Below are 271,782 nucleotides of genomic sequence, written 5' to 3' on the forward strand. Positions count from 1 at the left end.
CATACACGCCCGTGCTTTAAAGAGTGGAATTCTCGCGCAGGTTTGTTAAAACGAGCAGTGACATTGTCACCCCACAATTTCTCCCTTCCCAGAGGCGGCGCCTCTTTTGCTGCCTTTAAGCTAAATTAGGTTGACATTCACTTCCGCGTCTCCAAATGACGCTGTCTGACCACTTCTGGAGATTTTTCGGTTTGACTATTGACTTCCCGCCGGGAGAGATGCAGAATCGACCCTGAAGCTGATTTTTGTTTTGTTTTTTAATTTTCTCCGTTTGCAGGTTCCTTATCCCTGATCCGCCCCCCCAGCCTTTCTCCAGTTGTCTGAGCCGGTGGTTCTCAAGCTCTTCAGGCATCCAAATTGCCTTAGGGGGGCTCATTGAAACCCGGATTGGGGGTCCCCACCCCGGGGGGTTTCTGATGCGGGACGTTTGGGGTGGGGCCACGAGAATCTTCATTTCTAACAAGCTTCCAAGTGGTTCTGAGGCTGCTGGGCCAGGGCCCACGCTTTGAGAACCACTGGTCTAAGTCTTCGCTCTCAAGACAATTCAGGAGTTCTATCTGGGGACATGCCGGAAAAACTCCTCCTGGAGCCTTTGTTTGTCTTAGATGGTGGTAAAAAGCAAATGACGTAAAATTTACCATCTTACCATTTTAAGTGCACAGCTCAGCGGCATGAAGCACATTCACACTGTCGTGCAACCGTCCCCACCATCCGTCTCCAGAACTTTCCATCTTCCCAAACTGAGACTCTGTCCCCATGAAACACTGACCCCCCTCCCCTCTCCCAGCCCCTGGCCCCACCATCCACTTTCTGTCTCTGTGGATGTGACTCCTCTAGGGGCCTCCTGTGAGGGGATCACACAGTGTCTGTCCTTCTGTGTCTGGCTCATGTCACTGAGCATCATGTCCTCGGGGTCCATCCATGTTGGAGCAGGTGTCAGAATCTCCTTCCTTTTCATGGCTGAGTAATATTCCACACCGTGGGCGGACTGTGTTGTGTTTATCCACCATCCGTCGATTCCCTGGTGCCTTTCGACTCCTGCACTCTGCTCACCTGGGGGTTCTCTTTGCCCAATCCCGGGCCCTATTCTCCATCTCTTCCCTTTCTTTGATTTGTCTCCTTGTTTTGCTGGAGAACATTTCAGGCGTACCTTTCCACACCCTGGGTCTGTCGGCGACCTGCTCCGTCTTCCTGTTCCCCATTGTTCCATTGCCAAGCACCCCAAAGCCCAGCCTAGTTGGCCTCCACTGCCCTAGCCAGCCCCCCAGACAGTGACAAGGGGCCACGTCTCTGGAGTCACCCAGGCCTGGGTGAAAATGTCCCTCACTTGCTGGGTGCCCTGACTCCCCCACCTGCCCCCAGCAGAAATCATTAATAATGAATAAAACTACTAACAGCGGCATTTATTACTTCCCAAATCATGACCTCAGAATTAACAACCGCCTAGCCATATCATTAATAAATTCACCATTAGACTTTAATGATGATATTAATACAACGATTCTTAATACAATACAAATATATGCTGATTCTCAGTGTGTTTCTTTGTGTGCTTCTGGGAAAGTGGCTTCTGCTCTCTGAGATCCTGTTTGCTCGTGTGTAAAATGGGGATGGTAATAGTTCCCATCTGGTCGATCAATGTTATCAAATATTTATTGTCTTCTAGGTGTTAGATTCTGTGTTAGGTACCGGGAATATATGACTGGCAAAAAAAAAAAAGGAAAAAAAAAGGAAACAAAAAAACAGGTCCCTAACTTACGGAGATATTGCGTGCAAACGCTTTAGCGCCGAGCCTGGCATTTCATAATATTATTATTACTTATAACTTATTTACTATTACATTATGTATAATGTTATATATTATACATAATATTTCTATGTTACATATTAATATCATTTATATAATAATATCATGTTAGTTTTTGTTTAATATAACATTATGTCTATCATAATTTCATATATAATTTGTGTTGTGCATAATAATAAAGTTTATTATTGTGTTATAATTATTTATATTTAAACATATAAATAGCACAAATGTCATTTGTAATATGGTGATAAATAGCTTGTTAATTGTAAATATTCTTTATGTTGATTATGTATGGTGGTATTACTACTGTAGCGATATTAAGCGACGGGAACGGCGCGGCCTTTCCACCCCCTGGGCGCGCGGGGGCGCTCGAGGCTCTCCGGAGGCCCGGGGCGCACGCAGGCCCCGCCCCCGAGCCCCGATTGGCGGCGCGCGGTGCGCGATGACGCACTGGCCCCGCCCCGCCCGCCCGGACCCGCCCCCCTCCGCCCTGCGCCGGCGGCGGTTGTTGTTCGGCGGCGGCCGCAGCTCGGGTCGCAGCCTCGGGTGGCCGGCGCTGCCGGTCCGCGCGGGGCCATGGAGCTGGAGGTGCCGGACGAGGCGGAGAGCGGCGAGGCGGGGGCCGTGCCCTCGGAGGCGGCCTGGGCCGCGGAGAGCGGGGCGGCGGCAGGTAACGGGTCCGGACCCCGCGCCCGAATGGACCGGTCGGCCCCCCCCGCGGCGCGCAGTGGACGCGCCCGAGCGAGCGCCCGGGGGCGCGGGACCCGCGGCGGGCGGCCGGCACGTTCCACTCCGGCGCCCGCGGGGGGGGGGACGGAGCGCCCCACCCGGGCCGGGCGGTGGGGGGACGGAGCGCCCGCCGGGGGCTGGGGCGCCGCCCATCCTGGGGTCGTGGGGGGCGCCGCGCCGCATCCTGCAGGCTGTGGGTGAAGCAGCCCCCTTTGCCGGCATGCGGAAAGACGGGCCTCACCTTTGGGGGGTGACACCCGCATTTAGGACGCGCGGTGGGAGGGCGCTCGGGGCGACATCCCGCCGGGTCCCGTGGGCTGGGGCTGCTCCGCGTGGGTGGGTGGATGGTGCAGCCCCCGCTCCGTGGCAGGGAGGTGACACTGCCCCAGCTGCGCGTCCCTGCCTGGATCCGGTCCCCTGGGCCGCCCACCTTGCTGGGGTCGGCTTCCGGGCCTCGCCCCTTCCCCCCTCGAGCCGTCACCCCGGTGGGCCCATCTTATTGGTCGGGGCGACCGGGGTGGAGGCGGGGGGTCTTTGAGGCCATGTGGGTCAGCCTGCTGGCTGTCTCGTCTCTCTTTGGGGAAGTCGCCAGCCCCGGTTTCGAGTGCGCTGGTCTTAGTTTACCTTTCTGGGCCTCAGTTTACCTGCTTATAACAGGAGGGGGCTCGGGGCGTGATGTCCAGAAGGGACCTTCAGTGCGGGGGCTCGGCAAGCAGATGGCAGAGGAGGGCCCCCCCATAGCCTTCTCCCTGGGTGCTGGGGGCTGTCATAGCTGTGTGGGGACACTGCATCCTGTGCCTCCCTCTTGGGCGTGCTGCCCTCACCCCCAGCAGAGCAGGTGGGGAGCAAGGCGGCCTTGCCCAGCCCAGCGGGCTCCGGGCCTGCCTTTCCCCAGGGCGGTGTGCAGAGCCGAGCCGCTGCCCGGAGGAACGGTTCCTTCTCGGTCGAGGTCGCAAGCTCCCTAATAGGAAGCTTCCGGATCCGCAGAGTTTTCTGCTGCCCCCCAGCAGCCCTGGCCCTGGACGGCAGAGTCCCTCCAGACACCCACATGGGCATCCAGCCTCCTTCTCCCCCGGGCCTCCCGAAGCTTCCTTGGCAGGTGGGGGGATGCTGTGCTGCCTGGGAGTTGGGAGAAATGTCTGGAGAGAGAGAGAGAGAGAGAGAGAGAGAGAGAGAGAGAGAGAGAGAGAGAGAGGCAGAGCGCCAGAGCGCCAGAGCGAGCTTCCCCCGGGCTCTGCGAGACTCCCACCGCCTCCCTTCCCTCTGCCATCTGGAACCGCCTGTAGGTGACCCGGTTCATCCCCACCATCCGGTCGCCCCGCCCTCGTTCTGGGCCGGCGGCCGGTGCCCTGGTGGAGGGACGCAGCCCAGGTCCTTTCTCAGCCCCGTGGCCTCTGCCCTCAGCCGTCAGCCTGGGCTGGTCAGAGAGAAAATAACCCAGACCCGGTGACCACAAGAAAGCCACACAGCAAACATCTGTCTTATCAGGGGCTCATGAGCTGATCAGGGGCAAATAAGAGGCCCCGGCCCTGCTGTGGCTGGGTCTGAGCACAGGGACCTGAGAGATATGGGGCGGCCCACCCTGCCTGTCACTGAAATCTGCAGAAATGTGACTCCCGGCTAGTCCTGTATTTCACTCACTTAAGTTAGAGCTGCCTCTTCCCCTCCTAACCCGTTTCTCCTGCTGGGAGTCAAGTCTGGTGGGAGCTGACCAGCTCTTTCCTCTGCTCATGCAGATAGATAAACACAGCAGCGGGTCTGCTGCCTCCTCACCAGGGTGCCTCCACCTGGGTCTCCCCTGGCTTGAGTGACACTGGGGGCCGGAACATTCTTTGATTTGGGGGCACCGTCCTGGGCGCTGTGGGGTGTCGAGCAGCTTCCCTGGCCCCACCCACGCGATGCCAGGAGCGCCCCCAGTGTGACGACCACAGATGTCCCCAGACATGGCCCCATGTCCCTGGAGACAGTCACCTGGGCGAGAACCGCCGTCCTGTACCTCTTATGCTGTAAGTTGCCTGCTTTTTGTCTGTAATAATCTGGGGTTTTTTCCCCACGTCAGTATCAGTTGTTTTTTTTGGGGAGAGAGAACGCGGTGCTGTGCTTAGGAGGGTGGGAGCCCCAGACTTACGCTGCCTGGGTTCCCCCAGATGCTGTGACGCCCAAGGCCAAATGCCTTGATCTCTCTGAGCCTCAGTATCTCTGTCTGTATAATGGGGCGATGGTGTTGCCGGTCAGAGTCCCCGCCTTGGGATGGCTGGTCCGGGGCAGGCAGATTGCAAAATGACTATCTGATGGCCGGTGGCTTTCCGGAAAGGTCCGACAGGGCCCGAGAGAGACTGTCTGTGTCCCCACAGCCTTGCCAGCTCCTTTTGGCCCGTCCGATGGGAGGTGAGACATATGTCGGGCTCCTCGCTCCTGAGCCTGGTCTGGAGAAGGCTGGGCGGGGTTTTCCGAGGGCCGTGTGGGGCGCCTGGTTCCCCGGGGGTGATCTGGGGGCCCGACTCCTGGGGCCCAGGAGCTGCCTGTGGGCGCCTGGCCTGAGCTGGGTCCGCTGTTGCTGAGCCGTCTCCCTCCCTCCTTCCTGCTTCCGCGATGTGGCAGAGCCGCCCCCCACCCCCTCCCACAGCTAATCTGGGGGCAGTGATGTTGGCTCTGCCTTCAGAATGGACCCGAAGCCGCCCACTGTCCCCCATCCTCGGCCTCCGCCTGGTCCGGCCCATCACCCGCCGATGGCCTGGTGCCGTCTCTGCCGGCGCTCCCCACAGCTCCCTGCAGAGGCTCCCGCGAAAAACTGAGTCAGGCCCCCTCCTCTGCCCACAGCCCTCCAGGGCTCCCCCTCCCTCGGGGGAGAAGCCCGAGTCCTCCCCGCTGTCCCCCAGGCCCTGCACGACCTGCCTCCTCCCCTCTCTCCCCCTCCTCCCTCTGCTCCAGCGACACACTCCTAGCTGTTCCTCCAACATGCCAGGCCCAGTCTTGCCCCAGGGCCTTTGCATGGGCTTTTCCCTCTGCTTGGAACACTCGTCCTCCACACCTGTGTTGTTTGCTTCCTTAGCTCTTTCAAGTTTTTGCTCAAGTATCTCCTCCTTGGAGAGGGTTCCCCTGAGGTTCAGGGGAGCCTGGAAGGGGACGGGAGGACAGCGTGGCCCAGGCGGAGGCCTGTGTGCCTGAGGGACAGCAAGGGGCAGCCTGGCTGGGGCGGGGCGGGGTGTGATCGCCGGAGGCCTCCTCTGTAGCCGTGGGCGCATGGTAACCGGGGGGCCCTCGTCCCCTGTTGGGAGTCAGCTGTGGCCCTCGGAGGCAGAAGGCTCCCGGTTGGAATTCCGCACTGCGCGCTTGCTAGCGCTGCGACATCGGGCACTTGGACTGGCAGCCTCGGGCCACTCCGTGGACAGCCTGACCGCCTGGGTCACACCCCGGGTGCATCCTTTACCAGCCGGGGACGCTCTGCCTCAGTGGCTCCGACTGTGAAATGGGCACGGGCTGAGCGCCAGGTGGGGTTGTAGGTGCCTGGCTCACGTCGGTGACCAGGGGAACCTCTCGCGCTCAGATTGGTGGCGGGGTCAGGATGCGGACGGCGGAGAGGTAAACAGATGAGACTGGGGGCAGCAGACGGTGGCCCCGGGCCGAATCCCGCCTCGGCCAGATTTTGTCAGTGATGTTTTATTGGAACCCGGCCACGCCCATGCGAGCACGTGTTGTCACGTGGCTTTCCCGCTGCAATGGCAGAGCCCAGTCTTGGGACAGAGACCTTGTGGGCTGCAAAGTCGAGAATATTCGCTGCCTGCTCCTTTACGGAACGTGTTGGCTGAGCCCTGAACGAGACCACGCTGGGTGCTGGGGAGCGTGCAGAGGCGAACGAAACAGGTGTGGTGGCGATAGCGAGCGCCGGGGCCTGCTGTAGCCGAGGTGGTCGGGGAGGAAGTGACCAAGAAGTAGCAGCCGTGGGTGGAGCGTTCAGACAAAGGGAACAGCGCGTGCAAAGGCCCTGTGGTAGGAATGAGCGTGGTTCTCGTGAGCCACAGAAGCAAGGTCAGCGTGTGGGGGCCTGACGGGCAGGGCCAGCCACGAGGGGCCACGGAGGCCCTGGCCCTGTCTCGGGCTTTGTTCTGAGCTCGGTGGGTAGCACTGGCGGGTTGAGGTGGGGCCGAGCGCTGCTCGGTGGGAAGGGCCGCCAGGGGCAGGCGTCCAGGCAGGTGGTGCTGGGGGCCTGGATGGGCCCCGGTGGGGGAGGGAGGAGAGGGGACAGGAGCCCAGGGCGGGATGGCCTGTGCCCTGGGGTTGGGGGCGGGACTGGCAGGGCCGAGAGCGGGCAGGTCTGGGGGCTGGGTCCTGGGAGGCTCGTGCTGATGGGGGAGGAGCAGGCAGGGGGCCGAGGGGGCCCCCAAGGCGGGTGGAGCCCCATGGACCCCGGGCGGGGTGGCCTGGGGCTGGAGCTGGTTCCCACCCGCCTCGGCCACAGACAGCGTGCCTCTAGGCTAGTGGCTTCCCTGCACTCTGCCTCAATTTCTCCTTCCAGACCGGGACAGCAGGGGCCCAAGATTCGGGGGGGCAGGAGCACTGAGGCCCGCGGCCCCCAGCGATCTCATCAGATGACAGCCCTGTGATCCGGGCCTTCACAGACGGGGTGGCCCCGGTTCCTAAGAGGGTCCCGGGCCCCAGGCCTCCTGCGCCCGCAGCCGCCGCGAGCCGCATGTCACTTCCCTGTGACAGTGCAGGTCGGGACCCTGCCGGGGATTTCCTGCCGCCAGCTGGCCGGGGGGGCCCGAGTGGGGGCCGCCCGCCTGTGGGATTACTGCCCTCGGATTAGCGCGGGCCCCACACCGGGGGCTGGGGGCTGGGGGCCAGCCCAGGGCCCAGGTGCCTGAGCTGGTGTGAAGGTGTTTTGGGGACCCAGCCTCTGGCCTTGATCAAAGAGCAGCCAACATTTTGTCACGGTTGTTGTCCCTGCTCAGTCACAAGCGCATCTGCACGTGGTTCACGCCTTGATCCTGGCGGCTTCATGGGGTCGGAGCGCAGTGGGGCATTCGTGTACACGGCATACACAGGTGGCCTCGGGCCAGGCCTGGGGGCCAGCTGGAAGGAGGCGGGCGGGGTGCCTGCGTGTATTCCAGGGGGCGGGGGGGGGAACGCGTGTGGACGGTAGACAGAGGAGGAAGGAAAATGGGTAACACGGCAGATCAGACGGGTGCCTGGAGGAGAGCAGAGCAGAGGAGCAGAGGAAGAACCAGGCGTGGGAGAGCCAGTGAGGCCAGGTGCTCAGGAGGGGGTGATGTTCCAGTGGAGACCACAGCAAACGAGGCGATGTGCGTTGTGGAGATGAGGGGAGAGGGTTCCAGGCAGCGGGCATAGCCCGTGCAAAGGCCCTGGGGCAGGACCACACCTGGTGTGTTGGAGGAACAGTGAGGAGCCCGTGTGGCTGGAGCAGAGGGAGGACGGGGAGGGAGGGAGGAGGGAGAGCAGGGAGGGGACGGGGCAGGTTGTGCAGGGGCTGGGGGGCCGCGGGGAGGACGTGGGCTTCTCCCCTGAGGGAGGGCTGTGGGCTGTGGGCAGAGGAGGGGGGACCTGACTCGGGCTCACTGGCTGCTTCCGGCCACTGTGGGGGTACAGACTGTGGGGATGAGAGTGGGAAACGGGGACCAGGGGGGTGGGGACTGAGTGGTCCAGGCGGGTGAGGATGGGGGACCAGGTGGAGACAGAGAAGAGATGAGTGACTCAGATTAGATTTTAGCAGCAGAGCTGACAGTATGTGTTGAAGGGTTGAGTGTGGGGGGAGAGAGGGGTTGGGACGGCTCCAGGACTATGGCCTGTGTCCCCAGAAGGGGCTGCCCTCAGCCGAGGTGGGGGAGGCGGGAGGAGTGGGTTGGGGTATGGTCGGGCATGGCGTGTCCTTGTTGAGTTTGAGCCGCCCGTGAGCCCCTGCGTGGAGACGCCTGGGGCAGCGAGACCCCGAGTGTGGAGCGGGAGGAGGGACGGAGAGGCTGTGGGCAGCGGGAGGGTGGACCAGGGCGTTGGGAGTTCTGTGGGTGTGTCCCTGCACGTGGAGCCACGATGTCTCTGTCCCCCCCCGTTAGCTGGAGGCCGATTGGGTACTGTGGGCAGGAGCATGTGACTGGGCAGGGCGGCCAGGGGGCGGGCATGGATGGAGGGGAGGGGAGACGCAGTGGGAGAGCGGAGAAGTGGGGACCCAGCAGCTACGGGGTCAATTGTTCAGGCGCCCCGTGCCTCAGGTTCCTCGTTTGTAAAGCGGGATCACAGGTGCGCCTTCTTCTCAGGTTCACGTGAGGATTAGACGAGTCAGCCCGCGTGAAATGCTCAGAACAGGGCCCAGCACGCGGCCTGGGGCTGGCTGCGTGCCCCCATCTGGAGAGGGCAGCCGAGACCGCGGGGGCGGCGCTGGGGGAGGAAGGGGCCTCTGCCGTCCCTGTAGGCAGCGCAGGCAGCCTGGGGTCTGAGCGGCTGTGCCCGGGCCCCTCTGCCTGCTGGTCCAGTGTGTACCCATCAGCGTGGCCCAGGACCTGCTGCGTGACAAGCATCCCTACGTCTCAGCAGCCCCTCCCAGAAGCTTGTTGTCACTTGTGCCACATGTCCGTGTGGGGTCGGCAGGGAGGGTGTGCTCATGTGATGGCTCAGAGACCAGGGGACGGGCTGCTGTCGCCTCAGATGTGCCCAGTCACCGGCAGAGGAAAAAGAGTTGGCTGGGGGTTGGCTAACGCTTGAGGGACAGTCCCCCGCTCTGCACAGCCCAAGGTGTCACAGCCTCACAGACACAGAAACCAGCGCCCGAGACCCGCCCGCGCCAGGTGAGCCGCTGCGTCCCTGCAGCAGTGGGGACAGCACTGTGCCTCGTCCAGGCTTCCGTCTCTGCCCGGCTCATGGTGACGTCTGGGCGTCGTTGAAATTTGTCTCTGTCTTAGCATGAATCAAAGGAATGGCTCTTCATGTAGCGCTTCGTTTTTAGTGTTTCCCCTTTGTTTTGTTAAATATATGCTCCAGCGAAGGGAGCAGAGACGAGTCTGCAGTACAGGGACTTCCCACCCAGCTCACATGGGCAGCGGCTGGACTGCGGGGGGCTCTCCTCTGCTCGCCTCCGACAGTGCTCTGTGTTTTACTCAGAGCTGGGAAATGGGGCGTCACCTGCTGGGAGTCAGGGCGGTCGCCGAGGCTAACTGCATGTTGCCTGTGCTGAAGCAAGCTCTGTGGGTGCCTCCGTCAGTGCTGCCCCACTCGCTGACCCCCACGCCTCTATTTGACCACAGGCACCTCAGAACTCCTACTTCGTTTCCTGGGAACCTATACTTGTCTCTTTCCCATATTCAGCTGGGTGATCAGGCTTTTTCTTATTGATTTGCAGGAGCTCTTTATATATTATGGACGGCTTTTTTTTAACCCATGATATAAGTGCAAGTAGTTTTTTTCCATTTTCTCTCATGATGGTTATTAATGCCAGGCAGATATTTTCGTTTTATGTGGTCACATTTATCAGTCTCTCATGGTTTCCCAGTTTGGTGTCATGGGTGGAAAAGTCTTCCCCGTTCTGAGGTCATCATTGAATTCTTCTAGTACTTCTACAGCTCCAGTTTTTTAAGCATTTAGATTCTTGCTGTGTTTGGAATTTGTCCAGGCATAAGGTGGACGAGGGTTTAGTTGAACTAAGTTTTTCCAGGTGGCTCGGAGTTGTCTCAGCACCACTTTCTGGATAATCTCCTTTCCTCGCCAATTTGAGACGCTGCCTTTGTTCCAGACCAATTTCCTGCCTGCGGCTGGTCTGTTCCTGGCCCCTCTCTTCTGTTCCGTTCACCCGCCGGCGTCTTCCTGCACCAGGCGTGTCTTCAACTACAAGTAATGACAAGCTTTCTGTGCAGAAGCAGCAGTCAGGCCCGCAGTCAGCAGAGGGTGGGCATTTCCATCTCGCCCTCTCCATTTCTACGGGTAATGACTGTCATTGAAGACGTTTTCTGTGCCCATACATCCCTGTCTCCGTATATGTTAGTCTTTTTTTAACATTTTATTTCGAGAACTTTCAAGCCTGCAGAAAAAATTGCAAGAATACCACGCATTGCCCTTCCCTGAGGTTCCCCAGCTGGTAACGCACTGCGTCCTCTCTCTGTTTCTCTGAGTGTGTGGTATCCCGCGTGTGCGTGTGTGTGTGCGTGTGAGAGATTCTGCTGGGCCACTGGAGAGTTGGCTGCAGACACAGTGCCCCTTGTCCCTGAATACGTAAGGACAGTCGATTCTCGTTCGCAGCAGTTCTGTCCCATAAAGTCATCGCGAACGCTGAATTAGCGAATACGGAAGCGCTGCTCCTGGGGGAGGTGGGGGGAGGCAGGGGAGGCTCCTGGGGAGGCGGCGGGGAGGCTCCTGGGGGAGGTGGGGGAGGCGGGGAGGCTCCGGGGAGGCAGGGAGGCTCCTGGGGAGGCGGCGAGGGGGAGGCTCCTGGGGAGGTGGGGGAGGCGGGGAGGCTCCTGGGGAGGCGGGGGAGGCAGGGAGGCTCCTGGGGAGGCGGCGAGGGGGAGGCTCCTGGGGGAGGCGGGGGGAGGCAGGGGAGGCTCCTGGGGGAGGCGGCGGGGGCGGGGAGGCTCCTGGGGGAGGCGGCAGGGGGGGGAGGCTCCTGCGGGCCTCTGCTCACAGCGCCGGCTTCAGCTGATCGACATGTGACCTTGTGTTCCGAACAAGCTCACCTCACACGCGCGTGTTCTCCGTGAGGCTGCAGCTCGACGCCTGGGGGTCACTCGAAACAGCAGAGTCGCCCACAAAAAAACAAAAATGCAAAAAGCCAAGCACTAGAGAGAGCGCGTGTAGGACGCTTGTCTCCAGGCGGAGCTGGACGCAAAGGCGGGCGTCGCCGTGTCCCCCGGCTGGGCGCGCGTGGGGGTGACTGGGTTCTCGCCGCCCCGCGGGTGCCCGGGAAGACCCCGAGCGTGGATGCGGGTTACAGGTGAGCCTTCGCCGGGGGCTGAACGTGCGGATCTGGAACCCGTGCGTGAGGAGCGTCCACGGTCCGTGTTCTCGGCTCCGTCAGTTAACCCCACTGTCCTGTGTGGTTCCCTCCCTGGGGAGGTGTCCGCTGTCACGTGACACAGGGCGTTTGGTGACCTGGGGGCAGCGGGGCCTCCGGGGCCCGAGACTGGATGAGCTTCCCTCTGGGGCTGGTGGTCCCTCTGTGGACCTGGACTCCTCCGGCCGAACCCTTCCACCTGCGGAGCCGTGGAGGACGCGCTGCCCCCGCCTCGTCCCTTCTCCACCCCATGCAGCCCTGCTCCTCCAGGAAGCCCACCTGATTCCCCCTGGCTGCCCCACGGAGGCCTTCCCGCAGCCTCGAGGGACCTCCTGGAGTGGAGGTTGTCCACCGCCCCGTGGGCTGGCTCTGGTGGCAGGGCCTGTGCCCAGCACGGACAGGTGTGCAGTGGTTTTTGTGGCACAGGTGGTGAAGATTCTGGAACCTTCTTTCTCTTAGGGCCTGTGGGTTCTGGATTAATCCGTCGTCCTCCCCGCCCCCTCCCATCCTTTGCAAGGCTTCCTGTTTACCACTCTGGAGACACATTTACTCTGACAGTGAGATCGATTGGTGGGGCAGAAAGAGTGAGGGCAGATCTCGGTGAGGGGGGCAGGGCAGGCTTCCGGTCAGAGCTGTGCCCCCCAGACTGCCCCCTGCCTCCATTCTCGCCCCCCAGCTGTGCCCTCCCCTGTCTCCACACCAAACCCTGACTTGGCTGTTCTCAGAAAGCCTCGTGTCCTGTCACCACAGGGCCTTTGCATGTGCTGCCCCTCCAACTTAGAATTCAGCTGTCTCGTGACTTTCCCTTTCCCTCACATGCCCCAAAGCGCGTCTGTCATCAGCTTCTTGTCCCTTTGTGAGGTACTTGGCCATACACAAGTGCCCTGCTCACACCTCCTACCGTTGTGTGCGTGAGTATACCTCATCCTGCTCTTTGACTTTTTTCTCAACTCTTGTTTTTGGTAACAGCTTTATTGAGATATATATAATTCACATGCCACACATTTTGCCTAAAGTGTACAGTTCATCAGTTTTTTTACCTTATTCACAGAGTTGTGCAGTCATCACCAGTTAATTCCAGAACATTCTTATCCACCCAAAAGAAGCCCCACCCCATCAGCAGTCATCCCCCCCACCCCCTCCCCCAGCCCCTGACAACCACAAACCCACGTTCTGTCTGTGGATGGGCCTGTTCTGGACGTTTCACATCAATGGACTCACACACCGTGTGGCCTTCTGTGTCTGGTGCTCTCACTGAGCGTCGTGTGTTCAGGGTCCGTCCACGTGTGTCAGTGTTTCGCTCCTTTTCACGGCTGCGTCGTACTCCAGTGTGTGGATGGACACGTTGTGTGGATCCGTCATCCATCGATGGACACGTGGGGCGTTTCCACCTTTCGGCTGTTGTGAGTGACGCTGCTGTGAATCCTCATGAAGGACTTTCTTTGTGGACAGATGTCCTTGTTCCTCTTGGGTGCACACCCGGGAGTGGAGCTGCCGGCTCAGCTGGAAACGCCACGTGTCGCCTTCTGAGGACCCGCAGACCGTCTCTGCAGCGGCTGCCCCGTTTCCGTGCCCCCGCCGTGCACGGGGCTCCCGCGTCTCCACGTCCTCGCCGACGCTGGCTATTGTCCGTCTTGCTGCTTCTCGCCGTCCCCGTGGGTGTGGGGTCGTGTCTCGCTGTGGTGCTGACGTGCACGTGCCTGACGCTTAGTGATGTGGAGCGTCTTTCATGAGCTTCTTGGCCACTCGTGTATCCTCTGCGGAAGTGTCTGTTCACGGCTTCTACTCATTTTCCGGTTGAGTTCTTTTTTTTTTATTATTGAACTGTAAGTGTTCTTTATATATTCTAGATCCAGTCCCCTTCTCAGGTAGTGATGCACGGGTATCCTCTCCCGTTCTGTGGGCTGACTTTTCCCTTTCTCCATGGGGCCCTTTGAAGCACCACCGTTTTAATTCTGATCAAGTCCACTGTCTCTGTTTTTTCTTTGGTTGCTTATGTGTTAATTGTCACGTCTGAGAACCCACTTCATGAACCCAAAGTCGTGAAGATTTGCCCCTGTTTTCTCCTAAGAGTTTTACAGTTTCAGCCCTTACGTTCATTTGGGTTTCTGATGCGTTGTGAGTTTACCTTGTGTGTGGTGTGAGGTAGGGCCCGGCCTCGTTCTTCGCCTGTGAACGTCCACTTGTCCCAGCGCCCTTTGCCAAAGAGACCATGTTTTCCCCCTTTGCGTTGTCTTGGCGCCCTTGTCAAAATCAGCTCACCATGAACGTGCAGGTTCAGTCCTGGATCCGCAGCTGATCCATTCTGGACTGTTCCGTTGGTCTCTGTCTGTCTTTATGCCGGTACCACAGTGTCCGGGTGACTGTAAATCTCGCCGTGGGGGAATGTGAGGCCTCAGCTCTGTTGTGCGTCTGCCTCTTCTTGGGTGAAGTCTGGCTTGGCTGTTGGTCCCCGTCGGTGTGGCTCTGAGCTGCCGCGTCCCGTGAACGGCTGTATAATATCCCGTTGTGTGCGTGCTGGCCGTTGGTCTCGTCTGCTCATCAGCTCTTTTTTGAGCGCCTGCTGTGTGCCAGGCCTGGAGGGAAGAGTGTAAGCGGAGGAGCTGGAGGGGGGGAAGGCAGAGGCCAGCCCCTGCCACGGGATTCCCGCTTTGTCCCGCTCTCCTGAGCAGCATGGGTGACACAGATATTCGTTCCATAGCCGGATCAAGCACCAGCCCTGGCCTGGCCTCCGGGCACAGCAGAGACCAAGACAGGCCCCGGCCCTGCCTCCGGGAAGCCCCCAGTCTGAGAACGGCTGGAGATGGACCCTAATCACCAGCCACACGTGGGCCCTCCCCGTGACAGCAAGGCCGTCCCCTCCCTGCCCTCACCTCTCCTCGCTCACTCTGCTCCGGCCACACGGGCCTCTGTGCTGATCCCCCAACTCTGCAGGCCCAGTCCTGCCCCAGGGCCTTTGCACGGGCTCTTCTCTCTGCCTGGGAGGCTCTGCTGGCCCCTGCACCACTGCTTCTTTCCCGTCTGCTTCCCTCGATGTGGCTGTGGCTCAGACTGGAGCCTGACTGCCCAGAATCAAGTCCATCCACCCCCACTTTTCCCAGGGTGACCTCAGGCAGGTGACCTGGCTCTCTGAGCCTCAGTGTCCACCTCTGTTAGTGGAGGGAGTCATAGGACTTAGCTCCCGGGGCTGCAGGGAGAGTTACGTGAATACGTGGGCGATTGTACAAATGTAACAAACGTTAGCTCTTGGTCACGGTTGGTCCCTGGAGCTGACGGGGTGTCGGGGTGGGCGGGTCACACACACAGGCTGTGCCCCCGGGCTCACCGCCCATTTGCCTCCTGAGCCAAGCCCTCTGTGCCCTGGCCCCAGACTTTGTGACCCTTGGGGCCACCGCCAGGGAGAAGGGAGCGGGTGCTGGTGCCAGGCATGTGCCCCCCGGCCTAGAGCAGTGAAGAAAGACGGGGCTCGTGTCTGCTGATGGAGCAGCCATTGGGGGAGCAGAGGTATTAAACCAAGCAGGGGTGGGACTTACGACAAGGGCCAGGGAGCAGGAGGGAACCAGCTTCAGCTGGTCGTCAGGGAGGGCCTCTCTGAGGAGGTAACGTTTGATCCAGGCCCGAGTGGTGAGATGGGGAAGAGTGTTCCAGGCAGAGGAGAAGGCTGTGCAAAGGCCCTGGGGTGGGACTGTGCCGGCACGTGTGAGGAGCAGTGAGGAGGCCGTGTGGTGGAGCGCAGTGTGTGAGGGCAGAGAGGGTCTTCTACCTGGTCACCTCCCCACCCCCCTCGTCGTTTGTGCCCTCAGGGCCATGGTGATACCCGGGTGCATCAGTCAGCTATCGCTGCGAAACAAATCGCCCCCAAAAGCAGTGGTTTTAAGCAATAATAAACACGTATTGTCTCACGACGGTTTCTGTGGCTCAAGACCCTGAGGGGGCTTAGCCCCAGACCTCGTGGCTCGGGGTCTCGTGAGGTTGCAGTCAAGCTGTCGGCCAGGGTGGCCTCGTGTGAGGGCTCGACCGGGGCTGGAGGAGCTGCTCCCTCACGCGGCCGTTGGCGGGAGGCCTCAGTCCTGCAGACCACGTGCATGTCCTCACAGCATGGCAGCCGCTTCCCCTCCGTGAGTGACCGTGAAGGCGGCGGTGTCTTTTGTGACCCAGCCTCAGGAGTCGCCGGCTACCCCCTCAGCCGGGCTCTGTTGGCCACACCCGCCGGCCGTCCCCCAGGATGTGGAGACGGGCCTCACGTCGGGCTGGCTCGGAGCCTCCCTTTTCTCGTCTGCGAGGTGGGCCGAGTGTAGCCCTTGCCTCCTGGGGCAGGGCGAGGCGTGAGTTGGGCGGTCAGCACGGGCTGGCACAGAGGGACCCGCGCCTGCCGGAGCTCCTGGAACGTCCCCAGAGCCGGGCTGGCGTCGGGGCCTGTCCCGGCCCGGCTCGGCGGCCAGCTTGCTGTGGGACTGTGGGCAGGACATGCCCCTCAGCTCCAGCCCCCAGGACTCCGGAGGCCTGGGCCCGCCCTGGTGGGGAGGCTGGCCCGCCTGGGACGTGGGGACAATTATTGGCATGTCGAGAGACTGTCCGGCCGCAGGCTGCCACCGTTGGCCTGTATCCTGACCGGCGGACCCCCTCTCCAGAGCGACAAGGGCCGGGCCAAGGGGGGCCTCCAGCTGAGGCCCAGCCTGCCTCGGTGGCCCTTGGCGTTCTAGAATCCAGGTGCAGTGTCTGCGGCCCAGGCCGGGCCGCTGGAGAGTAAAAATGTATCCGGGAGGAAAGCCGCGCCAAGACACCTGCATGTGGGTCCTAAGACAGCGCGTGACCCTCCGTCGGCCTGCGGGCGGGCCTCCCTCCCCGGGGGCGCTCTGTCCCCATACACGGGGCTGGCTCCAGCCTCCGGCCTGTCCCGAGTGCAGTCTGTGGTTCACGTCCAGTGTCCCCTCGGGGAGCCCCCGTCCCCCCAGCCCACCGCAGAGTGATGCTGGCTCCCGGGATGGGCGGGGACCCAGGCCTGGCGGTCAGAGCTTTGCACACCCCGGGCACGTGACCCGCGGGGCCCTGCCCTGGGACTTCGTGGGGGACAATCAGGCGCCTGCCTGGGGGGCCAGTGCGGGGGGGCAGCAGCCCTGAGAGGTGAGAGGACCGAGTCTGCAGGCCCCAGGTCCACCCAGGCTTGAAACCCATCTCCCCTGACCTCAGTTTTGTCGGGGGTCGGGCAGCTTTTCCTCAGAATGGCCGGATGGTCTCTGATCATTTGTTCATTTCTGCCCTTGTAGCCTGAACACCGCTGCGGAGATCTGGAAGTGAGTGGGCGTGGCTGTGTGCCAATAACACTTTATTTATAAAACGGGGCGGGTGGCTTTGGTCCGCAGGGCACAGATGGCTGGCCCCTGAGTGGTGTTAACCAATCTCTCCCCACACACACCTTGTTTTCTTCCAGTGAGTCGGGTTTCTGTCTCAACACAAAGCATCCTAATGCCCCTTCTCTGAGCCTCAGTTTCCCCCTCTGAGAAGAGAGGAGACGGGCATTGCTGGAAAGCACCGCGGGCCATGGTCGTGCTGGGACTGAGTGTGAGACGAGTGCGGGAGCTCCATTCCCTCCACTCTTCCCTGTGGCTCCTGGCGGTGCTCGCTGTCTGCCTCCTCCAGGCAGCCCTCCAGGCTTCTCACCAGTGGATGCTCACTGAGGCCTGCCCGTGCCCAGCCCTGGGCAGGTGCGGGTAACCCAAGGGCACGGGGAGGAGGCCTGCCCGTGGAGCTCTCTAGAACCGTGACACCACTGCAGGCAGACTGCTGTGCTGGAGAGAGAGACGGCCAGGAGAGGCTGGAGCTGGGGCTCCCAAGGTCCCAGGATGGGCACGGGGCAGGGGTTCACCGAGCGGAGGGGAGGGGTGCCGCCAGTGCCAGGGCCCAGGGCTTCCCGGGAACAGAGAGAAGACCACGGGCTGAGCACAGAGAGCAGGAGGGGTTGCCAGGCTGCAGGGGCGGGTGGGGGCAGGGGCTGGGGGTGGTGAGCCAGGCTCGGGTGTGAACTGGCTGTGGCGCCCCTCGCCCCGGTGCCGGGGTCCATGAGAGAGGAGCAGGGCCCTCCCCCCGATGGCGATGGTGACAGTGCGGGCGACACCGGGCAGAGCGCGTGGGCACCGGGGGCTCGGCGGAGGTTGCCTTGGCTCAGAGATAGTGCACGACCAGGCGCGTCTGCCCAGGGCAGAGCAGAAGTCAGCATCCACCGCGGGGTGAGCCCGCGCTCCGTGCCAGGCCCATGCAGGGCCCGGCAGGGACTCTGTCCTTGAGCCCAGGCGGGGGGACAGGACCAGATGGCTGTGGGACGCAGGGCCAGGCGCGGTCGGGAGCAGCGACTCCACCTCGAGGTCGGGGAAGGCCACAGAAGTGCTTCTGGAGGAAGATTCTAGATGCTCCAGAGGACGGGCCCCGGGGCAGGCCTGAGCACACCCGACAGGCTCGGTGGGTCTGCAGGCCCCCCGTGCACGCAGGGTCTCGGGGACCCCTGCCGCTCCACGGCCTTGAAGGCGCCCAGACCTCTGTGCCTCGGTCTCCCCAGCCGCAGAGTGGGCCCCGTGACACTTAACCCCCTGGGGGTGTCGAGAGGGCTGGCGACGCGGCCTGCGGGGCCCCGCCCAGCGTGGGGGCCGTGCGTGTGCTGTGGCCTTCCATCGTGGGGACTTCAGAAAGAAGACAGAGGTGGACAGGACAGCCCACTCAGACTTTCCTCATGATGTGTTTGAAACACCCAGAGAATGCGGTAATCAGCGCCCACGTACCACCCGGCCGCGTCGTCCCGCACACGGCTGACACGGGCCCGGTCACTCTCTGGGGGCCATCCCAGCGCTGTGGGGGCTGAGCCGCATCCCTGGCCCACCCACGCGATGCCAGGAGCACCCCCAGTGTGACAGCCACAGGTGTCCCCAGACGTGGCCCCGTGTCCCCTGGGGGCAGGACTGCCCAGGTGAGACCCCCTCCACCCGGGCCACCTGTCCTGGCTGCTGGGTCTCCTCTGACCCTCACAGAAAAGGTTTGCTGACCCCTGACTCGAGGGATAAACAAAGAAAGATTCGTTTAACCACATAGACATACGAAGTCTTCTGTGTTATTCGGTGCTTTTCTGGGTGCTTAAAATCTTTTCTTATTAAACATTGTAGTTAGACAAAGAGCCAGGCCCCTCTGTACCATTTTATCCCGCAAACAGGGCCCAGCACCCAGGAAACACTCACTGAGGTTGGAGTGAATGAATGAATGAGTGAATGAGTGAACGACCAGAATATCGTTTGGGAAGTGGGTTACTGGGGAAGATTTTTAATTCCTCCCCTGACACTGTTCACGGTTCTGGGTGGTTCCGTGTGGTAAACGCAAACTCATAAGAGAAACGTGTCCAAGAGGAAGAAAACGGTTCATGTTAACCCCAAACACTCCGAGACCTGCCCTCTCCTGTGCGGTTGTGGTCGGTTGCCCAAGTCCTCCCCGATGAGGCTGGGCCGGGGTGGTGGGGACGCGGAGCTGCCCCTGTGATGGGGGTTTCCTCCTGGGCTGTGGGGTCACACCGGGACGTGACCTCTCCCATGGGTTTGGGAGGCTGGGGTCCAGCCATGCCCCGCTTTGGCTGTTTCTTCATTCCTTGATGGAGAATATTTATTGAGCACCTACTGTGTGCTGGGCAGTGTCCCAGGCTTCAGGTGCCCCCTCCACACGCCGTCTTGCATGCGCCCAGCCCTGAGCGTCCAGCCACGTCGGGTGTCCCTCCCTCCGGCCCCGCCTTGGTGGTGGCCCCACTGTGCGCCTGGCCGGGCTCGACTTTGTGTCCTCCCTGGCTCCTCCCCTCCACAGTGGGATGTCCTCGTCCTGGCCCTTCCCCCTCTGGGATCTCTGCAGATCCCTCCCCGCCTCTCCCTGCCAGCCTCCCCTGCCCAGCTCCATTTGAGCTGTAGTTATTGTGCTCCTGCTGTGTGCCACGGGTCGGGCTGGGTGGTGGGGAAGCGGCCGTGAACGAGACAGTCCTGGTCCCTGCTCTCCCGGGAAGGAGCAAGCGATGAAGTTCACTTCAGACAGTCATGTGTAGCATGGGGAAATAAAACAGGCGCGGAAGAGGGTGCAAGGGGGCAGGGGTGGGAGGGGACCTATGTGGTCAGGGCAGGTCCCTCTAGGAGGTGACATTCAAGCCGAGTCCCGAGTGAGGGAGGACAGGAGCCAGCCAAGTGGAGATGTCAGGAGAGTGCGATCCAGGCAGTGGGCACAGCAAGTGCAAAGGCTCTGAGACAGGAACATGCCTTCTCAAAGGTTTGATGAGCGAATATGTGTGAACCCTGTGGCACAGAGCCTGGCACACTGGTGCTCCGTAGTGTCGGCTACTAGCCGTGTGACCGCTCACATTCCTTGGGCAGAACCCGCTCAAAATGTGTGTTTCTCCAAAGCTTGCAAACCTGGCATCGAGGGTCAAAATTCACCTTTAACCTGGAGGAAAAGGATTTGTTAAGAAAACTTTCACCTGTACTGAAGAGCTGAGAGAATTGGACAGCAGACACTCCTGTGTCTGCTCTGCCCCACCCCCATCAGTCCATCCCTCTGGTTTTCTGGTTGCATTTCAGAGTCGCAGGCATGAGCACCCTCCACCTGTGAACACTCAGACGTGTGTATCATTAACCAGAGTTTGCTATTTTTCAACGTGTTCTTTGCAGCATTAACTACTCTGATCAGCTATTAACTAGAACTGTTAGCCTTCCCCGCCCTCACGCTGGCGGTAACAGTCCGAGATAACGCAAACACAGGAAAGTTCTTTATTTCTCTTGACCCCCAGATTCCCACCTGGTCCGTATCACGGCAGGTGTGAACCTGGCGAAGGAGGGGTCCGCAGCCCCCAGGGTTTTCACGCCCTGGGAGTCTTCCCGCCGTCTGTCTGTTACCCGGAGAAGGCCGTCTGCATGTGCCGGGTAAAAACTAACCCAAGCGTGGAGCCAGCAGAGAGCAGGTGGTGGGTGCAAAGGGCAGAAACCCCCAGTTCCACCTCGTCTCTTCTCCATGCACTTGCCGTGTGACCGAGGGTGCGTCCCTGGCCACCTCGCTCCGCTCCATCCATCTCTGACAGTTGGTCAGCGGGTTCTCTCGGATTTTGTACAATTCTGTCTTTTTCTTTCCCATCTTGGTTCCTTTTCTTTTTTCTTGTCATATTGCATTGGCCAGCGCCCCCGCTGGTAGCTCCCGGCCGTGCCTGTCTCACGGTTGGTATTGACGTTGGCATGAGTTTGTGCTTCATGCTTGTTTTCAAGAGAAGGCAGTTCCCGCCCCACACCCCACCCCCACTTTTTCTTTTCTGTCTCTAGTTTCTCGATAGTGTTGTGGATGTGACGTTCATGGTGAATTTTGTTGAACGCTTTTCTAGATTGTGAGAGGTGATCATGGGGTTTTTCGCCGTCAACTTTGGGTCACGTCCTGCGTTTCTCCAGACCCGTGCTTCCCCTCCTGTGAAGTGGAGGTGATGGAATGAGGTCGTTAAGTCAGGTGGGGTCTGGCTCAGGCGCTCACGGGCGCCCTCTGGCCGCTGCGGGGGGTGAGGGCGGAGGAGCTGGCCGCAGGGTCTAGGCAAGTGAGGCTGCAGGCCCTGTATTTCTAGATCTGCTTGTGTTGCAAGAAACCCGGGCTTTTCTCCAAAACACGGTGAGTTTTGAAGTTGACTCAACTTACCCTGAGGCTGTGGGGCCAGAAGGAAGCCCAGGCAGGGCGTTCCGGTGGCACAAACTGGGGGTGTCCTCACCGAGCAGGGGGCCGTGGGGTCCTAGAGTGCCTGCGTTCACTCCTCTGCTTGTCACCTCCCATGGGGACATTGACCTCAGGTCCCCATCGTCTCGCGCTCACTGTGGAGCCAGAGACGACCTGAGGGGGCTGGGATCAGGCGCGTTCCCAGCAGCAGTGTCTGAGGCCCCCCCTCTACGCCTCAGTCTCCCCATCTGTGAAATGAAGCTTCCAGGAGTGGCCACCTCTCTGGGCTGGGGGGAGTCTGAGTGGGAAGGGGACACTGGTGACGTCTGGGGACATCTGTGGCTGTCACACTGGGGGAGCTCCTGCATTGAGCGGGTGGGGCCGGGGATGCTACCCAGCCCCCGCAGGGCCCAGGACGGCCCCCCAGAGAGTGACCCGGCCCCCGTGTCCCTCAGGGGACCCTGAGTGAGTGAATGGGCTTTGGGGGTGCCTGGAGCCCCCAGACTGTCTGCATACCGAGCCCGTCTCTCCGGCGAGGAGAGGCCTGTGGCAGGCAGGCTTCTCGGTCACGGCAGGCCCGGCCGTTGGTCCCCGATGAGATACGACCAGAGGTTGAGGGTCCCCGTTCGCAACCTTTGTCCAGGTGGACAGCAGTCTCGTGTTCGCTGCGTCAGATCACCACGACCTCGGCCTTGACTGTGTCTGTATTTCGCTTCCCCGGTGGTGGGTGTTCACCGCATTTGGTGAAAGTCTCCGTGCAGGGTGGGCGGGAAGGCAGGTGAGCTGGGCCTTCCCCACGGAAGGTCGGAGAAGCGCCGGCTGGGGGTGCCGCCTTCCTGAGCCCAGCCGTCTCCGTCTAGTCATGGCCTCGTTCCAGAGACGACGAGGCCGAGGCCCCGTGCTCCCGCACTCTGCAGCATCACTGACGCCAGAGGACAGAGCCTGGAGAAGGTTCCGGATGGTGCATGGCATTGGGCAGTGTGTTTGTAACTAAAGGGAGACACTTTTTTGTTTTGAGATGCAGTTCGCACACCATAAAATTCACCACTTTCAAGTGCACAGTTCGTTGGCGTTTAATGTATTCACTATGTTGTGCTGCCATTATCACTGTAGTTCTAGAACATTCCATCAGCCCAAAAAGAAGCCCCATCCCCATCAGCAGTCACTCCTAATCCCCTCCCCAGGCCCTGACAACCACGAACCCACTTTCTGTCTGTGGATGTGCCTGTTCTGGACATTTCACATCAATGGAATCACACACCGTGTGTCCCTCTGTGTCTGGTTCTCGCTGAGCGTCGTGTGTTCAGGGTCCATCCACGGTGCGGCTGTGTCAGGGCCTCGCTCCTTCTCATGGCCGAGGAGTCTGCCGTCTGGATATACTTGCTGCTTTGTGAGAGATCCAGGTTGGACCGAGGAGGTGGAGCTCTCGCTCCTTCCTCCCTGTCCCTGAGAAGTCCCGGGGACAGACCGGCTGTTTCCTTTAGAAATGCTCTCGGCCTCTGATGGGATGCCTGCTTCGGTCAGCCGCCACTGCGTGACAAACCGCCCCAGAGCCTGGTGGCTGCAGACAGTGACTCCTCTGGTGGCCCTGCACCCGGGGGCCGGCCCTCCCCCGTGCTCTCCTCCGGGTCGGTCACGCGGCCGTGGCCCTCGGGTGGCATGAAATCCAGGAGCTTCCGCACTCGGGTACGGCGCCTCGGCTGGGGGCTGCCGCCCCTCTGCCGCGGTCTCTCCAGCAGGGACTCCGCCAGGGACCTTGTGCCTCAGTGTGTCTCAGCGGGCGGGTCAGAAGCGGCCAGCCTTCCTCAAGCCGCCTGGCCCTTCGTCGTGGTCTGTAGCGCAGACCAGGTCACGTGGCTGCAGAGCACTGGCTGCAGGAGTCCGCCCTGCGGTGCAGAAGAGTACGTCCAGGGTGGCTTGTGAGCGTCCTGCCCGCCCGGCTCCTGGAGGGTGGGCACTGCCCTCGGAGGGTCCCCAGCTCCCTGCCCTGACCCCCTGCAGGGCTCTGCTCCCGGGGTCAGAAGTCTGCACAGCGGGAGGCCAGACCATCCCAGCTGCTCAGGGAGGTGAGCGTCCCTGGGCCTGCACCGCTTCCCGTCTGCCCCATCCTCGTACTCGCTGGTTTGCTCCGAGTCACGGGAGCCAGGCCCCGGCGTGGGCACCAGGTGGTCGATGCTCTGGGCAGTGGCCCCACGTCCTGGGGGCACAGCCCCTTCTGCCCCTTTCCAGAGCTCTGCAGGTGGCTGTCACGGTGACACAGCAGACCTGGGCGCCTGTAGTGGGGAAGATGCAACACATAAGCACCAGGGAGGTAGGGAGAGTGATCTCAGAGGGACTGTTTTGGGCCAAGTGGTGGGGGGATGGCCTCTCAGAGGGGGTGACGTTTGAGCCAGGTCCTGGGTGAAACAGAGGAGCAAACCCAGCAGGGATCTTGGGAAGGGCGTTTCAGGTGGTGGGGGTGGGGGAGGAGGACAGCCTGTGCAAAGGCCCTGGGGCAGGACCGGGCCTGGCGTGTTGGAGGAACAGCAAGGAGGTCCGTGTGGCTGGAGCAGAGGGAGCGAGGGGGAGAGAGGGAGGAGGGAGGGTAGGGAGGGGATGGGGCAGGTTGTGCGGGGCCTGGGGGGTGGCGGGGAGGATGTGGGGTTTTCCGCCCAGGGAGGCGGGAGCCCTGGAGGGCTGTGAGCAGAGGAGGGAGACCTGACTCGGGGGCTCACGGGTGCCCTCTGGTGGGGGCTGCGGGGAGGACGGACTGTGGGGGCGAGGATGGGAGCCGGGGACCAGGGTAGAGGAGACTGGGCCGGTCCAGGGGGGCGACGATGGGGCTGAGAGGAGCAGGGAGCAGTGGACAGGTTCTGGACAGACTCTGAAGGTCGAGCCGGATGATTGTGCTGCAGGACAGACGGTAAGGCCCCCTCCCTGGGTCCTGGGGGCCCACATCTTTCAGGAGCCTCCCCTGCCTCAGTTTCCTCATCAGACAAACGTGGAGAAGACGCTGCTGTTGAGGCTTGTCTGTGTGCGGAGGGGCGAGGACCGGGTGTGTGTGTCCATCCGTCAGTCAGTCAACAAGTGCGTGTAGGCGTCTGCTAAGGGCAGGCCCGCAGCACAGCTGTGCCTGGGGCGGGTCTGGCCTGATGGATGACTCGGCTGCGTGGGGCCTGCCCTCCCTGCTCTGCAGCGTCACACTCCCCCTCCCCGGGCTATTTTTAACACTTAATTTCCTCGAAACCCTGCTGGCTCATTCAGAAGGTGACTGCTCACGTCTGGGCTGGGAGGACTCCACATCTTGGCGTGGTCTCTGGGGGGCACAGTGCAGGGATGCGCCCGCCACCTGCTGCAGCCCGTGACCTCGTGCAGCACACTCGCCCCTGAGTGGCCATCCGTCCTCTGAAGACGCGAGAAGGCCCAGGGCCCCGGGTTTGGCGAGGGCAACAGGGTGGCTGCCCCCACGGGCGTTCCTCTGCGGTGGTGCAGACGGAGGAGGTTCAAAGGGGAACTTCAGAGAGTGATCAGGGCATGCAGAACCGGGGGACATGACAGGACGGGGAGGTGACCAGGGAGGCCCCTCGGAGGGGACGCTGGGCTGAGACTCAGGTTGAGGAGTCGCCTCGGGGAGATCTGTGGAGGGTGTTCCGGGCAGAGCGAACGGCACGTGCCAAGGCCCTGAGGCAGGACCGCACCTTCCCAGTGTGCGCATCTGTGCCCTGCGCCACTCACTGTGAGCGCGTCACTCACTGTGAGCTGTCCCCACGGCCCCAGGCCCTGCCCTCCCCTCCTCCCGTGCTCTGCTCCGGCCACAGGCCTGGGAGCCACCGTGCCCCCGCCACCCCCGCCCTGTGTCCCTGGGCCTGTGGAGCCTTCCTGCGCCCCGTCCAGGGATGACCCCGCGGCAGGGCGGGGGCTGCCCCTCATCAGCCAGCGTGTGAGTCAGGCAGGAGCCGGGGACTGAGATCGGGCCGAGGCCCAGCGGGGTGGCCCTGCGGGGTCTGGTGTGGTCAGTGCACCTGGTGTCCAGGAGGCTGCAGACGCCTCGAGAGGAGCAGGAGCAGGGGCCGCACGGGGGCAGTGTGTGTGGGGGGTCAGGACCCGGGTGCTGGACCCGCTCTGGCAGAAAGCCCTGGAATGAAGGGCTGGGGGCACAGAGGACGCAGGTGGGCACAGCCGGGTGGGCTCTGGGCCCTAGGGACCCAGGCGGCCGAGGAGGAGGACACCCTGGGCAGCCGACACAAGTCTCCGACTCCAGGGCCCCCAAATGAGGTCTAGAATGTTCCGCCCTGGTCTACCGCCGGCTTCCTGCCTTCACTCCTCTTCCTTCCCCAACACCCCACACCCCACACCATGAATTGTTCTGCTGTTGGGCGGCCAACGAAAATATTATGTCAGCCTTCCAGCACCTTCCGCCACCGGCTTGCTATCGGCCGGGCTTTGGGATGGGCTGAAGCCCAAGTTCGCCTGCAGCCAGGGTGCCCGGGCCGGGAGCCCCCACGTCTGCCGTGGGCACACGTGGCCCCGCGTGACCCCCCTGTGGCTGGTGTGGCTCATCAGCGGCCTTCCCGGGCCCCGGGCAGGTGACCTGGCCTCGGGCTGTCCTCTGGGCTGTGGTCCCTCTGGTGGCCCTGTGGCTGTGACCGTGGCCTCGGGCGGCCACCCCCAGCCTCAGTTTCCCTATCTGGACCATCTCCTGGGGGTCTGGCCAGCGGTGCCTGCACAGGTGGACGCTCGGGGCGGCGGTTAGGGCAGAGAAGATGGGTCCCTGCCGCCTGGCCACACCCGCGCTCAGGGTCGTCTGCGTTTGTGTTTGTTTTTTTATTGAGAAATAATTCATACTGTGTAAAATCCACACTTTGAGGTGTGCAATTCAGTGTTTTTCGTATCTTCACAATGTTGTGTGCTTGTCGCCACTGATTCCAGAACATTCTCATCCCCCCAAAGGAAAGCCTGTCGCATTAGCAGTCCCTCCCCGTCCCACAGCCCTGGGGGAGCATGTCCGGGAGATTGACCCCTGACCCCTCACCCGGGCTTGCGGCTCTCAGGACCCTCGGTCCCCCTCCTCCCTCCCCCACCCGCACCCCACCCTCGGAGCTGGAACCCCGTCTACGCCCGGCGACGCCCACAGTCCTGACTCCAGCCCGGGCCTCCCCTGAGCCCCAGACTCGGGGTCCAGCTGCCCCTCAACGTCCCCCCGCGGGGGGCTCACGGGGGTCTCGCTCAACACAGCCACGCCGCCCCGCTGCTCCCCGTCCCCCTTCTCCTGAGGCCCAGTCCTTCCGCTGCCTGCTCCCGTCGCAATCCTGAGTCATTCTCCACTCCTCGCGTTTCCTCTCTCCGCCTCCAGTGCGCACAGCCTGTCTGTCCTGACTTCAGATCCTTCCAGAACCGCCCACTTCTCCCTCCTGTGTCTCCTGCTGCCCAGCCCCACTGACCCCCTGGACCAGCTCAGTCCCCGGCTCCCATCCTCGCCCCCACGGTCTGTCCTCCCCGCAGCCCCCACCAGAGGGCGCCCGTGAGCCCCTGAGTCAGGCCCCCCTCTGCCCGCAGCCCTCTGGGGTGCCCCCTCCCTGGGGGGAGAAGCCTGCGTGCTCGCCTGCTGATCTGCACCCCACCTGCCACCCCAAGTCGTCTCCAGGCTCTCACCCCATTTCCCAGACCATTCCCTGCTCCCCGTCCTCGACTGTGAGCCCTTTAGGACGGGGTCTGGTCTGTCCTGGTTCCCACTTGCCACCCAGGCTGACATCTGGTGTGTGAGTTTCCTGTTGCAGCTGGAACAAATCACCAGAGATTGGGCCTAAAACTACACACATTCATCATCTCACGTTCTGGGGTCAGGAGTCCTGAATCCACGTGTGAGCAGGGCTGTCCTCCGGAGGCTCCGGGGAGAAGCGTCTCCTGCCTTTTCCAGCTTCTAGAGGCCGTGTCCTGGGCTCGGGGCCCCTTCCTCCGTCTGCACAGCCCGCAGCGCAGCGTCTCCCGTCTCTCTCTGCCTCTCACCCTCCTCCTCCCTCTGATGAGGACCCTCTGATGTCCCTGGGCCCCGGGAATCCAGGGTCATCCCCATCTCAGGGGCATTAACTCAACCCGTTTGCAAAGCCCGTTCGGGGATCAGGACATGGACGTCTCTGGGGGACGTATCTGCCCACCTCACTCGTGCCCAGATCCGGGCGAGGTTCCAAGGCTGGGGGAGGCCGGCGCCGGCCCAGAGCTTCCCGCGGGGCGCAGGACTGGAGGGAGGGTCCTGCGAGACCACGCTGGCCGCCTCTCGCCTCTGTCCACAGCAGGAAGCTCTCGGGAGCTGGGGCCCCGGCCCTGCCTGGGGGTGCAGACAGGAGCTGGGGGCTGTCCTCGGCGGGGCCCCTGGCCACCTGCCGCTGACCCAGCCGCCCCGGCCCTGCCCACGATGTGAACCGCCCTTGCCCGGCGGCCCTCCGCGTGGGCTGTGCTGCTCCCCCTCACTGGGTGCCCTGATTTCTCTGGGACCCGGGTCTCCTGGTGAAGCTGTCCCCCTGCCCGCGAGGAACACGGCCCTGTGTCCTTCAGGGTCCCTCAGTCGTCTGTGACCAAGGCCCTGATGTCTTTGGGGTAAACAGCGGCTCAGAGTCGGGGGGCAGTCGCTCCCCGCTGCTGCTCCCCCTCTGCCGGGCAGCTCCAGGCCCCAGGCCGTGGCCTTGGGGGGCACCTAGTGTCCAGCCCCCTGCCGTCTCGGCCCGTCCCGTCTCCGTGACCCTGGTTCCCACGAGAGGCCCCGCCCCTCCCCAGGGGCCCAGGGTGCCGAGTGGGGCTGTGGGGGCTGCACCTGTGTGTGAAGGAGGCGGGGCGCTGGCCCGTGCATCCTCGGAGCCCCCGGCACCAGCGGGCAGGGCCCTGCAGCCTGGGCCCCTGCTGCCCCAGGTCTGAAGTCTCTCCCTTCTCTCCCTCAGGTTTGGCCCAGAAAAAGGCGGCCCCGACGGAGGTGAGTGTCCCCTGGCCCCCACCCTGACCCACCTCCTCCCAGAAGATGATGGGAGGATGTCCAGGCCGCAGGGCAGTGGGGAGCCAGCGAGGGCTGCGGAGCAGGGGCGGCACCACCTGTTTCCTGGGGAGAGCCTGCCCCCTGGTGGCCCCTGGGCAGAACAGACAGGGGCCAGGCTGAGCCGCAGGGCAGGTGGGGGCATTGGGGGGGCTGCCTGGAGCCCCGAGTGCGGGCAGCATGGGTCGGGCGGGTCTGACCCACGGGGGCCTTTTGCATGTTGGCGGGTGCACAGCGGGTGGCTCTTCAGTGTCAGGACGGTAGAGCCCCAGGGGGCACCCGGCTCCTGTCTGCTCGGCCTGCTCTCCGAGCCCCACGCCCTTCCCCCAGCCTCCCCTGCACACTCGCCACGGCTGGTGGCTCCCACGCGGGTCTGCTGGGATGGCCTGTGTCACACCCGCCACTGCTGTGCCGTTAGAGCCGGGCCTGCTCCCCAGCCCCTGGGACCTTGTCCCTCGAGGAGGAGACCTTGTTCCAGCCCAGGGGGTCTCACCCGTGGGGTCCTGCCCCCAGGGGATGCTGGGCACGTCTGGGGACATCTGTGATTGTCACACTGGGGGAGCTCCTGCATCAAGTGGGTGGGGCCAGGGATGCTGCCCTGCCCCCACAGCGCCCAGGATGGTCCCCCACAGTGATGGCCTGGCCCCGATGTCCACAGGGCAGGGGGGACCCTGAAATGAGGGCTGTGCTCCCCACGGGCAGGTGGGCCGCGGCCGCCCGTCTTCCGCCTTCCTCGAGGAGCCGGAGTCCTGTCTGGGGTGGGCCCCTCTGGATGTGGGTGCTGCCCCCCAGGGGAGGCCCGGGCGCCCCAGAGCCCACCTGCACCAGCCCCAGGCTCTGGGTGGGCGCGGTGACTGAGCCCCTCTCTGGCTGGGGTTTCCAGAGCCTTCCGGCCCTGGTGTGGCGCCTCCCGCTGACGTGCCACCTCCTGTCCCCTCTCCTCCAGGCCCCGCTGGTGACCGGACAGCCGGGCCCCGGCCATGGCAAGAAGCTCGGCCACCGCGGTGTGGACGCGTCCGGCGAGACCACCTACAAGAAGGTCCTCCTCTGCCCTGAGCCGCTGGGGGCGAGTTGGGGGGGGCGCCCAGCGGTTTCGGGGGCCCATCTGCCCCCCGATGGGGTCCACTGAAGGTCGGGCGTGGACCGTGGTCACGTGGTGGAGGCAGACGCTCTAGTTACGGGCTCTCCGTGCAGGACTCGGTCCCTGCAGCCGGTCATCCCCGTGGGCAGCCAGGCGACCTGCTCCAGGAGGGGCCTCTAGCGCCCTAGAGAGAGGGGCGACTGCAGCCCCTCCCCTCCCCTCCCGAGGGAAGCGGGGCTGAGCTGAGGCGGTGACAGGGCACCCTGAGGCCAGCGCAGTGGCAGGGAGCCCAGGCCCCCCCCCGCTGGCGGCCCGCCCGGCCTCGGATGCTCCTTCCTGGTCTGACAGCTCTGCTGAGAGGTGGGGCGCACGTGAGAGTCAGCCCTCTGAAGTGTGTGGTTGGATGGTTACTAGTGTGTTCACAGGGTTGTGCAGCCATCACCACGGTTTAATTCCAGAACATTCCACCTCCCTAAAAAGCAACCCCTCCCCGTCAGCAGTCACCCCATCCCCTCCCCAGCCCCTGACAACCACGAACCCACTCTCTGTGGATCTGCCTGTTCTGGACATTTCACATCAATGGGATCACACACCGTGTGGCCTTCTGTGTCTGGTTCTCTCACTGAGCATCGTGTGTTCAGGGTCCATCCACGGTGTGGCTGTGTCAGGGCCTCACTCCTCTTCATGGCTGCGTCATACTCCAGTGGGTGGGTGGACACGTGTGGATCCATCATCCGCTAACGGGCACTTTAGTTGTCTCCACCTTTGGCGACTATGAATCCTGCTGTATGCACGTTCATGTACAAGCTTTTGTGTGGACACATGTTTTGATTTCTCTTGGGCACACACCTAGGAGTGGATGTGTGGGTCAGAGGGAAACTCCATGTTTAACCATCTGAGGACCCTCTAGACTGTTTCTACAGCAGCTGCACCATTTCATTCCCAGCAGCCGTCACGGGGGTTCCATTTTCTCCCCGTCCTCGCCGACACTTGTCACGTCTGTCTTTCCGATCATTTCCATCCTCGTGGCTGTGAGGCGTCTCTCTGGTTTTGATTTGCGTTTTCCGGGTGACTGCTGGTGTCGAGCACCTTCTCCCATGCTCGCTGGCCGTCTGTGTGTCTCCCTGGGGAACGTGTGTCCAGTCGTGGCCTCTGGAAGGAGCTGATCACCGAGGGCAGAACCGGCCCTCCCGGGGGGTCCCGGAGGAGAGGCCAGGGACCTGGGGGCCTATGCACACAGCCCCAGGAGGGCCAGTGCTGTCGTCCTGTCTGTAGGTGGGGAAACCGAGGCACGGAGAGCCTGTATCACTCGCCCATTGTGACAGTGCGATCACCTAGAGAGCAGGTAGAAGAACCTGGGTCTGTGGAAGTGAAGTTCGGGTGTCACTCTATAAATTGTGCCTCCTCCTCCCCCCAAAAGGAACCCTAGATAGAGCCCTGCCGAGTTGGGCAGTTTTGAGATGTTGGAACCTTCTAGAACCTTGATGAAAACAGGCCTGGGGCCACACCAGGTGGTGTTGGAGTCTCAGCCTGGCCACCTGCTTGCCGCGAGGTCCTGCAGGCTGGGTGCCGAGCGGAGGCCAGCGGGGCTGTGACAGCTGCTGGACAGGCGCCCCGCAGCCAGGCGGCGGCGGTGGGAGCCAGGTCAAGCTGCGGGCTGGATGTCCACCACTGTCCGCCCTGTGCCAGGGGCTTCTCCTTCTGCCTCCCCCTGGGGGCCAACGGGTGGGGCGGGGGTCCGCCCAGGGGTCCTGATGCGGCTGGGTTTCCCGCAGACCACGTCTTCCACCCTGAAGGGGGCCATCCAGCTGGGCATCGGCTACACCGTGGGCAACCTGAGCTCCAAGCCGGAGCGCGATGTGCTCATGCAGGACTTCTACGTCGTGGAGAGCATCTTCTTCCCCAGGTGGGCCTGGGGCCCTGCTCGCAGAGCAGCCCCGACGCCTTTGACAGCTCGCCCCACAGACACACTGTCAGGATACCAGAGAGCCTTGTCTGCTCCCTGAGCTCCCTTCTCTGCTGAAAATCACTCGGGGCCTCAGACCCTGTATCAGTCAGGATGTTAGTTTGGGAGTGGATCAGAGAGACGCAATATAAAAGTGGTTTAAAAAAACAGAGAAAGAAAAGATAGTAGTTTGTCTTTCTCTCTCACACAGAAAACTAATGGGCAATCCGTGGTCAGGTGGCTCCACAATGTTGGGGTCCCGGGTTGTTTCTGGTTTCTCTGCCATCCTCGATGTGCAGGATGGCTGCCCGAGCTCCTGCCATCATGCCTACATTCCAACAGCAGGAAGGAGGAGGAGAAAGGGAGCACATGCTCCTTTCCTTTAAGGGCACAGCCAGGAAATGACACTCAGCGTTTCTGGTCCACTCACAGCTCATTGGCCGAGTGCAATCATGGTCTGGCTGCAGGGGAGCCCGCGCAGTGTGGTCTTATTCTGGGCGGCCATGTGCCCGGCCGACACTGCAGCCTCTGTTGCTAATGAAGGAAGAGAGAGTGGATGCTGGCGGGCAGCCCGAGACTGGCCGTGACCCCTTTGTCCTGTCAGGAGCCCCGTGTGGGGGGCTGTTTTGGGAAGCCTTGGCGCTCGGCAGCTGGGCGCACCGTCATGGGCCTGGGGCGGGGGAGCCATCGGGGTCGTGGGGAACGGGGAGGGCGCCCGCAGAGCCGCCGTCCCTCACCGGCGTGCCCTCCCTCCGCAGTGAAGGCAGCAACCTCACGCCCGCCCACCACTTCCAGGACTTCCGCTTCAAGACCTACGCGCCCGTCGCCTTCCGCTACTTCCGGGAGCTCTTTGGGATCCGGCCCGACGACTACTTGGTGAGTGCGCCAGTCGGCCGCTGCCACGTGACAGGTCACCGCGGGCGTAGCGGCTAAGAACACCGCCCGGCTGTCACTGCGCGGGCCCCTGGGTCGGGAGTCGGGCTGCGGCTGAGTGGGTTCCTGGCGCAGGTGGTGGGTGAGGGGTGGGCTGCGGTCTCACGTGAGGCTGGACCGGGGCCGGGCAGCTCCCGCGCTCACGTCCCTGGAGGACGCGGTCCCTTGCTGGCTGTCGGCCGGGCTGTTCCTTCCAGGCCGGGGGAGAGGCTGCCAGCAGGGCCACTGTGTCCCGCAAGCTCGTCACGGAGGGGACTGTCCCGTCACCCGGGCCACGTTTGTGGTTAGAAGCGCTTCACGGGTCACATGTAATCGATAGATCTGGACGTGACGGTCCCACCGTCTGCCGTCCCGGGGTCCTGCTGGCTCCCCGTGTGGTTGGGGGTCCTAGACTGTAGGCTCCAAGTCCCCCTTCTTGCTCGGCGGGAAGCCTGTGCCCTCGGCCGGGGCCGCGTCTGCATCCTTCCGGAGAGAACCGGTGTTCGCTCCAGCCAGGGCGTGGGTGACCCCAGGTTCTCAGCTCTGTTCGGTGCCCAGAAGTCACGGCGCCCCCTGCCAAGGCCACACCTGGGCCTCGGACCGTGGCGTCCGTGTCGCACCGTCCAGCGCGTGGCTGTCCCCCTCCTGTCCCATCGAAGCCCCGAGCAGACGTCCCCTTTGGTCCCACAGGCCCCGCAGAGCAGGGACGAGGGTTGTGCGCAGCCCGGTGGTTTTGCGGTGGAAACGGCCCCTGGTCCCCAGGTTCCAGGCCGTCGTGTTCCCCCCACGGTGTGTGTACAGTTGCAGGAAGACGGCCTCGGCGTCCGTCAGTGGGGAGTGGACAGATGAGATGTGCGTCCATGGAGTGGGCACGTGGGGACGGCTGGGGTCTCGTCTCGAACCTGATGAGAGCAAGTGCGGGGACCCCAGGGGTGTGGGGCGACCCCATGGTGTCTGGACAGCTGGCCCCGCCTTGGTGACCTTCGCCCTTCGTCGTCTCTGCTCGTCCCGAGGGGGACAGTTCCCGTTCGTCCCCAGGGCGAGTGGGCAGCAGCCCTTTGGCCTCCGACACAGGCCGCGGGGCCGGACGTGGACCCCATCCGGGGACCCCATGGCCCCCTTCCCGCTGTCTGTCGGGGGGCGTTGGCATAGGCCGCCGGGCGCTCTGGCTGACCGAAAACTCGTTGGAAGGTTCTGGGGCATTCCTGCGTGGGAGGGGGCAGAGGAGCAGACCTGGGCATGGGAGGGGGCCGCAGACAGGGCCTCGGGGAGCCCGGGGGCCGCACTGAGGAAATGGGGTGCCCAGACGCTGTGAACCGCAGAACAGAGCCCAGCCGGGCTGCTGCCGGCTCCCCGAATCCAGGGTGGGCACCCGTGCCCTATCCCTGTGGGGTCTGCCTCTCCTGCGGCCACGTGGCCACAACGTGCTGTTGTCACGTCCGCGTCTGCCTGTCTGTCTGTCTCCCTCCTCTCTGGTCGCTTGTTCCAGCCCCTGTCTCAGCTGGGGTACGGTTAAGCCAAGTGGCCTTAAGCTAGTTGCCTCAAGTCCCCGTGCCTCAGTTTCCCCCTCTGTAAAGAGTACAAACCCTCACAGGCTGACCGAACGAGGCCCCGTGAAACCGAGAGGCCCTCATGCAGTGTGGCAGGGGTAGGGGGGGGCTCAGGCACGGCGGGATCAGGCGCCCGGATGGCGTCACCAGCCCCCACTTCTCGGCTCTGCTCCCTCGGGGCTCCTCTCTCTCCAGCGGGGTCCCTGTGGGCCACAGTCACGGCCCGGCCCCTGGCCCCACCTCGTCATGGGAAAGTGCCCCCCCGGCACCAGCCTGGGCCTGAGTTACGAAGGGCTCCTTCCCTCTGCCGTCGGTGAGACCCCTGGGCCGTCCTGCCGCGAAGTGTCATTTAACTTCGGCTCAGGACGGCAGTGCGTGAGGAGGGAGATGGGGGCCCGTTCCTGAATCGGGGCGCTTGTGTGCAGACTCGGGCCACAGGCAGCCCCCCCGGGCTCTGGCGGAGAAGGGGGCACCCCAGGGGTCGTGTGCCGTGACCCCGTCCTGGCTCAGAAATCCCTGCGTGTCGCCCGCCTCCCTCTCGAGTTGCTCAGTCCCCACCACGCCGTTCCTGGAAGACAGCTGCTGTTAGCCATTTGGTTCCAGAACTTTCTCTGCTCCTAGATTTATTTGTACAAAGCTGAGCACACATCTTATGCTGTGTTCTTTTTTTTTTTTTTTTTAAAGATTTTATTTATTTATTTTTTCCCCAAAGCCCCAGTAGATAGTTGTATGTCATAGCTGCACATCCTTCTAGTTGCTGTATGTGGGACGCGGCCTCAGCATGGCCAGAGAAGCGGTGCCTTGGTGCGTGCCCGGGATCCGAACCCGGGCCGCCAGCAGCGGAGTGCACGCGCTTAACCGCCAAGCCACGGGGCCAGCCCTCTGCTGTGTTCTTCACTGAGAACATCCCTCCTCTTAGCAGCTTGGATTTGCTGTTGTTTGTGCCTGTTGGGGGGACGTTTAGGCTGTTTGCGGTCTCCCTGTTCGAGGTGACCAATGGTGGCCGTGGGCTCTGCGGGGCCGGGGCTGCCTGCCTGGCGGCCCAGAAGGGTCCCTCTGTGCCCTGCCCTGCTGTCCGTCTCCGGGAGAGGGAGACGGCAGTGGGGGGAGCTGGGCGTGGGCCCGTTTCTGTGGATATTTGTGGCTCGTGGCTGTGGGCGAGCGGGGATGGACGGATGGCTGTGTTGGCGACGGCTGCAGCGTGGACCGTCTTGCCTTCTGCTTACACCCCGAGCCAGGCCCCCACCACCAGGTGCCCCAGGCAGCCTCCCAGCCTCGCCCCACAGTCCAGAGGGTGCCTCTTAAGGCACAGATGGCATGGCGTCCCTCCCTGGTGCAAACCTCCTCGTGGCGTGTCCTTAGCCTGGCCCACGGGCCTCTGTGATGTGACCTCCACCTTTCCTGAGCTCAGTGGCCGGCCTGTTCCCCCCTTGCTCAGTCCCCTCCAGCCGCCCCGGCCTCCTCCCTGTCCTCCAGCCAGGCACGCCCCTGCCCCAGGGCCTTTGTATGGGCCCTTCACATTCCTTTGCCTGGGTGTCAGCTCCTCAGAGGGCACGTCCTTCCCTGGTCTCTGTCACTGTGGCCGCCTCCTTCACGCCCTGCCCTTTGACCCTTTCCTTCGCATCCTCCATCACACCTGACACGCTGTGTGTTTCCCTTTGGCCTCAACTAGAAGGTCAGCCGCACGACCAGGGATCCAGCCCGTTCTGTTGCTGCTGTGTCCCCAGTGCCCGGAACGGGCCGGGGCTGTCCAGGTGCCCGGGCCCATGGCGGGCAGGACTGACTGGGTCCCGCCACGGCTCCTGGGAAGTGCCTGAAGCGTCCATGCGGGTCACTCGGGTGGCAGCACTTGGGGGTTGTTAGCCAGCGTAACCGGCCCCCTCCGTGGGTGGGGGCAATCACACCGCTGGTTCGGGCCCCCCCATGGCCGAGGTCAGGTGCCCGCAGACCAGGGGGTGCATGCGAACGTGCCTGGGTGTCAGGTGGCACCAGGGACGTGTCAGGGCTGTTGGCCAAGGACCCAGGAGGGGTCCCGTCCTCCCTTGGGCTGAGCCCGCCCTGTGGTGTCCTGGAGAAGTAACACGGGAGTGGAGGCGGCGGGGAGCGTGACGGTGATTATCCGTATCGGTCAGCACAGGCCAGGTTATGCCACGTGACAAACATCCCCGGCATCGAGCGGCTTAAAACAACGGCTTGGTTTTGCTCACACTTTGCGTCCACCGTGGGCTGGATGTCACTGTCACCAGGGACCCAGGCTGACAGAGTCGCTCCCTGCACAGTGTTGCCAGTCTCCTGGCAGAGGGAGCATTCTGGATGGTCTCACAGCAGCATTTAAATTCTCCAGCCTGGAGATGACCCGTCCATTCTGCTCACTGGCCTGCTCACTGCTCACTGCTTGTCACACGGCCCCACCCAGCCCCAAAGAGGCTGGCAGTGCACGGCCTGGAAGATGCAGAGCTGGGATCCAGGGCTGGCAGTTGACGGGCTCTGAGGATCCCTGGGAGTGGGCTCTAGCCTGTGAGCCTGGCTTCTAGTGCCTTGTGGACAGAGGATAGCTTTTGGCTCAGGAGACTGGACGTCCGGGGCCGCTCTGGCTTCAGGCATAGCTGGATCCAGGAGCTGAGCCAAGGGCAACAGAGTTCTATATGTGCCTCTGTTTTTCTCTGCGGGTTGGAGAGATGGCCCCTGGGGGCCTGTGCTCCCAGCTCTGCCTCCTGGCATCCACGGTCTCATCATTGAAGGGTCCAGTTCAGCCCTGCTCAGGACACGTTTCTGAGCCAGTCGCTGTGTGGGGGAACGCAGTCCTCCATGTGGCCGGGCCTGTAGCTTCTTGAGTCCTGCCAGCCTGGGAGGCCATGAGCTCCACTCCCCTGGGGCACAGGTGGGGGCCCTCCTGCCCGAGGTCACCGGCTGGTCGGCACCAGGGCGCGGCAGATGCAGGTGCTGTTGTCCCGTGGTCAGCGCTGTCACGGGCGTCTGGGCAGCAGCCGTGTCACACGTTTTTGCCCTTCAAGAAGGTGCCTGTGGTCCCTGGAGGGGTCACGCTTCTGTCGGGGGCCTGCCCACCCACAGGCCCCTGACGACACGGGCAGGCTCCGGAATCCCCACGGCACCACGACCTGCCAGGCCTGTTCATTCAGCAGATGTGTGCTCAGCGTTCACCCTGCTGGGGGCCTGACGCTCGGCCCCCTGTGGCCTCGTCCACGTATACCAGTGGTACTCAGTTAGAATTTGGGGGTGCAAGGGACAGAAAGCTTGACCCAAACAGCCTTAACCCCAAAAGGTATCCCATTGGCTTGTGAGCTGAAGAGGCCCAGGGAGAGCGGCCTGCAGTCCTCGGTTTTCACTCATTTCCTTAACAAACTGAGCACCTACTGTGTGCTGAGCATTGTCGTAGCTGCCGGAGACCCCTCAGTGAACAAAGTCACGTAAAAATCCCTGCCTCCGTGGAACTTACCGTCTAATGGCGGGAGGGAACGTGTGGGATAATGGGCAGCAAACATGGAGGTGAAACAGATGTCAGTGGGAAGAGCCAGGGGCTGGGCTGTGCCAGGAGCCGGAGTGCGGGCTGCCCATCAGGGGTGCAGCTTTCATCTCTCTTTCTCATCTTGGTGCATGGCTTCCATCCCGAAGGTCACCTCATGGTCCAAGGTGGCTGCTGGGGTTCCAGCCATCACATCAGCATTCCAGATGGGAAATAGGCGGGAAGGAGAAGGGCACAAACAGAAGGTGCACCAGCTTCTGTCACATAGTTAGGGAGCCTTTCCCCAAGTCCCACTCAGCAGCTTCTGCTTACAGCTCCCTGGCCAGAGCAGACTGTCGTGGCCATGCCTAGCTGCAAGGGAGGCTGGGCAGTGAGTCTTGGCCAGGCGCGTCGGCGCCCTGCTGCCACAGGAGAGGGAGTACACCGCGGTAGACCAGCACTCAGGCTGCGGGGTTAGTCTGGGTTCGAATCCTTGCTGTGTGGCCTCAGGCAAGTCAGTCCCCCTCTCTGAGCCGCAGTTTCCTCCTCTGTAAAATGGAGCTGTCAGTGAGCAGTTCCGGGTTGTCCCCTGGCTCCTGGGCCTCTGGGGGTCGGTGAGCTGCCCATCCACTGACCACGCCCGCCTTCCAGTACTCGCTGTGCAACGAGCCACTGATCGAGCTGTCCAACCCCGGTGCCAGCGGCTCCCTCTTCTACGTCACCAGCGACGACGAGTTCATCATCAAGACGGTGATGCACAAGGAGGCCGAGTTCCTACAGAAGCTGCTGCCCGGCTACTACATGGTAGGGAGCGTGGCTTTCCAGAAGGTTCCGTGGGGTGGGGGGGGCACTGCCCCAGGCTTCCCTCCAGCCGCATCCCGCCTCCCAAACCTCACGCCCTCCTCCCCTGCCTCCGGCCCCCCGCGCAGCAATCCGCTCTGCCCCAGCCCCTGTGCCTGACGCAGGAGCCAGCAGCTGCAGGGCTTGGCTGATGGGGCCCGAGTCCCCAGGGCAGCACCACCGTGACGAGCCTCCCTGGGTCACTGTGCCCCACCCTCTGGTCCCCCTCAGGCGGCCCCCCGCATGAGGCGAGCGGGAATTACACTCTGGGCCCTGCAGGCCACCCCGGGCTGTGTGGGAGCCCCGGTTCCGCCTGACTCCCCAGCCCCCGCCCTACCGCTGCCCCCAAGTCGCAGGTCCCAGAGTGGTGGCTCGTGAGCCGCGTGTCTCCGCGGCCGTGACTCAGGCGCCAGGGAGGAGGGGCCGGGCCACCAGCTGGCTCCTCACGAAGGACCGGCTGCTGGGGACACTCCCCCTTCTGCGTGTGACTCAGCCCCGAGAGGGCACATCGGGCCTGGGCAGTGGCGGGGGGGCAGCAGGAGCCTCAGGCGTCCGTCCCCCAGCCGGGGGTCCCCATGCGCAGACGGGTTGGGCTCCCCGAGTGCTGCCCACTGTCCAGAGCCAACCTGGCGGGTGTGGGGACGGCCCCCGGGGCCCTGCGCAGGCGTGACCCGCCTCCCCTGGGCGTCCTTCATCCGCTGCAGAGGGTGCCTGGGTGGGGCCCCGGCTCCCCAGATGGGGGGGGCAGACTCTCCGTGAAGAGCCCGGTAGTGTTTTCAGCTTTGTGAGCCGCCAGCCTGTCTACACAGCTCGGCTCTGCCGGTGTGGCGGGAAAGCCGTGTAGACGGCGCGTGAGTGGCCGGGCACCAGCAAAACCTCATTTACTGACACGGAAGAGTGAATTTTGTGTAATTTTCACGTGTCACAAAATGCTGCTGTTCTGTTTGGTGTTTTTCAACTTTTTAACGTAGAGCTGCCCTTAGCTGGCGGCTGTGTGAGAACGCTGCCCTGGATCGGGCCCTGGGCCGGAGTTTGCTGACCCCCCACCCTCCACCCTGGGTGCGCCTGGAGGCCGTGCCCCCTGTGCCCCCTGGGTCTGACCTGGCCGGGCGCTGGCCCGGCCCCCTGGGAGCGTCCCTCGGGGTCTTCACTGGGAGGCGGGCTCTCGCTGGGCCAGGCCCCAGTCCGGGGACGGAGAATTAAACAGGCCGGTGTGACCCGTGTGAAGTCGGGGTGCTGGGGCGCAGAGTCAGGGGCAGCCCGGGAGCGAGGTGGTCAGGGAGGGCTTCCTGAGGAGGCGGCTGCAGAGGCCTGCGGGCGGGAAGGCCCCCCCCACCGGGCGCTCGCCACCCCCTCCCCCCAGAACCTCAACCAGAACCCGCGGACGCTGCTGCCCAAGTTCTACGGGCTGTACTGCGTGCAGTCGGGGGGCAAGAACATCCGCGTGGTGGTGATGAACAACGTGCTGCCGCGTGTCGTCAAGATGCACCTCAAGTTCGACCTCAAGGGCTCCACCTACAAGCGGCGGGCCAGCAAGAAAGAGAAGGAGAAGAGCATCCCCACCTACAAGGACCTGGACTTCATCCAGGACATGCCCGAGGGGCTCCTGCTCGACGCCGACACCTTCTCCGCTCTCGTCAAGACGCTGCAGCGGGACTGCCTGGTGAGGCCGCGCCCCGACCCCAGCCGCGCAGAGGAGGAGCCCGGGGTCGGAGAGGCCCCCTTGCCTGGGGCCGAGCGCGGGTGGTTAAGGGTCCCTCGCCTCTTGAGCCTGTTTTCCCATCTGTGAAATGGGGATGCAGCGTGGTCCCTCCAGAGATGAGGCCCGGCAAAGGGCTCCCTACCTGAGGCCGCCAGCCTGGCAGGACCCGGGCTGGGTTCCCTGCTCTGTGCCCCGGCCCCTCAGCCTGCCACCCCTGGCTCCAGACCCCTCTGCAAACTTGACACCGACTCCCAACAAACCGCCCGACGTCTCGGCTCCTGGCGTCCTGGAGCCCGTGTCCCTGTGCCGGGGCCTGCCTGGGGCGGGGGCTGAGGATGGGCGCGTGACCGTAACCGCCCCGCCCTCCAGGTGCTGGAGAGCTTCAAGATCATGGACTACAGCCTGCTGCTGGGAGTGCACAACCTCGACCAGCAGGAGCGCGAGCGGCAGGCCGAGGGTGCGCACAGCACCGCCGACGAGAAGCGGCCGCTGGGCCAGAAGGCGCTCTACTCCACGGCCATGGAGTCCATCCAGGGCGGGGCTGCGCGCGGCGAGGCCATCGACACGGACGACACGTAGGTGGCGCGGGCGGGCCGGGGCCGCTGGCGAGGGGCGAGATGGACACCTGTCTGTGGCGGGTCCTGGTCTGTGGATGGAGCCGCAGTGCCCGCCCCCAGGCCCCGGGAGGGTCAGATGGACGGACGCACGGCCGTGGCATTGCGGTCAGTCAGTGGATGAGGCCACTGGCCATCCAGGCGGGAAGCGCAGGTGCCCCTCCCTCCCGCGGGCCCGCCGTACGGGGCAGAACTAGAAACGCTGACAGACGGCACCAGAGGAGGGGGGACGGCGGGGCCCCGGGAGACCTTGTAGACCAGCACACCCAGCCCAGGACCCACCGCGGGCAGCCACCCCAAGATGAAGGTGCCTGTGACAGTGACGAGGCCACAGGGTTCAGAGGGGAGCGGGTGCCTGGCCGCACCCGCTCAGCTGGTGCCCTGGTCCTGCCCCGGGGGCTCAGGGTCTGGTCAGGGGACAGACACGTGGGGTGTTCCCTCAGCTCTGCGGACATAGGGGCCGGCTCACTCTCTGTGGGGCCGTCCTGGGCGCTGTGCAGGGTTGAGTAGCATCCCTGGCCCCACCACTCGATGCCAGGAGCACCCCCAGTGTGACAGCCACAGACGTCCCCAGACGTTGCCTAGTGTTCCCTGGGGGCGGAGTCGCCCTGGGTGGGAGCTGCTGCTGTAGACAGGTGTCAAGATTGTCCCCTGCTCACCGTGCACTGACCACGCAGGGAGCCTGCTGGACCCTTCATGTCCGTTACCCTGTTCAGTCCTCACGGGGCCATGGAGGAGGGTGGCCCCCATCTTCAGCTGGGGAGACGGAGGCTCAGAGGTGGGGTGGCCGTCTGGGTGCGCAGGCGGCTGGTGGGGCTGAGGCTTGAGCCTGGCCCGGCCCCCGCCCTAGGCCACCAGTTGCAGGGGACAGAGGAGGAGCAGGCCCAGGACCCCATCTGGGGTGGGGGTGGGGGCCTCACGTGCAAAGGCCCCGAGCAGCTGGCCGCATTCTCAGACTGTCTTGGCATTCGTAGGGTCCGCTCGGGGCCCGGCGGGGGACGGCAGGGCGTGCAGGTGAGCTCAGCGTGCCCAGAGTGCCGTGAGCAGAGCCTCGGGGCCTGGGGTCCGGTGGCTTCGGGACAGCGGCTGGATCGTGTGCCCTCACTAACCGCGTGGGCTGGCACAGGCGGGCCTGGGGCTGAGGGAGGCGAGGAACTCCCCAGGCTGCACCTGAGAGCCCTTAGGGCCCGCCTGGGTGTGTGTGTGCACGCGTGTGTGCATGTGTATGTGTTCATGTGAGTGTGCTGTGTGTGCATGCACGTGTGTGCGCCTGTGTGAACCTGGGTCTCAGAGCCGGGACCTCTCTGCAGCCTCTGGCCGCCAGCGTTGACCTTGGGAGGCGGCATCCGCCCAGGACAGCACAGCTGCCGGCCGGGACCCCTCCGCCGGGCCAGCCAAGCTGCCGCCTGTGGGGAGCGTGGGGGTTCCAGGCCCCAGGCCCCCTCGGGCTGCTCCTCCCTCCAGCCCTGTCTCCCCGAGTCCCACGCCAGTCCCGCAGCCCCAGGAGCAGGCCCAGGCCGCCTGCAGCCCCTGCCCCTCTCTCCCCAGGATGGGCGGGATTCCCGCCGTGAACGGCCGCGGGGAGCGCCTGCTGCTGCACATCGGCATCATCGACATCCTGCAGTCCTACAGGTGGGCCCCCCACCCCCAGACCCCAGTCCTACAGGGGGGCCGCCCCCACCCCCACCTCCTGCTTCCAGACTGCAGTCCTACGGGTGGGCCCCCTCCCGCCCCCCCACCGCTTGCCCATGGGAGCAGCTCGCTGGCTGCTTTTAAGGTTTTCTCAGCCTTCCGGAAGGCTCCTGCTGGCCGCCCTCCTCCCGAGCCCCAAAGGGAGGCGTTTGGTCCCTAATCTGGTGGTTCGAGCCCCGGGATTCATCCCAGGGACACGGACACAGGTCACGGCCGGCCTGAGGCCCGGGGGTGGGGGGGGAGGGGTCGCCAGCCTTGTCTGTTGAGCACCTACTGTGTGCAGTTGCTGGCTGTGAGGCGTGACGTCTCTGGAAATTTCCTGGGATGCGCAGAAAGATGCTCACGGTCTCGAGCCTGGACACGAGTGTGGCAAAGCCCAAAGGGCCAGAGACCCGAGCCCGACTGGTAGATTAAAGCCAGGGCGACAGGCACCCTGGGTCCATGCCTGGTCCTTCGTGAGCCTTCAGCGATGAGCAGTTGTCGATCATTGCCGGTTTCTTACTGAGAGAGTGACCTGTGCTGGTTACACATGATCGAGACACGACAGGGCGGCCGTGGACGTGGCAGCCCCCGTGTCCCGTGCACACCCCACCCCCCAGGAAACCTCGTCACCCGCTGGGCGTTGGCGGATTTCTTCTTTGCGTGTCTCTTGTTTCAATGTAAAAACCGGCTCCTGCCCATCAGACTGCTGACACTTCGCGGCCTTTCCCCACCTGAGGGTGGACCTGTCTCCTGCAGGCGTCTCCCTCCTGTTTGGAGTGAGATAGGCAGCTTTCAAAGTGGCAGGCCAGGGTTTCTGCAGAGTTCCCGGGTGGGGCGAGGGGGTGGGCCGGCACGTGGTAGGCAGCCACGAGCTCTTTCTGGGGCAGGGGCATCATGAGGGGTGTGTGCCAAGGGGAGGATCCTTCCCTCCTGTCGACTCCGGGGGCCAGGAAGGCTGCCTGGAGGAGGCGACGTTCTCCCGAGCCCAGCGTGCTGCGGGGACCACGGTGCAGGGCACTGACTCCAGCAGAGAGGAGCCGGGAGCGGAGAGAGGAAGGGCGGGCTCCGGAGGGTCTGGCTGTCTGTCTTCCTCCCCCAGAGCCGGGGTGGTGGGGCCGCCAGCAGGCGGGGAGGGGAGGGGACGGGGGCGCACGGGAAGAGGGGAGGTGGCCTCTGGCTGACGCAGCAGGTGACCTCAGTTCCTCTAGTCCAGGGCTCCTCCCACTCGATGCCAGGAGCACCCGCAGTCGTGACACAGATGTCCCGAGACGTGGCCCACTGTCCCCCGGGGCAGGATGGCCCCACAGAGACCCCTGGACCCAGGCTGACGTTCTGGGTGTTCTCTCCGCAGGTTCATCAAGAAGCTGGAGCACACCTGGAAGGCTCTCGTCCATGATGGGGTGAGTCCTTCACTCATTCACTCGTTCATTCGTTCCATCCGTCAGCCCATAAACCTCATGACCGTCCCCCTGGGCCAGGCACAGGTGATAGAGCCAAGAGACGTGTGCCCCCTTCCTGGAGTTGCTGTCCAGTGGAGGCAGGCCCGTGACGGGGCAGTCCCAGGCCAAGGGGTCAGGGCCGTGATGGGGGAGCACAGGCAGCCGGAGGAGCCCCAACGAGGGGGTCCCAGCCGTGGGTGAGGGGTACAGAAGGGCTTCCTGGAGGAGGGGCCCCCCAAGCTGAGTTGGAAGGATTCTTGAGGGTAGCCTGACCAGAAGGGTCAGGGATCAGCCAGGCAAAGAACATTCTGGAAACGCACCATGCGGAGGGGGTCTCGGGCACCGGCCACACCCGGGGGCAGCACCATGCAGCTCTGTCCCCAGCTACTCAGAGGGGTGTGGCCGGACTTCTCAGTTGTTTGAGAAAAGTTTGAAATGTGCTTTGTCGTGTGGGCGCTGCCACCGCATGAACGCTGGCTGTGGGTTGTTTCTTTATGTAAGAGACCAGGAGGGCCAACGGCCGGGGCCCGAGGCGGCCCTGCACCCTTGTCCGCTGCGCTGACAGCCGGCTCGGGCCGCGGGTGGATGCCGCTCCTCCCGAGGCCGCTCCAGACCAGTTCTTACTACAGTGCTGGGGGCTGTCTGTGCCCGCAGGCTGTAAACGCAGGATCCCACAGCTCCCCACGCCCCTCAAGGGGGGGTCCGGGGGTCCCAGCGGAGCTTCCGGGATGTGCAGCGAGAAGGTCTGGGTGGCGGCTGGCCCTCTCCTGATGTCATAAACTCACAGCAGACAGGCGAGCTGTCAAGTCCTGATGAGGCCACCGTGACCCCCAAAATAGGATTTGGGTCAGCCAAGGGGTCCCCAGATGTTGATAAAGTCACCCTCCTGGTGTGAGCGATCTGGGGCAGGCAGGTGGCCCTGGGGTGGGGGCCAGGTTCTCCCTGTGTTGCCGCTTAACCCTGGGCGTTGTCCTAACCCTGGCCCAGGGGGGCGGCCCCCACATCGCGCTGCAGCCCGAAGGCGGGCAGAGGAGCTGGGGGCGCCCCTCCCTCCAAGGGCAGAAGGACTGTCTCGCTGTCTTGGCTCCCAGGCCACTGGCCAGAGCGGGGTCATGTGGCCACGCCTCCTCGCAGGGGAGGATGGGAAATGTAGTTTCAGTTCTGGGAGGCCATGTGTCCCTATGGGTTCTGTTACGTTACAGCAGGGGGGACACTGGGCCATGTCTGGGGACATCTCTGGCTGTCACACTGGGGGCGCTCATGCCATCAAGTGGGTGGGGCCCAGGGAGGCTGTTCAAACCCCCAGAGCGCCCAGGACCGCCTCCCACAGAGTACGATCTACGGGCACTGGACGGGGGAGACTGTGCCTTAGAAGGTGAGGAAGGGCCGGCCCCGTGGCTTAGTGGTTGAGTGCTCGCGCTCCGCTGCTGGTGGCCCGGGTTCGGATCCCGGACGCGCACCGACACACCACTTGTCCGGCCATGCTGAGGCCGCGTCCCACATACAGCAGGTAGAAGGATGTGCAAGTATGACACACAACTGTCTACTGGGGCTTTGGGGAAGAAAAAAAGGAGGAGGATTGGCAATAGATGTTAGCTCAGAGCCGGTCTTCCTCAGCAAAAAGAGGAGGATTAGCATGGATGTTAGCTCAGGACTGATCTTCCTCACAAAAAAAAAAAAAAAAAAAAAAGTGAGGAGACTGCATCCTGGGGAACCGCAAGGAGTGTCTACCTTAGGGGCCCAGCATTTAGTGAGCACCGACTGTGTGCTGGGTTCCTGCCTTACGTAAATCCTGTCCTTGTATCCTGTGAGCGTAGCCATCTCCTGTCTCCCTGTGGCACAAATAAGGGACAGAAGCTCGGAGAGGGGCAGTGTGCTGCCCAGGGCCACCCTGAGGGTGGGTGCTGGGACAGTCGGTCTGCGTGGCCCCAGGAACACCAGCTTCCGTTTGCCACAGCTGCTCAGCTCTGCCCTGGGGATGCGCACGGCCAAGGGCCAATAAAACCACTCAGAGCAGAGGGCGGCCGTGCTATGCTGACTGCTGCTTCAGAGAATTTCTCTGGTTTCTTTCTTTTGATATTTACGTGTTCACTTCTTTGAATAGCTTTTCTTTTACATGGTCCAAAAAATTGAAAATGCGGATGGGTTTATAATGAAAAAATCTCCCTCCCATCCACTCCCTGTCGCTGTCTCTGATCTCTGGGCCCCCTCCGGGAAGCCCCATGCCGGGGACCCATCTCCCCCTCCACACAGGAGGTAGCCCCTCCTGCAGCGGCGTGTCCTGGGCTCCCTGCGGGGCATGGGGGCTCCTGGGGGGGCGACAGGCTCACGCACCTTCTTGCCCCGGCCCCACTTCTCTTCCCAGGACACGGTCTCCGTCCACCGGCCCAGCTTCTACGCCGAGCGCTTCTTCAAGTTCATGAGCAACACAGTCTTCCGGAAGAACTCCTGTGAGTTGCCCGGGCCTTTGGGTGGGAGGGACTCGGGGAGTGTGGGGTGGGCAGCCGAGAGCGGGGTAAATCCGGGGCTCCCCGCCCTGCTTCTTGGCCACCTCAGGCCTCTGTCCAGAGAACAGGGTGGTCAAGGCGGCCACCCCACTGGCACAGCACGGGGCCTGGCACCCGGTGTCTGAATTGAGTCCTGGCTCTGTGACCTCGAGCCAGTGACGCCCCTCTCCGTGCCTCAGTTTCCCCTTCTGCACAGAGCTGTGAGGGTGGGATGTGTTCACGCTCGGCAGGGGGCCCTGGCCTAGCACGGCGCTCAGTGGGGCTGCCCACAGCCTCTCGCCATCGCCAAGGAAGCACGGCCTTGGTGGGCACCGAGGCGGCTAGGCGTCGTCAGGGAGGGCACAGGGCGAACAGTGTCGGCCCTGCCCCATGGGCGGCCTCGGGGGCCCCGTGTCTGTGCTTGGCCTCAAGTCCTGGACCCTGGTGCACACCTGGGCCGTGATCCCAGTGCTGCCTGAAGAGTCTTTGTCCCCATGTGTCTGCGTCTGTCCTCCCTGCCCCTAAAAGGCAGGGTGCTTATTGGCCTCGTCACTCTGTGTTCTCAGCATCCAGCCCGGGGCCCGCACACAGTGGGTGCTCACTAAGTGTCTGTGGGCGCAGCGATGGCCTTGGTGTGTGCCATACTCTCCGGGCCTCACAACCCATGGGCTCCCCCGGAGCCGGCTCATAATGCCAATGCCACTCCACCCTCCGTGACGCCCCGCCAGTAGCTAGACCGACCTGGTGGGAATATTCACCCCATGGAAATCGGCAAACTCAGCAAATCCAGCGTGTGTCTCTGGAGAGCTGGTTGTTAACCTTTGCCAGCACACTCCTTCCTGGAACCTTCTCTGGGTGTCGTTCCCACTGAGGTCAGGGGAGTGTGCCGGCATCCGGGGACCACATGGCTGTGCACAAGGCAAACTGAGTGCCTACTGCGTGCCGGGAGCTGTGCAGGCCCTCCTGGGGGCAGAGTTCACAGAGCGGGAGAGCACGGGGCCGGGCCTGGTGAGGAGGGTCTGGGGTTCACCTGCCTCGCCGGACCCTGTTCTGGCCACCGCTGCCGCCAGGGCCCAGAGAGGCTGAGCCCGTTCCCCAGGCCATGCAGCCTGGATGGGAGCCAGGCCCTGGGTGCTGAGCCTGCACCCCCCAAGGCCTCCGTTGCCTTGTCTGAAAGTGGGGGCCACGGCGGGGCGGCTGCGACAAAGGGGATGAGGCTCCAAAGCGCTCAGTAAATGGTGGTGGTGGCTGCTGCTGCTGTTTCAGGGGGGCCCAGGTGGGGGTGCTGGGTCCCCGGGGCTGCTCCATATCCGTCGGTGGGCAGGACGCCGGTGTCCCCCGAGGCCGAGCCAGGTGGGAAGCAGGGCAGGGCTGTGTCCACCGAGAGCTGAGCGTCGCGTCTTGTCCGGGCTGAGGGGCAGTGGAGGCAGGGCCGCGGGTGTGGGCCTCGCCTCGTGGGCGTGGACTAGGCCTTTGTGCAGAGGGGCAACCGGGCCGGTGGGCCCTGCTGGGTGTTGCCGCGCCACCCACACGGCAACCGCCCTCCTCCGCAGCCCTGAAGTCGTCGCCGTCCAAGAAGGGCCGTGGTGCCTTGCTGGCCGTCAAGCCCCTGGGGCCCACGGCCGCCTTCTCGGCCAGCCAGATCCCCAGCGAGCGGGAGGACGCACAGTATGACCTGCGGGGGGCCCACAGCTACCCCACGCTGGAGGACGGAGGTGAGCGGGCAGCCGCGACTGGGAGCATCGTGACGGGGGAAGGGGGCAGGGGGAAGGCGCCGTCCTGGGGGCTGAGGAGGGAGGCCGCGGGGAGCAACAGCGGCAGCCCCGTGCCAGGAAGGGTACAGTCAGCCCCCCAGTCCGAGAGCTGCAGCCACCCCGGAGTGGGATGGGGAGCAGCTGGGACTGGGCCCCGGGAAGAGGGCAGGGAGAGCTGAGCATAGAAGGCGCCACCCAGGGAGGTGACAGCTCGTTACGTCACCACAGGTGTGCAGAGACCCAGAGAGAGAAGCGCTTGATGGGGTTGGGCCTGATGTTCTGGAAGGTCCCTCCCAGCTCCTGGGGTCACAGACTGCAGAGAGGGAGGGGGCGGGGGAATACCAGCAAGGAAGGGAGAAACAGCCTGTGCAAAGGCCGTGGGGCAGGACCAGGCCTGTTGTGTTGGAGGAACAGTAGGCCCATGTGGCTGGAGCAGAGGGAGGAGGGGACAGGGCAGGTCGGGAGGGGCCCTGTAGGCCATAGGGAGGGGTTTGGATTTTAGTTTGGGAGCAGTGGGAAGCTACTGGAAGCCCCTCTTAAAGCCGCTGGGGAGAACGGAGTGTCGGGTGGCAGGTGGGAGCCGGGGCGTGGGTGGCAGAGGGAGAGCCCTCTGCAGGGGGAGCCCACCGCCTCCTCCCCTCAGGCCGGCCCGACCTCCTGCCCTGCACGCCGCCTTCTTTTGAGGAGGCCACCACCGCCTCCATCGCCACGACCCTGTCGTCCACGTCCCTCTCCATCCCCGAGCGGTCCCCCTCGGAGACGTCGGAGCAGCCGAGGTACAGGTGCGCGGGTGGACGGATGGACGGGGCGCCCTCTGTGTGCATCCCGGGAGTGGGGCGGGGGGGGGGGGTGCGGGGGCGGGGCCTCCCTCACCCCTGCTCCTGTCGGGTCTCTCTGCAGGCGGCGCACGCAGTCCTCGGGACAGGACGGCCGGTGAGCAGACACCCCAGCCGGCCCGCACAGCCCCCTCTGCTGTCCCACCCAGAGCCCTTGCTCTCTGACCCCTCCTTCCTGGGCGCAGTCAGGCTCCAGAACCGCCCAGAGTCCCTTGTTTCTCTGCCACCTGGGGGCACAGAGGACCCCTCCCCACACCTGCCTGTTGACCCTCTTTTCTTTCTTTTTAGTCTAAGAGTTGCAAAGGGAATATAGTGAAATGCCTCCCCTGCCCCACACGGTTCCCCGCTCGGGAGCAACCCCGGGTGGGTTTTTCTCTCTGCAGAGACGTGTTGTGAACAGAGGAGCAGACGTCCGTGGGGGCCTGTGGTTTTGACACAGCGGTGGCGCTGTCTCTGCGTCTCCCTGCCCTCACACTGCCGCTCACAGATGCGGACGGTCTGTGCGAGCGGGTGGAGCGCTTGCTGGCTCTCTCCCATCTCACGGCTGCCCTCGGGGACACTGGGTTGTCCCCGGCTGTTTGATCAGTGACGTGACTGCCTGCTGTGAACAGGGGTCGCTTTCCCTCATTAGTTTCCGGGGGATAGTTCCTGCCGCTTGGAAGCAAGTCGTGGCACGAAGCGCACCTGGTGGAAAGTGCGTCTCCGTCTGTCCAGCACCTGCTCAGGCAGCGACCTCTCTCCTGGCCTGTGTTGCAGTCCAGAGACACTGCATGCCAGGCTGCCAGAAGGTTCTGGCCTGCCTCCATCAGATCCCCCCCAGCCCCTAGTGTGGGCCGCGGGAGAGCGGGCAGGATCCAGGCCGCGGTCACTGGTTATGCCCCTACCGGGGTCAGAGCCACAGGTGGACGCTCAGTGGCTGTGCCCTCGCAGCCCCAGGCGGGCATGGCAGCCAGAGGGACAGGCCGCGCCGGGCCAGCACAGGGCGCAGGTCGGGTGGAGGCACCCAGCTTCCCTCCGGGACTGGACATGGGAGCTGGGCGGCGCTCCAGGGGCGGAGGGGGCGTGGGGAGGGAAACTGAGGTGCGGCTTCCTGTTGCTTGTAGGCCCCAGGAGGAGGCGCCGGCGGAGGAGGACCTGCAGCAGATAACGGTGCAGGTGGAGCCCGCGTGCAGCGTGGAGATCGTGGTCCCCAAGGAGGAGGACACGGGGTGAGTGCCCCCCAGTCCTGTTGTCCCGTGGCCAGTTCCTGTGTGCGATCTCTGCTCAGACCTCATTGGCTGAGCCCGGTCACGTGGCCAGCTGGCAGCAAGGCAGGCTGGGAAATGTAGTCTGCATCTGGGAGCCGTGGGCTAGGATTCCAGGCTTCTGATGTGAGGTGTTCACATGTTGGGGTGTCAGAAAGACGGAGGTCCCTGTGCTCGGGGAGGCTCCAGGGGCAGTCGTAGGACCTCCGGTGGTCCGTGATCTGTGCTCACCTTCCCTCTCCATCCCCTCTTGGCCTCGCCTGGCTCGCAAGAGGGTGACGTCATGACCAGTTTTGGCAAAGACCCGCTTGTGGCCCTGGTCCGCCGCCTCCTGTTGTGTTTTGTTTTCATTTCATTCGCTGAAACTCGCCAGTAATTGTTTCTTTCTAGCTCCTTCTGCTTTGTTTTCTCACTTGTTTCCTTTTTTCCAGTGGAGGTTGAGTGCCTAAGGTCCTCCCCGCCTTTTTTCCTTTAATAATGAGGCATTTAAGGCTACGCATTTTCCTCTGAGTGCTGTGTTTGCTGCCCCCTGGGTCTTGACGTGAAGCAGTTTTACGCTGGCTCACGTGTGGGTACTTAGTGATTTCTTTTTATTTCCCTTTTGATCTAAGGTGGTGGTTCTCAACCACCTGGGGGCGACTCTGCACCCCCCCCCCCCCGGGACACTGGGCCATGTCTGGGGACATCTGTGGTGTCACACTGGGGGTGCTCCTGGCATCGAGTGGGTGGGGTCCAGGGATGCTGTTCGACCCCCCACTGTGCCCATGACACCCCACTGTCTATCTACAGTGGTGAGGGGAGACTCTGGACTAAGGCTTATTTAGGAGTGTCTCTCAACTTCTGAGTTTTTAAGGATTTTTTTCTTTACCTTTTTAGTACGCTTACTTTTAATTTTATTAGGTTTTGAGTTGAAGAAAGTGATGTAAAAATATGTATGCTTTTTTTTTAAAGATTAACGTCTTTGTGGTCAAATACCGAATCTGTTTTTTTAAATGCCCATGGACATATGGAGAAATGTGCATTCTCTGTTGAGGGACAGAAAGTTCTCTATAAGCCTGTTCTGTCCAACGAACTGCCTGGTGTCATTCCCTTCCTTCATGTCCTCACTCATTTCCCGTGTTTGGTCTGTTTAACTGTGTAATTGCATTGTTATCACATTCTTCTCGTCCTTCTCATCGTTTTTGCTTTATATACGTTTTAGAATTTCTGTTCTATTTCAAGAGACCTTACTTAGCCCTCACAGCACACCTTCCCAGAGTTCATTTTACACACTCACCTGCACACACACACCACACACGCTCGTGCACACATACACCAGTTTCTGCCACTGTCAGCTCTTGGGCCCTTGACTGAAGTCTTGCAGTGTAAAATGTCATTCAGTCTTTGCCCGAAAAACAAGCTGACCTCACACGTGACTGGAGAACAAGTCCTGCACAGTCAGAGGTGCTCTGTCACCTCAGGGCTCATCCTCTTATTCATGAGATGAAGATTACGCACCAGTCACGCACGTCGCCGCCAGCCGAGGCCTCAGGCACGTTCCTCACCTCTCTGAGCCTCAGTTTCCTCATCTCTCGCACGGGACGGCAGTGGCCTGTCCCCTCCCCGATGGAGACTGAGCGGGTTAATTCATGTAAGGCTCTTGAACAGGCCACACGCAGTGAGTGCTCGAGGAACAGGACACGGGGGTGGGTGCTGTGTGTCCCCGCTCTACAGATGGGGAAACTGAGGCTCAGAGAAGGAACTTGATCTCCAGGGTTGCACAGTGCGTGAGTGGTGAGGCAGGATCTGCCCGCGGGTGTGTGCGCCTGAGCCGGGGGAGGGGGCAGAGCCTCACCTGGTAGCAGGTGGGCATGTCGGGCCCTGGGTCACGGCAGCATCTGGGGAGTTCTGCTCGCCTTGTGCGTGGATGGGAACGTGTGAGAATACACCACCGTGGCCCCGCTTTCTGTCTTGTGTCCACACGAGGAGGGAGGGTCCCGGCGTGGGCTGGGGAAGGTGGGGGCTGTCCCGAGCCCTGCCCCAGGCCTCCCATGTCCTGCCGTGTCCCCAGGGTGGAGGCCTCCCCGGCCTGCGCCTCTGCCGCCGTCGAAGCGGAAACCGCCAGCCAGGCCTCGGAGCCCGCCAGCCAGGCCTCAGACGAGGAGGATGCGCCCGCCACGGACATCTACTTCGTAAGTCCCCCGGAGCCCTCCCGTTGCCGGGCCCTCAACCACACACGCTCACACGTGCACGCACTCACACTCACATACACTGACGTGTCGCACATGCAGTACATGATCACGCATGCACATGTGTGCTTATACCAGTGCGCGCACACACTGACACATCACACTCACAGGCTCACACAAGGCACTCACGTGTACTCACACTGGCAGAGTCAGGCACACGTGCTCACCTGTCCACAGTGATATCCACATTCTCTTGCACGGCCACTGGCATGCTCACAGTGTGCTCTCGCACAATCACACCCATGTGCACACACAGTCACGTGCACACGCTCACACTCACGTAGGAGGGCCCTGCCCCGCGCCGTCCAGGCCAGGCCATTCCAAGGCCCCAGAACGGCCATGTTCTCTCTTCCCAGACCTTGTGGCCACCGCCTGGCCAAGAGCCAAGGCCCTGGCTGCAGCCGGGCCCCCGTGGCTCCCTGGGAGGCCCCTGGAGTCCTCAGGCTTGCAGCCCCGAGGGGAGGCCCAGTCCCTGGGTTGGTGGGCAGCCCGGGGCTGGCCGAGGTGGGCTGGAAATGACGTGGCTCTTCCCCCACTGGGTGGTGGGTGCAGCCTAGTGGGCTCTGTCCTCGAGGGGGCACAGGGTCTGCACTGAGAGGCAGGTTGGCGTCACGCTGCCCTCCTCACGGGCCGAGGACACGCGGCTGCTTCTGGACGAGGTGGGGTCTGTCAGAGCAGGAGGGGCCTGCGCCAGGGACCCGGGACAGCCCTCCCGAGCGGGGGGCTGCCTCCCCGCCCCTCACATCTCCCACAGGCAGGTCAGATAAGCCAGGAGCCTGGGTGAGGCGGGTGCTGGGCCATCAGAGAGCCCACTGAGTCCTGTCCAGTGGCCCCCGACAGTGGGTCCTGGGCGCCTCCCGGGGGACCCCCTCGGATGGTCCCGCTTGCACAGAGAGGGCCAGACACTGCAGCCCAGCTGCCCGTCCTCTTCCCAGACCTCGTTCTAGTCTCTGCCCCCCGGGGCAGGTGAGCCGGGCCGGGCCCCCCCGCTGCCATCGCTGCTCCGTGACTAACACCACCTGCTCTCTGTGCTGCCGGGTCGCGGGGCCCCCGCCTGGCCTAGAGAGGAACCGGGGGCACCGCGTGAGCATCCCCCACCCGCCGTCGACTCCCCGTCCCCGGGGGCTTGGTTGTGCCCCATTCTCTGGATCTGTGTGAGGGGCCGGGGGGCCGTGCCCTGTCGTGTGCGTCGGGGCCCCACAGCAGAGGAGGCAGCGGGCCACAGTGGGACCCCGCCACCCCCGACCCACCTCCTGCTTGGCCCGCTGCCCCGCCCAGCGCCCTCCCGCCTGACGCCCGCCCTTCCCGCCGCCTCATCCTCTGCTCTGTTTGCTTCCTCCCCGCCCGCCCGCCCGCCCGCCCAGTTCACGGACGGGAGGTACTGGATTTACTCTCCCCGGCATCGCCGTCTGCGGGCCGTGACGCTGAGCTCCTCGGGGACTGTAAGTGACCGCAGCAGGCCCCCAGGGAGCCCAGCCCCGCCCCGGGCAGCGGGGAGCACGGGTCCGGGCCGGCCCTCTCCCTCTGAGAAGGGCCTCGGGGAGAACAGTCTCTGCGGCGGAGGGCGGCTGTGTGGGGCGCTGTGTGCGCGTCCGCGGTGATGTCACTTAGTCCCCTCCGAGGCGGGCATCACCAGGCCTGCGGGCGCACGGCCGGGGCTCGGAGCTGGACCCGGCCGTGGTGGGGTCGCATCTGACCCCCAGACCCTGGCCACCTCCGCCCCTCACCCAGCCCTCCCGAGTTGGGGACGTGTCAGAAGGACACTACTCACGCATTCAGACCTCGCTGCCGATGGCTCCTCGAGGGCCTCTGCCCCGCTGACAGGGTTAGTCACGCGGGTCAGCGAGGGGCTGAAAGCTGGGCCCCTCCCGGCAGGAGATGGGGCTGGTCTCTCCATGCCCATTTCATGGATGGAGAAACCGAGGCCTTGGCTCCCCAGGGAGCTCCTGAGAGTGCATAGTTTAGACAAAGTCTGGGTCCCGAACTCCCAAGGAGCACTGTGTCTAGGGGACGCTCGTCCACCCGGTGTGCTTGGGACGCTATGTGGATAGCGTGTAGCGATGGCATTGTCACTGCTTCTTAGTGTCATCATGAGCAATAAATGAGCGGCCCAGAGAGGCCAAGCCACCTGCCCAGAGCCACACGGCATGGGAACAGGCAGAACAGGGTGAAGGCCGGAAGCGAGTCTGTTCTCAAGATGAAGCCCCTCAGAGGCTTGCACCCCTGGTCCCATCAGCAAACCCCTTTGGGCGTCTGTGTGTCAGGCGCTGCGGAGCACCCCAAGAAGTGGAGACCACCGCCCAGCCCCTCCTCCACACTCCATCCAGCCGAGACGGGGACACCACACCCCAGAGATGATGCAGGGCCGGGGACACACGGCAGCCCCCAAGGGCCGTGGAGGGCGGGGAGCAGTTTGCACAGGCTGCCTGGAGAGGGGCTGATGGGACTTCAAGAACCACTGTGGGCGTGGGAGGCGGGAGAGGAGAGCGTGATCTGGGCGGGGGGCACAGCAGATGCGGGAGCCTGGCGGCGGCTGGGAGGAGGGGGCAGCTGGACCGAAGGCCAGACCCTGAGGCCTGCAGAGCGGGCAGGGCGAGCCCGTGGCCCGGCTTCAGTCACCGTGGGGTCTGGGTCCCTCCCCCACCCGAGGCCCTGCTCTCACAGGGTTTGGGTGGGGGCCTCCTACCATCCCTTGTTCTGAGCCCCGGGGGACAGCTAGCCCAGCGTGGAGCAGCTGCTGGGGCTGCCCTGTGACAGCCCGGCCCTGCCCTCCCAGGCTCCCCGCGGGCGGGAAGGCCAACGGAGCCGCCGCCTGTGGTCGGGGGTCTTTACTGCCCTGGGACCGTCTGGAGGAACGAGGGGGTCTCGTCCTGCTGCCCACGGCACCTTTGTGCGCGTCTGTCGGCAGATGGGCACGGTCATCTCAGGGTGTGTGGCCCTGGGCTGGGTGCCCAGTGGTCCTGGGGGCCTGCGGGGGCTGGGGTCGTGGTGAGAGCCATGGGCAGGGTTGGGTGCAGCGGGCACAGGGAGCCCAAGGCGAGAGGCAGCGGGAGCGGAGGGCAGGGTCTGGTCACTGGAGAGCGCAGAGGCCAGCGGGTGCTCGTCCTTCTCGAGGCTGTGAAGGCACCAGCCCTGCAGAGGCCAGGCTGGCGGTCGTGACCGGACAGAGGAGGAGCAGGCTGGGGGGCATGGTGGGTTTAGGGGCCCCGGGCCACTTGGGGATCTGGTCAGGGCAGGTGCGTGCTCGGGCCCCTCTCCAAGCAGAGCTGGCCGGGGTAGAGGTCCCCAGGCCAAGGGCTGGAGGGATCCCCTAGGAGGGAGGAGGAGGAGGAGAAGGCGGCTGGGGGAGCCCCGAGGAAGGCGCCAGGGCCCGGGAGGGTTCTCGAGGTGGGAGTAGAGCCGGGAGGGACGGGATGGGGCTGGAGGAATGAGCCTCCTCCGCCGAGTCTGACCCGGGCTGGGCGTCGCATCCCCAGACACAGCTAGAGGCGGACCAGCCTGCCCCCTGGCGAGGCCCAGGGCAGCCTCTAGGCGGCCACACCAGGCTCTGTCTCTCCCACACCCGGACTTGGTCCCCGGTGCGCCCACTCCCCAGGAAGGCGTCCCCTGGGCCCTTGGAGGGAGCGGGGAGGCCTCTGCTGCTTGCTCCCTGGGCGGCCCGTGCCTCGGTCTCCCCTGAGCAAGTCTGCAGACTGAATCCTGAAAGGCTCCTGGGCCATCAGGAAAGGGGCTCCATTGCCCACCGCCCAGGACCCCCAGGGGACGGTCCCCAGAGTCATGCCCCAGCTGGCGGCCCCAGTGCCCACGTGACAGATCAGATCCGCGGCTGGGGTGCTGCCGGGCTAGGGCGGAGGTTGGGGGGGTGGTCCCTGGAGGGCGGAGAGGGAGGCGGGGAGAGGACAGCAGAGAAAAGCAGCCCCCCCTTCCTCCCGCTCCTGCTGTGCCCCTGCTGTGACTAACGCTTCCTGCTGCCACCCGCCTGCTCCGGCCACTCAGCCCCAGGCCCGGTCCCGCCCGCCGAGCCCCAGCGCCTGGGTTGGGGCAGGTCCCCAGTCAGGGAGGGGCGGCCGGGGCTGAGCCGCCGCCCACTGCCCATTGTCCCGCGTGGGTCTGCCTCTTTTATTTCTGTTTCTTCCTTCTCCCTCTGGCCTGTCGCCTCCTCGCACGCTGCTCTTCTCTGCGCCCCTCCTGCACGCGCGCCCGCCCGCCCTCCAGCCCACCGATGAGAGGAGCTGGGTGTACTCCCCGCTCCACTATAGCGCCCCGGCCCGCCCGGCCTCCGACGGCGAGAGCGACACAGTAAGTGTGCCAGCCGGGGCCTTGGCCGCGGAGGGCCCGAGAGCGTGGCCCCCGACGCCCCAGGGACAGACGGGGAAACTGAGGCCTGGGGGGGAGGGGCAGGCCGGCCTGCAGCTCTGGCCTGGCTCGTGCTGCGCGGGGGCCCGCGGGGTAAGTATCTTGGGGCCTGTCTGGCCCTCATGAAACATGGGGTCCCTGGCCCGAGCATCGGCCTGGCGGGTGGGGGTCCGGCCCGGCCCCCATGCCCTCAGCCGCCTCTCGTGTCTCCTGCAGTAACTTCTATGCAGCTGGCGACCCGGAGCCGAGCGCCCGCTGCCGCCCTGGCCGCTTCCCGGAGGCACCGCCCGCCCTGCTCGGCCCGGCCCAGAGCCGCCGCGTCCTGCCCTCGATGGCCACTGGTGCTCCGACGCCCCGGCGGCTCCCCGCGCCTGTGATACTGTGAACCTCCCGCGCCCCGTCGCCTATTTATTCCGGGTCCTTCCTCTTTGCACAGAGACAGCAGCACACGTGTGCTTTTTTATAAAAAGGAAAAGGAAAAAAAAAAGCCGGATGGACGGAGAAGAGCTCCGCCCCGCCATCGTCTTGGGTCTTGGCTGAACTTGCATGCGTCTTGCCGAGGGAGCAAGCCGCTGGCTTTGGGGCCTGCGCCCCGTGGCCCGGGCGCCCGGCTGATCTCCGCACGCCACGCCTCGGCCGGCAGGCCCCCTCTGCAGCGTGGACGGAGCGCCCAGCAGGGAAGGGCCTCCAGGTCCCGCTGGTTCCCAGGCCACCCGCGCCCGGCAGGTGCGCTCAGCTCAGGCGTGCTGCCGGGCGCCAGACATCCGTCCTCGGGGCTAGCCGACGGGCAGCCTGAGGACAGCTCTCCACCTGCCGACCCTGCCATTGCTCAGCATCTGTCTCCCGCCACCCCCGCCTCCCAGATGACCCGTGAGCAGGGATCCTGGGCGCCCGCATGGCCACCCCCTCTCGGTGGAGCTCAGGACTGCGGACTCCTCTCTCCTCAGCAGGGACACTCAGTGTCCAGAAGACAGGGCCCAAGTAATGGAGGTGGCAGCTGGCCCTCGGGCCACGGGGCTTCTGGAGAGCTCGTGTCCTGGAGCAGGGCCCCGCCGTGGTCAGGCCACGTGGCCCAGAGGGGACAGCCCCCCGCCAGGAGGAACTCACCCAGGACCGGGGGGGCGTCCTCTCTTTATTAAACGATGGTGACGCCTATGCCAATTTAAGGATAGGAGAAATTCTTTGTGAAAACCCTTTTTTATTTTTCTGGTTTGTCATCTTCGGCAGGGGCCGTGCTCCGGGCCCAGAGCCCCGTGGGGCGGCCGCCAGGGGACCCCACTGTGTCACGAGGGGGCTGCTGGAGGCGACAGCTTGGCAGAATCTCTCCCACCCCCACGCAGACGCACTTCCTACTCCTGAGGTGACATGTGGGTGATGGTTCCCCCGCCCACTCTGCAGACCCCCACTGGCTCGGCCAGCATGGGAGGAGCTGGGAGCGGGCTCGGAGCGGAAGCCGCACCTTCTGGAAGAATTTCTTCCCAGCCCTTGCCTCCCTGGTGGAGCGTGAGACGGCTGGAGAGGTCACCGATCTGGGAATTTGATTTTTCGAGTCTGGTGCAAGCTGGGTCCCCCACTGCTCCTTCCTGCCGTCTCTGCTCGCATAGCCCGCTCCTTGCGCCCGGAGGGAACCTGTTGGCCTGGCTGCTGTGCGCTCCTCCTGGAGATCCAGGCTGCGCCCCGCGGCTCTCCCCTCGCTGTCGGCACGGGGGCAGCACTCTAGCACGCAGCCCGGGGCAGGGGACCCTCGGAGGACCCATCAAAACAAGCCTGCAGGAGTCCCGGGTTAGAAGCAAACCAACGTTCTCTCATCCTGCCCAAGGAGCGTTTGTCCAGACCCAGGGGGCATCCTGGCCTGGATTTCAGACCAGCGCCGTCTGCAGGCGCCCGGGCCATGTGCCACGAGTCGCCAGTCCATCCCTGCCCTGTCCCACCGTGGGGGAGGCGGGCTGAGCGGGCAGAGCTCTGAAGGTGCATCTCAGACCCTGAGGACTAACAGGGACGGCTGTGTCACCTAAATGCCGACATTGGAGTCGCCACCCAGGCCCCCAGAGTCCGGGGGCCGGGGCATCGGGCGTCCACGGGGGTGGCCACAGCAGTGGGCCCCGTGTCCAGGGCGTCCTCAGCCACCTGGAGCTTGCGGAGCAGGGAGGGGAGCCGCCGTCGGGCCCGCCGGTCCCCCCTGGGCACCTCGGCCTTTCCAGAGCGAATCAGAGAACAAGTGTGTCAGTTGGATACTGACTTGCAGGAGAACTTTGCAAACCTCCTGGGTGTCATGACATTTCTATTTTTGTGTTAAGTCTCGAAGGCCCTTTTGGGGACGTGTTTTGTCTTGGCTGCATCCTTCATCCCTTTTCAGAAAACCGTTACACGGATGCTCCTCGGGCTGTGCCGCCCGGGGGCGTCTGCTGCTTCTTTCCGGGGCGGGGCGGGGCGGGAAGGCAAGACCTTATTTATGATGTGTAGTGAACTAGGGGCCTTCCGCAGACCCCTGGCGGGGAGGGCCCTGGACCCTCCCAACTGTCATCCCCCCAGGACAGAAATCTGTCAGTTCTTTCGTGGTGATGCCCCATTTCCCGCCCCCGGCTCGTCTCGTGGCTGCTGCTGCTGAGAAGCTGGGTAGCGTCTGGGTTGCTGTACTGTGAAAACGAAAGGCGTTTTCTGAGACTGACAAGGTGAACCCTTCCGTGTGTCCCCTGCCAGCCTCTGTCCTCGCCCCTGCCCCCCCACCACCTGGCTCAGTGCAATACTCCCGTCCCCAGGGTGGGGGTTGGGGGGTCCCTTGCCGTCTTCCTGTCTCCGCAGCCCCTCGGTCCCCACCCAGGACGAGCACCCTCGGCCACCTTTGCTCTGGTGGTTCAGTTGCATCACCTGTGCCCCCACCAATCTCGTTTTTATGGCCAAACTGATTTCCAAACACAACAAAACTGCAAACCTTGTGTGTCTTAATTCTCATCGGGGGTCCGTGTGCTCAGCCCCCGTGATCTGGTGTGTGACAATCCGGAACACGGCCTCCCCGGGCACAGGATGCCGTGTCGCTCAAACCCAGAGCCGTGGGCCCCCCTGTAACCACGCAGCCACTGCTGGCCCCGAATAACACTCGTCTGCAGCCCCGGCCCCCATCCCGCCGCCCCTCCCTCTTTTTACGTTGAAGAGATCTCTAATAAATCGGGTAATAAGCATCAGCCGCCTCCCTCTGCCTCTCTCTGCATCCGGTGGTCCGGTTGGGAGTTGAAGGAGGGTCTATAAGAACTGATCACAACAACAGGACCCAAACGCCTTAACAGCTGTGGCCGCCTTCCGCTTCCACTTGAGCTCAGAAAACTTTTAAAAGCTTCTGACATCAGCACAGCCTGGCTCAAAGGAACAAACACTCCCCAGAGTTTGTATTTGTTCTGCCAAAGTCACTCAAATTGAGTAACGCATGGACCCCTTTTAAGGGGAAAATATTTCTCCTGGACTCCCAATTTGAGAAACACTGCGTGGAAAGCAAGGTCGTGTCTGTAAGCGAGCCTTTGGAAACCCAGTCATAACCATAGATGCAGACGCACAACAGCACGGTTCACTTATAAACCAGACATGTAGATGATCTGGAATGTGCCTTCCTTACGTCCAAAGATGAGTATTCAAATCCTCATGGGTGCGTCTGCATTTTGAGAATCACAAGCCAGGCTCCCGTCCCGTTCTGGGCCATCCCATCACCGGGGCAACCCACACCCCATGACAGCAGGGTCGTTATCAGGGGTGGCCGGAGATGGTCTTCCGATGTTTCTTTGGGAAGGTTCACCACCACCCCCACCCTGCACCTTGGCACCTCGAAGAAGCACCAAGCATACAAAGCCAGCATTTGGGAGGTGGTGGTATGAAGTTGTATCTTAAGATAAACATGTAAAGAATTAGCTTAAAATACTGAGTACCATCCTCTGGGGTGGGCTGGGGGAGCTCAGAGCAGGACTTAGGGGTCCTCCAGTTGTCTGGGCCTCCAGTCCTGCCTCCTGTGGGACATCTTCCCCGCCAGCCCCACAGGGACTCTGCCTAACAGCCAGTTCATTCCTCCCTTCTCCAAACCCTCCCACGGCTCCCCAGCACCCACAGAACAGAGCTGGACCAGCTCCACGCTGCCTCCTTGGGGCAGGGGGAGGAGGGTGTTAAAGTGACTTACTCTCTCTGAGCCTCCGTTTCCCCATCTATAAAGTGGGTTGAAGGGGAACTCAGGGAGTTATCGAAGTTTTTTTAAAAAAAGCTTAACCCCTGGCCGGCCCCGTGGCTTAGTGGTTAAGTGCGTGTGCTCTGCTGCTGGCGGCCCGGGTTCGGATCCCGGGCGCGCACCGACACACCGCTTCTCCGGCCACGCTGAGGCCGCGTCCCACATACAGCAACTAGAAGAATGTGCAGCTATGACATACAACTATCTACTGGGGTTTTGGGGGGAAAAAAATAAATAAAATCTTTAAAAAAAAAAAAAAAAAAAGCTTAACCCCTGAAATACATAGGTATGGTGGTGGTGGAGCATGATGGTGACTCATAGAAGGTAAGCCCAACATCTAAGGCTTTTCATTCTCCACCTCTGCTCCCACCCCTCGCCGTCTTGAGCAATGTGGACTCGAACCTACGACCTTGGAGCTTTCCCGCCTACACCCACCGCGAGACCTCGCTCCCCGGACACGCCTCCCTTAGCCCCGCCCCGGGCCGCGCCTCCCATTGGCCCCGCCTCCTAGGCCCCGCTCCACTCGCAGTTCCTGGTTTGCACTTTGCTCCGCCCACAGCTCCGCAGGCCCTCTAAGGCGCGAGGACCCTCGTGGGGCTGCCCCTAGTACTGCCTGAAGAGCGAGTCCCCCATCCTGGAGGATACAGTCCGGCCTGAGTCCATCACGCGGGCCACGTTTGCGGGCGGAGGAGAGGTTACGAGGCGTCGAGGTCCCCGCGGGATGGGGCGGCGGGATGTCTTCCTGTCTCCCGGCTCAGGCGCGGACGGGGCAGCCCGGCGCGCGCCGCGGGCGAGGAAGGCCCCCGACGCAGGCCCCGGATATTTGTGTCAGCGCCGTCGCCGCCGCCGTCCCAGCCGATGGGTCGGGGTACACGCTCCCGCTCGCGGTCGGCGGGTCGCAGGGGCCGAAGGCAGCGGAGCCGGAGCGGAAGTCGGAGTCGAAGCCGAAGCAGGAGCCATGGGCGGCGAAACCGGCGGCGCCGGGATGACGAGGGGCGGCGCAGGCGGCGGAGCCGGGAGCGCAGGTGGGGTCGCGGCGTGAGCGGCGCTGGGGATCCGGCTCCGGCCAGAGGGGAGCTGAGAGACCCCCGAGTTAGGCAGGGAGGCCTTCCTGGACAAGGGGACGTCAGGCAGCGAGAGAGGTTCCAGGCAGGGCACCTGGTGGTTGGAGGGACAGCGAGGGGAGTAGGAGGTGAGATCGGAGAGGTACTGGGAGAGCAGATCGTGCTGAAGGGTTTGGCGATTATTCGGAGGGAACTAGGGAGCCATGGAGGATCTTGAGCAAGGGTGTGACCCGGTGTGCCTTACTCTGCAGAACTGTCTCTGGCTTTCGCGTGGAGAAGGCGCTGAGGGGGTGCAGGAGTGACACCAGGGAGGAGGAGGGTGGTACAGCTGTCTAGGCAGCAGATGATGGTCGCCTTCACGAGAGGGAGGCTCTGGGGAGGCACGATGGGAAAGTGGGTAGATTCGAGAGGGATTTCGGAAGTAGAGGTGACAACACTTGCTCGTGGAGGTGGGATGTGAGAGGGAAGAACTGATGATGACAGGTGGCGGGACTTGGTTGACTCCTGGGACCTGGGTCTCAGCGTCCCCGCGGCCCACAGTCCTTTTCTTCTGGAGATGGGGCACCTGGCCAGACTTGGCTTGAGTCTTCTCCAGCACAAAGGAACCAGCACAGTGATGGGGACTGACTCCCAGACCCGGGTCCCCGTGCTGGCTCAGCCCCTAACTGGCTGTAACACCATGTGTGTCCCCAAGATCTCCGAGGGGCTGCCCCGGCGCACATTGTCTCCCATCCCTCCAGCCTGTTCTCCACACCAGGGCCAGAGCGGCTGTAGTCAGACATAGCCGATCGCCCTCCAGGTTTGAGAAGCTGGCTTTTCCTTTTAAGTCTCCTAAAATCACTGCCACCCGGGAATTCCAAGAAGTTATAAGCAACAGACTGGAAATAATGAAGAGATGGTTTAAACCGGGGCTTGGCAAACTACAGCCTGTGAACCAAGAATAGTTTTTACATTTTTACACGGTGAGGAAAAAAATCGAAACAAAAAGAGTATTTTGTGATACAAAATTATAAGAAATTCTAATTTTGGCATCCAGAAATAAAATTTTATTGGAACGCAGCCATGCCTGTTTGTTGGCGTACTGGCCGTGGCCACTTTTGCGCTACGACAGCAGAATTGAGTGATTGTGTCATAGATAGTCTGCCCCTTTATGGATAAAGTTTGCCGACTCTGGTTTAAGCCCCTGGTGTTGATGTTTTAGTACTGGTTCACGTGTAGCATAAGTCTCGTTATTATCATCTTTGCATTTTTTTCATCTACTGTTTTCTAGTATTTGAATTATTCACAAGAATCAGCCACCCTCAATATGTAGAGTTGATGTCGTTATTATGAAAATTTGATCAAATTTGTAGCCTGTATTTAAGGGACTCCAAAATAATTGGTATTCATAGTGTAGATTTTTTGACATGAGCTTAGTGGGTGGAACATTTCACAAAATAAAGACAGATTTTGGTTGTTCTTCTCCCCCCAACATTAAAGAATATATTTCCAGGGCTCGCACATTCCGTTCCCTGCTCCCAATGCCCTTCCCTAGCTCTTTATTCCTGCCAGTCTTACTCCAGTCCATTCCTGCCCGTCCTGTAGGACCATCTAAGCACCACCTTCTGTAAGCCCTCCTTTGATACCTTGGACAGATGAGGTCGTCTGGTTCATAGGATTATAGCAACATCCGACCCCAGCCTCCTCCCTGCCCTCCCTCCTGCTCTCCCCCTCGCTCTCTGCTCTAGGCACTCAGGCCTCCGCTTCTTGAACACACCAAGTAAACTCCTGCCCCAGGGCCTTTGCTTTTGCTGTGCCCTCTGCCTGGGTCGCTCTCCCCCCAGATCTCGCCGTAGCTGCCTCCCCCACGTCCTCCAGTTACCTCTTCAGAGAGCCCCTCTCTGACCTCTCCACCCCCTAACGCCACGTCACTGTTCTTTGCGGCTCACGGCGTCATCTCGTGTCCCACTGTGTGTATCCTTGCTGATGTGAGCCCCGCGAAGGCAGGGACTGTCAATGTTTTGGTCCCTGCTGTGTCCCCAGAACCTCGACCAGTGCCTGGACACAGCAGGCACTCCGTGAGCATCTGTGCAGCAGCTGACGGGGCGGAGGCAGCTAGCAGCCCTTTGCGGACTCCCCCTGCAGGTCGGATTCGGAGGAGGAACGGTGGCAGCGGCGCGGGAGGCCGAGCCGGAGCCCGGCGCCGCGCCGGAGGCGCTCCCAGGACCGGTCCTCTCAGTCCGACTCGGGCGATGAGCGGCGGCAGCAGCGGGGCGGATGGGCGCCGCGCCGGCGGACGCGCTCCTGGTCCCCGGGCTCCTCGGCGTCCAGCTCGGCGTCCCCAGCGCGCTCCCGGAGCCCCGGGGCGGCGGCCGCGGCCCTGAGCCAGCAGCAGAGCCTGCAGGAGCGGCTGCGGCTGCGCGAGGAGCGGAAGCAGCAGGAGGAGCTGCGGAAGGCCTTCGAGACGCCCGAGGAGAAGCGCGCGCGGCGGCTGGCCAAGAAGGAGGCCAAGGAGAGGAAGAAGCGGGAGAAGATGGGCTGGGGCGAGGAGTACATGGGCTACACCAACACCGACAACCCCTTCGGCGACAACAACCTCCTGGGCACCTTCATCTGGAGCAAGGTGAGCGCGGCCGGGCCCGCCGCCTCTCGTGGCTTCCGCGCCGCTGCTGCTCCCGGAGGCGGTGCAGCGCTCGGGGCGCGCGCTCCCGGCGTGCGCTTGCCGCCAGGGGCTGACCTGACGCACACGCGCACGCACGCTGGCTTCGCCCGCTTCGCTGCCCTCGCTGTCCCTCGCAGTGTAAACCTCCAGGCTCTCTGCTCAGAACCCAGCCTAAGTTCAGGCGTGACTGCAGAGCAGGGTGCTAGCGTCACGTCCCGGGATGGGATTCCCCGGTGATCCAGGCCCGGGCACCTCAGAGCTGTCCCCACAGCTCGGGGTGAAAGGCACACACCGGTCTCTCACCCGCCAGCCAGGCCTTGGGCACGTGGTGTGCAACTACAGACTTTCTCGCACGTTCTGGAGGCCAGAAGTCCCCAGTCCAGGTGTGGGCAGGGCAGTGCTCCCTCCAGAGGCTCTCGGGGAGGGTCCTGTCTTGCCTCTTCTAGCTTCTGGTGGCTGCTGGCAGCCCTCGGCTCACAGCGCATCACGCCCATCTGTTGTCACGTGACCTTCTCTCTGCGTCTCTGTGTCTGAATTCCCCTCTTCTTACAAGGACACCAGTCAGTGGATTAAGGCCCAGTCTGCTCCAGTGTGACCTCATCTTAACTCATTTCATCTGCAGGGAGCCTTTTTCCAAATAAGGTCACGTTCAGAGGTTGCAGGGGTTGGGCCGTGGACGTATCCTTTTCGAGGACACAGTTCACCCGGCACAGCGCCTGTTGGTGGTGGGGGAGGGTGAGAGCAGGTGGGCACAGTTGGAAGCCTCGGCGTCTCCCACTAGTCGCACGCAGTCTAGGCACAGTTTCTTCTGTTGTCTTGAACACACTGAGCCATTCCACCCCAGGGCCTTTGCACTCACCGTTCCTCTGCCTGGAACACTCTCCACCTCTTCCCATGAGTACTTCTTTGTCATTCTTTAGATCTTGGCTGACATGTTCCCTCTGAGACCCCTCCTGGCCCCCCGGGTCCCCCAGGTCCCCCAGTATTCTTTATCCGGGCCCTGCCTCTCCCTTCCTGGCACTTTTCTGACAAACGTGTGTCATGCGCCCACTGGGTGCTGGATACCGTGTGGGCCCTGGGCATGCATCCGTGAGGAGAGAGACAGAGACCCCCGTCCTCGGGGGGCAGCAGTGGGCGAGACGGACTGTGAAAAAGCGGATCAGCCTGGGTGGGCATAGGAGAGAATGCAGGTGGGCATCGGGGAGCGGCCCGGCTGCAGCGTAAAAGGAGCAGGTCCAGAAGGGTCGAGTCACAAAGGTGCCGTCTAGACACCACGTCCTAATTCCTAACGTGTGGCCCCTGACGGCCGGTGAGCTCCCGGGGCAGCTCTGTCCCCAGGCCTGCACACGGTGGGTGCTTGGTAAATGGAGGAGCGAGCTTCCGCAGTTTGGTGTGGTCGGCACGTGCGCCTGTGCAGGCGTGTCCCCCCGGCCTCGGGGAGTCACCCCACGGGAGGCTTCACGGGCCCCTCCTGTGATCGGCTCGCGGGCCGTGGCCCCGGCCCAGCCTCTGCTGTCTCTAGGCCGGGCAGGGCGCTAGATGGGCTCACGGTTTGGGGGGCGTCCTCTGGGCCGCTGGGGTGGCCCCGAGCCAGGTGGCCCCATGTCCCCTGGAGGCAGGCTTTTCCAGGTATGGGGGGGTCCTTGAACACCCCTCGGAGCCGGGAGAGGTGACCATGGGGAAGTGCGTGGCTCAGCGCCGTGCTTGGGCAACGACTGTGAGGTGAGACTGGGGGTGCGAGGGTCTCCAAGCCCCCGTGCCACAGCCCCCTTGTTGGCTGAGGGCACAGCCGGGAAGAACCACTGTCTGCAGTCCTGGCGCCCCAAGTGTGGGAGCCGTCCCCCCAGTCGCAGGGACCCCGGCCGTGTGCTTTCAGGGCTTGCTCCGTCTCTGCTCCTGCCCCCCCACGCAGCCGCCGAGGGCTCGCGCCCAGAGCCGGGCCACAGGCCTCACTAGGCCCCGAGGGGCCTCTCCGTGCCCTGCGGGGCGGGGCGGCCGCCTCCCGTCACTCAGGTGGGGGCGCTCCGGGATGTTGATGGCCCCGGGGTGACTCCGCAGTGTTGAGGGGCACGTCTTAATGGCAGTCGGGGAGGTGTGGCGGGGGCCGTCACCTCCCTGAGCCCCTCTCCTTGGCTGGAAGGCCCAGTCCGTCTCCTGGAGGAGTGTGTGGGAGGCTCCCTGCGGGGTGGCGATGGAGCTGTGTGGTCGCCCTTCCAGGCCCTGGAGAAGAAGGGGATCAGCCACCTGGAGGAGAAGGAGCTGAAGGAGCGGAACAAGCGGATCCAGGAGGACAATCGGCTGGAGCTGCAGAAGGTGGGCTGCCCTCGGCCTGCCCGCACGGGGTCAGGCGGCCTGTCCTCGTGGGGGCTGGAAGGCCGGCTCACCCTGGCCTAACTCAAGCCAGACCTAATTGTCTTATGTGGAAAGTTGGGGGAGGCTGGCTTCAGGCACGGTTGGATCCAGGGCTCAGGCAGTGACTCCAGCGAGCTGTTTCCCTCCGCCTCAGCTGTGCTGGCCTCTGGGCTTTACTCTCAGACGCTCCCGTCACGGTGGCAGAAATGGCCCGGCCGCTCCGGGCTGCTGTGTCTCCAGCAGAAAGAGGGCCCCTCCTGCCCCAGGGTCTGTCCCAAGCCTCAGGCCTCTCTGGCCCGATCCCTGTGTGCAGGGTCAGCAGGCTGAGGCCAGGTCTGGGTTACAGTCCCACCCCTGACCCCGGGGGAGCCCACGGCCTGAGAGGGTACAGGGCAGGCCCCACGAGAGCCCCGTCGTCCGGCTGTCCCGCTCACCGTGCCCGTGCGCCCCCAGGTGAAGCAGCTACGGCTGGAGCGGGAGCGGGAGAAGGCCATGCGTGAGCAGGAGCTGGAGATGCTGCAGCGGGAGAAGGAGGCGGAGCACTTCAAGACGTGGGAGGAGCAGGAGGACAACTTCCACCTGCAGCAGGCCAAGCTGCGGTGCGTGCGGAGATGGGCCTGGGCGGCGCTGCCCTCCTCCCTCCCCGCTCCGGCCCCCGCCGCCTCTGGACCCCAACACCAGAGCCCGGGTCTGCCCCAGGGCCTTTGTACCTGCTGTTCACCGCCTCACCTGTTGCCTCCCTGGGGGCCCTCCCTGACCCCGTTCCTGGCGCCTGCCCCTGCTCCGTGTGCACACTGCTCCCTGTTGCTTCCTTCCTCGCATCTGTCGCTGGCTGGCCTCCCGTCTCCCCCATGGGGCTGGTACCCAGGAGACGTCTGAATGTGCCGCGGTCCACGGAGCAGAGCCAAGTCGAGGGTGCTGGGCCCCAGGCCGGCACCGGCTGTGTTCGTCCCTCTCCACCCCCGGCCCACAGTGGGGTTCGCTCATCAGCCCCATTTACAGTGAGGCTCCTAGGGGTCGTGAGTTGCCCGGACGCCACATGGCGGTGTTTGAGCCCCAAGCCCTGCATGTGCACCCGGAGCCCACCCCTGCCCCCCATCGTCGTGCTGCCCGCTGGGCCCCCCTCCGGCTCCTAGGGCTCCGGCCTTGTCACGGGCTCGCTCGGGTCAGGCCAGGGTCAGCCCCTGATGCACATCCCCTGGGCACAGCACTGAGGGTTCTGGATCTTCTGCCCGGGCGGCCTGTCCAGCCCATCCAGCGGGAGGAAGGGGTCCTCTCTGCCCCTCCGGCTCCCCTCCCACCCACTGCTCTACAGACCCCACACTCGCTCCCATCTCTGCCCCTTTCTGGCCTGTGCCTTCCCTCTGACCCATCTGATCCTCTGCCTGATGCCACCTCTTCCAGGAAGACTTCCCTGACCCCCACGACGGCCAGGCTCCTCCCCGCTCCCACAGCGGTTGCCCCCTGAGGGCAGGGTCTGCGGGAGGGAGGGCACCCCCGCCTCTGACACCACCCCGCCCCCCGCAGCTCCAAGATCCGCATCCGGGACGGGCGGGCCAAGCCCATCGACCTGCTGGCCAAGTACATCAGCGCCGAGGACGACGACCTGGCTGTGGAGATGCATGAGCCCTACACCTTTCTCAACGGGCTCACGGTGGCCGACATGGAGGACCTGCTGGAGGACATCCAGGTGCCGCCCGCGCCCCGCCCCGGCCCCCGCCGCCTCACCCCTGCCCCTGCGCCCCCACCGCCTCTCCCCCGCGCCCCGGCCCCTTGCACGCCCCTCCCGCCTGCTGCCTCACCCCTGCGCCTTGTGCCAGGTGTACATGGAGCTCGAGCAGGGCAAGAATGCGGACTTCTGGCGAGACATGACCATCATCACCGAGGATGAGATTGCCAAGCTGCGGAAGCTGGAGGCCTCGGGCAAGGGGCCAGGTAACGCGGGGCCCGCGGCACACCCCCCGGGCTGGCGGGCCAGAGGGACGTGGGCGTGCTCCTGGGGACACATCAGGGTCTGCTGGGAGCCGCCACGGGCCCGGTGGTTCCACAGGAAGCCTCAGGTTCCCTGTGGGGCCGGTCCCCGTGCAGGCCTCAGTTTCCCCATCCCGGCCTCTGAGCCACCAGGGGGCAGCGTGGGCACGGGAGCCGCAGGACCGGGGAGGGGCGGCAGAGCGCCCCAGTGCACCCCCAGCTTCCGCCAGTGATCGCTGAGCGCGTGGCTTGGCTTCCGCGGGAGCAGAGCCAGCGGGGCTTCTCGTCCGGGTTTCAGGTTGTCACCGGAGGCTCCGTCTGTTTGAGGGAGAGCAGGAGGCGGCCCCGCTTGGCTGGGAGCCACGCAGCCTCCATCTGTGCGTCCCTGGGTCCTCTGTCAGTGAACTTGTCATCACGGTGACGGCGTGCTTGTCATCACGAGGGCAATGGGCTCTAAATCGGGATTTCTCGTGCTCGGCACTGCGGCCCTGGGGCCAGGTCGTTCTCTGTGGGGCCGTCCCCGGCACTGTGGGGGTGGAGCAGCGTTCACTGGATGCCAGGAGCGCCCCCAGTGTGACAGCCACAGATGTCCCCGGACATCGCCCGGTGTCCCCTGGGGGCAGTTCCCCCCGGGTGGGAACCACTGTTGCATAACCACAGCAGGCCCGCCCCTGCAGCTGCAGCCTTGACAGCGTCCAGCTCCCAGGGCCCCGGGTCCCTGTCCCTGTCGCTGAGCTCTGTCCTTCATTGCCCTCTCAGCGTCACTGCGGGCTGCGTGCGTGGCCGAGGACACGCGTCCTCCCCTCCCCGAGCGTGTGGACATGCCATCGTCCGCTGCTCAGACTGGGGCCGGGACGGCTTCCTTCCTCCCGGGGAGGGAGGTGTCTTTTCTTCGTAAGATGGACTTTGTTTCTCGTGTCCCCTTAGCAGGGCGCATCCTGCAGTAACTTCCAGGGAAGGGGAGGGGGACTCTTGGCCATCAGAAACGTGCGTGAGGACACGGCTCCTTGGGAGGCCACGGGGCTGGGTGTGGAGCTCTGGGGACGGCGTTTTCCATGGGAAGCGGACGACCCCGCCCCACCAGCTGTGGGAGAGTCTGAAGGGACATTCCACCGGGTCCCGCCGCTTCCAGAGTCCCCCGGGCACCCAGGCCACGCTCCTCTCTTTTGGCCGTTTCTCCCCCTTCTCTTTCCGCCACGTCAGTCACTTCCCTGTCTACTTTCCCTTCTGGGGTCCCTGGTGGCTCCAGGTGTCCTCAGATTGCTAAGAGAAGAAGGTTCGAGTCCACCTGGGGCCCCACAGAGGGCGGGCCTTTGTCTTTTCAAATTAAGTTGGGCTTTTTCTTTTGTTTTTGTAACTGGGAACCCGTACCGTAGGGTGTGCAGCAGACAGTGGGTCCCCGGACGCCCCTGTTCCCCCCGCAGCGATCCCCCCATTGGGCTCAGCAGTCCCCGTGGGCCTCCCCCATCCCCACACTGCTGCCTCCTCTCCTGACACTGTCCCGGAGTGCTCCAGTTGGATCCTGCTGGGCTCTGTGGGGGCCGTCCGGGCTGCGTCCAGACCTGGGACCTGGCTGCCTTTGGACAATGGCTTGGCTTCTGTGGGAGCGGCATCCGGAGGGGCTGTCTGACTGGGGTTCAGTTTTCACAGTGGCTCCGTCTTTCTGTCTGAGCGAGCGCAGGACGCGGCCCTGCTCGGCCAGGTGTGGAGCTGTCGCCGAATTCGCTTGTGGTCCCACGCTCTCTCTGCACCTGTTACAGACGGAGGCCGGGCCGCCAGCCTGGTGGGGCTGCGTTGGGCCCAGCACGGGCCTGAGTCTCTAGATGCTGGTTCCAGGGCCCCGGCTTAGCCCGCTGCAGGGACTCGGGCCCCCCTCGGCCCTGTCTGATCGGCTGTGACCCTTCGTCCACTGGTAGGGTTGTCAAAGCCTGCTTTTGAGCAGGGAGCATGAGCTGGGTGCCCATCCCCACGTCCACCCAGCAGCTGGGGCCTGAGCTCCCCATGGCCCAGCATGGTCCTGGGGAGCAGCAGCTAGAAGCCCAAGGAGGTCCCGCCCTCAGGAAGCCATGAATCAGGCGTCCAGGCCGAGGGGGCAATCTGGTGGTCAGGGAGGGCTTCCCAGGAGAAGGGATGTTCTTGCTGAGCGCTGAGGGCGGGTGGGATCTAGGAGATGGACTGGGCGGGGAAGAACATGTTGCTGGAAAGCGCCGCATGTGTAAAGGCCCTGGGGCGGGGCGCGGGGCATGCTCGGCGCCTGATGAGCAACAGGGAGGCTGGTGTGCCCGGGCACTAGGGTCAGGTCCCCCGCCCTTGCGGGCCTCTCAGTCTGGAGAGAAGGAAGTGTGATAGATAGACACCCCTGCAGGATGCAGGGGGTCTGATTGTCTCGGGGCAGCGTCAGGACTTCCTGCAGCCTGGGAAAGCCTCCGTGCTGTGGTGAGGCGCGTCCTCCATGCCAGGCATAGCCGAGTGCTCTTGTGCATGGTCTCGTTGGGCTTCACAGAGGGGGAAACTGAGGCCCAGAGAGGGGGATCCACTTGCCCAAGGCCACACAGCTGGGGCCGGCAGAGCAGGATCTGAATCCTGGAGATTGTGGCTGCCGGTGAACCCTCCTGGCTCCTCAACATGGTTCAGGGCAGGCGGTGGGTGGGGTGGGCAGGCTGGTCACGCCGGGCCGAGGTGCTCACACTTAACCTGCAGGTCAGACCCACTGCGGAGGGGCTGAGAGATGCCCGCCCGGCCTCCCCCAGGCCCAGGGAGTCAGATCTGTCCTGGCCAGGGTGCACGGCCTGTCGCCAGCTCAGTGCGTGAGAAGGATCTGGCCCAGGAGGGAGGCCGAGCTGGGGGAGGAGAGCCGGTGTGGGCACAGCGGGGGGGCGCGGCCAGCACTGAGCGGCCCCCACCCCCCACCCCACTGCAGGCGAGCGGCGAGAGGGCGTCAACGCCTCGGTCAGCTCCGATGTGCAGTCAGTCTTCAAGGGCAAGACCTACAGCCAGCTACAGTTCATCTTCCAGGGCATCGAGGGCAAGATCCAGGCCGGGGGCCCCAACCTGGACATGGGCTACTGGGAGAGCCTGCTGCAGCAGCTCCGCGCCCACATGGCGCGCGCCAGGTCAGCGGGCGGCGGGCCTCGGCCCTCGGGGTCTCACCTCCGTCGGGGTCTCACCCAGGGCACAGGAGCTGTCTCCCCCAGGCCTGCTGGGCCGGGGCGGGGAGCCACAGGCCAGTGCCCCTGCTGGAAGGTCCCCGCCGTGCTCCCGTGCCCCGCACCTGGAGTCAGGGCCCTGGGGGCCAGGCAGCGCCTCCTGCCTTCCGGCCTGTCCCCAGCACTTGGCCTGTCTCCCCTCAGGCTCAGCGGGCAGCACAGGAAGCCCCCAGGGCCGCCTGTCCCCCGCCGTCCTTCTGCAGGCCCCACACTCTTTGTGTACAAATTCTCAGCGAGCTTGGCCGTGTAAACACGCGCCTGCTGGCCGCTAACTGTGCGGTCGCCTCTAAATTTATCCTCTGCCTCGCCTGCCTGCGGCCTGTTTCCGCCCGGCTGGGCCGTTGCCCGCACGTGGACACCCTGGTACAGGGACTTGCCCCTCTGGCCAAGGGACAGTTCTCGGGGCTCTGAGACCCTGTGCCCCGTTTTCCTCATGGCCCAGACCCTGACCCTGGCCTGGCTGCACCTGGGTAGGGGCCCCAGCCTGGGCGGTGGGCCAAAGGGGGCTCAGGAGAAAGCCTTTGGGGGCAGGCCCCCTGGCCCCGAGTGTCGGGGTGACCAGGGCCCGCGTTGCAGGCTGCGCGAGCGGCACCAGGACGTGCTGCGGCAGAAGCTCTACAAGCTGAAGCAGGAGCAGGGCGTGGAGAGCGAGCCCCTGTTCCCCATCCTCAAGCAGGAGCCGCAGTCTCCGGGCCACAGGTGGGCCGCCCGCGCTCCCCTTCCCCGCCCCGGCCCGGCCCGGCCCGCGCCCACCTCTGGAGGGGCCGGGTGGCCGCCCGCCGCCCGCCCAGCCCGGCCCGCTCTCGTCCGCAGCCTGGAGCCTGAGGAGCCGGCGCCCACCCCGCCAGGCCCCTCCGAGGAGGGCGGTCCCGCCGAGCCCGAGGCGGACGGGGCGGCGCCGGCGGAGGGCGAGGCCGACGGGGAGGCAGTGCTCATGGAGGAGGACCTGATCCAGCAGAGCCTGGACGACTACGACGCCGGCAAGTACAGCCCGCGGCTGCTCACGGCCCACGAGCTGCCGCTCGACGCCCACGTGCTGGAGCCCGACGAGGACCTGCAGCGCCTGCAGCTGTCGCGCCAGCAGCTCCAGGTCACAGGTGCGGCGGGAGGGCGGGGCCAGGGCATTGGGGTGGGGCTGTGGGAGGGGAGGGGCCGGGGCTGCTGGGGGCGGGGGACCGGGCGGGGCCAGGAGGGGTGGGGCCAGGGCCGACAGGGGTGGGGACTGGGCAGGAGGGGTGGGGCCATGGTTGCTATGGGTGGGGCGGGGAGGAGGGGCGGGGTCTGGGACTGGGCCTCTCGGGGCCACCGGGAGGGCGGGGAGTGGGCTCCTTGGGTGGGGCCAGCTGGAGGGGCGGGGCCGGGGTTGCCGGGGGCGGGGCCACCAGGAGGGCGGGGAGTGGGCTCCTTGGGCGGGGCCAGCTGGAGGGGCGGGGCCGGGGTTGCCGGGGGCGGGGCCCCCGGGAGGGCGGGGAGTGGGCTCCTTGGGCGGGGCCAGCTGGAGGGCGGGGCCAGGGTGCCGGGGCGGGCCGGCGGGAGGTTGGGGAGTGGGCTCCTTGGGCGGGGCCAGCTGGATGGGCGGGGCCGGGGTTGCCGGGGGCGGGGCCACCGGGAGGGCGGGGAGTGGGCTCCTTGGGTGGGGCCAGCTGGAGGGGCGGGGCCGGGGTTGCTGGGGGCGGGGCCACCAGGAGGGTGGGGAGTGGGCTCCTTGGGCGGGGCCAGCTGGATGGGCGGGGCCGGGGTTGCCGGGGGCGGGGCCACCGGGAGGGCGGGGAGTGGGCTCCTTGGGCGGGGCCAGCTGGAGGGGCAGGGCCGGGGTTGCCGGGGGCGGGGCCACCGGGAGGGCGGGGAGTGGGCTCCTTGGGCGGGGGCCAGCTGGAGGGCGGGGCCAGGGGGCCGGGGGCGGGGCCGGCGGGAGGGTGGGGAGTGGGCTCCTTGGGCGGGGCCAGCTGGATGGGCGGGGCCGGGGTTGCCGGGGGCGGGGCCACCGGGAGGGCGGGGAGTGGGCTCCTTGGGCGGGGCCAGCTGGAGGGCGGGGCCAGGGTGCCGGGGGCGGGGCCGGCGGGAGGGTGGGGAGTGGGCTCCTTGGGCGGGGCCAGCTGGAGGGGCGGGGCCGGGGTTGCCGGGGGCGGGGCCGGCGGGAGGGCGGCGATGTCGAGGCTGAGCCGCCTTGTCCCCGGTTCACGCGCCCGCCCGCCGCAGGGGACGCGAGCGAGAGCGCGGAGGACATCTTCTTCCGGCGGGCCAAGGAGGGCATGGGCCAGGACGAGGCGCAGTTCAGCGTGGAGATGCCGCTGACGGGCAAGGCGTACCTGTGGGCCGACAAGTACCGGCCGCGCAAGCCGCGCTTCTTCAACCGCGTGCACACGGGCTTCGAGTGGAACAAGTACAACCAGACGCACTACGACTTCGACAACCCGCCGCCCAAGATCGTGCAGGGCTACAAGTTCAACATCTTCTACCCCGACCTCATCGACAAGCGCGCCACGCCCGAGTACTTCCTGGAGGCCTGCGCCGACAGCAGGGACTTCGCGACGCTGCGCTTCCGCGCGGGGCCGCCCTACGAGGACATCGCCTTCAAGGTGGTGAGCCGCGAGTGGGAGTACTCGCACCGCCACGGCTTCCGCTGCCAGTTCGCCAACGGCATCTTCCAGCTCTGGTTCCACTTCAAGCGCTACCGCTACCGGCGGTGACGCCCCGCCGCCCCCCGGCGGGAGCGGGGCCCCGCGGAGCCCGCTGTCCAGCCGGGCGGGCTGAGGCCCTGCGGCGCCGGCGGAGGCGGCCAGAGGGGCCCGGAGTGGGGAGCCAGCCTTGCGGGAGACAGACACCCCGAGTCCGGGGCGCTGCCGGCGCGTGGACACAGCGGGGGCTGCGGGCCGCGCGCTCCGGGCCTTCCCCGGCCGGCCTTCCTCGAGCCGCAGCGGTGGGGCCAGACCCTGCTGTGCCCGTTCCAGGAGAGACCAGCGGAGGGCCGTCCCAGCACCGGGGTCCCCCCAGCTCGCCCCTGCTGCTGGCTGTGGGGTCAGTGTCCCCCAGCGGGCGTGCAGGATGTGTCACCGTCCACCATCAGGTCCAGGAACCGAGGGTCACTGAGACGGCCTTCCTCCCACGTGGGGACAGTTGTGTTCCTTGAAGCCACCCCGGAGCCGCCTGGCTTGTCCCGTGTCTCAGACGGGGACAGCCTCTGGCCTGACAGGTGCGGTCACTCGGCCCCAGTCACAGGCCATCAACAGTCCACCAGGCGGCTGACCCGGGAAACACATTTCTTGAAACATTTTCTTACAGTCTTTTCTAGGCTAACATGGGAAAACCCTGCGCCATCCCTGCCGTGCCCGGCTGCTCCTCGGACAGCCCCACCCTGACACCCTCTTTCACTGGGAAATAGCTTAAGTGGTTTCTCTAAAAGGACTTTTCTGGAGGGGGGGGAGAAATCTTGTTTATTTTCATTTAACTGGTCTACTGGTGAGATTGCATGTTTTTAATAAACATTTTATTTTAGAATACTTTTAGATGTTCAGAAATGCCGCGGAGTCTAGAGTTGCCCCACCCCACACCGCCGCCCACACCCAGCGGTCCCCCTGCTGCCTTATGTAACCACAGCACATCTGTCACGGCTCAGGCGCTGAACACAACCAAGACGACCTTTTAAAAACAGCCACAGCACCTAAAAATAGTTGACAGCCGTTCCTTAGGAAGCTTCTGGTAGCAGACACGTGCCCCCACCCATCAGGCCACAATCCGAGACACTCCGGACTGGAACACGGATGCTGCTCGCCTGGACTAGGAGTCCTCGCCTGGGGACGGTGCTCGGCCACAACCGGACACGTTTCTGGTTGCCGCACTGGGGGAGCTCCTGGCATCGAGTGGGTGGGGCCAGTGATGCTGCTCCACCCCCACAGCGGCCAGGACGGCCCCCCAGAGAGTGACCCGGCCCCCATGTCAGCAGTGCCACGGCTGACACTCTCCCCAGGGCACTGGTCGCCTCCCAGCCCTGACTTCAGCCTCGGGTACGGCCCGGGCCTCTGCTTTGCACCCCCCCCCACCACACACGAGCTTGCACGCAGTGGGCACGTTCTAGACGGCAGGGCTTGGGGCCTCGCAGGGAAGTGCCTCTGTCAAAGGGCCCCCTCTCCACGCTGCAGGCCCCGCCCATCCAGCCAGCCTGGTCCAGGGTGAAGAACACCCCTTATGGCAGCACACAGACCCGCTCCATCGCCTTCAGAGCCCATGGCAGACATGACCAATCAGCTGCTGATTGCCAGAGCAATTTTGCCAGAGCAGTCCTAGAATCCGCGCATCCCCAGCCAGTCACCCCGTTGACCCCTGGCCTTCGGCTTGTCCCCGAGTGCGGGACAGGCTGAGTCGGGCAGACCCGGGAGGCACTTCCTCACGGGGAAGGCCCTGTTCTGTCCTCACAGCGTGGGCCGTGTGGCTGCTGCGGCCCAGGCCTCACCAGCCCCACGAGACGGCGTTATGGCCATCTTGCTGCTGGGCAAACAGGCCCAGAGGCCCAGAAAGTGGCACGCAGCATTTGAACCTGGGTTTCTCTAACTTGGAGAATCCCACCTCCCAGGACCCCCCACTTCCCAGCCTCAGTTTCCCCACCTGCCCCCAGAGAGGTCTTCCCAGCTCCTCCGCGGGCATCAGGGGCCATCCCCCAGACTCACTGGGTGTGTGTTTAGCCAGGAGCCCCCAGTCTGGAGGGAGGCAGAGCCGGGTACAGACGCCCCCAGTGCAAGGAGTCAGGCCGGGGTTGGGGAGCGGCAGTGGGTCTGGGGAACCCCAGAAGGAACACTGAAGGCTCCCCAGAAGAGGGGTGCAGGGGCTGGGCCTGGAAGGACGGGGCTGCTGGGCAGAGGAGGCTAGGGCCAGCCTTGCAGGGGAGAAGGCAGCAGGTGCACCTGGGGTGGGGGCCAGGCAGGGCTGAATGCAGGCCCAGGAGCAGGACCCTCCCCTGGCACTGGGGAGCCATAGAGGGTGAGTGAGCGGGGCAGGGCTCACTCAAGCAGACGGAGGCACCGACCCCACCCAGCTGCCCCATGACCCCCACCCTAGCACCAGGTCCACTGGTGTCCCTTAGGCTGCCCCCACCCCCACCCCAGCCTCTGCATGCCCTTGGCTGTGTTAGAAGCTAAGAATAGACGCTCCCTGCCCAGCCCCCACCGGAAACCACAGCCCCGGGGGCACGTCCCCAGCCAGGCCTCTGTTCCCACCCTCAGCCGCCCCCCAGCTCAACCCTTCCCCAGCCTCCTGCGCTCCCACTGAGCGGGGCAGGGGATCGGAGGCCAGGAAACCTCCAGCCACCAGCCCGGGAGTTGGTGGGAGCCCAGAGCACATGTTCAAATGTCACCCACACCTGGCCTCGGCCACGTGGTTTCCTCCTCTGGGCCTCAGTTTCCCCATTTGTAAAATGAGCCCTTTGCCCCTGTGTTGCAGAGGCGTGGTGAGGCCAGAGTCAATGCAAGTCCAGTGCTCTTCCCTGACCCCTGTCCCAGAGGTTTCCCAGAAGGGACACTGTCCGTCTTATCTCGGGGCCGAGGAAGACGGAACGGAAGTCGCCCTCCATTGCTCTCCCCCCATCAGGAGAACCAGCCCCACATCCTCTTCCCACCACATCTGCCCGCCTTGCGATTCCCCAAGCCTCACACCCTCTCTTGCCTCCAGAGTCTCGCACATGTAATTTCTGCCGCTGCCATTTCTCTCAGAGCTGGGGAACTCCTACTCACCCCACAAAACCCCAGTGCTCACACCTTCTCCCCCAGCATGCCTTCCTGGCTCACCTCTGGGCTCCCCTAAGCCCTGTCACTTCCTCTGGCCCAGCCCTGACCGCAGGGAGCTGGACTGCCTGTGTCCTGCCCTGTCTTTCTCCAGCCTATGGCAACCCGGAGAGCAGGTCTGCTTTCCAGTTCTCCGTGGGAGCTCAGAATTGTCCCACCACACGGGCTGGGACACAGTTGCACTGGAGGAGGCTTAGAGGGTAGCAAGACCGCTGGAGAGATCAAGGCTTTACAGAGAAGGGGCCTTGGAGCCAGGGTTCTGCCAGATGCATAGGAGTTGGGGAGACTCCTTGCCAAGGAAGAGACATTCAGATTCAGGGGCTGGGGACTCAATGATGGAACGGGGGAGGGGCCGTCTGGAGGGACGCAGGGTGTGAGCAGCGCCCGGAAGGCCGGTGGGCGGGGAAGTTGGAGAAGGGGCTTCCGGACGTGGCCTAGGGGAGTTCAGGCCGGAGTTCATCCTCCTCCCTCGAAGCCTGGAGCCTGCACTCGTGTGCCCCTCCCAGGCCCGAAGGACTGCGCGGGGCGGGGTCCAGGCCACGCCAGCTAGTCCTGGCGCTGGAGGCCCGGGGACGCGGGGCCAGGCCCAAGTCGGCCCTCCGGCCCCAGCAGCCTCGAAGGCGACCCCAGGCCCGCGGGCCCTGCCCAGCGCCGAGGCCCGGGCGGCCACTCTCCTGCTCTCACGGCCTTGGGCTGGTGGGACCCGGCCGGAGCCCCGGTGAGCCCATCCCTGGCCTCGTCCTCAGTCGCTCCTGCGGTGGGGGCTCTGAGGTCCCTCCCCACCCCGCTCTGGGGACAGAGGGAGAGCTCGTCCCCGCCCCCACCCCACGGCAGGCGGCTCTGCTAGGGGCTTTCCTTCCTCGGCCAAGGCCACCTCCCGGCCTTTGTCCTCGCAGGACCCTCCCCCCGAGTGCTGTTCCCCACCGCCCTCCCGCCCACCTGCTCTCAGCAGGCTGCTCAGGAAGCTTCTGGCTGCAGAGTCTGGTCCCCCCTCCCCCGCAGACCCCTGCACCGCCCCCCCCCAGCCCTGGCAGGGGCTTCACACAGACCCTGCATTGATTAAGCACCTAATGTGTACCAGGCCCAATCCCGGCGGGTTCACCAGCTCGGAGCCCTGGGCCCCTGGGCCGGGGTCGGGGCGCCCTGGGGGGCTGACCCGCCCGGCCGGACCCCGCCCCGCCCCCTCGGGCCTTGGGTGCTGCCCGGAGGGGAATCACGCGGGCCGGCGGCGGGAGGGGGCCCGGCCAGCCCCCTACCCCCCAGCCCTCCCCACCCGGCCACCGCGCCCCTGTCCCTGCGGCCCGGGGTCGCCTCCCCCAGGAGCCCGCGCGGCCTCCCCGCGGGCCGGGGGGCGCCCACTGACCAGCATCAGCCGGGGCGGCCGAGGGGCGTGGCCAGCGCCGGGGGCGGGCTGATGAGACAGACGGACGGACGGAGGGAGCCGGAGAGAAGCGGACGCAGACAGACAGCGCGCGGTCGGCAGCGCGGACCCCCTCCAGGCCCCGAGGGGTCCTCGCGCCCCCCAACGGCCCCCTCCAGCCCGGGACCCCGCGCACCGGGGCATCGGGGCCGCCGCGCCCTCCGTCTGAGCCCCAGCGACGTGGCAGCGCCGGGTCCCCTGTGCGCACGCCCCCGCCGTGACTCAGTTTCCCCAGGGGCCCCGGGGCGCCCTGCGCCCCGCGCCCCCCTCCTCCCTTCGCCCTGCGACAGCGCGGCGACCCCAGCACAGGGACCCCAGCGCAGCCCATCGATCACCATCTCCATGCCCATCGCCAGGTAAGGATGCGCGGGCCAGCCGGAGGCGGGGCTGGGATCAGGCAGGTGTCCGGGGTGTTTCCTGCGGTGACCCACCCTGCTGTGGGTGTGTCACCCTGGGCGGTGACAGCGGCGGCCGCTGGGTGTCCTGGGGCGTTGATGAGACCGAGTCTGTGCCCAGAGTGTGGCGTTGTCCTGCTGCCCGCCCTGGGCCGTGGGTGCTGTGTCCCTTTGTGGGACGAGGAAGTGCACGTGTGTGGGTGTCCCTGGGTCTCTTCGGGGCCACTAGGGGTCCTCGAGGCCGCAGGGAGGGTGCTGAGGGGCTGGCGTGGCTGTGAGCGAGCGTGTCTGTGTGTGCTCACGCGATGGTGGCCCACGTCCGTGCCATCTCTGTGTGCATCATTAAAAACCAGCCGTGTGGCCTGGGGCCTGTTCCCTCATCTCACACCCGCCAGGCAGCCCTGAGTGGTGAGCCCTGGGAGGATGCCCATTAGACAGATGAGGAAACAGAGGTTCAGAGGGGACCACATGAGTCGAGGCCGAGGCTTGGCTCGAAGCGAGGCAGGCTGACTGTGGAGCCCCGCTCTGCACCCTCCGGGGTGGGGGCCCAGTTAGTGTCACAAACAGGAAAAGTTCCCGGAAATTGAGCCTTGTGGTGGGGGGAGGGGGCGGGCCTGGGGGCCAACCGTGTCCCTGCGTGTCTGTGTGTGTCTGCACAGGCCTCTGCAGCTGCATGAGGGCGTGGCGGGGGTCCCTACCCTTGGGCAGGCGGATCTGGTCCCTGCTGTCTCGTGCCAAAGGGCGTCATCATGGGTCACCAGGACTCAGCCAACGGGCCGAGGTCACACAGCGCATCAGGGCCCCTGAGCACCTGACCCCGTGAGCGCAGCCGGGGGCAGGAAGGGCACGCCAGGCAGGGCGCACAGCCGTGGCAAAGGCTCAGAGGCAGGAGCGAGCGGGGCCTGGGAAGGCCAGCCAGCAGGCGAACGGGTCTCCTTGTCACCCCATTTCACAGCAGGGGGAAACTGAGGCTCGGCAGAGTTGAACCCCAGCTTGGCAGTGGCAGACTGGGGACTCCAGGCCAGATTGTCTGAGGTGGTCGCGGCCCCTGGGGGACATGGTGGGCCCAGGGCGTGGGGACAGGCAGGCCGGGTGTGGGGCGTTGAGTGGGAGATGGCCGGCTCGCCGGAGGGGGAGGGGAGGTGGTGACGAGAGGGACCATCTGGCAGCGGAAGGGCCTGGCGCTTGCGAGCCAAAGCTCACATTCCATCGGGCGCCGGGCGTGGGGGGAGCCGGCCTGGTGCCTGCGCCTCCGGGCCTCGCCGAGCTGGGCCCACGGAGTGTCTGTCCTCCGGAAGGTAGCCAGGAGCCGGCACGGAGAGTTCTGGAACCCAGGACCCAGCCAGATTCCCGTGAATGTTCCGGACCCTCGGCCCCTTGGAATTCTCAACTCTTGAGGCCTTCTGAGTTCCAGAACTCGGAAGTTCATCGGAATTCCACAACCTTGGACCTTCAAATCCCCCGGCTCTCGGGCTGTGGATGCCTGGGTTTGTCCAGCAAATCCGGGGCGGGATTCTGGAGTCCGTCCTTCCCATGGGGCACAGAGAGGGAGATCGATCTCCCCAAGGGCCGCACAGCGCTGCTCTGGACCTCGGGCGGGGATGAGGACTGTCCCCCGGCCAGTGTGGCGGGGGGAGCGAGGCCCTGCCCGGTGTCCCCACTGGCCCGTCAGCCTGGGAACTTGAGCCGGCCGCTTTTACCTGAGCCCGTGGGGGGCCTGGAAACCGCAGGCTGTGGCCAGAGGGAGGCGTGCCAGTTTCTAGTCTCCCCCAGGCCAAGGGCTCTGGGTCACAGATAAGGATGGGTGCCAAGAGGACCGTGAGACCCAGGAAGGGCTGACAGTCACTTGGGGCTGAGGCCGGGGCAGTGGCCGCAGTGGCAGCCCGAGTCCCCAGGAATGTTCAGAAGGAACGCATGTGAGCTCTCGAGGGAGGAAGCGTCCGTCTGAGGAGGAATCCAAGTGCGGCCAAATCTGAGACGGCAAAGGGCGCGCCCCGCCCTGGAGTGGAGGCTAAGATCGCCGGTCCCCGTGGAAAGCCCCCACCCAGCCCAACCCACCTCTCCAGGCCTCAGTTTCCCCCCTCCAGGCCCCGCCTCCCCCCACTGGTGGTGGCCTGGGAGGGAAGGTCGGGACGCCTGTTGGGAGCCGGGTAATTTATGAGACTTGATAAGGAGTCGCCGAGTGGAAGGGCTGGGCTGAGGTCAATTAACAAGATGTGTCGAGAAGGCCACTGGTCACCCACTGGACACATTCTTGTCACAGGCCCCCTGGGGGCCAGCTGCGACGTGCTGGTCCCTGTTCTCGGATTAACCCATTCCATCAGCAGCCCCATGTTACAGGAAGGGAAACTGAGGCTCAGAGCGGGGACGTAACGGGCCCAAAGTCAACGAGAGGGTCCGTGGCAAAGCCAGGATTGGAATCCGATCTGACCGCCTATTTAGAAACTTCTGTTCCTTCTTAAAGAAAGTTGCAGCCATCGCGACCTTCCACGCCCCCCTCCACCAGCCTCCACCAGGCGGGCGGCTTTCGAATCCCTTACACACATCTCTGTGTAGGCGGGCCTGAGTTTAAATCTCAGATCCGTTGCCGCCGGGCTGTGTGGCCTCAGATAAGTGGTTTAACCTCTCTGTGCCTCGGTTTCCCCCCTCTGCAGAACGGGGATCACGATAGGGCCTCTGTGAGCTGTAGCTGCCCGGCCCCTCGCATCTCCCACGGTGGGCCCGCCTCCCCACCTTTGCCCACTCTGGTCCCCCGCCTGGTGCCCCCTCACGGCTGACACGGGGGGCTCGTGTGTCCCCAGAGTGGGAGGCCAGGGACCCGGGGCGGCCTGTGTCCTACCCGGTGTGTCATTTTGGGGAATCGGGGGCTGTTTTGAATGCTGTCTTATCTCGACTCCACGGCCCCACGTCTGGCTGAGCTGTCCACACCCGCGGCCGCCCCCCCTCATGCCGCGTAACGTGCCCCTCTGCTGCCGTTTATAGCCCGTCCCGGGGGACCCCGTCGCTCCAGATGAGCTGTTTTCTGTTCCCACAGTGGGACTGGATTTCTGGGTTTGTTTCTTAGTATAAATGCGGTGCCACAAAGCGAGAAAAACAGATTCCAACAGGTGCGACAAAGGCTCCCCCAAAACACCCTCGGGGTCGGGGCTCCCCAAAACACGTTCACGAGAAATCGTGACCCCCGGGGCCCGCCTCGGCCTCTGGCTGCCAGCCAGCGCCCTGCCCGCCCTGGACACGGCCGAAATCGGTCCTGGATCCTGCAGTCCACAGGGGACTCGGATGGGTGACCAGGGGACAAGAGAGTTCAGAGAGAGGAAAAAATCATTTGCCTGGGATCACACAGTGGGCACCGGCGCTGGCGTTCAAACCCAGGGCTTCTCGGCCCTTCTCGCCGACCCAGCAAATACTAATGGGTGTCCTCCAGGGGTCCCAGAGGACACAGAACGGGTCCTCCTCCTTGAGGGTCACTGAATCTGGGCAGAAAGTCAGAGTGGGGGCCGGCCCCGTGGCTTAGCGGTTAGGTGCGTGCGCTCCGCTGCTGGCGGCCCGGGTTCGGATCCCGGGCGCGCACCGATGCACCGCTTCTCTGGCCATGCTGAGGCCACGTCCCACATGCAGCAACTAGAAGGATGTGCAGCTATGACATACAACTATCTACTGGGGCTTTGGGGGAAAAAAAAAAGAGGAGGATTGGCAATAGATGTTAGCTCAGAGCCAGTCTTCCTCAGCAAAAAGAGGAGGATTAGCACGGATGTTAGCTCAGGGCTGATCTTCCTCACAAAAAAAAAAAAAAGAAAGAAAGTCAGAGTGGTAGTAACACTTCCTGAGTGAGAAGTGAGAGAAGTCAGGAAAGGCTTCCTCAAGGAGGGGGTATTTGAGCTGGGGCATTGAAGGTTGCATAGGAGTTCACCAGGACCACCCAGATTAAGATGCAGAACGAATCACCGGCAATTCTCTCTGCCTTGCCCCAGGTGCGCCTGAGCCAATGCCCGCCTGCCCTGCCTGCAGCCTCAGCCCAATGGCGTGGTGACCCTCCCTGCCCCGCTCTGGCACCATGTGGGCCAACGGCAGCTCCCTGGGGCCCTGCTTCCGGCCCATGAACATCACGCTGGAGGAGCGGCGCCTGATCGCCTCCCCCTGGTTCGCGGCCTCCTTCTGCCTGGTGGGCCTGGCCTCCAACCTGCTGGCCCTGAGCGTGCTGCGGGGCTCGCGGCCGAGCGGCATGTCCCCCCGGTCCTCTTTCCTCACCTTCCTCTGCGGCCTGGTCCTCACCGACTTCGCGGGGCTGCTGATCACCGGTGCCATCGTGGTGTCCCAGCACGTGGTCCTCTTCGACTGGCAGGCCGTGGACCCCGGCTGCCACCTCTGCCACTTCATGGGTGTCATCATGGTCTTCTTCGGCCTGAGCCCGCTGCTGCTGGGGGCCACTATGGCCTCGGAGCGTTTTCTAGGCATCACCCGGCCCTTCTCGCGCCCGGCGGCCGCCTCGCCGCGCCGCGCCTGGGTCACGGTGGCGCTGGTGTGGGCGGCGGCGCTGGCGCTGGGCCTGCTGCCCGTGCTGGGCCTGGGCCGCTACACCGTGCAGTACCCCAGCTCCTGGTGCTTCCTCACGCTGGGCGCCGAGCCGGGCGACGTGGCCTTCGGCCTGCTCTTCGCCCTCCTGGGCGGCCTCTCGGTGGGCCTGTCGTTTCTGCTCAACACCGTCAGCGTGGCCACGCTGTGCCACGTCTACCACGGGCAGGAGGCCGCCCAGCAGCGCCCGCGGGACTCTGAGGTCGAGATGATGGCCCAGCTCCTGGGCATCATGGTCGTCGCCAGTATCTGCTGGATGCCGCTGCTGGTGAGTGGCCGGCGGCGGGGGGGGGCGCTGCTGGGGACTCCCAACACACTCGGTGCCCAAGCCCCAGTTCCTTCAGACTGGCTTTAAATCCTCAGCCTCTCGTCCGCCCGAGGAAAGGTGGGCACGTGCCCCAGGGTTCATGTGTCCTTCTTGAGGACCTCAGGAGGAAGGCACAGATGACCCCAGAACTGGGGGCAGGACAGGGGCAGAAGCAGCATCCTGGGAGTATCAGAGAAGGCTTTCCAGAGGTGGGGCGTGGGAGCTGGGGCTTTGAAGGATGCATAGGAGTTTACCTGCTCCACTAAACTGGGGAAGGCATTCTGGGCAGAATCACTGAATCTTCAAACATTTTCTGAGTCTACTTTGTTCCCAGTTCTGGGCTGAACCCCAGCCCTGCCCAGATTTGCCCCGAGTCAGGGAGGCTTGCCTGAAGTCCATCCACTGATCGGTGTTGTTGACCCATTTGGGATGGTTATTTTCTCATTTCTGATGGAGTCGGACAAGTCTGGTGTCAGACACTTGGTTTCCAACCCATTTCCCACAAGGACTTGCTGTGTGGCTCTGGTGACAGGCTTGCCTCCTCCACCTCAGTCTCCACTGATTATGGGGATTCGGACTGCAAGGATGAAATGAACTCATTCATTCGTTTGTTCCTTCCACAAACGTTTGTTGAGTGACTGCTGGATCCCGGGCTCTGGTCTGGGCACTGAGGACACAGCAGCAGGAAATAAAGTGACAAAATTTCTTCCTCCCTGGACCCATAGGCGGTGGGGAAGACAGACAATCAACACGGCGTATAAATGCGTGGCGGGGTTGATACTGGAAGTGATAACAGCTGAGACAAAACTGAACCCGTGGGTGGGGCAGGTGGCAAATTTCTTGTAGCTTTTCTCGTTTGTTTGGCTCAAAATGTTTTTGCCTGTGTAAAGGGTTGGAGGAAAAAATCGAAAGAAGCCTCGTAATTTGTGACACGTGAAAATGACATGAAATTCAAATTTCGTGGTCCAAAAATAAAGTCTTGTTGGAACGCAGCCACACCCACTCATTTCCGTTAGCTTTCACGCTACAGCGGCAGAGCTGGGTGGTGGTGACAGAGACTGTGTTTCAAATGTTGACTCTATGGCCCTTCCAGGAAGTTCGCCACCAAAGGGGACTCGGGAAATGTTTCATGACTCAGCGATTCTATCTAGGATGATTTCCCGGTGTTTATTGAGCAGTGAAACTCCTATTCGTGCTTCAAAGCCCCAGCTCCAATGGTTCAGAGCAGGGCAGGGCCCATTCTGGGTGCTCCCAGAGACTGGGGGCCGGAGGAGGGAGGAGGAGGAGGCGGGGTGGAGAGGTGACACTTGAGCAAAGACCCAGAGGAGGTGACGGAGTGAACTGAGTGGAGATCTGGGGGGAAGTGTTCCAGGCAGAGGGCACAGCCTGTGCAAAGGCCCTCAGGCAGGACCGGGCCTGGCATGTTGGAGGAACAGCGAGGAGGCCCATGTGGCTGGAGCAGAGGGAGCAAGGGGGAGAGGGAGGAGGGAGGGAGGGAGGGGACGGGGCAGGTCGTGCAGGGCCTGGGGGGCCGCAGGGAGGACTTGGGCTTCTCCCCCGAGGGAGGGGGGAGCCCTGGAGGGCTGTGGGCAGAGGAGGGAGGACCTGACTCAGGGGCTCACGGGCGCCCTCTGGCTGCTGCCCAATAAATAATAATGATAACAATAATAATAAGGGAATAGAGAAGCGTCATGGGCTCTATGAGACCAGGCCTGGGAGGGACGGCCCAGGGACAGGACAGGAGCACATTTCTGAGCCAGAAGCACCAGCCCGGAGCTGCGACTCTCCTGGGAACTTCCCCCCTCGCCAGGCACAGGTTCCTCGCAGGCTCCCTGCTTCCCTCCCTGGTTGAGATGCACACACCGGTCACCTTGCAAGGACCCTGACCCCCAAGAGACCCCGAAGGCCCACACCGCGTACACGCTGCCCAGACGCCTCCTCCTCCCTCCTCCGGCCTCCAGGCTCTGGGAACACCAGACTGGGCCCTGCCTGCTCTGAACCACTGGAGCTGGGGCTTTGAAGGACGAATAGGAGTTTACTTGCTAGACCAAAACAGGGAAGTCATCCTAAGTAGACGGTTCCTGAGCCCCCTTTGTGGGCAAACGTTTTCATAAAGGGCCATAGAGGAAACATTTTTAACACGGTCTCTGTCACCACCACTCAGCTCGGCCGTCATAGCTCGAAAGCAGCCACAGATGACCCAGAAACAAGTGGGCCTGGCTGTGTGCCAATGGGACTTGACTTACGGATGCAGAAATTTGAATTTTGTGTCATTTTCACGTGTCATAATATGATCCTTTCTAGTTTTCTCTCACCATTTAAAAATATTCTTAGCAAAACGACAAAACAAAAAAAGCTAAAATACACAAAACAAAAACGGGTGGCAGTCCAGATTCGGCCCATGGGCCCACTCCTGCTCTAAACACTCTCATGGCTCCCTATCGCCCCGGAAGAAAGGCCCATGACACTCCCTTCAGACTCGCCGGGGACACTACGTCCGTCCTCTAGTGACCGACCCCCGGGCCGGGTCAGGCGGCCCCTCTGGGCTCCCACGGTGCCCACGCGTCCTCCGTCGTGCTCTGTGACCCCCAGCCAACGCTGTCACCTGTCCCGACTGCCCTGTGAGCCTCTGTGGGTGGGACCTGGGTCTCTTGGCCACTGCAGTGTCCCCAGCACGTAGTAGGGGCTCAGGGAACAATTTTAATATAACAATTTTAATACTATATGAATTATAATTATATTTAAGGTAATATAAATTTTAAGTACAATTATAAAATATAATACACATTATAATTAATTATTATATTGTGATTGTATTATGACTAATAGTTCATAATTATATCAATTATTATATAATATGTAATCACATTACATAGTTATTATATAATATGTAATCACATTATGTGTTATATAATTGTTAAATACTATATAATATATATGACTATAATCATGTACTATTAATTAATACTTAATAATTATATCAATTATTATATAATACAAAGTTACATAATTATAAGTATATAATTACATAGATAATTGTTAAATACTATATAACATATAACTATAACTATATATTATTATAGTTATAATTAACTATATATTTATTAGATAATTAATTATATTATATAATAATTTGTAAATAACATAGTATATTGCATATTATGTAATATTAAAAACCCAATATTTAAGAAATATATTAAAACAATTTAATATAAAATTATTTAATATAAAATTTCTAAACATTTTTATAAAATATAATTTTAGTATAATATGAAATTATTTAAATCAAATATGTAATATCAAAATTAAATTATTTGATCACAATTTTATACTATAATTTTATAACGTTATAGCATACAATTTTTATGAAACGTAAACTGTTCACTAGAGTAGTAAGGCTGGCAGTCACAGCAATTGCGCCTGAGCGCCGTGTTTACTGTGCCCGGGAGGAGCAGGAAGAGGGCGCTGTTTATCGGCCACATCAGCTGAAGCTCAGAGAGGTCAGGCAGCTCTCCCCAGGTCACACAGCAAAGCAGGGGCAGAACGGGCTCTGGATCTCAGGGGCCGGGGCAGGTGGGGTGGGGGGACAGGTGCGGGGGAGGCGGGGGCGAGGGGAACTGAGGTGGGGGACAGGGGCAGGTGCGGGGGTCAGGTGCCGGGAGACAGGTGCAGGGGGTCAAGTGTGGGAGGGACAGCTGCGGGGAACAGGTGCTGGGGGTACAGGTGTGCGGGGACAGGTGCGGGGGCAGGTGCAGTGTCGGGTCAGGTGCGGGGGACAGGTGCTGCGGGACGGGTGCTGGGGGTCAGGTGCGGGGGCCAGGTGTGGGGGGGCAGGGGCGGGGAACAGGTGCAGGGGAACAGGTGGGGGGCAGGTGCGGGGGACAGGTGCAGAGGGGCACCGCGTGCGGGGTAGGTGCGGTGGGGACAGGTGCGGGGACAGGTGCCGTGTGGGGCAGGTGCGCGGGGCTCAGGCGCGGCGAGGGCAGGTGCGGGGGCACAGGTGCTGGGGGACAGGCGCGGTGTGGATCAGGTGCGCGGGGGCAGGTGCGGTGTGGGGCAGGTGCTGGGGGCAGGTGCGGGGGACAGGTGCTGTGTGGGGCAGATGCGGGAGGGGCAGGTGCGGGGGGCAGGTGCGAGGAGGGCAGGTGCGGTGTGGGGCAGGTGCGGGGGACAGGTGCGGTGTGGGGTCAGGTGCGTGGGGGCAGGTGCGTGGGGCAAGTCTTGAGGGGACAGGTGCGGTGTGGGGTCAGGTGCGTGGGGGCAAGTGCAGGGGGCAGGTGCGGTGTGGGGTCAGGTGCGTGGGGGCAGGTGCGGTGGAGGTGGGGGCAGGTGCGGTGTGGGGTCAGGTGCGTGGGGGCAGGTGCGGTGGAGGTGGGGGCAGGTGCGGTGTGGGGTCAGGTGCGTGGGGGCAGGTGCGTGGGGCAAGTGCAGGGGGCAGGTGCGGTGTGGGGTCAGGTGCGTGGGGGCAGGTGCGTGGGGGCAGGTGCGGTGGAGGTGGGGGCAGGTGCGGTGTGGGGTCAGGTGCGTGGGGGCAGGTGCGGTGGAGGTGGGGGCAGGTGCGGTGTGGGGTCAGGTGCGTGGGGGCAGGTGCGTGGGGCAAGTGCAGGGGGCAGGTGCGGTGTGGGGTCAGGTGCGTGGGGGCAGGTGCGTGGGGGCAGGTGCGGTGGAGGTGGGGGCAGGTGCGGTGTGGGGTCAGGTGCGTGGGGGCAGGTGCGGTGGAGGTGGGGGCAGGTGCGGTGTGGGGTCAGGTGCGTGGAGGGCAGGTGCGTGGGGCAAGTGCAGGGGGCAGCTGCGGTGTGGGGTCAGGTGCGTGGGGGCAGGTGCGGTGGAGGTGGGGGGCAGGTGCGTGGGGGGCAGGTGCGTGGGGCAAGTGCAGGGGGGCAGCTGCGGTGTGGGGTCAGGTGCGTGGGGGGCAGGCGCGTGGGGGGCAGGTGCGGTGGAGGTGGGGGGCAGGTGCGGTGTGGGGGCAGGTGCGGGGGCACAGGTGCAGAGGGGGCAGCGCGTGGGGGCCAGGGCTGGCCCCGGCTGACGGCTCTGACCCCGCAGGTCTTCATCGCGCAGACGGTGCTGCGGAGCCCGCCGGCCATGAGCCCGACCGGGCAGCTGGCGCGGGCCACGGAGCGGCAGCTGCTCATCTACCTGCGCGTGGCCACCTGGAACCAGATCCTGGACCCCTGGGTGTACATCCTGTTCCGGCGGGCGGTCCTCCGGCGCCTCCACCCCCGCCTCAGCACCCGGGCCAGGTCGCTGTCCCTGCAGCCCCAGCTCTCCCGCAGGCCCACCAGGCATTAGGCGTGGGCGGACCCCAGCGGCGGCTCTGGAAGGACAGCCGGACGGAGCGCGCTGCCCGCGTGTCCCCCTTGACCCTCCTCACGTCACGTCGCCCGTCCTGCAGTTCCAGGAGCCCAGGGTGCGGGATGGACAAAGTGTGCAGGGTTGGGGGCTGCCTGCCCACCCGCCCTGGGGACCCTCAACTCCTCCCTGGTCCCCTTTTCCAAACCTCCCCACTCTGAGTCCCCTCCCCGCCCCAGGGCAGACGGTGGGCGTGCTGGGAGAGTGTCTGCAGGAAATTAGACTGGCGAGCCTCTCCTTCCAGAAATCCTCAGAAATGGGGGGCTCTGACCGCTGAACATGACCTGCTTACTGGGGTACAGCTGATATCCTTTGACCCCCCCCAGCCCGAGAAGGCTCTGTCTAGAAAAGATTGAATGTGAACAGGCGGGACACCCCCTCTCTTGACAAAATATAGCTCCAGCCTGGCTTCATTGTCCTTCGGGTCCGGAAGTCGTCAATCATCGTACATCCTTGAAGTTTCCTGCATCCGGTTGCTAAGCAACCGCATCCGGGGAGAGCAGGACCGGGGCGGTGGGGAGGGGCCAAGAGGACGGGCGGGGTTCTGGCTCCTCCCCCGCCTCGGGTATTGAGTCTTTACAGGGGGGCGCTCGGTAAAGACCGATCCAGTGGACGAACGACCGAGCACATGCACAATGAGCACTTCACGAAGAGCCTGGCACACAGTAGGCGCTTAAGAAGCATCCGGTGTTGTCATGGCAACCATGGCAGCCCCCCCCACCAGACTCTCATGCCCCCCCCTTCCTCTGCTCTCCCGCAAAATCCCCGCAAAACGACACACCGGCTGCAGGATGGAGGTGCCTTTATTCCCGCGAGCCCTCCAGGTACAGGAGGAGCCGCCCCGCCCCCTTTCCCCGCCCCCGGCCCCCCCTTCCCCTCCACGGAGCTGGGATCTACTTTCATCTCCCGGAGCCAGGCCCAGTGAAACCGAAACACCTGTTTCCACCCCCCCCACCCCCCACCCCCCACCCCCCCCACCCCCGCCTCCCCTTGGGGAATGAGGTTACCAGCTGCTTCTGGGGGAGGAGGGCTGGGAGGAGCAGAGAGGGGATGGGGGCCGGGGAGACCAAAACTACGTCACCCCTCAAGTTACGGCCCCCCAGGGTGAGGGAGGGGCCCTGACTCCCTGGGCAGGGGGGAGGTGGGGGAGGTGGGGGAGGGGGCAGGCCCCGGAACTGCGGGTCCAGAGGTCTTGGAACACAGGAGGGCCGCCCTGGGGGCAGAACTAGATATGGGAGATGAGGTGGACTTTTGGGCTCCCAGGTGGGGCTTAGGGGAAAGGGCTGGTTTCTGGGGCGCCAAGGGGGCCTGTGGCGGTGGGGCCAGGTGGGAAGCTGGTGGGCTTTGGCCAGGGCCGGCCTCGGCCTGGGCTCCCTGTACCAGATCATGGGGCTGAGGCTGAGGCCGAGAGACTTTGCTAGGGACCAGGGTGGGGCCTCCGGGTGGTGGGCCTGGGGGCTGAGGAAGGGCTGGGGGAGTGGGCTCAGGCTGGGTTCTAGGGTCACAGCCAGGGGTCTGCAGGCGGAGCCCATTTTCAGAGCTGAGCTGGATTCTGGAGCTGGATTGGGTTCCAGAAACAGGTTGGATTCTGGAGCTGAGCTGGGCTCCAGAGCTGGACTGAATTCTTGCACTGGTCTGGATCCCGGGGCTGAACTGGGCTCCAGAACTGGTCTGGGTTCTGGAGCTGGGTTGGGTTCCAGAAACAGGCTGAGATCTGGAACTAAGGAGGGCTCCAGAGCTGGGCTGCATTCTTGTACTGGTCTGGGTTTCAGAGCTGCTCTGGGTCCCAGAGCTGGGTTGGGTCTCAGAGCTGAACTGGGCTCCAGAACTGGTCTGGGTTCTGGAGCTGGGTTGGGTCTCACAGCTGACCTGAATCCTGGGGCTGAACTGGGATCTGGAGCTGAGCTGAGTCTCAGAGCTGAGCCAGGTCTCAGAGCTGGACTGGGATCTGGAGCTGAGCTGGGCTCCAGAGCTGGGCTGAATTCTTGCACTGGTCTGGGTCCCAGGGCTGAGCTGGGTCTCAGAGCTGAGCTGGGTTCCAGAACTGGTCTGGGTTCTGGAGCTGGGTTGGGCTCCGGAAACAGGCTGGGTTCTGGAACTAAGGTGGGCTCCAGAGCTGGGCTGGTTTCTTGCACTGGCCTGGGTTCCGGAGCTAGGCTGGGCTCTAGAGATGAGCTGAGTGCCAGAGCTGGTCTGCATTCCAAAGTCCAGCTCAATACCAGAGCTGCCTTGGGATGTGGCCTGGAGCTGGTATCTAGAACTTGTCAGGGTTTTGGAGATGAGCTGAGTCTCAGAGGTTAGTTGAGCTCCTGGGCAGGGCTGCGTCCTGGAGCTGGGCCTGCTCTCAGAGCTGGACAGAGTTCTGGAGCCTGAGTCTGCTGCTGCATTGGCCTGGGTCCCGGCACTAGACTGGATCCCAGAGGTTAGCTGGATTCTGGAACTCAACTGGGTCTCCGCCACTGACTGCATTTTGGAGCGGGCTGGGATTTCAGAGCCAGTCTGTGCTCCAGGAGGGAGCTGAGTTCTGGAGCTGCGTGGGGTGCCTGAGCTGGGCTGAGCTCTGGAACTTGGCCAGGCCTTGAAGCTGGTCTGGGTCCCTGAGTTGGACAGCATTCTAGAGCTGGTCTGCGTCCTGCAGTGGGAGTGAGGCCCAGCGTCAAGCCGAGTTCTGGAGGCAGGCCTTGCTTCGGAGATGGATAGAGTTCCAGAGCTCGTGTGAATTCTGGAGACGGGCCTGGTGGTGGCACTGGGCTGGGCTCCAGAGCTGGGCTCAGTGTCCGAGCCGGACTCATCACTGGAGCTGGCCTGGGCGCCAGGATGGGGGTGCGTGCTTGAGTGCACCCGGACTTTAGAGCAGGGCTGGGGTCTGGATCTGGACTGAGCTGCAGCATGCCTCTGGCTTCCTGAGCCGGTCTGGGTTCGTGAAGAGGATTGCGTCGGGGAGCCATCTTTGCATCCTGAGCTGGCAGGGCTTCTGCAGCCGGGCTGCTCCTTGAGTCTGCCCTGGGTTCCAGAGCTAACTGGCGTTCCTGGGCGGGACCTGGTGTCCAGGTATGGCTGTGTCGTGGAGCTGTCTGGAGTTCCAGAGTCGCGTGGAGCTTTATGGCAGGGCTCGGTCATCGAGCCGGGCTGGCTTCCGGAACTGGGCTGGATCCCAGAGCTGGGCTGGGTCTGAAAACTTGTCTGGGTTCCAGAACTCGACTTGATGTCAGAGCTGGGCTTAGCCCCAGGGCTCTCCTGGGTGCTAGAGGAGGGCTGGCTTCTGGAGCTGGGCTGGGTCTCTGAACTGGATTGGGTTCTCGAGATGATCTTAGTCTCAGAGCTGGCCTGGGGTCTAGAGCTGGGCTTGGTCTCGGAATTGGTTTGGGTTCTAGACGTGAACTCGGTCTCAGAGATGTCCTGGGCTCTGGAGGAGGGCTGAGTTCTGGAGCAGGGCTGGGGCGGGGGCGGGGGCCGGGGCTCGGGGCTGGGGCTGCGGGCCGCCCCGGAGCAGCCTAGCCGCAGGCCTCCCTGGCCTCGCCGATGGCGGCCCACACCTCCACCACGAACTCGTCGGGGAAGGCAAACTCGCCCAAGACGGAGTCTAAATGGCGCGCAAACTCCTGGGCGCTGGCCGTCTTCTTGGACGTCTCCACCATGGTGGACGCTGCAGGCACGGGGGGAGGTGGGTGAGGGGCTCCAGCCCTGACTTCCCGCTAGGTCCCCTCCTCCCGTGGCTGTCCTCCCCCGGGTCTGCCGGCTTACCCTGGCCCCTTACCCAGCTCTGGGTCCCGGATGCCCATGTAGCTCTCCAGCAGGTCGTCCACCCTCCCCGATGCCTCCTCCTCGAATTCACTGGGCTGGGGGCACAGGGGAGCGAGGGAGGGGGTCAGGAGCCTGGATCGCCCCAGCCCAGCCCCTCCCCAGCCCCCCACCTCTCAGATGAGAGCAGGTGGGACCTCCCATGAGTCAATACCTCTGGTCCCACAACAAGGGCCCATTTTGCAGGTGGGGAAACTGAGGCTGGGCGAAGCAGAGAGTCCTCCCAGAGGCCCCAGAGTCAGCAGCAGTGCTCTAGACACTAGAACCTCTGCAGACCCCCTCCCCTTCACTCACCACTTCCTCCACCGTGGCAGCCCCCCCAGAACGCAGCCGCAGGGTCTCCCTCCCGCTGGTCACCTTCGCGTCCACCGGGCATTTGCTGCTCCGGCTCCTCTGGCCAATCATATCTGGAGGGGACGGAGTGGGGGAGGGCATGTGTTCCCAGTGGATCCACATCTCTGTAAACACTCAGAAGCCCCCAGCTGAACCCTTCTAGAACTTTCTTATCCTTCGAAGGCCTCCTTCTGTCCATGGTAATCTTCAGAGACCCCATTTGAGAATCTTTTCTTCCCCCAAACCTCCCTCCTCTTCTTAAAATGACTCTCCCTAAAAGGGACGGCTTAAGACCCTCCTGTGGCCAGAGGATCAATCTAGAAAAGTCCTTGCCCTAGAACTGGCTCTTCCTAACTTTCAGGCGTGGCCCTCGGAGGAGTCCCTGCTACGATACACGGCAGATTCACACCCCCATCCTGTCCTGCTCTCCCCGTGACCTCCCTCCGGACGTGCCAGGGCACTTCTAGAACCTCTTGTTCTAGAATGACGCTACTCAATGGAGGTGACAAGGTTGTGCCCAGATGGAAATCAACACACTGCTTCCTTCCTCGAGAAAGTCTTGCTCCGAAAAAAAACATCTGCTGAACCAAACAGGATAGTGTGCATTCTAGAGCTGGGGGAGAGGGGGATTTTGCCTCCCAGGTGACGTTGACATGTCTGGAGACATTCCGGTTGTCACAACGTGGGGGTGCCCCCGGCATCTGTTGGGCGGGGGCCAGGGATGCTGCTCAACCCCCCACAGCACACAGGACAGCCCCACAGAGAGTGACCTGGCCGCAAATATCACTGGTGCTGAGGCGGAGGAACCTTCTAGAGCAGACTCCTTATCTCGTCCATGCACCAACGCAGGCTTCTCTTTGAAAAGCATCTTTCTGGAACCCACTTTGAAAAGCATTCTCTAGAACTCACCACAGCCTCCAAGCAGTAATTTTTTTTTTTTTTTTGTGAGGAGGATCAGCCCTGACCTAACATCTGCCAATCCTCCTCTTTTTGCTGAGGAAGACTGGCCCTGGGCTAACATCCGTGCCCATCTTCCTCCACTTTATATGGGACGCCGCCACAGCATGGCTTGCCAAGTGGTGCATCAGTGAGCGCCCGGGATCCGAACCGGCGAACCCCCGGGCTGCCGCAGCGGAGTGCGCACTTAACCGCTTGCGCCACCGGGCCGGCCCCTCCAAGCAGTATTTTAAAATTGATCCAGACACGTCCTCACCCCATCTCCATCTTCCCAAACTCCCCCTCCAGCCCACACTGACTCTAACAATCTAGAAACTACCTACCTGTTCCTGATACAGTGCCAGAAGCTCCCTGTCATGTGACTAGAGGCATCTAGAACCTTCCATCCTGCCCCCCCCCCCCGCCCGCCCCCCCTACCCCCCGCCAGCCCCCAGCCCCAGTGGCCCTCACCGAAGGCTCTCTTGGGCTGCACCAGGCGCAGGGTGAACGGCTGCGACTTGGGCAGCTCGCGGAGCATCTTGGCGACCTCGTAGTGGCGGCAGCCGACGATGGAGTGGTCGTTGATGGCCTCAATGCTGTCGCCCACGCACACGGCCTGGATGCGGTTGATGATGCTGCCTTCCTTGATCCTCTGCGGGGACCCAGAGTCACTCCCGGGCCACCGCGGCCACCCCCTCGCGTCCCCAGAGCCCCCTTAGACCAGAGAGGGGCGGGGGCGCGCCCGGGGTCACCAGCGCCACCCCGCGGGCGGGCACCTTGATGAAGGCGTAGCCGGCGCCGTTGTCGGTGATGGTCAGCCCCAGCGCGTCCTCCGTCTTGGTGACCTCCACCTCCTTGGTCTCGCCGCGCACGTGGGCGAAGATGAAGTCCTCCAGGCCGATCTGGCCGCCCAGCAGCCTCTGCATGTCCACCTTGTGACTGTTCAGGGTGCAGAACAGGATCTGTCCCGGGGAGGGGAGCCCAGAATCAATGAGGCGCTTGAACCCCGCTGTCTGCGCAGGACAACCGGGGGGATGGGCTCAGGGGCCCGATAGGGAAACCGAGGCACGAAGAGGTGTGAAACCGGCCCATCACCCCGCCACCGCAGCCCCTGGGAAATGGCAGGGCTGGGACCCTCCGAATGGGGTGGGGCCGAGAAGGAGCCTGGGACCCCCAGAATGGGGAGCAGGGTGAGAAGGAGGCTATGGCCAGGAGGAGACCCCCCTCTCCCACCCCCCAGACTTCCCGTTTTAACTCTTTGGCGCCCAGACACCCCCAGACCGTCTTTTTTTCAGGCCAGTCTGAAGCTGCTGGCGCCCCCTGGGGGCTGCGAGGCGCATACGCCTGGGCAGCCCAGCCCCTGATCCCCCTTTCCTGCGACCTCCGATTTCTCGCCTGGAAAGGGGGCTGCCTGGAACCCCCGCCCCCAGCCGCGCCCAGGAACCACAGAGGCGCTTCCCCGAGGGCTGGGGTCCACTCCCAGCTGGGTCCGCCGAGTGGGTTCCGGGACGATCTGGGAATTCACCAACCCTAAGACCTGCTCATCTTTTGCGCAGGGCCTGCAAAGGGGTCCCCCCGGTATGGGCACCCCGGGATTGGAGAGGTGAGTGTCTGAGATCTGGTGAGGGGGTCCCCTCCATCCAGGGATGGGGGTCCGGGGCCCCCAGTCCAGGGGTCCAGGCTCCACCCGTATCCCGCGGGAGCCGGGTGGGCCTCGGGCGCTGGGAGTCCGGGGTCCTCACCTCGGTGGGCGCGATCCCGAAGGCCTCGGCGATCTTGGCGTAGAGCTCGCGGACGTTGGTGAAGCCCTCGATCTTGCCCGTGGGGCTGCCGTGCGCCAGCTGCGCGCGGAAGACGAGGCGCGGGCGCGCGCGGGGCGCGGCGGGGGGCTCGGCGGGCGAGGGCGGGGGCGCGTGCGGGCGCGGGGCCTCGGCCCCCCGGGGCTCGCGGGCCGCTGCGCTCTCCATGGCCGGAGGAGCTCGGCCGCCCGGCCGCCGCCGCCGCCGGACCCGCCGCTTCCTGCAGCCTCCCCTCCCCCGGCGCAGGGCGCGACAGCCGAGCCGCCCGGGTAAGGGGATCCGGGAACACGAGCCGCCCGGGAAGGCGACACCGCGGGGCGCGCAGGGGGGGCCGGGGCCCAGGTGTCCGGGCCCCGCCAGGGCCAGCTGCGCGCTCCCCGGGGCCGCGGCGGTGAGCGGGAAAAACAAGGATCACCAATAGTTATGGGCGGGACAGCTGAGCGTGCCCGAGCGCTCAGTCTCTGCTAGGCGCGCGCCTTTCAGCCCTGCAGCAACCCGAGGAGGTGGGGAGGCCCCTCACCCTGGTATAACCTGAGCCCATGTTTCCTCTGCCCACAGCCCTCCAGGGCTCCCACCTCCTTGGAAGGAGAAGCTCAAGTCCTCCCTGTGGCCCACTAGGCCCTGCATGATCCCGTCGCTCCCTCTGCTCCAGCCACACAGGCCTCCTTGCTGTTCCTCCAACAGGCAAGGTCGGGTCCTGCCCCAGGGCCTTTGCACTGGCTGTGCCTGCCACCTGGAACATCTGCTTCCAGACGTCCACGTGGTTCCTTCCCTCACCTCCTTTGGTACCTTGCTCAATGGTTCCTTCCTTCACCTCCTTTGGTACCTTGCTCAAATGTCACTTCCTCTCACCACCTCCCCATCTCTCTTCCCAGCTTTCTTTCTCCCCTCAGCCCTGAGCACCCCGTGACATGTCAGATATTTTACTTATTCATCTTGTGTCCTGTCTATGTCCTCAACTAGAATGTCAGCTCCAGGAGGACGGGGGTTTCCGTCTCTTGTTTCTCCCCGCTGTACGCTGGTACCCAGTGCCTGGCACACTGCGGGCGCCCAGGCAATCTTTAGTAGGGAGTGAATGGACCCCCACGTTACAGATGAAGAAGGAGGCTCCAGGCGCCAGGAAGCGTCTGCCAGAATCCCCTGGATTACAACCCCTAGGCCTCCACAGACAGGAAGTTGAGCTCAATAAACAGGAGTCCTATCTAGGGGGTGGAATGCCATGCAGCAGGACAACAGAGGGCCCTCCGGTCTTGGAAGAATCTCAGAAACCAAACATTGATGGGCAAAGGCAAGTTGCAGAAGGCTTTAGAACATTCGAGAAAATTTATGTAAAGCTTGAAAACCTGCAAAACGTGACACAGCCACACCGTGGATGGACCCTGAACACATGACGCTCAGTGAGAGAACCAGACACAGAAGGACACACGGTGTGTGATCCCATTGATGTGAAATGTCCAGACCAGGCACATCCACAGACAGACAGTGGGTTTGTGTTTGTCAGGGGCTGGGGAGGGGATGGGAGTGACTGCTGATGAAGACGGGGTTTCTTTTAGGAGTGATGAAAACGTCCTGGAATTAGATTGTGCTGATGGTTGCACAACTTTGTGAATACATTAGAAGCCACAGAATTGCACGCTTTAAAAAAAAATGAACTGGGCCGGCCCTGTGGCTTAGCGGTTAAGTGCGCGCGCTCTGATGCTGGCGGCCCGGGTTCGGATCCCGGGAGCGCCCCGAGGCACCACTTCTCCGTCCAACGCGAGGCCGAGTCCCACGTACAGCAACTAGAAGGATGTGAACCTATGACGTACAACTATCTACTGGGGCTTTGGGGGGAAAAACTGAATAAATAAAATCTTTAAAAAAAAAAAAAAAATGAACTGCAAAAAAAAAAAAACCTCTTCAAAATGATGCTCTTTTAGGAAGACATACTTATGCGCTAAAAGTCCATAAAGACCCAGCCGGGAATTATGAACTCCCAATTTGAAAGGGGGTACCTGTGCCAGGGCAGAGGCGGGACTAGGGACACACACCTGGAGGGGGGGAGGTGACACTCTCCAGTGGTATCTGTCTTCGAGGGCAGCCATAATAAGGTACTACAAAAGGGTGACTTAAAACAGAAATGTGTTCTCTCCCAGTTCTGGAGGCTGGAGGTCCACCTGAGTGTCAGCAGGACCGCAGTCTCTCTGAATCTTTCCTCGCCTCTCCTGGTTTCTGCTGGTGGCCGGCAATCTTTGGGGTCCCCTGGGGTCTCCAGTGTCCGCCTCTGTGGTCCCACTGCTGTCTCCTCTGTCTGTCTGCGTCCGAATCTTTATCTTCTTATAAGGACACCAGTGGTATTGGAGTAGGGGCCCACCCTGGTCGGGGTGACCTCATCTTAACTAACTACATCTGCAATGACCCTATTCCCAAATAAGGGCACATTCTGAGGTTATGGGGGTTACAATTCCAGCATTATCTGTTGCATCTGTAATTCAACCGCTAACACGGGGGTTTTTCAAATTGTTCTCCCAAATTTTTAGGATGTCTTAAATCTTCGAGTCAACACAGACGTCTCTGAGGGGGGTCCCCAATAAGTTAAGCATAGAATTATATGACCCGGCATTTCCTCTCCAGGGGATCTACCCAAGGGAATTGAAAGCAGATGTTCAAACCAAAACCTGTCCAGGCGAGTTCACAGCAGCATGATCCACAGCGGCCGAAAGGTGGAAACAGCCCAGATGTCCATCAGTGGATGATGGATAAACTCAGTGTGGTCCATCCACGTAGGGGAATATGACGCAGCCATGAAAAGAAGTGAAGCCCTGACACAGCCACACCGTGGATGGACCCTGAACACACGATGCTCAGTGAGAACCAGACACAGGTCACACGGTGTGTGATTCCATTGATGTGAAATGTCCAGAACAGGCACATCCACAGACCGGAAGTGGGGTCATGGTTGTCAGGGGTGGGGGAGGGCAGGCCTGGGACCCCCAGCAGGGGCATCTTGGGGGACCCTGGGCACATCTTCTGGTCCATTCCCACCAAAAATACCCCACATGCACAAGACTGGAATTCAAATTCCACTTTTTTATTTAAAGAGTCCAGACTGGGTGGTGGCCAAGGGGCCACTCCACGAGGGTCCCTCTGCTGGACGAGAGCGGGGTGGTCAGTACCAGCCCCCCATTCTGGGATGCAGGCCGGGGGCCCCACCCCGAGTGTGGGAGCGGGTCCCCGCAGCGTTCCTGTCTTTGGGGGGGGCTTGTGGTGAGCACCAGCCGGCGTCCCTGGGTCTCAGGTGGGGGTCTCCCCTGCCCTGGGTCTGGGGGCCGGTCCCGGAGAGCCAGTGTGACCTTCCCGTGTCCTGGGTTACGCTGCTGTGTGTGGTGCCCCCACGTCCCTGTAGTGTGTGACGTGCTCTGGGAGGTGAGCAGCCTCGCAGGCCCTGGGGCCGTGGGGTTCTAAGTGTGTCTTGTAGGGCGCGTGACTTCTGGGCTGGGGTGCTGGGGGGGTGAAAGCTAGAAGGATGCTGTAGAAATTTAATTTTAGGGGGGCTGCAGCCCCCAAGGTGCAGGATTGGGCCTGGCCCCAAAGGGTGGCCCCCACCCCTCCTCCATGGGGTGGCGGTGGGGAAGGGGCTGCGACCAGAGCTTGGTCTTCTCTGGATCCTGGGGCCGCTGACAATCTCATAGGTGCTCGCTGTGACAGGAGAGAGGCAGGGACTCGTGATGAGGGACCCCCATCATCTCTCAGCCCCCACCCCCACCCTCAGCTCCTCCAAACAGATGCCAGTGTCAGGGGCCTGGAGCTAATCCCACATAATCCTGGCAGCCGGGAGACACCCAGAAAAACCCACGGAGAAGCTCCAGGGAGGTTCTGGGCCCGCCCTGCGGATCCGGCCAAGGGGGGCTGGCAGATCCCACCCAGCAGCATTAACACAGCACCGGCCTGATCAGCGCCCCCCAGCGGTCAAATAGCCGCCTGCGTCAAATAAGCCCCATCTGGTGGCTCCCCCAAGGGCGGAGGCCTCGGAGGAGATCCCGCAGCGGGGTCCCACCCGGCAGCGCCCACAGACCCGGGGACCCCACTGGAGAGCGAAACCCTCTCATTTCCGCCGGGCCCCCGACCCGGGCGGAGCGGCCCCGCGGCCACCTGGCGGCACGCACCTGGCGACCTGGGCCAGGATCTCCTTGATGCGCACGATGAGCTTCTCGTGCTGCGCGGGGTCGCGCTCGATGGCGCCGTGCAGCCGCGCCATGTAGAAGTCCAGGGTGCCGAGCGTGGGCGTCTCGCCCGTGCCTGCGGAGGGCGGGGGCGGTCAGCCCAGCGGGCCGGGCCTCCCGGGGCAGAGGGCAAAGGGTGGGGGCTGCAAGGGCGGGGTCCTGGGGGGCGGCCGCGTCACTGGGGTCGCGTGGGGGTCAGGGCGTCTGCACCCGGGGAAGTCAAGGTCGGCTGTGGGGAGGGGGCACAAGGTGGGAGTGGCGAGGCTGGGGTCGTCGTGTGCGTACGGGGGCGTTAGCCAAGGTCAGCTGGGGACAGCTGCGGAAGGCGGGGCGGAGCGGGCCGCGAGGGCACGTGGGCGGGGCGGCGAGAGAGCAGGGGTCGGGGGAGCCGGGGGCAGGGTGCTCTGGGGAGGAGGGGTCATCAGGGGCGGAGCTCCGAGTGGCCAGGGGCGGGGCCAGCGAGGCGGTAGTGGGGAAAGGTAGGGTCAGCAGGGCAAGGGGGCGGAGCCCGCGGGGAGGGACTCGCGATAATCAAGGGCGGACCTAGAATGGCTGGGGGCGGGACTCGCAGGGCAGGGTCACGGGGCGGGGCTGGTAGGCCACGGTTATAAAGGGCAGGTCTCTTGATGGTCAGGGTCGGGGCTCGCGGATCAGGATCACGACTCGCGGCGGCCGGGGGCGGGGCTAGCAGGGCGAGGGGCGGGGCCTGGCTGTCGGGGCAAGGGGCGGGGCCCGGCCGTCAGGGGCGGGGTCAGCAGGGCCAGGGGCGGGGCTAGCGGAACGATGCGCGGGACTAGGGTGGGGCGGGGCTAGCGGGGCGATGGGCGGGGCCAGGGGCGGGGCGGGCGCGGGGCTCGCACCGGGCACGGGCAGCGAGGCGAAGCTGGCGGTGAGCGCCTGGCGCACGGCCTGGAGCTGCTGCTGCAGCGCCAGCGTGCGCCGCTCCTCCAGCGCCAGCTCCTGCTCCAGGCGCTCGCGCGCGCTGCTCATGCTCTGCGTGTGCCGCTGCAGCACCGCGTTCTGCTCCTCGAAGGCCACGTTCATCTTCCGCAGGCGCCGCAGCTCCGCCTCCCGCGCTGCAGCGGGGGGGCCGGGTCAGGGCCTGGCGCCGCCTCCCCTCCCCACCCCTCCGCTCGGTCCTCGCCCCGCCGCGCCGCCGCCGCGCCTCCCTCCCCGCTCCGCCTCCAGCCCCACACCTCAGCTCCCGCGCCAGGGAGGCGGGGCGGACGGCGCCTGCTTCTAGAGGTCAAGTCCCCCAACCCTGACTCGGCCTTGGCGCCCTCGTGGCCCAGCCTCTCTCCCGCCACCTGCCTCCGCTGAATCCCCACGAAGAATCCCCTGTCGCCAGCGCTCACCTTTGTTTTGGTCCAAGAACTCTTCAGTGAAGATGGGCACGTCGAAGGTGGAGAAGCCGTCGCAGTCCCCACCCTGCGGCGACAGGACAAGGCGGCAATGTTTTTTTTTATCGGGGGGCGGGTGCAGCCAAACTCCCCCTGGGATGTCCCGCAAGCCTAGGAGGGTCTCCTCCGGCCCCCTGGGTCGGAGTCCGTTTAACATTCCCAGGTGTCGCTGCCCCCTTCGGCTTGCACACCTGGACTAGGGGCGCCCACTTCCTCCCATGGGCGTTGGTCCTGGCTCACCCAGGGGTCTAGACCTCCAGACCTTTCTCGCCCAGTGCTCTCCTAGGAGGAGGGGCGCTTACCTTGTGTCCGTTCAAGAGCGTGTTCATGAGCCCGGAGCCGGAGTCCTCTGGTGGGGGAGGGAGGAGGGCTGGGTCAGCCTCCCAGGTCTCCTCTGACCCCATGCTTCACATAGGTTGTTCCCCCTGCCTGGAATACCCTCCTTCCCCTCGCCCTTGGTCAGCCCCACTCATCCTGGCGCAGGCTCCCCGCCTGGGCCCCCCCGTGTCTGTGTCCCCATCTCAGCACCGATCCGCCCTGTTCATTCCCAACTGTGGTTATGTGTCTCGTCCCCACTGGCCTGTGCGCGCCATGGAGGGGGTGGGTCGGTCTGCCCGGGTCACCTGTCAGAGCAGACACTCAGCTGCCTCGGGCGGGGCCCTCCCCACCTTTCTTGATCTTCTTCTCCTGGATCTTCTCTGCGCACATCTTGTAGGCCTCCGACTGCTGGTACGCCCGCAGCTCCTTCATGTATTGCTGCTTCTCTCGCTCGGCCTCGTCCAGGTACCGCTGGCGGGGGCGGCACGACAAGGCTTGGCCCAGCCGGGGGCAGGGCAGGCCTCGGAGGGAGGCCAAGACCCCTCTCCATCACTCGGCTCCCTGTGCTCCACTCCCCAGGGCGCCCTACTGCCCTCCAGACAAAACCCCACCCTCTGCCTGCTCCTCGGGGCCCCTCCCAGCTCCCGCGCCCCAACTCTGGCCTCTATGACCCCCGCCCCCCCCCGTGCCTGAATCACTGCAGCCCCCACCTCCATGCTGTGCCCATGTCTGGACCGCCCTCCCGCACCCACTTCTGCCTGCTGAAATCCCACTTAGAAGGTGCCAACTGCTGGTATTTTTTGTTACGTTTCTGTGATGCTTTTGCAATTTCTGAATGAATCACCAGGATTTGAAAATCGGAAGGTTTCCCATAAAACTCCAGCCCCCACCCTACTTCTTTAGCCAGATCCACATTGGTTATTCAGTTTCACATCTACTCTGCCCAGGACTACCCTCCCCTGCCTTCACCAAGCCGGAGAGGGCCCATGGGTGGTCAGGTCTCCAGGCGGAAGGAGGGACCCTCCACGCCGGCGCCTTTGGGGAATGTGGCTGTCGGGGGGTGTCCGAGTTTGGGGGGAGGTCAGTGGTCCCGCGCCTTCCCCACCTGCTTCTCTGCGGGCTGCAGCTTGCTCCACTCGGCGCCCAGCATCTTGGTGATCTCGGGGAAGGGCAGGTCGGGGTGGCGCGTGCGGATCTGCTCGCGCCGCTCGTTCAGGAAGCGCACGTAGCCCGTGACAGGTGCCTTGGGCCCGTTCGGCAGGATCTTCTTCCGCTTCTTGCCCTTGGGCCAGCCTCGCTTCTTCACGGGCTGCAGAACCGGACCGGCCGTTAGGAGGGGCCTGGAGGGCTGGGGCGGGGCTCAGAGGGGCGGGGGCGGGGCTAGGCAGGTGGGCGGGGCCTATCCAAGAGCTAGGACCTGGAAGGCCTGGGGACATGACCTGGTCAGGGGGTCAGGATTGGGAAAGGAAAGTTAGGGGAACCCTGGCCAGGGGTGAGGGGATCAGAGGTAGTTGGGACACAGGTTCAGCCCGGGGTGGGGCTGGCTCATGTTGTGGGCGTGGCCTCTGGGACGTGGGCGTGGCTTCTGCGCTGGAGGGAAGGCCCGTAGGACGATGGGAAGGTTCCTCCCGCGGGGAGGGGAGCACAGGGTAGTAGGCGGAGCTGGCACTCGGCGGTGGGCGGGGCCTTGGCTTAGACTGGCAGTGGGCCTCCTGGGGGCGTGGCATCTGACAAGGGGTGGGGTCTCCCCCTCCGGAGGGAAATCTGGACTGGGGGCGGAGCCACAGCGAATTCAAATCTAGTCCGGGGCGGGGCTTCAAGGCTGGGGGCCAGACCCGGGACCTCCCCGACCACAGTGCGGGGGCTCTCACCTCCTCCTCGTGCGACCCCTTCTCGCCGGCCCGCGGGCCCTCGCCGCGCTCTTGCTTGACAGCCACCACGAAGCCCGCATGCTGGCCCGGAGCCTTGCCGCCCGCCGGCCTGGAGCCACGGGACACCAGGGTCACCCCCACCTCCCACCTCCCCCACCTCCCACCCCGACGGCGGATCTGGCAGCGAGGGTCCTGGGAGGAGGGGTCGGGACAGGGGCACTAGGGGAAGCAATGGGGAGCCCTGGGGGGGTGGCTGCCCCAAGTGGGGGGACTCAGGACCCTGGGGGGCGGGGGTCGAGGAGCTCCGACGGGGCGGGCGGGGGCTGGACTGCACCCCGAGTGGGCTGGGGGAGGGGATGTCGCACTCACGCGGCGGCCGCGCCGGGCTGTTTGGGGCCGTGGGACATGGCCGCTCCCGGCCGCACCTGGAACGCAGACGCGTGGCCGAGTGAGGGGCGCCCGAGCGGCCGACGGCGGGGCCCGGCAGGGGAGCCCCGGAATGCCGGGTCCGGGGCGCTTGGCGGGGCCGGATCCGGGGGCGGGGAGGCCCTCGAGGGCGGGCGCCCCAGGGATCCTTTGTTGGGCGATCGCCCCCCGGGAGGCCCGCGTCCGCCCCGCCCCGGCCCGGGAGGCGCCCCGCCCCGGCCCCGGGACCCCCGCGCCCCCGCCCCCTCGCAGGGCCCCGAGTTCCGCGGCTGTTTTCACCTCCAAAGAAACTTTCCCGGACCTCTCGGCTGCTGCGACGCTCCAACCAACCGCCCCGAGCCCGCCCCTGCCTTCCGCCCCGCCCCGCTCCTCCCCCGGCATGCTAATGACGGCCTCCGCGAGCGGCCGATTGGGTGCGGCCTCCCCCTGGGGCGTGACCATGCAGATAAGGGTCGGCGCGCCGCTCGCCGATTGGCTGGGGTGGCCGCTGAGCCGCGTGGGAGGTGGGTGGGGAAGGCTGCGGGCGGGTGCGTCAAGTTCGGCTGCGCTCGGCCGCTGTCGGGACCAATCAGGGCGCTCTGAGGCCTCACCGGGCGGAGCCTCTTAAAGGGCCAGTAGGCGCGGCGCCGGCTCCTCCTCCCCGACTGAAGGCAAGACTCCCCGCCCCTGCCAGATCCGGGGACCTGCGGAGCCGAGTCGGGCCCCGCCCCGGTTGCCATGGGGACGGCGGCAGGTTGCTAGGGAAGGCGCTAAGGTCCTTCGGGCCAGCCCCCTGCCCCAGGGCAAGGTGAAACCTGTTCTTAGCACCCTGTAAACCTGGCTGGGGCGTTTCCCATTTAGCCACTGGACTTAGGGCCCTGCTGTGAGCCCGCAGGGCTTTCCCCCTGGGGCCTGGGCTTTCCCTGCAGTGCACTGGGGACATTCACTCTGTCCGGGACCAGGAGGATGGGGTGCTGCGAAGCTGAGACCGGGAGCTGGGGCTGGGATCAGGAGCTGGGCTGAAAGCATTTGGAACAAAGTGGTGCGACAGGAAGGCTTCAAGGAGCTCGTGAAGGTGGAGGGGCGGAAGGCTCTGCCCTGGGATCTTGGGGACCCCCCCAGGCAGCAGACTGGTCATCTTATGGCCTGGGCTGGGGCTGCCCCTGCTCCCAGGTTGCCAGTTGGCCCATTAGACCCTAAAGAGTCTGCCCACATCACCTCCCTACTCTCACCTCCCTCCACTCTCCCCCTCACTTTCCCCACACCGGCCTCCTCCAATATTCTTCAAATACGTCCGTTTCATTCATTCCCATCTCTGGGCCTTTGCACTGGCTGTTCCCTCCACCTGGAGTGCCCGCCCCAATTATCTGCCTGGCTCACTCCTTGATCTCCTTCAGGTCTTTGCTCAAATGTCCCCTCCTCCGTCAGGCTTGAACCCCACCGCACACACCCCGTCTTATTTTTCCCCATATGTCCATTTCCCCCATATGACCTGCCTCTTTGTTCATTGCCATATTCCCAGCGCCGAGAACAGTGCCCAGAGTCGCTGCTCAATGCATATGCGTTGAATGGACGAATGAATGCATTTCCCGTAAATTTCTAAGAGGCAGGTGCAGCCGCTTTGGAAACCAGTCTGGCAGTTCCTCCAAAGCGGAAATAAACATGGAGTTACCGTGCGATCCAGCAATTCCACTCCCTAGGGATATGCCCGAGAGAATGGGAAACGTGTGTCCACACAGAAACCTGTACACGAGTGTTCACAGCAGCAGGATTCACAACAGCCCCAAAGTGGAAACAACCCAAATATCCCTCAACTGATTAAGAGAGAAACAAAATGTGACCCAGTCATCCGATAGAATGGTATTGCCCATAAAAAGGAAGAAATTGCTGATTCATGCTACAACACGGACGAGCCTGGAAAACATGACGCTCAGTAAAAGATGCCAGTCACAAAAGGCCACAGGGTGAGTGATCCCATTGATGTGAAATGTCCAGAACAGGCACATCCACAGAAACAGAAAGTGGGCTCGTGCTTGCCGGGGGCTGGGGAATTAGTGGAGGGGGGAATGAGGTTTCTTTTTAAGTGATCAAAATGTTCTAAAACTAGACTTTGGTGATGGTTGGGTAATTCTGTAGATATACTAAAACCACAGAATTGCACACTTTAAATGGGTGCATTGTATGGTATGTGAATTACATCTTAATAAGCCTGTTTGCCCGAGAGGCAACCTAGGGCCAAGGAAGATGAGCTGCCCTGGAATCTCGACAGACCCAGATTCCAGACCCTGCTCTGTTGCTTCATCGGCTGTGCGAGCTCCTGCCGCGCCTCCCTGCTTGGTCCCAAACCATCTAGGTGAGACTTCCAAGCTGGAGGCAGCGGAAGACCCGCCCTCCGAGCCCCGCCTCTTTCGCTTGATTGACAGAGCTGTTGTTGCCATAACAACTGCCCCTCCCCTCCCGAGGTACCACACAAAGATTTCAGCGGTCTCCTTGCACATCAAAACGAAATGAAAAGTTCTGAGGTTGCTTTTGAGAGCAGTTTGGAGCTCCTTGGCCTCAAGAGAAATGCCTTGCTGCGTGGATATTTTCTAGAAAAAATAAAAATGTCTTCAATCTGAACTGCATTGCCTTCCGTCCAATTCATGCAATCCATACACCCTCCCACCCCACAAGCAACAGATAAGCAGCATTTGTGTTCTTTGACCTTGCATCCTTCATACATTTATCTAAAAGCAGATCCTTTTTGCCCTCTAACTGTAAATCGGTTTGTCCGAGCAACATGAATTTCTTAGTTCCTAGCTCTCAGCAAACCAGTAACCAGAGCTGCCTAAAGCCATATAATTTTGTTAATTTCTTTGCATTCCTTTCTGTGCTTCATTTGGAAATCTTTATAGTGTGAAACCAGCAAGAATATCCCAATTTGTGGTCCCAGAAACAGGAGATCCATTAAGGATGGCTTCAACGTCTTTGCTTTTGAAATTAATTTTTATTTACTTAGTTTTAATTTTTAAAATTTTTTCCCCCAAAGCCCCAGTAGATAGTTGTATGTCATAGTTGCACATCCTTCTAGTTGCTGTATGTGGGACGCGGCCTCAGCATGGCCGGAGAAGCGGTGTGTAGGTGCGCGCCCGGGATCCGAACCCGGGCCGCCAGCAGTGGAGTGCGGGCACTTAACCGCTAAGCCACCGGGCCGGCCCTGAAATTAATTTTTAAATGCGAATTGATTTCATTTGTACAAAAGTAAAGTAGTGTAGTTAGAGCCACCATACCTCCGCCATACTCCCCATTAGCAGCTTGTTACATTTCTGACTAAAACTTTTCCTACAAACTGGGTGACTTAGACAACAGAAATATATCATCTCATAGTTCTGGGGGCCAGAAGTCCAAGAGCGAGGACTTGATCAGGGCTGGTTCCTTCTGAGGCCATGCGGGAGAGTCTGTTCCACGCTCTCCTAGATTCTGGGGGTCACTGGTGATCCTTGGCTTTCCCTGGCTTGTAGACGCATCACCCCGATCTCCGCCTCTATCTTCACGTGATGTTCTTTCTGTGAGTATGAGTCTGTGTCCACATTTCCTTTTTTATTAGGACGCTAGTCACATCAGATCAGGGCCTGCCCTATTCCAGGGTGACTCATCTCAGCTGATGACATCTGTAATGACCCTATTTCCATATAAGGTCACATTCTGAGGTCCTGGGGGTTAGGACTTCCACCTGTTAATCTGGGGGGGGGCGCACAATACAAAGCACAACACACTCACACACACGTACACATACCTGTGTGTGTCCGTGTATTCCTCTAAGAGATGTGAGGTCATGTCCTACTTTTTATGATCACACTGGTCCTTCCTGCTCCTTCCACGCCATAACCTTTCTTCCAGTGCCTGTATACAGTAGGTGCACAGCAGTGCCTCATTCACCCTGGGCTGGGTGACATTCCACTGAGTGACTGCACCGCCGCGTGGTTCATGAGTCCTGGCTGACTCACCTTATGGTCCTGCCCAATATTGCTCACTACGGCCCCCACTACAAATGTCCCCCACCTGCTGTCTGGGCTCCCGGACTGCTTCTCCAGGATAGGCAGGAGGACACGAAATTGCTGGGCTGCGGCGTCTCCTGTTTAAATTTTTCATGCTTATTTGCCAATAGGGGGTGCTTCAACTGTTCTGCACCCCCCAGGAAGAATCAAGCCGCCCTCGGTGCTCCCAGAACATCCCAACCCTCCTCAGGCCTTTTTAAGGGGCGAAGTTATTACAGGGGATTGCTGTAACAGGTCTTGACGGGAAACACAGGGGTAGCAGCTGCCTGAACAAAAGGATGTGGGGACGGGGTCTCAGACTTCTGAGGACGCTGGACCCTCAGAAGCTTGTGGGGGCGGCGCTGAGCCCCAGCTGTGTGATGTGAGCAACTGATGAAAACTCTCTGTGCCTCGGTTTGCCCCTCTGTGAAATGGGATAATAACCGGGTCTACTGTATGAAGTTGTTCGAAAGATCTAATGAGTTTAATTCACGCCTGATGCTCAGAACGGGGCCTGCCAGTCAGGCTACGTAAAATGTTAGTTTCGTCCAGGAAGACTCAAACACCCGTTACAGAGAATTTCTGGTGGAGTGCTTCCCACCCGGGGCCGATTCGTCCCCCAGGGGACATGGGGCCAGGTCTAGAGACACTTTTGGTTGTCACGATGGGGGGTGCTCCTGGCACCTGCACAGGACAACCCCCCACCACAAAGAAGAATCTGGTGCCAGGTGTCAATAGCGCTTCCCACGGCCTCCAGGAACCTACTTAGTGGTGTTTTCTCACCTCCAATTTACAGAAAGGGAAACTGAGGCTCGGTGGCTTGCCTGAGACTGCCAGGATGTGATCCTGCCGTGGCTGCCAGAGCCCACAGCCACCGCAGGATCTCAGGAGGCATCTGCTGAGCCTCAGAACCCTCCCCCACTCCCTCCCCTCCACCCAAGACCCGGTCATCCTGGGCCTGGGTCAGAGAGCCGATGAAAGAGAGCATCCCCCATCCCGAGGCTGGATGGGGGCCAGCAGGACATCTGATCTCCGGCCAGGGGAGGGGGGACGCCGGCGTGGCGTCCGGGCAGCTGGGAACGCTCTGGGGACATCAACAGCTGCCCGGATCTCTCCCGACCCTGGGCCTGTCTGTGCGTCTGTCCCACCCCGAGGCCTGGGCATTCATCTCTCCTTCCCTACATCCCTCACTCTGGGCAGGGCCTTCTCTGATCTTCCAGGCCAATCTGAGCACCTCTGTCATTCGGGGCACAAGTGCCCTCCACTGGTTTCCCCACCCACGCAGCTGGGGCCTGTTCTGGAACAAACCACCCCACCCCCATCCCCCAGGGGACTTTTTTATCTGACCTTCCCACCCTCCCTCAGAACCCTCCCATGGCTCCCCAGTGACCGGAGGGTGAGGTCCTGACTCCTTATCTGTCATTCCGTCCCCCTCCTGGGCTGAGTCCTCCAGCTGCAGGCTGACCCCGGGAGGCTGTTGCCCGCTCAGACTAGGGGCTTCAGAATCTTCCTGGCTTCAGCCTCTCAGGCAGGAGGCCAGATCCACTGAATGAAGGAATCCATGAACGAACGAATGAATGAATGAATGAATGAATAACATGTCTCAGGGATAAGAAACTTAGGCTAGTGTATTTCTAAAAGTTATCTTTCATTTCCCTCAGAGAACCCCAACAGGAGCATGCCCTGCGGGAGGAAAGAATTGATGTTCTTATCTCCCCTTATCCCCCGATCTCTCCAGAGCGGTCTACCCCTTATCTCCCCCTTCCCCTGCTAGATTGCTCTCTGAGTCCCCGTGACTCCACTGCACCCATTCTGTGGGCTCCTTTTCACAAAAGACTGGGCACTGCGGTGGGCGGTCTGCGTCAGCTTGGGGGGTCTGGCCGGGGTGCCCCTTGGGCTACCCGCTCCTCAAGTTTATAAGTGCGTCCCTGTCTGTTTCCCCGTTTCTGTCTGCGTTTCTGATTCTCGGCCTATATGTCCACCACTCAGTCATTCGACAGATATTTCTTCAGCCCCTACTGTGTGCTGGGGACAACGCAGCACTGAGACCGCCCGTCCCTGCGTCTCTGCCTTCACGGGGCTCACCGTCCAGTGGGGGAGACAGAGTCACAGCTGGGGAAGGGGGAGAGCAGATGTCAGGGCTGGCATGGGGGCAGCCCAGGGAACCGTGGGGACCCACAATGGTAACTGATGGGTAGGAGGGGGTGCTGAGGAGGCTTTCTGCTGAGAATATTAACAGCTAACACTGATAACATGCATTATACCCATTCCAGAGCTGGGGAGACTGAGGCTGCCCGGAGTTAAGGGGCTTGTCTCAGCTGGAACAGCTGGGAGAGGGTGCGGCTGGATCCGGACCCCCCGATTCCGGCTCCAGAGTGCAGGTTTGTAACCGCTGCCCCAAGAGGCCTGGAGGCCGGGGAACCGCGCCCAGCGCTTGGAGGAACTTGAAACCGCTGGTGTGCGACCCACCCGTGGGAGGGCCGTCGGAGGAGGGTGGGCAGGGACCCAGAGCACCGGCCTCGGGTGGCACGCACCTGACTCACCGTGCACCCCCGAGCACCCCTTCCCTCTCCGGGCCTGTTTCTCGTCTGTTAAACCGGAGACACACTGGCTCCGCCTCCCGCCCGGCCGGGAGGAGAAAATCCACGTGGGCGCTTGGCACAGTCAGCGCTCATTAAATGCCAGCGGTGTTGTTATGATGATAATCCCCATTATTCTCGTTAAAAACTAATTAATTGGAACTAATGCGTCCTCCCTGCGTCCGATTGGGTCTCTCCGAGCCGGGAAGTCACCGGACCCCCCAGGCCAGCTCCGACTCAGACCTCCCACTCCACCCCCCGCACCCCCAGCCCATCGCCTCCTCCCCGGCCCACATGAGGCCTCGGAAAGCTGCGGGCAGGCTGGGGTGGCGCGGGCCTGGAGGCGGGTGGCAGGGTGAGGGCGCCCCTGGTGTCGGCCCCCACCTTGGTGGGGAGTCCGGCACACCCCAATTGAGCCGTCGGGCGCTAGGACCGCGCGGCCCCGTCGGCGCCAGGTTGCGGGCCGGGCTAACCCCGAGGCCACGCCCATGCATCGAGTGATTGGCTCTCGGGCGCCGGCGCGCGGCCCCGATTGGCGGAGGCGGCCGCTGCTCCCGGGCGGCCCCGCCCCGCCCTGGCCTGAGTCTCGGGTTTGCGGGTTCGGCGGCCGCAGGCTCGCTCGGCGGGGCGGGCGGGCGGAAGGGCGGGCGGGCGCGGGATCGCGGGGCGCGCGGGGCCGGCCGGGGGGCGCGGGCCGGCGGCATGGTGCCCGGGTCCCCGGCGGCCGGAGCGGGCGCGGCCCCCCGGGCGCTGTCGCTGTCGCTGGCGGCGCGGCTGAGCTACGCGGTGGGCCACTTCCTCAACGACCTGTGCGCGTCCATGTGGTTCACGTACCTGCTGCTCTACCTGCACTCGGTGCGCGCCTACAGCTCGCGCGGCGCCGGCCTGCTGCTGCTGCTCGGCCAGGTGGCCGACGGGCTCTGCACGCCGCTCGTGGGCTACGAGGCCGACCGCGCCGCCGGCCGCTGCGCGCGCTGCGGGCCCCGCAAGGCCTGGCACCTGGTCGGTGAGTCCCGCCCGCCTGCGCATCCTCCGCCTGCGCGCTGTCTGTCTGTCTGCCCCATGGCCTGAACCTCCCCCCTCTGTCTGTCTGTCCCATGGCCTGAACCTCCCCCCTCTGTCTGTCTGTCCCATGGCCTGAACCTCCCCCCTCTGTCTGTCTGTCCCCTGGCCTGAACCTCCCCCTCTGTCTGTCTGTCCCATGGCCTGAACCTCCCCCCTCTGTCTGTCTGTCCCATGGCCTGAACCTCCCCCCTCTGTCTGTCTGTTCCATGGCCTGAACCTCCCCCCTCTGTCTGTCTGTCCCATGGCCTGAACCTCCCCCCTCTGTCCCCCTCAGCACCCCTCTATCTGCCCAGCCCACGGGCCTCCTGGTCTGTCTGTCTCACCGCCCTGTACCCCTTCTGTCTGTTGCCTCATGGCTGCCGTCTGACCTGCAGAGCCCCCTCCACCTGACTGTTTATGTGACCCTCCAGTGTCGCCTCCTTGTGTCTGTCTGACCCCCAGGGCCCCCTGAACCGCCTCTGGGCTGGGCCTGACTGCCCAGCGCCTCCTCTGTCAGTCTGTTGGGTCTGGCTTGCCTTCTCCATCTGTCTATCAGGGCGATCACCCAGGACGACTCTGTGTGCCTGAGGGTCCGGCTGCCTGGAGCCCCCTCTGTCCGTCCGTCCCCCCAGAGCACAGGCCTGTCCCCTGCCCCACCTGGGGCGACCTGGCCATTGAGGGTGTTGGGGGCGCTGCCCTGGGAGCTGAGAGTTGGGGGCTGGTGGGACAGAAGGGTCGGGGGGCTGTGCATGGCTGGCGGACAGGGAGGAGGGTGTGCAGGGTGGGGGACAGGTGCCCCTCGGCTCTGGGGAGCCGTCTGGACCAGGGGCTGTGGGTAGCAGAGCAGGCGGGTCCCCCAAGCCCGTGACACCTGCCCGCCCGGCCACCGTCCCCGCAGAAGTGCCCGCCGCATCCTGGCCTGTGGGCCACTGTGCCAGGAGGCAGCCGGGAGTCCTGCCTGCTCCTGGGAGTTCCGGGGCAGCTTTCTAGAAGCCAGGAGGGCTGGCTGCCGTCTCCCTGCCCTTGGGGACAGTGACTGAGGAGGCCGGGATGGGCCCTGGGGCCTCGTGAGTGGCATTTCTACAAGACACAGCAGACACCCAAGCGGCCGCAGCCAGGGCTGGGTGCTGGGTTCCTGGGCGCGGAGGCGGCACCCAGACCAGAGTGGGGGGAGGGGACGGGGAGAGGCGGGGGGCTCGGTGACCGCCACTTCGGAAGACGGACATTGAGGCGTCCCTTTCCCGGCTCACGTTGGGGTCGCCGGCAGAGCCGAGCCCAGAGCCCCAAAAGGCAGTTGTTCCTGATAGTTGGGTAAACTCATTGCTGCCCTGACAGGGTGGTTTCTGGGCCAGAGAGAGGAGCAGTGGGGGCTCTTTCCTCTGGGGCGGACGGGAGACCCCTGGGGGTGACGAGCCAGCCAAGGGAAGGGGTTCCTGGCGGAGGACACTGCGTGTGCAAAGGCCCTGAGGTGGGACCCGATACCAGCTGGAGCCTGCCGGCCTGACTGGTTGCCCCTTTCGTAGGTGGGGGGCCTGACCTTTGAGAGGGTCACTCCTGACCCCAGAGGAAGGATCTGAGGCCCTGGCAGAGGCCTGGAGAGACCTTTGTCAAGAAAGAACTGAAGGCTTTGTGTTCACGCAAAACAGTCCCGGGGATGGGAACCCTGACCCGATACCAAAGCCTCCATCTGCGCCCCTTCCCCCCTCGGGGTGAGCATGTGGGGGGACGCAGGAAGATCGGGGGGAGAGGAAGCCGGGGCAGCCCCTCGTGACGCCTGATAAGGTGACTTGAGTAAAGGACACCTCGGCAATGGTGCCCACTTCTCTATTTTTGCCCGAGTCTGTGGGTGGTGGTGACAGACTCACTCTTTCCCTTACCAAGCCTTTGGGGCTCCCCCCTCTAGGCCAGAGAGGACCCCCAGAGCCAGACATGGACCCTCCTGTGGGGTCCCGGCTGGGGCAGGTGCACTGACTGGGCTTCGTACAAAGCAGAGCTCTGGGAGGGGACATCAGCGTTGGGGTTTTGACGGATGAATAGGAGTGTGCGTGTGAGTTGACATTCCAGGTAGCTGAAATAGCTTGTGCAAAGGTGTGAAATAACACAGCTTTGAAGCTGCCGAGGCGAGAAGGGGCTCATGGTGGTAGGAACTCTCGCTGTCTCATTTTAACTCTTAATTCTCACGCCGACCTCGTGAGACGCATAGTATTTTCATTTTCTCCATTTTTGGGAAACTGAGGCCTGGAGAGGCAAAGTCACTCACCCAGAGTCCCCCAGCCAGGCAGCCGAGCACTGACAATGGTTAACCGGCCTCGGCCCAGCAGGGGGGAATCCGGCCAGGGCAGCACATTCTTCTGAGCAGAGTCTGCGGGTCAGGCCGGGCCCCAGGGGGCCTCCAGGCCCCAGTTCCAGAGAAGCGGGTTGCTTTCGGTTCCCGATTCCAGGACCTGGGGGCGGGCCGGGGCCAGGGATGAGGTCACCCCAAGCCGAGCCCTGAGCCTGCGGAGGAAGGAAGGCCATCTGCCGGAGGGGTGGGGGGAGGGTGGGGAGGAGGGGCCGGCTCCAGGATTCTGGGCTCCGCGCTCCCTCCATGGCCCCCGTTGCCTCTTCTGGAAAATGCGCTGATAACACCCGCCCCTTGGTTGTAAAAAGAGGCCCCTTTTCTTCTTGACTCATTCGAAAGCCATTGCTGTGCCCGTCTCTGTGCCAGGTGCCAGGGACGCAGGAGTGACTTAGAGGGACGGTTCCCCACCCCCACGGAGCCCACAGTCTGGCTGGGGAGGCAGGCAGGGGACAGACAGACAGACAGACGCAGAATTCCTGCGTGTGCTAAGGGGGGGTGAAGGAAAGAGAGCAGCATCCAGAGAGTGTGTCAGGCTGGGAGGGGATTGCCGCCGACCGGGCTGGTCAGGGAGGGCTTCCTTGAGGAGGTGGCATTTGAGTTAAGTCCCGAGGGATGAAAAGGGGCCGGCCCTGCTGGGATGTGAAGGGAAGAGCGTTCCAGGCAGAGGGCACAGCCCGTGCAAAGGTCCTGGGGCAGGACCGGGGCAGGACCCGGCCTGGCGTGTGGCTGGAGCAGAGGGAGCGAGGCGGGGAGAGGGAGGAGGGAGGGCAGGGAGGGGATGGGGCAGGGTCTCAGGGGCCATGGGGAGGACGTGAGCTTGTTCTGAGCTACTGGAGTGCTTTCGGGGACACAGGGCTCAGAGGGCAGGGTCCAGCCGGGCCCGCCCAGCTTCATGGGCCTCCTGACCCCCGGTGGCACCACAGGACACTCGATAGGAGCTGGGAGGGAGGCGGGAGGGAAAGCGGTGGGTGTAAATGGTGCGTCTGGTGGAGCCACAGCACTGTCGGCCTACTGCGTGACCTCAGGCTCTCCGTGCCTCGGTTTCCCCACTTGTCACCAAGGGGCCAACCCTGGGCTGGCACGTGTTCTCCCCCCTTTTTTATCACCTGGCTGACGTCCTGGCCCTGCCCCCGCACTTGTCACAGCCCGCGACCTCGAGAGCACTCACCCTAGCCTGTTCTGTGCCTCAGTTTCCCCGTCTGTCCTCGCCTGTCCACAGGCACCGTGTGCGTCCTGCTGTCCTTCCCCTTCATCTTCAGCCCATGCCTGGGCTGTGGGCCGGCCACGCCCGAGTGGGCCGCTCTGTTCTACTACGGCCCCTTCATCGTCATCTTCCAGTTCGGCTGGGCCGCCACACAGATCGCCCACCTCAGCCTCATCCCGGAGCTCGTCACCAATGACCATGAGAAGGTGGAGCTCACGGCCCTCAGGTACCGCCTCCGGCCCTCCAGGTTTGGGCTCCGCTCGGCTGTGCCGCTCGGGGATGCCCAGCCCCAGCTGGTCCGTCCATCAACTCATGTATCGGTCAGCTGTGACTGTGTAACAAAGGACCACAAAGTCCTCAGCCTAAGCATCACCTGATTAGGTCAGGCCCACCCAGGGTAACCTTTAATTGCATTGCACAGTCCCTTTACCTGAACATGGGAGTGACAGCTGCTCACATTCACAGGCCCTGTCCCCAAGGGGAGAGGACTAGACAGTGTGGTCCTGGGGCTGGGGGATCTCCAGGGCCATCTTAGAGTCCCACCTGCCATATGTGGGTACCATTGGCACCTGGCTTCTCTGTCGACTTGCTTGAGGTGCTGAAGGTGATTCTAGATGTGATGACAATAGGAGCATTTATGGAGTGCCTGCTGCGTGCGGATGCAGTTCTAGGCCCTTCAGGCGAATTACCTGCTTTAACCCTACAAGGCCGGGAGGTTGTCACGTGCCCGAGGCCAGGGCTTGAGCCGAGTGGGTGCCCCTGGGACATGTGCAGTGGGAGGGGACACAGGGACAGCAGGTGTGAGGTGCCGGCGTGGTCCCAGTGGGTGCCCTGTAAGTGCACGTTACTCTTGATGTCACAACAGCGTCTTCGTCGAGGCCCTGCCTGTGTCCCCACCACCGCCTGAGTTCCCCATTCCTGCTGAGAGCCGCAGGCCTAACGACAGGGTTGCCCAATGCCCGGCCCCCGAGGGCCCCAGCTGACAGGCCAGCCAAGGCCGAGCTCTGCGTGCCTTTGGCCTCTGCGCGTGTTACCACCAGCCTTGTATCATCCGCACTTGGACCTCTGGGGTAGTCTGTTCCCACTTTCAGGAAGGGAGATGGGCCTGGTGGGATCAGAGGCGCCCCCGTGCCCTGCCTCTGCCCCCTGCCCAGCCCTGGAGGGACATGGCTCTGGGACGGCAGGCAGGAGCAGCCCTGGATGATTCTAGACCATTCTAGATCATTCTAGACCATTCTGAATCATTCTAGACCTCGCCTCACTGGGGCCCGGGAGAGAATGCCAGCATCCTGGCTTCCGGGCCTCTCGGGCTCTCAGACGGTGGGTCGTGGCCCTGACTGCGCTGCCCAGGAGGAGGTGGCCCTGTGGTTCCCGGGCTGCGCGCTGAGGCCTTGCCCGCCCCCAGGTATGCCTTCACCGTGGTGGCCAACATCACCGTCTTCGGGGCCGCCTGGCTCCTGCTCCACCTGCAGGGCTCTGCGCACGCTGAGCCCGCCGAGGATGCAGCGGACCACCTGGGGGTCCAGGACGTGCCAGTGTTCCGGGTGAGCTGGGGCCCGGGCGGGACACCCCCAGGGCCCCGACCCCGAGCTCAGGCCGCATGAGCCGCCGCTGACCGCTTTCCTGTCTGCTCCCCAGAACCTCTCCCTGTTTGTGGTGGGTGTCGGCGCTGTCTTCTCGCTGCTGTTCCACTTGGGCACCCGGGAGGGGCGCCGGCCGCGGGCAGAGGAGCCCAATGAGCACAGCCCCCTTTTGGCCCCTGCGACAGCCCGGCCCTTGCTGCTCTGGAAACATTGGCTTCGGGAGCCGGCCTTCTATCAGGTATATGGGGGCCGAGGGGGCTGGAGTGGACGCCCCTTTCCCACCAGGCCCTGACTCTGCGGGGCTGTGGGCAGGGATGGCAAATATCGGGGCAAACGTGACTCCTTCGGCAGTCTGCACCCAGGGCAGTCATTACTAGTTGATCAGTGCTTTCTTCTTACCTGACCAGCCAGGCAGTCACTACTAAGGGAGCAGGTGCCAGGGCAGACATTACTAATCGATCAGTGCTCTCTTCTCATCTGACCCGCAAGGCACTCACTACTAATGGAGCAGATACCAGGGCAGACGTTACTAATCGATCACCGCTCTCTTCTCACCTGACGGGCTGGGCAGTCACTACTAATGGATCAGGTGTCAAGGCAGACATTACTAATCGATCAGTGCTCTCTTCTCATCTGACCTGCAGGGCGGTCACTACTAATGGATCAGGTGCCAGGGCAGACATTACTAATCGATCAGTGCTCTCTTCTCACCTGACAGGCTAGGCAGTCACTACTAATGGATCAGGTGCCAGGGCAGACATTACTGATTGATCAGTGCTCTCTTTTCACCTGATGGGCTAGGCAGACACTACTAATGGAGCAGGGGCCAGGGGCAGGAGGGAGCGGAGAGGGGAGCAGAGAGGGCCCCGTCTGACCCCTGGGCGTCCCTTTGCCCATCGGCCCGCAGGTGGGCTTGCTGTACATGAGCACGAGGCTCATCGTGAACCTGTCCCAGACGTACATCGCCATGTACCTCACCTACTCCCTCAACCTGCCCAAGGTGAGCAGGGTGGCCAGGCGGCAGGGGGGTGGGCCCAGCTGACCACCAGGCCTGAGTGCCCCGCCCACTCTGCCCCGCAGAAGTTCATCGCCACCATCCCACTCGTAATGTACCTCAGTGGCTTCTTCTCCTCCTTCCTCATGAAGCCAGTCAACAGGTGCATCGGGAGGAACGTGAGTGGACGGGGGACCCCCCCTCCCGCCGCAGAGCCCCCAGAACTCAGACCCCCAGGACCCCGGGGGAGTCCAGGCCGTGGTGCTCGCGCCTCGTAGAAGCCCTGGGTCTGGGAACTGGGTTCTGGAATCCTGGCTTCTGAGTGTCTCGGGGCTGTGGAGCTCTAGAACTTTCTGTGCTGACCAGCTGGGAGTGGCCATTGAGCCCTTGAAATGGGGAACAGGAGCCTTCGTTTTATTTCTTGTTAGTTGGTTTGCATTTTGGAAATAGCTGTCTCTGGCGGCAGCCGCGTTAGACAGCTCTAGGATGTCGGCTCCTCGGAGCTCCTGGCTCCTCTGGGTCTCAGAATCTCAGGGTCCTCTGAGCTCAGAGCTGGGGGCTCCTTAGGGACGGTCCAACTCGACCCCCTCATTTGTGGGAGGAGGGCGGTGGACTGAAGACCAGAGAGGGCAAGCGCCAGGCTCCTGGGCGCCCAGTGAGGTGGGCCTGATGCTGGGCCGGCCTCCTCTGCAGATGACCTACTTCGTGGGCCTCCTGGTGATCCTGGCCTTCGCGGCCTGGGTGGCGCTGGTAGATGAGCTGGGCGTGGCCGTGTACGTGGCAGCCGTGCTGCTGGGCGCGGGCTGTGCCACCATCCTCGTCACCTCGCTGTCCATGACGGCCGACCTCATCGGCCCGCACACGGTAGGGCTGCTGGGCAGGGGCGGGGTGGGGGCGGGGACCGGAGTCCGGCCGTGGGTGCTGACCTCCTGCCCATGTGCCCCCAGCACAGTGGAGCCTTCGTGTACGGCGCCATGAGCTTCTCGGATAAGGTGGCCAACGGGCTGGCGGTCATGGTTATACAGAGCCTGCACCCCTGCTCGTGAGTGTCATTCATTCATTCATTCATTCGTTCACTTAATAAGAGCATGCTGTGTGCAGGCACCGCTCTCCAGGTCTGGGGATTCCGTGGGGACAAATGACCCTGCCCTGGGGGGTTCCCCGCCCCGGAGACCTGGTTGTTCCCAACCTTGGGCACTTCGTGTATTCATTCAACAAACGCTGAATCTTGTGTGCTGGGAGCTGAGGACACAGTGTACAGGAGTACCAGGGGTGTGGGTGTGGAGGGCTGGGGGGCCCGGAATCTGTGTAACTTGGACCCTCAGAACCCGAGGTTCCAGACCACCAAGTGTGTGCCTTGTAGAAGCCCGGGATCCACAAACCAAAGCCGGCCCAGTCCTCTGTCCTCGTGGGGCTGGGGCGACACCAGCCTCGTTAATTGTTCCACGAATCAGTGTGTGATGCAGACCAGTGGTGGGGGTGAGGGACACCGCTTGTGGAGGCCTGACTGGAGCAGGTCAGGGAGGGCTGCCCTGAGGAGGTGACGTTGGTCCTGAGACATGGTGGGTGTCAGGGAGTGAGTTCTAGGCGGACAGACGGGGAGGAACAGCCCTGGGGTGGGACCGGGCCTGATGTGTGGGAGGAACAGCGAGGAGCCCGTGTGGCTGGAGCAGAGGGAGGAGGGGGAGAGAGGGAGGAGGGAGGGTAGGGAGGGGCGGGGGCAGGTCGTGCAGGGCCGGGGGGGCGGCAGGGAGGACGTGGGCTTCTCCCCCGAGGTAGGTGGGAGCCCTGGAGGGCTGCGGGCAGAGGAGGGGGACCTGACTCAGGGGCTTACAGCCGCTGAGGGGAGTGGCTGCTGCGGGGAGGACAGCCTGTGGGGACCAGGATGGAGGTGACTGAGCTGGTCCAGGGGGGCGATGATGGGGGACCAGCTGGAGGCAGAGGAGGGGGGAGAAGTGGGCGGGGCTGGGGTAAGTTTGAAGGCAGATCCGACATTATTGGCTGAAGGGTGGGATGCAGCGGGGAGCAGGGGGTGGAGGGTGACCCCCTGGTTCTGGCCTGAGCACTGAGAAAGGCTGGGCTGCCCACGGCCTAGATGGGAGGAGTGGGGAGGGGGGTCCAGGCTGGGGCCGGAGGTGCCGCAGGCGTCCGCTCACCGCCGTGTCCCCCCCAGCGTGGAGCTGTGCTGCAGGGCCTGCGTGGGCTTCTACCACTGGGTGATGGTGGCCGTGACGGGCGGCGTGGGCGTGGCGGCCGCCCTCTCTCTGTGCAGCCTCCTCATCTGGCCCATCCGCGTGCGCAGCTGTGAGTTGTAGCCCGCCCTCCCAAAAAAAACCCCCAAACCAGTCCCGGGTGGTGGGACACGGATAGGCCCCCCCACTAACCCCACCCCGTTCTGTTGCAGGGGACCCTGGAGCCCGGCCCTGACACTCCAACGTGGCCCCGCCCTGTGTAGAGGAACCGCGACTGCACATTCCATGTCCAGTGAGGCCGGGGGCGGCCCCCTGCTCCTCTGGGCCCCCCCACCCCTGCCTGGCTGCGGGGTCGGTGGGCGCGGGCAGGACGAGCAGGACCCCGGTGGCTTATCCCACTGGGGCAGGGACAGCAAGCTATAGGGCCCCTGGTATCCAGGGCCCATGGGGTCCTCGTGGGTTTGGGGGTGCCCCGATCTTGGCTCTCTGGATGATTTGAGGGGCCCTCTCTGTGTTGTGTGGGGGCAGGATGTGCAGGTCCCCGAACCCAGGGGCTGCGCTAAGCTCAGCCCAGTTCACAGCTCACACCCGGCCCTGCTGGGATCAGGGACAGCGTCGTCACTGAACCTGCCGGGACCCCCAGCCTCGGGGTCGGGGGGCTGGGCCCAGCCCCGGCCATGGGGGCAGCGGGACTGCCCCGGGGGCTCGGCGGGCCGGGCAGGGGCTGCCCCGAGTGAATAAAGAGCCACCCGTGGGGGCGAGGACCTCAGTGGCTGTTTGCTGGGGCCGGGCGGGCGGGGAGGGGCAGGGGCCGGGGTGATGGTCGGTGGCTCCCTTATCTGAGCGCCCGGGCCCGTCCCCGACGCAGACAGACGCACGGAGCTGGCGTCACCGCGGGTCTGTATCAGTGGGTGGCCGGCCGGTGGAGGGACAGTAGGGCTGCAGGTCCCAGTGGCGGTGGGGCTGGCGGGTGCAGCGCGGGCGCTGGGGCGCCGACAGGGACGGCACGTAGTCGGACACCCGCCTCGGTGGCTCCACCCCGTGCTGGTGCCTGTTGACCACTGGAGGCCAGGACCTGGTCACCACCTGTCCCCGGCCCGCCCCAGCCCCAGCCCCCAGCCCGCCCCAGCCCCGGCCCCGGCCCCGGCCCCGGCCCTGGCCTCACCGTATTCCTGGCCCCGGACGGCTCTGTCTGCCCACAGCGTGCTCCCCCACTGCGGGCTGGGGGCTTCGTGCTGCGCGGGAACGACGGGGTCGTGCCAGGCAGCCTCGCGGAGGTGCTGGGTGTAGGCTGCGGGCAGGAAGGGGGTCAGCTCTGCGTCTCTGGCCCTCGCCCTCCCCCAGGGCTGGCCGGGCGCTCACCCGAGGGCATGCTCCGCTCCCGGTGGCTGTAGCATCCGTACCAGCGGGCGTAAGCCTCACGATAGGGGCTCTCCAGGGCCCGCGGGAGCATGTACCAGGCTTCGCGGGGGTCCGAGTTGGTCAGGCCAGTGTACCATAGCTGGCCGGCCGCGTCGCGTCCCATGGGCGTGTACTTCCAGCGTGTGGCCTGCTTGATGGCCGGCGCCCAGCGGGGCCCCTCCAGGGACAGGTAGTCATCGCTGAGGGCCGGGGCGGGGGCAGGGGACAGGCTGAGCCCCGGCTTGCCCGTCTCTGGGATGGGCCTTCTCACCCTCTTTGCCGTGTATAGTCAGCACTGAGGGTGCAGAGGCCTGGCCTGCAGCGTGGGGTCCTGCTTCGTCCCCACTCGGCCCTATCCGTCCTTCAGCACTGGACACCCCCACCCTGGCTGGCAGAGGAGGGGGAGGCTGCCCCCTTGTAGCCCTTCCTCTCTGCTCCAACCTCCCCAACCTCCCAGGATCCTCCCTAAACCTTTCAGGGAGGTTTCTTGCCTCTCCCCCAGGGGACACCAGGGAGGGATGAGGGCTCTGGCCACTCCTGGGTTCCTTACCTTGTCCAGCCTCTCAGACCTGCAGACCCCTTCCTCCAGGGAGCCCCCCTGGCCTGGAGGTGCACCAGGAGGAAGTGGTCTTGGCTGACGCTGAGTGAGTGGTCATTGGTCTGGCCTGAGCCATGGGTTGGGGACACAGGAAAAGCGTGTGGGTGGGCCCATGCTCCTGGGAAGACCCTCAGGGAACCCTGTGCCATCGTTCCCCACCCAGTCATTGGGCCAGCTGGGAGGGAGGCTGAGCTCACGTTTAAAGGAGAAATTGTGTAGCTACACATGAGTACCTGTTCCAGGGGCCTCTGGTGCCAGAGCCGGCCCTGGTCTGAGAGCACCAGGAGGGCTTCCCCGAGGAGGAGGGAGTGGCACATACAAAGGCCCTGGGGCAGCAGGGGACAGTTTAAGGAACAGAGGCTGCAGTGCAGAGAAGGGAGTGGAAATACGCTCACGATGGCAACAGTCAAGCCTCAGGGAGGGACCGTTACTACTAAAAATGAAGAAAAGAGATGAACCCCAGAGCTGGTGGAGCTGCAGGGAAACCTGCTCGAGCAGAACCTCAAATGGCAGTTCCTTCTGGAACACATCCTGGCAGCAGCGCTGCCCGAGAGGGACAAAGATGGGCCTTTGCTTTGACCTGGTGAGCCTGTTCCTGGGAAATCCCCCCAGAGGATGAGGGGTCTGCCCCAGGATGGCACAGCAGGCACTGACAGAACGCTCCCATCTCTGACTTGCACAGAGTGCCCGGCTCAGAGCCCTCCCTCCAGCAGTCTTGATCAGATTGTGGAGAACTAGACCCACAGGTCTCATAAAGGGTGGGATTTTTCAGTTCAGTTGTGTATATATGATGACCACATGGAACAATACACTAGTGGGTGGAACGGCAGACGAGATGAAGCAGAAGAAAGGCTCCGTCTATTGAAGACAAGGCGGTGCAACTCACCCAGTCAGAGCAGCAGAGAGAAAAGTGAATAAAACTGAAGATCGCATAAGGGGCTTATGGGACAACACCGAGCAGACCAACATTCACATTATAGGGGTCCCAGAAGGCGAAGAGAGAGAGAAAGGGGCAGCAATCTTGTTGGAAGACAGAATGGCTGAAAACTTCCCTAACCTGGGGCAGGAGACAGACATCCGGATCTAGGAAGCCCAACGAGGTCCAAACAAGATGAATCCAAGGAGGCTCACACCAAGACGCATTATAATCAAAATGCCAAAAGTTAAAGGGAGAATCTTAAATGCAGCAAGAGAAAAACAACTTGTTACCTACAAGGGAACCCCCATGAGACCATCAGCAGATTTCTCAGCAGAAACTTTGCAGGCCAGAAGGGAGTGGCATGATGTATTCAAAGTGCTGAAAGGAAGAAACTTCCAAGAAAACTATCCAGCGAGGTTATCATTCGGAACTGCAGGAGAGGTAGAGAGTTTTCCAGCCAAGCAAAAGGTCAAAGAGTTCATCACCACTAAAGTGGCCTCAGGAGAAATGTTAAAGGGACTTCTTTAAGCTGAAAAGAAAGGATGTAATTAGTAACAGGAAAACATATGAAAATAAGAACCTCATTGACAATCATAAATATATAGTAAAAGTAGTGGATTAATAACTTACAAAGCTAGTATGAAGGTTAGAGACAAAAGCAGGAAAAATAAGTTAGTTAGTTAAGGGATACACAAAATAAAACAATGTCAAATGTGACATCAAAAACAAAACGTGTTGGGGGGGTAAAAATGTAGCGATTTAGAATGCGTTTAAACTTGCTATCAACTTAAAATAGACTGATATATATACCGGCTGTTATATGTGAGACTCATGGTAACCACAAAGCAAACACCTACAGTAGATACACAAAAGATAATGAGGAATCTAAGCATTCCGTTAGAGAAAGTTACCAAACACAAGGGAGGAAAGAAGAGAAGAAGAAAGGAACAGAATGTTTTGGCATCACAAAACAGCCAGAAAAAAAAAAAAAATTTAACAAAATGGCAATAAGTACAACCTATCAATAATTACTTTAAATGTAAATGGACTAAATTCTCTAATCAAAAGAGAGAGCAGCTGAATGAATAACAAAACAAGACTCTTCTCTATCTTACATCACTTTAGATGTAAGGACACAGACTAACAGTGAAGGGATGGAAAAAGGTGTTTCATGCAAATGGAAACCAAAAGAAAGCTGGAGTGGCTATCCTCCTATCAGACAAAATAGACTTTAAAACAAAGACTGTAATAACAAAGAGAATCATCATTACATAATGATGCAGGGGTCAATCCAACAAGGATAGAATGTTTGTAAATGTTTGTGCACCCAACATAGAAGCACCTAAACACATAAAGCAAATATTAAGAGACCTAAAGGAGGAAACTGACAGCAACACAATAGTAGTTGGGGACTTTAATACCTCCACGTACATCAATGGATAGAGCATCCAGACAGAAAATCAATAAGGAAACAGTGGCCTTAAATGACACATTAGACCAGATGGACTTAAGAGACATATACAGAACATTCCATCCAAAAGCAGGAAAACACACATTCTTCTCAAGTGCACATGGAACATTCTCCAGGATAGACCATATGTTAGGCCACAAAACAAATCTTAATAAATTTAAGAAGACTGAAATCATTATCAAGCATCTTTTCTGACCACAAGGGTTTGAAAATAGAAATTAATTACATTAAGAAAACTGGAAACTTGACAAGTGTGTGGAGATTAAACAACATGTTACTGAACAAAGAAATCAAAAAAGAAATAAAAAAATACCTTGAGACAAATGAAAATGGAAATATAACAGAAAATTTGTGGGATGCAGCAAAAGCAGTTCTAAGAGGGATGTTCATAGCCATAAAGGCCTACCTCAAGAAACTTTAAGAAAAATCTCAAATAAACAACCTAACTTTACATCTCATAGAACTAGAGGAAGAAGAACAAATGAAACTCAAACATAGTAGAAGGAGGGAAATAACAAAGATTAGAGCAGAAATAAATGAAATGGAGACTAAAAAGACAATAGAGAAGATCAAGGAGACTAAGAGCTGGTTCTTTGAAAAGATAAACAAAATTGACAAACCTTTAGCTAGACTCATTAAGAAAAAAAGAGAGGACAAATAAAATCATAAGTGTAATGGGAGATGTTGAAAACTATAAGACATTGATGAAAGAAATTGAAGAAGACACAAATAAACGGAAAGATATTCCATGCTCATGGATTGGAAGAATTAATATTGTTAAAATGTCCATATTACCCAAAACAATCTACAGATTCAGTGCAATCCCTATCAAAATTCCAATGGCATTTTTTCAAAGAAATAGAATAATCCAAAAATTTTTATGGAACCATAAAAAAACAAAATAGCCAAAGCAATCTTGAGAAAGAAGAAGAAAGCTGGAGGCATCATGCTCCGTGATTTCAAACTACATTACAAAGCTATAGTAATCAAAACAGTACGGTATGGGCATAAAAACAGACACACACATCAATGGAACAGAATAGAAGCCCAGACATAAACTTATGCATATATGGTCAATTAATTTACAACAAAGGAGCCAAGAATATACAGTGAGGAAAGGACGGTGTCTTCAATAAATGGTGCTGGGAAAACTGGACAGCCACCTGCAAAAGAATGAAACTGGACCACTATGTTACACGACACACACAAATCAACTCAAAATGGATCAAAGACTTGAACTTAAGACCTGAAACCATAAAACTGGAAGAAAACATAGGGAGTGAGCTCCTTGACATTGGTCTTGGCGATGATTTTTTAAAATCTGACACCCAAAATAAAAGCAACCAAAGCAAAAACAAATAAGTGGGACTATATCAAACTAAAAAGCTTCTGCACAGCGAAGGAAACCATCAACAAAATGAAAAGGCAACCTACTGAAGGGGAGAAGATATTTGCAAATCATGTATCTGTTAAAAGACTAATATCCACAATATATAAAGAACTCATACAACTCAATAGCAAAAAAAAAAGATCCGATTAAAACATGGTCACATCTGAATAGACATTTTTCCAAAGAAGACATACAGATGGCCAACAGGTCTATAAAAGATGCTCAACATTACTAATCATGAGAGAAATGCAAATCAAAACCACAGTGAGATATCCCCTCACATCTGTCAGAATGGCTCTCATCAAAAAGACAAGAGTTAACAAGTGTTGGTTAGGGTGTGGAGAAAAGGGAACACTCGTGCACTGTTGGTGGGAATGTGAATTGGTGCAGCCACTATGGAAAACAGTATGGAGGGTCCTCAAAAAAAAAAAAAATAGAACTACCATATGATCTAGTGATTCCACATCCGGGTATTTATCTGAAGGAAATGAAAACACTAACTTGAAAAGATATCTGCACCCCCGTGTTCACTGCAGTATTATTCACAACGGCCAAGACATGGAAACAACCTAAGTGTCCATCAATGGATGAATGGATAAAGGAGATGTGGCATATATATATAATGGAATATTATTCAGCCAGAAAAAAGAATGAAAATTCGCCATTTGCAACAACACGGATGGACCTTGAGGGCATCATGCTCAGTGAAAGAGAGCAAGACAAGTACTGTATGATCTTTTTTATACGTGGAATCTAGAAAACAAAGAACGAGCTCATAGAGAACAGATTGTGGTTGCCAGAGGCGGGGTGAGGGGGTGGGAGAAACAGGTGAAGGGGCTCAAAAGGTTAAAAAGAAAAAACAAATACGTGCATTACTGACCACCAGCAACAACAAAAGAAGCAATTTTTTTTCCGGATGCGCAAACATAAAAGCAGGATGGAAGTTACCAGATTATCAATTCCAGTTCAAGTGATTTTCCTTTTTAACGGGAATATTACAAGAAAACTTACTTTGAAATATAAACCATGTTTTAAGGAATGTCCATGCTCACATTTTCACTTTAGCAAACAATTTACATTTACCTGTTTTCCACACCAAAAAAAAAAAAAAAAGTTGATTCCAATAGGACCTTTAAGCATGAAAATAACCCTTCTGTTGATACGGATATAAAATCTTTTGGGGCCGGCCCCATGGCTTAGCGGTTAAGTGCGTGCGCTCCGCTGCTGGCGGCCCGGGTTCAGATCCCGGCGTGCACCAACTCACCGCTTCTCCGGCCATGCTGAGACGGCGTCCCACATACAGCAACTAGAAGGATGTGCAGCTATGACAGACAACTATCTACTGGGGCTTTGGGGGGGGAAAGGAGGAGGATTGGCAATAGATGTTAGCTCAGGGCCGGTCTTCCTCAGCAAAAAGAGGAGGATTAGCCTGGATGTTAGCTCAGGGCTGATCTTCCTCACAAATAAATAAACAAACAAATAAAATAAACCTTTTGTATGGATAAACCTTATACCGATGAAATACACAGAATGTATCTGCAATGGAAATTGCTTCAGTAGATTTTCTAAGTATTTCTGGGGTCATTTTAAGAAAAAAAGAAAAAACTGGGCAGTTCCGGAACGTGAGCCTCAGGAACCCGACACCGACTCGGTTGGCCACCCCAGGGGGGACCTCGAGATCATGTGTGGTACCCCACTCTTTGGCAGTGAACCGTTTCTGAACTGCAAAATGCATGTGCTTTGTAAAATGCAGTTCAGTCTAAAATAGTAACAGTGGACAGTGAGTCTGTGTTGTCAATTATCCCTCATTAAAAAGACAAAGAACATCCCATTATAGCTAGAAGAAAAGTTTCTTCTCGTGACAAATGAATGCCGTTTTGGTCTAGAGTCAAGAGATCTCCTGGTATTTAAATCAATAATAGCATGAAAACAAGTGTCCCCTCTGAACCCCACCGCCAGTCCCCTGCCCCTGGGCTGCCACTCTTTCTTCTGCCTGCTTCCAGAAGGCGGCAGTGGGCATGTGTGTGTGCGCACGCCCGTGCCACTACACCTGTGTGGGGATCTGCCTCACTCATGGTGTCCCATCTTTTTTTTGACCTAATTTTCTCGGAAACAGAGCAGCACAAAGGGCATTCACCCATCTACTTTTTTAGAGCTGTGTAGTAATCCATATAGTTTATCTCAACAGTCACTTATGCCTGGACGCTCTCCTGAAAGTGTCCCCCAAGTTCACGTCCACTCGGAATCGCAGGACGTGCCCTTTGGAAGTGGGGTCTGCCTGGGTGTAGTTTGTTGAGATGAGCTCACACTGGGGGAGGGGGGCCCCTGGTCACGGCGGGCGACCTTGTCCGCAGAGGGGAGTCTGGCCACAGCCGGACAGACGGGGAGGTCTGTGATGATGCAGGCAGAGGCTGGAGTGATGGAGCTACACGCCGAGGGACGCCCAGGATCGCCAGCAAGTCACGGGAAGCTGGGGGCACACGGGACAGAGTCCCCCTCACGGCCTAGGAGGTAGCAGCCCAGCTGACCCCTGGACCCCTGACTTCTGGCCTCCAAAGCCGGGACAGGATGCTCCTACAGAGGCTGCAGGGCACGCACGCAGACCCCCGCTCCCTGTGCTGCCTGTGTGCGCCTGTCCGCACGTGGCGAGCACTCCCCTGTGCACACCCTGCCCGCCGGGGGAGCTGGGTACCGGCGCGGGTGGGGCAGGAGATGCAGGAGAGCCGGGGTAGGATGGGGAGGGTGCAGCACCAAGGGGCCTCGTACGAGGAAGAAACGCCTGAGACCCGGAGAGGCCGCGCCCGGGGGCAGGCAGGCACCCACCTGTAGAGAGGGGCCGGGAAGTCCATTTCCAGGGTCCCCCGGGGGACGTAGGGCCGGGCAGCCTCCCGCTGCAGGCTCTCCATGTCTGCCTGTGGGTCCCGGGGCGCTCTGGCCTAGAAGGCCTGGGGACTATTGTTGACAGCGACAAAGGCCGCCCTCGGTGTCCTGGCAACTGTGCTGGCCAGCCCTGGCCCCATCCAGACCACTCCCTCCCCCACCCCGGGCTGAGGGTGCCAGGACGGGACTGCAGGGGCTGGAAGAGGGGGCGGGGCATGCCTGGGTGGGTCCCGCCTTGAGGGTGCACTGCCCTGACCCCTGCTCCGTGCACCCCGACCTGGGGCTCAGCCCTCCCACTTCTTCTCTGGGCCCCCTCCCAACGCTCCCACATGGGGGCCTCTGAGCTGAATGAAGCTTCTGAATTTCCCTCCCACACCCTCAGCTCCATCCTTCCAGGTGCTCAGGCTGGGACCCCCCAGTCCCCAGCTCCTCTCTTCTCCTCACGCCAGCCCCATCCAGTCCTTCATCTGTTTCCAGAATACACCAGAGCAGAAACGTGTCCATGCGTGTTCATAGCAGCACGATTCACAGTAGGCAAAGGGTGGAAACAGCCCAAGTGTCCACGAGCTGCAGAATGGATCCACACGTGTCCACTCACATTGGAATATGACGCAGCCCTGAAGAGGAGTAAAGCCCTGACACAGCCACACTGTGGACAGACCCTGAACACAACGCTCAGTGAGAGAACCAGACACAGAATGACACACGGTGTGTGATTCCATTGATGTGAAATGTCCAGAACAGGCATGTCCACAGACAGAGAGTGGTTTCCTGGTGGTCGGGCTGGGGAGGGGGTGGGGATGACTGATAATGGGGACAGGGCTTCTGTTGGGGTGATGGAATGTTCTGGAATTAGTGGTGATGGCAACACGACATAATAAATATACTAAAAACCACTGAATTGTACAGTTTAAGGTAGTAAATTGTATGTTATGCATATTTTATCAAAATTTTAAAAATATAACAAAAAATCCGGAATCTGCCCGTTGTTCACCACCTCCACCTGGTCCTGGCCACGCTCATGTCATCACTCTCCTAGGCAGAGCCCCCTCCCTGGTCTCTTTGCGCCCCTGCCCCGCTCTTGTCAGCTCTCCACACAGCGATTTCATCCCTTCCTGTGTCAGCACACACCCAGGGCTCCCCCCTCTCCCGGGGAAGAAGCCCAAGTCCTCCCCGTGGCCCCCCAGGCCCTGCACGACCTGCCCCGTCCCCTCCCTGCCCTCCCTCCTCCCTCGCTCCCTCTGCTGCAGCCACATGGGCCTCCTCGCTGTTCCTCCAACACACCAGGCCTGGTCCTGCCCCAGGGCCTTTGCACAGGCTGTGCCCGCAGCCTGGAACACCCTCTGCCCAGGTGTCTCCCTGCTCTTCCTCAGGCCATGGCTCAAATGTCAGGTTTGTGGCGAGCCCTGGACCCAAGGCCTCTTACCACCATCACACTGGGACAGCCATATGTGCTTCTTAGGGCTCTATCGTCCCACTCACATGCCACAATAGAAGCTCCCCTGGGTGGGGTCTGGGGTCCGACCTCTCATCCCCACTGCCCAGGACGGGGATCTTCACCCGGAGGGAAGGGCCTGGCGTGTTCCACCAGTCGTGGACAGCTGCTCGCTGCAGGGGGCCTCAGCCCTCTTCTCAACACCCCAGGGACCCCTGGCCTGCTGACCCACCCCACGTTGCCAACCCGAGCCTCCCCTCGCAGCCCTGTGGCCTGGGCCGGCTTTCCTCTCCAGCCCCAGGACCTCCTGCTCCCCTCAGCCACTCCCAAACCACCGCTCTTCTCCGCTCCTTGCAGACCCTCGGCACCCTGGCCCCTGCCGCCCCTTCACTCACGGGAGGCCCCGTCTCCCCCTCCTCGCTCCCCTGTGCCATCACTACTTCCCCTTCCCCTCGATCGCAAGCGCTACATCCCAGGACCAACAGAGCCCTCTCGCCCCAGCCCACCCCATCCAGCACGCCCAGGCCTCCCCACGTGCGGGACGCAGGGCCCGTGATGGCCCGCTGGCCTCGGGCTCCCCGGCCGTCAGGCGCAGGTGGCCCCCCCGGCCCCAGCTCTCACTGCGTGCACAGACCACCACCCCGGCCCCATGCTCCTCTGGCAACCAGGGGAGGGCAGCCCCTCCCCACGGCAGGGCGGGAACCCGGCTGGGCCACAAGGACAGGTGTGAACCCATGTCCTCAGCCCCACTGGATCGTGGATTCAGGGACACTGGTACCCCCCCAGACTGCCCACAAGTGGTCCCCACAGCCAGCTCGCCCTGGACAAGCTGCTGGCCGCCTGCGTGTGATGCTCAGGGGTCTGGGGCCCCGGTGTGTGCACTGCAGACTCAAGCTGTCGGCCCTGCCCCAGCTGGGGGGACCAGACAGACTGATGGACAGCCTGCCCCGGCCGTGCGTGAACCCACACTGCTTTAACGACAGCGACGCGGCAGCGCACGAGACACAGGCCGGCTCCGGCCGGGCGCCCCGCCCCCTGCTCCGCACACGGTCTGCGGCCCCTGTCTCTACTCCCGGGCGCGGGCACCACAGTTGGGCGGCACGCGGTCACTCGCGCAGAGGGCTTCTGGGCTCTCTGGCCACTGCACGGGGCGGGGGAGCCGCAGACGGGACTGTTTTCTTATTGAAAAAAGGACTCAAACAAACAAAACTCAGGTCTCGAGCGATGAAAATGCACACATCTATGTACACGGTCCCTCGCCCGTCCCTGCCGCAGGCAGGCGCAGGGAGGGCCGGGGAGGCGGTCCCACAGCCGCCCCGAGGCCAGGCAGCCGCGCCCCGGCTGCCCACTGCCCCTCCCCGGCCAGCCTCACACATTTCCAGGACCCTCTACAGAAACACAAGAACAAACCCAAGGAAAAGTCACAGATACATATATACACATGCACGCACGTGGCCGACGGTGCGGGGAGCACAGGCTGCCGGCACCCAGAGGAGCGGGGGCTCCGGCAGAGGACCCTCACCCCACCCAGGCCCGCCCCGCCACAGCCCGGCCCCTCCCTCCCTCCTGGAGATAAGGTGGGGGGCCAGGCGCAGCGGGGGACAGGGCAGAGGACGACGAGGTGGGACCAGGGTCCGGGAAGCTCAGGAAGTTTCTGGGGGACCAGCTGGCTGCCCCACGGCTGGAGGCGCAGCCGGACAGGACCCAGCAGGGCAGCCTGGAGGGGACGGCCAGGCGCCCACAGGGGTGGCCCTTGGGGGCGATTCTGCCCTCAGGTCACCCTGACCGGCCGCCCAGCACGCCACAGGAACCCGAGTCCCACTTGCGGATGGATCGGGGCTGTGACCTCGTAAGTGACAAGCACGGGGTCAGGGTGAGGACGTGACAGCAAGCGGATCCCACTTCAGTTTCCCGCGGACGAGTCCGTCTCGAGACGAGCCTCCAGCACGCAGCTGCCCGGGCCTGCTCCCCGGAGAGCCCCCGGGCCGGGCTGCCAGGCAGGGAGAGCAGAGGCGGTCGCAGAGGAACTCCACAGGTGCAAACGTCCCTTCGATCCACGGCCGCCCCGAGCCGTCCGCCCAGGCCCAGCCGCTCGGGTCCTCCTGCCGGGCTGGCCGGCCTGGCGTCCAGTCGTGTCCCAGCACAGGTGTGGGCGGTGGTGGCAGCGGTGAGCACGTGCTTCCGGGAAGAGCATGCAGCCCAGCGAGGACGTGATGCACACACAGGGCAGCGGGCGGGGGCCCGGGAGGCGTCCATCCGTCTCCGAGTGCAGATGGTCCGAGCCAGGGCCAGGGGGCCGCCCGGCGTGGAGGGCCTCAGCCCGCTCCTGACGGTGCCCGACGGCGTCCCCGCCCCAAACAGCGGCTGAGAGGTTCGCAATCAGGCTTTAATGAGAATCTCCGGGGTCTCTCCGGGCCCGGCTCCCCGCCCCCCCTGGCTGCCTTCCTCTGGGGACAGTGTGTGGGGGAGGGTCCATGCACGCTGAGGAGGCAGGGTCTCCCACCAGGACGGTGCAGCCCGCGGTTTACCGGATCCTAGTGAAGAGGTTGAGGACGGACACGGACTCCTGTGGGGCACACAGGGCGACCGCTGAGCCCGCGGCCCCGGGCGGCTTCCCCAGGGGTCGGGTGCCGGGCAGCTCCGGGGGAAGCTTCAGGCCAGAGTGGCGCCTGTGTGGCTGCCTCCCCCAGCGCCCCGAGACGTGGGGGGTGCCAAGCCCCGAGAGCCCTGTGCAACGTGGCTGGGGGTGCGCAGCGATGCAGGAGCAGAGAGAGGGGGCGCGGGGACCCAGGGGAGACCTGGGGAGGTTCCCGCCAGGAGGGGACGCGGGAGGAGCAGGAGGTGGGGGACGGTCCCGGACAGGCCGAGGGGCGTGCAGGGAGGGCTGGCGCTGATACCGACCCACTTTACCTTTGTTGAACGGGTTTTGCTAAAGACGTTCCAGAACCTCAGGGTTTCGTCTCCAGCACCGGTGACGATGGCCTCTCCGTCAGGGGACATGGCCTGCGGGAGGAGAGAGACCCCCGTTGCCCTCGAGCCCTGCAGGCTGCCCCGAGGACACCGCTGATGGCGGAGGAGCTGGGGCAGGGGGCTGGGCCCCCAAAGCCGCCAGTGCGCACAGGCTGCGGGCCGGAAGGGCAAGGCCCGGGCCGCGCGTGCCAGCAGAACCAGGGTGGAGCGTTCTCGTAGACACACGAAGGCCGCCGCCTCCCCACCCCACCCCCAAGACGGACTGTGTATTCTGTGCAGTTGCGCAAAGGATGTGCTGGTTTGAGCACAAAACGTTTTTTTCTGGAAAGACAAAAAAATGACTGAAGGCGGAATGTGTCTTGGGAGGGGCCTCCCTTCTCCAGGCCCGTGCAAACGTCCACAGAGGTGGTCTGAGGCTCGCACGTGGGTCACTTGCCGCATGTGTGCGACCATAAACACACACACGGGGGATTCTCCAGGAGAGCAGAGCTCCCCGTGCTCACGGGGCGGGGAGTTGGGTGACAGAGGCTCCAAGTGACGACGCACTGGACACCTGCAGACGGGCCGCCCTGCCCTTCAGCCCCACGCCCACCGCTGGACCAGCTCAGTCCCCCTCTCCGGGGCCCAGGGCGGGCTTCTCCGGCGGCCCCAGCACTGCTTCCAGAACCCACGGGGGACTCACCAGGTACAGCACCCGATAGGAGTGCCCGGTCAGCTTGGCCACCTGGCTCAGGGACGGGTACTTCCAGACCAAGATCTGGTTCTGCGAGTAGCCGTGCGTGCTCACCTGGGGGTGGAGAGGAGCTGTGGGAACCTGGGGCGCCCCGAGAACAAGGACGCCAGGCCTGTCCGGCGGGTGCAGACCACGGTGACAGCCCCGCCCCCGCGCTTCGGGTGATGACCGGGCTGAGAGGGGCCACGCTGACCTGAGGCTCTGCCAGCCCCCCCCGGGGTTGCCAGGCGAGGCACTCGAAGCCTGAGATGGGGTTCTGTGAACCTGGGTGGCAGGGGCCTGGCTTCACCCCGGGACCGAGGAGGCCCAGACAGGGCCCCGGCTCCCGCTCCCCGCCCACCAGCACCGCCCCGCCCGGCGGCACTCACCAGCTCGTTGGCGTGCTTGGACCAGGCCAGGTTGCACACCTGGGAGCCCGTGTCGATGCACTGCAGCGGCTGCCCCGTGAGCGTGTTCCAGAAACGGATGCAGCGGTCGGCCGTGCCGCCGCCGGACGCCAGCAGCCCGTGCTGGTGCGGGGACCAGGCGATGGCCTTCACGGCCGCCAGGTGCTCCGTGTACTGCTGCACGGGGCTCAGGCTCGAGTGGTTCCAGACCAGCAGCTGGGGACCCAGGCCGTGAGGGGGGCGGCAGCAGCAGCCCGCCCGGCCCCCTCCCTCAGAGCCCGCCACATCCTCCCTGGGGACCCCCTTGGGGTGCCCCCCACCCCCCCTGCAGACAGGAGGAACAGCCCAAGGCCGGGGCGCCTACCTTGTTGTCATTGCCCCCCGAGGCAAGGAGCTGGTGGTCTGTGGACCACTTGAGCCCGCACACCTCCTGCCGGTGGCCCTGCAGCCGCCGCTCCGACTGTAAGGGCGGGGTGCGGATGTCCCTCTGCAGGATCATGCGGTCCCGGCTCCCGGAGGAGAGCTGGTCAGCGTTCCAGGCCAGCGCCCCTGGAGGCCAGGTGAGGGCGGGTGAGGCGAGAGCGGGCCGAGCCCAGGCCAGGGAGGGGGCGGGGCCCAGTGGAGGTGAGAGGGCGGGGCGGAGGGCCGGTGAGGACCAGGGAGGCGGGGCGGGGGCGAGGCCCGGCCTCGGGGGGAATCGCACGCCACCCCAGGGCGGCTTCTCACCGACGCGCGCCGTGTGGCCTTCCAACATGGACAGCTTCTTCCCCGCGGCCGCGTCCCAGATCTGCACGAAGCCCTTGTGCGTGCCCACGGCCACCAAGTTCCCCTAGAACCAAGAACACAGGCAGAGCGGGCATCAGGCCCCGCGTGGGGATGCCTCCCCGGGATGTCCCCTCCCCCTCCTCGCCCAGGGCCTTGGGGCCGCTTTTTAAAAGATCTTTAACACACGTCCCTCTGGAGCAAGGTGATACCCTCCCTCGGAACTTCCTGGGAGGACGGCCACACAGTGTGTAGATTTGTCAAAACCCAGCCAACGTGCACTGGGGGCTGCGAGCAGCTCTGTGGGGCCACATCTAACCCAGGGTCTCACTTCCACCAGACTGGAGACAAGTGAGGGCACAGACGTCACGCCTGGGGCTTGGACAAGTGACCTCCAGGCTGGGTTCTTGCTCCTCTGGGTCTCCGAGTCCCCAACACTGCGGAGGCCTGCCACCAAGGCCTGGCCAGACCTCCCCGGCGCCAACCCTGCCCAGCAGGGGGGCCTGTGTACTGACCCGCTCAGACCAGCCCACGGAGGTCACCGAGTCCCCTTCCACTGAGAGGTCGCAGAGCCGGGTCACCTGGGGGAAGGGGGATCGGTCAGTGTGAGGTGACGTGCTGCCCCGCTGGGCCTTCAAGGCCCTGACGTCCGTTCACCCATCTGTCCATCTGCCCGCTCGCCTGCCTGCTCAATCATTCGTTCACTCACTCATTCATTCATCCCCCCACTCACTCACACCTCTGGCCGGCAGACACTGGCACCGGGAGCCGGACATATGCGGCAGGGGTGCTCGGGAGGCTGCACAGGGCCTGGGGGATGCTCAGGTGACGAGGGCATCACACAGAGGGGTCCCTCCCGCAGGGGCAGGCCACAGGCTGGGGGGTGGGGGTGGGGGTGCCGGCCCTCTTTCTGCAGGCGCAGCGCTCGCCTTCTCTTGAACCCACTTGTGTTGGTTTTGTCCCTGAGAAGACCCACCCTGGGGGGCAGCACCCTCGTGCCCTGCAGGCCGAGCCCTCGGTGCGCCCAGCAGCCACTCCAAGATCTACTGCGGGGGCAGGGGGAGGACGACACACTCCATCGAGGAAGTGGCCTCACGGCGGCCCCAGGCTCAGCAGGGCTAGACTACCCATCCCTCTCTTGCTGACTGGGGCACAGGCTGCTGCGCAGGCCGGGGAGCCAGCCCTCCCAGGGAGGGGCACGGGGCCTCCGCTCACACCTGCTGACAGACCCCCAATCCCGGTCTGCACACTGAGGGTGCTCTCGTGGTGGGGACACACTGGGTGTTGCCCCAGGCTCTGGACGGCCCCAGCAACATTCACACCCCTCACACAGGCCCCCGCCCAGCTCAGCTAGGGAAGGACGCCGCTCTGTGACCCCCAGGCGTGCATCTGTGCACTCGCACGCACACACACTTGCACACACGCTCTGCGGCACCCACCTGGCTGGTGCAGGCACTCCACAGGTACACGCAGGTCCCCAGCCCCACGCTGAGCACGTTGAGTGAGGACCAGTCCACCAGGTTCAGGTAAAAGTCGTCCTGCAGCTCGGGCGCGTCCAAGACCTTGAAGGGGATCTTGGAGATCTTGCGGGTGGGTTTCCGTGGCGACCGCAGCAACTTCTGGCTGCGGGGAGAGCTGGGACGGTGACCTGGCACCCGCGTGACCTAACGCAGCTGCGCAGACACCACCCTCCCCGTGGCCCTGCGCTGTGGGCTCCACCATGCGGTCTCCCGTCCCTCCCGCCCTCCAACTGCCACCCACGTCTCCCACACCTGTGGTGACCCCGAGGCTGTTGACCCCTTTGCCACTGGATGCCAGGCCACCCTGAGCTCTGACAGCCATGTCATCCCCTCTGCCTGGCACCTCCTCTGGAGGGCCCTCCCTAACTCCCATCCCCAGGTCTGGGCCTGCAGCATGTCCCAGCGAGGGGGGTCCTCCGGGCCACCTCTGTACCCTGCACAGTCCCAGGACTGATGGCGGCTCCCGGGCACCTCCTAGCTGCCCACGCCACCTGCACAGTCGAGGACTCACCTTTTGTTGCTGACAGGGGACAAGGAATAGGGAGACACGTCGTTGCCATCGTCGGGGCTGGAGCGCTTGGTGCTGAGGGAATACTGGGGACGTGGGGGACACCTGCTGAGCCCAGGACCCGCAGACCCGAAGCCCTGTGCCCCTGGCGGCAAGGCACGGGGTTAACGGGCCCCCTCATCTCTGGGACTCTAGACCCCCAGGGGCTGGTGCGGGAGGAGAAACCCAAGGAGGCCGGACTGGTGGCCCGGAGGATCCACGCAGCGCAGGCGGCCGGGGACGCGAGGTGAGCCCGGATGGTCTGTGCCCCCAGCCCCGTCTCCTGGCCCTGGGGGACAGGGACCTCTGTCCCAGCTGGCGGTGGGCGCGGCGGTGGGGCTCACCGTGAAGAGGCCCTTCTTCTCGGGCGTGGAGGGCTGCAGCCTCCGGTCCTCCGTCTGCGGGTCCTGCACCTTCTCGATGCCGGCCCCCAGCAGCTCGTTCTTCAGCAGGGCTGAGTAGGCCAGGCCGTCTGCGGGCACCAAGCTCGGTGAGGCGGGGGCCGGGGTGGGGGGGGCGGTCCGAGGACCAGGGGGGCCAGGCGGGGCTGAGTGCTGACCTTTGCCGTTGTCCGAGGCGGCGTCCTTGGCTTTCCGGTTTTGGCTGGGGGACTTCTCGTTCTCCTGCGGGAGACGGACGGAGGGGGAATGAGCCGGATGCACCAGCCAGGCGGGCTGCGCGGTCAGCGGTGCCACCCCGACCACCGCCCTCGGGGGCCTCACGTTGATCCTGTGGAAGTTCACGCTCCAGTTGGCGCCGGCTCTGGAGGGGATGAAGCGGTCTCCGTGCTTGCTGGGCGAGGACACCGGGGAGTTGGCGGGCGTCAGGGTCCGCCGCATCTCCGCCACCTGGAAGGACGGCAGGGCGGGCCTGGGTGCCCCGGAGGCCCCAGCGCGCACCGCCCAGGCCAGCCTCTCCGCTCGGACCCTGCGCCGGCCCACCCGCCGTGCCCCCTGGCACTGGCTGAATGGGGGCTGGATCTTGGAAACCCGCGGGCAGAGGTCCAACACTCTGGTGAATAACTCATGTGCTGGAACCCTGCGGGCGGCACCCGCGTCGGGGGGCTCATCCGCCCTCCCAGCTCCGCCGGGCGGGAGGAGGCCTGGGGCGACAGCCTGGGAGCACTGGCCCTCCGCTGCGTGCCTTTATTTCTGAGCCATCGTAAGTGGACAGACACGTTGAAAGTACGGACTGAAGAACATTTACCCCCCAAGTGCTGGGAGCCTGCAGCCCCAGGACTTCCCGCACGCACGGACTTTCTCCCACTGCTCCCCAACCTGACCACCTGAACTGGGGAGTGAGGGCGGGGCATCGCCCCCAGAGAACCCTCCGGCCCGCTCGACTATCCTGGAACGTCCTCTTTCTGTGAGGGATCTGCTGTGGGTGAACTGTGTCCCCCGAAAGGACACACTGAAGTCCTGACCGCTGGTTAGGGGACGTGGGGTGTCTTTGCAGATGAATCAAGTCAAGACGAGGCCATCGTGGAGTGGGGCCCTGAATCTAACGCTGGTGTCCTCCTAAGAGAGACACACCGCAGCCCCCCCCCCGCCTGCCCCGCTCCACGGGGCCAGGACGGCGCCGCAGGCCAGGCTGTGGGCACTTACGCACGGCATCGTGTTCTCGTTCTGGATGACGATCTGCCGGAGGAGGCGCCGCTCATAGTCCTGGTCCATGGCGAGGCCGGGCAGGCGTGGCCCGCCGGCCGAGGTCACCCGGCAGGGTCAGCCAGCTGCGGTCAGCCTGGGGCACGAAGGGCAGGAGGGGTCAGCGGGAGTGGCCCCCAGCACCGCGTGGTGACCACAGGGCACTCCTTGGGGACGCTGAGTCCCCCCCACGTCGCGGGGCCTCCTCGCAGGAGCCCAGAGTGCGGGCTCGGCCGCCCCCACTGGCCCGGGAGCCAGAGGGGGACGTGACGGGGACGAACAGGCTCCTGTCCGGGCCCTCCATGGGGGCCCTTCTGCCAGATCCCCTCGCCCTCGTCCTGGTTAGAGCGTCTCCCACCTGTCCCCGGGGGCTCACCCCAGGCCCTCCCCTGACCCACGCTCCCCATCTCGTCACTTTCCTGCTTCAGACCCTCCGAGGTCACGAACCACCCATGGGACCCTGTCCCTGCTCCTCAGGCCCCGTGAGGGCCGGCCAGCCTACAAGGGTAAGGGTCTGTGTGTGTGTGTGTGTGTGTGTGTGTGTGTGTACACGTGCATGAGTGGGAGCGGGTCTGATAAGCTCCGGTTCACTCCCCAGGACTTGCCAGAGCCGACGGCACGCCGGGCACCAGCCAGTACCCGGGCTCCGGGCCAGGCCAGGCGGGGTCCCAGGGACACCGGCCTCCAGAGGACGGACACGCTCACACCCAGCTCCACCGAGCTCAGCCCAACCCGCGAGGCCTCTCTGAGGAAGAGTGAGCGTGCCAGCAAGAGGAGGCTGGAGAACACTCTCGAGAGAGAAGAGCAGATCTGAGGCAGGCAGGGGCTGTGTGAATTCGAGGACAGGCCGGAGGAGCGGCCGCCTCACAGGGAAGGACGCTCTCCCCGCGGGGAGGGCAGGCACACGCGGGCCCAGGGACGAGCAGGCCCGCCCGCGCCCATGCGTGTGCACGACACCTCTGGCTGCCTTCTGCCAGCACGCGCGCCGCCCGGCCCTCTGCAGACAGGTCTGCCAGCCCCGCCCTACTGGGGACACCGCAGAGCCCACGGAGGGGGAGCAAGAGTGTCCAGCACGGCACGGGGGCTCAGCAGATGGCGGCAGCCCCTGCCAGGAGCCTGCAGCACACCCCCCTCCGCTGCCTCTGGCCCGTCACTGTCACTCTGCTCCCCCGGACGGAGCCTGAGGGCTTCCACGGGCACCGGTGACAACAGACCAAATATGGAGGATGTCAAAAGGCAGACGCTGACCAGAATAAAGAGTATGAGTTCCTGGGTGTAGCGCTCCTGTGAAGCCAACGCTTGCCTTTTTAAACACAATTACAGTAAAACACATATAACATAAAGTTTACCATCATAAGCATTTTAAGTGCACAGCTCAACGCGTGAAGCACATTCACAGTATTGGGCAACCATCCCCACCATCCGTCTCCAGAACTTTCCATCTTCCCAAACTGAAACTTCGTCCCCATGAAACACTGACTCCGCCCCCACCACCAGCTCCTCAAGGAGTCAGACGTACAGCCGCGTGACCCGGCAATTCCACTCACAGGTGTCACCGGCCCACACCAAGATGCGTCCTAGAACGTTCCAACCAGCACGATTCACAACAGCCCTAAGGAGAAATGAGCCCCAGTGGCCGTCAGCGGAGGAACGGATAAGACGCGGTCCATCCACACGCTGCACTATTATTCGGCCTCAAAGAGGAAGGCGATTCTGACACCTGCTCCAACGTGGATGGACCTTGAGGACGTGACGCTCAGTGCCATGAGCCAGACACAGAAGGACAGACACTGTGTGGTCCCCTCACAGGAGGCCCCTAGAGGAGTCACATCCACAGAGACAGAAAGGAGACTAAAGACATCCGTCCCCTGAAGAAAAAGACACCTGAGGAAGGTACCAGCTCAGCGTCACAGGGGAACAAACCTGAGGTTGCCCCGTCCACGTCCCTCTCGGCGGGCGACCAGACGACGAGTATTTAGGCGGATCTGCCTGATTCCCGTTTTCACGTCCCCAAACAGCCCCTCCGACAGGTTCCTGGGCCCCCAGACACTGTGCACCGTGTGGCTGAAGCACCAGCGCGAGCCTGCCGGATCCCTGTCTCTCTCCTGCAGTTATGGAACGCACAGGGTCGCCTCGGTGCGGCCCAGGCCCGAGGCCGGACGGCTGACGCCTGTCCAGAGCCCAGCCCGTCGGGTGGGACTCTGAGGCTGGTACCGCAGCCAGCGGTCACCGCGGTTGCTCCATGCCACGTGCCACGTTAGGAGCTCGTGAGTCTATCTACTGTTTCCCCTGTGCGGCTTCCTGACTCAGGTGCCCGCACCAGCCCAGGCCACCCTCCTGCCCAGGGCCCCAGCCGTCCACACCCACCCACTCCCAGCATGCCCACAGCCCTCTGTCCACTCGGCCTGGGGCTCCTCGGAGCCTGCGGCAGCCCGGACCCCCAAGCCCTGTCGTCCCCACCTCGGTAGAGAGCGGGCCTCCTACTTATTGGGAAAACTGGGCCTACAGTGAAGCCCTGGGTAAATCCCTTCTCGGCCACAGGCTTCCTGCCCCCTCCTCCCACCCTGCCCTGGCAGAGGTCCCCAGACACGTCCGCTCCATTACGGCCACAGGACAGTGTCAGGAAGTGGCTCACGGCCAGCTCCCTCCTTGCAGCCTTCCTCACTCCTCCTCCCCCCCGCCCCCGCCCCCGCCAGCCTGGCCCTGCCTCCGCTGCCCCCCCCCAGGGCCCAGGCCACGCCCAGCGCCCCATGTGTCCTCACTGCACCTGACCATGCACCTGACCATTCCCGGGCAGAACGGCCATACTCAGGACAGGAGATGCCCGCTGAGCACCTGACCCAGGAGGTGACACCCGTCTGGAGGGCAGGTTCCGGAGGGCAGGCCCGGTCATCTCACTGACCTCAGCGCCAGGCCGCGTGTGAACCAGAACCTGGCCCCCGGGGGACCAGCAGCCGCCGTGACCAAGCGTCCCGTGAGTGGGGTTCACGGGGGCCAGACACAGAGGAGCAGTCACGGCTCTGTTCTGGTGAGTTCCCGCCGTCAGTGGGTACTCTCCCAGGGCTGGGCCAGTGAGCTGCTCCCCCGCTTTCCAGATGGAGAGGCCAGCTGACCCCCTGGCCGTGGCGCGCAGTCAGCCCCGGCAGCGGGCCCACAGGGCACGAGGCGAAGGCCGCACTCGGTCCACGCGCTCCTCTTCCAGATGAGCCGCAGGCCACGGGGCCACCGGTGCCGCACATGAACGTCCCAGAGAAAGTCCGCAGCTCGCGCTCCCCAAGCAGAACAGCCCAGGGCCGGCGGGTCTGGAGGAGCGAGGCCTCCCCAGGCACAGGGGCCGGTCACGCTGTGGCCACCGCGGTCTAACCCTCTCGGCCCAGAGGCGCTCACTCCAGATGGAAACACAGCCCCTCCGCTCACAGACAACGCCGCCACGCAGACGTCCCCGGGCCCCCCGGGAGGCCGGGGGGCTGGTCTGTTGCAGCGACCGCAGGGCCCAGACAACAGTTCGGACGCACCAGAAGTTAAGCAGAGCCCGGAGGCTGTGGTCGTCCCGGAGCACGTGGGGCGGGGACGGGCCTCCCAGGATGAGCTAGGAGCTGCTGCCAAGACGCTCAGCATCCCAGAGCTGGCGTGCGCCAAGCTCCTTCCAGTCCAGCAAGTACGTCCCGCGGTGTGCCCTCCCCACCAGACCAGCCCCTCTGTCCACCGGCTACGCCCGCTGCGGCAGCTGGCAGATGCCCGTGAGGCAGGCAGGAGCGACACCACTGACGTGTGGCCGCTGAGCCTCAGAGAGGTTCTAGACTTCCCACGTGTGCAGGGTTCTTGTCCCTGGACCTGTGGACATGTCACCTCACGTGGCAGAGGGAACTTTGCAGATGGGTTAAGGCCCCTGAGATGGGGATGACCCTGGATCCCCAGGGGCCCAGTGGCACCACAGGATCCTAATCAGAGGGAGGAGGAGGGTGAGAGGCAGAGAGAGACGGGAGACGCTGCGCTGCGGGCTGTGCAGACGGAGGAAGGGGCCCCGAGCCCAGGACGCGGCCTCTAGAAGCTGGAAAAGGCAGGAGACGCTTCTCCCTGGAGCCTCTGGAGGACAGCCCTGCCCGCACCTGGCCGTTTGCTCAGTGAGACTGACTTCAGACTCCTGACGTCCAGAACTGAGAGAACTAATTTCTGTTGTGTTGAGCCGCCAAGCTGGTGCTGGCTTGTGTGGCCGCACCTCAGAGGCAGGGCAGGGGGCGGCGGCCTTCCTCCACTGAGCTCTTTTGGGGGCGGCGGCTACCGAGAGCTTTCCTCCACATGGGCCCTCGGAGGCCTTCTCTCTGCCCAGCCCCGAGCGGCTCACGCGGACGCCGACAGACCCTTCCCGCTCGCTTCTCTGTGCCTCCCCACCCCGACTCCTGAGATCCCGTGTCTGTCGGGGAGGCGGTGGGTCTTCATTCATTCCTCCAACACGCTGCTGAACACCCAGGGACATGGCACCGGGCAGTGGGGTGGACCCGGTCTCATCCCCCCACCCCAAGCCCCCTGCCGAGCAGGAACAGGAGGCCAGAAACAAGAACTTAGGCGAAAGAGGATTCCGGTGGCAGCACTCGTGACCAGGACCCACATTTCAAAAAGTGGTTCCCAACGACCAGCTGTCTAAGCAAGGGCCAGATGCACGAAGGGTCCAGATGGAGGAGGGGACCGAGGGGTCAGTGGATCCCCGCACTCAGCATGGGATGGTCTCCCCAAGACCCAGCGCCCCACAGAGGGACCCACGTCTTCCAGAACCCACTTCTTCCCGAGCTCTGACCTTGTACCTGCAGATAACGGGTCCTAGAGAGCGTAAGCCCTTCCTGCTGGGGACCCCCGCCCACCTCCTCTGAGATTGCTGCTTGCTGCCCCACAGGAGAACAGAAGACCCCAAAGCCCTAAGAGAACAGGCGACAAATTCATCGACGGAGAAGTGGAAAGTGTCTGCACAACACACCACAAACCTGGTTTTTTAAAAAAGATGAAACAACTGGGAAAAATACCCACCACCCAGAGGGCAGCCCACCGTGAAAGGATGTGAGTGAACCGTCCGGGAAAAAGATGCTCCCTGCCCTCCCTCCAGCCGGAGAGCTGCAACCCACCAGGGCCACGGTCCCCCAGGGGCCGGCATGGCTCTAAGAGGAGGGGACACGCCTCGGGCATGGGGAGACAGGACACGCCCGCACTGTTGGCAGGAGCTGAACCGGGGAGGACCTGGAAGGAAGGCAACCTGGCCATCGCTGTCGGAATCTAAAAACACACATCCTCCCCGATGCAGTATTCGAGACGGGACACAAACTTGTACGCTATGGGCGGGCTCATCTCCCCACGGGCGACTCCGCAAGGAAAGGGCGGGCGGGAGGGGCTGTAAGACCCCTGCACGTGGGAACGGCACTGGGCAGGACAAGCTATTTCCAGAAGGCTGGAGAAGCAGCCAGAAGCAGAACTGGGCTCTGGGGGAGGACCGGAGGACGAGGATCAGGAGAGGAAGGAAGCGTGCTTCTCCTGACTTGTCACTTTGCACTTCCTGGATCCCGCGTCACGGGAATGTGTCAGCTACTCAAAGACGTGAGCCAGCTGGGAGAGACAGGGCCTCACGGGCCAGGACTGAGCAGAAGCCCGGCGGTGGGGGCACGGCCGGCTGTGCGAGGGAAATTCTGCCGCCTTTGCTGTGTGTCGGAGAAGCTTCCCGACACATCAGAGAGAGCAGAGACGGTTCTGTTCGCGAGGCCGAGGCGCTGTGGAGAGGCTCCCCCGGCCGCAGGGTCTACAGCCACACCGAGCCCACCACACAGCCAGGAAGGGAGCAACGAGGGAGCGAGAAGTCTGGCCCCAGGGAGTGCTCGCCCCGCGGACTGGGAGGCTCTGCCGCCGGGGGGGCCGGCACCTGCAGGCTGGTGTCCGGGGTCTGGGCATCCACGGCCACTGTCCCCTCTGCAGGGTACTGTCACTGGGGGTCTTGGCCGCCCACTGAGGCAGCCCTTCAGAGGAGAGTCTCCTCCTGCCCCCCGTGGCCTCCAGAATGAAGAGCCAGGAGGCCCACCTTCTGCCACGGCCTCTGAGCCTCAATGTGCTCCTGCGGGAAATGGACACGACCCTGTCACCTGACAGGACAGGGCTGAGGTCCCCACTAGGCTAGGGCTGAGGGTCACACACGTCAGGGATCCCCGACCACCCCGGAACTGCCCTCTCGTGGTTCCCCACGATCCCTGACCTCCCCAGTCCTGTAGTGCCCACACGGTTCCCATCACCAGACTCAGCAAAGACGCTTGCTGTGATGATAGCCCAGCAGGGTAGCCTGCCCCCGGGGGCCACTGGGCCATGTCCGGGGACATCTGTGGGTGTCACGACTGGGGTGCTCCTGGCATCAAGTCAGCAGGGACCAGCGCCCAGGACGGCCCCACAGAGAAGGGCCCGGCCCCACAGTGCCGAGGGGGAGACCTGCTCCCGGGCCGGGCCAGGAGACCCCCGGACGAGACGACGGAGCGCACGCACTGGCCCTGGAGCCCATCTGCGCACGGCCCCTGCGGGTCCTCCTCCAGCTGAAGCCGGTGGCAGGCTGAGGTCCCAGGCAGGGGACCATACCAAGGGCGAGTTTTAACCTCGCCATTCACCCGCCAGCCCCCAAGCGTGGGCAGGACCCCCCACAGATGAGGAATGAGATCAGACGTGCAGCAGGGCCGGGCCAACCCAGCCACCAGGCCTCCTCAGGCGAGGGCGGCCACCGAGGGCACGACCAGGGCAGGGAGCCTCCTCCCTGGGCCGGAGGCAGCTTGGTCCGAGTTCACACAGGCCCTGAGGGAGCGCTCTGCTTCCAGAAGTGCTCGGCCCAAGTTGGAGTCTTCCAGGTCTTGCCTATCTTGAAAAACTGGTCCCCACTGCTTTTACCTTTGCCAGGCTCTTCAAGGAGCCAACGGAAATGAAACACCCCGTGACAGGTCAGCCCCGACTCAGGGCTCCAACACTCCTGTGGGCTGCGCGAGACCACCTGCGACCCGGCGTCCACTGCAGCCTCCGGGGGGGCGGGGGGGGGGCGTCTCGGGGGGCACCACCCTGGGCACTGCGGGGGGGTTGAGCAGCATCCTTGGCCCCACCCACTCGATGGCAGGAGCAGCCCGTGTGACAACAGATGTCCCCGACACCACCCAGAGTCCCCTGGGGGCAGAATCTCCCGGAATGAGGAACTGCAGCCTCAGGGGGCAGCCACACCCGCCAACGGTTACAGATGGGGGGGCCCTGCTCCCCACGCGGGTACAGAGAAGGTGAGGGAGGAACACGCACCAGCAAGAGCCTGTGGACCCCGCCCTGCACGCCCTGAGGGGGCCTCGGGGTCCTGGGTGAACAGGACACTGCTCTCAGCCCCGCGGGCAGACTGTCAGGAGACAAACGAAGACGACGTGACAGTGGCGAGCCCCGCCTGCGCCCCTCCAAGTCCCCTCCGGAGACTTGAGGTGCTGGGCGGACTTCTGTCCCCCAGACGACCCAGTCTCCATCTCAAAGGAGGAACCGGCCTGGCAGCTGCTGGGCGGTGGAGCCGGGATTCAGGCCCAGCGGTCCGGCTCCAGGGCCCGCTCCGCCCGCCCGCCCGCAGCCACAGACCACGACGCCCCGCGGGTGAGCACGTCCAGGCGCGGCGCCCAGGCCAGCCTGTCTCGGGCTCAAAGGCCCGCTCTGGGGGTCATCCCAGCCAGGTGGGACTCTCCAGCCGTCGGCTCCGGGAACCATCCAGTCAGGGATCACGGTGACAGTGGCTGGGGCTCCCTGGGAACGTCATCTGGGGGCCCTGAAACCTTCGGAGGACAGCGCTCCTGCCTGAGGCACACAGGCGGGGGAACAGGGGGACGGCGGGGAGGGGCTCTAGGTGCCCCCAGATACCCTGGCCACCAGCCCCTTCCCCCTGAGACAGGCGAGGGGGTCATGCCGGCCCCGGGGGCAGCCGTCTTCTTCCCAGCCCTCCTCTGAGGGGTCGGGGGAGAAGTGCCACATGAGAGACCCGACTAGAAAAGGGGCAGTCGTCCAATCGTCTGCCTCAGGCTCAGGCAAGCCAGAACCAGGCATCGCGGCTCCCTCCCTCCCGCCACAGTAAACCAAAGCACTGTACAGACGGTTCTCGCAGGGTGCATCGGAAAAGGGTGGGCTTCGGAGAGGGACAGACTGGCTCTGAGGCCTGACTCCAACCCTTACTGGCCGCTTTGGGTAATCCACTTCTCTCTGAACCCCAGTCTCTTCATCATAAAAATGGGATAATGGGATAACACCATCTACATTGCTGTGAGACTGGGCACAACTTCTGTGAAGCAGCTAGCGGCTTCGAGCCGCTAGCGACCCAGAGGAGAGGCTAGGGCGTGGTGGCTGGTCCTAGGGGCTCAGTGACAGGCGGACACAGGTCCCAGACGCACCTGCTTCCTGCTCCTCCACCCGCGTGGTGTGTGGGGGCGTGGGAGGTGCCTGGCGGCCACAGCTGCTGCCCGTGAGCTCAGCCCGGGCGACCAGGCGGGGCTGCCCCACAGGGGAAAGGACAGACCTGCCCGGAGCGGAGGGAGGACCGGCCTCAGTCAGGGACGTGGGAGGAACAGGGCTGTCTGGCGGGGGACTGGCCGTGGTCTCAGGGCCATCGATTCTGGACTAGACCCCAGGCGCCTGCCCTCTCGACAGCAGAGGCAGACTGGGACCTTGGAGGGCAGGGGTCCCGGCCTGCAGAGGGCACACAACGGGCTGACGGCCCCTCACTCTAAGACAGCAGAGGCCAAGGCCGGCACGGCCAGCGTCAGAGGCCGCACCCAGCACGCGGCAGGGAGAGCACGCCGTCCCCGGGGGCTGACGGGAACCACCGGGAAAGGCAAGTCATGTCGGGGGAGGGCTGGTGGTGGGGGCCCTGGGTAGCATATTCCAGCATGCATGCATTCATTCATTCATTCAGCTGACGCTTACTCCCCAGCTACTGTGTGCAGGTGGTGTCACGTGCAGAGAGCCGGGGTCCCTGTCCCCCCAGGGCTCACAGACCAGAGACATGAGCATTCCATCAACACACAGCCTTCTGGACCCTTTCTTCGCGACAACACCCTGCGAGCACACTGCAGGCAGCAGGGCGGCGCCCACCACAGGAGAGAAGGGCTGCTCTCAACCTCAGACACGGTGCCTGAAGCTAGGGAAGCCCCGAGGTTTCTCGCCTCCCCAGCCCCGCAGAGCACCCACTCCCCTGTGTCACTTGGCAAACCCTCAGACCAAAAGGGGTCTGGGTCTGGGCAGCCCAAGGGATGCCAACCCCACGCAAAGGAAAGTGACAAATGACTTATGAATATTCACGTGATCGTCACTGTGATGTACATCAGAGGGCCGACTCCTAAGGCTGGACACGGCCTTAAAGGGGATCAGACTAAGCCCCATCGGGTTCCCAGAGCCCTCTCAGGCCTCTATGTCTTATGTCTGCTTGCACACCCCAGAGATAGGTAGCTCATCCCCTAAGAGGCAGCCTTGAGCATGAGAAAGTGCCTCCTCAGTCTGCCTCACTGCCGATCCCACCCATGGGTCCAAGGTGGGGGCAGCAGAAGGAAAGATCTAGTATGTTTAGGGCAGGGTCCTGTCCCCTCCACCCCGGGCACTGCTGACATTGGGGCCGGGTCACTCTCTGTGGGGGGCTGTCCTGGGCACTGCGGGGTGCCGATCAGCATCCCTGGCCCCCATCCACTCGATGCCAGGAGTGCTCCCAGTGTGACAACCACAGATGTCCCCAGACGTCCCCCCTGGTGGAGACCCCCTGGTTTAGGGGAATCCTTAGGGGAATAATTGCTTCTCTCTGGCTCAACAGACCAGTGCTAACTCTCTGGTTGCTCAGCCCTTCCCAGACAGTGCAGACAGACACCCTCCACCCGCCGTCTGCCCTCCCCTGCTCCCGCCATCCTTCCACCCTCCACCCTACTGTGGGAGGCCTGACCCTTCCCGCAGCGGCCATCAGGCCTGGTAGGGACGAGATCCTCCCTATGGGGTCACAAAGCAGTGGTTCCCGGGCCCAGTCTGATCTGGGGAAGAGCATGGGGGTCCAGAAGGAACGGCCTGCCCTTTCGAGAACCACGCAGCAGTCTGGGGAGGCTGGGGTGAGAGCAGCGCGCTGGGGCAGGCAGAGGGAGAGGAGGCCTGGCCAGAAGGGCCGTCTCCTGGGCTGAGCCCGGGAATGGCGGCAGGGAGGTGGGGCAGGGGCCGGAGCCGGGAGCGGGGCGAAGAGATTGCGCTTCCTGGCTGAAGAGGGTGTAGCGTGGAGACTGGGCAGCGCAATGGGGAGCAGCAGGGCCAGGGAGCCGGCACGTGCCCATCCAGGTGAGAGAGCAGGTGGTCCGGAGAAAAAGGGGGGTGGAGGGAGGGGCCCCGTGTGAGGCTGCGAGGCGAGGGAGGGGGACAGGCAGGTCTCAGGAAGGAGGGACCTCTTCCGGACACACTCCACCCGAGGTGCCTGCGGGACACCCAGGACAGATGATGGACTGGCAACGTGGGCCCGGACTTCAGGAGCCAGCTGTGGGCACCAGCAGCCAAGCAGGACAGGAAGCTAGGACGAGGGGCCGGCCGCAGCGGGGCATGCAGGGGAGCAGAGCGGGGGCTGAGCCCGATGAAATGGAAGGGCCACCACACAAGGACCTGCACCCGGCTGTAGGTGGCAGCTCTGTTCACAACAGGCAGAAGGGGAGACAGTCCAGGTGTCCAGCACCCGCAAACAGACAAACACAACACGTCCACCCACACACTGGAATACGACGCAGCCGTGAAGAGGAGTGAAGCCCTGACACAGCCACACCGTGGATGGACCCCGAACACACGACGCTCAGTCAGAGAACCAGACACAGAAGGACACACGGTGTGTGATCCCATTGACGTGAAATGTCCAGAACAGGCACATCCACAGACAGAAAGGAGGGTAGTAGTTGTCAGGGGGAGGGGACAGGGGTGACTGCTGATGGGGCGGAGCTTCATGGGGTGATGGAATGTTCTGGAACCAGATAGAGGTGATGGATGCACAACCTTGCGAATCTAGTGAAAACCACTGAATTGTACACTTTAAATGAATGAATCGTATGGCGTGAGAATCACATCTGAACGAAGCTGTCACCAACACAAACTAATAAACAAGGTAATGAACAGAAGAGCCAGGGCGGAGCCCGAAGGACTGCGGGGAGGCGCAGGGAGCCAGGAGGGTGGGTCCCACACTGGACTCTTGTATTTGGGGGGGGCGGGGGGGCACCATCTGTCACGCATAGCAGTCGGACTGCAGGAAGCAAGGCCGGGTAGGACCGCGGCGTGTTCTCTGACTCCATTCACACGAGAGGACGCTGAGGCAGGAGAAAGGAGCCACTTGCCGAAGACACAGGATATGTGGCCCTTGGGGACATGAACGTCCCCCGTCGAGAATGCCAGTGCCACACGAGGGGGGCTTTGGTGCTGTGCTGAGTCCCGGTGCTCAACAGGCGTCTGTCCACAAGGAAGCGGCCCCGGGACTCACCTGGCTGCAAACCACCCTCGGCCGGCAGCCCCTCCGCAAGCACGGGGCGGGCCCCGCAGTGGCCTGGGCCTGCGGGAGGTCGAGTGAGGGGCAGGCAGGGTGCGACAGGGCAGTGGACGAGCAAGAGGCCAGTGGGGCCTGTGATGGGGCAGAAACGGACCACGGGGAGCTTTGGGGCAGCCAGATGCCCCTTTCCCAGCTGCGCAGGCACCGCTCCCCGCGCCGGCCCCACGGGCCCAGCCCTCAGCACCGTTCAGGCCCGATTCCAGTCCAGGGTCTCCCCCTCGGCTCTGCGGACATCGGGGCCGGGTCACTTTCTGGGGGGCCGTCCTGGCCGCTGTGGGGGTGGAGCAGCATCCCTGGCCCCACCCACTCGATGCCAGGAGCACCCCCAGCATGACAACCACAGATGTCCCCAGACGTCCCTGGTGTCCCCAGTGGAGAACCTTGCTCCAGAAGAAAAGAATTTCAAGGGGGCTGCGATTTGCTGGTTCCTCCAAGACCCAGTCCCTTGATCCTGATGCCAGCCAGGAGCCCCTGGGGTGGGTCCTGCAAACAGGATGCCCAAAAGTCCGGGAACACAAACCCCACGCGCCCAAAGCCCCAGCCAACAGCACTGGCGGGAGACTTCCCGCTGAAACAGAGGACCCGGTGCGACACCCAATGCAGACCCACTTCTGGAGACACGTCAGCCTTTTCTGTTTGCTTCTAGGGCCTCCTCCCACAGCCCAGTCACCACCAGCGGCCAGGGTACGGAGTCCAAGATCTCCCTGAGAAACAGCCCTGGGGGAACTGGGCCAGCACAGCCACCTGAGACGCTGCCCCCACCGCACCAAAGCACCCGTCCTTTGAGCCATGAGCTGACCAAGGACCGGAGACCTAGTTTTGGGGCGGGAGAGCCCGAATCCTTCACAAAACCCTCTGGGAGCCATCCTCCCTCACTCACGCTGCGGCCACACCCCCACTTCCCCTATCCGGGGCAGAAGAAAACACGCTCCAGCCTCGCCAGCACGGACAGGGCCCTCCACATCAGAGGCCAGCTCAGCCCCAGAGCAAGTCGGCCCATCAGCAGCCGAGGGCGCGTTCCAGGGGACAATGTGCACCACTCCAGGCCTGTCCCCAGAGATCTCATCAGCGTCCCGCGTGCAAACCCCACCCCCACCTCCAGGGGCGACCACCCCACCGCCTTCACTTCAAAGCCCCTCGGGCCTGTCTCCCACCCAGAGGATGGATCTGGGGGGACGGCTGCACAGCCCCAGGTGGACAGTTTTCCTTTAGATAAATTGTCCTCATTCAAACTCTGGTAAGAAGTGGGGGGTGGGGGTGGAGGAGGGGGTGCAGCCTCACCAGCGACAGGCATGAGGTCATCGCTCGGTGGACTGGGGAGGGGGTGGGGGGGGATCTAGCTCCCAGCCGGAGGCGCCCTGAACGAGGGGATGATGGGGGGCGGGAAGAGAACAGAGAAAACAACACAGATTTAGGCTGCACAGCTGCACATCCGCACAGCGGTGGGTCCCAGGCTCCGGGTTGGGGGCACGTCTGACATAGTGCAGGACCAACAGGGAAGGGTCTCAGTTTTCAGTAGGCGAGGATAGCCCTGATGGGGGGAACCACCACACTTGGGGGGTCCGGGGCGCCGGTCCTTGCGAAAAGACACGGAATGGTCCCGGATCGGAGGGCGGCTGGGCACAGACAGGCGGGCTCAGATCGTGGCGGGGTCGGCGCCGAATGGGAGAGCGTGAGTCTGGGTGGGTCGAGCTTGGGGGTGGGGGAGCAGAAAGCGGAGGGCCGGGAGGCGGGGGGTGGGGGGGGTGGCATTTATGCATTCAAGCCGCGTCGCCCAAGAGCTCCTGGTGCCGGGAGCCGAGAGGGGCGCGGGGCGCACAAAGGGAGCCAGACAGACGGACGGGGGCCGCGCCTCGGCCCGGGGGTCCCCAGGCCCGCCAGGCTCAGATCGCATCTCATGGGGGCGGGGGGCCCGGTTGGAGCCTGGGGCGTCGTGACAGCTATGGGGGGCAGTTTAAATCTGGCTGGGATGGTGCGAGCTGGGAGACCCGTGTTTGACAAGCCAGACCACCGGCTAGAGCGTGGGCCTGCTGTCCTGGGGGCCGCGGGATTGGGGGGCAGAGCTCGGCCCCATGTTTATAACGGGACCGCGGACGCCGGTGCGGGGGGAGGTCGCGGCTGCAGGTGGCTCGGGGGGGGGGAGATCACGCAGGGCCGGATTTGGGGGTTCAGCCGGGAGGCGGATGCTGAGCTCCCCCCGGGCCTTGCTGGGCTCAGGGGGCGGCGTTCAGGGGGCCCGAGCACGGGGGTCGCGGCCCGGGGCGCCGGTTCGGTTTCGGTGGGCCCCGGGGAGGCCCGGCGCGGCCCGGCTCGGGCGCGGGGGGCGGGTCCCCAGACCCCGCCGCCTCACCTGGCTCGCTCCCGTCGCCCGCTGGCTCCGCCGGCCCCGCCTCTCCCAGCGCCGCCCCGCGCCCGCCTCCGCCGTCCGCAGCTCCGCCGGGTCCGGCCGCGCCCGCCGCCGACGGGACGCCGCGCTCCGCGCTCCGCGCTCCTTAATATGGCGGCGCTCGCTGCTCCGCGGCCTCCCGGCGCCCTCCTCTGCCGCGCGCGCTCCCGCGGCCGGCCACGCCCCCGCGCCGGCGCGCTGCGTGCCGCCGCCCCGCCCACCCCGCGGACTGCGCCTGCGCGCGTCGGGCATCTCGGGAGGACGTGACGTAGCCCGCGATTCGAATCAATACAGGAAGCTGGGCGCTACGCGTTGCCAAGGGCAACCGCGGCCGGAACTGGACCCGTGTCCCCGCGGAGGCGGCTGTGTGGAGTCTGGGAAGTGGCTCTGGTCGGTTTAGGGCGTGGTTCTTAGTAGGGGACAGTGGCCGAAACGGGCTCCCAAGGGCAGACCACGCCGCAGTGAGGCAGTCACCCCGCGTGATGAGCGCGATGGAACTCAATAACAGGTGCGTTTGCGGGACGTGCAAACCCCACTGCCTGCGGAAAGACATCCATTCATTCATCCAACGTTTACTGCGCTCCTACGGAGGCTCTTCCGGGCCCTGGAAGCAGGGAACAAAACATAAAAAGTCCCTGCTCAAAAATTGGGCAAAAGATCCAAACACATTTCTGCAAAGAAATAAGTGAATGGCCAATAAGCTTATGAAAAGATGCTCATCATCATTAGTCATCAGGGAAATGCAACTCAAAACCACGGTGAGATAGCACTTCACGCCTACTAGGATGGCTATGAAAACACAAAAACAGAAAATGACAAGTGTTGACGAAGGTGTGGAGCGGCTGGAGCCCTCACACATAGCTGGTGGGGGTGTAAAATGAGGCACCCCTTGTGGGAAACAGTCTGGTTGTCCCTCAAAAAGTTAAAGAGTTACCAGGTGACCCAGCAATTCCACACCTAGGTGTCTACCGGAGAGAACTGAACTGGTTTGTCCACATAAAAATTTGTACACAAATGTTCCTAGTGGTATTATTCATAATAGCTAAAAAGGGGAAACAACCCAAATGTCCATCAATGGGTGATGGATAAACACAATGTGGTCCATCCACCACCAGAATATGATTCAGCCATGAAAAAGAGTGAAGCCTTGACGTAGCTACAATGTGGATGGACCTTGAACACACAATGCTCAGTGAGAGAAGCCAGACACAAAAGGCCACATGGTGTGTGATTCCATTTACATGAAATGTCCAGGGCCGGCCCCATGGCTTAGCGGTTAAGTGCACGCGCTCTGCTGCTGGCGGCCCGGGTTCGGATCCCGGGCGTGCACTGACGCACTGCTTCTCTGGCCATGCTGAGGCTGCGTCCCACATGCAGCAACTAGAAGGATGTGCAGCTATGACACACAACTATCTACTGGTGCTTTGGGGGAAAATAAATAAATAAATAAATAAATTTATACATGAAATGTCCAGAACAGGCAAATCTAGAGGGACAGAAAGTAAATTAGTGGTTGCCAGGAGTTCGGGGGTAGGAGGGAGTGGGGAGTGACTGCTCGGGACTTTCTTACTAGGGTGATGGAATGTTCTAAAATTGATGTGATGATGGTTGCACAACTCTGAACACACTAAAAACCACCAAATTATACGCTTTAAATGAGTGAATTGTATAACGTGAATTATATCTCAACAAAGCTGTTATAAAAAAATTCCTGTCTGCCTGGAGTTGAATTATGGAGAATAACAAAAAATGGAAAGATGGGGTGACAGGTTACAGTCTCAAATACAGTGATCAGAGAAGGTGTCACTGCAAAGATGACATTTGGGCAAAGGTTTGAAAGAAAAGAGTACCCCGTGGGACACAATTTCTCTTCATTCATTCATTTGGTGTGAAATTATATATATTATATAATGCACATTTATCTGATTTCAGCGAACTCTGCAACCACCATAGGGTCTAGAGCAGAGCCATCCAACAGAAACACAATGTGAGCCACGTAATTTAAAAATTTTCAGTAGCCTCATTTAAAAAAGAACAAAGAAACTAGTGTGTAATTTTTTTGTGTGTGTGAGGAAGATCAGCCCTGAGCTAACATCTGCCAATCCTCCTCTTTTTGCTGAGGAAGACTGGCCCTGGGCTAACATCCATGCCCATTTTCCTCCACTTTATATGGGACGCCGCCGCAGCATGGCTTGCCAAGCGGTGCGTCGGTGTGCTCCTGGGATCCGAACCAGCGAACCCCAGGCTGCCGCAGCGGAGCGCACGCACTTAACCGCTTGTGCCACTGGGCCGGCCCCTGTGTAATTAATTTTAATGATATATTTTATTAATTTGATATGTCAAAAGTATTTACATTTCAACATGTAATCAAAATCAACAAATATTAACAAGATATTTTATGTTACTTTTTTGATACTAAGTTTTAAAATCTGGTGGGTATTGTACACCGACAGCCTATCTCAATTTGGATGCTAATTTTCATCAGAAATATTTGATCTGTGTATTTTATAAAATTTATAGTGGAAAAAGTAGATTCACATACCCTAGGTGTTCCAAGTATGCCTAAAAGTTTTCCAGGGGCCAGCCCTGTGGCCTAGTGGTTAACTTTGGTGCACTCCACTTCGGCGGCCCAGGTTCGGTTCCTGGGTGCAGACCTACAGCACTCGTAGGCGGCCATGCTGTGGCAGCAATCCATATACAAAATAGAGGAAGATTGGCAACAGATGTTAGCTCAGGGTGAATCTTCATCAGCAAAAAAAAAAAAAAAAAAACCCTCAAGTTTTCCAGTAACTGAGTTGAGTATCTGATTTGTCCATTTCCATTTAAATTCCTTAAAATTTTAAAAATTAAAAATTCAGTTCCATACTGGCATTGCCACATTTCAAATGCTCCGTAGCCACGTCTGGCTAGTAGCTGCCGTGGTGCAGATCCGATGGTGCAGATATAGAACATGTCCACTGTAGAAAATTCTGTTGGACCAAGATGATCCAGAGTAGGGCCAGGCACAGAGTGGAGGTCAATAAATGTTGAATGAAGAAACTTCTTGAATATCTGCACCTCCAAACTAGCTCTGATTTCTCTCTTTCCTCAGCTCAGTACCGGGTTCAGTAAACACGAATGTAATATTTACTGCCCCTCACTCTAAACCAGGACGATCAACATTCCAGCTAAAATGGGACATGTAGAACTAAAGAAAACAACTTAGACACACTAGACATTTTTAACAAATTCTGATGGTGATGAAAAAAATGTCCAAATCCATGATACTTCTCACTTTCATTTCAGACAGGACTTGATTAGCACTCAGGGAGAAAAGAAAGTGAGCAAATCTTATCTGAATTGGAATTCCACCTCTCCCATCTGGCTTGGTTCTTTTCTTTTTTTCTTTTGGTGAGGAAGGTTGGCCCCGGGCTAACATCCGTGCCCATCTTCCTCTATGTTGTATGTGGGACGCCGCCACAGCATGGCTTGATGAGCGGTGTGTAGGTCTGCACCTGGGATCCAAATCTATGAACCCCGGGCCACCAAAGCAGAGCGTGTGAACTTAACCACTATGCCACCAGGCCAGCCCCTGGTTACTTTATTTGAAACAAAGACCACATCCAACAGGGCTGGGATTAGGGTGAGGCCAGGGACGTGAGTCGTGCAAAGTTGGATCCTGGCTTTATTTACAAATTTGGGTTTTTTGCATTAATTTTGATTTTTTTTTTTCTTTTCACGATTTTTATTTCAAAATCTTTGTTCTATCCTCCTGGGACTTTGCCAAGTAAAAGCTGGAGGGCCAGCAGGAACTGAGTCACAGTGTCCACGTGCTGTATCTTTTTTTTTTTATTGTGAAATTTTTGTTGTACATTATTGTTTGTCAGTCACCATATAAGTGCATCCCTCCACCCCTTGTGCCCACCCCCCACCCCCCTTGCCTGGGTAACCAACAAACTGTTCTATCTGCGCGTGTTGGTTTATCTTCCACGTATGAGTGAAATCATGCCGTTTGTCTTTCTCTTTCTGGCTTATTTCACTTAACATAATACCCTCCAGGTCCATCCATGTTGTTGCCAATGAGACGATTTTGTCTTTTTTATGGCTCAGTAGTATTCCCTTGTATATATATACCACATCTTCTTTATCCAATCATTAGTCGAGGGACACTTGGGTTGCAAATTTGGATTTTTTTGCATTAATTTTGATTTTTTAAAATATTGCATTAATGAGGGAGGGGTGTGTTATAAAAGGGCAACACAGGAGATCATTGTGCATTAGTTTCCGATTGCTGCTGTTAACAAATGACCACAAACTTAGTGGCTAAAAACAACAGAAATGTATTATTTTGCCACTCTGGAGGTCAGAAGTCTGAAATGGGCCTTCCCGGGCTAAATTCCGGGTGTGAGCAGGGCTGGTCCTCCCGGAGGCTCCAGGGAGAAGCGTCTCCTGCCTTTTCCAGCTTCTAGAGGCCGCGTCCTGGGCTCGGGGCCCCTTCCTCCGTCTGCACAGCCCGCAGCGCAGCGTCTCCCGTCTCTCTCTGCCTCTGACCCTCCTCCTCCCTCTGATGAGGACCTGTGATGACACTGGGCCCCCCGGGGAATCCAGGGTCATCCCCATCTCAGGGGCCTTAACTTAATCCCACCTGCAAAGTCCTTTTTATACCACATAAAATAACATATTCACAGGCGCTAAGGATTGTCTTTGGGGAGGGTCATTAGTCAGCCTGCCACATTTGCGGTGTTGGCACTGTTTTGTATTATCATTGTGGTATGGACACATAAATTTACACAGCGATAAATCGTATAGAATTTAAGACACACAAACACATAAATGAGCACAGTACAAGTAAAACTTGAGAAATCTGAATGAGATTTGTGTATCGTATCAGCGGCAACATCCTGGTCATGATATTATACTAGGGGTTTGTGTGTGTTTTGCACCCAGCTACCATTGGGGAAAGCTGGGGCAAGGGGACCCTGCATCCTCTGTGTTCTTTATTACAACTGCATGTCACTTTACAATGATCTCAACAGAAATGTCAATTTTAAAAAGAAAAAAATTGCATTTAAACATTATCGATCTCAGGGTTGGCCCAGTGGCGTAGAGGTTAAGTTTGCAAGCTCCGCTTCAGTGGCCCAAGGTTTGCGGGTTCGGATCCCAGGCGCAGACCTACACATCAGGCACCGTCTTCAACTTTGCGCTCACATCCCACACTGCTGAGCAAATTGCTTCCTCTCTCTGGCTCCACTTGCAGAAAGCATCATTTAATTCCTATTTAATTTGCCGTCTTTTAGCAGTGGTTCACGTTTTGACAAACTAGAAGCCCACAGGGGTGACAGAGCCGGGTAAACATTCAATAACTCGTGCCTGGGCTCTGCCCTGGCGGCTGAGGCAGAGCAGGGGGCTCCAGGAGCCCAGAGGGAGTCTCTCACTCGGCCTGGGTTGGGGCAGGGGCCAGTTGGCTGCCCAAGCTGAGATTGGAAATGTTAACAAAGCCTGGTGGGTTCAGTTGTGTTCCCCCCAAAAGACATGTTCAAGTCCGGACCCTGGTACCCACGAATGGGACCTTATTTGGAAACAGGGTCTTTGCAAATGGAATCAAGTTAAGATGAGGTCCTACTAGAGTGGGGTGAGCCCCAAATCCAGCGACTGGGAAGAGGCAAATTTGGACACACACAGGAAGACGAGGGAAGAGACTGGGGGGATGTGTCTACAAGCCAAGGAACGCCAAGGATTACTGGCCACCACCAGGAGCTAGAAGAGGCAGGAAGGGTCCTCCCCAGCACCTGCGGAGGGAGCATGACCTGCTGACACCCTGAGTTTGGACTTCTGGCCTGCAGGGCCAAGCGCAGAGGAGCCACAGAAGGTGCGGGAAGGTGCAGACTTGTCTCCTGCTATCGGTTTCTCACAAGTCTGCAGGTTCAAGATTCCCTGTGTACACAGCCTTGCTTTTGGGTGTGGCTTCCATATCTGCTTCCTGCACCCCTGGGCCTATCTCCTTCCCCCCGAGCATCCTCGGGCCGATCACACCTGGCACGCTGCCCTGTGGCCTTCCAGAGTCAACACAGCCCCCACCCCACGGGGAAACCCTCCACGTAAACATCAGCCTGACCCGCAAAACACAGGGCCCCCAGCTCAGCACAGGGCGGAATCGGCACAAACCATTCCACCTGGCGAATGGGGGGGGAGGCCGAAGAGAATCTCTTCCGGGGAAAGGAGGGAAGTCTCCCTTCCCCTTCCTTGAGGGAAGTCCTTAGACTCCGCCTAGTGTGCGAGTGTTAGCGCTAGACCTTGAGCCGACTGGCGCTTCCAGACCGCCCCCGGCCGCGAAGACTTTGACTGGCTTCCCCCCCCTGCGGTGCTGCGTTGGTGCCGTCCGGCCCGGTCACGTGGGCGCCAAGATGGCGGCCCCCAGACCGCGCGGCGGGCGTCGCGGTTGGTGAAGCGGAGGCGGCGGCCGCCGGAGCACGGTGCGGGGTCGGGCCTGGCGGGCGGGCACGGGGGCAGATGCCTCGCTGGGGGTCCAGAATCCGGGATTCGTTGGCTGGGGGGTTTAGGGGCCTCCGCCTGAGGGGTCCTGAGTCCCGGCGAGCTCTTTCCCCCGGGTTCTGGGGATCCCTGGGGGGCCAGCGCGCGCGCCGGGGGGGGGGGCGGTCCCATGTCGGGCGACCCCTTTCTCGGGGTTCTGGGAGCACCAGCCGGTGAGGGATCCAGTCCTGGGGGACCCGCGTAGACAGATCTTGAGGCATCGGTTCCTGGGGATCTCTTCCACGGAGAGGGATCCCGTGTGGGGGGACCCCTCTCTGGCGAGCATCTGGTTACCAGAGATCTTTGTGTCGGGAATTCTGGTGTAGAGGGATTCCTCCATCCCTGCATCTTGTCTGTCTCTAAGAGACCTTCACGGGGGTGAGCGGCTTCCCGGGTTGTGCCTTGGTTTGGGGGCCGATCCCCTCAGCCCCACGTCCACCTTGTCTCCCCTCCCGCTGAAAAACGGGGCTAAGGCGTGAGTTGCGGGCTTCCAGGCGGCTCGGTGCACCCTCCCTCGTCCTGAGCACAGGGGGTGTCGGGCTCCCCGCAGAAGGATTTCATGCCAGCTCTGGTTTCATATATGCGTGTATACGCATATATACGGATATGTGTGTATTTTATATATATAGATCTTTTTTTAGAAAACCCTGTTCTCGTGGAGGTTACTTTCTGGTAAGAAACAGATCCTTAAAATATATAGGATCTCAGGAGCTGTTAGACGGCCGCGATGGGGACGGAAGGGGAGTGCCGGGGAAAGCAGGGTTTGCCTGGTTAAAACAGGGGGTCGGAGAAGGCCTCCCCGAGAACGTAATGTCTGAGCAGAGGCTCGCAGGAAACCGAAGACTTGGGAGCTGTTCCTAGTTTTATTCCAAATGGAGAAACCAAACTCAGAATTTGCCCCAGTTCAGGTCCCCCGAGAAATCTACAAGCTCTTCTCTCGTCTTCACTCCCCTCTTGTCGCTGGAGCTGCCTTCTTGGCCAGATTTCCCTTCTTTCCCAGGAGCTGAAGGTCTCCGGGGATGAGGAGGTGCTGGGGGCGTTTCCCAGGTGTCCTGAGGGCGGCCCGGCACAGACGGGGAGTCAGGAGTGCTGGGTGCCCTCTGCCCTTGACTTGCTGAGCATCCCCAGACAAGTCACTGCTCGTCTGTGTAGAACAGAGTCGGGCTCGAGGGTCCCTAACACCGTGCCAGCTTGCTCCCTCCCAGTGTCTGTGGTCCCTGATGATCCCTCTTCCCAGATGTCACCTCCTCTGATGGTCATCTGTGCTCAGGCAGCTGCACCTTCCTCATTAAACCCGGTCGGCCCCGCTGAGGCCGCTGGGATCAGAGGGTTGCTGGCGCGCCACAGCCTGCTTGTCATGTTTATGAAGCGTCTACTGGGTCCTCATTGGTCCAGAGGACGGCGAGCGGAGCCTTCTCCCAGCCTGGCTGTGGTGTCCTATAAAATGGTGACAATCCTATTGCTTGTCTCATAGGGTTATGGTGAGTTCATGAAAGGCCTTAGAGGTGCCTGGTGCAGAGCTCCTCGTAGGTCAAAGTTGGCTGCTATTACTGTTATGGTTATTGTTTTTATTGAGGACCTACTGTGTGCAGGGAGTACAGTGGTGACTCTGAGAGACTTGGTCCCTGCCTTCAGAGTTGTCATGTTCTAGTGAGGGGTAAGACCTACCATCAGCAGCTAAACTGCTAAACGTCCAATACGCTATCTGGTGGTGGTCAGTGCTTTGAAGAAAGATAAAGCAGAACAAAGGGAAAGAGATGCAGAGGTAGCTTTGAAGACTGTGATCAGGGAAGGCTTCCCTGAGGAGGCCACACTGAGGCCCAAGGAAGTGAGCATGGGGGCATTTGGGGTACAGTGTTCCTGAGGGAGGGGACAGCCTGTGCAAAGGCCCTGGGGCAGCACTGTGCCTTGGTGTGTTGGAGGAGCAGCAAGGAGGCCTGTTGGGTGGAGTGGAATGAGTGAGTAGGAGAGAGGGAGGAAGTGAGAGTGAGGAGGGGCTGGGGCCTTGGGGACCATCAAGGAGTCTGGAGTAATGAGGCGCCATAGGAGGATTTTGCAAGGGAATCAAATGTCCAGTTCATAAACTGAAAGGATTCCTGTATCCGTTACCCGTGCTGAGTAACAAATTTGCCCATATTTAACAGCTTTAACAGCAGTCAGCACTCTCTCCCACAGTTCCTGTGAGCCAGGGACCCGGGCCTGGTTCAGCGGGTGGTTCTGGCTCGGATCTGTCGGGAGGTCGCAGTCAAGACGTTGGCCGGGGCTGCGTCATCTGAAGGCTGGACCGGGGCCGGAGGAGCCACTCTCTGCTGGCTGTTGGCGGGAGGCCTCGGTTCCTCGCGGTGTAGATAAGGCCGGTTGAGCCTCCCCACAGAGAGGGAGGAGCGAGCCCCTGTGCCTCTTACGACCTACCCTCCAAACGCACTCATTTCTTCCATATCCCATTGTTCACACGGGTTCGGTGGGAGGGGCTGCACAGGACATGAATACCGGGAGGTGGGGGTCACTGGGGTCATCTAGGGGACCAGTCGCCACAGTCCCTCTGGCTGCTGTGTGGAGAGCAGACCAGCTGAGGTCACTGCCGATGTACAGGCGAGAGGCCCAGAGAGGGAAAGGAACTTACAGAAGGCCACACAGCAAGTAGGCGAGGCCGGAGCGGGCTTTCCACCCAGAAACCCCCCGCCCAGGGCCGGACGGAAAGGAACCAGCCAGTGAGCGGGCAGGGAGCTGGCTTGGTCGTGTACCTTCTAACCTGCCTCTGTTTCCCTCCGCAGGTTCCGGTGGCTCCGGGGGCACAGGGAGGCGGCGCCATGGTGACGGAGCAGGAGGTGGAGGCGATCGGGCGGGCGCTGGTGGACCCGGCGCAGCCCCTGCACGCCCGCTTCCGGGCGCTCTTCACGCTGCGCGGCCTCGGCGGCCCGAGCGCCATCGCCTGGATCAGCCGGGCCTTCGACGACGACTCGGCACTACTGAAGCACGAGCTGGCCTACTGCCTGGGCCAGATGCAGGACGTGCGGGCCATCCCCGTGCTGGTGGGCGTGCTGCGGGACCCCCGCCAGGAGCCCATGGTGCGCCACGAGGCGGGTGAGTGCGGGGCCGGGGCCAAACACCCCGTGACAGACGGGCGTGCCTGGCCGGTACACCTTCATGGGCGCTGAGATCTGAACTTCACGTGTCGTAAAATATCATCCCTTTGTTTATCTGTGCTGGAGCTTGCTTTACAAAGCACATTCTGCCCCAAACCCCGCTCTTCCCCGAAGCTCTGCTATTTTGAGCGTGTGATTTTGCAGAACGCCCGGCCGTGTTGTGGAAACACTGACATAAGCGCCAAGGAGAATGATAAAGCAGAGGACGGGATGCGGGGGCCGGAGGTGGTGCCGTTTTTAATCGGTGGACAGAGACCTGGGGGAAGTAGCTGTGGAAATGTGCTTCAGGCAGAGGGCACAGCCCGTGCAAAGGCCCTGGGGCAGGACCAGGCGCAGTGCATTGGAGGAACAGCAAGGAGGCCCGTGTGGCTGGAGCAGAGGGAGGAGGGGGAGAGAGGGAGGAGGGAGGGCAGGGAGGGGACGGGGCAGGTCGTGCAGGGCCTGGCGGACCTCGGGGAGGCTTCTCCCCCGAGGGAGGTGGGAGCCCTGGAGGGCTGTGGGCAGAGGAGGGGGACCTGACCCAGATTCAGCTCCAGGAGGGTGTTCTCAATTGCGGGCAACAGCATCCTCCGCCATCTTGCAAAGCACGAGGACTTGACCGAAGGAGGCCTCGGGTCTCTCCCCTGCTCAGCACCCATCTGCGCCCACGGGAAACGGTCAGGCTTCTCCGTGTGGCTCACAAGGCCCTGCCCAGTCCAGCACCTGCTGACTGGGTCCACCCAGTTTCTGCACGCCTGCCACTGCCTGCTGGTGACCCCACTCCACCCGCCTCAGGGCCTTGGCACGTGCTGTCCCCTCTCACCCAGAGGCCTTAGGTCAAGCCCTGCTGTGGTCAGCTGAGCCTTGTCCCCGACATTGAAGCTTAAAACCTCCTCCTCCAGGGGGCTCTCCCACTCCTCCAGATGTTTTTAGAGCTTCTTGTCACCTGTGTCCCCAGGTTGTCATGACATGCTGTCTGCATTTCCCCGTCTGGGCCATGAGCTCTGGGGGCGTGGGCCGGGTTGTGTGCCAGCCCAGTTCCAGTCGAGTGCAGATTCTGGGGCAGGGCCTCTGATGGGCCAGTGGGGGCTGTACCCCCTCCTGCTCCAATCCATCGGGGCCGGGGGGACCGCACAGCACGGGCAGAGCCGTGGGGAGGGCAGCACGAAGGAGGGGACGTCGCTGGTCCCCGGGGCATCCAGGACGTTTCCCAGCCAACCGACGGGGGCTCTGCCTGCTTCTTCTCAGGGGAGGCCCTGGGGGCCATCGGGGACCCGGCAGTCCTGGAGATCCTGCAGCAGTACGCCAGCGACCCTGTCGTCGAGGTAACGCGGCCCCCCGCCCATCGGGGGTCCCAGCACCAGCCCTTCCCCGCCCCGCCTGGCCCAGCGCAGACCCTGTGTCTGGTTGCCAGGGTGACCGCCTCCCCAGGGAGGCGGGAGACTTGGGAGAGAGGCGAGGTTGGCTCCTCATCACCCTCCGCCAGGATCCCCCCATCCCACCCCCTTGTCTCCACCCCCGCTGCCCCGACCTCTTCTGGGGTCTCCCTGCCGCCGTTACTTCTTTTTTTTTTAAATAACGGGTTTATTGAAATATGTCACATACCGTAGACTTCACCCTTTGAACGTGTACACTTAGGTGGTTTTGAGTGCATCCAGAGTTGTGTAACCATCACCACTATCTAGTTCCAGAACATTCCATCCCCCAAAACGGAATCCTGTCCCCATCAGCAGTCACTCCCATGCCCTCCCCAGCCCCTGACAACCAGGAACCCACTTTCTGTCTGTGATGTGCCTGTTCTGCACATTTCACATCAATGGGATCACACACCGTCTGTCCTTCTGTGTCTGGTTCTCTCACTGAGCATCGTGTGTTGAGGGTCCGTCCACAGTGTGGCTGTGTCAGGGCCTCACTCCTCTTCACGGCTGCGTCATGTTCCAGTGTGTGGATAGACACGTGTGGATCCATCATCAGCTGAGGGCGTTTGTACTGTTCCTGCCCTTTTGGCTGTTGTGCACATGCGCATGCAAGTCCTCGTGTGGACGCGTGTGTTATTTCTCACTTGCCCTCTGCCTTATCGACCACCCCCCCGTCCCACCCTTAGTCCCCCCTCTGGCAGCCAGGGGACGTACGTAATGCTTAAGTCTCTTGACCTGTTCTGTGGTTTGTCATCTCCTTTAGGACAGAGTCCCACGTCCTCACCGTGGCCCACAGGCCCTAATAGTCTGGCCCGACCACCTCAGGTCACCCCTGTTGTCTGCTCCCGCTCAGCCTGCTCTCTCTTCCCTGATGTGTCAGGCATGGGTCTGCCTTAGGGCCTTTGCACAGGCTGTTTCCACCCGGCTCCCGCTCTCCCTTGGTTCTGACGTTACTTCCACATTGAGCCCTTCGTCACTCCCTAATCCCATCAGCCCCTGCTGGTTTATTTCCAATCCGGAATAATTAGTGAGTTCCTGAGTCTGTCATCTCACCCCAGCTAACCGTCGAGCCCCGGAGGGTGGAGAAGGGGGTTCATCATGCCCACGGCTGTGTCCCCCTTGCCGGCCCAGGACCGACAGCTCTGCGCGCCCCTCCCGCAGGTGGCTGAGACGTGCCAGCTGGCCGTGCGGCGTCTGGAGTGGCTGCAGCAGCGCGGCGGGGAGCCGGCGCCCGTGGGGCCCTACCTCTCGGTGGACCCGGCCCCACCGGCCGAGGAGCAGGACGTGGGGCGCCTGCGGGAGGTGCTGCTCGACGAGGCCCGGCCGCTCTTCGACCGCTACCGAGCCATGTTCGCCCTGCGCAACGCCGGCGGCGAGGAGGCCGCCCTGGCGCTGGCCGAGGGTAAGGAGGGGCCCCGGGGTGGGGTCACGGTCACTGCCGCCCCGGGGGAGGCTCAGGGCCGCATCCGTGACATGGAGCACAGAGCACCCAGGGCCCGGCCTCAGCGCTTCCCCTCGGCTTTCCACGAGCTGCCTCGTTATCCCCAGTCCTCCATGGGGAAGCCGAGGCCCAGAGAGGCACAGAGACTTGCCCGAGGTCACACAGCGCTGGGCGAACAGCAGAGTTGGGATCCGAGCCCAGCGCCCTTGACCCTCTTCTGTTATTATTATCGGGGTCATTTCATCCCAGCTCTGCAGGGCGCCCCGTGCTGCCTCGCTGGCCCGCGCGGTTCCCCCAACTGCAAAGGAGCAGAGGGGACTTGGGGATCCCGTGGTCCCCTGCGCCCCGATGCCATGGTGCGCCCACTCCTGGCCCACAGGGAGATGCCCGGCCGCCGCCGTGCCCCGGGCCGGGGCAGGATCCCAGGGGACCGGGGGAGGCCGGCGGCGCGCAGAGGGGCTGCGTGCTGGGTTCGTCGGGGGCGATGCTGGAGGGCAGGGCTGCGCGGGCAGGTGGGCTGGGCTCAGACCCCGGCTCTGCCTCACAGGTGGCGTCTGATCGCGGGCAGGGCGTCTCCGCCTCCCGGCCTCAGTTTCCCCAGCTCACGACCCCGGTGCAGCACGCGGGCCCCGGGGGAGGCGGGAGGCGGGGGCTGGCGGGTCCCTGGGCCCGGGGAGGAGGCCGCAGCGCGCTGTCCTCTGTCCGCAGGCCTGCGCTGCGGCAGCGCCCTCTTCCGCCACGAGGTGGGCTACGTGCTGGGGCAGCTGCGGCACGAGGCGGCCGTGGCCCCGCTGGCGGCGGCGCTGGCGCGGCGGGCGGAGAGCGCCATGGTGCGGCACGAGTGCGCCGAGGCCCTGGGCGCCATCGCGCGGCCCGCCTGCCTGGCCGCCCTGCGCGCGCACGCGGCCGACCCCGAGCGCGTGGTGCGCGAGAGCTGCGCCGTGGCCCTGGACGTGTGCGCGCACGAGGCGGGGCCGGCCTTCCAGTACGCAGACGGCCTGGAGCGGCTGCGCCCCGCCGCGGGGGCCCGGCCGCCGGCGCCCCCTGACCCCTGAGGCCACCGCGCGCCCCCGGGCCCGCCCCCCGCCCGGGGCCCTCACCGGCTCCCGGGCACGGGGCGGGGCAGGGCTGGGCTCCCTAGAATGAGAGGCGCTGCCGGAACCCCGTGCCCACGGGCCTGCGGAGGGGTCCCTGGGCCTGGGGAGGGACAGGCTGACCCCAGGGCACTGCCCCCGTGGACCATTAAATTATTTTTGCCAAGCGATGATTCTCAGAGTGTGTTGGGGGGCGGGCGGGGTGCGAGTCGTCTGCTCTCATGCAACGTCTAAATGTGGGGGGCGGGGCGTCTGGAGAGCTGGGATCTGCGTGACCCACGCAAACCCGTGCCCCTGTTTCACCACCAGTTCCAGACCGGTGAGAACTGCCCAGCCAGCCCCCTCCAGGGGTCAGCCTGGCCTCCCCAGATCCTCACCCAGCCCCCACTGGGGGCATAGGGGAAGGGGTTTAGTGGTATGGCTAGGAGCCCTGGGTATGGGTTCCCATCCCAGCCCCCCCCTTCCTCCATGCGCGGCCTCAAGCAGCCCCCTTACCGCTCTGTAAAATGGGGGTAACAGTGCCATTCCTGCTGCTTTCCGTTGGTCCACAGCAGCCCTGATCCCTGGTGGAGGGGATCACACGAGGGGGTGGATGCAAGAGGTGGGGACCACCTCGGCTCTGGCCTTTGTTCACTGCGACGGTCTCTTCTGCTCACAGCCCTCCTGACGCCAAAGGTGTGGGTTTCCACACCAGGCAGTTCTGTCTGCGGACGCCAGCAGGGCGTCCAACAGTCCAGTCTAGTCCCGACACGAACCACCGGGGTCAGCGAGACCCCACGGTCCAGGGCTCAGGGCATCGCCTGATCCCCAGACCCCTGGGCGGTCGGGGTGAGGACGAGAGCTCCGTCCCTCCAGCCCTGCCCCGTCCTGAAGCTGTGCAGCCCCCAGCCCCGTTGGCAGAGACTCGGGGGGTGGGGGGGCTCCTCTCACCCATCACCCGGGAGATGACAGGTCTCAGGAGCTCTGTGCCAGGAACCCGACAACAAACACGGATTTCTTGGGGTCTCACAAGGTCGCGGGCTCCCCATCCTGCATCTCCCGCCAGCCCGGCCAGCGCCTCAGCCCTCCTCCCCTCAGCAGCACAGACGGCTGTAATTTCTCAAAAACAAGAGAAACACCCCACCCCTTCCCGCCACCTGTCGTGCCACCCTGGGAAGGGGTGTCACACCCTCACGGCTCCCTCTCTCGGCTCTGCCCCCAGAACTGTGCCTGCCCGAGGCAACCTCCTAGTGTCCCAACCTGCTGGTCACATCTCCGTCTCCGTGCTCTGTGTGTCCCCGCGTGGCCCCGGACCCCGTCGCTGGGCTTCCCTCTCACCTCCCCAGCGCCACCTCCCTCCACCAGCCCCCCTCCTCACCAGCAGCCTCGTCCACTGTCGGGGCTGGAACCCCGTCTACACCCGGTGATGCCCACAGTCCTGTCTCCAGCCTGGGCCTCCCTGAGCCCCAGACTCGGGGTCCCGCTGCCCCTCGCTGTCTACACTTAGACGAGGCACCCAAACCAGGCATGAGCTTAGAATCCTCCCCTTACTTCCCCAGGAAATGGAAACGCCATCCTTCCATGCGCCCAGCCTCAAAACACTGGGGTTTGATCAATTTAAAGTCTATTCCAGACCTGCCCACTTCTCCCCCCTCTGCCTCCACTTGGTCCAGCCCATCATCACCCCCCTGGGCCAGGTCAGTCCCCTCCGCCCTGGTCCCCTGGCTCCCACCCTCACCCCCAAAGTCTGTCCTCCCCGCAGCCCCACCAGAGGGCGCCTGTGAGCCCCTGAATCAGGTTCGCCTCCTCTGCCCACAGCCCTGCAGGGCTCCCTCTCCCTCCGGGGAGAAGCCCACGGCCCCCCAGGCCCTGCACAACCTGCCCTGTTCCCTCTCTCCCTCTCTCCCCCTCGCTCCCTTTGCTCCAGCCACACGGGCTCCTCGCTATTCCTCTAACAGGCCAGGCCCAGTCCTGCCCCAGGGCCTTTGCACAGGCTGTGCCTGCTGCCTGGAACACCCTTCCCCCTGGAACCCCCACAGCTGGTTCCCTTCCTCCTCTAGGTCTCTGCTCAAATGTCATCTCAGTGTGGCCTTGGCTCCCCTATTTTAAAGTTTAACTCCCCTCCCAGGGGTCCTGACCACTGGGACCATGGTCTCCCCCCACCCCTCAAGACCACTCTTCACCTTCTAACCCAATACAGCATTTACTCTAAGGTTATGTTTTCTCAGAGTCCATCTCCCCACCTTGAATGTCAGCTCCATGAGGGCAGGGATTTTCGCAGGAGAGGGAACAGCCCGTGCAAAGGCCCTGCGGTGGGTGGGGATGGTGTCGCAGGATGGAGCCAGCGAGGGGGGCCGGCGGGCGGAAGCGATTATCGAGGTGACTCATCCGGGCAGATGGTGGCAGCAGGGGAGCCCCGATCCTCTTACCCAAAGCCCCTTAATACTTCCGCCGCGGGTCACCTCCGGGCCTCTCCGCTCGGGTGCCGCGGTGCCGGGGGCCGGTGGCGCGGGCGGGGATGGAGGGCTGGAGCCCGACCCCGCCGCTCTACGAGGAGTACCGGCCGCCACCGCTGGACGCTGTGCGCCTGCCCCGCCACGCTCTCTACCTGCTGCTGGCCGTGCTGCTTGTGCTGGCCGTGGCCTACGCCATCGTCGGCCACCTCGTCAGGGACCTCGCCCACGACCTGGCCGGTGAGCCGCTGCACGGGCCGGGCCGGGCCACCCGGGGGCCAGGGCCTCTGCAGGCCGGGGGGGTACACTGGGGGGCCGAGGCCCTCTGCAGGCCGGGGGGGTGGGTGGACAGGACACTGGGGGCCCGAGGGCCGCTGTGGGGGCAGCACAGGGGGGAGGGTGGACGGGACACTAGGAGGCCGAGGGCCGCTGTGAGGGCCGCGCAGGGGGGAGGGTGGACGGGACACTAGGAGGCCGAGGGCCGCTGTGAGGGCCGCGCGGGGGGGAGGGTGGCCCGGCTGCGGAGGCTCCTCACCAGTCCCCCTGCAGACTGGGCCTTCGGGCCGAAGCCGGAGCAGGAGGACGCCCCCCGGGAGCTGCGGCCGAGCCTGGAGGGCGAGGACTTGGAGCAGCTGGACCTGCAGCTGGCCCTGGCCTGGCGCGGCGACGAGGACGGCGGCGAGGGGGCCCCCGCAGAAGCCCCCACCCGGGCTCCCCGCCGCCCCTCCATCGCCTTCAAGGACCCCCCGGGCCGGAGCTCCTTCTGGAGGCTGGACTGAGCTGGGCGGCCCCAGGCCCCTCCCTCTGGCAGTGGGGTGCAGGGCCGTGCGCCCCAGAGCCCGTCTCCGCGTCTGCGCCGAGGGCTTCTCTCTCTCGGCCGGCGGGCCCGGGGCTGGGACACGGCTGCTTCCAGGCTCCTGCCTCCCCCAGAGCCCAGAGCCGGACCCCCGCCAGCCTCCGCCGAGCCGCCGGCCATCTGTAAACCAAGAACGTCAGGATTTAAAAAAATAACAATGATAGTAGCCAGCCCTTTTTCAGCACTTAGTATGCGCCTGCTGCTGCGCTAAATCAGCCTTTTGCACGTATCATCTCATTTAATCCTCCGAGGGAGGAGGGAGCCCCCGTTGAACAGAGGGGACACGGAGGCACACGGCCCGGAGATGACTCAGAGCAGAGAGGACTCTTCCCGGAGAGGCCGGGCCAGCGACCTGCCTGGGAAAGCTGGGGCTCCCAGGAGCTTCTGCCCGCCTGCTCCGCCGGGCTCCCCACCTCCAAATTGTCCCCACCCCCTCCCCGCTCATTCAGATCTGCCTCTGGGGGTCCTGACTTCCCGACGAGCCCTGGAGCTCCCAGCAGATGGCCCTCCCTTCTGAGCTTTGCACAGGACGGGGCACACAGTAGGTGCTTCATATATGCCTGCCCGGCTGGTTGAAGTGGGCCTGTCCTGAGGCCAGGGCGCCTGAACTGTCACTCTCTAAGTGGCCCATCTGCACAAGGGTCGTAGTCAGACCTCAGGAAGGGAGGAGGCACCAGGTATACAGTAGGTGCTCCATAAATGCACATACAATGACCCCCCAGCATCCTCCCAGCCCCCAAGGGTGCTGTGGGGGGTTCCCCCCCATCCCAGCCTTCCTGCCACGTGCCTGGGCTGTGGCTGTCCCGTGGCAGCTGGGGTGGGGTCCCCCTTCGCCCGGGCAGGGTCCACCATCTAATTAACCCCGGGATCAAGGTTGACTGGCAAGGGAGTCCCTCCCTTCTTGGCCCCGTGCCCACCCCGCGCTGGCTGTGGGTCCCCAGGGGTCGGGGAGCCGGCACGAGGCAGTCTCCGCTGGTGGTGAGGGAGACAGGGTTCAAATTCCAGCTCTGGCTGTTTCTGGGCAGTCCCGGCCCCCTGGGCTTCTCTGCACAAAGGAGGCGGCACAGTTCCGGGGGCCCGGGGCTGTCCAGAGAAGGAAATAACGATGCGTAAAAGCGCTGAGCCGGCCGGGAAGGCAGGGAGCCCGGGGACCCCGAGGCTGGGGCGCGCGCAGGGCGCGGGGGTGGGACTCCCGGGTTAATTGTTACCCCGGGTCCAGAGTCTGCGCTCCTGGGCTGGGAAGGGGGGCATGCCCCCCGGTGGGGGGGCCCCTCGCCCCGGCCTGCCCCGCCCCCAGACCCGCCTGCCGCCTTATCAGGGGCCGGGCAGGGCGTCACCCACGACCCAGACCGGGACGCGCGCTCCGCTGCCGGCCCCTCCGCAGCCATGGCGACCCTGGAGACCCTGCTGGTGCTGGGCGCTCTGCTCCTGGCGTCCGCCGAGGCCCAGCAGGGTAGGCGGGGCGGGGGTGGCGGGGGTCGTAGGGATGGGCTGGGCACAGGTTCGCCACCTCCCCACTTTCCAGGATGAGAAACCGAGGCCTCTGATGAGGACGAGGCCAGCAGAGGAGTGGGGTCCGGCCCCTCTCGGGCGCCCCCTCCCTAGTGCCCCCACTCCCCTGGGCCTCCCGTCCCGTCCCCGCCCCCTCCTCCTGTGGGAAACCCAGCACCCTCCTCCCTCGGCCCTGTCCGGGGTCGCCCCCTCCCCTCCCCCGTCGCTGAGTCGCGCCTCCCCCACCTTCTGACGCCCGCAGAGCGTCGCCTGAAGCCCTGGCTGGTGGGCCTGGTCGCCGTCGTGGGCTTCCTCTTCATCGTCTTCGTCCTCATGCTGGTCAACCGCATCTGGTGCTCCAAAGCCAGGTGGGAGCCCGCCTCCCCGCCCCCCGCGGCCACCCATTCCCCTTCCGCTCCCCAAAGAGCTGGGCACCCCTCTCCCACCTCCTGACCCTCTCTGGTCCCTTCCCCCTGTCGCCCGATGTCCAGAGGTCTCCCCATTTCCCTGCTCCTCCTTGACCCCCATCCCATAGCCCACCTCCCGCCCTTCACCCACCCTCACCCCTCTGTCTCCATCTCCTCTACAGAGCTGAGAAGCAGGAGGAGTCCGTGATCGGAATAGAGAGCAACGTGTACCAGGAAGTGGACCTGAGGTAGTGCCTGTGTGTGTGTGCAGATGTGTGCGGGGGTCGGGGGTCTGTGTGAGGCCCCTCCTCGGGGCGGGAGGGATGGGTGTGCACAGATGACCTCTTTCTATCCTTGAGCACCTCAAGCGCCTTCCTGCCCCAGGGCCCTTGCACTTACTGTTCTCTCTGATTGGAACACCTTTCCCCGTATCTTCTGGCTGGCTCCTTCTCTTTCGGTCCCTGCTCCGATGTGTCCTCCTCACAGAAGCCCACCCTGACCTCCGGCCTTCCTGATGCTCTCTGTCCCTCAGCCCCACTTGTTTTCTTTGTGGTCACCACTGGCTGAAAGTCTCTTAGTCATTTACCGGTTTCTCAACACTAGACGGTGGCTTCCAATAGGCGAAGAGAACTTAGCTTTGGTCCTGGCTGTCCCCAGTGCCCAGCACAGGGCCTGGCACACAGTAGGTGCTTAATAAATACCTGTTGAACGAGACCGTGGCGTGGGGTTGCAGGGGTGTCTGTGCACAAGCATGTGATTGGGTGTGGGTGACTCTCCTGGACGCGGTGTCTCCCGTGGTCACGACTGCTTCCGGACGTGATTCTGACGGCCAGCTCAGGGGTGTGGTCAGGGCTGGGGGCTCTTCCCGGCCAAGACCCCCACCTGAGCAAAGGCTTGGGGACGGGAGCAGGCGTGTAAGAGCAGACCACCCTGGCTGGAAGGTTCTCGGCTGAGCCCAACATGTGCCTGAGGGGGTGGGGACCTGACTCTCCTCTGTCTAAGACCCGGCTCAGCCCCAGTAATTTCTACTCCAGGATGTGCTGGAGGTTCTAGACCCCACCTGTGCTCCTACATCGGTAGCTTCCTCCCTGCCTTGTTCGTTCCTCCATCCAACTCGTATCCATCCATCCCTCCGTCCGTCCATCCCTCTATCCATCCATCCATCCATCCATCATCCATCCATCCATCTGTCCATCCGTCTATCCATCCATCCATCCATTCCTCCTTCCACCCACCCACCCACCCACCCATCCATCCATCAAACCATCTATCCATCCATCCATCCATCCACCCACCCACCCATCCAACCATCCATCCGTCATCCATCCACCCATCCATCCATCCATCCATCATCCACCTATACATACATCCATCCATCCATCCATCATCCATCCATCCATCTGTCCATCCGTCTATCCATCCATCCATCCATTCCTCCTTCCACCCACCCACCCACCCACCCATCCACCCACCCACCCATCCATCCATCAAACCATCTATCCATCCATCCATCCATCCACCCACCCACCCATCCAACCATCCATCCGTCATCCATCCACCCATCCATCCATCCATCCATCATCCACCTATACATACATTCATCCATCCATCCATTTGCCTACCCAGTTTTCACCCTCCAGCCATCCATCACTCATCCATCAGTCCACCCACACATTAGCCCATTGATGCATCTACCCATCCCCCCATCTACACCCGCATCCATTATCTATCATTCTCTTCTTCCTCTATTTCATTCACTTATCTTCTCATTCATTTATTCCCCTTCATGCAGCTATCCACTCATGTAACTGCTTATCTACCCATCCATTCATCCACCCTCTCATCCATCCATCCATCCACCCACCCATACATCTACTCTCTCATCCATCCATCCATCCATTCATCCACCCATACATCTACTCTCTCATCCATCCATCCACTCATCCATCCTCTCATCCATCCATCCACCCATACATCCACTCTCTCATCCATCCATCCATCCATCCATCCATCCATCCATCCATCCATCCTCTCATCCATCCATCCACCCATACATCCACCCTCTCATCCATCCATCCATCCACCCATCCACCCATCCATCCATCCATCCATCCATCCTCTCATCCATCCATCCATCCATCCACCCATCCATCCATCCATCCATCCATCCATCCATCCATCCATCCATCCTCTCATCCATACATCCACCCATACATCCACCCTCTCATCCATCCATCCATCCACCCATCCACCCATCCATCCATCCATCCATCCATCCTCTCATCCATCCATCCATCCATCCATCCATCCACCCATCCATCCATCCATCCATCCATCCATCCACCCATCCATCCATCCATCCATCCATCCATCCATTCATCCTCTCATCCATCCATCCACCCATACATCCACCCTCTCATCCATCCATCCATCCACCCATCCACCCATCCATCCATCCATCCATCCATCCTCTCATCCATCCATCCACCCATACATCCACCCTCTCATCCATCCATCCATCCACCCATCCACCCATCCATCCATCCATCCACCCATCCACCCATCCATCCATCCATCCATCCATCCACCCATCCACCCATCCATCCATCCATCCATCCATCCATCCTCTCATCCATCCATCCACCCATACATCCACCCTCTCATCCATCCATCCATCCACCCATCCACCCATCCATCCATCCATCCATCCATCCTCTCATCCATCCATCCATCCATCCATCCATCCATCCATCCATCCTCTCATCCATCCATCCACCCATCCATCCATCCATCCATTACTCATCCATCCATTCCTCCATCCACTCACCCACCCACCTATCCATCCATCCGTCCATCCTCTCATCTGTCTATCCATCCATCCTCTCACTCGTCCACCGGTCCACCCCTGGGGCAGTTGAGTCCCTGTCTCTGCCTTTGTGGAGTGGAAATAACAAGGCTGCCTCGTCAGGGCTGTTTTGAGGCTTCAACAGAGCTACTTTTGTAGAACCCTCGTCACAGGCCTGGCACCGGTGGGTGTCCGTTCAGTGGGAGCGACTCTGTTTCTTATTGGGGTCCGGGGCCTTTGTGTCCCTCCAGTAAAGAGGCCAAGAAGGGGAAGAAACAGAAGAAGGAGAAGAAGCCCAAGAAGAGAGGAGAGAACAACGTGGGCCTGGAGGTGGAGGAGAAGGAGGGGCCCAGCGATGACGAGAAAACCAAGAACACAGCCATGTGAAGACTGCCCACTCGCCTCCTCCAGGCAGCCCCCCGGAGATGCCCCTTCCCCACCCTCTCAGCAGTGACCTGGACCTGAAGCCACCAAGATGACTCCCTCTGGGGTTGAGAAGGCAGCGCCCACCCCTCAAGGAGAGCTCTCTGCGCCTCGCATGGTCCTTATGCATCCTCCTTCCTAATTTGTCCTGCCTGGTGATTCTTCTTGCACTTGGAGAGCGTTCCTGGTTACGGAGAAACCCCCAAACCCCCACAATCTCATGGCCTCAGCTGCTTCAACCCGCTGCCTGACTTCTTTTCCCTCCACCTGCTATCTATTGGCCAGAACCTCCTCCCTCCCACGCAGCCTCAGGACCAATACTGGCCAGGGGCTCGGGACCTGCATTAAAGAATTGATGAGCCCTCCAGGGGCGCTCCTGTCATCTTTTGGGACTCAGTTTCCCCGGGGGGGAGGCAGCTTTTGGGGTTGGGGGCGATGCCCAGGCAGGTGTGGAAGATCCAGCCGGGCCAAGGCCCAGATGCCCCGAGGAGATTAAACGCGCCCTGGGCAATCTTGATTTTGCTGCGCTGAGCCCTGGACTTTGAGCCCCGAGGGCCGTCTCCTGGGAAGTCCTTGCCCCTCCACCCCCGTGTTTTGGGTCACGTGACTCCGTTCCTGGGACCGGGGTCTGGAGGGTGGGGCGCCCAGGGCCCTTCACTATCTGGGGACCGGACAGCACTCTCTCCTCCCTGTTTCCAGCCTCCCCCCTTCTCCTCACTTTCTCCAGGGCCCTGGACCTTACCCTGGACGGTAACTATTTCTTAAGGAGGACTTTGATAAAGGCTGGCGTCTGGGGCTCCGTTCCGCGCCCAGAGCCGGGGCTGGGGCTCCAGCCCAGAAGGCGGGGGGGCTTCTGTCCGAGGACACTTCCAGGATCGTCCACCAGGGGGCGGAAAAACCATAAATAAACTAAACGTGATAAACGCCCTAATCGATGTGCGCTGTGTGCCGTCTTTATCCTCTCAGTCTCCATCGGTACCTAATTCGTCCCATTTTCCAGCTGAAAATACTGAGGCTTAGAAAGAGGGGAGCCACTGGCCTGGTCTCCCGGCTGTTGTTGGCAGAGCCAGCACAGAGGGCCAGGCTGCCCAAAGGATGGGGGCGCTTGCAGGCTCTGGCTAAGGTCACGTTTGGAGGTTCGCGTCCTCAGGATGGTGGGAGAGCGCTGGGGTGGGGGGTGTTCTTTCCCGTCCGTGGTTCCTAGCTGGGAGAGCTGTGTTCCTCTGCAGTGCTGTGTGGCCCCGGGGAGGTGGCCTGACCTCTCTGAGCCTCGAGTTGGCTCCTCTTCTGCAACGTGAGGACCCGAGTTTGAGGCTTGAAGGAGGCACTGAAGGGCCACTGCAAGGCCTGGCGCCTAGTTGGTGCTCAGGGAATGAACCCCCCCCCCCCCGTTTCCTGAGCCTCCCCCTCCCACGGCTCTGGAGTGAGGGGTCAGGGTGGACCTCGGGGAGACAGGGCGCTGGGATGCTCGGGAACCCGGGGAAGGGGGCCCACCCCCCACTTCCTGCGGCACCGGCCACGCCCTGCCCTGGGGTGCCCTGGGCAGGCCACTTCCTCCTCCGGCGGGGGCTGCACCCCAGAACCTGCTGGACGGGGGCGAGGACGGACGCACCCGATGGACAGATTCTGGACGACCCCCGGCCGGCTCTCCCTTCTGGCCGCTCTGGTCGCGCGGCCCGTTCAGGCCCAGCCCCGTAAGGCCTCGGAGGAGGGGGGGCGGGAAGGGGGCCCCCGCCCCGCGCCAGGCCGCTGACCCACCCTGCCCCGCCCGCAGTGGCCCAGCGGAAGCCCGGGCTGGTGGGGCTGGGGGCCGCGCTGGCCTGCCTCTTCCTCCTCTTCGTCCTCGCCCTGGCCCACGCCATCTGGTGCCGCGGGTCCCGCGACAGGTGGGTGCCCCCCTGGCTGAGCCCCTCCCCCGTCCGACCTGCCGCCCCCTCTCGGAGCCTCCCCCCTAAACCTCTCCCCTCGGAGCCCCGCCCCCTCTACGAGCCTCGCCCCTCTCAGAGCCCCCCCGCCTAGCCCCTGCCCCCAAAAGCTCTCTCCTTGGAGTCCTTCCCCCAACCAGCTCCCCTCGGAGCCCTCCCTATAAGCCCTGCCCCCTCGGAGCATCCCCCCAAACCTCTCTCCTGGGAGCCCTTTCCCCTAAGCCCCGCCCCTCGGAGCCCCTCCCTCCAAGCCCCGCCCCTCTCTGGCCCCTCCTCTCCAAGCCACTCCCACCCGAGCCCCTCCCTCTAAGCCCCGCCCCCATACGAGCCCCGCCCATCTGAGGTCCTCCCCCTCTAAGCCCCACCCCTCTCAGAGCCAGTGGGTCATTCTTCCGTTCAGAATCGGTGGGGGCCTCATAACCTCGCTGACTTCCCTCCTCACTACCTACCTGCAAAGTGAGGGTGGCTTCCTCCCGGAGAACATGTGTTTCACATGGGATCTGTGAAGTCTTTGTCCCCCCCACCCCATCCATTTATCCATCCATCTAGTCACATCCACTTATCCATCCAGCCATTTACCCCTCCACCCATCCGTCCCTCCCTCCCTCCAGCCCAGCATCATCCATCCATCATCCCTCCCTTCCTGTCTCCCTCTCTCATCCATTCCTCTGTCTGTCCATCCCTCTGTCCATCTATCCATCCATCCTCCATCCCTCTATCTGTCCATCCATCCATCCATCCCTCTATCTGTCCATCATCCATCCTCCATCCCTCTCTCTCTCCATCCATCTTCCATCCCTCTATCTGTCCATCATCCATCCCTCTATCTCTCCATCCATCCCTCTATCTCTCCATCATCCCTCTATCTCTCCATCCATCCATCCACCATCCATCCCTCTATCTCTCCATCATCCATCATCCATCCTTCTATCTCTACATCCATCCATCTCTCTATCTGTCCATCATCCATCCATCCATCCACCTTCCCACCATCCGTCCACACATCCATCTGTTCCTCTGTCCACCCATCGACTCGTTAACCTATGCCCCCATCAACCTGTCCATTCCCCCGCCTCTGCCCATCCACTCACCCCCAGTTTTGAGGCCCCGGAAGCCCGAGAGACCAGACGTTAAGAGCAGGTTTTGGCTTGTGTAGCCGAAGCGTGGGCTTCAGCACTTCCTTCCTGTTCACACTGGACAAGTGTCCTCACCTGTCTGCGCCTCAGCGTCCCCTTCTGTACAATGGGGACAACGAGGGTGTGGGACCCAGAGGTTCTGGGAGGATTGCAGGAGGCCCGGGGCCCTGTAAGTCCTTGTTAAGTTCGGTTATCTGGGCCCTTCTTGTCTCCACAGTGACCAAGAGAAGGAAGAGGAGACTGTGAGAAAGGAGGAGAAGGAGGAAGAGGACGACTGGGGGCTGGAGCTGGAGGAGAAAAGAGGAGCCTGCGGACCATGAAAGTGTGGCGAGCTTCTCCACCTGAAGGCTTCTTGCCCCGCCTCCTCCAGGCAGCCCCCAGGGATGCCCCAATGCCTCCTCCACACCCTATAAGCAAAGACCTGGTCCTGGGGCTGGGGAAGTGCCTCCATCTGGGATTCGGGGTAAAGTGTCCCTGGATGAAGGGGGCTCAGGACCCGCCCCGAGTCCCTCTTGGAAGTCTCTTTGCACATTACCTGGTCGTTACATCCCTCTTCCCAGGCTTGGTCCCCACCTGATCATTCTTCTCCAGCTTGGAGGGCACCCCTGGACAAGGAGCTCCCTCTATCTCTGGGACTCCCCACTGTCTCATCTCTCTACCCACATTGCCTCGCAGACATCTTTTTTTACCCGCTGCCTGATTTCTTTTCCCACCTCTGATTTCTAAGAGCGAAGAAATGGGGAGAGCGAAGGTGGGGAGACACCGTGCGGACGGTTCTGCCCGTCTTTGCAGGCCCTGGGGCCACTCCCCCGCGCCTCCTGCAATCTTGTTTCTGCTGCCCCTGAACGTGAACTGGGACCTGGCTTCCTGGGAGATGACGGCCCCTCGCACCACGTGCTGAGTTTTGGAGCACTGTCTTGAAGCTGCGACTCCCAGGGGCTGGGGTGCGGGTGCCGAGGGTGTGGGGTGGTGAGGGTGCACAGCATCGTCACCCCCTCTTCCCGTCCTGCCTTCCTGGAGGCGGCTCCACGGAGAAGGAGCTGGAGTCCCAACTTCCTTGCTGTGAGGCCCCAGGCAAGTAACTTAACCTCTCTGTGCCTAAGTGTCCTGTCCTATAAAAGGGGAGGATAATAAACAGATCCTTCGTAAATTGTCACGAGGATTAAATGAAATAATGTCTACAAAAGTCCCGAGCGCAGACCCCAGAACTCAAAAGGCATTGAACAAAATGTCATTTTTTTGTTATGCTGAAATGGTGCTGGTGGGGCGGGGCGAGTGAGGCCCCCCCTTCAGACTTAGGGGATCCCGAAGGTCAGAGGGTGTGTTTAGACTGCAGCTCTGGGCGTGCAGAATGCGGAAGAGTCTTCTGTCCTGTCTCCTCTGCGAAAGGTCTGGGGGTGCAGGTAGGGGGCGGTGCTGGGGGGAAGGGCAGGGAGAGGGGAGGGGCTGTCTGGACTCCACTCTGCGCAGGGGCGGGACTTCCCCGCTAGGGGAGGCTGCAGGGTGTAGGGGTTGTCACAAGCCTGCCTCCCTTTTATGGCATTAGGTGGGGACAGGGATGGCAGAGAGCCCCGCTAAGCCAAGAATTGCTTCACCCCAGGGACTCTGGAAAACACTGAGGCTTTCTTGAGATCAAAGGCCAGATTGCCCCCGACCCCGCCTGAGCCCCTCACCCCCAGGTGAACCCCCCCTCCGGACTGAGCCCCTCACCCCCAGATGAACTCCCCCTCCGGACTGAGCCCCTCACCCCCAGATGAACCCCCCTCTGGACTGAGCCCCTCACCCGCAGATGCACCCCCCCTCCGGACTGAGCCCCTCACCCCCAGATGAACACCCCTCCGGACTGAGCCCCCACCCCAGATGCACCCCCCCCTCCGGACTGAGCCCCTCACCCCCAGATGCACCTCCCCCACGGAGTGAGCCCCCACCCCGTAAAAGAAACTCCCGCTAGTGGCCCCTGTCCCGCTGCGGGTGGGGCTGGACCGCGGGGATGGGGGCGCGGGTGGGTGGGCGCTGCCTCCTGACCGCCCCTCCCCAGTCCGGGACCCGGTTTCTGGGTCCAGGTCCTCCGTCCTCCCACCAGGGGGCGCCGGAACCTCGCCGCTGAGCGCAGACGCGCCCACCCCTGTTGGGGGCGGGGCCGGGAGGGGAACGTGTTGGACGTGGGGGGGGCCTTTGCTCCCGCCCCCCACCAGTGTGTCTCCTGTGCCCGTGACGTGTCAGCGTAGGCGTGCCGTGCCTGGGTCCTCGTGTGTCTTGTCGCCTCTTTGTGCCTCACTTGCCCCATCAGTCAAAAGGAATATAAGCGTCCCTCCTGGGTGGGCTTGTGGGATGGAAGGAGCCTGTGCAGCAGAGAGAGCTTTGCTTGCCCATCTTGGGGTCTCCTGAGGGTCTGGGGGGCTGGGAGGACGAGCAGGGGCTCTGCCTGGGCAGGTGGGGATGAGAGGTGTTGGGACCAAGTCAGGGCCTCCCTCTTCTGCCCACAGCCCTCCAGGGCTCCCTCCTCCCTCGGGGGAGAAGCCCAAGCCCTCCCCGCGGCCCACCAGGCCCTGCACAACCTGCCCCGTCTCCTCCCTATCCTCCCTCTGCTCCAGCCACAGGGGCCTCCTCGCTGTTCCTCCAACACGCCAGGCCCGGTCCTGCCCCAGGGCCTTTGCACCTGCTGCGCCCTCAGCCTGGAATGTTCTTCTCCCAGATTTTCAGGGGGCTATTTGTCTCCCTCTGTTCAAGACTCTGTTTAAACGTTACCTCCTCATGTGAGGCCCACTCTCCTATCCCCCACTTTGCTTTATTTGTCTTTCTGGCACTTCCCTCCTCTGACAGATATTTCACTTATTTTTATTGTTTCCGTCTGTCTTCCCGACTTGGAACTGGACGTGCCAGGAAGGCAGGTCATTTGGGGCGTTTGGTTCCCTGCTGTGTCCCCAGATGCTCAGGAAATCTTTGCTGAGTGAATGGGAGTTTGCCAGATGGACAGAGAGAGGGAAGGCATTCTGTGCATTTATGGAGCACCGACTGTGTGCCAGGCCGTCCTTGGAGCCGGAATTCGGTGTCTGGCACAGAGTGGGTGCTCCCTAGGTGCCCGTGGAATTTGCTGATGGAAGACCCTGGGGAGTTCCGACCCCGGGCGGGGAGGGGCCAGGCTGGGGGGAGGGGGGAAGGCTTCCTGGAGGAGGAGGATGTTGCTGTGGGACCTGCAGGGTCCGCACAGATGGGGGAGACGGCCATGAGCAGAAGGAAGGGCAGAAGCAAAGGCTCGGGGGTGTGAAATGGCCCATCCTGGGGGGACGAGGGGAGAGGACTAGAGCCACCAGGGCCATTGCCCCCTGCGGGGACCCCAAACCAAACAGCCCCCGAAACACAGAAAGGACCCAAGACAGCCAGAAAGAGTCGAAGCATAGTTTGTTTAATTTTTATACATTTTTTTCTTTTTTCTTTTTTTTGCCTTTTATTGAATCTTTTATGGAACCCCCCTTTTTTTTTTCATTTTCTTTTTTTTTTTTGCATAGGGAAACAAACAAACAAAATAATAACAGCCAGAGTCACTTTCCGTAAATGGTACTTAGGTAGGCGCGTCGGCGAAAACCGAAATGACTGCGTAATATACAAGGTTATGATCGGAGTACGATGTGGGGGCACAGGGCGGGGAGCCGGGCGGGGTGGGGGAGGCCGGGCCCGGGTCTGCCCCGCTGTCCCCTTGTCCCCCACCCCATCCCCCCCCAGGGGGGGAGGAGGAGGGGGAGGAGGGGGGCGGCAGACCCGGCCCGCACCGTCTCCCGACTTGGGTTGTGAGGATGGGGTGTGTGTGTGTGTGTGTGTGTGTGTGTGTGTGTGTGAGATCCGGTGTGTGCGGCAAGCGGAAAGCTAGAAACAAGAGTAAACTATCCTGGTAATATCAGTAAAATACAAAATGGGAAAAAAAAAAAAAAAAACCTCAAAAAATATCTCGGAGGGAAAAGAAAAGCAACAGCAACACCACCAAAAAATCTGAGAGAGAAAAAGAAAGAAAAGGAAAGGAAAGAAAGAAAGAGAGAGAGAAAGAAAGGAAAATGAAGCAAGAGGAAAAGAAGGAAGGAAGAAAAAGTAAAGGAAACAGGAAGGAAAGAAAGAAAAAAAAACAAAAACAAAGGAAAGAAAGAGGAAATCCAGAGAGGAAAACGGGTCTCTCCCTTCTCCCCGCGGCCCCCAGGCCGTGTCCTGTGCCTTGGATTCTCTGCTCGTCCATCCCCCCCGAGGGGTCCTGGGGGTGGGAGGGCGGGCAGCTGGGGGACCCCCAGACTCGAAGGGGCTTTGGTTTCGGGGGCCTGGCTGGGACCCGAGATGGGAAGATGGGGTGTTGGTGCGTTCTGAGAGCGGGCTTTGGGGGTCCCCGGCAGGAGGGGGGCCGGGGCAGCTCCCGTCCCGTGCGGTGGTCCCCTTCTGGCCCACAGGTGTGGATAGAGGGCTGTGGGGGGGGCGGTGGCTTGGGGGTGCCTGACTTCCTTTGCCTCCCGGGGCCCTTTCCTGCTGGATCCCGTCTCCTCTTTCCCGAGGCCCGGGGGCCCCCGGGGAGTGGGGGACGAGGACCCCAAAGCCACACCAGCAGACTTGCGAGGCACTGCTCGGGCAAAGTCTGTTTTGGTATCTCTGGCGACAAGTCCCACTGGTGTCGCTTTGGGGCTGTCTCCCCGCCTGGCCCGGGGAGGGGTCGGGGTGGGGGGGCCAGCTGGGACCCCACATGCCCTGAGACGCCCAAGGATGGCTGGCTGGGGGAGGCTGTGTCCGCCTGGGGCAGAAACGAGGAGGGACGGGAGGATGCGTCCGACACCCTCCGGGAAGAAAAGTCGAAATGAGAGTCTCAGAGAGAGAATCCAGGCCAAAATAAAGAGTAGCCACGGTATAATCTGTATTACAAGAAAAAACTCCAAAATTATATATATATATATGTATAGTATAGCCCTGCACTGGAGGCCTCAGTACCGCTGGAGAAGCCGGAGTTGGGGGGCGGGGGGGTCCTGTGTGCTGTCTCTTCCGGAAGGGCTGGACGGTTGGCCCTGGCCCCACTGGCCAGTCTGCCTGCCCCTGGAACACTGCTGCCTCTGGGGACAGATAGAAGGTTCCGGAACAGGGAGGGGATGCTGAGGCTGAAATTGTCTGCTGCTCGGGGAGCTACAGCAGCCCCTCAGGTCTCCTTTGGGGTTCCTTTTGGGTCTGATTGTCTAGCTCCGGGTGGAGCTCTGGGCTCAGAACTGGGCCAGGACCAGGGTTCCAGAGCGGGGCACGGGGGACCCCTCCACACCTCCCCCTCCGTCCTGGCCCAGTGCCCTCATCCAGGAGAGGGACGGGGGCCATCTGCATGTATGTGGGGGTCTCCCTATTCTTTCCACAGCATGGCTGGACCCCGGGGGGCAGGCTGGGGGGCTTCGCGAGGGTGGGGACAGACGGTGGGCGCATGGAGGGGATGGGGTTTGCGAAGATGTCAGTTTCATACATGAGAAAAGAAAACGACCCAACGCCCTGTCCCCTCCCCACTCGGGTCACAAGCCCGAACAGCAGAGGGTCAGGGGTCTATCTGCCTTATTCTGCCTGCGGGGACCCTGGAGCTCTTCCGAGAAATGGGAACACACAGCCCCAAGATAACACGCTTCCTGGGAAGGGCTCATGACTGCACTCAGCGTGGGGCCGAAGGGGCCAGGGAGGGGGTGCTGTGGGGGCGGGCCGTGAGGGACACGACGGTCCCCACAAAGCCCTCGGGGAGGGGTCCGGGGAGAAATTTCCTCGCCACTGGCGGCTCCCCACTTCCCCGGGAGGGGGCGGGGAATAAGACCCAGAAAACGGCCACTTGACAAGCGCCCCGCGTGGCCCTGGCTGCCAGGCCGGGGGGTCAGGTCTTACGGGCCGAGGCGCAGTCTGGGCTCTCCCTGTCCCCAGGGGCTCACTGCGGGGTCTTTTTGGAAGAAAACACTGGATGGGCGTTAGGATGGCAGAGAGGCCGGGACCTTCTGCGAGGCCCACCTGCTCTGGGGCAATTCTGAAGTCTGACTTCGGGGGGCGAATGGATGGGGACCGTCCGCCTGGGGTGTCCCCACAGGAGGTGCTCGAGGGGCCCAGGTGGGGGCCGGAGGTTGGGGAACCCAGCCCTTTGGTCCTCCCCGCCGGACACCCCGCCGCCCGTCTGCTACTTTGGTCGAGTCTTCCAGGCAAAGAAAAAGAATTAACAAAAAGAAAGAAAGATAAAGATAGGAAAATAAGAAAAAAATAAAATGGAGAAAAAGACAACGGCACGGCCAGCCACGCGGACCCAGGCCTGTGACGCGGTGTCCCCCCGGGCGGGGCCCCCGACGGCTGGCCTAGACCTACAGGGACAGACAGACAGACGGATATTGCATATATCGGGTTTGGTTTTGTTTTTTCGTTTCAGACCAGATACCCTCCGTAGTCACAGCTGGAAGACGCAGAAATGGGCGTTGGCTGGAGGCAGAGTGGGCAGGAGGGGACGGCCACCCGCGGCCGGTCTCTGGGGAGGATGGGGGCAAGTGGGTCTTTTGGCAAGAAGGAGGGAGATGCACAGGGGGGAAGAGGGGGCGTCTTTGGGGATGGGGGGGACAGCAATTTGACCCTGAGCCGGGGGGACGCCAGCCTGCATGAGAGGTGGGATGGGGGGTCTGGCTGTGGGCAGGCGGCCACCCCACGGGGGCCCGCCCGGGGTCGTGCATGCGTGGCGTCTGGGGGCTGGGCGGTGGCCCGGGGCCAGGGCACACCCCTGAGGTCTGTCCGCTGCCGTGGGCGGGGGGATTCAGAAACGACCCCTCTGGAGCCCGGGGGTGGGGGAGCACCAGGGCGCACCCCCACGGCTGCAGCAGGAGCCGGGAAGCCGGGGGCGGCGTGGGGCGGGGCGGACCACGGGGCCACTGTTCTGTGGGTCGCTTTTTTAGCGTGATTTTCTTTTTAAATCCTTATTTTTTGTTTTTTGTTTTTTTACAAATAGAAATACATCCCTTTTCAATTTTTACTTTTTATTTCATGTCATTGTTTTGTCTTTTTTTTTTTTTGACTACACGAGCAGGGCATGCAGCTATCTCTGTGCGCTGATATTGTTTAAAGGTAATAATACTTATTATCGGAAGGCAAGGCACATCATGTGGTAGAAATTTTCGTGCAAATTAGGAAACATGGAATTTTTTTTAAGGTTTTTTTTTGTATCTTTTTGTTTAAAGAGGAGGGGGGAGTGGTGGGGGGCTGGGGGGGGGGACGTAGAGCCAGGTATCGTTTGCCATGCAGTGTCGGCCGCGGGCCGACTTCAGGAGCTAGGTCAGGAATCCTCGACTAAAGCACCATGCACGTAGGTAGCGGGGGGCTGCCAGGCGCCCCCTCCCCCCAGCCTCCCCGCACCCTCAGGTTCCCGGCGGGGAAGCTTCTGGACACCCCTCCTGGCCTCCCGGAGAGCGGCCCATGCTTTGGTCCCCAGCGGCCACCGGTGGCGGGGCCCTGGGGACAGACGGACGGACCCAGGGTTCCCGGAGCCTCGGGGAGGACGGGAGGGGCGCGGGGGGGAAGGGTCCTGGGTCTTTCTCTCTGATCGAGTGGGTTCGCGAGCCCCTCGGGCTGGTTTGGGAGGAAAGTCCGGTTTCTGGGGAGGTGAGAGGAGGCTGGCCGGGCCCGGGGTCCCGGGACTGGGAGAGGAGGGCCAGGCGGGGGCAGATGAGGCGGGGGCCCTGCCCAGGGCAATGGCTTTGGCCCAGGCCCCGGCGTGGGGGGTGTAGTAGGGGGAACTATTCCCCAGCGCCAGGCATGGAGGAGGTCGGGGGGCTCAGAAGGATGGGCCAGGAGGGGTCCCCGAGTTCGGGCCTGGTGACCCTAGAACACCGGATACCCCCTCCCAAGCCCCCCCACCCAAGATGGCCATCCGGGGGTGGGGTGGGGATGGGGCCGGGGAGCCGGGGTGGGGGCCCCCGGTGTCCCTGGCTTAGTGTTTTTGGAGCGGCTCAACGGAAAATGCTTAGCAGATGAGAGGTCCCCGACGCGGCCGCGGGGGCCCCCCCGAGGCGCCGACGACTCCCAGCCAGGACCCCCACCCCGTCTGGGCTCGTGTGGACTGCACCCAGCCGGCCTTCTCTCCCGGCTGCGCCCCGCTTCGGGGGGGAGAGAAAAGTGCAAACCGTGGCCCCCCTTCGGGCTGGGAGGCACGGGGGAGGGGTGTCGCTCCAGGATGTAAGGCACTGGCAGAGGAGGCATATGGGGGGCACGCCGGCGTCCCCAGGTCCCACCCCGCACCCCAGCACGGCAGGACGCTCGGGGGACCCCAGTTCCGCCCCGTGGGCCCACAGGGGGCGGGGTCCCATCTCTAGCTCTGAGGGGGGCACAGCAATGAGGGGGAGCGACTGAAGGTGGCCGGGCTGCGGGGAGGGGTGGAGGATGCCCACTCGCGTCCCGGCTGGACCAAGGGGGCGGGCGGTGGGGATCAGGCACTTAAACCACTCGCTCTACCCCCCACCTCCGGGGCTGAGGCGGGGGTCCTCCCTCCCAGGGCTCGGGCGATGGAGACCCCGGATGGTGCCCCCTCTCCGGGAGCTCCGGGTCTGCGGACGCCCCCAGCCCCTTCCTCGGAAAGTGCATTTCTTACAGTGTGTGCAATGTGGGTCCCTCCCCTGGGGGTGGGAGCCGGCGGGGCGGGGTGCGGGGGGGTGGCCTCCTCTGCCGTGGGGGGTGGGGGGCTGGGGGTCAATTGCATAGACTTCTCCTCCCAAACGGGCCGGCCCGGGGCCCGAACGCATGTCCCCGAGCGACCCGGCGAGCGCACGCTTGGGGTAGGCGCAAGTCCCACGACGTGAAGGTATCTGCCACGTGTTGCGTCCCCGGCGACGCCCTGGGTCTCCCCACAGCCCTCTTCTGCCCTTGTGGCTTTCCCACCTGCCCACCCCGCCTCTGGGGCGGCCTCTGCTGGGGTCCTCGCTGGCCCCCTGGCGCCCGCCTCCCCGCTTGGCAAACCCCATCATGGGCGCTGTCCCGGCGGTGGCGGTGGGGGCACGGGGACGGCAGCCTCGCTGGGTGTCCTGCCCCGTCGCTCACCTGGTCCTGGGCGGAGGTGGGAGCGGGTGCCCGTGTCCGGAGCAGCAGCAGCCGCGAGAGGAGATGAATAACTTAGGGAGGCGCCCGTGGTCCTCCGAGGGGTGGCGGGGCCTGGCCCTCCGGTCCGGGTCCGGCCGTGGCGTCCCGAGAGTCTGAAGCGTTGTTGCCATCTTTACCTCTTGTCGTCTTGGTTGGGTGGGTTTATTTTTATACTTTTTTTTTTCCCCGTTGGTCTTTTTTTTTTTTTGCCTTTTTTTTCCTCTTTTTATCCTCCTGTGTTCTGTGTCTGTGTGTTTTATCTGTTCTGCCGGGCTGGGAGTCGGGGGTGTTCTTGCTCGCTCTAACTTTCCACGGAAAACGTGGCCCAGGGGCCCCGGGGACGAAGGAGCAGGGCGTGCGAAGAAACCTTTCCTATCCCAGATACCAGGACTGGGCGGTCGGCGGGACACACGGAGGGAGAGAAGGGAGAGAAAGAGACACCGGGTCAGGCTGGGCCACTGACCTCGCTCCTGCTGCCCAGGCCCACCCACCTCCCTGTGACCTGTGACCCCTGCCTCCCCACCCCAGACCTGTCACAACCTGCTCGGTGTCCCTGGGCAAGTGACTTGGGCCCAAGCAGCCTGCCAGATGAAAAATCAGACGCCCAGTGGAATCTAAATCGTGGATAAACCTTTTAGCATAAGTATACCCCATGCACCTTGTGGGATACACTTATGCTAAAAAAATTTTTTTCGTCTTCTAAAATTCTTTGTTTATCTGGAATTCAAGTCTAGCTGAGCCTCCTGTAGTTTTGTTCGCTGAAGCTCTGAGCCTCACTGCCCCGGGTATGACTGCAGGAGGGGACGCAGAGGGAAATGAGTGAATCATTATGGAGTGCCAGCACATCCAGGCACTGTGACCAGGGCTGTTTCCTTTTTTTTTAAAAACATTTTCCCATTTAATGAACCCCCCTCCAGAACCCCCATGAAGGAGGGACTCTGCCCCCAACACGCCATTTCGCAGTGAATAAAATTGGGGCTCAGAGAAGTCAAGTAACTTGCCCAAGTCCACCAGTGCAGGAGTGGCAATGCTGAAATTTGAACTCAGGCTCGTGTGGTTCTGGGCCTCGCCTTTCCCCTGCCCGGGGCTGACCCCTGAGCCCCGAGGGGGTCATGGGGGACCTAGGCTCTGTGGGGGAGACCAGGCCGTCACAGGTCTCCACAGGGAAGCCACCGTGCAGACCCCTCCCCTGGAAGTGCACCCAATCGCCCGCGTGTCCCAGGCCCGGGGATCCCCCGCCCCACAGAGGTCGGCGAGTCCTGAGCCCCCTCCTCCGCTACTGTACATTGATCATGCCCCCTCCCGCCAGGCCGCCCTGCAGCCAGCCGCTGGGCCATCCCATCGACCTGGCGCCGTGGCTCCCAGCCCCCCACCTCCAGCCAAGTTCAAGTTCATCTTGGCCATTACCTCATGTCTGGTTTCCGTTGGCAACCAGACAGACTCGGGGCGTGACCCTCCCCGCAGTGGCCAGCTCCCCGGCCCTCCCTCCCTCCCTCCCGGCTCCAGCCCAGTGACGGGGGGCACCCTCAGCTCCACACCCCCTTCGGCTGACGGGGAGACCGAGGCAGTACGGTGCCAGGGGTGGGTCCGGGCTCTGGCGGCCCCCTGGCTGGCTGGGGCCCTGGGTGGCTCTGGGCATGTGGCTTAACCCCTCCGGCCCCCCATTTACTCATCTGCTGGACATGTGTGATGGGCTCCTGGGCAGAAAGTGTGGGTGTAAAGTGTTCCGCTGAGGGGACCCCATCATGCAGGGGAGGGCGGGGGCGTCAGAGCCCACGGAGCCCACTCGGGGGCCAGAGCAACAGACAGACGGCTCAGGACTGAGGGACTGATGGGGAGACGGAGGAGGGGATGGGGCAGGTATTGATCTGGGGGGATCAACCGACAGTGATCAGGGGAGGGGATATGGATGGGGGCGCAGTGGTTGGGGAAGGGGATATTCATCAGGGAGTGGCATTAACGGGGAGGATACTGATCAGGGAGGGCACCGATTCGGGAGGATATTGATCAGGGAGAGAATATTTATCAGGAGAGGGGATACTGATCAGAGGAGGGGATACTGATCAGGGGAGGGGCAGCGATTGGGGGAGGGGAGATTGATCAGGGGAGAGAATATTGATCAGGAGAGGGGACACTGATCAGGGGAGAGGATATTGATCAGGAGAGGGGATGCTGATCAGGGGAGGGGATATTGATCAGGGCACAGGATATTGATCAGGGGAGAGGATATTGATCAGACAAGGAGCACTGACTGGGGGGGTGGGCAGGAGACTGAAGGGCGCGTGTGGAGGGAAAGAAGCCACTGCGGGCTGGAGGAGGGGCAGAGGAAAGCGAACCCGCCAGGAATAACGAAGGCAGGCGGAGGCAGAAGTGCTGACTGGGCCAGAAAGCAGAGGCCTCGAGCTCTGAGCCCTCTGCGCAGGGGCCCTGCGAGGGGGGAGCAGGGTCTCCGGGCTCCTCCTCCCCACTTCCCTCCCTTCAGGGTCTGCGGGGTGTGGGGTGCCTGATCCCACCCGGGGACTGGGATGCCTTCAGTCCAAGGACCCATGGTCCGGCGGGGTCCTCTCCGAGACCTGCCCTCCCTGCTCACCCAGACTGGGAGCCTCGCCTCCCCCCAACCCACGCTCCTGGGAGTCTCTCACCAATCTGTCACCTCCCTTCCCTGCACCCCCAACACCAGCCCCAGAAAGTTCTTTCCAATTCCCAGACCTGGCTGCCCCCCCCACTCTAAACCCCTCCGTGGCTCCCCATGGTCCCCGGAACAATGCCCACGTTTGAGATCTTCAACATTCCAGCTGTTTCTCCGCCACTCCCAGCCTCGGTCAGGGCCGAACCCCCTGCCTGGACACCCTCATCCTCTACCAGGCCAGCCTTCGCCACGGGGCTTCCCCCCGATGCCCCCCACCCCAGTTCCTCCACGCCAGCCCCATCCCACCCTCTCTGGGTCCCCAGTGGGCCGCTGGTCGAGGGGGCGACGAGAACATGTAGAAGCACAGGTGCCGCCCTTGCCTGCCTCAGTTTCCCTTCCCTTCCAGGCCACCGCTCGGGGGTCCCCCCATGCAGAGGCTGGTAATGAAGGAGATGGGTGCAGGGGGAAGGGAGGCTGAGCAGGGCCTTCTCCGTGCCGTTTTTATCAGCTTTGGTTTCTGAAGCAATTAGGACGTTCCCAGTCTCCCTTGGGGAGGGATGTGGGGTGGGGGCGGGAGAGGAAGGCTCGGGGGTGGGGGGGGGCAGGGGCGTCCACGCCAGGAGTTAACAGACCATGGTCATGGGAAAGCAGGGAGTCCTGGGCCCCCCCAGCTCTCTGGGTGACCCTGACCACATGCCCCTGTATCTGGATCTCGCCTGGGGCTCTGAAAGGCAGGATGCTTAAAATTCGGGGCACACGAGGGTGTGTGGGGCAGCCTTCGCCTTTCGGTGCCCTTTCTGCATGAAACAGGTCCCCTAATGCTCCAGGCCTTTCAAAGACTCCCTGGGAGGTGCCCAAGGCCAGAAGAAGAGACCGAGGTTCAGAGTGGGTAAAGCAGGGCCTGCTTTAGCCCTGGTCTCCTGACCCCAGCACCCCTGCTGAGGCCTGAGCAGGAAGGGAGGGGACGGCCGGGTCCTCCCCACACGCTCTGGCCCCCCTGAGCCGCCAGCAGCAACCAGGCCAGCATCGCAGGGTCCCCAGGGAGCCAGGCTGTGGCGGGAGGTTCCTTGGGCCTGGTCAGCGTGGCTGATTCCGGCCTCACCCGAGGATGGGGGATGTGGCCATCTCTCCACCTCCTCCCCACACCCTTCCCGTGGACTCTGCTGCAGGGGACCCTCCCACAGTGATGGGAGAGTCCGAACGTGACCCCCGGGGACCCCACAAACCCCCATGCTCTGTGGTTCTGGCTATTCAGAGACCCCGGGGAGCCCTGAGCTGGTTTCTCTGTGCATTTGGGCCTCGGAGGACCCGCGGCGGCTGGCGCTGCCCTTGCCAGGGACGGGAGGGGGGGCGTCTCGGGGGTCCACCCACCACCTGTGGACACCGTCTGCCAACACCCTCCTGGCCGGCACATGGCACAGATATGGACCCTGACCCGAGGTGGGTGCCAGGGACACACGGGCAGAGGAGCTGAGGCCACTGGGAGGCATGGGTCTCAGTTCTGGACCCATCGGGGCTCTGCCCTCCACTGCTGTGCAGCCTCAGGCAACTCGCTCCCCCTCTCTGAGCCTCCTCGTCCTAGGCCTGCCTCCCTCCCACACCCTGGCGCACTCAGCTGCAGCAAGACCAATTCTGCCTCCACTGCCCGCTCCCCACCTCACAGGCTGCAGCCCGGGCTGGGGGCGCACATGCTCTACAGAGAGGCCCCACCCCTGCCGCGGGCTGCCTCAGTTTCCCCACCTGTCCCCACCTCCTGGAGTCCTCTGCCACCCCCTGCCCTCCTCTCCTGGGGTGCCTCCGGCCGGCGGCATGGAGGGGACGAAGGCTGGGGGGTTGAAGGCTGGGGCCGACGTGCTGTGTGATCCTGGGTGCACTCCTCGCCTCTGCGGGCCTCAGTGTTCCCGTCTGTCTGATGGGCCCGTGGAGGAGACACCCCCAGCCTCGCAGCAGCTCTGCCACGAGCGTCTCCCGGCGGGGAGTGGCACGCAGGGTGGGGGCCCTGCCACATCCCCGGGCGTGGGCTCGAGGCCCTGGAAGGGACGGGAGGCTGGCCTCCTGCCCCGCTGAGCAGCCACCGTGCCGGGGGTGCGGCTGGTGGGGTGGCCGGGCCCCCGCAGCAGGCGGCCCCTCTGCCCTGCCCCTCCCGCCCCCCGCCAGCCGGCCTCTCGGCCCCTACCTGTGCCTGATAACTGCCCGCCGGATCCCTTGGTCCTAATCCCACAAAGGAACGGTTTGCAGGGGACGTGCCGGGCGGAGAGTAGGCTGCGAGGAGGAGAGAGACCGAGAGCCCGTTAGCGGAGGGGCCGGCGGGGGCCCAGAGAGGGCGGCCACCGCCCAGGGTCACACAGCCGGGCCTTCATGCCCAGCGTCCGGCCGTTCCGGGCACCCCGGACAGCCCCCCCCCCGTCGGGGCGCCGGGGGCCACGCGGGGGGGGGGCGTCGCCGAGAGGGAAGGCCCGGGCTGCGCGATGCGCAATTCAGGGGCCGCCGTGAATTATTCAGGGCGATCCACCGCCCGGCCCAGCCCGCTCCCCGCGCAGGGCGCCATGCACTACGGAGGCGCTTGAGTTATTCATCTTCCTCCCGGAGAGGCTGCCGGGGGCGGGGGCCGCGGGATGTTATATTTATACCTATATTTATTTATTTATAGTTTAAGCTCGGCGATTACATTTGGTCGGCGAGGGAGTGAATAATTCACGGCCCGGGGCTGCCGGGGGCACGGGGGCTGCGGAGGGTCCGGCCGGGGCAGGAGGCAGCGAGGCCGGCTGGGGGGGGGGGGGCTGTGGGGGGGCAGGTCGGAGCTGCAGTTAAGATCCCGGTGCAAGGGAAGGAGAAGGAATCCGTGTCTGTGCCACATCTATTAAGTGCCTACTGTATGCCAGGCACCGGGCATAACCCCACTTAACCCTCCGTGGCCTCAACGCAGCAAACATGATTTTGTCCCATTCCACAGATGACAAAGCAGGCAGACAGGTGACCATCAACATCACACACCGACTCCGCTGTGCCCCTGATGTCACACTCGACGGCCTCCCTGGTCGAGCTCACCGACTCACCCCCCACCGCCCGCGTGGTGGGTGCTCGATCGTGCCATTTTCAGCTGAGAAATCTGAGGCCCAGAGAGGGGAGGACAGTTGCCCGAGGTCACACAGCATTGGAACCCAGCACCCCGCACTGTGCCTGGTGTCCAGACGAAGCCCGTCAGCACGGGCAGCTGCCCTGGGTCTCGGCAGTGGACGCGGGGGGAGATGCTGGGGGCGGGGGTGCTGCCCGTGGGGAGGGGGCGACGGAGCCCAGGTGGAACGGCGGCCCCTCCTGCTCGGCGGGGGGAGGAATCTCATCGGGGAGCGAGGGAGAGACACTCACGAAGGGGGCGAGGGCAGATCGAGACGGCGGGGAGAGGTCCGGGGGCTCTGGGATGGTCTGCCCGGGGCCCCCGAGTGGGGCGGCTCGGCCTTAGAGGACGCGGGACACCCCGGGCGCTGGGAGGATGGGGTCGGCCCAGAGCGAGGCAGCCTGCGGAGTGTGGACGGCCCACCCCAGCCTGCTCGGGGGTCCAGGGAGAGGCTGGGCTCACGGCCACCACTGATGGGGTGGACCCCAGGACGGGGATCCGGGAGCCGCTTCCCAGCCTGGTGCAGCCCCCGACTGGGGTGCACGAGGGGCCAACAAGCTATAATCTGGAGCCACATCCAAAGGGTGGAAAGTTCTAGAAGGTGAGGAGACCAACCCAGGGCCTTCCGCCAGGCTACCACCTGGAACCAAATCCAGAGGGCAGAAAGTTCTAGAAGGCCAAGTGGGCAGGTAGGTACAGTCCTGTCTAAGCTGTGGCCCAGCCCAGGTCACCAGCTGGAAGAGAGCTCAGGGAGGCCGTTTTTTCCCGAGAATCCAGAACTCTGGAATTTTTATGGGAAATGAACTGATTTTGAAACAACAGATTCTCATCTTCCACAAACAAAAGGTGTCTGGGGGCCGCGTCTGGCCCTCGGGCCACCAGTCTGAGATCCTCATCTACTGCCAGCTGCTCACGACACAGAGGCGGCTCGTCCTGCCGTGCCCTGAGGCTGCGTGGACCTGACCACGTGGCCCCCAGGCCTCCATCTGGGGACCCACCGAACTCGCCAGGGCGCACCAGGCGGGGCCTGAGCCCCGGCGGCGGGGCTGGGGAGGGGAGGGGCCCCTCGGGGACGCCCGCCCTGCCACGGGCTCCGCTTCCCGGGTGCTTACAGGGCGAGGTCGGCGACGAGCTTCCTCCCTCGGAGGTGGCTTTGGCGGCGGGGGGGAGCGCCAGCCGCGGCAGCCCGGGGGGCGGGGGAGCCAGCATCTGAGCAGAAAGGCAGTGACTGGACATTTTGAGCTGACCACTTCCACTCAACTGGGGGGAACAGAGAGACACGTGGTTAAGGCGGCCGGCGCCCCCTCCGCCTCGGGCTGCCGTCCGCGGCCCCGCCGGCCGGGGAGGATCTGGGGCGCCCGGGACGGGTCTGGTGGGTACCACGGATGCCCGCGGGCCCCAGCATCCTGGGACCGCGCGCCCGTCCTCTCCTCCTTCGGCCGCCGGATACCCACTCTCTCTCCGTCTGCGTGATGCCAACGTGCCTGGACCCCACGGGGGCCCGGCCACTCTGTCTCCTTCACCGGGACCTTCTCCTCAACCGCCTCGCCCACAGTGCCGAAATCCCAACGGCCCCGAGCACCCAAAGCCTCCGGTGCAACCCTGCAGAGCCGGCCTGAGCCGCGGCCCCGGGCCCGTGTTGATTTCGGGCGTCTCGTAAAGCACGTGCCGTCAGTGCCAACACCAGAAAGAGCCCGGCTCCAGGCGCCTCCGACGGGGGAGCGGGGCCCCGCCGTCCACCAACGCATGGCCGCCCGAAACCGAGGCTGCCCGGCGGGGGGCCGCCCGAGCGAAGCATCAGGGCCCCAGAACTCACCGGTCCAGGCTGCTGGCTGGCCGGGTCGCAGGCCAGCGAGACGAGATCTTTGAGCGGGTCCTGGGGGTTGAGGTGAGGCGGGTAGCGGATGGCCGTGTGGGGGAAGTAGGTGGAGGCCGTCTGGGGCAGGATGGAGGTCGTGGGGAAGTGCAGGGCCGACGACGGGTGGGGGCTCCGGGCGATCCCTGCGGACACGGGGCGGGGGGGCGGTCAGCGTGTGCACGGAATCATAACCACAGCCCGCCGCGGGCCAGGCTGCGCTGTCATCCACGCGCCCCAAGTCACCGACTTCCACTCTAACCCCACGGGCTTCAGTACAACCCCCCGGTTTGGTTTTGTTTTTAAACAGAGAATGACCTGGTGGCTCTCAGAGGTCACGACCCCTGTCGCAGGCCATACGGCAAGCAGGAGGCAGAGCCAGGGGTCGAGCCCAGGCCATCTGGCCCTATGGCCCAGACTCTAATTCGGGCGCAGCTAGCTCTTTCCATAGAGAGCCTGGCAGTCAATATTTTTTTAAAAATTGAGATATAATGTGCATACTATAAAATTCATTCTTTTAAAGCGTATGATTCACTGATTTCTAGCCCATTCATGGAGCTGTGCAACCATCACTACAATCTCTCTTAGAACATTTTCATCATCCCAAAAAGAAGCCCTGTCCCCACAAGCAGTCACTCCCCATCCCCTCCCCAGCGCCTGACAACCAGGAACCCACTCTCTGTCTGTGGATGTGCCTGTTCTGGACATTTCGCGTCAATGGACTCACACACCGTGTGTCCTTCTGTGTCTGGTTCTCTCCCTGAGGGTCGTGTGTTCAGGGTCCGTCCAGGGTGTGGCTGTGTCAGGGCTTCCCTCCTTTTCATGGCTGCATAATATTCCATTGCCCTATTTGCTTTTTTTTTTTTTTCTAAACAACTCAGTGACTTGGCATATTCACTCTGTAACTCCAGAACATTCTCATCCCCCTAAAACAAGCCCTGTTTCCATTTGCAGTCACTCCCCCTTCCTCTCTCTCTCCAGCCCCTGGCCAGACAGTAAATATTTTGGGCTTTGGGGGCCATTTGGTCTCTGTTGCAGCCACTCAACTCTGCCCTCGTAGCCCTCGAGCTGCCACAGATGACATGTAAATGGTGGGCGTGGCCCTGTGCCAATAAAACTTTATTTACAAGAACAGGCGCCGAGGGCCCGGTCTGCCGGCTCCTGGTCTGAACGACTGTGCTGTTTTGATTGCTGCCCGTGTGTGTGTCTGCCCGTGTAGGGAACTAAGTCGTCACCATCCTAATAACGGGGTACCAGGCGGTATTCCAGCTCTTATCACGACTTAACTCATTCAGTCCCCAGGATGGCCCCAGAGGGGACATTTATGAGCCCAAAGGACAGCTGACCCAATGAGGGCCGGGGGCTCTGGGTAACACTGCGTGGCCTGTGCGTGTCTGGCCACACGTCGGGCGTGTCCACCTCCTTCTGAGACCGCCCCACCCCGTGGTCTGTCTGTGGGTCTCTTGAGTGTGACATAAGGGGAGCAGATCAACGGGCAAACCCCCAGCTGCGACTCCTTCTTGTTCAGAAGGGGAAACTGAGGACCCAGAGACTGGTCAGGCCCGGGCGCCCTCCACCATGGCAGCTCCAAGTTTTCTAGGCCGGCCGGGAGGCTTCAGCAATGGGACTCGTGGTCAGACGGCCAGTGGGACTTCCCTGGCCACAGGGGGCCCGATCAGAGGGCCCGGGGTGCTCACCGCTGTGCACGGCGATGACGGGCCGGTGGTGCTGGGTGAAGCTAGAGAGGCGCGGCGAGTCCTGGGGGGACGGGCTGTTGAAGGGCGACTTGTCCATCTCTGTCTTCTTCACGGGGGACGCGATGCCTGTGGGGACCAGAGGGTCAGGGCACCGGGGCCAGGCCCTCCCGTGGAATGGGCGGGGAGGAGGCTGGCCGTGTAGACGGTGTGCGCGTGTGCGTGTCTGTGTGTGTGTGTGTGCGCGTGTGCGGGAACGAGGTTAGGGCCGGCCCTGCTCACCCGGGAGCTTTCCCAGAACAGCCTGTCCTGATGGCAATAGCCGGGCAGACCCGCCCGCCGCGTCTCCACGGCCGGAGCTTCCTGAGCCGGGCCTGCGGGATCGGGGCGGGGGGCCCCGGGTGGGTTGGAGGGCCCCGGCTGTGCGCCCCGCTGGAGCATCCCGTGTGCTCAGCCAACACGCCGGAATCCTCCATTGGAGCGACGGCCGTCTGGCTGACCGACGCCTGTGTGTCCCCCGTCTAAGCACAGACTCGCCACGTGACACGCAGGCCCGTGTGTCCCCCACCCGAGCCCCCATCCTTTTCCCACAAACGAGCCCGTCCCCGCGGGGAGGCCGCTCCACCGGGCGGGCCCTCCAGCTGTCCGCGGGTCCCCAGGGCCCCGGGACACAGAGCCGCCCACGGGAGGGGCACGCAGGGCTCTGCTGAGGACGGCCGTCATCCGGGGAGCAGGACGGTGCCCCTCGGCACTGGGACACAGGGGCCCGGTCATCTCCGGGGGCCGTCCTGGGCTCTGCGGGGGGCTGAGCAGCATCCCTGGCTCCACCCACTCGATGCTGGGAGCACCCCCAGTGTGACAGCCACCGGTGTCCCCAGACAGGCTGGTGTCCTCTGGGGGCAGAACGGACCCCCTGCAAGTCTGAGCCTGCTCTCACATCACCCCACAACCGTCCCAGGCAGGGGCTACGGGGTCACCCCCATTTCACGGATGTGGAGACTGAGGCCTGACGGGGGCGTCACTTGCCCGGGCCACAGAGCCAAGACGTGGGGGGACTGGGGCTCCAACCCCCCTCTGGAAGCCCACGGGCCACCCTCCTGCCCCCGAGTCCAAAAAGAGACGGGGGAAGCCCCCGGGGGACAGAGGAGGGAGACGGGAGTTGCCTGCTTCATCCCGTATTATGACTGCCCGTGGGGGGGCTGTGTCCCCTGTGGGAGGGCCACAGAAGTGGCGAGAGCAAAGCACTCTGGGAGCTGAGCAGAAGGTGCCCTCGACTGGGGGAGGTAATCAGGGAAGGCCTTGGGAGGAGGTGGCCGGGGGGGAAAGGGCACTCCTGCTCTGGAAAGGGAGCGGGCAAAGGCCTGGGGCTGGCCGCGGGGGTCTTGCCCAGGTGGGGCTGGCTCGATCCCCCCAGGCCTCTGCCCCTCCCGGCACTGGGGCGTGGCTGCCGGGGGTGCGGGCTGAGCTGAGCGCTGCCGTGGCGGCCACCACAGAGGAAGGGGGAGCACTGTAATCAGCTTAACCCCCTTAATGAGCAACTAATTGGTGGCTGTCTAGACAGGAAGCTGGAGGAAGCCGGGGGGCGGGGGGAGCAGGAGGAGAAGGGAGAAGAGGCGGGGGGACGAGGAGGACGAGGAGATCCGAATCCATCCCCCCACCTGGCAGTGAGCCCCCGGAAGGCAGGGACAGGCCCACCCTGAGGACGAAGCCCTCAGGAGGGAGTGAGTTTACCATCACCCGGGGTAACCAAGTGGAGGCAGAGGGGACAGACCCCCTCAGACACTCCCTTCCAGCTCTGGGACGCCTCATCTCATGCCAGCGGCTGCTAGGGGGTCCCTCCTTGTCCCGCCCCCCATTGCCACCGCTTCACTCCAGGGCAGGAAGTTCAGACCCAGCCCTGGGGACTCCCTAACATTTCCTTCCTTCTTAAGTTTTCCTTTTCTGAGCCTCCTGATGTGGAAGCTGGTTCTTGGTCCGCAGCCTTTCCCTTTTTCTAGTCCACAGCCTTCAGGCTATCACTTGGCCTCTGAGGGCTGCCGTGGCTCCATCAAAGGGGCCAACTTCCGCTCTCAGCAGGACACCCTTTACACAGGACAGGCCCTTCAAGCGCAGCCTTCCTGAGAGGTGGATCTGCTCTCCTCCCCTTCCTTAGTCACAGGACCCTTGAATTTGAAACGGGCACACAACTGCCCAAAACAAGACTACAACTCCCAGCGTCCCTTGCAGCAGAGGATGGCCACATGACTAACTCGGGGGCACAGAGATAAGCAGAAAAGGTAAGTGCAGCTTCTGAGAGTTATTCTTAAAGGGAGAGGACATGCCCAGACTTGACCGTTCTTCTTCCCTGCTGGCCGGAACGCAGGCATGATGGCTGGCACTCCAGCAGTTATCTTGGACCACGAGGTGGGAATGGAAACCACGCTCGGGGGAGCATAAGGATGGAGCCTACATCCCTCACGTCCTACTTGTCCAGGGCTGCTGATGGCTGGACATTTACTTGCGAGAGAAATACACTGTCCTTTTGGGGTTTCTGTTTCTCACAATCAAACTTAAAGCTTACTGAATACATGGTCTTTATAGAGAAAAACCTGACAGAGATGGGGAATCCACAGAGACAGAACCACAGAGACACTCTGACCCATAAATTAGAGCCTAATAAACCGAGAGACAGATCTCCCTGAGTTAGGTGCCTGCTAACTGTGGAAGAGGGAGACCCTTGGGACCTCAAATGTCATAACCAGATGCACTAGAGACCGATTCAAAGAGATGGGAGTTTTATAAAGACACGACTAACAATAAGCTCTCCCCTTTCCTGGGCACATTCGGCTGTTTTACGCACATCCTACCCTTTCCTCCCTCTAATGCCCCAAAAGAAGAGTTACTTCATCACTCCCATTTTGGAAACGAGGAAACCGAGGCTCAGAGAAGTCAAGTCGCCTGCCCAAGGTCACACAGCCCACACAGCAAGTCCACGGCAGAGCTGGGATTCGAACCCAGGTCTCTCCCACGCCTGACCCTGCCCTCTTAATTGTAGTGCTATACCGCTTTTCAAGAATCCTGTAGGTGCGGGATGTTGTGTAGACAGATCTTTATAAGAAAGCAGGCCCTGTGGTGACAGGGAGGAGGGAGAGAGGAGGAGGAAAGAAAAAACAAGCCCTAGGGTTTACGGGGTGCTTATTACGTGCCAGGCCTGTTTTAGAGACACCAAGGATATTAACTCAGTCCCCACAACAACCCTATAAGGTGGGTACCACTGGTATCAACACCCCCATTCTACAGATGAGGAAACTGAGGCTCAGAGAGCTGGCAGGCGCCACCAGAAGCCGTAAGGGCTGGTGGACCTCAGATCCCACGTTTGTAGCCACCAGGCTGTGCCGTGGGGTGAACCCTCGAAAAGGGAGAAGGGACAGGACAAGGTGATGCTTATAAAATTGGGGGAGACAATGAAAAAGATGCTCTGGGGCAGACCCTAGAAGAGCAACAGAACAAAATCCCCCTGGAAGAGGCCGCTGTTCGGAAAGAGACGGGGCTCCTGCAGATCTGGACTCCAGGGAGGAAGACCCCATGGGGATGGGAATCTCGGAAAACGGGACTCACTCCAAGGAGGACCCTAATGAAAAGGGATCCTACATCTCAGGACCCTCCAGCTGGGATCCTATAGATCAGAGTCTATGGCAGACCCCAGGAAGAAGCCCCCTGTGGCTCAGAGTCGCTGCTGAGTAAGTTCTGTGGATCAGCAACGCCACAGAGATGAAACCCTAAAAGGAAACGGGCAGGAAATCTGGGCGAGGGATTGTCTGCGCCCTCCCCAGCCCGAGCGGAACCAAAGAGCTCCGGGATCGCGAATCCAGACTTGACTTCCAAGCGCACGCAGCCCTCGCGACTACAATTCCCAGGAAGCCCCGCGGCTCCGGGCCGGCCGCCCGCTCGCCGGCGCCTGCGCAGTGCCTGCCGGAACACGTAGTCCCCGCCGCGGTTCCCCCGAGCGACCGGAAGGCCGGCTCCGCCCCCGCCGCCAGCCCTACCTCCTTCCATGTCCTCTGTCCAGTTGCGGCTGCTACTCGTGGGAGAGCTGGGCGAGGTGTAGTAATCGCCGCCGGGGCTCGTGTCCACGTCTTCCTCCATCGAGCCCGATTTATGCCGCTTGCTCCTAAGGCGCGAGGGAGGAAGAGCGCAGGCCGGTTACCACGGAGACGCAGGGGGGCGGGGCGGGCGTTGCTACTTCCGGTTCCCAGGGGGCGGGGCAGGGAGAGCGCTATCGCGAGACCTCACGCAAGAGCTGGGTCTCAGTTAACACCTGTTCCATCCTGCCCATTGCTCTGATGGGACACCTGGGGGCAGAGGCATGAGGGACCCAGCCGAGGTCACACAGCAAGCCAGCAGGGTGGACACCAAAGCCCTGAAGGCCTGGCTGACCACTTGGCCTAGTATAATCCTCAAGAACCCGGTGGGATTCTGACCCCATTTTACAGATGAGGAAACTGAGGCAAATGCAAGGTGACCAGGTCACAGTCACATGGCCTATCTCAGCAAGAACTGGTGTCTGCATTCTCATGCAGTGTCAAGGGCTGGGCACGTGGGACTAAAGGCTGTGGGAGCCCAGAGTGGGTCTCAGGGCTGAGAAAAGGGGCACTTGGGGCTGGGTTTTGAAGGATGAATAGGAGTTTTCCAAGTGGAACATGAAAACAGGCATAACAGGGAGAGGAATGAACTAGCTGGGCCCAGATGGAGGTGGGTGAGGGGTTGTGAAATGCCCCAGGTGGAGGTGGGGAGCAGCACCTACCCACTGGAGGAAGTGCTGGGTAGCGTTCTTCTCATGCCGGTGCTTGCTGGATTCAGGTCGTACGCCAGGTGCCCCTGCAGCTCCCCCAGGGAGAAGTTGGGTCCTGTTCCAGTCACCACTGGCGCTGCAGGGGGCGACAAAGAGGGGAATGAGGGAGGGAGCAGTCTGCCTGGGAGGGGTGGGGAGAGCTGTCTGGGGCTGTCTGTTCAAAGGGGAACCCCTTCTCAAATTGGCCTGGTTCCTGGTTTGGCGGAAACTGGCCTCATTCTACGGATCAGAAGACCAAGGCCGTCGAGGGAGGCCAAGGTCACGCTGTGAGGCGGAGGCATAGCCAGAGCTGGAGGCCGAGCTCCCGGCACTCCCAGGAGCCAGGTTCTGCTGATCTGGGCAGGGAGGGCGGTGGTCGGGGATAAGGCGGGGCAGTGCCCAGAGCTCCCTGGGGCGGGGTTCAAATGGGGGTGTCTGGGGGAGCGGAGTGAGTCCCCAGCAGGCCCATAGGGAGGGCAAGGGGACAGGAAGCAGAGTGGGTGGGGGTGGGCCCTCTGGGGGGGACGAGGGAGGCCCCAGCTCCTTCAGCCTCCTCCACTCAGCATTTGGAGCCTGTTTCCGGGGAGGAACGTGTCACCCTGACCTTAGGCTCTGGGAGGGGCCTGGATGCCGCCCTTCCCAGGAACCCTGGCGTGGTGACGGGTGGCTGCAGAGGACGAGGGGGATGGGGGATGGGCTCCTTCCTCTTCCCCGAGCCCCTCCCCTCTCCGGGCCCCAGCGTAGGGTGGGTGGGGACACTCACTCCGGGACACCTGGATGAGCTCGGTGACACTGAACACCCCGGAGGTGACGAAGCTCTCCTGGAAGTCGGTCGTGTCTGGAGCAGGGAGAGGAGTGCAGGGTCAGCGGGCGGCTGCTGAGCCGGGTCCATTTCCGTCCCCGACACCCCGGGCTGCCCAGGCTCGGGGGCTGGACCCAGCCTGGGGGGTCACCCCGTCCCCCGTCTGCAGCCCTGCAGCCAGGGGATGGCCAGCTAAAGCCCCCCTAGTCCGTTGGGGGAGTCCCTCCGCCCTCACACTGCTGGAGCAGACGTTCTTGTCTGAGCGTCTCCTCCATCCTTTTCCATGCGGCCTCAGCCAGTCTCCCCTCCTCCAGGGAGGCCTCCAGGTGGGCCCCTTATCCAGCCTCGCCTTCCTCTGGGGCCCCCCTCGCTGTGGCAGGCTGCACAGGCCAGTGGAGGCTGGACCAATCCCGGCTCCGTGGCCCACTTGGCGTGGGATGTTGGGCAACTCACTTCCCCTCCCTGAGCCTCGATGTTCCCTAATGTGGCAAGTGGGGACCACGCACCCCCTCATCTGGGTTGCTGTGAGATATGAACCTGACTTCCTAGGAGGGGCCGGCTGGCTTTCTTTCCATCATCGATCACCCCCGTGACACTGTAGTTTCGCATCCTTCTCCCTCCAGAGTGGGAGCTCCAGGAGGGCCGGCGTGTCTCTGCCCAGGCCCTGCGGTGTCCCCAGGGCCTCGACCAGAGCCCGGCAAACAGCGGGGGCTCAGAACTGCGGGCCGAATGGAGGGTCCACGGGCACCAGTTAACATCCCGTGTCCCCAGAACCACTCCTGCCTAATGTTAAAGGAAGAGGGACCCTCCTCTCCGGGATGGGGTGGTTTGGACCCATTTCATGGATTTGGAAACTGAGGGTGGCTCCCAGAGGGTGGGAGCCCTGGCCAGCCTCAGACAGCTCGGAGCAGGCCTGTCCCGCCCCCAGAGCCCTCACAGGCAGGACCCACTCCCCCAGGACCTCGCTGGGAACAAGACAGACAGAAGTGGCTGCCCTCCTGGGACACACAGTGCGCTGCGGGCGCAGGAGGCCACATAAGATCAATAAGTCAAGAAATCTGTGCACCCGTGTTCACAGCAGCGTGATTCACGACAGCCCAAACCAGGAATGGCCGACTGTGCACCATTGGATGACGGATCCATATAACATGTCCCTCCACACACTGGAATATGATGCAGCCATGAAGAGGAGTGAGGCCCTGACACAGCCACACCGTGGACGGACCCCGAACACATGACGCTCAGTGAGAGAACCAGACACAGAAGGACACATGGTGTGTGAGTCCATTGATGTGAAATGTCCAGAACAGGCAGATCCACAGACAGAATGTGGGTTTGTGGTTGTCAGGGGCTGGGGCTGGGGATGGGAGAGACTGCTCATGGAGATGGGTTTCTTTTTGGGGTGATGGAATGTTCTGGAACTAGACAGAGTGATGGTGCACAACACAGTGAGTGTAATTAATGCCCCTGAACTGTAAATTTTAATACGGTTAAAAGTCAAACAGAGGTGGGGTGGGGGAGCCCACTGGGGAGGGGACCTATTTTATCCAAAGGGCTCTGCGCCGGCCTCGCCGGGAGGGTGACGGTCTACCAGGACCTCACGGTCGGGGCGGAGACGAGGCACACATGCGGTCAAATGCGGGAAGTGCCAGGAACCACATCTGCACCGGGAAGCACCCCACGCGGTCGGCCACTGTCATCAGGATGATCTTAAACGTGACGTTTGGCCACCTCCTCGGGGGCCCCGATGTTCCCGCAGCGAGGGCAGCCCGTGCAAAGTCCCCGGGGCTGGAATGCACCTGGCAAACTGGAGGCCGACAGGGCGGGAGCAGAAGAGCCGGGGAGAGTGGGCAGACAGGAGGTGGGACCGGCTCTCAGCTGTGGGGGGTGGGGTGGGAGCAGTTCCTCTCCGGGCCTCCAGGGGGCAGCACGGACCGCGGGGACCAGGCCACCAGCTGTCCCAGCCCCAAGCCTGGGCTGGTCCAGGACCCTCGGCCTCCCGGGTTACCAGCTTTGCCCGTCCCTTTATTGAGCAATTACTACCCGCCCAGCCCACGTGGGGGGCTTGGGGCCCCGGGAGGCCAGGGCGGTGGTCCCAGTGTCCAGGGGAAGTGGCCGTCCTGTTTCCTGCCGGCCCAGCTGGCCAGCTGGTGTGTCGGGCCTCCGCCCTCCCCAGCGGGGTTTCCTGTTGTGCAGCCTCGGGCTCCATCTCCAGGGGACTCCCTGGCGGGCGGGGAGGAAGTGATCTCCTCCGCCAGACGCTGCAGCTCCCCCGGGAGCCGTGGCACCGCCACGCCTGCCCGGAACATCTGGCTCCGAGGGAGGCGCCCAGGAGGCCTCGGGGTCACAGACGGCCGTGAGGAGCAGCCGGGCCGCGAACCTCCCGGAACCATCCGGCCTCCCCGAGCCGCCCTTCCAACCAGAATGCCCTCACCCACTGGCCGTTCCCTCCTCCCTTCCATCTCATCTCCTCCTCCTCGTCCCTGAAATACCGTCTCTCTAGTTTCTCTTTTCGCCTCTGCCTTATCCCTCTCTCTCTCCCTTCTTTTTTCCTACAAATGTCTGTGGAGCCCCTACTGTGTACCAGGTCCTGTCCTAGGCACCGAGGACACAGTGGTGATCAAGACAGACAAAACCCCTGGCCCTCCCTCAGGGGGGTGGCATTCCACGAGGAGAGAGAAGCAAACACATCTGTGGTTGCTAAGCAACTAAGCAAACACATAGGCAATCACTAACTTCCCCTGGAGGAAATAACACAGAGGATGCCGATCAATCGTGGCTGAGGCTGCTTGAAGCCAAGGGGCTCGGGGAGGATCTCTCTGAGAGGGGGGTTTGAGTTGAGATCTGGGTGATCTGGAGAGGGGAGCAGTTAGCTGTCCAGACAGAGGGCACAGCACGTGCAAAGGTCCTGGGGCAGGACCTCGCCTGGCATGTTAGAGGAATGAGGAGCCCGTGTGGCTGTAGCAGAGGGAGCGAGGGGGAGAGAGGGAGGAGGGAGGAGGGAGGGCGGGGAGGGGACGGGACAGGTTGTGCAGGGCCTGGGGGGCCACAGGGAGGACTTGGGCTTCTCCCCTGAGGGAGGGGGAGCCCTGGAGGGCTGTGGGCAGAGGAGGGGGACCTGACACGGGCTCACAGGCGCCCTCTGGCCACTTTGGGGAGGACAGGCTGTGGGGGCGAGGGCGGAAGCCGGGGGCCAGGGTGGAGGCGACTCCGCTGGTCCAGGTGGGCGATTATCATTCTCCCACTTCCCCCCCACAGAACCATCCTGTCCCGCCCATCTGCTCATTGTCCCGGGGACTGCGGGGCCCTCTGCGGCCCCTCCCGCGGGGTGAGCCCCTCTGAGCCCAGACACTGGGAGCTCAGAGTTGTGGGTTCCAACCCCAGCTCTCTGGGTGCTCTCTGAACCTCAGTTTCCTCTTCTGCAGAATGGAAACACAGCAGCGCCCACCCCGCAGCACGGCCGTGAGGAAGGAATCTGTTAACACTGTGAGGGTCCTGCTCACACAGGGCCACGAAAAGCACACAGGAGGGGGGCTCAGAGCACGATTCCTAAATAGAGGAAGGGGACGGGGCCGTGCCCCCCGCCCGCCGCTGCGCCCAGACTCACCCAGCGTGATGGGCTTGCTGTCCTCCTGGTCGGAGCCCATCCCCGCCCGGGGACTGCCGCTCTGCTCCGCGTCTGCAAAGAGAGGGAGGGAGGGTTGGTGACCCGCAGGGACCCTCAACCCAGGAGACACTGCACCGTGGAGACGGCGGTCCCCGAACACGCCAAGGCCCCGGGTCTCTGCTCGCCCCCTCCGTCCACCGCTGCCCCAGAGGGTCTGGAGGTCTGACTGGACCCCTGCAGGTCCCCGGGGCGCCAGCGTTCCTACATGCTGGGATGCGGGGAGAACCGTGAGTTCTGAGCCTCAGTTTCCCCGTCTGTGAAATGCGGATGACGCTGGATCCTGCCTTGACCCAGGGGTGGCGGGTGTCATGACGCCCACTTTACAGATGGGGAAACTGAGGGCCAGAGAGAGGAGTCCTGGACCCCTTGGGCCCCTCCCCTCGGCTTCTGCCCTCGAGGTCCTGGGGGCCCAGCCCGTCGTCTCGGGGTGCCGCTCAGGGCCCCCTCTGCAGCGGCAGCACCCCGCCCGCCCACCCACCCGCCTGGGGGCTCCCACACCCGGCGCCCGCCCCCCCATCTTATCTAAAAATACTCAGGCTCCTTGGCAGCCGGCAGCAGACAGACGCTGACTCGGCGGGATCGGGGCCGCCTGGGCGGGGGCGAGTCCCGCCAGCTCCCTCGGCAGCCCCCGCACCCCCCAGGGCGGGGAGGGCCCATGGCCGAGCCCGCAGGACAGACCCAGCCCCACCCACTGCTCTCTCAGGCCAGAGGTGGCGGGAATCCCCATCAGATAAACCCTCCCTCCCGCCACACCCCAAAGCCGGGACGTAATGCTGTGTGACCTCAGGCAAGTCGCTTAACTGTTCTGGGCCTCGGTTTTCCCCTCTTTCAAATGGGCGCGAGCATCGCCCAGGCCTGCCCGGGGTGTCAGGAGGTGACAGGGAGATAGGAGATCCGGAGATCTCGATACAGGGTAATGTCCATCACCTTACTATTATTGTTGTTATTTTAAATCCCTAAGATAACCACACACGTGGGGCTTTATTGTCCCCAACAGACACGAGATCTATAACTGAACAAGGGAGCCGTGGATCTGGGAGGGTTATGTACCCATTTTACAGACGGGGAACAGCGAGGGTTGGAACGAGGAAAATCAGGAGGGTTATTTTATTCATCTGGGCGCGCGGGAGCCGTCCGGCCTCTGAGCTCCCCGGCCAGCTCTGCAGCCTCAGAGGCTGTGTGGCCTGGGGAGGGAGGTCACTTCCCCTCTCAGGGCTTCAGAGCCGTCGGGGTTGTTGTGGGAATAATAATAACGAGGAGGATGCTTCCTGCACCGTGCTAGTGCTTTGCACATAGTGGGTGCACACCCTCTGGCCGCCACGATTGAGGACACCATGAGCAGCACAGGAGCGGGGCTGTGCAAGGGTCTGTGCCTCAGTTTCCCAACCCGCCACAGCAGTGGATGGGGGCAGCCCCTCGCCGCCCAGGCTCTGCGGCCCCAGCCGTGCTGACTGGGCAGTGGCCGAGGGGACAGTGCCCGACTGGGCCCCGTGCCCTGCGGCCGCTCTCTGGGCAGCCAGCGGCCCCTCGGAGGCGGCCAGTCCCGCTTGGACGGCCCGGCGGCCGGGCACGGGCGGCCCCGCTGTTGGGAAAGGCCCAGCCCGGGCAGCCAGCCGCCGGGCTCCAGGCCCCGGGCACAGGACCCTCCGCGGGCACAGGCGCCCACACGGGCAGCGGAGCCCGGCTGGCACTCGGCGCGTCCCCGGGCAGGGAGGGTGGCGGCCTGGTGCTCCTGCGTGGGAACCCAGGGCTGTGCGCCCCAGACCCCTCGCCCGCCCTCTCTGTGCCTCACTCTCCCCGTCTGCGAAATGGGCACAACCACAGCACCTCCCCTGGGGGCTGTTAACGCAGGAAAAGGCGACCACGAATGCAATAAAATGCCCCCAAACGTGGCTGGCACGTCGTCAGCACGTCACCAATCAGAGGGGCGCGTCGTTACTATTATTAATCTCGTCGCTGTTGTTTCTGGCTTGGGGGCTGGTACTCTGCGCCAGGAAAGGCGACAACGGGCGGGCTCTAGTCCGCAGCCTGTATCTCACCGATCATTGACTCTGTGACCTCCGGCCGGCCACACGACCTCTCTGGGCCTCAGTTTCCTCATCTGTAAGATGGGAAGATGAGAAACCCACCCCCCAGGCGTCCGAGGGAGGGCTGGCGCCAAACTGGGGTCCGACGCGCGGCAGGTGTGCGGGCGACGGTAACCCACGTCGTGCTTTGCATTTCGGTTTCTAGTTGGTTCTTCGGTGGCACTGAGAAACGCGACTGGCTTCTGTGTGTTCGCCTCGCCTCCCGCACCCGGCGCAACTCGCCGATGAGTTCTAAGAGCTTTCTTTTTTTTTTTGGAGATTCCTTGGGATTTTTTCTGCCGACCATCGCGTCATTTGCAAACAGGGACGGTTTTATTTCTTCCTTTCCAATCCGCAGGCCTCGGATTTGCAGTTCTCGCCTTCCTGCGCCGGCCGGGACTTCCAGAACCCCGCTGACCCCACCTGGAGAGGGCGCTGCCCTCGGCTCGCTGCCCATCGGAGGGGGAGCTCGAGCCAAGCGTGATGCCAGCCGGGGGCTTCCAGGGGCCCCTTATCGGACAGCAGACGTTCTCTTCTTTTTCTAGAATCCTGGTACTCTTTTTCTGTCACTTAAATAAGTGTATTCTAAATTCTAAATAATATAAATAGAATAAAAATATAGAATAAATTCTAAATACCATGACGCTGTCATTCTATGCCATCTCATAATTTTTTTTAAATTTAATTCTTAGATTGTGGTTAAATAGACATAACATAAAATTTACCGTTTTAACCATTTTTAAGGGCACAGCTCAGCGGCATGAAACACACACACTGTTGTGTAACCATCACCACTCCTTCCAGAACTTTCCATCTCCCCAAGCTGAGACTCTGTCCCCATGAGACACTGACTCCCCTCCCCTCCCCCAGCCCCTGGCCCCACCATCCACTTTCTGTCTCTGTGGATGTGACTCCTCTAGGGACCTCCTGTGAGGGGATCACACAGGGTCTGTCCTTCTGTGTCTGGCTCATGTCACTGAGCGTCACGTCCTCGGGGTCCATCCACGCTGGAGCAGGTGTCAGGATCTCCCTCCTTTTCATTATGCCATCTGATTTTTAATCATCTCTAAAACTCTGAACTATTTCTCACCCACTCCTGACCCCTTGCCTGTCACTGGCACCTAAAACCCCCACCTTCTAGTGGCTTCTGGTAGCTTCCAGTATGGGAGCCACCAGCCACCTGTGGCTTTAAATTTAAATTAGCTACGCTGAAATTAAATTAAATTTTCAAGACTTCCGAGGCACGGGTCACCTTTCAACCCTCCACGCGGCCGGCGGCGACCGAATTGGGCGGAGATCTATTGAGCTGAGCTGCTCTGGACGTTTCGATGAAGAATCAGAAACAAACAGAGCACTGATAACTCCTCCTCGTCCCGTCTGTTTAGACGTCCGGGCCTAAAATGGACCTTCCGTGGGTCTGGGCAGATGTGCCCGGAGCGGATGAGGCCTAGAGGCGGGCTGGCGTCCAGGGCCCCCGGTGCCCCAGCGCCCAGGCCGGTGGCTTTCCTTTGCCGAGATTTCCTGTGTCAAGAGCTTCCGGGCACCATCTGATTAAATCCGCCATGGATGGGGTTGGTAAAAAAAAAAAAAGGTCTAAAAAGGCTCTTTCGGGGGAGGCGATAATGAATAAAAGGGTCTCGTATATTTTTAAAGGATCGTAAGAGGAGAAAGAATATGTGACAGAAACCATAAGTGACCTCCAGGTCTAAAATGTGTACTCTCCGGCCGTTTACTGCAAGTCGGCCGACTTCGGGCTGTGTGTCCTCGGGCCAGTGCCTTGACGTCTCTGAGCCTCACCTCCTCACCCATAGGCTGGAACAGAACTGCGCCGCCGTTGACTTCTTTCCTTCGATCCCTCAGCGGATTGATTGCTGAGGTGTCACATGCCCGGGGGACACAGCGGTGACCAAGAGGGACAAAGATCCCTGCCCTCGTGGCAGTGATGTCCCAATGGGGGAGCGACAGGCAGGGACCCAGCGAGCAAATAAACCGGGAGGACAATGTCAGGCTGTGCCACGTGCAAGGGAGGCCACGCAAGCCGGAGACGCGAGGGGCGGCCCCAGGCGGGCGAGGGGCTGAGACCGGGAGGGCTGACGAGCCACTCCGTGCGAAACGGTACATTCCAATAATTAATACTTAGTGAGTCATTCCTTTGATTATGTTGGGCTGCAAGCTTCATCTTCATCCCAGTGACTCATTTAACCTTCAAAACTCCTCCATGAGGCACACGTGACTATTGTCTCCATTTTCCAGATGGGGAAACTGAGGCACAAAGAGAGGTGACGACATATTCGAACTCACGCAGCACCAGCTGGCGGCGATGCGCCTTTGACTACGACTGGGGGGCTCAGTTTCCCCCCACTCCAGGACCCCTTTCTGTCAGTAGTTTGGGGTGATCCCCTTGTTTGGACCAGTTGGATAAAGCCCCCAGCTGGGGACCCCCTAACTCCTCTGCCCCGGCCAAAGGTCCCCTCTGCCGTTAACTGTGGCGCTGGGGACAGCTGGGCGCAGAATTAATCCTGTGCACATCCCCGCTCCGTGCGCGCCGACCAGCCCCCCACGGCAGCAGAGGCCCCAGACCCTGCGGCCCAGGCCGGGGAAACCTCAGAGCGCCCCCATCCGGGTCACCGAGCTGGGAGCCGAGGGTGGAGTGAGAAGCTACAGGTTAATAACAACAACAACAGTAATAATAATAGTAATAATAATGATGGCAGCTGCCACGCGCAGACAGCTTACCCGACACCAGTCGTCAGGGACACGTGTGACATGGTCCTGTCTAACACCCCAGAGCCGCCGAGGCAGACGACCCCGGGTCACCCAGAGAGGGTAGGAAGTTACCCCAGGCCACACAGCAAGGCAAGCAGATGGGCCGACTCGGTTTATCTGCTCCTCTTCAAAAACACACAAACGAACATCTTATTGCCTTTTACATGACGCCGATCGCCCGCTTTAAGTGTCGTTTGCTCGTCTGTGACTTGTCTTGCCCTGGTTGACGTGCCCCTGACCCCCGAATACGCTGTTCCCCCGCAGCCCAGCTCAGAACATGTACTGTATTGTTTGAGGGAAACGTGGACGCCCTCCTGGGTGAAAAGGAGCGCAGAAGCCGGGGAGCCACGTCCACGCCCGCAGCAGCTGAGCCCTCCCTCCTCCCTCTCCCCCTCTGCTCCGGCCACATGGGCTCCTCGCTGTTCCTCCAACACGCCAGGCCCGGTCCTGCCCCAGGACCTTTGCACGGGCTGTTCCCTCTGCCTCAACACTGTTCCCTCAGTATCCACATGGTTCACACTCTCCGCTCATTCCGGAACCTTCCTCAGGGATCTCCTTCCCAGAGAGACACACAAGCCTTGCTACCACCACGCGTGAAGCACGGCCAACCACACTCACGCTAGTCTAAGCGAGCCTCCACAGCAGCCGCGTTTGAAGTGACACCCTGGCTTGGCCGGGGCCCAGTTCTCTCGACTCCCCGGGTCCGTGGGGCGTCACGTGCAGCCGGAACGTCGCCACCCCCCGGAACCTTCTGCTCAAACAAACACACGGTCACGGCGACAATTGAAATGTAAACTGGACCCCGCTGACCGAGCGTACAGACTGTTCTTCCCCGCCCGTGGCCAGGAGGCCCGGTCTGGGTGTCCCGGCCACGACAAAGGCGCCGCCGTGGCCTCCGGCCCTGCCCTCCAGCCCCAGGGCGCCCACCCTGTTCGGCTGGATGACCCCCTTCATCCGCGGCTGGAACCGCCTCTGCTGGGACCGGAGATGGTGGCGCCGCCCGGCCGCCGTCTCAGGGATGTTCAGTGACCACTTACCACTTGCCGGGCATCGGGGGACCCAAGACAGACGGGACCCGAGAGCCTGACATCACCTCTCGTGGTTCTAAGCTCCACTGAGGCGACAAACGTGGACGAGGCACAGAAGGCGGCTCCAGACAGAGAAACCAGGGAGGACCTCTCAGAGGAAGTGACGTCGGCCCTGGGGACTCAGGAAGGGGACGCAGCCGGCCACGGGGGCCCGGAATGGACACGGGGCGTCCGAGGATCAGAGCAGAGTGGAGAGAAGAGGAGAGGGGAGGTGAGGGCCGGACCACCCGGGGCCACGTGGGCCGTGGAGGGAAGCCCGGGTTTATCCTCAGGCACCACAGGGGACGTGGCCTGATCTGGGTCATATTTTGAAAGGTGTCTGGCGTCCAGGACGTGGAGAAGCTGGAACCCCCCACGCGCCGTCGGAGGGAGCGGAAGACGGGCAGCCGCGGGGGAGAGCGGCCTGGCGGCTCCCCCAACAGGTGCACACAGAACCACCATATGATCCAGCAGGCCGGCTCCCGCGTGTGGACCCAAAATGTGAAACACAGGGGCTCCAACAGGTCTCTGCACACCCGTGTTCACACCAGCACGATTCACAGTCACCAAAAGGTGGGAGCACCCAGTGTCCATGGACGGATGATGGGTACACACAGTGTGTCCATCCACACGCTGGAATATTACGCAGCCATGAAAAGGAGGGACATCCTGACACCTGCTCCAACGTGGACGGACCTTGAGGACGTGACACTCAGTGACATGAGCCAGACACAGAAGGACAGACACTGTGTGATCCCCTCACAGGAGGCCCCTAGAGGAGTCACATCCACAGAGACAGAAAGTAGATGGTGGGGCCAGGGGCTGGGGGAGGGGACGGGGAGTCAGTGTTTCATGGGGACAGAGTCTCAGCTTGGGGAGATGGAAAGTTCTGGAGATGGATGGTGGGGATGGCTGCACAACAATGTGAGTGTGCTTCATGCCTCTGAGCTGTGCACTCAAAATGGTTAAAATGGTGAATTTTATGTTATGTGTATTTTATCACAATAAACGCATAATAAAAGTCTCTGGCCACTGAGTGAGTCTGGCTCTCGGGGGCTGGGAGACCAGGGAGGGGACGCGGGCAGGTGGCCTGGTGGGCATAACAGGGTGACAGCCCAGGGGTGGCCAGAGGGGCGTATTTAATTTCTCTTCGAAACCATAATTCCACTGACGAAAGCCTGGCGGGACCCGACCGAGCCGAGTCCCCACCGGCCGCCACGCCGAGCCCGGGTGTCTGTGCCAAGCCCAGCGGGCTTCCAAGCGTCGCTGGCTCTGCCGGCTGCCACGTCCGCCTCCCCACACGGCCAGCCCGAGAGAGAGCCAAAGCCAGGCCCTGGAGTTTCCAGCTCCCGTGTCACCGGCCAGTTCTCACCACGAGCCAGTGAAGGGTCAAGTCCCCGTCCTGGAAGGCTAGGCCGTACACGCGACCCTGGCCGTCGGCCCCCATGCTGCTGCCCCGTCCCCTCCCTCCCTCCCTCCTCCTCTCTACCCCTCGCTCCCCCTGCTCCAGCCACACGGGCTCCTCCCTGTTCCTCCCACACGCCAGGCCCGGTCCTGCCCCAGGGCCTTTGCACAGGCTCTGCCCTCCGCCTGGAACCCCTTTCCTGCAAATGCCTGCCTGCCTCACTCCCTCGCTTTATCCAAGTCTCTGCTCAAATTCGGTTGGTGTGTCCACAGCCTGCAGCACAGGATCTGGGCTTGACGTGCCGAAGGTTCTAGAATTCACGTCCTCGTCTCCCTCCCAGGAAGAGTGACGACGGACCCCATGATGTCCAGTTACGTTACAACCTTTGTGCCCCTAGGCCTCCACTCCCATCGCATCCTGGTGTCTGTGCAAACCCAAGCAGAAAGGGAAACTGTGATTCTCGCATTCGACACAAGTACTGAGCGCCTACTGTGTGCCAGGCCGTGTCCTAGGCCCTGGGGTCACGGTGATGAACACGACGGGCACGGAGTCCTGCCCCTTGAGGTTCACGGCCGTGGGTGTCCTCCCAGCCACCGTGAGGAGGGCCCGGGGTGGAGCCACAGCATGAAGGATTCAGGCTAGACCGCACGCGGACTTCCCTGGTGCAACGGGACCACGTATGACATTACCCCGGGCTTCAAGGAATTCTGGTACAAATCCCGAGTCCCCCCGGAGACACCCCTCTCCTGCCCCCGCAGGTTCAAGATCAGCCCCGGGGGCCGGCAGCGACGAGCACTGGCGCTCCGTCTCGCCCACGCTGTGTGACCTCAGCCAAATTCCTTTCCGTCTCTGAGCCTCCACATCTTGCCACGGAAGATGCCAAACCCCGCCCCGGCCGAGGGAAACAAGCAGGATGCGGGCCGCCAGCGCCCTCCCTGGCCCCTGGGGAGGGACGCGTCGGGACCAGCCGCGGGGACCCGGGAGGCCCAGGGCGACCTCCTGGCCGCCGCGCTCCCCGAGTCTGGACCACACTTTCCATCTCCCTCTCCCGCCGGCCGCCTGGGCCCGAGCCAACCCGCCTGGATTCACTTTCAAAGAAGTTTCTCTTCCCTTCCACGCGGCCCGGCTCTGCCCCGCCGCCCCGGGCCTGGCTCGGGGCCCTCCGGATGCCCGGGGACACCTCGGGCCGGGGGAGCGTGGCGGCCGGCCCCTGTCCCCACTGTCCCCAGCACCAGCCTGGGCGCTCCACCCAGCGGCCTTGGTGCGCCCAGGACCCGCGCTCTGGGGGCGTCCGGCCCGGAGGCCACAGGGCCCGCTCGGAGGCCTGCAGGCCGCGACCCGTCCCCTCCCGCGCGGCCCTGCCACCGTGTGACATCACCGCCCGGGCGGCCATCTTCTCGCCTCTCCCTCCCCCGGCTTCCAGATGCTTCTCTTGGCCAGGGCGGCCATTTTGTGCGCGCGGGAGGAGTGGGCTGGCACGCGGCCGGAGCGCCCCGTCCTCTCCAGGGTGGGGCGCGGGGGTCCCCCTCTCCGTCCCCTCCCTCCTGGGGCTCGTGGGTGGCCTCCAGGGGGTCACACCGGGTGCCAGGCGGCCCGAGGGTGCGCGCCCGGCCCCGCGCCCCGGCCCGGCCTGTCCGCGCTGCGGTGGCACCAGGGACGTGAGCGACAAGGTTAAAAATACCCGCAGGCGCCCCCTCGCCCCTCCTGGTCCCCTCCAATGTCAAATGTGTCAGCGCCGCCGGGAGGGGCCGCCCAAAATAACCCGCTGTTTACACTGGAGGGAATTCTTGGCCGCGGCCGCCCAGCCGGGCCTCCCCCCGCGGGCTGCGGGGACCACGGGGCCACTTGTGCCCACGGGCCGGACGCACACGTGTGGCCGCGGGGGGACGGCAAGCCCCGGAAGCCACACGTGGAGGGACACGCCGGGCCCAGCCCGTGCCCAGCACGGGCGTGGGGTCCTGCCCACGCTCCTGGGCCATGCCCCGGCCTCGGAGTGGGGTCAGCAGAACGGCTCCCGTCCCTTGGGGGGCACGGATCATTGGGGCCCCGCTGCGTGCCTCAGTTTCCCCTTCTGCAGAAAGCAGATGTTGGGCTGCAAACACCTCAGATGGTTGGGCGCCCCGTTTTAGAAGAGGAAACTGAGGGTCAGAGAGGGGCCACCACTTGGCTGGTAAGTGGGCCAGTGGATTGGAGCCCAGCTGGCAGCTCTGGTCCCAGCGCCCACATTTTTAACGCGCTGCCTCGAACGCAGGAGGAGGTTGGAAACTAGACGGCCCAAGCCGGAAGGGACGGGTAGGGGGAGACTTTTCTGCTTCCCTCACTTTCCTGTGGCCTGTCTTTCTGGAGCCTGGCACACAGTTGGTGCTCAATAAATGCTTGCACACAGCTGGCACTCAATAGATGCTTGCAGACAAGGGAGTGTGATTATTCCAGCAGAGCCTGGCACACAGCAGGCACCCAGTACATGCTCGTTGCTCGGATAATTGGGATTACCCTGATGCAGCCTGGCATACAAGGCCCCATCAGGATAAATGGCGCAAAATAAATGCTTGTTGCACAAACGAATCTGAGGAATGTTGGAAAATCGGGGGAGATTCAGAGGGAAAGAGCAGGGTTAGGGGGATGGAGACTCCAACCAATGGTGACACAAGGGACTTGTGACAACAGGACCAGGGCAGAGTGTGGAACGTCGCCCAAGTGTGGCCCATCTCGGTCCCCGTGGTCTTTTGAGGATCAGCAGAAATCCTTTCAAGAAGCTCCCCCAAATGCTCCTGGAAGTCAGAGGGAGGAGCCTATGGTAGGAAGAGTCCAAGGAAGTAACAGGAACCTGGCCTGGGGGCCCAGGAGGGCTTCCTGGAGGAGGGGACATTGGAGCTTGGGGCCTTAATGTATGAGTAGGAGTTTGCCAAGCACGGAAGAGGCTTGTGGGGAGAAAGAAGAGCACAGGAAAACAATAATAATCACAACTTTTATTTATCGAGCACTGGCAGAGGCCGGGGGGCGCGCAGTGGGTATGCAACAAAGGTCCGGGTGGGACAGCTGGTCCAGCCGCAAGCCCAGGAGGACGGCTGCAGGCAGGACCTCAGGCTGCCCACATAAACCCTCGCCGCCTCTTCCCGGGCGTCCAGAAACTCCCACTGCAATTCCAGCAGTGTGCCCATTTCACGGATAGGGAAACTGAGGCACTGGAAGAAGCTTGGAGCCCGGCCATCCGTTCCTGTGGCATCAGAGCCACGTGGGCAGCCCACTCACGGCCTCCCTCTGCCCCTGACTGGCGGCATGACTCCAGGCCAGCCCCCTCGGAGGTGGGGGGGGTGGTCTCTCTGTGCCTCAGTTTCCCCAGCTGTCACATGTGGCTGGACAGCCTAGCCACCCTTCTGGAATGGGGGCAGGCGCCACGGGGCCCCTGTGGCCGTGGTCCTGTTTCACGGGGACAAGACAGGGTCTCGGGGGCGGGTCAGCCGGCTGCCCAGGTGCCCAGCTCAGCCCCGCGGTTTCCACGTGCCCGCCTCCCGCGCGGGGGCTCCCTCCCTCGCCAGCCTCCCGCCTTGCTGCTGCTGAGCACTGAGTCGGCGCCTCCTGTGTGCCGGCTGCTCGCGAAGCCCGCTCACCAGTCACAGGTGGTCACTCCCACTGCACAGACGGGGAAACTGAGGCACAGGGTGCGGCGAGTGCCGGCCCCAGCTCCGCGGGAGAAGGGGACTAAAAACAGGAGAACGCTGCTGCGCAGGGGGGACCCCCAGCGCGGGGCCCGGCCTGCCCGAGCCCCGAGGGCCACCCGGGCCACAGCCTGGCCTGCCCGCTCACACTGTCCCCGTTCCAGGGGCGTCCCCGGGTGCGTCTGGGGTGTGGCGGCCCCACCTCGCCCTCCCAGCCCCGCATACATACGCCCAAGCCGGCGCGGCGGCAGCAGGGGCGCGGCGCCAGCGCCAGCCCCAGAAGGGGCCGAGCCATCAGGTGACCAGCTTGCGATGTCCCCCTCGGCCGAGGTGACAGTGGCACTTGGAATCGCCTCTGCCTGGCTGGCCCCTGTGATTGCTCCCCTGAACCACTGCTCCCGCCCTCGCCCCCACAGGGTGTCCTCCCCGCAGTGGCCAGAGGGCGCCTGTGAGCCCAAGTCAGGTCCTCCTCCTCTGCCCACAGCCCTCCAGGGCTCCCACCTCCCTCGGCGGAGAAGCCCATGTCCTCCCTGCGGCCCCACCAGGCCCTGCACGACCTGCCCCGTCCCCTCCCCGCCCTCCCTCCTCCCTCTCTCCCCCTCCTCCCTCTGCTCCAGCCACACGGGCTCCTCGATGTTCCTCCAACGCGCCGTGTCTGGTCCTGCCCCAGGGCCTTTGCACAGCCTGTGCCCTCTGCCTGGAACGCCTTCCCCAGATCTCCACAAGGCTGGTTCCTCCTCACCCCCAGGTCTCAGCTCAAATGTCAGGTCCTCAGACCCACCTCCCCAAACAGCCCATCACCCTGTCCCCCGTCTTTATTTTTTTCGATAGCCTTTATCATGAACTAACGTTTATTTCTTGCTCTGTGTCTGTCTCACCCCAGGACTGCGAGCCCCACGAGGACTGGGGTTTAGTGCGTCTTGTTCACGGTGGCGTCCCCAGGCCCCAGAACCGTGCTTGGCACACAGCAAGTGCTTAATAAATGTTTACCGACTACCAAGCAGTTCTGCTGGCTGAGCTGAGCGTGGTCCTAAACCCTCCACCTGTCTCAAGTCACCTCTCCCTCGGCGACCCCAGGAGGCAGGTACGTTGTACAGACGGGGAAACTGAGGCCCAGAGAGGGGACGCCACTTGCCTGAGGTCACACAGGGAGCGGGCGGCAGGGGCGGGACCCGCAGTGACGCCCCACTGCCCAGATGGGGAAACTGAGGCTCGGGGAGAGAAGGGACCAGCCGAGTGTCGGGAGCAGCGAGGGCCACGCCCACGACCACTGGGAAAGATCAGAGTGGCGGTAAACAACATCAACAGCAATAATAATAAGCCGGTGACAAGACGGCATTAAGGAGCGCAGAATCGCCCCGGTTTAAAGGCCCCCCTCGTGGGGGGGCGCAGGGCCCCGAGGGGCGACCTGGGGGGCGCCGGCCCCTTTAAGAGCCTCCCCCTCCCCAGGCGGCCTCCGCCTCCCCTTATGTAAGCGGGCCAGCTGCCCTTGCATAACCCGGTTACATAAGGCGCGGGGACCGGGCTTGTCCGGCCGGCAGCGACCTGTCCCGGGCTGTCTGTGGGGCCGGCCCGGGGCGCGGGAGGGCCCAGGCCGCCCACAGCACCCCTCGGTGCAGCGGGGTTCCGGGCCCGTGGGCCGGCCCCCCACTCCCCTCCTCTGGGCGGAGGGCTCCCAGTCTGCAAGAGGACAGGGGGCCGTTCCCATTGCTCTGAAGGGGAAACTGAGGCCCAGAGAGGGCAAGCGAGCCGCCTCTAGCTGCACAGCCCCACGGGGAGGGCGGGGGCGGCGGAGCTGGAGAGAAACCTGGGCTGCGGAGCCTCAGCCCAGGCCTTAACCTCTCGGCTCCTCCCTCTGGAAAACGGGGCTGCGAACGGGACCTTTCTTTCCCAGCAGGGCCCGGTATACAGCTGGAGCTCAATAAATGCAGGCTTACACGTAGCCCTGGGCCCTGCTCTTAAACACTTTTCATTCTATTAACCGGCTTAATCCTCGCCTAGGTCCTGCTAGTGCCTCGTTCTACACGTGAGAAACTGAGGCAGAGAAAGGTGAAGAATTGCCCTGTCCACACGGCGGGGCAGGTGCCGTATAATCACACAACGGGCACAGAAAGAGCACCGACTGTGTAGCAAATCCTGGCCCAGATACTACTGCGTCTGCCCACAACTCCCGGTGGTGGGCACAAGGAGCCCCAGATACAGGTGGGGAAACTGAGGCATAGAAAGGCGGAGGGATGTGTCCAGGGTTAAACCCAGGTCCCACCATGCATGCACTGTCTCCTCCTCCAGGCAGGCCTCCCAGCCCTGGGCCACCGTCCGACCACCCGGGGATGGGGGTGTCTGGGTATGGCACAGCCCCCCGCCCCTCATCTGTGGGAGGGGTGGGGCGTGGGAGTGGGGGCGGCCCCTCTCGTCCGCTTCTCTCTGGGCGCTGGCCCTTTAAGGCAGCAGGCGGCCAGGGCCTGTCCCGGGGTGACCCCAGGGGCGGGTGTGGTCGGGAACAAGGGGCCCTTTCAGCTGCTGCTGCCGCCTCCGGGCAGCCCACGGGCCAGCCGGGGGCGGGGGGAGGAGCCTGGCAAAGGCCGAGAGACTGGGGTGGGCAGAGCAGATGGCCTGGGAGAGAGACAGAGACACAGAGACACGCAGAGACAGACAGGGAGACGCCCCGGCCTAGGCTGCTCCTCCCAGGTCGAAGGTTTGAAGCCAGCCCACCCCCCTAGCCAGGCTGCAGCCCCCAAAGGTGCTTCTTGATCCAGCTGAACCTGATGCCCAATCACCAGCAGCAAACTCCTCTAGGCCCAAGGGGGGATCCTGGGACATTCTGGGGAGGTCCCTGACACCCCCAACAGCCCCTTCCCTTTGTGGGCCCTAGGATCTACCAGACCTGCACTCGAATCGTGACTCTGCCTCTTACCTGTGTGACCCTGGGTCAGTGGCTTTACCTCCCTGGGCCTCAATGTCCCCGTCTGTTAATGCAGTTAGTGATAATCCCGACCTCGGTGGGATTAAAGGGTGCTAATTATTCCTGATTCTCATTTGGTGAGCCCTCCACAGTCCTGCACCATAAATGCAGCCCAGCAGCCCAAACACACACGCACACAACCCCGCCTCCTGCCAGGTGTCACCGTTGCCGATTACAGCCACCGCCTTCGACGGAGGACCTACTAAGCCACAGGCCCTGAAATACACCCGGGCTCCATGTCCCCACATCCCACAGACAACATTTACTGGGGATTGAACGAAGTCTCGATTCTCATTCCTGGGCGCCCCTGGTTCCAGGTTCTCACAGCCACGTCCCCCACGAACCGCCCCCAGACACCCCACCCCACACCGGGGCCCAGAGGGCGGCCCCCGCCTCGGCCGGTCTGGAAGGAGCCTTATTCTGCTCAACCACCTGGTGTCTGAAGACAGGCTTACTTGACTCCAACCTGAACTTTCTGGAGCCCTGACTCAGAATTCTAGAACCAGCCCCCGGAATGTTCTAGAATGTTCTAGAATGAGGGAATGTTTCCCTTGAGAAAATTCCAGAGCCTTGGGCCTGCCAAAAACCCAACGTGAGGGATTCTGGAACCTGCCATCAACGGTCAGGAACATAGGTAAGCGTTTCTTGGATGATGATGAGATTAATCCTTGATTGGATCACAGTTTTGGAATCTGCTCTTTCATTCTCGAGAACCCCGAGTGGGAGGTTTGAGATGGGTTCCCAGACGCTGCAAACTCGCCTCAAAGAATGCGAGAGCCGCCGCCCCAGGACGTTCTAGAACCCACCCCTTGCACCTCACAACCCAGCTTGAGAGATCTCAGATCTGCCTCAGAATTCTCTAGAACTCAGATGCCCCAGAGCTGAGCCGCCCGAACCAGCAGCCACTGGCTGCGTGTGGCCCTGAGCCCCTGCAACGTGGCGGGTCGGAATCGAGACGTGAGTGCAAAACACACACTGCATTTCAGAGACTTAGGACCCAAGAAAAAAAAAAATGAAAACACCTCAGTGACTTTTCCATATTGATGACAAAATGGGTCAAAATGACAATATCCTGCTTGTCCTGCGTGACATACCGTTAAGTGGTTAAAATTCCTTTCCCCTGGCTGTTGACTCTTTTAAGTGTCGATACCAGAAAAATGTGAAATTATGTGAGTGGCTTGCACTGTATTTCACTGGACCGTGCTGTTCTGGAGAATTCTAGAATCACGGGGTCGGTCAAGACCTCAGCTCAGGAAATTAAAGAACGCAGGCCTTTGGCATTCCAGAACTTGCCTCCTAGAGGATCTAGAAGCCACCAGCTCTGGCATTCTAGAGCCCCCCCCCTAAGTGCCCCAGACTCGAAACCCCTTCCCGCCTTGCAAGTCGTTCACCCTGAGGGAGCGGGGTCCCCATTTCCCGCCCTGGCACCCCTCCAAGTCAGCGTGAAACAGATGGAACAGCATGGACCAGAGGAAGGGCCCTCCCTGGGCAGCCTGGGCAATGCCCCGCCCCTCTCTGGGCCTCAGTTTCCCCATCGGGACACGACGTCCGTCTGGTGTCCCCTCCCTCAGCCCTCACCAGCCCTGACCATCTGTGACTTCCCGCCCACACCCAGCTGGAGGGACAGGGGCTGGCCTGGCAGCTGGTGGCCGAGGGGGCCCGGAGATGTCCCCAGCTGCCCTCAGCCTCCCCCGGCTCCCCGGGCGTGGGGCCAGGGCGGCAACTGCAGCCCCGCCACGCCGGGGTGGCCGCCACAGGTGCAGGGCCGTGCCCCCGCCTCCGCGGGCTCCTCGGGGGGCGGCCCTGCCCGTACGGACGGGGGCACCGTGGCGGGCCCCCCCGGGACCCTCCGCACCCGAGACCCGGGCGCACGGGCAGGGCCCGCCCATAAGACAGCTCCCGGCCGAGCGCCCGCCGGGTGCCGACGCGTCTCTCTCTCACGGATGCGATCTCAGTGTCAGTCAATGGACACTCCCTCCACCCCTGCAGGTGAGACGGGCACGAACGTGCTCAGGGATGCCCAGCCGGCCAGGGGGCAGAGCTGGGACCAGAACCACGGCGAGGATGATGATGGCGGCGGTGACAGCAGCTATGAGGACGTTACCATCCCTGGGGTTAATCCCGGGAGTTATTATACACATAGGATGCATTACTGTTACTAACAACAACAATTTCTTATTGTGGCAAAATATACGTAACTTTAAAATTCACCATTTTCACCATTTTAAGCGCACAGCTCAGTGGCATGAAGCACATTCACAGTGTCGTGCAACCGTCCCCACCATCCGTCTCCAGAACCTTCCAACCTCCCAAACTGAGACTCTGTCCCCATGAAACACTGACTCCCCGTCCCCTCCCCCAGCCCCTGGCCCCACCATCCACTTTCTGTCTCTGTGGATGTGACTCCTCTAGGGCCCTCCTGTGAGGGGATCACACAGTGTCTGTCCTTCTGGGTCTGGCTCATGTCACCGAGCGTCATGTCCTCAGGGTCCATCCATGTTGGAGCGGGTGTCGGGATTTCCGTCCTTTTTAAGGCAAGAAATCATTTTTGAGCGCTCACTGTGTACCAGGCCCTCGTTTGACAGGGCAGGAAACAGGCCCAGAGCAGTGGATTCCCTCGCCGAAGGTCACACAGCTCACCAGTGGAGGGATCCGGCCGCAGCCCGCGCCCCTTACTCTTGCCGACACCCCGCAGCACCGCTCGTGGGCTCCCCCTTGTCAGTCCCCCTCCGCGTCTGCCCACGAGCCCGCAGGCCCCCGCCGCCGCTATAAATACCCCGTCAGCCGGCGTCTGGACCTCCGGCCCGTGCGGCCACCTTCCTGCAGACAGACGGCTGTCCACCTGGCCGCCCGCCACCCCCTCCCGCCTCACCCCCGCCACCCAGGCACCTGGAGGGGGCAGCCTGGCCCAGCTCAAGGTTGGGGCCCGTCCCGGGTCACAGGGGCCCCTGTGTGCTTGCGGGGGGCGCAGAACGATGCCCGGGGTCCCCGCATTGCCTGAGGTCTCCCTCATCGCCTCCTGGGGCTGGGAGAGGGTCCAGGAAGGGAGTGAGCATTAATTGAGCGCCTCCTGTATGCTTTCGGGGGATCGCTGACTCGAGTCCTCAATGCAGTGGACACAGCTCTTAGTCTCCCCACGTACAGATGGGGAAACTAAGGCTCAGAGAGGGGCGCACCCCTCACACAGCCTGGAGCAAGCTCGCGGACACAAACTGTGTCCATTGTACAAAAGTGGGCGCCCCGCTGCCCGCCTTTGTCTCCCCGGCTGGAGGAAGACGAACGACGGGGGAGGAGGCAGGGTCAGGGTCCAGCTCGCTTCTCTCTGTGGCCACAAGGCCCTCCCTTCCCGCCCTCAACTCCCCCAACTCTAGACCAGAGAGGGCAGGGCTCTGCCCTACGTCACACAGCAAGCCAGGGGCAGAGCTGTGGCCCGCCCAGGCCCCCTTGCTCCAGGCCGAGGCCCTCCCTCCCGCCCCCTGGGCCCAGGGCCCACCTTATGGAGACCCCGGCCCCCAGGCCCGGGCTCGGCAGGCCCTTCAACACGGTTCACCGCCCTTCGTTCGTTTATTCGCTCTGTAATCATCTATACAACTGGGAGGGTGGGGTTCCGTGTGATAACCTCAAAAACGTTTCTTAGTTTTTCTCCTTTCGGGGTTTCAAGGACTCAGGACCTGTGGGTTCCAACTCCGCTCTGCCTCGTGGGAGCTGTGTGTCCTTGGGCAAGTGGCTGAGCCTCTCTGGGCCTCTGTCACCTTGTCTGAAACGTGAGAACTAACCCAGTTAAGATGTGGGACGGGGCTCAGAGCCCGGCTGTTACTATGATTTCCGTCGTTATTATTGCTCCCCAGTCCTGACTGGGCGGCATGGGGGGCCACCCCCGTTTCTCCCACCCCTCCAGCAGCTGCGAGCTTCCCAGACTGGCCCTGCCCGCAGCGCCATGCGGGCGGTTGGCACGGCGCAAGGCGGGAACGGGAGGCCGGCCCCCCGCGTCAGCAGATGGGCACCATCTGGGCTGGCGGCTCGGGGCGGGCTGGCAGCTGCCCCAGCGGGCGGGCCTGGCAGCCCCTCCCCCGCCCCTGGCACGGCGCCCGCCCGCGCCTCCGGTTTCTCAGGCCGCCGGAGGGGGCGGGGAGGCCTGGCTGGGCTTCGGGGCCGGGCAGGCGGCTTCCCTCTCTGGGCCCTGGTTCCTCCAGGCTCCTTCCCAAATGCCAGGCAGGCCTCCTGGCTCCCCAGCACCCTCGCCCCGAAGCCACGCCCCCCCCAAACTTCCCTGCGGCCTCCACCTCTGCTCCCCAGGCTCCGGCCATTCCAGCCCCAGGGCCTTTGCACTGGCTGTGGCCCCTGCCCGGAGCACTCCCAGTCAATTCCTCAGGACTCCTTCACCTCCCTCAGCCCTCACCTCCAAAGTCACCTCCTCAGAGGGTCCCGCTCCATCTGGAGTGCCCCCCGAGTCCCCTCCACACCCCTCCAATGTTCTGTTCTCCTATCCCTATCGTCAGCTTACCCACCCCCCACTCAGTTGCAGACAGCCCCCCTCAAAGTGCACACGCTTAGCAGGCAGCCCCCAATGTCCCAAGGCTAGGCTCGCGTCACCCCCTCATCACAGTCCCCCAGCCAGCCCCTAGGCTGCCCCTGAGGTGCACACGGAATCCAGCCCCTGTGGCCACAGCGGCACCCCCGGGCAGACAAATGTGGTCCCAGGAGGTGCCCTGGGCTCTGACCGGCCTGGCAGCCCCAGTGTGAAGGGGACAGTCTCAGGGCTCGTCCCCACCCCTCCGTCCCCCAAAATAAACCCGAGGAGGGAGGCCTGGAATTCCCCTTTGAGGCGCGGTCTCGGCGTCCACCTGACACCCCGGGGAGATGGGGAGGCTGTGGGGGGGCCCCGTCCAAGGAGAGGGCGGGGGGCGCAGCAGCGGGCACGTGTCTCTGTGTCTCTGGGTGTGTCTCTCGCTGTCTCTCTGCCGGCTCCGAGGCCCCACTTCTGATGCACGAATTGCCTCCCTTCTGACGCTGGAGGGGGTCCCTCCTCTCAGCCATACGGCGGGTGTCCCCCCGGCGCCCCACCGAGGCCTGCCCGCACCCTCCCCATCAATTCCTCGGTCTCCAGCCGGCCTGATTACCCGGGCGGGGACCCTCCAGCCCGGGGACCACAAGATACCGGAGGGAGGTGGACGGGCACCCTCCTGGCCGGGAACAGACTCAACTCTGGGCCAGAACGAGAACGGGGTCCTGGGATGCCGGGCGGGGAGCTGGGGCTCGGCAGAGGGGTCCAGGAGGCCGGCCTTCTAGAACCCAGACCCAGCCCGGAGGTGGCCAAGCCACGGTGACCGGATGCCCACGCTGACACCACGACTTACCTCCATCCCCTCTGCCATCGAGGGTGGAGGGCTGAGGGGTGTCAGCGACAGAAGCTGCCCACACCCCCATCCCCCCTCTGCCCTCTCTTGGCTGCGTGACCTCGGGCATGGCAAGCCCGTCCTCTAGGCCTGTTTCCTCATCTGTAAAATGGGTACAACAACGATTCCCTCTGCGACGACGGAAAAGGATTGCTAAGCCCTCGAAAAAACGCCTAGCCGAGAGGAAGCAGAGCTAGGAGTTGGGGTTTTGAAGCACACGCAGGAGTTTTCCATATGAGAAAGCATTCCAGGCAGAGGGAACGTCATGGGCAAAGGCCTAGAAGGCGGAAATTGTAACCACAATGAGGAAGATAACATTAGTAACAATACGAGGCCACGGATCCCAGCCCTGTGCCTTCGTGACCCCATGAGGGTTGTTTCTTGAGTGCTTACCATGAGCACCCAACATCCCGCAAGGCGGCACTTTTTGAGCCTCCCATCTTATAGACAAGGAAACGAGGCACAGAGAGGTTAAGCCCCTTGCCCCGGGTCACCCAGCAGCAGGCAGCTGAGCTGGGGCTGGAAGCCAGGCCCGACCCTCACTCCCGCCTGCAGAGGCCGCGCAGGCTGCCCCCGGGGGCGATGGAGCCGGCTGGAGGGCGCCCAGGGTGCAGCCTTGACCTTCCCGGGCCCCATGCGGGGAGGCTGACCAGACTGGCCGGCGAAGGCGCAGCGGGGGCCGGACGGGAAGGTGTCTGGGGAGCGGCCGCCTGCCGAGCGGGGGAGGGGGCGGGGGCTGGGGGAGGGGAGGCCCGAGATTGTGCTGACGCCGGCAGAAACCGCGCTGCAAAATTTTATCAGCTCAGCGCGGAGGAGGAGGGGGCGCCGGCGCGGAGGAGGAGGCTGCGGCGGAGAGACCCGGCCTGCATCCTGATGAGCCCGCGCGCCCCCAAGGCCGCCCCCGCCCCCACCCCACCCAGACGGCCGCAGTGTGCGCCCAAGCGGCCCCGCGCCCCCCCATGGGTTTGCTGCCAAGGGGTGGGGGGCGGAGGAGCCGGCAGATGGGGTCAAGGTCAAGGAATCCAGGTCAAGACTGGGACACTGCCCGCTGTCCCTCCCCACACCCGGGGACGGGAGCCCCAGGACCTCATCTAGTCCCTAGGCCATCGCTAGGAGTCGGCATGGTCGTCACCCCCATTGTACAGAGGAGGAAACTGAGGCACAGAAGAGCCGCACGGTTGGCAGAGGGCAGTGGGGCGCCGGCGTCCCCCCCCCACCGCCCCTCCCCCAGCCTCCTCCATCCGCTTCTGGCTGTGCGACCTCGAATGTTCACGTGGGGTCTACCTGGCTGGGTCTGCAAGCCGCGTGCACCCGTCTGACACGCTGAGGCAGCCCCGGGGGTGTCCCCGTTAGGTTCCACGGGGCATCTGATTCTGTCCACGTGAAGACAGTCACGTGGACACCTGCCACGTGGCAGGCCAGCATTCAACACACTACCCGCCAGACCTTGGCCCATCCCCGTGGCGCAGCCGAACTAGGGACTCTGATGACCTCCATGTGACAGATGGGGACAACCGAGGCCCAAGTGACACACACAGCCAGGAAGCAGCAGGCAACAGGACCCAGCGCCCTCCCAGCCGGGCTCTGTCCTGGGCCACCAGCCCTGGTGACCTTCAGATGCTGGACCACACATCTGGTCTCTGTGTCTCTGCCCCGGCCGCTGACCGCCCGGGAGGTCCCTCACTGCCCAGCCGCCTGCAGAGCTCAGCTCAGCCCAGCCGCCTCCTCCAGGAAGCTGTCACGGATTTCCCCATCCTCACCAACTCCGCTGGTCTCACCACGGGGCATTCAACCCCAGAGCCAGCCAACACCCAGCTGGAGGGGCCCGAGGACCAGAGAGAGTGGTGACCTAGCCAAAGCCACACAGCGCCCCGTTCCCACTCAACACATGTGCCCATGGGCTTCTGCGGGAGGTCTGAGAGTCGATCAACTCTCAGTGTTCCCAGAGCGATGCCAGCACCGGCCCAGATGGACAGTGAGATTGTCCCTCTCCCACCTGTGTCTCTCCTGTCCCCCCTGTTCCCAACAAGGTCACATCTTACTCCTCAGACCTTCTCATCTCCTGAGACCTCAGGGGCCTGCCGCCCCGTCAGGGCCTCCCTCTACCTTCAGCCCGCAGGCCGCACCTGCCTCCCCCCTCAGACTCTCCTTGAGCGGCATCTCTTTCCCTCAGCCCTTCCCATCGCAGGTGCCTGCCTCCTCCCACGCGAGTGTGGCCCAACTCCTCCCTCAGACCCTCCCACTGCCTCCGGCCATCCCCTTCCCCGGGGTGGGCCGCCTCGGCCCTGGACCTCGCCCACTCCGACCTGCGTGGGCCTGCTGCCCCCTCGGACACCTGGAGGGCGCCCCTCCTCCCCGGGCCCTCGCGATGGCCGCCTCGCCCCGCGGATGGCACGTGCGCCCACCTCGCCCCTCAGGCCTTGGGCGAGCCTGTGCCCTTGGGCCCCGCCCCCGGGGATGGCGCGTGCGCGCGCGTCCGCCGCGGGCCCCCGCTCACCTCGCTCGCGCACGAAGTAGGCCAGGTAGAGGTCCAGCTCCTTGACGGCCACGCCGATGTGGTGCGGCTGCACGCAGAGCACGGGGTGGCCGCACTGCGCCGCCTTGACCAGGCGCTCGCCGTCGGTGCTCTCCAGCGGGATGCCCTTGAAGAGGATGACCATGACGAGGTCCAGGCGCCACACCTTGTCGGCCTGGCGCAGGCAGTCGATGCGGCGCATCTTGCCCTTCTGGTCGGGGTTGGAGAGCACGCAGCCGGGCGCCTTCTTGCCCGTGATGGCCAGCACGAAGTCCTCGCGGCACTCGGGCCGGATGTCCTTCCGCAGCTTGGCCAGCAGCCGCGACGCCCACTTCTGCTTGACCTCGGCCTTCTCGCCCAGCAGCTCGTCCTTCACCGCGCGCTCCTCGTCCTTCGACATCCGCTTCTCGTGCTTCTTGAAGTACTTGCGCTTGCGCGCCTGCAGGTTGAACCAGGTGTAGGCGAAGGCGCGCACGTGGGGCAGCAGCGCCTCGATGAACGGGTGGAACTCATCCTGCGGGCGGGAGGGCCAGAGGTCAGGGCGCGCGGACCCACGGGGACCCCCAGGCAGACCCGCCAGGCGCAGACCCCTCCACCTCCTGCGCAGCCGCGGCCCAGCGGGCACCCCCCCAGCAGCCCGTGGGAGACGGGCCGGAACGCATTGCCCAGAGGGGGAAACTGAGGCCTGGACTACGTGGGAGGCGCATTTCACGGAGGACCGTCTTGAACCCCAGGGCAAGCAGAGACCCCACGTGGAGGCGGATGGGGACCCATTGTACAGATGGGGAACACTGAGGTCTGGGTTCATGGATCCATTCTCTGCCCACCAGAGTTGGGGTTAACAAACCCCATTAAAAGTACCGTCAAGAACCACATAGGGGATATTTGAGTCTCTGCTGCAACCACCCAGCTCCGCCCTGTACTGCAAAACCCGCCATCCGTCAGATTTAAGTGAGGGGCACCACGTGTTCCAATAAAACTTTATTGACAAAGACAGAGGGCGGACGCTGGCCCCCCCGGGCTGTAGTTTGCAACCCCCCAGGACTAGACTGTGAGCTCTGGAGGTCGAGGGTTGTTCGCCTAGACCAGATGTTCGGAAGGACTGGCCGAGGTCCACAGGCCAAGACCAGGGCCCCCCGGATATCAGGGGGTGATGAGGGTGTGTGGGGTTCCTGCACAGACCCATTGCAGGGGCCGGGGAAGCCCGAGGGGGCAAGAGATCAGAATGCACTAGGGGAAGGAGACCTCAGCCACGGAGGGTCAGAGCTGCGGACCCCTGGGGGCCCGTTCCCCCCAGACCCACAGATGGACAAACCAAGACCTGGAGAGGCCCTGAGACCTGCTCAGAGGTGTCACTCCAACGCCCCCCTCTCTTTGCCTCACTGGTGTTGTTTGGCGGCCACGGTACCCGTTTTCCAGATGGGGAAACTGAGGCCCCAAGAGGGGACCCAGTCACGAGGAGCAGGGCTGGGGCTGGGGCGCACCCCCATCTGACCTCCCCATGAGAACAGCAGCCGGGCCCCTCGGAGAGCACCGTGGGCCATGGGGGGCCCGTCCCCTTTGATGGGGGTGGGAAGGCTGTCTCATTCTCCCCATTTCTCAGCAAGAGAAACTAAGGCTGCAGAACAGCTGGGACCTGGTGTCCCCGCCTCAGGGAGCGAGAGACTCAAGGAGACAGGACCACAGAGAGAAGAAAACCTTCGCTCTCACTTCTCCCCTGTTGCCTGGGCTGTCTGGGCTTCTCGAATTGGGGGGACACCTCTTCCTGGCACAGGAACCCCATTATCCACCCAGCTCTCACAAGGCTGCACTATGCTGTTATTATTGTTGTTGTTGTTATTAGTGTTATTATTATTGTTGTTGTTGTTGTTGTTGTTATTATTGACGTTGCTGTCATTGTGACAATTATTTCGGTTGCTTACAATCTTCCAGGGGGCAGGCAAAGCCCCAAGGCCTTGCTACCCATTGCGTGATGGGGAAACTAAGGCTCAGAGAGGGGCGTAGACCTGGGCTGGGTCCCACAGGGTCTTGGGGACCGTGTCAGGATAGGAACCCAGGACCCCCCCCCCCCCCCGTCGAAGGCCATCAGTCCCTTTCGCAGAACAGCCTGTTCTCCGGGGCAGAGGGAAACAGCTGCTCGGGCTGTTAGTTTTCTTTCCAGAAGGATGTGCCGGGCTGGTCCCCCTCTAGGCCAGGTGCACCCCCCATCTCTGTGCTCAGCTCCCCTTGGGCCACCTCTGGCCATGGGGTGCAGGGGGGGACGACCTCAGATGTCACCTATTACCAAGGCTCTGAAAATAGCCTCCGCCCCGGCCAGGGTGGGGGACGGGCTCGGCTGTGCCAGCCCCACTCCCCACTCCAGTGTCCCCCGAAGCGTGAGTCATCAGAACAGCTGGGCAGGGATGGGACCTTGGGGCCCTTTTCCGCTGCCAGGCCCCCCTGCTGGCCCGCCGAGGCCGAGGGGGGATGGAGGGGGCCACCCCAGGCCCCGTCGCTGTCACCCTCCACCCTGCTTTTCCTGTGTCTGAGTGCCACTCGACAAGCCAGCCCCAGAGAGGGGGAGCGACTGGCCCAGGGTCACACAGCAGAGCTGGGCCCAGGGCCCAGGCCGTCTGGCCGGAGAAGTGGGGGGTGGGGAATCGATAGAGGGACGGGTCGCTGGCCCCTGGGGGGGGCGCCAGGGTGGCAGGAGGCCAGGGCAAGGGTGGCGACGTTGGGTTGTGGCCACCACCCAAGGTCTGGCCCTTACTGGGGCTGTGATAAGGGGTGGCTGGGAAGGGGCAGCTGGGGTGCCAGCCAGCGGGGGCGTGACTTCCCAGACTCCTCTCGTGAACCCCTTTCTCTCAGGGCCCCTCCCCACCCCTTCCCGGAGGCCCACCCCCTCCCAGCTCCTCCCCTCCCGAGCCCCCCTCCCCGTCTCCGAGCCCTCCCCCCTCTCTGGGGAAAAGGTGCCAGGGAGGCGGGCAGGGGCGGGGGCCCACGTCACCCGTGACCCCAGCTGGTGCCGGAGGAAAGAGGACAAACAGCATGTAACTGGGTCACGGACCTGTTGCCCCATCCTCCCTCGTCCCGCCCATGAGGTCAGGCCAGGTGAGAGGCAAGCCTGTCACTCTCTGTCCCACAAGACCTGTGACAACCAAGGTGCCTCTTCCCCAGGCTCCTCCCAAGGCAAAGAGACGGCCAAGGCAAGCTAGAGGCTGAGAACCCTCTCAAACTCCTACACATCCCTCAAAGCCCCATCTCCAGTGTTCCTTCCTCTGGGCAACCTTTCCTGCTCTGCTCAGGGTTCCCTCAGACCTAGCCTGGACCACACAAGCACGGGGTCTCTGAGGCCAGCTCTGTCGCTGTCCCCCAGCTCTGAGCCCCAGGACCAAGACACACTGCCAGGCAGATGGTGTGTGGGAAAAAGACTGGGCGACACAGGCTTCTGCTTTCACCTTCTGTAAGACCCAGGAACCCATCACTGCCCCTCTTTGGGCCTCAGTTTCCCATTCTGGATGATGGGCAGAAAGGGACACTGCAGGCTGTGGGGGGCTGGGGGACTTTGTTGCCATGGTGACCAGAGACACAAGGTGGGGCACGGGGCACAAGGCCAGGCCTTTCCCAGAACCCCCGTTTCCCAGAAACTCGGCCCACTGCGACTTCCTGGGCGAAGAGAACAGCAGCGGCTGGGGGTAAACTCTGACGTCCAAACTCTTCCTGGGCCCTCTCTACTGGGCAACCGTGCCCTGGGCCGTGCCCCTCTCTGGGCCTCCCTGTGGCCCTCCCACCCTGACAGTCCAGAGCAGCAAACCGGGAAATCCCGATTCCCAAGCTGAAAGTTTTCCAGGAAGGATTCTCTCTCCTTCATTCACTCAATGATTCCACAGATGTGACTGAGAATCTATCTTACCCACTTCCTAAGTGCTTATCCCAAACTCCTATGCATCCTTCAAAGCCCCAGTGCCAATGTCCTCTCCTCCAGATTAAATGACCTGCCCAAGGTCGCATGGCTGGCAGAAGGCAGAGCTCATATTCGAACTCAGGACCATCTGGCACCTAGGTCCCTAACCTAAGGTAACTCCGCCCCCTAGGCTCAGAGCATCAGAGTTTATGAACAGCTCGTTCCTAACCCTTTGAGGGAGAGAGTCATTAGGTTGTTCAGCAAACATTTACTGAACGCGTATCGTGTGCCAGCCCCGTGCATGGTGCTGGGGACCCGCGGTGACCTGGGCTCGGCCCTCACCCTCTGATCTGGGGCAGGGATGGATGTTAAACAAGCCAACAAATATGCACTAAAACGTCAGATCGAACAAAGTGCTCTAAGAAATTTAAAGGAGTTTGAGAGGGGCCAGGGAATCTCTTGGGGGCTGTTTTTTAGCTGGTGGTGGTCGGGGAGGGTCTCTCGTAGGAGAGGACACTTGGACGGAGACCTGAAAGATGACAGTCCAGGGCAGATTTCCAGGTGGAGAAAACAGCCCATGCAAAGGTCCTGGGGCAGGATGGGCCTGGTGTGTTGGAGGAACATTGAAGAGGCCGTGTGGCTGGAGCAGAGGGAGCGAGGGGGAGAGAGGGAGGAGGGAGGGCAGGGAAGGGACGGGGCAGGTCATGCAGGGCCTGGTGGGCTGCAGGGAGGAATTTGGGTAAACTGAGTCTAGAGAGTGGAAACTTCCTGTCAATATGACCAGAGAGTATACACCCTGGACCTCCTGACTTCCCTCTGGGCCTGCATATCCCAGGGGATGACAGGGGCCGAGCCAGAGGGCCAGGGTGTGGGAGAGAGACTGGGAGCGAGGCCATGCCTTTCAGAGGCTGAGCATCTACTGAGCTATTGACTCTAAGAAATGGGAACTATTGTTGTGCCCACTCTCCGGAGGGAGGGACCGAGGCCCTGAAGCCAGTGGCCCAAAGTCACGCAGCCAGAAGGAGCCAAGCTGGGACTTGAACCCAGGTCCTTGTGATCGTGGACCTCTGGACTCCACCGGGCCCCTCGACCACATGGTCTGGCCCCGTCGGCGGAACCCCCCAGCGATGCCGTTCTGCACCCCCACGCTCTCTCTGAATCTGCGTGGCTCCCCTCCCCTGCTCAGTCCCGGGCCACATGCCACCTCCTCCTCGGGGGCTTGTTCTAGCCAAAGCCGCGGCCCCGTCCTGCCCTGTCACCTCCCCTCCCACCCACCCCCTCCCCTAGGATGTCACCCCTCAGGGACAGGCATCTGATCTGTTCTGTTCTGTCCCAGCATCCAGACCAGTAGCAGAGCGTTCCCATCCTCCGCCCCGTCCCCGCGTCCCCATCAACAAAGGATGCTGGTACCCGCTCAGGTCTGGCCAAACTCAGGGAGACCCTGCACGGGGCTGGGCCGGGAGGCAGGGCCGCCAGGAAAGCCCTTGGGGGCCAGGGCTCCACGTTTTGTGGGGTCACCTCTGTCCCTGTCACCTGGCCCAGGGCCAAATAGCAAATGGTGACAGAACGAAGGGTCAGCTAGAAAATGCCTGTTTCATTCAATTATGTTTGGCAACCACCACAATCACAGCTGTACTCATTTGGCGCCTACTGTATACTGTGCTAAGGACACGCATCCGAGGAAGGCGAGATTATGTTTCCCATTTTATGCTGGGAAAGACTGAGGCTTGGAGAACTCAAGACCCTTCTCTCAACTGGCAGAACCATTCGTTCACTCATTCATTCATTCCTTCATTCATCCATCCATTCATGCAACAAGCATTTACGAGCACCCACTGTGTGCCAGGCCCCGCCTCCCTGAACCCTCAGGCGGCCCCAGGAGTTGAGGATTCCCGCGAACTTCATTTCCCGGCGAGGACGGGGCACACGAAGGCCCAGGTCCCCCACCCAGAGTCACACAGCTGGAAGAGGAGGGGACGCGCCTGCAGAGCTGGGGCCGCCCTGAGCCTCCGCCTCGGGGACCCCATCAGGGCGCCTCCGGGGCAGGCGGCGCTGTGTCCTCATAGGTGCGCTGTCGGGGAGCGTGTAGGTCTGTGCGCACGCGTGTGGGTGTGCGTGGTTCCCCGGGGAGCCCCTGCACTGCACACCTTGGGCAGACACGCACCCAGGCGAGGAGGCCTCACATGTGTGTGCGGGTCCGTGTGAACACGTGCATGCGTGTGTGAGGCCTGCGTGGGGCAGGGGCCTCGGACAGGGCGGTGCCTCCCATCCACTGGTGGGAGACAGGGAGGGAGGGCGGCTCAGACAGAGAGAGACGGAGAGAGAGACAGAGAGAGAGATGAGAGGGAGAGAGAGAGGAAGAGAGAGAGGGAGAGAGGGAGAACGCTGACTCGGCCAGAATCCTAGCTTCTTCGTGATTTACAAGGCGCCCGGCCCTGGCTCGCTGAGGCACCTCCGCCGCAGAGAAGGGAGGGGGCCGAGACTCAGAGACAGAGAGACACAGAGCGGGGAGAGACACGGAGCGAGGCTGGGCCTTTCACAGGAGCGAATCCAAGGCCATGAGACCACAGGTGGGGGGCACACGGGGGCCACCCACCTGCCCAGGCCTGGCCAAACAGCCACGGGGAAGTGTCCCCACGCCCAGCCCCACTAGCCACGCTGTGCCGCCCTGGGCACGCCCTGGCCCTCTCTGGTCTCGGCCCCTCTCCCACCCCCGACCCCAGCAGAGCCCCCCAGAGCACCCAGCAGGCCGACACCTCGCTGCCTTCTGTCCCCCCTCGTCTGGCCCCATAGGAGGTGTTAGCGAAGTCAGGGTCCTCTCCCAGCCTCAGTCTCCCCCCTGGAGAACCAGCAGTAGAGTGCGGCCCAGAGAGGGAAGGAGTGAAGAAATGAAGGGCAGAATGAATGAATGAGGGAGGCGGCCTGGGCCAGGCCCAGCCTGCGGCCCCGGGGAATCCGGGCACCGCAGCCAAGAGAGATTTGGCCCCAAACCCGGAATAACTAACGTGGCGGTGGCGGGCGGGGAGGCAGGGAGGGAGGGAGGCCTTCCCGCCGGCAGGATTTATGGAAGTAACGGCTGCTTCACACAGTTCCTCTTAAGAGTAAGAGTGAAAAGGGCTTGAGTCACCAGCGAAACAGGGACGGGGCTCCCAGAATCCTCCAGGGCCGCCCGGGCCCTGCCGCCACCCCCCCACCTCGGTGGGCAGGGCCGGGGGGCACGGGGCGGGCTGGCACCGGAGCGGCCTCCGTCCCCTCCCCCGCCGGCCTGGGCTCGGAGAAGGATCCGGGTCGGATCAGCTAAAAGGGAGCTATTTTAGGATGGGCCCAGGTTGTAGAACTGGTGGGGAAAGGGGGGAGACGGAGGCCCAGAGACATGGGGAGAGACACACAGAGACAGAGAGACGGAAAGAGATGGGAGAGACAGATGGGGAGAGACACACACAGAGACAGAGAGACAGGGAGGGGAGAGATGAAGACAGCCAGAGAGAAATGGGGTGGGGCCCTGATCGGGAGACTGAGCCAGACAGCCAGGAGTGGGGGTCCTGCCTGGACAGTCCAGTCCCTCCGGGTCCCCCAGGGGGACACCCCAGACCTGCAAGGAGCTGCAGGGACCACACTGAGGCTGCAGGGGAGCCCGAGAGGGGGTCCCCTCCAGGGTGGGGGGTCACGTGGGAGAGTAAACAGAGAAGGGGAGCCCCCCTGGCCTGGAGCCCCTAGGTCTCTCTGCCCGTCTCTATCTCCCCGTCTCCCTGTCTCTTGCAACGTGGTATTTTCGATTGTTAGTTTCCACGGGGAGCCCGGCCGGCTGATCCTTGCTCTGCTCGGGGACAGCCAGGCCCGGGGAACACACCAGCTCCCGGGCGACGCCAGGCCCGGTTCTCCCCGCCACCCGCTCTGGGCACCGTGGACGGAGGCCTGTCTCCCCAGGAGTCCTGGCGGGGGAATTCCAGGGCGCAGTGACAGAAGGCGGCCTTCCAACCCCCGCGCCTGGAATAGCCGCCCGCGCTGGGCTCGGCCCCCCTGTGCGGCTCTGGGAGCGCGGGAAGGGTGGAGGGGGCGGGGGCACCCCTAAGCCCCGAGGAGGCTGGGAGGCCCAAGGTCACATAAAAACCCTGACTAGAAGCCACTTGTTCTCGGGGAGCTTCAGGTCGACTGGGGAGGCAGAGGGTGGCCGACTGCTTCGGGGGACCCCCAAAGTGGCTCAGAAGGGGACTCCGAGGGCTGGAGCGGGGCAAGGACTTGGCCAAGGTCACCCAGGGGATCATGGGTAGGACAAGCCAAGACCCCCTCTGCAGCAGCCCTGCAGGAGCCAGAACTCCCCAGCCAGTGGCAGCTGGAGGGAGCCAGCAGGATCCTACCAGGAACCAGCGGGACCCCAGGACCATGCATGGGGGGACCCCCGGCAGAGACTGGTGGTCCCTGGGGCTCAAGCTGGGCACCCACGTGCTCCCCATACGGTGCTGCTCAGGACACTCCGGCTCCCTCCTTCCGCGTGCACCGCGCTTTACAGTCTGGAGGCTACACCGCGCCTCTCTCCAGAAGCTGCCTTAGCCCCATGGCCCCTGGGGGAAACTGAGGCTGCAGCCTCATTGGCCTAAAGACACAGCAGGACAGGGGGTGGAAGGCGGAGCTGGAAAGCAGACCCAGCAGAGCTGGGAAGGGGTCCTGGTGGGAGCTGTGGGAAGGAAGGGGGTCCCCGGGAGGGCGCGGCCTGGGCAGGGGCGGCTGCCCCCTCCCCACACGCCCCCTCGGTCATTGCAGAAGGCTCGGCCGGGCGGCCGGGGAGCGCGGCCAGGGTGAGAGGCCAGGGCGGGGGGCAGCGGCAGGGGCAGGTGCCGGGCTGGCGAGGGCGTCCGCAGCGCCGCAGTGCCCGCCAGACCCCGGAACGCCCGGCCTCCCGGCTCCTCCGGGCGGCGGCGGCGGCGGCTCAATAATCCGAATCGATGCGGCGAAAAGATCGGGACGGAGTTGGGGGGCGGGGGGCGCGGGAGGCCGAGCCGGGACGGCCGAGCACCCCCTCCCCCCACGGCTGGCGCCTCCAACTTCGCGCGCCCCCTCCCCCTCCACGCACACGTGGGCCCCTCATGGGGGGAACGGCGGCCCCGGCTGGGGTGGCGCGACACCACCTCGGTGGGGGGGGGGGTCCAGGAACGCATCAGAGGGGTGCTCTCCTCCAGAGTGCCACGGGGGCCCAGGGTCCAGCCGGGACCCCCTCGATTGCTCGTAGACGCAGGCCCGCTCCAGGCGGGGGACACGCAGCGCCTTGCCTGGGGGCGCCCCCAGACCTTCCCGGGAGGGGTGTGGGAGCGCGTCCTGCGTGGGGGAGGGCGAGCCTGCCCCCGAGCCCCCACTTTCGGCAGGGAGGAAGGGCCTGGGCGTAGGGCGGGAGTCCCGGGTGAGGGTCCGCGGTGGCGGTGGGGGTCCCCTGCCCAGCCCAGGCCCCCGTGCGCCCTGGCCGGGGTGGCAGGGGCATCCGGGGCGGCGGGAGGGACGCGCGCCTTTTTCGTCCCGCCTCCCCGGGTTTCCAAACTCCGGGCCGGGCTGCGGGGGGCGCGGGCGCGGGGCGCGGGGGGCGCGCGCGGGCCCGGGCGGGGGGCGTACCTGGGTCAGGCAGAGCGGGGACGAATACATCCCGGGCGGGCGCGGCGGGAGGCGCAGGGCCGGCCGGAGCGGGCGCGCTGAACTTACTGAGTCATTTTTCCAAACCCCCCCCCGCGGCCGCGGCCGGCGCGCTCCTCGCCGCCTCCTCCCTCGGGCTCCCTCCTCCCTCCTCCCTCCCGCGCTCCCTCCCTCCCTCCGTCTCTCTCTCCCTTTCCTGTCTCCCCTCCACCTCTCCCTCTCTGCTCCTCCGTCTCTGTCTCTCCCTGCGTCTCTGTCTCTCCTCCTCCTGGCCACCTCCCCCCAGTGGCTCTCCCCTCCCACTTCTCCGCATCCAACTTTCAAAGAAACGAGGGAAAAAAAGAGCGCGAGCCAGGAAGGAAAGCCGCTTCTCCCCCCCCACCCCCCGACCGTGCTCATGATCCCCCATCACCGCGATGAGCGCGCATCTCCAGCCGCCCCGGTCCCCCCGTTGGGGACCACCGCGCCGCGCGCACCCCACCGCAGCCAGGGTCCGGGGGGGAGGGGGAGGGGGCGTTGTTGCTGGACATTTGGGGGCCGGAGGTCGATTTTTAAGACCCCCCTAACCCGCCCCGAGCTGGCCGGGAAGTTGGAGACACGAGCCAAGTGGGGGGGGGGTGGGGGGGTGAAGAAGTGACGTGTGCAGAGGCCGGGCGAGCGCGTGTCTTTCCCCTTAAAGATGTAGGACCCCGGTACAGGGCAGGAGAGGGGTCCCACGGCACCCGCTCCCCCGAACAGGGGCTGCGGTTCCCCGCTGAGAGGGGCTTGGCTACAACCAGAAGGGCCCAGCTACCCCGGGAGCTCCCGGGAATCTGCTCTCTCCTGTGCCAGCACCAAAGGGGAACTGGGGAGGGGCACTTTGGCCTCCCCCATATATCTCCCCAGCACCCCAGGAGGGTGGTAACCAGGCGGCACCTCACGCTGCCCAGATAAACCGCTGCAGCCTCTTCTCCGGTATTTAGGAAATCCGACTGACCCCAGCGGTGTGTCCATTTCACGGATTTGGAAACTGAGGCACCCTGAGTGGCTTGGAGCCCGGCCATTTGGCCCCAGAGCCCACATTCTTAAAGCTCCCTTGTTCCCCCTCTAGAATAACGAGGCACAGACCTGCCTCCCGCAGGCAGCCCCAAGGGCACCCGATGACCGCGGCCTCAACCCTCCCCCGTTCCCTCCCTGAATCCTCCCAGCCAGCTCAGAGGCCTCACAGCTCTACTCCCACCTCGCAGGCCAGGCGATGAGGACCCTCGCCTCCGCCCCTCCTGTCCTCCCCCGGAAAGCGGACTAACAGGGCCCGCCCCATGGGGTCGGTCGGCAGCTCCAAGACAATGACCCTTAGCAGAGCCTCGACCTCCCGTTGAGTGTGCCCCAGACATTCTTAGAAAGCTTGGCCATTCTGACTGGTCTCTCTGAGCATCCTGAGGCCGAATGATACCCATTTCCAGGGGCACGGAAGATGCCAGCAATCCAGTCATTCCCCCGTGTTACAGCGGAGGAAACTGAGGCCCAGAGGCCGGGAAGCCACTGGCCCAGGGCCCCGGGGCTGTGGCTGACGGTTATGCAAACAGTGCTCAGCACATCCTGAGGGCTTCGCAAATGGTTAAGAACCCCACTGGGCAGCTGTGGGGGGCATTTAAAACCCCCCTGGACGAATGGGGGAGGCAGCGTCCAGGAACCCAAATCCCAACACCCAGCAACGTGAAGCAAGATTTTATTATTTAAAAAAGTCACGAACACGTAGAGGGCACAGTCCCCAATTCACAGATATTTCAAATCAAAGTTGGCTTCAGAGCATTCCCCCCGGTGGCAGCGACCGCTGGGCTGCCCCCTGACTCTGCCCCGCCTACGACCTTCAGGGTGAAGTTTGGGGAGTACAGACTGCCCCTCTGGGACCTCGGTTTCCACATCTGTAAAATGGCCACGGGGGATGCATCTCGGAAGGCTGGGGAGATCAGAGTCCCCGAGGTTACGTGTGTGAAGACTGTTAATATATTAGTGGTGGTGGACGGTAGAACCTTCTGCGTGCTATTCTAGTTTGGGCAGGAGGTGCCCCTGTCGTGCACACAGTAGGTCCACAGCTGGCCAGCGGTGCGGCAACGTGGCAGCCTGGGTCTAGGTCTCCCCCAGCCAGCAGCTCAACCTCCCTGTGCCTCAGTTTCCCCTTGTGTGAAATGACACTGTGATGGTTCCTCCCCTCTGGGTTGTTGTGGGGAACCAGCAAATGCTCAGAGACCTTAGAACACTGCCAGGCACACAGTGGCTTCTTAACCAAGCAGTTGGTGGATGTGGACCTGTGCGTGTGAGGGCGCAGAAGGGGGTCGCATGATTTAGCTCCTGGCTTTGGAGCACAATTAGGCATTTGTTAAAAAATAAAAATGCACTCTGCCCATAACTCACTCAGGCTTCTCTGTAACTGTCCCAGATACAGATGCACAAGCGTGTTGACTGTCATCCTATAACAGTAATGTCAACAATTGGGAGCCGGTCCCCGTGTCTATCACTGGGGGGGCCAGTTCAGCAATGCAGACACAGCACAGGCTGGAATATTACACAGCTCCGAAAAAGGACGGGGGCTCCCATCTGCAGATGTCTCCAAGAGACAGGCAGGGGCAAAGCGAGCTGGAGGCCGGGGTCTGCCCCCCTCCTCCTCCGTGCCAGTTGTGACAACCACAAATGTCCCCAGACATCGCCCAGTGTCCCCTGGGGCAGACCCACCCCCGGCTGAGAATCCCCGTAGACTCAGCAAGTCAATTCAAGACCTCATTTGGGATTTTTAAAAAAAGAACAAACATGGATCCTTTATAAGAATGTATTTCTGCTCCATGTGCAGTGGCTCAGACAAAGCTGGATGTGAACAGTGGGGTCCCCCCGGGGTCGGGGTGATGAGGAAGGTTTGATTTTCACTCTGGACATCTCTTAACCCTCCTTAGATGCTCATGAACGGCTTGTGTAATTAAAAAGTAAATTTTTACACAGTGAGTGGAGTTCACAGAGCTGCTCAGGCAGGGAAGGTAAGTCCACAGCTGCCATCCCCAGAGAACGGAGGACACAGCCCAGGGCCAGGTCTGTGAGTGCGTGGCGTGACAGGGCCACCCCTCCTCCGCCCTGGCGCGGGGTCCTGTGTGATCCCATTTTACAGATGAGAAACTGAGGCTCTAGAGGGGATGTGAAGGTCCTCGGTCTTGAGGAGTAAAGGTGGGGTATGACACTAGGGCTGGCACAGACACACACAAGACAGAGACACAGACACAACACACACACAATAACACAGGATACACCACATCCTTGCTCCTCCCACGGCCGTGCCCATCAACTCCCCCCAGAGCTGGGGTCTCTGCTGTCCCAGCCCCGCAGGGACACGGCTGGGACATGGAGGTGGGGGGAGGGCGGGAGGGGGTTGTCCCCTCCCGGTCCCACAAACACAGGTGCCGGTCTGTGAGTGTGTCTGTGTATCTGTGTCCGCGTGCGGGTCTGTGTGGGGTTGTGTGTGCGCCTGTGTGTGCACGGAGTTATGTACACGTGTGGCTGTGGACGGCGTGCCCTGAGGGCGTGTCCCACCGTGCCCCAGGCGACAAGTGGGACGGTAAGGACGGAGCGGAGCGTTGTGGAGGGCAGGCCAGGTGTCTGACCGCAGGATTGGAGGGGCCTGGGGGGGGGCGGTTCAGGAGCACATGACTCTGTGTGGTGTGTGTACGTATCCCCGTGTGGATGTGGGTCCCTGCTTCCTCCAGAACAGCCCCCCGCAAATGGCACGCAGGTTTAAAGTAAAAAGCAGACACTTGCGCCTGCGCCTAGGGCTTGTATATTTAGAAAATTATACAAAGGCCCAGGGGTGGGGGGAGCGGTGGGGATTCCCCTGGGGGGTGAGTGGGGGAGCAAGCAACACCGCGCGCCCCGCCTGGCTAAGCGCTGGGAGGCACGACTCGGGGGGCGCCTCCCAGCAGAGGGGGTGAGGGGGTCTCCTGGGCCCCGACCCAGCCCCCGAGCGCCTCTAACTACCCATCCCTCCGGACCTCCCCTGCGGGGGAGTCGGGGACCCCCGCCGCCCCGCCCCCCTCGGGGCAGGTCCCCGCGCACGCGCAGCCCCTGGCGGGAGACGTCGCCGCCACCGAGCGCTCGCGTCCCGGCGCCACCTCGCGCCCGAACCTCAAGCCGGGACCACTTGAGGACCCCGAGGCGGGGGGACGTGGGGGGGACAGGGCCGGGGTGCGATGAGGGGACAGAGCTTTGGCAAGGTAGAGGAAGCATCCGCCACCACCCACCCCAGCAACCCCGGTTACAGGAAAAAAAAAAACTGGGGGGAGGGGGGCGAGGGGAGAGGGTGTAGACCCATCCCCAGGAATAGTCAGTCAGCGCCAGTCACCGGCACTCAGCGACAGCCAACTGTCCCCTGGGACGCAGCCACACGACACAGTTCCCCAATCCCCGGCAACCCCCTAACTGCCACACACTCACACAGGGACACCACACGGTCACCCAGGGGCATCGCGGCCCCCGGGGATACACGACCCAGCTTCACAACACCGCCCCACAGGGACATATGGCACGGCGCCCAGTTACCCAAAGACACGCGCACCGTCCCACAGCCGCACAATGCTCTCAGCCACACGCAACACAACACACACGGCCACGTGGATGCGCAGACACACACAGACGTAAAGCAGAAAACCCGATGCCACGGGACCCACGGACCCACGGAGCGGGATGGGACCCCCAGACGCAAGGCCCCGCGAACGCACCCCCGGATTCTCGTGCTGACCCGTTTGGGGAGCAAGGAGCCCCCAAACGCACCCCTCAAGTGCGGATGCTACCCATGCCCGCGGACCGGACACGGAACCCTCGAGTGCAGCCACCGACGCGCGGGGCCTGGGGCGCGCCAGGCCGAGACCTGGTGACCCCTCGGGGCTGGGCCCCCTGGTGACCCCGCGTGCGCCGCGGCGGGGCCGGGGTCGGCCCGGGGGCGGGGCGAGGGCAGGCCCGGTGGCTGCCCCTGCGCGGCGCCGAGCGCGGCCGCCCGCCCGGCTCCAAGTTCAAGGCGCCCGGCGGCGGCCGCTGCGCGCTCTCCGCCCCTCTCCGCAGCGGCCATTTTCCGCTAGCTGGCGCGCCGCGCTCGCCCGGCCCGGGGCACCCCGCGGGGGCCGCCGCGCCCCCGCCCCGCACGGCCCGCCGCGCGCCCCCTCTCCGGCCCCGGCTCCCCCGCGGGCTGCGCGCTCGGGGGTCGTGCGCCCCGGGCCGCGCCCTCCCTCCCTCCCTCCTCCGGCCCGGCCAGGGAGGGGGCGGGGGCCCGGCCTCGGGGTGGGGGGACCCTCTCCCGGGAGCCCCGCCCTCCCCGCCAACTCCGCGGCGCCCGCGAGGGGCCCCCCACTTGGGGTCCCCCGCCGCGCGCCAGCTCCGCCCCCAGCCGCGGGGGGGGGCGATCGGCGGGCGGGGGTCCCGCGGCGACGGGCGGGCGAGGGGGGGGTCCCCGCCTCGAGCCCCTCCCTCAGGCGGCCCCCGCCCCCTGCCCCCCCAGACCTTGCAACTTTCGCCCGGAGCCCACGCACCACCCCAAAAACTCCCCGGGCGAAAACGAAAGTGGGGGCGGCGACGTACCATGGCGCTGCTGCGAGGAGGCGAGGCCGGCGCCGGAGCGAGCGCGCTCGGTCCCCGGCGAGGGGGGGCCGGAGGCGGCGGGAGGAGGCGGCGAGGGAGGGCGCGCGGGGGAGGGAGCGAGCGCGCGAGGGAGGGGGCGCGCCGCGCCCGCCCCCCCGGCCCGCAGGACCCTCCCCTCGGCCCGCCCTCCCCCCGGCCCCGCGCGCCGCCCGCGCCTCAGGCCGCTCCGCGCCCCGGCCCGGGCTGCGGCGGCTCCGGCTGCGCCTCCATCCCCGGCCCGGCCCGCGCGAGGGGAGGCCGGGCGAGCGGCGGCGGCGGGTCGTGGGGCCCGGGGCGGGCTGGCTGCGGAGCGAACGGATCCACCTTCGCCGCGGCGCGCGCGCGCTCACACACACACACACACACACACACGCAGGCGGCTCGGGGACACTCGCGGCCCGGGCCTCCTGGACTCCGACACGGACACACAACGCACACCGTGCGCGCAGACCCACACCCTCGGCGCCTGCAGCGTGGCACAGACACACACGGCCTGCGGGGTCACCCAGACGCGCGGGGACCCGCGCTCACAGCCGCTGGGGCGTCTCGGACACACGCCTCCTGCAGGGTGCCACAAACACAGACTCACACTCACGGCCTGCGGGTGTCACCCAGACAGACACACGGGAACCTACATGCTCACAGCCTGCGGGGTGTCACCCAGACACCCACAGCCTCCACGCTGTCACATACGCAGGCACAGCCTGCAGGGTGTCACCCAGACGCTCACACAGATTGCCAATCATAGAAAGACACTCCAGACCTCGGGGGGACCCACACCCCCAGCCCCAGGACCCCCTCCCCCAGGCTGTCGCGCCAGCCACCCCGGCCCGTAAGTGCAGGTGTGCCGGATACACAGTCACAAACACGCACAGCGGGGAGACGGGACAGATGGGGACACAGACAGAGACTGGACACCGAGGGCGACAGACCTGGGGGGCGGGGGTCCCCTGGGGATCCCGCAGGGGCTCCAGGCGGGGCGGGGGGCGGGGAGAGCGCGCAGCGGCTCCCTAGGTGGGGGGAGCGGGCGCCCCCTGCCCGGGTCGGGATTAATGGCGAGGCCTCTGCGGCGGGGGAGGGGCCGGCCGGGGAGGGTCAGCGCCCCCGCCCCTGCCCCGCGGGCCGCTGCGGGCTGGGACGCGGTGCCGCAGCGCCCCCCCGCCCCCAGCGCTCTCCCGCAGTCCCCCCTCCGCCGGCCGCCGCAGAGTAGGCGCCGCCCCCTTCCCCCCTCCCAGGCTCTGCGTCTGGCGCAGTGGGGGGACGAGGGGAGGGGGGCTTGCCCGGACCTGGGGGTGGAGGGGATCCTGTTGTGTCCTCTGTCTGGGTTTCCCCTGCCTGCGACCCCAGTTCCCCCCACTGGGGCTCCAGGAGTTCACGGACCCCTTTGGGGAAGTGTTCCCCACTGCCCCAGGGAGGACGCCAGGGTTTACCGTGGGAGCAGGCAGCACCCCAGGAGGAGAATCAGGCCTTGGCCCGCCCTTCCGGAGCCACGGCTGACTCTGGAGGCTTCTGGAAGTTGATTCTGTGCTTCTGGGTGCGATGCTGGGCAGCCAGGGGCTGGGAAGTCTGAGGCAAACGGGGGTGACAACAGCCCTGCCTTTAGTAGGTGTCCATAAGTAGGGGCTCCATGTAGCCAACATCTCAGCCACCCCGGAGCATCACCCTGGGACCCCGAGGTTTTCTCTTTCATCTGACCATTCCTCTCCCCACTTTCCAGAAGAGAAAAGCAAGGCTCAGAGGGGAATTCATCATCCCAGGGTCAACCAGCATGTCAGAAGCTCTAGAACCCAGATCCTAATGCCTTCTCCAGGATGCTCTGCTGGGGGAGGGGGAAGGTTCTCGAGGCGGCCTCTGGCCCACGCCCCTGAAGCCAAAGGAAGCAGGGTGGGTACTCCAGCTCTGGCCCCAGCGAGGGAAGGGTTAAGGGGATAGAGACCCCATCTCTCTCAGCTCATCTCTAATCTGCCTGATAATTCCCAGCTCAATCCTCTGCCCCTCCCCGCCTCAGGGGATTAGGTACCCGGGAGGGGAGGGGAGGGGAGGGGAGGGGTTGATAGCAGCCGGGCAGGGATTGGGGTCCAGAGCCCAGTACGAGGGGGGCACAGAAGCAGCCCCCCACCCATCATTTTCCACATGAGCCTATGCAGTTACCCCTCACAGCAGTCCTATGGGGTGTGTGCTGTGACCTCCATCCGCCTCTCACGGATGAGGAAACCGAGGCTCAGAGAGGTTTAGACACCTGCCCAAGGTCACCCAGCTGGTAAGCGATGATGGTCTGGAGGACGCCTTCCTGACAGTGAATGTCTTCATTGTAGCTTCTTTTGCCATCCGAGTAGGCTGAGACCTAAATCATCCAGTCTTGCTTCCTTTTTGCTTAAAAGTTCTTCCTTCCATCTATCTCTTCCCTCTCCCGTTTTGCTGTACTCAGCAAGAAGAAACCAGGCTGCACGTCTGACTCTTGGGTGGAAATTCCCCTCCGCTGAATATCCAGCTGCATCACTGACAAGTTCTGCTTTCCGTAGAACGAGGGGACACCGCTAAGTTTCTGCCACTCTAGAACAAGAATCCCTTTCTTCCAGAGGTGTTGGCCTGCAGCCTTCCACTCTAGAACATTCCTAAGAGACAGACTGATTAGCAAACATATAAAAAAAATATCCGGCCTTGCAGAGACCAAAGAAAGGTAACAAACAATACGAATGTACCACACTCTGGCACTCTTCAAAGTGGGTAAAGATTTTTTAAATTGATAAAACCCGGTGCTGGTGAGGATGTGGTAAAACAGGCATTTTCATAAATTGCTTGGAGGCGAATGTGGTATGAAGGGGAAAGCAATTCGGCATGCACAGTGAGGCCTTAGACAAGTTCAGACCTTTGGCCCACCTTCCAGGAGTCTGTCCTGAGCTTGGGAAAAGGTATGTGTGCCCCTAAATAGGTTCCTTGCCAGATGCTTGTGAAAATTGCTATAAATCACTGTTTCTCAACCTTTTTTTCCCCATTATTGCTGTTTTAGATGTTTTTTCCTAATCACTCCTCATGAAATTTTAATTCCCAGATATACTGCCTGTTTATTTCTATACTGTATGTATGTCTGTGTTTTGTACATTAAAAGAGTAAGATTTTTTTCACCCCCCCAAGAACCAATTTTTGCCCCTGTTGAGAATGCATGCTATAAATAATGGTCCAGCCTCCTGATGAAAGTGATATGGTCCTTTAAAAAGAATGAGGTTCCTATAAGAAAAAGACAACTCCTCAAAAGAAAAATGTGCAAAAAGCATGAACAGGTGTATTGTGAATGATGAAACGTGGGTGGCCAATAAGTTCATGAAGAGAGGTCCAGCCTCTTTAGGGATCAAGGAAATGTATGACAAGGCCACAACGGGACCCCAATTTACCCCTCTGTCATTGCCCCAAATTAAAAATGTCCAACAAGACGAAAGGTCGGGGAGGCTGCGGGTACACTGGGCTCGTCCACACTGCAACCACTTTGGAAAACAGGCTGACGTTAATCACAACACTGAACATTCATGTGCCACATAACATAGCCTTTCCTCGCCCAGATACCTGTGCATGAGAAACCCTGGCTTACAGCCCCAGGGACATGCCCTGAATGTTCCACACTGCTCTGTGAAGAAGGCAAAAACCCAGAAACGATGCAAACCTCCATCGCTGAGAGAATGGAGAAATGCGCTGTGGGAAATTCACCCAACGGCATATTAATCAGCAGCCACAGCGGTGTTCTCGGCCCCAGGCACACAGTACGGATGGACTTAGCAACATTACACTGAGGGGACCAGGAAGCTCCCAGATACGACACACAGCATGAGACCCTCCTTATGAGTGTACAGTAACTATGATGAAGCAATGTTTTGGGGGAATGTCTACTTGAGATACAATTATTTTCAAGCGAGGAAAGCACATATCCCAGACTCAGGAGTAAGATTAACTTTGGCGGGGGAGGAGCCCAGAGAGAGGGATGGGGGAGAAGCGTTCTTGGATGCTGGTTATTGCGAAAGTTCTGTCTATCCTGGTGGTGTCGACTCGGTGGCTGTTTAGTCTGTTAGCGAACTTTTAAATTTCCTACTAAATGGAACCATGATGGGAGTAGGTCGTGAGTCAGACTGGGATTAAACTCAGTCCAGCATCGAAAGCCCCAGTAAATAGCTAAATCACTAAAAATAAGAATATGCCGGGAGTAGACCATCAGCTCCATGTTGGGGGGTGGGGGGGGTCTGTCTGTTTTGTTTACGGCTGCATCTGACACTGAGGACCTTGCCTGGCACATAGTAGGTCTTCAATGCATGTTTGTTGAATGAATGAAAGTTTCAGAGGGACCAAAGACCTTGTAAATCCCATTTTTAAAACAAATCACATATATATATATGTTTGTGTATATACATGCATTAAATATGTATTATGTATTATATATACATATATAAAATTTATCTATAAAATGTATATGTATTAAATATGTAGTATGTATTATATATTATATAATGCATATTTATATTTTATAAAATGTCTATTTATATGTTATGTTATATTTAAATATGCATCTCAGATATGTAAATATGCATATTGAGTATGTGCACATGCATGTTAAATATGTAAATATGAGTGTTGAATATGCAACTATGCATGTTGAACATGTAGATATGCGTGGTCAATATGTAAGTACGCATGTTAATATGTAAATAGGCATATTTAAAGGAATCACGCACACGCACGCACACCAGCGTCCCTCAGCCACAGCGCGGGTATGAACTAATCCCCAAGGCACTTTGTTATGGAGGGGAAATTGAAAAAAGGAAACCGAAATCGGTGAATGATAAAGACACCCTTCCAACACTTAGGTAAGAAAAGCATAAACAAAGTCACGCAGTATCAGAGCTGCAGGTATCCACACCTCTGGGGCAGGAGTGTGCTCAACCCCATTTTGCAGGTGTGGGAACTGAGGCCCGAGAGACAGTTACTCCCTAACGACCCGCAGTTATTCCTTGCAGCCCAGAAGTGACACAGACTGTGGATGGGCCTGGCTGCGTGTCCGTCACGTTCTTTTGTGTCTGGCTTCCTTCACCCAACGATTTCGAGGTTCCTCCACGTTGTCCTGGGTACCAAGAGTTCCTGCCTTTTTGTGGCTGGCTGGTATTCCCTTGTCTGGATATGTGAGCATCTGTGTACCCACTCACTTGCTGTGGACGTCCGGGTTGCTGCCCCTTGTGGGCTGTTACATATGGAGCTGCTACGAGCCCCTGCACACAAGCCTTCGTGTGAACGTGGTGCCAGAGAAATGCTCGCGATGCCACGTTTACAGGGGAACCAACAGCACATGACTTTTGCACAAACCGCACATTTAATAACAATACCAGGCACGCCTGTAGCAAGCTCATTTTGTACCCAGCAAACTTTTTCTGTAAAGAGCCAGAGAATAAGTATTTGCAGAGTGGCAGGCCAGACGGTCTCTGTCACCTCCTCAGCTCTGCCCTTGTGACTCAAAAGCTGCCAGAGATGGTATGTCAACGAATGGGCGTGGCCGTGTGCCAATAAAACTTTATTTACAAACGCTGAACTGTGAATTTCACGTAGTTTTCATGTGTCGCAAAATATTCTTCTTTTGATTGCTTCCAACCATTTAAAAGTGTACAAAGAATTCTTAGGGGCTGGCCCGGTGGTGTAGTGGTTAAGTTCATACTCTCCGCTTCGGCGGCCCAGGGTTCGTGGGTTCAGATCCCGGGTGCAGACCTACGCACAGATCATCAAGCCATGCTGTGGCAGCGTCCCACTTACAAAATAGAGGAAGTTGGGCACAGATGTTAGCTCAGGGCCGATCTTCCTCAGCAAAAAAAAAAAAAAAGGTACAAACAATTCTTAGCTCATGGGCTGAACAAAAAAATCTGGCCCCTGGATTATAGTCTGCTGATCCTTGTGTTAAATCATTGCCACGGATCCACGTGGACGATACTGACGTCATTCCCATCGTCCAGATGAGGAAGTTGAGGCACAGAGAGGTTGAGGGAGTTCCCTGCGGCCACACAGCCAGTTTGTGGCAAGCCTGGGGTTTGAAGCCGGCAGCCTGGCTCCCGAGGCCCAAGGGCAGGAAGAAAAAGCGTGGCGAGGAGGGAACAGACCAGGAGGATGGAGGTCACAATCGCAACACGGTTGGCCGATTTTTTTTTTTTTTTTTGCTATTTTTCTCTCCTTTTCAATATTCCTGCAGGAGGTGTTATTATAATCGGGGGCGGGGCTCCAGACTTCCGAACAGAAGGCACTGTCCCCACTTTTGCAGGACTGTCTCAGCCTTCCGATGCTCCCTCTGCAGAGCATCATCCAGAGCCGTGGGCGGTTAGCAACAGTGGGTGTCATTATGCCCATTTTATAGACGAGGAAACTGAGGCCCACGGGCGGCCCCAAAGCCCTAATAACAGCTTCCATTGTGTAGGCAGCCTCTCCAGCCATTATCCCATTTGACGCACGAACAGCCCTGGGGGCAGCCAGGGGGACCCTTGGGAGCTGGTTCACTCCTGGAAGAGGCAGGCCCAGAGAAGGCGATGACGTGCCCGGGGTCACACAGCCGTGTGAGCAGGTGTGCTGGGGTCGTGCCCCCCCCCCCCGAGGGCTCCGGGACCAGGCGGGAAGTTCCCGGAGCCCAGAGGGAGCCGAGGACCAGCTTAGACGAGTCCAGTGGGCTGCTCTCGATCACTAACCTTTTAACGCCATCTTTTTAAGAATCACAACGAATGCAGAAAATGCACAACACACAAGATACCGCGTTTGAAGAAAGACAGGATGGGTATCACTGATTCTTTTGGCCTCGGCCCTGTAGGTCCAGGGGATGGAAGGCAGATCTGAGGTGGCCTAGGGGGGATCCAGAGAGGGATAGGAAGGGCATTCTAGGCGGAGGGAACAGCCTGTGCAAAGGTGTGGAGGCCTCAAAGCCTGGGGAGGCACGGGTGGGAGATGGGGCTGCAGCAGCCGGGGCGGGGGGCCTCGAGGGCCGCCTCCTGGCCTTCGAGGGGCCCCCCCATTGCCTGCAAGACGCAGGGATGTGGGTGGACGAGGAGAATGTCCATCCTCGTTCGCGCCACCCCAGCCCTGGCTGCCGGGAGCGCGGCCGGGAGTGTGGTTTTCAGGGTGAGCCCGGCCCGGACTTGGCTCCAATCCCTTCTTCCTGCCAACAGGCTCTCTCCTCCTTTTGATTCTGTTGGAAAAAAAACAAAACAAAACCTCCCCCTCCCCCCCGCCGCTGCCGGGAGGAATCTGACATGGCAGCGGGCCCAGCTCTCCGCCCTCCCCCTCGCCATCCTCTGCCAAGCGCTACGTGGCCGAACCAGGGGACCCTTCGAGAAGGGCCCTCCCCGCCCCGGGCGCAGGGGCACGGGGGAGCTCCCTGCCTCGGTTTCCCCTCGGGGGGGCCAGCAGGGCCGCTCCGGGGACCCCGGCCCCCGCCAGGGCTCAGCTCCACAGCCCCCCCACCCCTCAGCCGGAGACCATCTGTTCCCTGGAAACCTCAGCACTGGGGTTTTGTTGGCAAAGAGATTCTGGAGCCACAGGGCAGGGAGCCTGGGCCCGGAATGGAGGAGGAGAGGGCCGGTCCAGGCCGCAGCCCCCCCCGATGGTCCCAGCTGGGCTTCTGCGCGGGGTGGGGGGCCAGACCCCTACACATGTCTGCACACACCCCCAGGGACCGTCTCCTCCGTTCCCCGGGAAACAGGCTGGGCGACTTCTGATGTTGGCCAGAACCGGGGCCGCCAACTGCTTAGCAAGGGCCCACCAGGCCACAGACACACACCCGGCCGCCGCCTCTGTTGTCCCCTCCCCTAATTCAGAAAGAAACTCATGAAGTGGCTGTCAGGATGACCAGGGAACCAAAGGCTGCTGGAGGGGGTGGCTGCTCTCTGGGCAGCACGTGGGGGGCCCTGTCTAGACTTTCCAGACGCTGGGGGACCCCTGCCTGGTCCTCCTTCTGCTCCTCCTCCTCCCTCTCTGGGCCCAGTGAACCCCTGGGGTTCCCCTAGGGCTGGGGGAGGACACAGGAAGGGGCACAGAGACGGAGCTGGAATGCTGAGGGGAGAATAAAGTTAATTACAGCCATCCTTCGTGAATTCACTCATCAACATTTATTGAGCACCTGCTGTATACCAGGTGCTGTACTGGGCACTGAGGGTGCAGCAGGGAAGGAGAAAGTCAACATTCCTGCCCTCATGGAGCTGCTGACCCAGCAGGGGAGATGGGGGTGAGCAAGATGCAGAAGTGGAGTGGACAGGGTGTGGGGTGGTGGTGAGTATTACCGGGAAAAATAAAGCTAGGGAGAGGCTGGGAGGGGGAAGTGGGGGTCAGGCTTGGAGGTTTAAGGAGCTGAGAGCAGAAGGAAGTGAAGGAAGAGCCATGTGGGTGTCTGGGGGAAGGTGTTCCAGGCAGAGGCACAGCCCATGCAAAGGCCCTGGGGCAGGACCGGGCCTGGTGTGTTGGAGGAACAGCAAGGAGGAGCCTGTGTGGCTGGAACAGAGGGAGCGAAGGGGAGAGAGGGAGGAGGGAGGGAGGGAGGGGACAGGGCAGGTCATGCAGGGCCTGGGGGGCCGCAGGGAGGACGTGGGCTTCTCCCCCGAGGAGGGGGAGCCCTGGAGGGCTGTGGGCAGAGGAGGGCGGGCCTGACTCAGGGGCTCACAGGCGCCCTCTGGTGGCCACTGTGGGGAGGACAGACCATGGGGATCAGGAGCTGGGGACCAGGTGGGAGGGGACTGTGCTGGGCCAGGTGGAGGACCAGAGGGAACAGAGGAGATGAAGGCTGTGTACCTACTGTGTGCCAGCCACCTCGCTGGAACCTGTCTTTACGTCCCATCCGCTCCCCAGGTGGGTACCATCACTCCCCCTGTTGATGGAGGAAGAGATGACAGCCCAGAGCCGGAAAGGGTCTCACCCCCAACCCTCCAGGCTTTACGTAGCACTCACATCTCCCCACTGTCTAAAGCCCTCCATGCCTCCCTATTGCCCTCAGGATGACAAAGCCCTCCACAGGAGCCCCAAGACCCTCCCCTCCTCCCTCTCGCCACATGGGCCTCCTCGCTGTTCCTCTGACACGCCAGGCCCGGTCCTGCCCCAGGGCCTTTGCACAGGCTGCGCCCCCTGCCTGGAACGCTCTCCAATGCACCTTTTCCTCTCTATCTGCCTTGCTCATCTTTACATCCTCGGTAAACGTTTAATGAACGACTTATCGAACTCTTAAGCATCATTCTGGCTCTGACCAGGGCACGTATCTGACCAGGGAGCCCCCTTAGTGCCCCCACATTAGGAAGCACCAGCAGAGGGGCATCTGTAAGGGTCCAAAGAGCTGGATTTGGGGTGGGGGGAGCTAAGGGACCGCCTCCCACCTTTCACTGGGCCAATGGGCCGTGCCTGGGGGCGTGGCCTGTCTCAGTGGGGCATTCTCATTGGCCAGGACGTACCCAGCCAGCTCCTGATTGGCGCGGGCGGCAGGGCGGCTCTAACCGGGCCCTGCGCCCCCGGGTCCTGGCGCCCGCTCTCAGCCGCGCTCTTGCCCGGCGGGCCCGCGGGCCGAGGCGGTGGCACTGCCCGGGCACGCAGGCATGCCACCCTCCGATGTTGCAACCCGGCCTGCCCTGGGCTCCGCCCCCTGCCAGTTCCTGGAACCGGGGCCTGCCCGTGGGTGTGGACTGCCCACCCTCCTGGGTGGATCCAGAGGGGCCGCTCCACCCGGGTGCTGGGTGGCCCTCTCCAAGCCCTCCTCCGCTAAAGGGCATCTCTGAGGTCGCCGAGCTAAGGAGGCCAGAGAGCAGGGGTCCTCAAGGGGGCGGTTCTGTCCCCAGGGGACACTGGGCCACGTCTGGGGACACCTGTGGCTGTCACACTGGGGGTGCACCTGGCATGGAGTGGGTGGGGCCAGGGATGCTGCTCAGCCCCCCACAGCGCCCAGGACGGTCCCCCAGAGAGTGACCCGGCCCCCGTGTCCACACTCCCATGGGAGAGAAACTGTAGACCTCCAGCCGTTGGAAACTGGCAAACATTTTGTGCGAGAAAGGGGCTGCCTGATCATTATTGTTATTTACTCAACAAGGGTTTATTGGCCTGCTGCCGCGGGCCAGGCCCTTACAGGGCGGGCTGCGTTTATCCTCGTGACAGCTTCCGGAGGTGGGGACAATGACAGCCCGGCAGGTCTACTGTGCACCTGCCTTGTGCCTCCTCCCCGTGAGAGTCCATCTCGCGACCCCCTGGCGCGGCCACCTCTCCTCACCCCATTTCACAGATGGGCAAACTGAGGCACCAGCCTAGGAGCCCACACTGAGGCTGAAGCCACCTCGGGCTGCCCCCACCTCGCGGCCCGGTCCTGCCCGGGGCTCTGTGCTCTGCCCGGTGACCGCAGGCTGCCCCAGGCTCGATGGGAGCGCACAGTAGGCTCTCCTGCGGTCCAGCCCCCCGTGTCCTGCCGGGGACGGAGAGCCGCCTGTTCACCCACCCGGAGGCCTGCTCCCAGCGCTCACAACTGGCGTCTGTTCTCACTAGTTAGCCTGGGCTCAGGTGGTTGCCAAGTGCATTGGGTGGCGCCGGTATGCGGTGTAGACAGACCCACTTGTATCATAATAGAAATATCAATAGCCAATATCGACGAGAGGCTGCTGGATGCCAGACCCTGTGCTTAATCCTTTACACACAAACTCACGGATCTTCAAAGCCGCCCTCTGAGAGGGGTAGCACTGTGCCCGTTTTACAGATGGGGAAACTGAGACCCACAGAGGCACCGGGCTGTCCCAGGGCTCTGCGGCCCCATGCAACATGCAGATTGGCACCTGGGCCTGGCAGGGCACCAAGGTGGGCCCCAATGCCACACTTAGAGACTGCTGCCCATGTGTCGGCCGAGTTGGGGCCCCCAACCCTCCCAGAAGGTGGGAGGAACTCCTGTCAACACGCTCAAGGTGAGGCTTGGGGCTTCTCGGTGCTCATCCCTGGGCCCTCCAAACAGCAAGAGAGACTGCAGCTAGACACTTGGTAGCACTTCCCGGGTTTGGAGCTCCATGGAGCAGGAAAGTTACCCCATTTTTCTCCCCCTCTGGACACATTTCACACCCTTGAAAGTGCAGTAGAGCCAAGAGCGGGCAAGTGATGACCCTTTGGGAGGAGGCAGGAGACGGCAGCCCGGGAAGATGTGGCCACACGCCCACGGCAGCGGGACCGACTCCCAGCCGGCCGGGAGCTGGCGCCCTGAGTTCCTTGACATTCTCCAGATGTCTGGAGCCGGGCTGAGCCGGGTTGGAATCTGGTTTTGCTACTGTCTTGCCGTGCGACTCTGGGCAGAGGCCCGGGGGTGGCGTGGAGCCTGGCACGTTTGGGGACAGCGAGAAGGCCGTGGAGCGTGGCGGCTGGAGTTAAGCGCGGACCTCCGCGGGGTGACGGGGAAGGCCTCCGCCCTGCCCGTCGGCCGGCGGGCCTGGCGCGGGCGCCTGGGTGTGGGCACGGCCCTGCCTGGAATCTTGGAGCTGCCCACACACGCTGGGCGCAGGCCCAGCCTCCACTCACGTCCCTCTGGCATCTCTCCCTTCAGATGGGGAAACTGAGGCCGGAGGGTGCCAGCATCCCACGGGGCGGGAGCTGCTGAAAGATCCGGGGCATGGGGACCCCGCCTCCGTGTCCCCCATCGCTGCCCAGCTCGGGCTCTTCCCGGGCTGAGCCTCTCCCATCATCCAGTGGGAACTCGGACAAGTTGCCTCTGTGCCCTGTGCCTCAGTTTCCCCGTCTGTAAAATGGGCACAGGCATACGATGATCATGCTGTCAGTGTTTGCCGGCTGCCCTGCTGGCTGGAGGAGAGCCCCGCGGACCCCTCGTGTCCCCCACGTCCCCTTCCAGGCCAGGGCTGGGTCTCCTCAGCCCCGGCCCCTGCCAGCTGCTCTGACGAGTGGGCCGAATCGCAGGTTGGTTTCCCTTCTGACAGTTGGGGGCGACTCCTACTTCTGTCCATCTAAGCAGGGGGCTCCTTGGCCTTTGCTCGTTGCCCTCTGACCTCCAGCTGCCTGCAGGAGGCAGCCGGCAAGCAATGTCCCCAGCCGAGGGGCAGAAGGGAGCCTGGCGACAGCCACCAGCAGCCCAAGGACCATCCCGGTGGGTGTGCGCTGGGGGGGGGGTGCCTTCTCTGGGGAGGGAGCCTGGGGGGGAGGGACAGGACCCCCTTCTGCCGCTGCGGCCCGGGCTGGGGGGCGGGGAGCGGGCGGCTGGTCCCCAAAGTGGGTCGCTAACGGCAGGAAGTCGGTTACAGAGGGTGAGAGTCGTTGGCACGGCGATTTCCGGCTGTGCTGCCGGGTTGTGCAAAGGGGCAGAGCGGGGAGGCGGGCACCCCGACATCGCCGCCCCCCGGGGCCGTCTGGCAGAGGAGGGAAGTGGGGGCTCAGAGCAGGACGGCTGCCAGCTTGACGCCACCGGCGTGGCCTGAATCCGCTCACCCCGCGTCTCCATCTCCCCCAACCTCCCCTCCGCTGGGCACCAGGCAGCTGGCCTGGCCTCTCAACCCCCAGCCCTGCCCCTGACTCACCCATGACCCCAGCCTCAGTTTACCCATCTGTGCAGTGGGCCTGGTTTCCTCATTTGCTTATTTGGGGTTGGGACTTTCTTTTATTTAGCAGACTCATATATTCAGGTGCGCCAGCACCCATTCTAAATGCTTTATATGGACGAATGCGTTTAACCCTCTCAGGGACCCCAGAGGAGGCGCGGGCACTGTTAAGATCCTCACTTTACAGAAAGGGAAACTGAGGCCGGAAGCACCGGGGATGGCACAGCTGGTAAAGGAAGAGGTGGGATTTGAACGCATCCTCCCCGGGGGCTGCCCTGAGGGTTAGATGAGGGGAGGTGCGTGGGGGCCTCCCCACTTCACAGATGGGAACACCGAGTCTCGGGCAGGGCCACCTGGTCCTGGGGCCAGGCTGTGCCCCGGTGCCCCTGGGATGGTGGTGGGTGTCACCACCTCTTGGGGTTGACCCTCAGAACCCCCATTTTCTGGAGGAGAAAACCGAGGTGCAGAGCGGGGAGGTGACATCCCTGGGGTCAGAGCGGGGCCAGAGCTGGACCTCGGTGGCCTCGCCGACCCGTCTCTCGGCCACACTCCGCCAGCCGTGCCGCCCGGCCCCTTCCACCAGCTGGCGCTGGTTTTGGCGGGCAGAGGCCCCACCTGGATCTTCATGGAGAGGGGAGGGGTGGCCGGGGCACAGGGGGTCGGGAGGCTGGGCCGTGGACCCGGTTCCTGGAGGAGGCCTGTCTGGGGCGCCCGCCCCCGGCCCCGTGAACAGGGCCGAGTGACAGATGAGAGAAAGCCTGGGGGGATTAAGCAAACAAAGGGAGAGGGCGGCTTATATCATCACCAGTTCAACGTGTCCCCCGGAGCCCGGATTAGGGGCTGGTGGTTCCCAGGCAGCACTGGGGGTGGGTGGCGGGCACCCCGCTCCCGCTCTGCCCCAGTGTCCCCCCTACCCCCGGCCACTTCCCTCCTGAGGCCCAGCTCTCCTCGACCCCTGCTCGGGGGAGCTCGGGGCGGAGGGGCCGGGCGCCGCTGGGACGGTGCCAGCTGCCCGGGGACAGGGGGCGGGGTCCAGGAAGCGTGCCACCTGGCAGATCCGCTCTGGGGCCCCGCCCGCACATCCGGCTTGCGACCTTGGCTGGACCCGAGACCTCACTTTCTCTTCTGGGAGATGGGCTTGCGGGGTTCTGCGGTCGGAGCGCGGTATGCAGTCGGCGCTAAATAGTTGCACGCCTCGGGAGGCTTTGGAAGCTGGAATGTGGGCTCTACACGCCATGAGTGGGGGCTCGACAACAGCAGGCACCACAATAATAAAATCTAATGCTCGTTTCCATTTTCTTTGTGGTGCTCGGCATCTGTTGACATTATGGGTGGGTTTTCGTTGTCTGTCTTTCCCTGGAATGCCAGCTCCTCCAGGACGGGTATCTTTGTCTGTTTTGTTGCCTGCTGTGTCCCCAGCGTCTAGAACACGCCCTGGCCCCCAGGAGGCGCCCCACCCGTGTTCTGGGAACCGGTGGCCGAAACGGTCGCGTGTACTGGATAGCCACTCAGGACCACGCTCTGTGCTCGGCCCGACCGTCTCGCATTTGAGCCTCACAAACCAGGAGGGTGGGCGTGTTCCATTATTCAGAGGAGGAAACTGAGGCTCAGAAAGGGGGGTTCACCTTCTCAAGGTCACCCTGCAAAAACGAGACAGAGCTGAGATTTGAACCCGGGGCTCATTGATGTCAAGGCTCCCGGCTGAGTCGCCGGCTTGCTCCTCTGGGACACAGGCTCCTTGGGGCCAAGGCTCAGGGGCCGCGGGGCAGCCAGGGATGCCGGGGTCTTTGTCTCCACACACCCGTCAGGCCTCGCCAGGGTGGGGACCGAGCCTGACCCTCTGACCCTCCCCAGGAGGATGCGCCATGGCCGCTCGCTCTGCCGGCTGAGTTATTTTTCCCGTAACGATTACTCAGCTCCCGGATGGATCCGGGAGAAAGGTCATGGCCTTGGCCAGAGGCGGGAGCTGGACTGCACGAGGGCGTGGCTGCACTTCCCACACCCCTGCCCCCGGCCGGGCTGCCCACTGCCCTGCGGAGGGGTCTGGTGTCCCCAGAGGCAGGGAGGGGGCAGCGGGCAGGAGGGGGCTGCCCTTGGGGACGTGCCAAGCAGGGCACGGCGTCCCCGGCCCCTTCCACGCTTCATCTCGGCTCCTCCGTCCAGCCCCTTCCTCCATCCTCTCTGACGGGTGGATGCCCGGTTCCCACCACTGCTCACCCCTGTGAGCATCTCTGTGGACCTACTGTGTGCCGGGCACCGAGGAGGCTCCGGACCTACATCGTTTCTAACAGCTCAAGTCAGATCTCAGATCTGCCTCGGACTCCGAGACCCGTGCTTCTGGCCGTCCGAGGGCTCATGTGAGTCGGGGGTGCCTTGGGTTCCATTTGACAGATGGGGAAACTGAGGGTCTGAAAGGCAAAGCTATTTGCCCAATCGAGGCTCTTCTGGATTTCACTCCTGCCCCCACCCCATCCCATCTGTAAAACGTCCCTCTTAATTTCTGCAGGGCTCCCCATTGCCCTTTGGACAAAATCCACTCTCCTCCCTGAGGCCCCCCAGGCCCTGCACGACCTGCCCCATCCCCTCCCTGCCCTCCCTCCTCCCTCTCTCCCCCTCGCTCCCTCTGCTCCAGACACTCGGGCCTCCTCACTGTCCCTCCCACACGCCAGGCCCGGTCCTGCCCCAGGGCCTTTGCACGGGCTACGCCCTCTGCCTGGAACATGCTTCCCTAATATCTTCAAGGATCTTCTCATCCTTCAGGACACCTCTCTCTTCTCCTCTCCCACTCGTCACCCTCTTATCATCCTAGTTTTGGTCTCATAACTCATCACTGTCTGAAGTCATCTTATTCATTTCCGTGTTTGCTCACATCTGTCTTGGTCGCTGCTGTATCTCCAGTGCCTGGAACAGGGCTTGGCACCCAGTGTGAGCCTGATAAACATTTAGACCCGCGGTCAGCAAACTGGCCCAGGGGCCGAGTCCGGCCCTCCACTTGTCTTTGTAAATAAAGTTTTATTGGTACACAGCCACACACATTCATTTACGTGTCGTCTGTGGCTGCTTCTGTGCTGCAACACCAGAGCTGAGTAGTCACGACAGAGACCGTCTGGCCCACAAAGCTGAAAATATTGACTATGAACCCCTTTCTAGAAAAGGTTTAGACTAATTGATAGAAATCAAGCCAACGAAAATGTTCAACTCCAGCCTGGCTGCCAGTCCTGACTCTACCCTCAACCTCCCACAGCATGACTTCCCTTCCCCGAGCCTCAGTTTCCCCGTCTGTCAAATGGAGATTGTAAGAGTCCCGACCTCACAAGTGATATTGGGGGGGGGATATATTTATAATAATCAAATAGACCAATCAGAGAGATTCGAGAGCCCGGAGACGCATCCTCGGATATCTGTGGAGGTGATACCACAGGCCACCAGGGAGGACGATGGTTCAGTCAACGGCGTTGGGGAAAACTCGCTCGCTCCACGAGAGAGCGCAAACCGGTTTCCTGAGTGACATGACCTCCAGAAGTGAATGCCGCCTGGATTAAAGACCTAAATGTGAACGATCAAACGGGAAAATTAACAGAAGAAGATGTAGGAGGAGAGCTTTACAACCTGGGGGCGAGAAACGACTTCTTCAACAAAACTTCTGAAGCACAAGCCAGAAGGTGAAGGATGTGTGAATTCGATGACATTAAAATTTAAAGATTTCTGTCCAGTGAAGGGCACTCTGAACAGAGTGGATAGAGGGACGACGGGACGGGAGAAGAAATGGCAGGCTGTGTAGCTGGAGTGTACAGGGAACTCCTGCCCAGGGGTGCTGGATTGCATATTGCAGGGAAAGTCATTCACACTGTAGTCTAATTGAGTTCCAAGAAGTCCCAATGGGAAGGTTTGTCCTCGAGGTGTGCGATACGGCGGCACTGCTCCTCAAAGCCACAAAAAGATGGCAAATGGACAATGTGTATCAACGGGCAACTTTGCGGGGAGAGAAGCCTGAAGACCACCGTTGTGAGACGAAATGCTCAGGTCCATGAGCAATGAAATTAGCACAGCAGTGAGTTACCACCTTCTATCAGAGGGGCAAAAATGAGACAGAGAGGAGATGCCGAGGGCTGCGGGGATGTGAGGATCTGGGAGCCCGAGCGTGTGTGTGGGGGGGGACTGTGACTGCTCCTCTGGGAGCAGCCTGTCACTACTAGTCAACAAAGATAGGTACACGCCCCCCAGAAATGCTGCACCCATCCATAGGAACATTCATAGCAGCTTCATTCCCACGGACCCCAGACTGGAAAGAACCTCAACGCCCATCCACACTAGAACAGATAAAACAAGCGAGTTCTATTCATGCGACGGAATATTATACAGCAAGGAGAAAGAACCATCTACATTTATAACAGGGTGTTATGAGTTGAATCGCGTCCCCCCCAGATTCATATGTTGGAGTCCTAGCCCCCAGGACCTCAGAATGTGACTGTACTTTGATTTAGGGTCTTTAAGGAGGTAATAAGCTAAAAATGAGGTCATTACGGTCATATAATCCAATATGACTGTTGTCCTTATAAAAAGGGAAATTTGGACAGAGACGCACACGGGGAGAAGGCCACGTGAACATGAAGACAGACATCTACAGGCCAAGGAAAGAAGCTGGAACAGACTCTCCCTCCTGGCTCCTGGAAGGAACCAGCCCTGCCGACACCTTGATTGTGCACTTCTGGTCTCCAGACCTGGGTGACAGTACATGTCTGTTGTTTAAGCCGCCCAGTTTGTGTCACTCTGTTCCAGCAACTCCAGGGAACGAATACACCAGGGTTCGCAAACTATGACCCACGGGTCAAATCCGGCCTGCGATGGTTAAATTTCATGTCCACTTCGCTGGTGTGGTCAAACGCTCGTCCAGATGTTGCCGTGCGGGGATTTTGTAGATGCGATTCTCATTTACAATCGGCTGACTTTAAGGAGACGGTCCTTGGTGATGTGGGTGGGCCTCATCCAATCAGTCGAAGGACTGATGAGCAAAACCCAAGTTTTCCTGGTGAAGAAGGAATTCCGCCTCGAGACTGGAACGTGGACATCGTGCCTGTGTTTCCAGCCTGCCTGGCCTGCCCTACAAATTTTGGACTTGCCAGCTCCTGCTCTGCATGAGACAATTCCTTAACATAAATCTCTCTCTCTGTTTATATCTATATTTCTCTGTCTGTTTATATCTATCCATCCAACCACATATATAAGTACACACACACACACACACCCCTATTGGTTCAGTTTCTCTGGAGAACTCTGACCCAGACCCGGCCCATCCCTGGCTTTTATAAATAAAGTTTTATTGGCACACGGCCACCCCCATTCACTTCTGTATCATCTTCCATGCGTGTCACACATATGTGCAACCTACAACAAGAAAATACATTTTTCGAGGACATGTAGAAATAAAAAAAGACACACATCGAACACTTGAGACGTGTGCCCATGAAGGGAAGGTAATGAGAAAAAAGGATAGAAATATCTAGGTAAATAGAACAAAAACAGGGAGGAACAGGGGAAAGAAAATCTTCCATAAGGAGAAGGAGGCAAAGCAAAGCACGGAGGCGGGTCTTCCGGTCGCGTGCTGCCCTCTAGCGGGACCCGCGCGCATCGCAGCCGTTATCACCGGGTTTGCCCGTCAGAACGGCGGCGATGTCCCTGCACGGATGCCCCACGGGTTTCTTTGTTTTTTTTAATTGTAGTCAAATATGTATAACCTCAAATTTACTGTTTTAACCATTTTAAGAGCACAGCTCAGAGGCATGAAGCACATTTACGTTGTTGTGCCACCATCCCCACCATCCGTCTCCAGAACTTTCTCATCCTCCCAAACTGACTCTGTCCTCAGGAAACACTGACTCCCCGTCCCCTCCCCCAGCCCCTGGCCCCACCATCTACTTTCTGTCTCTGTGGATGTGACTCCTGTAGGGGCCTCCTGTGAGGGGACCACACAGTGTCTGTCCTTCTGTGTCTGGCTCATGTCACTGAGTGTCGTGTCCTCCAGGTCCATCCACGTTGGAGCAGGTGTCAGAATCTCCCTCCTTTTCATGGCTGCGTAATATTCCAGTGTCTGGACAGACCACATTGTGTGTATCCATCATCTGTCCGTGGACACGTGTGTTGCTCCCATTTTGGCGACTGTGAATCCTGCTGCTGTGAACGTGGGTGTGCAAACATCTCTACAAGGCCCTGCTTTTACTTTTGGGGGTACATACGCAGAACTGAAAATATGGCCAGACCATATGGTGATTCTACATGTAATTTTTTGAAGACCCGCCACCCTATTTCCCACAGACCACGGTTTCTAAATTCATCTCCTCTCGAGCCTTATTCTGCTCATGTCCAGTCTTCTGCTGCCATAAACCAGACTGAGCTGAACACCTTCACACACACACCTTTGTGGACGTGTAGGCTCTATTACAAGAATTGGAATTGTTGTGTTAAAAGGTGGTCGCATTTTACATTTTGGCAGATGTCACCAAATTACCTCTAAAAGATGCACGCTCTCACAAATAATGCACGAAAGAGCTTGCACCCTTGTTGACATTTTGGGTTGAATCGCTCTTTGCTGGGGGCGGGGGCACATTCTCTGCATCGTAGGTTGTTGAGCAGCACCCCCGAGCTCCCACTAGAGATGTCAGGAGCCTCCTCCCCCACATGTGACAATCAAAAATGTCTCCAGACATCGCCAAGTGTCCCCGGGGGTTGAGAACCAGTGCCCTTGTCTACACAACTCAGTGTACAAGAAAACGTCCTCTTTAGCGATCAGTGGTCGACGTCCCATTGTAGTTTTAACGTGAATGTCTCTTCCTCTGAAAAAGCTCGAACATCTTTTCATAGATTGTAAGTCCACTTTTATTTCTTTTAGGTCTTTTCCGTGACAGTCTGCTCATGTATTTTGCATATTTTTCAGTTGGTCTTTTCTTATTGATTTGTAGGCACTCTTTACATATTTGTGGTCCGGTAAAAATCTTTTTTGCAAGTATGTTGCAAATGTTCGTTTCACGTTTGTGGCTGGTTTTCTGGCCTTTTTGCCATGCGTTACATTTTAATTTTTATGTAACGAAATGTATTAGTCTTGAACATGATGTAGTCTACACAGAAATCAAAATATAATGACGGACACCTGAAACTTATATCATGTTAAAAACCAATGTTACCTCAATTAAAAAAAAAAGGAACTTATTAGTCTTTCTTTTATGGTCTTGGAGGCTTTGTGCTTGCTGTGAAAGGCCCCCCCACTCTGATCCCATAACAGTTTCCCCCATATTTTCTTCTAGAACTTTTGTGTTTTAATCTTTTTATAGCTAAATCTTTGACTCATTTGTAATGTATGTTGGTGAAAGATACGGGAGAGGGAAGCAATTTCCCTTTTTTTCTCAGATGCCTAAAGGATTGTCCCACCCACAGGAGCCCCTGAAAAAGCTGAATTGGCAAAGCCAGAAAAATTAAAGCAAAAAATTGATAACACGGTATCGGATGATAAACTAAAGCATCACATTAACAAAGTGAGTCCATACTGACCTTAATAAATCAATCCACGGAGGAGAACAGAGTAGTCTTCCATGCGGAAGATTTTCAAATATTATATGTAGCTATTCCTCCCTCCTGGAGGTGAGTCCAGGCGTCTTAGACTTAGTGACTCGATTCCCAAGATCAGAGCAGAGAAGCGGGAAGATAGTAACCCGATCGTGGGGAAACCCGGCGACCCCACCCTAACCAGGTGTCAAGGTTAACCTCGGGGTGAGGTCGTGCGGGTCTCAGGACCAGAAGGGCGCCGACCTCTGTGCGTTCTTCCCCCAAACCCACAACTTCGGTCTAATCATAGGAAAACGTCTGAGAAACCCGGATCAGGGGAGGTTCCCTGGACACCGGCTGGTCCTCCATTGTGACGGTCACGGTCATGGAAAATGAGGACAGACGGAGACACCGTCACAGCCCAGAGGGGCTTAAGGAGATGTGACAGCTAAACGTCCTGAACCAGAAAGAGGACGTTAATGGGAAAATGGGTAAAACTCGGATGGAGTCTGGAGTTGAGTGAACATACCACGCTGGTGTTAATCTCTCCGTTGTGACAAACGCGCTGTCGTTAGGAAGATGTTCACACGGGGGGCGGGTGAAGGGGGCATGGGACTTCTCTGTCCCATCTTGGCCACTTTCCTCTAAATCTGAAATGATTCCAACCTCAAACGACCCTGTGGATCCACCTTGTCCAGTAGGTAACCGATTCTTAAAAATGGAAAGAGAAAAAAGCAAAAGCGGAATCTCTGAGCTACGATTTTAAAATAATCAGGAAGTCAGCCAGAGCAGGGAAAGGAAGGTGTGAGCTTGGAGAGACTGGGGTTCAAGGGACCATCTTGTCACATACTATTCGTGGGATGTTTATTCAGTACACATTTATTCAGCGCCTACTGTGTGCCACGCCGTATGCTGAGTGCTGGGGACCCGGAGACGGCCAGGGGACAAGGCCCTGCTCTCATTCTGCGGTCGAGGGGGGATACAGAATTGCACAGGATATAATTGCAACGTGTTGCATTTACGAGAAGTATAGGGGAGGGGCGGAGATAGGACCTACTTTAGCTGGGAAGGGGGTTGCCATCTGAGCTGAGAGCAGAGGGACGAGGCAAAGCCAACTTGGCCAGGGGGATACGGAACAGCATCTCAGGCAGAGGGCACCGCCTGTGCAAAGGCCCTGGGGCAGCACCGTGTCTGGCGTGTTGGAGGATCAAGGGGAGGCCCATGTGGCTGGAGCAGAGGGAGGAGGGGGAGAGAGGGAGGAGGGAAGGCAGGGAGGGGACGGGGCAGGTTGTGCAGGCCTGATGGGCTGCAGGGAGGACGTGGGCTTCTCTTCCGAGGGAGGTGGGAGCCCCGGAGGGCTGTGGGCAGAGGAGGGGGACCTAACTCAGGGGCTCACAGGTGCCCTCTGGTGGGGGCTGCGGGGATCACAGGCTGTGGGGGGCGGGGGCGGGAGCCAGGGGCAGAAGGGATGGTACTGGCCGAGGCACACAATACTGGTATCAGGTCAATTTATCTAACTGGGGACCCCAGTGACCTCATCCCTAGAATGACATTGCAAGGATGTGGTGACCAGACTCAGTCCTTTGCCCCACATAGTAACTGCTCAGCAAATACTGGTTTGCCCTGAATAACTCACTTAATCCCCCCAACAGCCTATGACGAAGGGATTATTATTATCTCCCTTTTACAGTTGAGGACAACGAGGCACAGAGAGGGAAGGTGACTCGCCCGAGGACACACAGCCCGTGAGTGGCAGCGTGGAGTTCTTGCCCTCAATCCCCGCGTATCCAGGAGGGTAAGATTATAGATATGGGCGGGCAGGGCAGCCGCCTAGGAAAGTAAATGATTAGAGGAGTTTGACCTCATCTGGGGAGGGCTTCCTGGAGGCGGTGACGTTGGAGCTGAGACCTAAAAGATGAGCCGAAGCTGCCAAGCCAAACGGTGCGAGGAAGAGCGCCCCCCACAGGAGGAATTTCATGAGTAAAGGGGTGCAGGGCCCATCTGGGTCCATCCCCAGAGCCCAGGGTCATCTTTGCCCCTGACCTCCCCTCCCCCATCACGACCACCATCCGGCTCTTCCCTGCTCCCCAGCACCGCTGTTTCCAGGGCCCACCCCCCTCTCCCTTTCAGGTTGGGTGGCTCGGCGCTGCCCCCTCCCCCAGCCACCTCCAGCTGGGAGCAATCCCCAGAAAGGGGTCATTAAGTGGCCCTGCTGAGGCCGCCTGTAACCAGCATCCAGCCACTATTTTAATTTTCCACTGATTTGTCTGCGGTGGGCCCCCCAGAGCTGATCCATGTGTGTGTGCAGGCGAACGCCGAGTCCCAGAGCCGTGTACGGGGAGCGGGGGCACAGGGAAGGGCTTGGGGGGAGGCCCCACTGAGAGGCAGCTCTGGGGGCAACTGGCATGGTTTCTGGGCCCCTCGAATCTCCCCTGCGAGGCCCTGAAGTGGGGGATTCCTGGGGCTGTTCTGGGCCCTTCACACTCAGGGCACCCACGTGTCTTCTGTCTCCATCCATTCTCCCATCCATCCATCTGTCCACTTGTCCATCCACCCATCATCCATCCCTCTATCTGTCTGTCCACTCGTCCATCCAGCCATCTATTCATCCACCTGTCTACTCATCCATCCATCTGTCCACTCATCCATCTATCCATCCATCCACCCACCCACCCATCCACCCTCCTACCCACCCATCCCTCCATCCACTTATCCATCCATCCATCCATCAATCCATCCATCCATCCATCCATCCATCCATCCATCCATCCATCCATCCATCCATCCATCCACTCATCCATCCATCTGTCTATCCAACTGTCTACTCGTCCATCCATCCATTCATCCACTTATCCATCATCCATCCATCCATCCATCCACCCACCCATCCACCCATCCCTTTATCCGCTCATCCCTCCCTCCCTCCCTCCCTGCATCCCATTGACAAGCAGTTGTGGATCACCTGAGGTGTACCAGGCACTAGGTCAGGCCCCAGTGGTCTTCTCCACACCTCACTCAGCGTCTCCCCAGAACATGCCCCAGGGCCCCTAGACTCAGGGACAATCCACCATTGCTCCCCGTCCCCGAGGCAGGGATCCGAGCATCAGCATCGTCCCCCCACTCCCCCCACTCCCCAAGGCCTGTCAGTCCCCACATTCTGCCCACTCTCCTCCTAGGGCCTCTCCCCCGTCCCCGCCACGGTCCCCGCCTTGGCTCAAGTCCTTTTCCTCCATCTGGATCCTGGCTTTCATCTCCTCCTGGCCCCCATTTCAAATCCCACAGCTGCCTTCGACCCGGCCACGTCCCTCCCTGCTCAGACACCTCCCATGGCTCCCTACTGCCCCGGAGAGAAAGCTCCACAGCCCAGCACTCAAGGTCCACCAGGGTCTGGCTTTGCCCCGCTCCCTCACCTCCCTCTGCTGCCCCGCCATCCCTCTGTAGCATCTTTCCAGGCCTGGCTCCAAAGCCACCGTCTCCAGGGAGCCCCCAGCCAGGGTCACCCCCTGCTCCGTGAGCTGCTATCAAAGGCCCAGGTGCCTCCACCCTGCTGTTGGCTCTGCCCTTCAGGCTCTGAATCATCCCGTGACCCTGGTCACTTCCCTGCAACCTCACACAGCGACCGCCCCTCTCCGGGCCTCAGTTTCCCCATCCTTAAGATGGTGACCATCACAGTTCCTTCTTCCCAGGCTTGTTGGAAGGACGGAACGAGATATAACGGGGGAGACTCAGCCGCCTGTGACCCCCACTGGCTGTTATCCTGAGCTCTCCCTCCGGGCTGTGAGTTTACAGCAGTTCGCTGTGTGACCTTGGGGAAGGTGCCGTCCCTCTCTGAGCCGTGGCTTTCCCTTCTCTGATGACTTCTAGAAGGAGCAGCGGCCCGGCTCTACCCGTTCTCTGGAGGGACAGCCTCAGGAGCCCCCGGGGGAGGGTCTGAACACCCCGCGTTTGTCTGCCCTGGAGAAGAAAGGATGGAGGAGAGCCCTAGGTCAGATAGGAGGAGGGACTTCCAGAAGGTGGGAGAAATGGCAGGGACTGGGGAATGGGGGGCTGATGGGTGCCATCAGGGCTCTGGCTGGTGTCAGGCTGAAGCAGTAGGCTGAGCTGGGTGGGGTTTGCTGCCTTCATTCACTCACTTGTATAGTCCATTCATTCATTCATTCATTCATTCATTCACAGGAAGAATTGCATTGACTCCTTTACTCCATGTTAGCCGTTAAGCCCCCAGGCTCTGCAGCCGGGTGGTCTGGGGTCGAATCGCATGCAGTGCCCCCTCTCCAGCTCTGTGCCCAAGTCCCTTCCCCACCCCGTGCCTCAGTTTCCCCATCTGTAAAGTGGGACCTCGGGGTGCCCACGCTCTGGGGTGGAGGGTGACACGGCTTCCCGCCCCCCCGCCCGGGCCCGTGCGCCGAGTCTCCCCGACTCCCTTCTGCGGGGCTCCCCGCCCTCCTCCTCCCCCCACACGCCGGCCGGGGCGCTCCGGGAAACATTCCGTGGTTTGCTGCAGACTGTCCGGCTCCGCGGCGCCTCAGATGTGGGCAGAGTGGGCGGCGGCTGGGCGGGGGCGGGCGCGGGCCGGGGGCTGGGGAGACCGCGCACCCCCCGACCCCCACCCCAGCGCCGGGCACGCAGGGGGGTGTGGGGAGGCAGCGGGTGGCACTCAGATGGCAGAGGGACCTGCTCGGGAGGATGGGAACGGGCCTCCCCTGCTCAGAATCCTCCCAGGGCACCCTAGTGCCCCTCGAATAAAACCCCAAGTCCTGCCCGCCGCCCCCCAGGCCCAGCACGACCTGCCCTGTCCCCTCGCTCTCTGCCCCTCGCTCCCTCTGCTCCAGCCACTCGGGCTCCTCGCTGTTCCTCCAACATGCCAGGCCCATCCTGCCCCAGGGCCTTTGCACGGGCTGTGCCCTCTGCCCCCCCCCAGACCTGTGGTCCCTTGAGACCACTCAGGCTGCCAGGCAGAGAGGCATCCCCTGCCCACCCAGCTGCCTGGTTGAGTCTGTCACTCTCTCTTCTAATTTCACAGCCCTCATCCAGATTCGAATTTATCTCATGCATTTATTCATTTTCTCTCCTGCTGTTCCCGCACTGGGCTGTGAGCCCAGGCAGGGAAGGGCCGGGTCGGCCTGGTTCACCGCGGACACGTAAGAGGCGCTCATGGAATTCATGGGGTGACCCCGGCAGTCCTTCTGGAATCTAACCACAGTCTCTCCTGCTTTTACTTCGTGAACATCACAGTTCCCGACCTGGGCACAGCCCTCAACAGTTTGCGAGACAGACGAATCCACGGTCGTCAGCGTATTGGATTCCCCACCAAGACTTTGCTGTGTGTGGGGGGCTCTGTTAAAGGCCCCTCCTCATTTTACAGATGGGGAAACCAAGGCACAGGGAGGCGGGACACCTTGCTCTTTGAACAAATCTCTTCTGGCTGCGTATACTCCGGGCTGGCTTCGTTACTATCAATTATCATTTTCACATGCGTTGTTTTTTTCTAATTGTAAAAGTTAAAATTAAAATATTTCCGGGGACCCCACAAGCCTCGCGGGCCGCTGGCGCCGTGACCCCATGGCTCTGGGAGACGCTGAGTCGGCCTCGGATTCGGGGTTGAGGGTGGAATCGCTGACCGCCACCCGCTCGCCCCCGGCCGGCCCCACGTTTTAAACGCTGCCCGGGCCCCTAACCCGCCTTGGGATCCTGGACGCTCTGAGCACAGACGCGCCTGGTCGCCTCGACCCAAGAGGACGGAACTCCCCCCAGTCGGGGCTTGCCTGCCTCCCGTGACGGGCGCCTCACTACCTTCCGGCCAGTGAGGAGCGAGTCCTTACCGAGGTCGAAGTCACCCCTGCAGGGGCCGAGCTGCCCGCTGGGACGGCGTGGACCCGGCCCCCGGCCACCCGCTCGCCTTCATAAGCTTCCTGTGCCCGAGGGCAGCCCCACGGGGCAGGCTGGAGACCCGCCTTGGGTCTGGTGATTCAGCTCCTGTGTCTGGGAGCTCCCAGTGGGTGGGGCTGGGCTGATCCCCTGGGGCGACCCAGCGCCGGGCTGCGCCCAGAGAAAGGTCAGAGACGACGTGGTGGTTTAACCGAATTCGTCCAAGCATCTTCTGTTTTTGGCTGAAGCCCTGGGTCTCTCAGTCTTTCCCTGCAGGCCGCGGGCCTCCGTCCTCTTTCCTCTTCTGGACGGGCCCCGGTTCGACACCTGCCCCCGCCGGATTATTGGGTCCATAACCTCTCCTGTTCTGGGGCTTCTACCTCTATTGATAAGACCGCAGGGTTGCACAGAGATGTTTTCCTTTTCTCAGACTGCTTGACTCTCCCAGGACCCTGGGGATGGGGGTGGGGACGCGCTGCCCTCACCTCTGACCTCCGGCCCCAGGCCTCTTCTCCCATTCCCAGCTCTGCCCTTCACTTGCTGTGTGACTTTGAGCAAGCCACTCTGTTCTCTGAGCTTCCAGCCGAATTGCCAAGTCCCGCAGATCTTCATCGGGAGCTCCCCCACTTCCCTCCACCCCCAGGCCCCCATTACCGCCGCCTGGATGCTGCCCCAGCCGCCCTCTGGGCTCCGACTGCCACGTCAACCCCAGACCAGCCTTCTCCCTGCAGAAGCCCAAGGGAACTTCAAAAAATGTAAGACAGGTCCCGTCCCTTCTGCCCACAGCCCTCCAGGGCTCCCACCTCCCTCTGGGGAGAAGCCCACGTCCTCCCAGTGGCCCCCCAGCCCCTGCACGACCTGCCCCGTCCCCTTCCTGCCCTCCCTCCTCCCTCTCTCCCCCTCCTCCCTCTGCTCCAGCCACACGGGCCTCCTCGATGTTCCTCCAACACGCCAGGCCTGGTCCTGCCCCAGGGCCTTTGCACAGGCTGTGCGCTCTGCCAGGAATGCACGTCCCCCTTCTCTTCTAATGAATTCTGTCCTCTGCCGGGTCTCAGAGCGGATGTCACCTCCTCAGTGAAGCCCTCCTGGATTGCCAGGTCTAACTCAAAGCCCCCAGCTCCTTACAACCGCTTCCACAATCATAATTAAGTCCTATTTTGTGCACCGATATTTTTATTTTCCATCTCCCCCACTGCAACATCAGCCCCAAGAGGACAAGGGTCTTTGTCTATCTGGGTCACTGCTGTGTCCCCAGCATGAGAACAGGGCCGGGGACACAGCCGGTGTCCAGTGAATGTTGGCTGAATGACGAATGGAAACTGAAACCAACACAGGACGCCCCCCAGGGAAGTGGGGGAAATCTCGGTCCTCGTGGACCCCGAGATCTCGATACTCCAAAAGCCCCTGTCCCCAGCTCCCGCTGTCCCCAACCCGCCTGAGTCCGATGAACCTGAGAGGCAGCAGTTAGGAGGGGTCGTGGCAGGTCGTGAGGCGCCGTCTCCCACCCGAGGCCCAGTTCCCCTTGGGGAGCACTGGCCGCAAAGCCTGAGACGTCCAGGCCCCAGACTGTCTCCCGACGGGGGAGCCTGAGGGCCAGAGAGGGTGAGCCACTGGCTCGAGGTCACACAGCAGGCCCAGGTTCAAACTTGGGTCTGTGCATTGACAGAAGGTTTCAGAGCCCCACTCTGGGTGACGGGCCAGCTCCCAGAGGACAGAGGGACGGATGGACAGCAGGCAGACAGTGGTGCCTCGGCCTAGTGGCCTCGCGCTGGCCCTGAGGGCCTCAGACGCTCCAGCCCCAGGCTCCACGGCCCGCCCTGCCCCGGAATGGCTTCTTGCCCCATCAGCCAGGTCCCGGCTCAGGGAACGTGGCCATCCTCCCCGGAAGGTTCCGGACGGGTGCTCAGTCTCAGGGGTGGGTGCTGCAGGGCACCCACTCCTTCCCTGGGGTCAGGGGGCGCAGAATGGCCAGCTTCCCACAGTGGCTCAGACTCTCCCAGCCGGTTAACTGGGGCGCACCCAGCCCCTCAGCCCCCCAGACCTCCCTGCACCCAGATCTTCCCATCGCAGGCCCCGGGCGACAGGAGCGGCGGCTACGCCATCGCCAGGTCCCAGGTCCCACTACGCCACTGCCGACCTTCCAGGAGGACGGCCGCCCTCGCGCCCTCCCGGCCTCGGACACCGCGCATCGGACCCCAATCGCGCCCGGGCAGCCCTGGACCCGCGTCCAGGTGGGAGACTGAGCAACGGCTTCCTCTGCATCCTCCGCTGTCGGGGTCCCCGCTTCCCACCACCCTCCCCATTTTCCAAACGCCCAGGGAGGGCTGGCCACCGACCACGCCTGACCCCCAGTGCCAACGCTCCAGGGTCCCCAAATCCGCGAGGCCGGAGAACCAAGCCAGGAGCCCCCTTGGCTGCCCGCCGCCCCCTCCCGCCCCCGGGACGGCGACCCCCCACTCACCATCCACCACATCTTGGCCGTCATGTCATAGCAGAGCTGCCATTTGACCGAGGTCTCTCCGGGCCTGCTGGACACCAGGGGCCCGGGCACCTCCATGCCGGCTGGGGGGCGAGGGCGGCCGGGCGCCTCACTGGGACCCGAGTGCGGGCGGGGCCGGCCGCCGGGGAGGCAGGTCCGGGGACCGGGCTCCCATGGCCCTGGGCGCGGGGGCGTGCTCTGGGGGCTCGGGAGAGGGTGGCTGGGACTCTCGGAGCCGGAGGTGGAGACGAGCGCGAGCGAGGCAGAAAGGTGGGGATGTTAATCTGAGACACGCCAGGCCGGCCTCATGCGAGTGGCCACCCACAGCCCGGGGAGGCTGTCGCAGCCGTGTGTGCATGCGTGTGTGTGCGTGT

The 271,782-nt window shown here is 62.2% G+C and overlaps 13 protein-coding genes and 1 long non-coding RNA gene across 26 annotated transcripts; 8 read left to right on the top strand and 6 right to left on the bottom strand.

Annotated features, from left to right (window-relative positions):
• Positions 1-2,320: 2,320 nt before the first annotated feature.
• PIP5K1C (phosphatidylinositol-4-phosphate 5-kinase type 1 gamma) lies at positions 2,321-59,539 on the top strand. Of its 4 annotated transcripts, none has more exons than XM_087425745.1 (19): positions 2,321-2,480; positions 28,145-28,176; positions 29,180-29,272; positions 31,090-31,220; positions 32,018-32,135; positions 37,836-37,988; positions 39,388-39,687; positions 40,096-40,301; positions 41,889-41,972; positions 43,366-43,414; positions 45,819-45,903; positions 47,493-47,654; positions 48,337-48,475; positions 48,594-48,626; positions 49,633-49,737; positions 51,824-51,944; positions 53,366-53,443; positions 56,217-56,300; positions 56,574-59,539. In XM_087425745.1, exons 1-19 carry the CDS (start codon positions 2,387-2,389, stop codon positions 56,574-56,576), a joined length of 2,070 nt encoding a protein of 689 aa, XP_087281871.1. In that variant the 5' UTR covers positions 2,321-2,386; the 3' UTR covers positions 56,577-59,539. The 4 variants fall into 4 exon arrangements, with proteins under 4 accessions (XP_087281871.1, XP_087281872.1, XP_087281873.1 ...); XM_087425746.1 differs by having other exon boundaries at positions 48,337-48,469; XM_087425747.1 differs by lacking the exon at positions 53,366-53,443 and having other exon boundaries at positions 2,322-2,480.
• Positions 59,540-61,399: 1,860 nt separating this feature from the next.
• On the top strand, positions 61,400-75,295 carry CACTIN (cactin, spliceosome C complex subunit). 2 transcript variants are annotated; one of them, XR_015550237.1, is made up of 11 exons: positions 61,400-61,586; positions 63,750-64,227; positions 66,484-66,579; positions 67,072-67,217; positions 68,146-68,308; positions 68,439-68,553; positions 71,510-71,702; positions 72,372-72,494; positions 72,609-72,892; positions 73,995-74,988; positions 75,078-75,295. XR_015550237.1 is itself a non-coding variant. In XM_087425750.1 (10 exons), the coding sequence occupies exons 1-10, from the start codon at positions 61,420-61,422 to the stop codon at positions 74,483-74,485; spliced, it is 2,256 nt and encodes a 751-aa protein (XP_087281876.1). In that variant the 5' UTR covers positions 61,400-61,419; the 3' UTR covers positions 74,486-75,295. The 2 variants fall into 2 exon arrangements, 1 of the variants encoding a protein (XP_087281876.1); XM_087425750.1 differs by having other exon boundaries at positions 73,995-75,295.
• A 2,924-nt stretch (positions 75,296-78,219) lies between these two features.
• On the top strand, positions 78,220-89,647 carry TBXA2R (thromboxane A2 receptor). Its single transcript, XM_004441313.2, has 3 exons — positions 78,220-79,345; positions 83,356-84,224; positions 89,310-89,647. Exons 2-3 carry the CDS (start codon positions 83,439-83,441, stop codon positions 89,553-89,555), a joined length of 1,032 nt encoding a protein of 343 aa, XP_004441370.1. The 5' UTR covers positions 78,220-79,345; positions 83,356-83,438; the 3' UTR covers positions 89,556-89,647.
• A 953-nt stretch (positions 89,648-90,600) lies between these two features.
• On the bottom strand, positions 90,601-96,652 carry GIPC3 (GIPC PDZ domain containing family member 3). Of its 2 annotated transcripts, none has more exons than XM_087425752.1 (6): positions 96,428-96,652; positions 95,462-95,647; positions 95,157-95,337; positions 93,711-93,823; positions 93,360-93,454; positions 90,601-93,261 (listed from the first exon to the last, which is right to left on the bottom strand). In XM_087425752.1, exons 1-6 carry the CDS (start codon positions 96,650-96,652, stop codon positions 90,705-90,707), a joined length of 3,357 nt encoding a protein of 1,118 aa, XP_087281878.1. In that variant the 3' UTR covers positions 90,601-90,704. The 2 variants fall into 2 exon arrangements, with proteins under 2 accessions (XP_087281878.1, XP_014651535.2); XM_014796049.2 differs by having other exon boundaries at positions 93,013-93,261; positions 93,373-93,454.
• A 2,886-nt stretch (positions 96,653-99,538) lies between these two features.
• Positions 99,539-105,094, bottom strand: HMG20B (high mobility group 20B). 2 transcript variants are annotated; one of them, XM_004441314.3, is made up of 10 exons: positions 104,981-105,094; positions 104,645-104,700; positions 104,276-104,384; positions 103,510-103,713; positions 102,755-102,875; positions 102,389-102,435; positions 102,042-102,114; positions 101,547-101,762; positions 100,630-100,762; positions 99,539-100,162 (listed from the first exon to the last, which is right to left on the bottom strand). In XM_004441314.3, exons 1-10 carry the CDS (start codon positions 105,080-105,082, stop codon positions 100,150-100,152), a joined length of 1,074 nt encoding a protein of 357 aa, XP_004441371.2. In that variant the 5' UTR covers positions 105,083-105,094; the 3' UTR covers positions 99,539-100,149. The 2 variants fall into 2 exon arrangements, with proteins under 2 accessions (XP_004441371.2, XP_087281877.1); XM_087425751.1 differs by lacking the exon at positions 101,547-101,762.
• A 6,853-nt stretch (positions 105,095-111,947) lies between these two features.
• Positions 111,948-121,397, top strand: MFSD12 (major facilitator superfamily domain containing 12). 3 transcript variants are annotated; one of them, XM_014795950.2, is made up of 10 exons: positions 111,948-112,281; positions 115,880-116,090; positions 117,270-117,408; positions 117,503-117,685; positions 118,355-118,447; positions 118,528-118,620; positions 119,135-119,305; positions 119,389-119,483; positions 120,615-120,745; positions 120,846-121,017. In XM_014795950.2, the coding sequence occupies exons 1-10, from the start codon at positions 111,978-111,980 to the stop codon at positions 120,866-120,868; spliced, it is 1,443 nt and encodes a 480-aa protein (XP_014651436.2). In that variant the 5' UTR covers positions 111,948-111,977; the 3' UTR covers positions 120,869-121,017. The 3 variants fall into 3 exon arrangements, with proteins under 3 accessions (XP_014651436.2, XP_087281879.1, XP_087281880.1); XM_087425753.1 differs by lacking the exon at positions 120,615-120,745 and having other exon boundaries at positions 120,846-121,397; XM_087425754.1 differs by lacking the exons at positions 118,528-118,620; positions 120,615-120,745 and having other exon boundaries at positions 120,846-121,397.
• An 83-nt stretch (positions 121,398-121,480) lies between these two features.
• On the bottom strand, positions 121,481-129,359 carry TEKTIP1 (tektin bundle interacting protein 1). Its single transcript, XM_087425755.1, is given in 4 exon segments — positions 121,481-121,773; positions 121,776-121,924; positions 121,996-122,234; positions 129,236-129,359. Coding segments are annotated over 4 exon segments (723 nt in total). The 5' UTR covers positions 129,319-129,359; the 3' UTR covers positions 121,481-121,521.
• A 2,578-nt stretch (positions 129,360-131,937) lies between these two features.
• On the bottom strand, positions 131,938-153,348 carry FZR1 (fizzy and cell division cycle 20 related 1). 2 transcript variants are annotated; one of them, XM_087425756.1, is made up of 14 exons: positions 153,208-153,348; positions 139,250-139,385; positions 138,368-138,493; positions 138,205-138,268; positions 137,990-138,117; positions 137,610-137,692; positions 137,018-137,201; positions 136,094-136,159; positions 135,543-135,645; positions 135,181-135,365; positions 134,799-135,032; positions 134,380-134,484; positions 133,629-133,730; positions 131,938-133,293 (listed from the first exon to the last, which is right to left on the bottom strand). In XM_087425756.1, exons 2-14 carry the CDS (start codon positions 139,316-139,318, stop codon positions 133,252-133,254), a joined length of 1,491 nt encoding a protein of 496 aa, XP_087281882.1. In that variant the 5' UTR covers positions 139,319-139,385; positions 153,208-153,348; the 3' UTR covers positions 131,938-133,251. The 2 variants fall into 2 exon arrangements, with proteins under 2 accessions (XP_087281882.1, XP_087281883.1); XM_087425757.1 differs by having other exon boundaries at positions 133,638-133,730; positions 153,208-153,347.
• A 6,239-nt stretch (positions 153,349-159,587) lies between these two features.
• DOHH (deoxyhypusine hydroxylase) lies at positions 159,588-166,999 on the top strand. The gene is made up of 5 exons (XM_004441411.3): positions 159,588-159,695; positions 162,528-162,837; positions 164,127-164,203; positions 165,458-165,698; positions 166,446-166,999. The coding sequence occupies exons 2-5, from the start codon at positions 162,564-162,566 to the stop codon at positions 166,790-166,792; spliced, it is 939 nt and encodes a 312-aa protein (XP_004441468.2). The 5' UTR covers positions 159,588-159,695; positions 162,528-162,563; the 3' UTR covers positions 166,793-166,999.
• A 101-nt stretch (positions 167,000-167,100) lies between these two features.
• SMIM44 (small integral membrane protein 44) lies at positions 167,101-170,049 on the top strand. Its single transcript, XM_087425758.1, is given in 4 exon segments — positions 167,101-169,262; positions 169,264-169,284; positions 169,286-169,503; positions 169,813-170,049. Coding segments are annotated over 4 exon segments (849 nt in total). The 5' UTR covers positions 167,101-168,882; the 3' UTR covers positions 170,043-170,049.
• Positions 170,050-170,153: 104 nt separating this feature from the next.
• Positions 170,154-171,942, bottom strand: LOC147912198 (uncharacterized). Its single transcript, XR_015550238.1, has 3 exons — positions 171,857-171,942; positions 171,037-171,202; positions 170,154-170,239 (listed from the first exon to the last, which is right to left on the bottom strand). It is a non-coding gene; the product is annotated as an uncharacterized LOC147912198 (long non-coding RNA).
• SMIM24 (small integral membrane protein 24) lies at positions 171,162-176,209 on the top strand. The gene is made up of 4 exons (XM_087425759.1): positions 171,162-171,572; positions 171,873-171,978; positions 172,200-172,265; positions 175,114-176,209. The coding sequence occupies exons 1-4, from the start codon at positions 171,506-171,508 to the stop codon at positions 175,247-175,249; spliced, it is 375 nt and encodes a 124-aa protein (XP_087281885.1). The 5' UTR covers positions 171,162-171,505; the 3' UTR covers positions 175,250-176,209.
• Positions 176,210-176,855: 646 nt separating this feature from the next.
• Positions 176,856-179,502, top strand: LOC147912199 (small integral membrane protein 24-like). Its single transcript, XM_087425255.1, has 3 exons — positions 176,856-176,979; positions 177,060-177,171; positions 178,564-179,502. The coding sequence occupies exons 1-3, from the start codon at positions 176,901-176,903 to the stop codon at positions 178,664-178,666; spliced, it is 294 nt and encodes a 97-aa protein (XP_087281381.1). The 5' UTR covers positions 176,856-176,900; the 3' UTR covers positions 178,667-179,502.
• An 8,156-nt stretch (positions 179,503-187,658) lies between these two features.
• On the bottom strand, positions 187,659-242,984 carry NFIC (nuclear factor I C). 4 transcript variants are annotated; one of them, XM_087425760.1, is made up of 11 exons: positions 242,933-242,984; positions 227,824-228,355; positions 205,946-206,017; positions 202,300-202,374; positions 201,510-201,633; positions 200,752-200,876; positions 196,730-196,855; positions 194,994-195,178; positions 194,290-194,437; positions 192,239-192,324; positions 187,659-187,823 (listed from the first exon to the last, which is right to left on the bottom strand). In XM_087425760.1, exons 1-11 carry the CDS (start codon positions 242,933-242,935, stop codon positions 187,806-187,808), a joined length of 1,494 nt encoding a protein of 497 aa, XP_087281886.1. In that variant the 5' UTR covers positions 242,936-242,984; the 3' UTR covers positions 187,659-187,805. The 4 variants fall into 4 exon arrangements, with proteins under 4 accessions (XP_087281886.1, XP_004441374.1, XP_004441376.1 ...); XM_004441317.3 differs by lacking the exon at positions 242,933-242,984 and adding an exon at positions 237,326-237,427; XM_004441318.3 differs by lacking the exons at positions 194,290-194,437; positions 242,933-242,984 and adding an exon at positions 237,326-237,427 and having other exon boundaries at positions 187,671-187,823.
• Positions 242,985-271,782: the final 28,798 nt, after the last annotated feature.

This window comes from Ceratotherium simum, chromosome 39 (genome assembly GCF_057802395.1).
Source record: "Ceratotherium simum simum isolate JZ-2026a chromosome 39, ASM5780239v1, whole genome shotgun sequence".
Taxonomy (NCBI): domain Eukaryota; kingdom Metazoa; phylum Chordata; class Mammalia; order Perissodactyla; family Rhinocerotidae; genus Ceratotherium; species Ceratotherium simum.

What these genes read in the sequence shown, in the direction of transcription:
- GIPC3 (XM_087425752.1), bottom strand. Translation starts at nt 96,652, where the DNA reads ATGGAGAGCGCAGCGGCCCGCGAGCCCCGGGGGGCCGAGGCCCCGCGC. An exon ending in GCAGCCCAAGAGAGCCTTCG is followed by an intron (nt 93,824 to 95,156) that starts GTGAGGGCCACT and finishes CGTCCCCTCCAG; the next exon opens with ATATGATTGGCCAGAGGAGC. An exon ending in CTGCCACGGTGGAGGAAGTG is followed by an intron (nt 93,455 to 93,710) that starts GTGAGTGAAGGG and finishes CTGTGCCCCCAG; the next exon opens with CCCAGTGAATTCGAGGAGGA.
- DOHH (XM_004441411.3), top strand. Translation starts at nt 162,564, where the DNA reads ATGGTGACGGAGCAGGAGGTGGAGGCGATCGGGCGGGCGCTGGTGGAC. An exon ending in CATGGTGCGCCACGAGGCGG is followed by an intron (nt 162,838 to 164,126) that starts GTGAGTGCGGGG and finishes GCTTCTTCTCAG; the next exon opens with GGGAGGCCCTGGGGGCCATC. An exon ending in CCAGCGACCCTGTCGTCGAG is followed by an intron (nt 164,204 to 165,457) that starts GTAACGCGGCCC and finishes CCCCTCCCGCAG; the next exon opens with GTGGCTGAGACGTGCCAGCT.
- PIP5K1C (XM_087425745.1), top strand. Translation starts at nt 2,387, where the DNA reads ATGGAGCTGGAGGTGCCGGACGAGGCGGAGAGCGGCGAGGCGGGGGCC. An exon ending in CGCTGCAGCGGGACTGCCTG is followed by an intron (nt 39,688 to 40,095) that starts GTGAGGCCGCGC and finishes CCCGCCCTCCAG; the next exon opens with GTGCTGGAGAGCTTCAAGAT. An exon ending in TCCTCGGGACAGGACGGCCG is followed by an intron (nt 48,627 to 49,632) that starts GTGAGCAGACAC and finishes TGTTGCTTGTAG; the next exon opens with GCCCCAGGAGGAGGCGCCGG.
- FZR1 (XM_087425756.1), bottom strand. Translation starts at nt 139,318, where the DNA reads ATGGACCAGGACTATGAGCGGCGCCTCCTCCGGCAGATCGTCATCCAG. An exon ending in CGCCTCGGACAACGGCAAAG is followed by an intron (nt 138,118 to 138,204) that starts GTCAGCACTCAG and finishes TGGTGCCCGCAG; the next exon opens with ACGGCCTGGCCTACTCAGCC. An exon ending in AGGCCACACGGCGCGCGTCG is followed by an intron (nt 135,366 to 135,542) that starts GTGAGAAGCCGC and finishes CCTGGCCTCCAG; the next exon opens with GGGCGCTGGCCTGGAACGCT.
- TBXA2R (XM_004441313.2), top strand. Translation starts at nt 83,439, where the DNA reads ATGTGGGCCAACGGCAGCTCCCTGGGGCCCTGCTTCCGGCCCATGAAC. An exon ending in TCTGCTGGATGCCGCTGCTG is followed by an intron (nt 84,225 to 89,309) that starts GTGAGTGGCCGG and finishes CTGACCCCGCAG; the next exon opens with GTCTTCATCGCGCAGACGGT.
- MFSD12 (XM_087425753.1), top strand. Translation starts at nt 111,978, where the DNA reads ATGGTGCCCGGGTCCCCGGCGGCCGGAGCGGGCGCGGCCCCCCGGGCG. An exon ending in GTGGAGCTCACGGCCCTCAG is followed by an intron (nt 116,091 to 117,269) that starts GTACCGCCTCCG and finishes GCCCGCCCCCAG; the next exon opens with GTATGCCTTCACCGTGGTGG. An exon ending in CAGAGCCTGCACCCCTGCTC is followed by an intron (nt 119,484 to 120,845) that starts GTGAGTGTCATT and finishes GTTCTGTTGCAG; the next exon opens with GGGACCCTGGAGCCCGGCCC.
- NFIC (XM_004441317.3), bottom strand. Translation starts at nt 237,355, where the DNA reads ATGTATTCGTCCCCGCTCTGCCTGACCCAG. An exon ending in CTACTTCGTGCGCGAGCGAG is followed by an intron (nt 206,018 to 227,823) that starts GTGAGCGGGGGC and finishes CTCTCTTTGCAG; the next exon opens with ACGCGGAGCAGAGCGGCAGT. An exon ending in CAGCAAGCCCATCACGCTGG is followed by an intron (nt 202,375 to 205,945) that starts GTGAGTCTGGGC and finishes TCCCTGCTCCAG; the next exon opens with ACACGACCGACTTCCAGGAG.
- SMIM24 (XM_087425759.1), top strand. Translation starts at nt 171,506, where the DNA reads ATGGCGACCCTGGAGACCCTGCTGGTGCTGGGCGCTCTGCTCCTGGCG. An exon ending in GTCCGCCGAGGCCCAGCAGG is followed by an intron (nt 171,573 to 171,872) that starts GTAGGCGGGGCG and finishes TGACGCCCGCAG; the next exon opens with AGCGTCGCCTGAAGCCCTGG. An exon ending in ATCTGGTGCTCCAAAGCCAG is followed by an intron (nt 171,979 to 172,199) that starts GTGGGAGCCCGC and finishes TCTCCTCTACAG; the next exon opens with AGCTGAGAAGCAGGAGGAGT.
- CACTIN (XM_087425750.1), top strand. Translation starts at nt 61,420, where the DNA reads ATGGGTCGGGGTACACGCTCCCGCTCGCGGTCGGCGGGTCGCAGGGGC. An exon ending in GCACCTTCATCTGGAGCAAG is followed by an intron (nt 64,228 to 66,483) that starts GTGAGCGCGGCC and finishes TCGCCCTTCCAG; the next exon opens with GCCCTGGAGAAGAAGGGGAT. An exon ending in ATCGGCTGGAGCTGCAGAAG is followed by an intron (nt 66,580 to 67,071) that starts GTGGGCTGCCCT and finishes GTGCGCCCCCAG; the next exon opens with GTGAAGCAGCTACGGCTGGA.
- LOC147912199 (XM_087425255.1), top strand. Translation starts at nt 176,901, where the DNA reads ATGGACAGATTCTGGACGACCCCCGGCCGGCTCTCCCTTCTGGCCGCT. An exon ending in GCCCGTTCAGGCCCAGCCCC is followed by an intron (nt 176,980 to 177,059) that starts GTAAGGCCTCGG and finishes CCCCGCCCGCAG; the next exon opens with TGGCCCAGCGGAAGCCCGGG. An exon ending in TGCCGCGGGTCCCGCGACAG is followed by an intron (nt 177,172 to 178,563) that starts GTGGGTGCCCCC and finishes TTGTCTCCACAG; the next exon opens with TGACCAAGAGAAGGAAGAGG.
- HMG20B (XM_004441314.3), bottom strand. Translation starts at nt 105,082, where the DNA reads ATGCCGGGGGAGGAGCGGGGCGGGGCGGAAGGCAGGGGCGGGCTCGGG. An exon ending in CGCTCTTGAACGGACACAAG is followed by an intron (nt 102,115 to 102,388) that starts GTAAGCGCCCCT and finishes CTGTCGCCGCAG; the next exon opens with GGTGGGGACTGCGACGGCTT. An exon ending in CGCCTCGCTGCCCGTGCCCG is followed by an intron (nt 100,763 to 101,546) that starts GTGCGAGCCCCG and finishes CGCCCTCCGCAG; the next exon opens with GCACGGGCGAGACGCCCACG.